Here is a 288,358-nt window from a genome sequence, read left to right on the forward strand (position 1 = left end):
GCCCGGCCACTGAGTCAACAGATGGGGACGTTTGCAAGACAACAACCATCTGCACGAACAGTTCGACGACGTTTGCAGCAGCATGGACCATCAGCTCGGAGACCATGGCTGCGGTTACCCTTGACGCTGCATCACAGACAGGAGTGCCTGCGATGGTGTACTCAACGACGAACCTGGAGGCACGAATGGCAAAACGTCATTTTTTCGGATGAATCCAGGTTTTGTTTACAGCAACATGATGGTCGCATCCGTGATTGGCGACATCGCGGTGAACGCACAGTGGTACCGTGTATTCGTCATCGCCATACTGGCGTATCGCCTGGCGTAATGGTATGGGGTGCCATTGGTTACACGTCTCGGCCACCTCTTGTTCGCATTGACGGCACTTTGAACAGTGGACGTTACATTTCAGATGTGTTGACCCGTGGCTCTACCCTTCATTCAATCTCTGCGAAACCCTACATTTTAGCAGGCTAATGCACGACCGCATGTTGCAGGTCCTGTACGGTCCTTTCTGGATACACAAAATGTTCAACTGCTGCCCTAGCCAGCACATTCTCCAGATCTCCCACCAATTGCAAACGTCTCGTCAGTGGTGGCCGAGCAACTGGCTCGTCACAATACGCCAGTCACTACCCTTGATGAACTGTGGTATCGTGTTGAAGTTGCATGGGCAGCTGTACATGTACATGCCATCCAAGCTTTTTTGACTAAATGTTCAGGGGTGGTTTTTCTGGGTACTGATTTCTGAGGATCTATGCACCCAAATTGCATGAAAATGTAGTCACATGCCGACCGCGGTGGTCTAGCGGTTCTAGGCGGTCAGTCTGGAACCGCGCGACTGCTACGGTCGCAGGTTCGAATCCTGCCTCGGGCTTGGATGTGTGTGATGTCCTTAGGTTAGTTAGTTAGTTAAATGTTCAAACTAACATATATTTTTTCCAACAACGGCTTTCTGCATTTACGTACATACTCCGCAAGCCACCGTACGGTTCGTAGCGGAGGGTACCTTGTACCACTACTAGTCATTTCCTTTCCTCTTCCACTTGCAAATACAGCGAGGCAAAAACTACTGTCTGTATAGCTCCATACGAGCCCTAATTTCTCTTGTCTTATCTTCGTTGATCTTAAGCGACATGTTCATTGCCAGCAGTAGAATCCTTCTGCACTCAGGTCCAAATTTCTGGTTCTCTAAATTATGTCAGTAGTGTTTCGCAAAAGGAAAGTCGCCTTCCCTCCTGGTACTCACATTTGAGTTTTTCACAGTATCTTATTAACGCTCGTGTATTGATCGAACCTGCCGGCAACAAATCTAACGGCTCGCCTCTGAATTGCTTCGATGTCTTTCTTTAATCCGACCTGGAGTTCCCAAAAATTCGAGCACTACTCAAGAATGGGTCGCATAAGTGGTCTACACTCGGTCTGCAACCACACCTTCCTAAAATTCTCCAAATAAACCGAAATCGATGATTCACCTTCCCTACTTTCAAGCTTACGTGCTCGAACCATTTCATACCGCCTTGCGACGTTACACCAAGATGTTTAATCGATGAGACTGTGTCAAAAAAAATGGTTCAAATGGCTCTGAGCACTATGGGACTTAACATCTATGGTCATCAGTCCCCTAGAACTAACCTAAGGACATCACACAACACCCAGTCATCACGAGGCAGAGAGAATCCCTGACCCCGCCAGGAATCGAACCCGGGAACCCGGGCGCGGGAAGCGAGAACGCTACCACACGACCACGAGCTGCGGACGGACTGTGTCAAGCAGCACATTACCAACGCAGCATTCGAACATTGCGGGATGGTTTTTCCTATTCATCTGCACTAACTTACATTTTTATACATCTAGAATAAACTGACATTTATTACAGCAACTAGAAAATTAATCCAAGTCATCATGTATCCTCCTACAATCACACAAAGCCGACACATTCCGGTAGACCAAGATCTTGGCTGTAAATGTCTGTACTTTTTCTGTTGGGAATCACTTCTTCGTCATTCTGGACATGCCTACAACGCAATGGTTTCTTCATCTAGTCACTAGGTGCCATATGAGGTGGATACAGGAGGTAAGACAAATTTGAATTCCCAAAGAAGCAGCATGTTTGTCCGTAGAATGCAGACGCTCAATCTTGACAGGCTCCGCCATCTGTTGAGAAGATTTCGATAATATTATCCTATGGAGGTTTGCTCCTTACGAGAATAATTTCTAAGCACAACACCATGCCAGTCCCAAGAAACACTCTTTGTCTCCTTGCCGCATGATGCCTCAGTGTTCGCCTCTTTCCGGAGGACCTGAATCCAAGCGTTTCCCCTTTTTGCTTTGCTGCTTTGTTTCAGAGTCATACTGATACACCCAGAAATCGTCCATGGTGAATAGGTGGCCAAACAAGATATCTGAATAGGCATTGCATATACTAGGTGGACAAAAATATGAAAAAACCGAATGCAGAATACTTTGCCCTGCCAGATACAGCGCAGGAAAACCATTAGTATGAAAAACACCCCAAATTGTCTCGGAATCGGTACATACAGGTCCTCCATGCTTTTAAAGGGAATCTTGTGGCATTTTTCCTGTAAAAAGTAAGTTCAGATAACGACGATGCAAGTGGGTAGCAATTACGCATCCTTCTTTCCAAAGTACACCATAAAGACTCAATGATACTGCTACCTGGTGACTGTGTTGACCAGAGGAGATGAGACAATTCATCATTGTGATCACGAAACCAGTCCTGGACTACGTCCTGGACAACTCAAGCTTTGTGAATAGGGGTGCTGTGACCTTGGAACATAGCATAACTATTGACAAACAAACATTTTGCTGCAGGATGGACCGGGTCAGCCACAATGGTCACATAAATGTTAGCAGTAATGCGACCTTGCATGGGACCCACTGAATACCAGGATACTGAAGCCCAGATTATCACCGAACGACTGTCATGGACCATTCTTGGGATGTAAATTCTCTGGAAACAGTGTGAAACAAACTCATCCTACCAAATGACTTCCATTGCTCCTTAGTTCAGGTTTCATAATTTCGGCATCACGTTTTCCTATTATTGACATTTGCATCACTGATGAGCGATTTTGGAATTCCATCTCTCCCTCCAATTCCCTGCTTACAGAAATCTCTTGGTCTTGTTTTGGTACTGACAGGGTTCATGAGCGAGACATTCAATTCTGCAGTCAATTTTGCAGCTGTGGTCCTCTGATTTTCCTAGCCGGCCGATGTGGGCGAGCGGTTCTAGGTGCTTCAGTCCGGAACCGCGCTGCGGCTACGGTCGCAGGTTCGAATCCTGTCTCGGGTATGGGTGTGTGTGATGTCCTTAGGTTAGTTAGGTTTAAGTAGTTCTAAGTCTAGGGGACTGATGACCTCAGAGCCATTTGAACCATTTTTCTGATTTTCCTCACAGTCCTCTTTCAGTGATAGTACGTCACGATCACTCAATACATACTTTCGTCCACGTTGTGACTTAATCTATGGTGCTGCTCCGCTTTTCCTGTATCTGATATAAATCATCAGTACTGTCGTCCTTGAAACTCACTAAGCAGCAACATCGATTGACACTCGCTTCCTTATCTGGCCACATTCAAGGTGAACGTCTATATGTCCTACTACAAGTTCCTGCACAACTGCCACACTTTGCTGTCACACGTGACATGTTTTGTCGGTTGCATGAAATCAGGCGGAACCCCTCAGCACGAGAAAATCGAATGACAGCGCGCAGTTCACACTTGGCGGGAGACACTATTGTTCTAGGCCTCTGTAGATGTTCATTGGATCGACTCATCGCAATTAAGACCGAAGTCGAATATTTTAAATGTTTTGCTGTCATATGCCATAAATACGAGGGGCGTTCAGAAAGTAAGCTCCGATCGGTCGCGAAATGGAAACGACTATGAAAATCCGATAAAGCTTTGCACAGATGTGTTGGGTAGTGTCTCTAGTATAACCCCAGTTAGCATCACGTCGCTCTTCTCATTTCTGAGCTCGCAGTGAGTGCGTAAAGATGTCTAGAAAATAGTGTCTGCCGCCAAGTACGAGGGCCTGGTGAGAAATTTCGCCTGAAGCTATGCAGCTAACATTACATAACTGTCGTGCTGTCTCTTCTTCAAGACAATTCTCAGCCGCATTCTGCAGGGGCAATGAAGATGCTCCTGCATCGTTTTCAAATGGAAATGTGAGATTACCCACAATACAGTCCGCAATTGTCTCCCCCTGAGTTTCATCTCTGGTCACATGAACCGCTGTCTTTGAAGACAACATTTTGACACAGACAACGAGGTGTAGGCCAGCGTGGAGAATTGGCGGAAAGCACTGGCGACTGCCTTCTATGATGAGGCTATTGAAAAGTTGGTACAACGCTATGACAAAAGTCTAAGTCAGAACGGCGACTACGTAGAGAAGTAGCTGAAAGGTGTAGCTAATTGTTACAAGTAAAACATTTCTGATGTTCACTGTGGTTTCAATTTGGCAATCAATCGGAGCTTACTTTCTGAACAGGCCTCGTAATTCTGAAAAATAGTATAGTTTGAGCATGTTTAACCATCGCTAAAAATAATAACGTAAGTTAGTTCTATTTTCGTTAAAGTAACTTTACATGGGCCATAAAAACGGCATATTGATAATATATCCTTACATCGTTTTATGGAAACTTTGTGACTACACAAATTGCAGCCTCATATACTACAACAATAGTAGCCACTATTGCCCAGAAGAGTTTGCGACAGTATATTTCCGGTTTCCGGGCGAGAAGTGTTTATACGGGGCCACACTAATGCTACAAAACAGACGAATGCGAGCTAGTGGAGATGAGTTTAGCTCTACTGCTCTCAAGACACACAAGGAAGCAAGCTGGAAAACACATGAGAAATTGGACTTTGTGGACGCATTTTTTTTTTTAAGTAAGACGAATACATCAGAAAATTTTAGTCATAAACTAGAAACACGATTTCGGATATCTCGTAGAAGCCTGGTAACTGTTAAACCCGATACAAGTATGCTAGAGTGTGTACCAGCTACAATCCGATTTGCAATTACGCTTCGCTTTTTAGCTATTGGTGATTCGTACAGTTCTTTATTATCAATAAGCCTCATGATACCAGATGTTTTCAATAGTTCAGTAGAAGAACTGAAAGGTTTCATTACGGAAGTTTGAAATAGGAATACAATTTTTGTTTTGCCTCTGGTTACTTTTCACTATCATTTTCTGCTTTAGGTAAATCTCGAGATAGTATGTAACTCATGGCGTCAAACGCAAACCATTTGGATGAAGAACCACCTGTGCTTGCTCCCATCCTATGCACGTTTTCTGGCTCACATCTGGCATAGGTTCAAAGACTTCAGAACGTCAACGCGAATTTTTTACAGACGAATGGAAAAACTGGTAGAAGCCGACGTTGGGGAACATCAGTTTGGATTCGGTAGAAATATTGGAACACGTGAGGCAATACTGACCCTACGGTTTATCTTAGAAAATAGATTAAGGAAAGGCAAACCTGCGTTTCTAGCATTTGTAGACTTAGGGAAAGCTTTTGACAATGTTGACTGGAATACTCTCTTTCAAATTCTAACGGTGGCAGGGGTAAAATACAGGGAGAGAAAGACTATTTACAATCTGTACAGAAACCAGATGGCAGTTATGAGTCGAGGGGCATGAAAGGGAAGCAGTGGTTGGGAAGGGAGTGAGACAGGGTTGTAGCCTATCCCCGATGTTATTCAATCTGTATATTGAGCAAGCAGTAAAGGAAACAAAAGAAAATTTCGAAGTAGGTATTAAAATCCATGGAGAAGAAATAAAAACTTTGAGGTTCGCCGATGAAATTGTAATTCTGTCAGAGACAGCAAAGGATTTGGAAGAGTATTTGAACAGAATGGACAGTGTCTTGAAAGGAGAATATAAGATGAGTATCAACAAAAGCAAAACGAGGATAATGGAATGTAGTCGAGTTAAGTCGGGTGATGCTGAGGGAATTAGATTAGGAAATGAGACACTTAAAGTAGTAAAGGAGTTTTGCTATTTTGAGAGCAAAATAACTGATGACGGTCGAAGTGGAGAGGATATAAAATGTAGACTGACAATGGCAAGTAAAAGCGTTTCTGAAGAAGAGAAATTTGTTAACATCGAGTATAGATTTAAGTGTCAGGAAGTCGTTTCTGAAAGTATTTGTATGGAGTGTAGCCATGTATGGAAGTGAAACGTGGACGATAAATAGTTTAGACAAGAAGAGAATGTGGTGCTACAGAAGAATGCTGAAGATTAGATGGGTACATCACATAACTAATGAGGAGGTGTTGAAAAGAATTGGGGAGAAGAGGAGTTTGTGGCACAGCTTGACTAGAAGAAGGGATCGGTTGGTAGGACATGTTCTGAGGCGTCAAGGGATCATCAATTTAGTATTGGACGGCAGCGTGGAGGGCAAAAATCGTAGAGGGAGAACAAGAGTTGAATACACTAAGCAGATTCAGAAGGATGTAGGTTGCAGTAGGTACTGGGAGATAAAGAAGCTTGCACAGGATAGAGTAGCATGGAGAGCTGCATCAAACCAGTCTCAGGACTGAAGACCACAACAACAACACTACGTCAAGCGGAATTCCGAGCTGGTCACCAACAGCTTGCCAACTGCCTTTTTTCTGATTTGCAATCTTTTCATGCAGAATGGTCAGAAACAGCTTGAAAAGCTTGTAAGTGTGTTTTCAGGGTAGGTTTTGCTGCGAAATAATTGTTAAGAAAAGAATTCGATATGTTCCGTCCTTTCTGAGTTAATTAGCATTAAGTTCGCCAATCAGAGCGTTGTGCGCGCAAATGCAAGCCGTCTGCAGGGTACGTGTCAGTTGTCTTCATAGCGTAGACGATAGCGTACGAGACTGCTCAGCCTTTGGCACTTGTTCGATCCGTATTACCGTCCCATTTCCAACTTTTTTCAGTTTTAGGAAACCAAATGCGAGTCGCTTTAATTTACGTGCGCAACGGCGTGAGTGGCTAACTTCAATGCTAATTAACTCGGAAACGGTGCAACGTATCGAATTTTTTTCTTAACAATTTTTTCTCAGCACAACCTAACCAGCAACACCTTTACAAGCTTTTCAGATTGTTCCTGACCACACTGTATATTACTTTCTACATCTCACAGCTTTCGTCGTAGACCTATCTAATTTATGAAACTCATAGATCTCCCTTTCATCAACTTCTCCGTTGCTGAAACAACAGCTTTACAAGAATAAACAACTAAAAGAACAGGTCACTACATGAACGAGCGCAAACTTTCGATGAGAAGCTGACGATATTGTTTTGGCCTAGGTACGTACCTGCAGCGCTGTCGTGACAGAAGAAGAAAACGAAGATGAGAGCGAGATGGGATCGTTTACAGACAAGGAGAGGGATAGATATTGCTCTGCAATACGAAATATTTCCATCCTCGGCAGATAACACCGGAAACCCCTTAGCAGTACGTCGGCAACTACCTGCAACACGAGAAATATTGCCCAACCATAGCTCAAAACTGCGCACTTACAACAGGGTGAAAAACAGCCTTCCCCGGCAAGCTTGCTGTCGCGTACGCAGATCGCATCGTGTTGCTCGTCCGCTGGCGGTGGCAGTACACGGCCCCGGCGTGGCCCGCCGGAAGCACCTGACGCTGGTCGCCATGGCGACGCACGCCCCGGGCCGTCCTTCGATCCCCGGGGTCCCCGGGCGACGCGCAGTTCGGACTGCCGGCCGGACACAAAGGGAGCGCCGCGGCCTCTCTGGTCCGGAAGCCGCTTTGTCGCTCGTTCCGTGGACCGTAGGCACGGTAATGCACCATGTTGTATAGTTCATTTTATGCCTTTAACTGTGACCTGTTGTTGTCTAGCTGGGACAACTTCATGAACTTTATGCTCTTACCAAGAATAGGGTGCATCAAAAAGGACTTTACGAATTCCGAAGTCCATAGAGTAATTCCAGGAGATTTGGACCATTGGGTGAGACGGACCACTGGCGTGTTTCACACATGCGCCGGTGCAGGGCAGCTGCCTCTACTTGCGAGGATGCTCTTTCGTGCACAAACGTGGCACAGAAGTATTGCTGTCATTTTCGTGTTAGTTCTGAAGAAAACTAACATTCTCTATTCTAGTAAGCCGAAAACTTTTATCGTTTAGTTTCATAATTTTGGTATTATGGCTCAAATTGCATAATATTGATGCTTTCTATTTATTCGTTTATTTTATTTTTTTATACTGCGAGCTTGGCAGACGTGTGGGCATGAAACTAATCTAATATGGACACCGATTTCGTTGCCTACAGATAGAACTTGTGGTCGTTCATCTCTTCCAGAAAATCAGGAGAGATGGTCCAATGTTATTTGTGGAAGATAGACAGCTTGTTTTAATGTGAGAATAATGGAGCACAATTAAATATAGCTTCAAGGGATGTGCAGTAATTCCATTTACAATGGCTGCAGTCATAGACTATGTTTTTTTCGGAAGATGTATCTGTGTCAACAAACGGAAGAGCAGAATCTCGTAAAAAGGCCAACCAAGCAGTTCAAAGCTCATAAAAAGATCTACTGATCCCAAGACATGAAAAGAGCAATCTTCACAAGTCAAACTGCTTTATGAAGTCAAACTGCTTTATGACACAACTTCGGATTCCACTCTTACTAAACCGAAAACTTTCAAGATGCCCGCCTTAAAACTGACTATTCTGAAACCCACACAGACAAACATTTTGGAAGAAATACCACTTGCCCCTTCTATTGAGAAAACCATGAATTTTAAAAGGAAGGCAGCAGCTGTATCGAGAGGGCTAAATTCTGCTGAAAATATTGAAACTGTAAATATTAAGAGGGGCAAGAAAGGAAGGAAACAGAAAAAAGGCACAAAAACATCACCAAAGTGAAGCACTTGTGAAGACAAAAACTAAAAAAGAAAAGTACTGCAAACAGCTAACCATGTTCATCAGTTGCACTCATTCTAGAAGATAACGAAAATAACGTTGTTGAATGGGATGATGATGATTGTGTTGGGTGTGTTAAATACAATACGAAACTAAAAAAATAACGACTGGGTTCAGTACGTTTCCTGTTCACGATAGTCACATGAATTCGTTCAACATTTGGTTACAAGTGTAATTGCTGTAGTGAAAGAAAGACGGGCTAATGCTTCAACCAAACCAATAACTCATTGGAAAAACCAATGTTCAGTCAGGATTTATAATAAACTGATAAAGTTTTTTTTAACTAAAATATTTAATAGTGTAATTATGTATTCATTACAACGTAGTCCGAATAAAAATATGAAATTTTTATTGAATCTTTTCTTCATGTACAGCCATTTTTACATGATCCGTCTCTCTCAGTGCCATCCATCTCACTCGTACACTTATGGGTCGGATGGACCACTCATTTATATTTTCATTTTATCATATTTCTTGTATTTTATGTGCCAGTGCCTCAATAATGTATTTTACTTAAGTTTATATGACTCTCTGTAGGAACATGCTGCCAGACATGAAGAACGTTGTAATACACACAAATTTTATGCTGAAGAAAAAAGTGGTCCATCTCTTTTACGACGTATAGACTTAGTCTTGGTGTAATTTTGAAGGAAAGTAGATCAAGTTTTGTCTCACGTGATACGCTAGTACAGAATTGCACCACCGGAAGCACTAGTGGCAGTTGCAGCAAAGATGGTTGTGTTTAGCGGTCAAGAGCATGCTCTGTGTGATTTTTTATGTGAAGAGTCGAAGTTACCTTAGATATGCTGAAAAACTTTTAAATCCTCTACTCTGACTTTGATGAACGAGAACGCTGGGTACAGTTTATGTAAGATACCGCACCACCACACTACCTTACCAACATGCGAGATTCCCTAAAAGTTCTCTCTTTCTAGACAATTGGATGGGCCAAGATACGTTCATTGCACGGCGCCCGCGTTCACCGGATCTGACAGCTCTTGCCCGTTTCGTTTGAGGATTCATCGTGGATATCACTTTTGTTCCACTCTTACCAGTTTCTCTTCCAGAGCTCAGAGCTGGAACCTACCTCGCTATTGAACAAGTCACACTTAACGTGCTCCAGCAAATTTAGCAAGAAATCAACTTCAGATGGGATGCGTGGCACGTAACCAATGGGAGTTACGTTGAACCTCCTTAGGTACAAGATAAAAAAAAAAACTTAGCGTATTTTTCTATAAGAAAACACCAAAACCATGTCTGTAAGGTAAATCAATAAATCAATTTGCTTTCATAGTTGTAAAGTTATTTTTGATACACTGTTAATTCTTAGTCCAGAAAAGGCGACATCAATTTGGAGATAAGTGTAGGCCGCGTTTTCGGTGTCTCCAAAATGTAGCTCTGCCATAGTGCTGATATGAAACTTCTTGGCAGATTAAAACTGTGTGCCGGACCGAGACTCGAACTCGGGACCATTGCCTTTCGCGGGCAAGTGCTCTACTGACTGAGCTACCAAAGTAGGAAGTTTCAAAGCAGTACACACTCTACTGCAGAGTGAAAATCTCATTATGAAAACATCCCTCAGGCTGTGGTTAAGCCATGTCTCCGCAATAGCCTTTCTTCCAGAAGTGCTAGTTCTGCAAGGTTCGTAGAAGAGCTTCTTTGAAGTATGGAAGGTAGGACACGAGGTACTGACAGAATTGAAGCTATGAGGACGGGGCGTGAGTCGTGCTTGAGTAGCTCAGTCGGTAGAGCATCTGTACAGATATCATACTTACATCATTTTGAAGAGAAACACTGAAATTTTTTTTCATGTATACTGCCACAGCACAGTTTGGTAATTTGCCGGTAGTTAGCGCTATTCGCAAACATGGCGAGTTCAAGTGCGGAGCTAGCTGTTTCTTGAAACGGCCTCCCCGATCACCAGATATCACTCCATGTGACTTTTTTCTGTGAGGACACATTACAGATCTGGTGTATGTACCGCCTCTACCACGTGATGTAGCAGAGGTCCGAGAGAGAATACGAGAAGCGACAGCCACAGTCGACGATGCCATGCTGGGACGGGTATCGCAAGAATTCGGTTAACCGTGTAACGCGTGCCGGGTCGCTCATGGTTCGCATAACGAATGTTCATAGAAAAAAACTTTCAGAGTTTCTCTTCAAAATGCAATATGTACGACATCTGTACAATGTTTTGTTCTTGTGCAATAAATAATTGAAAGTGTTCCATCGTACTATTTGTTGTTAACAGTACTGACTCATTCGGAAGAAACTGCACCCTTCACTGAGTGAAAACTAGACACAAAAACTGTTTCCACTTGGATAACACTTTCTTAAGCATTCTAAAGAAAGACGTGCACTATTGAGCAGGTTTCATCTTGTTAAGTTATCATTGTGCAAAAAGTATAGAAACAAAAAAGTTTTGTGTAGAGAAACATATAGAAGCATGTGCCTGTGAGCTTAAATTAAATAAAGGCACATTTATAATTGTAACTGTATATAGGTCCCCATCAGGAAATTTTCATCTATTTCTGAAAAATTTGGACTCCTTGTTGTGCTATCTGTCAGACAGGGGGAAGCAAATTATTATTTGTGGGGACTTCAATGTAGATTCTCTGAAAGAGGGTAATAGGAAAAATGACCTTGAAGTATTACTCGGTTCTTTCAATTTGACACCCGTTATTGATTTTCCTACTCGGGTGGTAAAGGATAGCAGCTCACTGATAGATAACTTCTTTATAGACCAAGATAAGTTTAACCAGATAAATGCTCAGCCTGTTGAGAATGGTCTTTCTGATCATGGTGCACAGCTAGTTACAATATATGACATAGCTCCATTCAGCAATACTAAACAGTCCTCCAAAGTAGTACGTCCAGTCAACGATTTAACAATTGCAAATTTCAGGGAAAGCCTACAGCAGTTAGACTGGGATGAGGTGTACCGTGAACCTGATGCCAATTTAAAATATAATTTATTTCATGACATTTTTGTAAATGCATTTGAAAACTGCTTCCCCAAGAAAATAGTTAAATATACTCGTAAGAAACCTTGTAACAAACCATGGCTTACTAAGGGTATAAAAATATCTTGTAACCGGAAAAGGGAAATGTATCTGACAGCAAGAAAGAGTAGTGACCCAGAAACTATCAAAAATTATAAAAACTACTGTGTTATATTAAGAAAAGTTATTAAAAAATCCAGGAGTATGTGTATCATGTCTGAAATCAGCAACTCTGATAATAAAATTAAAACAATTTGGAATATTATTAAAAGAGAAACAGGTCAACCAAGAGCAGAGGAAGACAGTATTACCATCAAATTGAATGAAAACTTTACGAACAAAAAGTCAGAAGTTGAAAATATTTTTAATAATCATTTTCTAAATGTTGTGGATATAGTAGGATCCAGGTGCTCATTAGAAGATGCTAGGCTGTTAATGGAAGAGTCCATACCTATGCAATTTGATACAATTGAAATCTCACCCACTTCTCCCTCTGAAATTAGGAAAATAATAAACTTTGCTTAAAAGCAAAAACTCACATGGAATTGATGGCATTTCCAGCAAAATACTAAAAGCTTGTTCTCAACAGATAAGTAAGATTCTCAGCCACCTGTGTAATAGCTCTCTGGAACAGGGCATTTTCCCTGATAGACTGAAATATGCTATTGTTATACCTTTGCATAAAAAGGGGGATAGATCTGATGTCAACAATTACCGTCCAATCTCCCTTCTAACAGCTTTATCCAAAATTTTTGAGAAAGTAATGTATTCAAGAGTAGCTTCACATACCTGTAAAAATGAAGTACTAACAAAATGTCAGTTTGGTTTCCAGAAAGGTTTTTCAACAGAAAATGCCATATATGCTTTCACCAGTAAAATTTTGAATGATCTGAATAACCGAACACCACCCATTGGGATTTTTTGTGATCTCTCAAAGGCTTTTGATTGTGTAAATCATGAAATTCTGCTAGACAAGCTCAAGTATTGTGGCATGAGTGGGACAGTGCACAAATGGTTTAATTCGTACCTAACTGGAAGAGTGCAGAAAGTTGAAATAAGTAGTTCTCGTAACATGCAAAGATCAGCACATTCCTCAAACTGGGGAACTATCAAGAATGGGGTTCCACAAGGGTCAGTATTGGGTCCTTTGTTGTTCTTATTATATATTAATGACTTGCCATTCTATATTCATGAAGAGGCAAAGTTAGTTCTCTTTGCTGATGATACAAGTATAGTAATCACACCTGACAAACAAGAATTAACTGATGAAATTGTCAATACTGTCTTTCAGAAAATTACTAAGTGGTTCCTTGTAAACGGACTCTCACTGAATTTTGATAAGACACAGTACATACAGTTCCGTACAGTGAATGGTATGACGCCATTAATAAATATAGACCTTAATCAGAAGCATATAGCTAAGGTAGAATATTGCAAATTTTTAGGTGTGTCCATTGATAAGAGATTAAATTGGAAGAAACACATTGATGATCTGCTGAAACGTTTGAGTTCAGCTACTTATGCAATAAGGGTTATTGCAAATTTTGGTGATAAACATCTTAGTAAATTAGCTTACTACGCCCATTTTCACTCATTGCTTTCATATGGCATCATATTTTGGGGTAATTCATCACTGAGGAGTAAAGTATTTATTGCACAAAAGCGTGTAATCAGAATAATAGCTGGAGTCCACCCAAGATCATCCTGCAGACATTTATTTAAGGATCTAGGGATATTCACAGTAGCTTCTCAGTATATATACTCTCTTATGAAATTTGTTATTAACAACCAAACCCAATTCAAAAGTAATAGCAGTGTACATAACTACAATACTAGAAGAAAGGATGATCTTCACTATTCAAGATTAAATCTAACTTTGGCACAGAAAGGGGTGAATTATACTGGTCACTTACCAAATAGTATCAAAAGTCTGACAGATAACCAACAAGTATTTAAGAAGAAATTAAAAGAATTTCTGAATGACAACTCCTTCTACTCCATAGAGGAATTTTTAGATATACATTAAGAAAAAAAATATTTAAAAAAATAAAAAAAATAAAAATAAAAATAAAGAAAAACAAAAAAACACAATAAAATAAAGTTGTTATATTAACTTAAGTATGTTGTTAAATTAACCTAATTATGTCATGTATTGGAAAATTCGACTCGTTCCACATCATTACGAAATATCATATTCATGATCCATGGAACTAGTATTAATCTAATCTAATCTAATCTAATCTAAGAGCGATAGTCATAATGTTTTCACTGCCACCTCCAAAAAACAATGTTAGGAAGTTAGTTTCTTTTCTGGTTTCCAGGTAAATGTCTGCAGTCTTCGTACACACTGAAACACCCTCTGATCAGTACTGTAGCACGTCACTAGAGGACCCAAAAAGAAAAGCGCAGCCCATTTCCATTTTATCAGTATTGTGCATCGTTTTGTTTTGGTGCTGTGACGCCGAGTCTTCAATGAGTACCACAATGGCAGCCAAATGAAAACGAGACAGATGAAAAATAAAGTAAATAAATTAATTGTTATTTCAAAAGCAATCGTCACGACTGTTAATACATCCATCTATCAAATGGTTCAAATGGCTCTGAGCACTATGGGACTCAACATCTTAGGTCATAAGTCCCCATCCATCTATCGCACTGTAAAACAAGACGGTCAGTGCCTTCATGGAAAAATGTTTGCGGTTGCCTAAGGTATCATGATTATACCCAGGCGTGACCCTCTTCAGCTGCCAAGAATTCTTCCGGGTTGTATGGCCTGGCCCATGGAACTCTTCGCCCAGAGCTACGTTGGACGTCTTTGGAGGTGCTACTGGTTGTGCTGAGTGTTGCCGACTGACGAGTCGAACGTCGAAGAACGGCCTAAATACCGTGGAAAGTGGGCGTGGTCTGGATTTCACGTGACAGCAGAGGTAAACTTTGTCCGAAGATGTCCAACGTAGCTTTGGACGAAACGTCAGGGATAGAAGAGTTCCACGGACCACGGCTATATACAACCTGGAAGAATTCTCGGCAGCGGAAACATCTGGTCGCGAAAGGCCTCATTGTGTGACCCTCTTCACCCGAAGCAAATCGACGGCCATGAATGTCTTTCTTGTTGAGTGGTACTTAAGTAAATAAATTATTGAAATCAAAGTGAAACAGAAATTAGAATATAAATGAAAAACTTAGTTTAGTTTAGAAGAATTACACACTGGCAAACAGCGGGCAGAACAGCAGAGCAGAAGAGACAATGACCATGAAGTCAGCAAGTTCCACATAAGCGGACGCTGTCGATTCAGCCGTCAGGGCATCGCCCGACCGGCTCATGTGTTTCTCATTTGTCACATGTGAGCAAAGGCCCTCGCCTACATTCCAAGAGGCAATGACGGTCGTTAAGAAGATTCTTCGAGAAGCTTTTCAACGGACAGAAGAGGCAATGACCGGCTCACGTGTTTCTCAGTCGTCACATGTGATCAAAGGCCCTCGCCTACATTCCAAGAGCCAATGACCGACGTTAAGAAGATTCTTTGAGAAGCTTTTCAACGTGACAGACGAGGCAATGACCGTGAAGTCGTTCACCTCCAGTGAACTGAAGTGAATAAATACGCGAGACGCAGTGGACCCGACAGACGAAGAAAAGAGAAGTGAAGAAGAGTAGCAGTATTTTTCAGTCAGTTTCGGTGCTGAAGACCGTCATGCAAGAAGAGACTACATCATGCACAGATGCACCAAGTCCGCCGCTGTAGTGGAATAGCAAGCAGCCAGCAGCCTCGGCGCCAGAAGACAGCAGATAAAAGGTATTGGAAGACAGATTTTTACATACCTGGGTGACTCGTGAGGACGGGAAGGAGACGGCCTCACATCAGCAGTCACCTGTAAGCTGGGATGAAGATCTGACAGCCGAAGACTGGCAAGCGGGAGTCCGTTGTTCGAGTCCGGGACACTGGCTTCCCCCGCCGCGCCGCGCCGCTCCGCTGGCCGACGCACAACACACGCGGCCGCTTAGAGAAGAGAAACACTGGGACGCCACATCCAAGGTATCACCATCCGATGCACGACTTTGCTCGCAATAATTAAACGGGCCACCTCGCGCTGCGCGTCTCCAGTCAGCTGGGCGAGACGGCGACACGAGATACACACTGCCACGCGTAATCAGACGCCGCCGCTGCCGCAGCAGAAGGCTTCGCAAACGACACAGCTGCCGCTCTCAGAGCCAGGACATCGAGTAAGGAAACAGTTGTATAAATCTTCAATAAAAGTTATCTTATGTAAAAATGCTGTTTCCTTCTACCTCATACCCGAGCCAAGGAAGAACCCACCCTGCTCACATGTTGTTAAGAGAGAAAAATTAATTTATTTAGTATTTTCACCCTGAAATAATGAGTTAAATGCCCATTGCAGTGATGCTCATGCTGACAATTGACTAGCATCAAAAGAGAAAACCCAGTTACATTTAGTATCAGAATTGTTACATTCTTAAGGGATCCAAAAACATGGAAATCGCTTGGGGAGTTTTCCAGCGAAACTTACTAAACGTACTCGAAACAACCTCGAAAACACGTGGCTGGGCATTATCCGGCGAAAGTATGATGTCGTTCTTCAACTTTCCGGGGCGTTTGGACTTGATGGCGCGCTTCAGCTTTTGCAAAGTGTCCACGAACCACTGTGCGTTAATTGTGGCACTGTGAACCGGAAAGTTAGTGAGGAGTGAGCCCTTGCAGTCAAAGGTAAAGGTCATCATGAGTTTGTCAGAGCTGGCATGTTCGGTTTTGGATTTTTGGTTGGGTGTAAATCCATGTACTTCCATTGCTAGCTCTGACGCGTACTCTCCGACTCAATACGGAACAGGAAATAATATTTCTCATCGTGATACCGTTCCAGATGCTGCAATGATTTCTACATTCTGTTCAACTACTGCTCTGTTTACCTTCTGCCGCGCGGGGTAGCCGTGCGGTCGAGGGCGCCTTGCCACGGTTCGCGCGACAATCCCCGTCGGAGGTTCGAGTCCTCCCTGGGGCATGGGTGATTGTGTGGTCGTTAGTATAAGTTACTTTAAGTTAGATTAAGTAGTGTGTAAGTCTACGGACCGATGACAGCAGTTTGGTCCCATTGGGACTTACCGCACACTTCAAAAAAAAAAAAAAAAATGTTTACCTTCTGGTGCTGTGGGGAACATATTGCGCACAGATTTCCTGGAACGTGAAACACCCTGTCATGATGGTGTGAGCGGTACAGCGACTGATGCCCAACATGAGCCGAACTTCTTCCACCGTCCGCCGTCGGTCATTTGTGGCGGCAGCATCCACCGCAGCAGTGACAGACGAGGTAATGACACGATGCGACTGTCCCAGCCGACTGCTATGTTTCAGTGACTCCCGAACATCTCGAATTCGTTGATTCTACGCACACACGGGCACCTGAAACACTGTGTTCGCCGTACACCGCAAACATTCGGGCGTGAATTTCATTTCCTGACACTCGTTCCGCAGTCACGCTTCGCTGTTCCTCTTTCGCTGTCTCAAGTCCTACGCACACACGACTCGCTGATCTCACTTCGAGCACGTCTAATAGACAAATGGCACAGCGATGAATGTTCGCGCTGTTCCTTCCTCATTCACCTCAGACGGAACTTCCAAACACACATCTGCCTGCTTTACCAACATCAAAGCCCTGCTCGTTATATGGTCCGTCTCGTTTTCATTTGATTGCCCCTTACACTTTATTTTTTCGAGGTCGTAAACTACCTCTCTTACACCAACTCATCGTCCAGGCCCGAAAGGACAAAACGATGTCGACCGGCCGCCGTACCATCCTTTACCATTTGACGTCAAGCGGTTACGGTATGAAGGCTCATTCTTCCGGCCATTATGCAGATTTTGCAGACTGTGCAGTCGTTAGTATTCGGTCAAATAGCTCCCCACTTGGCATTACGACGCTAAGTGCAGTCTTCACCAATCTTCCCAACAAGAAAAAATGCTTGGCAGTAATGGGAATCAAACCCAGGGCCTCCGCACGGCAGCCATCTACACTGACCAATCAGTTACGGAGGCGGACACCGCCTCTCATTGCCTTCGATAAAACTGAAAAACTGTGTGATAAACTCCATCTCATCAAATCCAAGCTATCAGTTTTTCTTGTGGCAAACTCCTATTCGACCTCGCAGTAGTTAAGAGCTTTTCTCTGTAAAGTATTATCTGTTGTTCCGTTGATAAATTTCCTAATCAGCATTCTGTGATCTATGCATCGACTCGTTCAATAATCATGCAGCTTTGGTTCACACGTCTACACGGAACCTGGTGATAATAAAGTCGCCATTGATTCTAAAAAAAAGAGGATGCACTGAATTACAAAGAAACAACGCTAATATCTGTTTGCTGCAGTATCCTAAATCCCATTATAAACGGTCCAATAAGGTTCATGTTACAATCTGTCAGAAGTCTGAATGACCACCTTCTGCAGGTTCTGGAAGGTAGCAGCAAGGCTGTGGAGCTGTGGCCGTCGCCCGCTGCGCTAGGTTCAGCTGGTTCAAACGGCTCTGAGCACTATGGGACTTACCAGCTGAAGTCATCAGTCACCTAGACATAGAACTACTTAAACCTAACTAACCTAAGGACACCACACACATCCATGCCCTAGGCAGGATTCGAACCTGCGACAGCAGCAGTGGACTGAAGCGCCTACAACTGCTCGGCCACAGCGGCCGGCTGCTGCGCTAGGTTTCTCGCTTAAGGACCCATGGCGCAAACGGGGCGATCGATCGAACCCACAGATTCTCAATTGGGTTTAAATCCTGGGAGTGTGGTGCCCACGGGAGGTCGGCGAATTCATCCTACTCCTATTAGAGCCTCGCACGTACACTGCGAAATGTGTGGCACGTTGCCTTGTCCTGCTGGTAGATGCCAACGTGCCAAGGAAAAGCACACTGTATGTAGGAGTGGACATGATAGACAAGGATAGATGCATACTTGTGTTGATCCACTGTGCCTCCCAGTACGGCGAGATCACCTAGGGAATTCCACGTAAATACTTCCGAGAGAATAACTTTCCCTCCTCTGTGTGGAAAGCACTCCGTCTTCAGGTCACAAGTGGCCCATCGGGACCTGCCGACCGCCGTGTCATCCTCAGTTGAGGATGGTGATAGGAGGGGCGTGCGGTCAGCACACCGGTCTCCCGGTCGTTATGATGATTTTCTTTGACCGAAGCCACTACTATTCGGTCGAGTAGCTCCTCAATTGGCATCACGAGGCTGAGTGCACCCCGAAAAAATGACAATAGCGCATGGCGGCTAGATGGTCACCCATCCAAGTGCCGGCCACGCCCGACAGCGCTTAACCTAGGTGATCTTACGGAAACCGTTGTATCCACTGCGGCAAGGCCGTTGCCTCTGCTCTGTGTGGACCCTTCCGACAATTGTTGCAGGGAGTTCGCATTCAATGTTTCACGCCATATACGCCAACTGCCATCTCCCATCTGAAAAGGCTATCTGTCGCCACTCAATGTGCATCCAGATACGGTGTTTCCTTGCAAATTCCAGCCTTCGTCGCCGGTGAACAGCAGTCATGCGTGCTTGAACCACGTTCCTACTGCAGAGGTCCATGCGCAGCAACGTTCGCTGAACGGTTGCTGATGAGACACTATTGGCGCCTTGGTCCATACGGGCGATCAGTTGCTCATCAGTTGCACATCTGTTTCCCCGCACATATCTCCGCAGCCAACGCTCACTGGTGCCGTCTATGGCCAGTGGCGCACTTGTCTCGGCGCCGGTGTTCTTCCAAGCGCGGTGTCCTTTAATCACGGCGGCAAGCGAACGGTTTACTAAAGTATCCGTTTCGGAAGTGATTTCACCCAATAGCTCGAAAGACAATGATATGCTCCGCTTCCTAATTACGACAACGACTGCACGTTTTGTATACCCTCCACTGCTAGTGCTGCCATCTGCTGTCTTTGGGCGGTTATTGCACGTTGACGTCGAAAATAGGCGGTGGTCACAGTAATGTGACTGTCCCGTGTAAGTTAAAACTTAACGACGTTGCTGAAGTAACAGAAGCTTGTTTCAAAGAAGCAGCATCGGTTACAGAGAACACTCCAACGAAACACAATTTGTTTTTCTCATACGTGATATTCTGCAAATAATATATGTAATACTTCAAAAGCCAAGATCGCTTAAATACTGGTTACTGGACGACCGGTTTCAACACACTAAAGGTGCCATCATCGGATCTGTGAAGACATAACATGACAGGTTTGAGGGAGGGTTTACATGAGTTACATTATATACATTTCTATGAGTACAGTACCACATACCTGAATGTAGCTTAACATGTATAAATCATTTTGATATAATGACACATGAGGCAGACCAACTGATATAAACTCATTGTCACAGAAATAAAAATTAAAAAACAACTGCTCTCATGGTCTCAGTACTAATAGTAATGTACATAGTGTAACTCATTTAAGCCCTCCCTCAAACCTGTCATGTTATATCTTCACAGATCCGTTGATGGCACCTTTAGTGTGTTGAAACCGGTCTTCCAGTAAACAGTATTTAAGCGATCTTGGCTTTCGAATTATTTCTACAAACGAGTGATCGCCCCACAACACAGTATGTGTTCATTGCATAATATATGGAAGTCAGCCGGTAAGATCCGCTTCCTTGATTTCCGGAAGGCTTTTGACACTGACTACATCATCATCCATACTTCTCAGTTTGACTCGTAGAAGGTTTACCTACTAGAACCTGTATGTTATTCTGGGCGGCGATTGTTCAACAGAAAAGCAAGTAATACAGGGTGCGCTCTACTGAACCTTAATAAGACCTGTAATATCCTCGTGCAGACAAATGATTTGTCAGGTGTAGTAGCTTTCACGATATTCGCTGACAATGCTACTGGCTACAGGAAAATACACTGTAGTGCCAAAGAAACTGGTGTAGGCATGCGTATTCAAATACAGAGGTATGTAAACAGGCAGAATACGGGGCTGGGAGCGGCAAAGCCTATATAAGACAACAAGCGTCTGGCGCAGTTGGTAGACCGGTTACTGCTGCTGCAGGTTATCAAGATTCAAGTGAGTTTGAACGGGTTGTTATAGTCGGCGCACGAGCGATGGGACACAGTATCTCCGAGGTAGCGATGACGTGGGGTTTTTCCCGTACAACCATTTCACTAGTGTACCGCGAATATCAAGGATTCCGGTAAAAATCAGATCTCCGACATCGCTGCGGCCGGAGAAAGATCCTGCAACAACATGGCCAACGACGAATGAAAAGAATCGTCAACGTGACAGAAGTGCAAGTGTTTTTCGCAAATTGCTGGAAATTTCAATTCTGGGCCATCAACAAGTGTCAGCGTGCGAACCATTCAACGGAACATCATCGAGATGGGCATTCGGAGCCAAAGGCCCACTCGTGTGACTGCACGACTAAAGCTTCACGCCTCGCCTGGGCCCGTCAACACCGAAAATGGACTTTTGGTGACTGGAAACATGTTGCCTGGTCGGACGAGTCTCGCTTCAAAAAAAAAAAAATGGTTCAAATGGCCCTGAGCACTGTGGAACTTAACAGCTATGGTCATCAGTCCCCTAGAACTTAGAACTACTTAAACCTAACTAACCTAAGGACATCACACAACACCCAGTCATCACGAGGCAGAGAAAATCCCTGACCCCGCCGGGAATCGAACCCGGGAACCCGGGAGTCTCGTTTCAAATCGTATCGAGCGGATGGACGTGTACGGGTATAGAGACAACCTCATGAATCCATGGGCCTTGCATGTCAGCAGGGGACTGTTCAAGCTGATGGACAACTCTCTAATGGTGTGGGGCGCATGCAGTTGGAGTGATACGCCTAGATACGACTCTAACAGGTGACACGTACATAAGCATCCTGTCTGATCACCTGCGTCAATTCACGTCCATTGTACATTACGACGGACTTGGGAAACTCCTGCAGGACAATGTGACACCCTACACGTTCAGAAGTGCTATAGAGTGGCTCCAGGAACACTCTTCTGTGTTTAAACACTTCCGCTGCACACTAAATTCCCCAAACATGAACATCATTGAGCATATCTGGGATGCCTTAGAACGTGATGTTCAGAAGTGATCTCCACGCCCTGGTACTCTTACGGATTTATGGACAGCTCTGCAGAACTGATGGCGTCAAATCCCTCCAGCCCTACTTCAGACATTAGTCGAGTCCATGCCACATCCTGTTGCGACACTTATGTGTGCTCGGGGGGGCCCTACACGACATTAGACAGGTGTACCTGTTTCTTTGGCTCTTCAGTGTATCATTGTTGGATGATGATCGTGAGGATACGTAGAAAAACTGTCAAAATGAATGGTAGCTATCTTTAAATATACACTCCTGGAAATTGAAATAAGAACACCGTGAATTCATTGTCCCAGGAAGGGGAAACTTTATTGACACATTCCTGGGGTCAGATACATCACATGATCACACTGACAGAACCACAGGCACATAGACACAGGCAACAGAGCATGCACAATGTCGGCACTAGTACAGTGTATATCCACCTTTCGCAGCAATGCAGGCTGCTATTCTCCCATGGAGACGATCGTAGAGATGCTGGATGTAGTCCTGTGGAACGGCTTGCCATGCCATTTCCACCTGGCGCCTCAGTTGGACCAGCGTTCGTGCTGGACGTGCAGACCGCGTGAGACGACGCTTCATCCAGTCCCAAACATGCTCAATGGGGGACAGATCCGGAGATCTTGCTGGCCAGGGTAGTTGACTTACACCTTCTAGAGCACGTTGGGTGGCACGGGATACATGCGGACGTGCATTGTCCTGTTGGAACAGCGAGTTCCCTTGCCGGTCTAGGAATGGTAGAACGATGGGTTCGATGACGGTTTGGATGTACCGTGCACTATTCAGTGTCCCCTCGACGATCACCAGTGGTGTACGGCCAGTGTAGGAGATCGCTCCCCACACCATGATGCCGGGTGTTGGCCCTGTGTGCCTCGGTCGTATGCAGTCCTGATTGTGGCGCTCACCTGCACGGCGCCAAACACGCATACGACCATCATTGGCACCAAGGCAGAAGCGACTCTCATCGCTGAAGACGACACGTCTCCATTCGTCCCTCCATTCACGCCTGTCGCGACACCACTGGAGGCGGGCTGCACGATGTTGGGGCGTGAGCGGAAGACGGCCTAACGGTGTGCGGGACCGTAGCCCAGCTTCATGGAGACGGTTGCGAATGGTCCTCGCCGATACCCCAGGAGCAACAGTGACCCTAATTTGCTGGGAAGTGGCGGTGCGGTCCCCTACGGCACTGCGTAGGATCCTACGGTCTTGGACACCGGGATCCTGCATTTCCGAGATAGGATCCGCGCCATCGCGAAGTTCTAGGAGAAAGCAGGCCACTCCCGCAACCGGCTAATCCGAGGACTGGGCCAACAACCTCATCACAGGCCAACCACGCGTTGGCCTGACCTTCTCAGGGATTAAGTTTTACTAATCCCCCATTAGAGTATGTCTGCCTCTTTTTCAGGCTCCACCAGCAAGGACGAATCAACAAGAATGGTAAGATCTATTCTCTCCCCCCTATGAACCGCAGGAATGACAATGTTTTGTCTAAACTGCACCATCTCGACCCAAGGACAGGCTCGTCTTTTCAGCGTCAGCGTCAACGTAACAGGAGAGGGGGTCGGTCGTGAGAACTCGGTGATTTGGAGCGTGGAATAGTCATTGCATGTCACCAGAGTAACAGATCCGTCAGTGAAGTTTCAGCCCTTCTAAGGCTGCTGAAAAGTCGACTGCTGGTGATGTGACTGTGAAGTGGAAAAGCGAAGAAACAACCAAGCTGAACTCAGACCTGAGGGACAGGGACCGTCGAAAAGGGCGGGGGGTGGCTGTAAGAAAATCGCATGAAACCAGTGGAAGGCATTGCTCGTGAGTTCCAAAGTGATACCAGCAGTACACCCAGCACAGTGACTGTGCATAGGGAGTTGGAAAGAATGGGGTTCAATGATCGAGCAGATTCCTCATAAACAACATAATCCTGCTGACAGTCCTTAGCGACATTTGAGGTGATGGAAAGAGCGACGCCACTAGTCACTGAAACGCTAGAAACGAGTGATTTGGAGTGTTGAATTTCACTGTACACTGTGGCAATCCGAATGCAAGATCTGGGTTTGGCGATAACGTTACCTCCATTACGTGTGGGGTCAACAGTGGAGTTACGGTACAGGGGGTGCTTTTCTTGGTTAGGATGTGGTCCCCTTAGTGCGCTGATGGTTGGTTGGTTGGTTTGGGGTGTAAAGGGATCAAACTACAGGGTCATCAGTCCCTTTTTCCTGACGCAAACAAGGCGCAAGGGGAAACAACACCCAAAATTAAGTTTGGGAAAGTAAAAGGGGGAAAAGGAATGGGGAACAACACCGAAAGAGAAAACGAAAGAAACGAACAAAAAACGGGGAAAACGTACACCACAAGGAAAATTAGAGGAGGGTATAGATGACATAGCTCACCTTCCTCTTGTGCTTCTTCTTCTTGTCGCCCTTCGAAATGTTCTTCTGCCCCTTGCCAGCCTTCTTGGCGGCCTTCCCGCTAGTCCTGGACGGCACGTCTAACGTACACACAACTACAGCAGTGCTGCTCTCTAGTCAGCCCCACACAGTGGCCCTGTGCTGGCGAAAACGCTGAATGCGGAAGGATATGAACACATTTTATAATGGAAGAACAGTTCTGAAACGATAATAGTTTGTATCAGCTCGAAAATGCACGTTGTTATCAAGCAGCGTCTCTGAGTCAGTGTTTCGTGGACAATAACATTTCTGAAATGGACTGGCTTGCGCAGAGTCCCAACCTAAAATCACTGGAACACCTTGGCGATGAGTAGAACGTCGACTTCACTTAAGACCCCAATTTCTACCACCGCCACTTTCTCTGGTTCCGGCTCTTGCGGAATAGTGGTCAGCCATTCTTCTACAGACATTCAGGTACCTCATTGAAAGTGTCCCTAGCAGAGTTCAAGCCGTCATAAAGGCGAAGGGTGGAAATACACCGAAGCGCCAGAGAAATTGGTATGGCATGCATATTCACCTACAGAGATATTTAAACAGGCAGAATACGGCACTGCGGTTGGGAACGCCTACATAAGAAAAAAAGTGTCTGGCGCAGTTGTTAGATCGCTTACTGCTGCTACGATGGCAGGTTATCAAGATTTAAATGAGACTGAGCATGGTGTTATTGTCGGCGCTCGAGCGATAGGACAGCATCTCCGAGAGATCCATGAAGTAGAGATTTTCCAGTACGACCATTTCACGAGTGTACCATGAATATCAGGAATCCGCCAAAACATCAAATCTCGACATCGCTGTGGCCGGATCCTGCAAGAACGGGATCAACGAGGACTGATGAGCATCGTTCAACGTGACAGAAGTGCAACCCTGCTGCAAATTGCTGCAGATTTCAATGCTGGCCCATCAACAAGTGTCAGCCCAGGAACCATTTAACGAAACATCATAGATGTGGTCTTTTGGAGCCGAAGGCACACTCGTATACCCTTGATGATTGCATGACACAAAGCTTTACGGCCGGCCGGTGTGGCCGAGCGGTTCTAGGCGCTTCAGTCTGGAACCGCGCGACCGCTACGGTCGCAGGTTCGAATCCTGCCTCGGGCATGGATGTGTGTGATGTCCTTAGGTTAGTTAGGTTTAAGTAGTTCTAAGTTCTAGGGGACTGGTGACCTCAGATGTTAAGTCCCATAGTGCTCAGAGCCATTTGAATTTGAAAGCTTTACGCCTCGTATGGGCCTGTCAACACTGACATTGGACTGTTGACAACTGGAAACATGTTGACAGGTCGGACGAGTCTCGTTTCAAATTCTATCGAGCTGATTGACATGTAGGGGTATGGAGAGAACCTGATAAATCCATGGACCCTGCATGCCAGCAGGGGACTGTTCAAGGTGATGGAGGCTCTGTAATGGGGTGGGTCGTGTGCAGTTGGATCCTGTCTGATCACCTGCAGCCATTTATGTTCATTGTGCATTCCGAAGGGCTTGGGCAATTCCAGTAGGACAATGCGACACCGCAAACGTCCAGAATTGCTACAGAGTGGCACTCTTCTGAATTTAAGCACTTCCGCTGGCCACCAAGCTCCCCAGACATGAACATTATTGAGCATATCTAAGATGCCTTGCAACGTACTGTTCAGAAGAGATCTCCACCCCCTGTTACTCTTAAGGATTTATGGACAGCTCTGCAGAATTCATGGTGTCAATTCCCTCCAGCACTACTCCAGTTATTAGTCGAGTCCATGCCACGTCGTGTTGCGGCACTTCTGCGTGCTTGCTGGGCCCCTACACAATATTAGGCAGTGTATCAGTTTCTTTGGCTCTTCAGTTATTAATATTCACAAATATGTATCCGGTTAGAGACAGCATTTCTGTGTATCAATCCTGTGATTACAGGGCTTGGTTCACTAATACTGTGTGTTTGCAGAGAAGACCTAGAAAACAGAAGTTTGCTTAGGAACTTATAATAGAAAACCCATATTCCCATGTTACAAGGGAAACAAACCGTCTACCAGTTTTTCACTGTCTATCACGCTACTATCAGCTAACGTCACATGACGTCCTCTGTTAAAAGTGGCTATCCTGATTCAGTCGTCATCTGCCATTCAGTCGCTAACGAATCTAGTCCCGTTTGGCAGACGAAATGTTGTTATTTTACGGTGAAGTGCAACATAATGGGAGAGAAGATGAGTGTCTGTGCCTAGTGTTTCCTGCATCGCCTGAAGTCATAGCATACAGGTCTCGTCTGGAATAAACAAAGGCTGCATGAACAGGGACTTTCCCAGCCAACACGGCAAACTACGACACGCCCAGGAACCGATACAGCGATGGCTCCGAAATGGTCTTCGTTCATCGACCCATAGCGCGTACTTGGATGAGTTTTCGAATCACTGCACATGGCACGAATGTGCCTCTGAACACTGTGATGTAGAGATGAATGACAGGTTTCATCCATCATGATTCACGTACTTGTCTCCTTTTTTCTGAAGCTGTATAATACGAGCGCTTGCAAATCAATACACAGAGTTTTTGAAGTCACCAATGCGTCTATAAGGTCATTCCAAGCAAGAATACCAGCTGAAATGCAAGCAAACGCATCATCTCTGAGGTCACAAATGGGTTGTTGGAATCAAAATAAATTCAAGCAAACACAGAATCTCTGAGAGCAGGTGTGATAGCAAACAATAATAGTGAAACGAGAGCTCTCCAAATATAATTTTCTGTATCATCCTAATCTAAGATTACTATTCTCGTTCGGAGTGAACAGTAGTGGAGAAATAGTGGAACTCTTCCAGTTAGCGGAAGGGGTAGGAAGAGAAGAGCACAGGACTATTGCATTTGCAAATCAAATACTAACTAAACACGAGAGAAACTATAGCATTTCAAAGAGAGGGAAAGAGAGATTAACCGTAGTGTAGGGATTTCGAAAATTTCTAAACTATGTACGGGGACAGGAAATTATAGTATTCAATGACCATACGGCGTGGCCTTTTGGAAAAGTTGTCGACTATTGCATAGTTATTTGAGACGGTTGTCTTTGTTTCCGCTACAATTTAAGGTAACAGTGAAGTAAATCCCTGTGAGACAAAGTCAAGTACCAGATACCGTGCTGAGATTACCTTTGAGGAAGGGAGAAAACGGACCTAACAAATGTAGTGAAGGGCGTCTGAAAATCTTTTCTATTGAAGATGTGGTAAGGAGAAAAGAGGTAGCAGTTTGTAAAAACCTCACACGTAAGCAAAATGAAGACAAGATACGTAAATTTATAAAAACCTGACTGATTAAGAAAAAGGAACTCAATGTAATAAATTTGTTTCTAAGATTCGCGATAGAGTTTTGTTCTGGAGTTGGTCAGAAGAATCTCAACAGTAAGTAGTACGCTGGTCTAAATAGTACTGTTAACAGGCGCCTTACATTTAATGGTGGGAGTTTGAACCCACAGTCTAGGGGTAGCGTCTCTGATTACTAATCAAAATGTTCTGGGTCCTGGGCTCGAACCCTGACACTGCTCAAATTTTGAATAAAAGTCATTATCTTCCGACGTAAGTCACCCTCGTTCTGCCAGCGGCCTTGTCAAAGGGCGTGGAGGAGCAGACATAGTTCTGGGCACTCTCGTACCACTGGGGTGATAAACTACTCCTAAAAGGAGGCAAAGGTGCGAAGATCAACGGCATGAGGATCGACAATGTAATGGAAACCACTGAATTAAAGACGCAGAATGTGTATCCATAGGACTTCTGGCCTGTAAATGAAAAAGTGTCATGATGATCTCTCTATTGGCAAACGATTCCGAAGTAGTCCCCCAATTCGCCACTGGGAGGGGACTACCAAGGGGGCAGAGATCATGAGAAAAGATAGACTAACCAACAGAGGGATAATTCTAAGAGTCGGGGAGTGGAATGTCAGAAGTTTGAACTTGGTATGGAAGCTAGAAAATCTGAAAAGGGGAATACAGATGCTCAGTCTAGGTATAGTGGGGGTTAATGAAGTGAAATGGAAAGTAGATATGAATTTCTGATCAAACGAGTAAAGGGTAATATCAACAGCAGCAGAAAATGGAGTAACACGAGGTGGATTCGTTTTAAATAGGAAGACAGGATAGAAAGTGAGTTACTGTGAACAGTTCAGTCATAGGGTTGTTCTCATTAGAATCGACAGAAAAACCAACACCGACAACAATAGTTCAGGTATATATGACGACGTCACAAGCAGAAAATGAAGTACAGCCTAGAGCTGTAGATTAAGTTCGCAGCCAATGAACCATGTGGTTCAAGGTGTGTAATACACAAGGTGAAATTGGATATATTGCAAAATGTTGTTCGAGTATGCTTAGTCTTCGCAGATCCGTCAAAGGAACAAACCATGAGGATGGGGCTACTGAAGAGGGGTGGTATGTACCACAGCCACTATTTTCTTGGGTGCTACTGTGAAAACAGTAGCTCTGTCACTGCAGTTGCGAGACTCCTTAGAAAGCAGTGGGAACGCAAACACTGTCATAGCAGTCATGACAATTGGTCTGTCTACGCATTGCAAGCTGACCCAGGCTAAGCATCACATTGCTGACAACACGACAAAAGGACAGGGCTACTTTGGAATCGACTGACTAGTTTCCACACCTTTGAGTGATGGACTTGTTATACCATACGTGGTTGGAAGTGACATATTGGCACAACAAATCAGCACCTAAGCATTACGAATACCCATCACTTCTAGCCAAAGATGTTCCATTCTGGCAGCATCACCCCTGAAGAGAGGGCCACGCCAGCTGATGGGATGATATGGTCCTGCAAGTAGGCACCACGAGTCTGGCCCTTCACCTACAATGGTCCAGCTTCAGGCCCTGGGTGCATATCCTCTGACTTGGCATCTTCATTGGCGAAACGCCTTCCAGCTCACTCCAGCCACAGCAGACGTTCGACCTCTGGTTCAAATGGCTCTAAGCACTATTGGACTTAACATCTGAGGTCATCAGTACCCTAGACTTAGAACTACTTAAACCTTACTAACCTAAGGACGTCACACACATCCATGCCCGAGGCAGGATTCGAACCTGCCACCGTAGCAGCAGCGCGGTTCCGGACTGAAGCACCTAGAACCGCTCTGTCACAGCGGCCGGCTCGACCTCTCGGCAGTTCAGTTGCTTGCTCTCTTATGGTGGTGGGCGAGAGTCACTTCTAAGGTCTGACATGCCCTGCAAGAATTACGGCAGATCTCCATGCTGATGGCACACCGCACCTCAAGCAGCAGCTCCACCGTGTGTAGCCAGTGCATGTGTCACTGAGCACACTCCATCCATCAGTATTCCTCTGGTCGCCCATGTCACAGCAGCATTTTGGCTGCAAGTTGGCCTCAGTGGTGCTCCAAGCGCTGTCTTTACCGCGTTCCAAAGGCGAGTGTGGTCACTGTGAAGCAATGGTATGAGCGTTGATGCTTGAGTCTGAATAAAATGTTTGACTATTGACGCTGTTTTCATGTGTTAGTGACTGCCAATACCCTGACAACGACCAGTGCAGCTACCTAACCCTGTCACTGTAGAGGGCATTCACACTGGGGCACTACACTGTTAATGCATAGGATAATGAATCAGCTTCCAATTGGGGTAATCAACTATATAATGCTGGTTCAAAAATGTTTCTGATGATTCATGGGAATATAAAATTTCAGAACGGCTTTTCTGAACTACTGACTCCTCTTCCACAAAGATTTAAACATTACAAACTACAAGCATTAACACTTGACTTACGTGAGTGGGGCACATGATGAGAACAGGTAGGACATGGCCTGATACCACATCTAGAGAGCAGCATCCTGAAGACATGAAGTAAGTGGACGATATAAATACCGATAACTGTTCTGACTGAGAGTGATTTGAAAAGTTAAATTTCTGTTGTGGTTTCCTGCTGGAGCCACTATTAATCTTGCTAGCAGTACTGTCTACAGTAATTTTAATGGCGGATTCAATAAACGCTATCAGGACCTCTGTTGACAGAGAGGAGTGACTGTAACGTACATAAAATGTTACAAAGCGAATAGTTAGCCATGGCTGGTGAAATGGTGGGGTGATGCACTGAAAAGGAGAGTTCGCCTGCCTGGCCGACTTGTGGCTTTCAGCGTGCCAGGGCGGTCTCTCTCTGTCTGTCTGTCTGTCTCTCTCTCTCTCTCTCGGTGTGTGTGTGTGTGTGTGTGTCTTTTACGACCCTCAGCGAAGCGAAGTCTGCGGGTGTTTTATAGTGCATCAGCTGGAGGACATAATACACCGAGGTGACATAAGTCATGGGATACCTCCCAATATTGTGTTGGGCCTTTTTTTGACTGGTGTAGTGCAGTAACTTAACGTGACATGGATTCAACGAAGTTATCAGAAGTCCTCTGCAGAAATACTGAGCCATTCTGCCCCTATAGCCGTCCATACTTGAAAAACTGTTGCTGGTGCAGGATTTTGTGCATCAACTGACCACTCGATTTCGTTCCATAAATGTTCGATGGCATTCACGTCGGGCGATTTGTCTCGCCAAACCATTCTCTCGAACTGTCCAGAATGGTCATCAAGCCAATGACGAATAATTGTGGCCTGGTGACGTGGCCTATTCTGATCCATAAACATAAAATCATTATTTGGGAACAAATAGCCGAACATAACCATTTCCGGCCATTGATCGGTTCAGTTGGAGTAGAGGTCCCAGTTTATTCTGTACAGACACAGCCCACTCCATTATGAAGCCATCACCATTTTGCAAAGTGCATTGTCGACAACTTGTGTCAATGGGGAAAGCTCTTACCAACTGAAATCGATACTCATCTGATTAAGTCACGGTTTTCTAGTCGTCTAGGGCCCAACCGATATGGTCACGTGTCCCGGAGAGGCGCTACAGGCGATGTCGTGCTGTTAGCAAAGGCATTCGTGTCGGTCGTCTGCTGCTGTAGCCCATTGACACCAAATTTCGCCGCAGTGTCCTAACGGATGCGTTTGACGTATGTCCTACATTGATTTCTGCGGTTGTTTCACGCAGTACTGCTTGTGTGTTAGCACTGAAAACACAGCGCAAACACCACTGCTCTCGGTCGTTGAGGGAAGGCCGTCGGGCACTGCGTTGTCCGTAGAGAGAGGCGAAGCCTTACATTTGACACTCTCGGCACACTGTTGTCACTGTGAATCTCAGAATACTGAATCCCTAACACGCTCCAAAATGAAATGTCCCATGCGACTAGCCCCAACTACCATTCCGCCTTCAGTATCTGTGGATTCCCGTCGTGCGGCCATAATCACGTCAGTCACTTTTTCACATGAATCACGTGAATACATATTAAAGCTCCGGCAAGGCATTGTCCTTTTATATCTTGTGAACGACATAATGCTACCGCAATCTGCATATATGCATTCGCTCGAGTAAGATGAAGTAATAAGGAGCGTCACCAGCAACGTTGCTGACTGATGCTTGATTGTAATTGAAACGCGTACGTTTCATATGTTTTCATTAACAGCGATGGCGAGGCATGACAGAATCTCTGACTAGAGAGTTGTTTATCGTTGCTAGTCTGCGCTTGACCGCGCGAGAGTTCATTTGCGAGTAGCAGTTGCGTGTAGCGAGTCGGCAGGAACAGTTCAGTTGCGAGTAGGATGTTGTGTGCAGCGAGTCGCGAGAGGAAGTAGTCAGCCGACGGTAGTACTGAGCGGGCGTCGGCATGGGTCGGCGGCGTGCGCCCTTTACATCTCTGGTCAAGGTTCGGGACGAGGTATATTGTTAAATAAGGTAATGAAGCAGCATTGCGCACATCTGATAATGTAATGAATGTTAATTGTAATTAATTTGTTCAAGAAACGCCCCAATAATAATTTTGTTTTCAAAGCAATCGTTTTTAAGAAAAGAATCATTCCAATTGAAACAATATTTCCTATGCTTTTCCTCCCAGTATCAATTTATCAGGTTAATTATTGCACAGGGCCTAAGGTCAGCGCAGCTGCCCTTATAACATTTATCAGGTTGATCTTAACGTTAATTTTGTGGGGACTTAACATTTTTGCACATTTTTACTATCATTGACTTTTATTACTGTGGGAAGCTAACATTTGGCACTGTTTGCAGTTATATTCAATTCTTTTCATTTTCATGTTTTCACGGGGAGGTTACACTTGGCACTATTTTCCTTTTTTTATATTGTCATAAAAATTTCATTTGTGGGAAGGTTACATAATAAATATTCAAAGTAAAGAGTCAAGTCGGTTAGGCGAACAGACTAATTTCTTGTCCATACACAAGCAAAACTTTAACACAACTCGAAATACGAAGTTTCAATGTTTAGAGTGGTGGAACCATGGCTTCACCAACCAAAAATAAACAAAATAACGAGGTCCGTTTAGCAGCACAATAATGTGACGTTCATCCAAGTGACTTATATCAGTAGATTTCCTCATTTACGACTCTTAACATCGCTGAATGATTCCCCATCCATCAGCGTTAGGTGCCCTCACCCCTGCAGCAGCAGTGGTGGTCATAATCAGAGTACATATATAAGGATCACTCAAATGTAAACGAGACAGATGGAAAAAAGTAACAGACGGCAATTACTTCAAAAGTAATCGCCACAACTGTTAATACGTTTATCCCACTTCTAACTGTTTTATTTGTTTCGTTTTGTATAAAGTTCTCCTATGGTTAATTTTCGTTTGCATATATTGTAAAAGTTCTTTCAACTGAACAATGCAAGTGGTACGCTTACGTAAGCGTTGTCTTATGGTCGGAGTCGTCAAATCAGTCTGAAATTGTGTAACTGTATTCCAGTTAACTTTTACTAAAAATAATTAAAAAATCTGAAACTGCATAGTGAACGTGTTCAAATGTGTGTGAATTCCTAAGGGGCCAAACTGCTGAGGTCATCGGTCCCTAGACTCAGGCACTACTTAAACTAACTTATGCAAAGAACAGCACACACATCCATGCCCGAAGGAGGACTCGAACCTCTGGTGGGAGGGGCTGCATAGTGAAACTCTGCAGTATGCAGTGCAGTGAAAAGTGCGACAATGCGTGACGTCACAGTACATACGAGGGTTGACCAGAAAGTAATGCACCGCATTTTTTTCTTGAACAATTGTTTATTGAACATAATTATGATTACACACATGAAAGAATGGTGTTTTATCTGCTCACCCTATTTTTCTACGTAATCTTCATTCCGTTCTATGGACTTCCTCCACCGCGAAACAAGGGCTTGTATGCCCTGTCGGTACCAATCCTTGTCCTGGTGGCGGAGCCAGTGCTTCACTGTGTGAATCATCTCCTCATCGTCCCCAAAACGTTTTCCACGAATAGCATCCTTTAATGGCGGAAACAAATGGAAGTCCGAGGGGGTTAAGTCAAGTGTGGCAGACGTGGCAGCCGTGGATGGTCTCCTCGATCGCTGCAAATCGTGGAACTCCGCTGAACTGCCTTCTGATGACCTTATCCCCCGTGCCCGAACGACTAACTGTGCTTCTGTCGATCTCAGTTGCTCCATAGACTTTGCACAAGCTTTTGTGAGTATTACCCACAGTTTTTTTTTCTCTGCAGCGAGAAATTCAATGGCGGCAGGTTGCATGTAACGTACTTCACCTACAGATGCCATTTTGAAACTGTCCTGCAGCTACGCATTCTGTCGGAAGTGACGAAAACTTGGCGCGCTCACTCAGGAGTCTTCAAATAATACATAAGTAGCGCTTCGCATTCGTAGTATTGTTTTCGGCTGAGAAAAATAAACACGGTGCATTACTTTCTGGACAACCCTCGTATGTTAAAATTCTAACACGCAAAACTAACAGAGTAAAAATCCTGCATAAACTTGCAAACTGAATCTTGAAAGAGTAAATGGCCAAAATACTTCTGTTAAAATGCCTTGCACATTTATGTAAGCAAACTAAGTAAAATTCCGAACACTGAATAAAACACACGCACACACTCAGAGAGAGAGAGAGAGAGAGAGAGAGATGTAAAACTGCACTGTAAGAGTAAGGATTTGTGACAAAAGAAATCAGATCTCCACTAAACTTTAATTGAAGTGACCCTGATAATAAACTGTAATGCAATGCTTGACTGTAAATAATTCGTTGTGTAAAAGTGAAGTTAAACTGACACTAACAAACATCAGTGACTTACCTTGTGGTAACAGAAACTCAGTATGCTTGAAAGTGGATGCAGCGCTGCACCAAACCAGCTGAAGAAACCTTGTCTATGTACACTGCAAGGAAAAGCAAGTATGCTAAGCACGTCATGTTTTAAACTTTAAGTAAGTGTGTTACACTAAGTGGAATGCAGTGACACTCGATTACAAAATAAGGCTACAGTAAGGAGACAGTGAAAGAAACTGAACCTACTGGATGAAGTAGACTTTGCTAGAATTTTAAAAAACAGTATTATGAAACTGACATAGCGATTATTAGGTCTTTAAAAAATTAACTTCTTATACAAAAATATAACTCTAATTTGAAGTGGTAAGGGAGTGATGAATATATGACTCTGAGTCCAAGCCATGTGACCAGATAATTTTGTTGAATCTCGTCTCGACAACCAAACTAACCGACCCGAATCACTGAGGAAAAATCGGACCGAAAATTCAGCTTTCTTAAATTCATCGCAAATTACGCGCGAGCAAGCAATGCAGCAGCAACGTTACCTGAATATCTTCTTGCTTCTGAAATTCGTATTTCCAAAAACATCCACTGCGTCTGCATCCGAGTATTCTGATAGATATTTTCCCCAAACTCTCAGCAGCGTGACCGACACCAGACTCTGCCACTTAATAAACTGATGAGCCAAAAAATTACGACCAACTGCTTAACAGCGTGTTTCTCCGTCTTTGGAACTAAATACATCACTGATTCTGCGTACCAAGAATCCGACAGTTTGTTGGTAAGTTTATAGATGTATGTGGTGTTAGATGTCTACGCACACTGTGACGTCCCTTCCCTCCTTCTTCACTCGCCGGGAGGAGACGCAACTCGTAACCATGTTCGTTCCCGTCGGTATGACGTGCAACAGCACCTGTAACTCTCGTAAGAACACAACTCCTCGTGTGGTTTAGAAATATTCTGTTATCTGTCCGCAACAGTCTCCTCAGCTGGTGCGAACTGGTAAACTGCAATCGTTTATTTTTATTTTTGTGCCCGGTTAGTTCCATAATGAAATAAATTCTTGATTTTTTATTTCATCATTACGGTCGTTTTTCACGTCACACATAGCGAGGATGAAATTTTGCTGTCTACTATTCTGTTGTTATGCCGTTGCCACGTCAAGTTATTGACGACGGTCCGACGTAACTCCAGAGATAACTTATGTTGGAGTAAATGTTTTTCCTAATACGCCGTAATACTGATTTAAACTAATCACTCTTCGCTGTCCATTATTCATGTACTCACTTAGTCACATAAAATGTTTAAAGAGTCAATCAACTTGCATTAATACACATTGTATTGTCCGTTTAATGAGTCAGGTGACATGTAAGATTTATCTTTTGACTCAGATTTTATTGTTATTTCTGTTCAAATGGTTCAAATGGCTCTGAGCACTATGGGACTCAACTGCTGTGGTCATCAGTCCCCTAGAACTTAGAACTACTTAAACCTAACTAACCTAAGGACATCACACACAGCCATGCCCGAGGCAGGATTCGAACCTGCGACCGTAGCAGTCGCACGGTTCCGGACTGCGCGCCTAGAACCGCGAGACCACCGCGGCCGGCCGTTATTTCTGTAATTAATTGTTTGTCCCTATAACACACGCATACCGATATGTCATTCAAGATTAACTTCTGTTCAGTTCAGTAATCGTGACGTTGACAACTTTTGACTAATCGGCGCATTTGTCTTTCTTCGTGTCTTCGTTTTATTGTGTCCTACTCAAGACTACGAATTGTTTTTCTGTCGTTGATCCATTGCTCTCAAGATTTGTAACTGTTCATCAGTACGAAGGCTAAGTCCGATAAACCAATATCACTCAATTGAAGTCTAACACTCGTCTTACTATACCGTCGCGTTGAGAACGGTACAGATTAACTTTCATCAGTCGAATGACTGAGCAATACTTCAGTCTCTATCTCACTAATTATCGAACTTCCAAAACTGATACAATCTAATAGCGTTAGCATCCAGACAACTATCGCAAAAGTACTCTAAGGCGACTCAAGAGCAACTAGCTAACTGAACATTTCCATATCCGAGTTGCATTTTAGTTGCATTGAATTTCCTTTTCGATGTAGATACAACTCTCTTCCATGGTAAATGGTATCTTTGACTGAATTACTTTCTTGGATTTAACCTTCGTTCATATGATTTTGAATTTATTCTATAGATGTTTGATAAAGAACTATGATAATCCTTTCCTTTTATCTCCCGTTTTTGTATGCTATTCTCAATAGTTGAATGATATGGGTGTTAATCAAAATATTACCAGTGTTACCAGTGTAGATTTTATCGTCAATAGTTACCGTCACTGTCAAGATGACTCACTTCCCTACTTTAAGTTTCCACAAAGTTTGTTAATTGGGGTTTTCTGTCCTTGGGGGCGTTACAACAGGTCATGTAATTCGCGTAAATAACGGACCACTGATTTGTGTTCGTGGTGATGGTGCCCGATAGCGACTTATAGCATTTACATCAGGTGAATTTGGTCGCCAAGACGTCAACATGAGTTTACTATAATGTACGTCAAACCACTGTAGCACAGTGAAAAAAATGGCTCTGAGCGCTATGGGACTTAACATCTGATTTCATCAGTCCCCTAAAACTTAGAACTACTTAAACCTAACTAACCTAAGGACGTCATACACATCCATACCCGACGCAGGATTCGAACCTGCGACCGTAGCGGTCGCGCGGTTCCAGAATGTAGCGCCTAGAACCACTCGGCCACAGCACCGGCTAGCACGGTTCTGCCTCCGAGACACGGACTAATATATTGTTTGAAAAATGACATCGACGTCAGGAAAGACATCAATTATGAATGAATGCAAGTGGTTTGCAGCTATCAGCGTGTCTTCCACTACTACCAGAGGTCCCGTGCAAGCGCAGGAGAATGTCTCCCATAGCACAACACTGCTCTCACCAGCCTGCGTCCGTGGCTCGCTGCACGTTTTGATCCGCCGTTCACCTCGATGACGGCGTTTATGGAGACCGTCGACCTGGTGTAGCAAAAATGTGATAACACGTTTCCATTGATCGACGGTCGAATGCCGATGGTCCCATACCCACTTCAATCGTAATTGACGATGTCACAGAGTCAACATGGCAACACGTAGTGGTGTTCTGCTGCGGAGCTCCATGTTCAACAGTGTACGATGAACGGTGTGCTCCGAAACACTTGGGCGTGCACCAGTATTCTACTCTTTTGGCAGAGGTGCCACAGATCACCATCTACCCTACTTTACACAGCAGACAAGCTTCCGAATCCCAGCTTCTGTGAAGAGCCCTGGATGTCCAACCATTTAGCGCCTAGCGGTAGTTTCACTGTCCTTCTACCTCGTTCCGTAGATGCTCACGACAGTAGCACGTGAGCATTCGACCAGCTTCGCCGTTTTCCGGATACTCATTCAAAGGCTTGCTGCCCTTTGTCAAAGTCGCTAATCTCAAAGGATTTTCCCATTTGCAGTCTATATCGGTGCTATGATGATACCCCCTTACATAATATTGTTACCGCGTCACGTGCCCGCAACGCCATCAGGTGGCATCCATTGTCGCGGTGGGCAGTGCTCATAATGTTTTGATACATCGGTGTACACACGAATGCTACACTGGCAACGACAAACTACTGACAACCAAAGATCACATTGCCTGTACGCAGAACGTCTGTGGCGTAAAATATCGACTATTAAGGACATCTGCCGGAAGAATATCCACCGTACGAGTCATCTAATAAAAAGAGAACTCACATCACTCTAGTCGATTACCAAAAATAAGCTAGAGACCTTACAAACCTCACACACAGTGAGGCAAGACGTTCAATGTCTTCATGGAAAAATGTTTGCGGTTGCCTGCGGAATCATGATAGTAGGCAGACGTGGACATCTTCTTCCAAATCAAAGCGACGGCCACCAATGTCTTTGTTCAGGGCACCAAATCCGTGGAGAACGCATGGGATGGCGAGAGATCGTGATTCCATGAAGGAAGCTTAGGGGCTTCCCAATGAAACTCCCGCAGCGTAGTCTAAACAGTCTTTAGCAACATGTGGACCATCTCCATATTTTTAGAACCCTAAAAAACAGTACTTTCGTGGGCGTCACTTCGATTCCGAAGAATAGGTGCACACCTTGGTAAAACGATGGTTCCATGTAAGCGTCAACCGTGTGGTCTCACAGTGGTATAAATGTATTAACAGTTCTAGCGATTGCCGGCCGCGGTGGCAGTGCGGTTCTAGGCGCTACAGTCCGGAACCGCGGGACTGCTACGGTTGCAGGTTCGAATCCTGCCTCGGGCATGGATGTGTGTGGTGTCCTTAGGTTAGTTAGGTTTAAGTAGTTCTAAGTTCTAGGGGACTGATGACCTAAGATGTTAAGTCTCATAGTGCTCAGAGCCATTTTTAGTTCTAGCGATTACTTTTGAAACAATAAACAGTTCACTTTTTCCCATCTGTCTGGTTTCCATTTGACTGCTCCTTATATTTTCAACTACTCGCATCCATCTAGTTCTTATAGATTTCCTGGTGTCAGCTACTCACCTCTCGTCTTTCCTTCTCCCTCCAGTTCTAACAAAGAACTTCCTTGGTCCGTCTATATCAATTCGCCTGGCACCATCTTTATTTCAGTTTCACTGTAGGCATAGTTACTTCTTCCGCTATAGTCTTCTCCCGGATCTGTCTAATTATTTTCCTGTCTCCTCCATACATCCGAACAATCTATTCCCCATTGCTCGTCGAACAACCATCAAGTTTTTAAATGCTCTAAATGTTACACTGCTAAAAGTCAAAGCTTGTAACTTAGTTTTGTAAACCCCATTTCATTTCCTTATATAGTCCATGCTGGACTGTTGTAAGGACCTGCGACTGTTTATGACAGTAAAAGTTCATATAAAACAATTATCTGAGTCAGTCACCCTTTTTAATTCATCACACGACGCATTTCGAGAGTTCACACTCTCGTCTTCAGGTGGAACAATGGTATTATGTTACCTGCATCGAGTTAGCAAAAGTGTCCATTCTATGTACTAAGAGCCCTCCAGCCTATTTTAATCTTGTATTTCTTACTTTTGCTGTCCAGCCAACAAGAACCCATGACTTAGCGCCTAACTGGCACTTGTTTCTGTTAGCTATGTATTATGTCAGTTTTATTTCATTTCCATAATACTTCCATCCTTGCCGTTCTAAGTTCTTCCATTCCTTGTAAAAATTCATCTGCACCTCAGGATTGCAGTTGTGTAAACTGGTCCATATGTGTTCCGTAAGCACACATCACTAACTCGTTTTGCCAGTTTAAGCATGTAAAACAAAAGTGAACATTCTCTGACTATGAAAACGGGTTTGGTTTTGTGTCTTCCATTGATGCTGGGCCCATATAGACTCCATTCTACCTATAGAACTTTTACGAACAGGCTTGTTAAAATTAACATGTTTAGTTTTTCTCTCCGATCGGAAGTGTTTTAAAATGTTCGATCCCATCCACATTCTGCAACAATAAAAAAAAACAGTAGTTTACTTGCTGAATACTTTTTACGTAACTTGTTATTTATTTTCTTGTTGTGGTTTGAAGTTCCTGTTAATGTTCTAATCTTACGTGACAGTTGTCCAGCATCACCACTCTACCACCTTACAATGATTTTATTCTTTATTTCAGTGGAAAGAGCAATGTAGACACTACGCTACAGGTTGCTTTGAGTTTTAACTCTCCTTTACCTGCTCTGCAACAGGAAGAAATTTTCAGCGTGTACCTTTACGTGAGATTAAATGCCGAAGTGATAGTGTTACATAATTTTCCATTCTAACAGAGTTTTTTCCAGGTTCGAATTTAAACAACATTTCTGGGTTTTAAAATTGCATTTAACAACAAATGAAAGGATTAAGTCTCACATAACTATTTATTAGCATTTGATACATTTGAATCACATTTTCTTTCATACTGCTGAGGGTACACAATACAAAATTGAAACAGGAGTTGATACGAAATAAATGACAAGTCTCTCAACATAAAACTTTATTAAACATAAGTGTTAATACAATGGTAACTAGTGACTTTCCTGCATGCCCCTTCCTCTCTAGCTATATCTTTTATCTCCCACCCTCACGCTCTCAAAACACACACTCATACACGCACAACACACACACACACACACACACACACACACACACACACACACACACACACACACACATGGATGCACGCATGCACGCACGCACATACACACACACAAACAGAGAGAGAGCTTTACTTCATTTAATACGATCACTTCATCTTTCTACCACACACTATTGACTCTGTACATTAAATTCGGTGTAAAGTAAACACATACACTTAAACGTCCAGATAAAGTAATTATCATTATCCAAGAGCTGCAGACGTTATTTGAAAATCGAAATAGTAATTAGATAAAACTATAGTAAAGTCACAAGAGAAAAAGATTATTGTACAGTAGCTTCAGAGTGTAGTGTAAGATACATGAAGATTGAAAGAGTTTCTTAAACACACAATGAATACTAAATAGATCATGAGCAAATGTCTTACAGCTCAGGCTGATAATATGAAATACTTCTGTACCATTTCCACGTAGACCTCAGAACCACGTTTAAGAAATCACACATCATAATATTGATAATTTGTTAGAAATGTCTGTTGACAAGGAACTTCTTTCACATAAACCATCCCACTCAAATACATTTTTCAAACAAGTTAAACTTCAGATACTCACAGCAATATAATTTAAATATCAACATTGCTTTATCGATGGCTCAGCAGACATTACACAATTTTTTAAAGCTAGAACAGTCTTCAGTAGAACACAAAATAGTTGCTCCCGTCAAACTGACAATACCGTTTATTATTTGTTTAAAGCCTACATGGCAATGCAATGAAACTAAAGCACTGATTTTGGTATTCTGACTAGCGTCAGAATAAACAGAAAGAGTAATTGTAAGTCACTGACATATAACAAATACAAGAGGAAATTAAAGAGGAACTTGTGGTGCAGAATAACATAGAGCTAATAACTTTTTACAAGCATGGGCCACTATTACAGCCTCTAACGCTGTTTACGTATATACAAATTTGGCATTTTGTTTGTGCATTGTAAAGCTTTTTATTTTTTATTTGTTTTTAATAGACCTCTTCTTACATGCAGAACACGCATCAAAGAGGGAATGCAACTTCATTATGCTAAAGCTCACTTTCACCTACATATATGAGATACTCTTTTATTCACATATCAGCAACAATATATAGCAGTTAATATTATCATTTAAAATTTTGGTATACACAACAAGCTGTATCGCTTCAGAAGCTTACATACAATTGTTGATAATTATCTAACCCATCATTTAATATTTCTGAAAAAGCACTTGGTACTTGCCGATTAATACCACAGAAATATATCTCTGTCACTACATTAACTTTCTTTTCGCTAAAGTAAAGGAGAGCTGCCTGTGACATTTGCTACAGCCAGAGGTCACCAACCTTGATGGAAGCAGCAACACACGGTCCTCCTGACTTAATTTCTTAGGTTCCTAAGTTATTTCAAGGGGAGGTCTACCACATTTTGTATCAGTCTCTATACATGTCTGTCGACAAGTACCGATTATTTAAATGCAAGGAAATTACTTTTTGAAATGAGTATTCGTGTCGTAAAGTAACGAAATATGGGATGGCAGTAACCACTTCACACAGAATATACTAAATGTTTCTAATACTAAGAGCGCTTTCCGAAAATCTAATTTCCATTGTTAAAAATATATGATCATTAATATTGGAATATGGATGGAAAACTAGATATGTATCAAACTTTACTTACTTAACTCAATTACTCATCTTGTGGGTAATAACCTAAATAATCTCAATATGGGAAAATTGCGGTGTTTTATACCACTTTTGAAATACCTTCTACTATTGCATTACGTCGTACCTTTACGAGGTATCATAATAATAATTAAACCAGGCTTCGTACAACTTACTCAAACTCGTATTCTACACTCTAACGTGTAAGGGATTTTTCACATAGAAATAAAAGACGATTTATTCATTATAATACTGATTACTTATTTTTCGCAGTGAAGGAAACTCACAGTAAATAATCATGAAACAAAACAAATTTACAGTTATATCGAAGGAAAAGTGTTTTCCAGCTAAGCTGCCAGGAAGAACATACCTACACGCAGAGAACATACAGAAAGGAAACGGACTAATATTGAATTGCTTCATAACCATAAATTAAATTTACACCCCTTCCCTACCCCAAAAAATAATGCAGAAAAGTAAGGGTTGTGCATTTCTGAAGTTCTTTTGATACGAAACCGAAATTTTCATTAAAAATGCGTTGATTGAGAAGCGGCTGAGTGTTCCGACACTCACTTTGTTGCGAACAAATGAATCACGAGGTTATCACATAGACGCTGCGTCTACAGTATTACGCGCACGTAGTATACATCAGAAGAAAACCGTGTAATACACAAAACCCAGTATCACTCATTGTCTTTCTTATAAATGCGATTTTAAATGCTCGAATTAACGTGGCCCCAAATATTACCTTGCTTTTGTTGGAAATGTTTCACATGAGGCGTTTTATCCTTCGATCTCTTTCGACAAATTTTTTTATATGCTTATTTGTTTTGTTTCTCAAAGCCACGGAAATGGAACACATACCGTCGCTTCTCTTTGTTACAATAATTTAACTGATCACATTGTTACTCGCGCAAAAAATAAAAATCCGTCTTGTTGTGTTTCTTTATTAGAAATACCGTAGTATGTTGATTGGTCATCATTATAATAGCGTATAAAATGGAATGTGTATCTGAATCAGTACGTAGTGGATCGGTGTCACTCTTCACACAGTGAACGGAGTCTAACATCTGATGGACAGTAATAGATTTACAGTGAGTATAGTCAGAGTCGTGTTAGATGTTAACAAATATTTATAAATGAAAATTCACATCCACTTTTTTACGTTGAGGTATTTTCCAGTAGTGTCAGTTGCTAGAAACAGGGAGATAAAACAGCTTTTTAAAGAGTGTAGTTATTGGAAAATCTATAGTTTGCCTGGTTTTTGCGTCAGCACGATAATATTCTTTACCGCTACTACGCTTTCATACATAGGCAGATATCTTTATGGGAACAATCAGATTGTTTATACGAACGTTTTAATGTGGGGATGATGATGATATGGGAATGATTATAGGTTTACGCCACGTAAGACGTAGAACATTAGCCAACAAATAACCAGATAATGTGGCCGCCTCAGGACAAAAACAGTCAGACATACAAGCAACTTATACCTGGAAGTAGTGGTCGTGCGTACTTTGGTTTCTTGTAAGAGGAGGCTGCATTGAGTAGATTCAGTAACATGAACCGCCTACGGAGAAATACTACACGTCTTTGAATGGAAAAATAATTTTCGGAGACGTAAACACATCGGACGTAGCAGAAATAAATAGTGTGTAGGAATGAAGCATTCAAGAAACGTTTTCACTTGGCTGTCAAACTTCTGTTTGGTTTCAGAACGACAATTCGAAGATGACATTTTAAATAGTGAGTGGTCCACCACAAAAGATCAACGAATAAAAAATTTTTTAGCTTCCAGATGTGATGGCAGGTATGCGAGGAGGAATATTTTTCTTTCAACAGTGAAAGGATTTCTTCTGATCAACACTAAAACCGAAACAGAGAAAGAAAACTGCTACGCTGTTACTCTGCATTTTCCGAGAATTGATATGCATTGCACGTTATGATGATAAGTTCTAGCTCTAATCCCCTGGTGTTTAATACGGATTACCCTAAAACATAATCTGGTATTCAGGCTGGCAAACAGGGTACCACAAACAACAATCAGATCAATTTAGCCGAGTACACAACCTACAAGCGTAATTAGCTTAGCACAATACACCAGCGGATGGGAGCCGTACGCGTTGTGACTATTGGAAAACAAGATCGCCATGCGGTCCCGTGTCGGCGTACTTTTACTAGATATTCCTACAGACTATCGGGAAAACTTTAGCTTAAAAATAAATCTGACGTGCCTCGTCTGTGCGCATATTTTTCAAAAAAATTTGTTTTTTTCTTTAAAATAACTGTTAAATGAAGCTCTGGTACGGGCAGTGATTACTCAGTATATTTCAAATGTGATATGTTTTGCTGAAATTTCGTCGTTACCAGACCAAAGCAGTTATTATTGCTTGCTTTTACATAATTACTAACGTAACGGCAGTTTAAAATAGCCTTATGGTCCAGGTGCACAGAAATCAAAGAGCCTGAGACGGTTGGACTCTAGAAGCCAGCTATAGCAGCTGACATCATCTTCCTTCCACTTGATATGTCTCCGCACAGATTACCTTAGAAAATGATCAGCATGAAATAAAGAAGCGGGAGGAAATGATCCAGCATGAATTCTTGAAGAACCACCCGTTTATTATGACTTCTGGATAACTGAACCCGGAGACATTAGAGACTTTTGACGACAACTGTTTAGTTTGAAATGTGAGACTGAAGATACAAATGACAGATGTAGGTGAACTGCCATGTATTCTGCGTATTACTAGGTCGCGTTATGAGACTGTTAGCAAAAATTAATGCATCAGTATTACACATAGATTACTGGGAACGTTCGTGTAATCTTATTACAAATATTGTCATGTCATTGTTTTGCAATCCAAACATCTGCTGCATTGGGATAAATAAAACTGATTATAAGAAACCAATTATTTCCTTTATCAATAAAAACGTTTACGACAGATGTAATGATGAATGTTTCAGTGCCACTGAAATGTAGTACAGGAAATCATAAACCTGACAAACTGCGAGGAATTTGAAGATTAAATCAAAGTGGCCTCTGTAGGACGTTATTACATACGCCGGCAGCACAGACCCCATATATTTTCAGAAGGATGATGTTTGCATCAGATAATAACCGCAGAGGGTCCTCAACCGAGAAAAAAGCCACGATCAGAGCATACGAAGGACATAGCACTCAGCGAGGAAGCTACAACTGGGGGATGATCATTAAAAACAGCACTGCACGTGATACAAAGGAATACTTCATATTACTAGTATTTCTGTTTGACAGAAGAAGGAATGTAGCGGTAAGAAGGAGATGAAGATTATTTTTCACAGATAGAGACGTTTACTGGGAATAATGATGCCTTTAGTGAAAAGCAGAGACAATTTATCTATGCGTCCTTCAGTGTTGTTTTGACTAGAGAATCAACGATATCACTGCCCTGTTCGTTTCCTTCTGGTGGAAATTTTGTCGTTGGAATTTGTAAGTAGAACCTGATATTCATAAGAATTGGTGAAAGTGCTGAAGGAAATACTTCTTTATGTCTACACGCATCTGATGAACGTAGGAGCGCACAATAATATCACAACGGATGCTCGAGTTTAACAGGAGTTCCATTAATCGGGGTCAGTCGTTTGGGTGACAAAGTTGACCGTATCATTTCTCTCTTTGATTATGGAAAAGAAATAACATTCCTCAGTTATATCATATAGATAAATTGTACGTGATGTACTCGGAATTTCGGTAGAATAGGATTTCCTACTTGTTTCACAGTCCCTGTGCGTCGTTGAGGTTTTTGTATTTCAAAATTTCGCCCACATTTTTACGCCACTGGTATCGTTTATATCCTGAGTTAAATACTACAAAATGGGGTCATATGGATACAAAGTAAGACTGGTAGAACATCGATGTCTTCTCTGAAGACATGTAGCTTTCGTTGTGAATGCGGCACTGTCGATTTCGGCTTTTTTTTTTAGACGCATTGGATACGGGCGTTTCTACTGTCCCCAGTAAACACTCAAAATCGTACAGGGTTCGTCAGGAATGTAAACTTTTGTGATACACTGAAGTTGAATATTTCTGTAACACAGCACATACTCTGATCTGCACCAGTCTATCGCGAAGGAACCATTGCCAGATTACAGTGCGAATTGCACGTCGAGCAGCAACAGCAAGTAGATGTCGCAAGCGAAGTGAGGCCGTGACTCGTCGGCGGCTGGTAGCGTCAGCAGGCCCTCAGCTGAGCGGCGGCGGGGGCGGCGCCGGGGGCAGCCGTCCGGAGTGGTCGACGCCGCCTCCGGCGGACGGCGCGCCGACGCTGCAGACGGGGCTACAGCTCCTCGGCCAGGGCCTCGGGGGCGGGAGATGTCGCGCCAGGGGTGGAAGCGGCGGCGGGGGCGGCGTGGGGCGACGCGCCCACCTTGATGTCGTTGGCCGAGTGAGAACGCGAGTGGCCTTGAGGCGGAGGCTGCACCGCCAACGACGCCGGCGGCTGCGACGCCGACTGCGACCGGGTGTGGCCGTTGTTGTTGTTATTGTTATTATTGTTATTGTTGTTAGAATTGACACCGGCACTGTTGTGGTGATGCTGCTGCAGGTGCGGCTGTTGCTTGTGGTGGTGGTGGTGCGGGTGGTGGTGGTGGTTGTGCTGCGGAGTCAGCTGGTCGCGCAGCGCCATCTGGTAGGCCACCTCGAACGCCTGGCCCAGCGTCAGGATCACCTCCGTCGCCTGGTCCTGCGGGCAGCCACACTTCCATTAGAGAACACTGCCCCATACTACCACTCGCCTCGGTTGCACAAATGGTTCAAATGGTTCTGAGCACTATGGGACTTAACAGCTAAGGTCATCAGTCCCCTAGAACTTAGAACTACTGTAACCTAACTTACCTAAGGACATCACACACATCCATGCCCGAGGCAGGATTCGAACCTGCGACCGTAGCGGTCGCGCGGTTCCAGACTGAAGCGCCTAGAACCGCTCGGTTGCAAAGCTACTTGTACTTTCACAATGCTTTCTTCAAGTAACAAGAAAATGGGCACATCACTCAGATCGTCAGTCAGCATCTACTTTTCAAGGAACAGCTTAGACAAGAGGCTCTGAGCCTGTCCACCATGCTCTCCAGGGTACCTGCAGCTGTAGTACAGGGCCAGTATACAAAATATTAGACATCTTTCGCAACAGTAATTGGTGTAGAGCGTACGATGAAAAATATAATGACTTTTCCCATCTGGACAAATGTTTCTATGGTTTGAATGCAAGCCTTCTTGTCGATATTTATGCAGAACATTCCGGTTTCCAGCAGTTATTCAATTTCTTCCTCTGTTGGATAGTAATCGGGGTTTCTTTATTGATTGTACTAATTATTTTATCCTATTTCTTTTGAACTGTATTGGAGGCTGTGTACTCTGAAACTTCATTTTGTATAATCCTGCATTAGCTAGACCAGTTCGATTTGTGAATTTTCCGAGTTGATGCCGGTTGGTGTGTCAGTTCAGTGATCTCTGCAGGCCAAAATATGTCTCATCCAGTACAAAAGGTCAAGACGTACTTAAAATACTAATCACATTTATGTTTGATAACAAGCAGACAAAACGGTGTTTTTACTGACACTGATGGTTCATCGTCCAGATGTTACGGAGAAGGGTAAGTTCTTACTCAACTTTTTCCAGAAAAACGAAAAGGTGGACCGTAAGAGTCGAGAAGAAGAGGATCGTGTGAGCTGCATCGAGTTTATTTAGACTGCATGGACGAGGGAAAATACCTGTTGACTTTCTTATATGGAAAAAGGAGCAACAAACACACTGAGTTAACGCCTACCCTTCCTTCGTAAGCAAAACTGTTTTATCTGTAAGATTAAAAATGTAAAAAAGTCTTACGTATGCAATATTTGCAGAAACCACCATTGATGAAGTGTTGTCAGTAAAGGTGAAACACTTCTGGTATAACACTATCCAGTACGCTTAAGACCTGAAAATGAAAAACAAATAATATTTTTTACATAACAGCTGCTGCTGAAGATGACCATCGAAATAAATATATCGCATACTTTATTTGGATGCTATGCCGAAAAATATTCAGGCTTAATGTTTTCAGCAATGAGTGATCAATAATTCGCCCTGGCCATAAATGTGGTTAACTGTCTAAAGGAGTTATCACATGCACAGTGCAGCTACTTAATTTCATTTACGCGTTGTCAAAATATACTCGAGTATATTTCTGAAGTTGGGGAATGTTATTCGAAATTCACCCTCCTGCCTAAGTTGCCTTTGAGCTATGATCTACTGCAGTGCGGACTCGTACTGATGTCAGTGTATCATCGGAAGGTGAGTGACTGACATAAAATGTCTGTTGTGTTACTACGCAACGTACACATTGTTTATTCGCTCTATATGAGCATAAGCAACACGGTTGAATATGCTAAAATAACAATGCCCTTAGTGACCTTATTGTCGGTGGGACGTTAAAAACAAAACTTCCTTCCTTCGGACATAGTTCCAGTCAATCTACGCGAGCAGCGGTCGCAAGGCCATTGATCAGGATGCCTCTGTAAATGCTTCCGGTGACATGTAGATTGTATGACACTACCTTGTCTCGCTGTCGTAAGGAGAAAGGAGACGCTACACTCCGCTTGCGAAGTGTCTCGAGTCTGCATACTTATTAGTGCTCGTGTTATATCAACGCTCAGAATACACGGTTTGGAAAGAGCTTTATATTATTCTGTGGTTATGGGTGCTAGTTCCAGGCTGCGTTCTTGTCACAAACGGTTCACATGAAGAAATAATTATTTGTTTGCGCTATTGTTAGTAAACTGTATTTTATTTGATTTCTATTTATTTTGAAATTTCTTTGTGTGATTATTCGAAAAGTGCTGGTTTAAAAGGGATATCTCACTTGTAAATTAATAAGAATATGCCCGCAAAAGTATAAATGATTGTTCGAAAAGGACACGAAAATCAAGAAAGTGATTCCGAACGGAAAAAACTAGTTAACTCAAGTTCAGGGTGAATGTGTAATCTAGTTTCTTTGTGAAAGGTCTTTGAAAGACTTCATAGTCGCCTTTTTATTGTTAAAATAATTTTATGTAAAATCTATGGTTACAGTTTGAGCATTAAGCCATTTTCCGGTGAACGCTGGGAAATCACAAACGTTATATACTCAGCCAATGGAGATGGAAGACGAGATGATGCCTTGTACACATGTGTGATGTTTTCAGATTTTGCCGTATGATAAAGCACGAAATATAATTGTAGTGGTCAAGAGGTGATAATGGTGTCTTTTAGAAAGTTTTATATCAGTGTGATTCATAAACAAGAAAATTCAACAGATTCATTTTGAAAGGACACGTTTCTTATCTACAGCTTATTATGTGTAACATACAGGGTGGCGCACGAAATGTGTTACCATTTTGTTTTTGAATATAAACTTTATTGTCAATACAATCTGAAAGAAACATATACTACAATGAAGAGCCGTCCATGAAGATTTGTTCTAACTCAGCACATCCTCAATATGTCCACCATTTCGTTTCCTAACTTCCTACAAACGAACAGTAAAGTTAGTGATTACCCTACGGCACATGTCTTCCGTAATTTCACTGCAAGCTTGAAGAATAAGTCTTCGGAGCTCCATTAAATCACGTGGACGTTTCGGGAAAAATTTTTCCTTTAGGTACCCTCAAAGAAAAAGTCACATGGATTGAGGTCTGGACTATTGGGGGGCCAATTTTGTCCGTCATTGAAGCGACCTGGAAACTTGAGTGAAATTATCCGCATGTCGAAATGCTCGTGTAAAAACTCCAACACAGTGTTTGCAGTATGTGGCCTTGCTCCATCTTGCGTGTTGAAGGGCAAGGCAGTAGCAAGAAGCTGTGGAATGAAGGTATTGCGAAGGATGCTCAGATAATGCTCGCTGTTCACAGTTTCTTCAAAGAAAAAGGGTCCAATAAGTCCGTAACTGGAAATTGCTGCCCACGCTGTAATCCTTGGAGCATAATGTTGTCGTTCATGAAGCACTTGTCGGTTTTCAGTGGCCAAAAAGCGTACATTTTGTTTGTCAACCACACCGTCTACATGAAAATGCGCCTCAACTGAAAACCAAACGTTGTTGAGAGTTTCTTTCCTATTCTCCGCCCACCGAGCAAACAGTAGTCTCTGCTCTTGTGTTCTTCAGTGAGCTTCTGTGCACAGGTCATCTTGTATGGGTACATATGGAGGTCACTTTTAAGAATGCGTTGAACGGAGCGTCTGGATATTCCCAGTTGCACTGCTGCCTTTCTACACGATTTCCCAGGACCTCTCTGTACAGAAACTCGTACCGCTTCAGTATTCTCCGGCGAACAAACAGGCTTAGGCCGAAGTCGCTTCGCTTCCAATACTGTTCCTTCCTGTACAAATGTATCGTACAGCCGGTGGATGGTCTTCTTGCAAGGGACCCATCGGGTGTTAAACTGTTTTCGAAAATGCCTCTGAGTCACAACAAGGCTTTCCGTTTCATGAAAAAGTAACACAATTGCCGATCGTTGCTGTGTCGTCAGTCTTCCATTGTCAGCCATTGCTGCTTACTAGTCTCCTAGCGGCAGTATCGTGAATTACACGTCATTTCGTAACTCATTTGTTTTTCCAAGCTATGCTGGCACTGCTGTAGAGATCCCAGCGGGATATCTAATGTGCGTCGTAAATTGTGAAAGAAACAATTGGTAACACATTTCGTGCGCCACCCTGTAGCTTAAAAGACCAGGGAAATGCGAATGACCAATCACGCCAGTTGCCTTATAGACTTTGCCCTCGGTTTTTCACTTTTACATTACAAAGTGGTGAGGTGTTTCACACTTGAGACAACACAATCCGCAGACAAACTTAGCGGACTGGGAAATGCCGTGTAAGCGTGGCTGATGCCACTAAAGCCTCGCCTAGGGAGCTCGTGCGGTCGGAGCGTGTACTCACCATGGTGTCGACGCAGAAGACGTGGCAGAAGTGGCTGGAGCTGCCGTGGTCCTTGGTGATGTAGGCGAAGTGCGTCATGTCGTCCGCGTCCTGGCAGGCGCAGTGGATGTTGCGGATCTCGTGCTCGCAGACCAGCTCCTGCCGACACGACACGGCATAATGCTTCACAGCTGTAGATTACTAACGTGGGAACAGTTGTGGCATTTCGTTCATTTCACTGTTTGAAACCCCGTTTCCAGTTCGTATGTATCCTCCGCCCGTGACTTATCTGGACCACACTGAGAAGTCACATACTAATTTTAACATCAGAACCTTCGTATACTATTCGACAAGACTGATCATATGAAGAACATATTTCTATTGCATGTCGTTCGACGACACAGCGTTCTGAATGGTGCGAAAAGTGGCAGTTGACCCTAAATAACGAAAAGTGTGAGGTCATCCACATGAGTACTGAAAGGAACTCGTTAAACTTCGGTTACACGATGAATAAGTCTAATCTAAAAGCCGTAAGTTCAACTAAATACCTAGGTATTACAATTACGAACAACTTAAATTGGAAAGAACACATAGAAAATGTTGTGGGGGAGGCTAACTAATCAAAGGCTGCGTTTTATTGGCAGGACACTTAGAAAATGTAACAGACCTACTAAGAAGACTGCCTACACTACGCTTGTCCATCCTCTTTTTGAATACTGCTGCGTGGTGTGGGATCCTTACCAGGTAGGACTGACGGAGTACATCGAAAAAGTTCAAAGAAGGGCAGCACGTTTTGTATTATAGCGAAATATAGGAGAGAGTGTCACAGAAATGATACGGGATTTGGGCTGGAAATCATTAGAAGAAAGGCGTTTTTCGTTGCGACGGAATCTTCTCACGAAATTCCAATCACCAACTTTCTCCTCCGAATGCGAAAATATTTTGTTGACACCGACCTACATAGGGCGGAACGATCACCACGATAAAATAAGGGACATAAGAGCTCGTACGGAAAGATATAGGTGTTCATTCTTTCCGCGCGCTATATGAGATTGGAATAATAGGGAATTGTGAAGGTGGTTCGATGAACCCTCTGTCAGGCACTTAAATGTGATTTGCAGAGTATCCATGTAGATGTAGATGTAGAATACGTTCCTCCAAATACTTTGGAGGAACTAACATGGACACTGCTTACGACGACCGTGTGACAGAGAGAAACCTTCAGACATAAAAGTAATTTCGTGCGTACCCCAAGGGATTGTCATAAAACTATTACTTTTCACAATAAAGGAGGAGACTTAGAAACGTAAGTTACATAGTATCATGGCAGGCCTAGTAACTTTGATTGCATGTTGCACTACACGTCAAAGTGATAGATACATTATTTTTCAACATACTCACGAAGTCTCAGTAAACAGTGGACGGGTGTTCAATTCTTCGACGACAGAAACCCGCTCCTTGGTTAAGAAGAAATCCTAGAACCGCTATGTGAACGTACTTATCGTTGGAAGCACTCCATCCCCTGTGATAGTTGTGAATCATTTCTACGGACATTCCCGTCATTGCGGCGTGGGTCAAATGTTCGGCACGATATCTCTACGGTTGGATGCGACATTGCACATGGTTCATGTACCTACAAAATTTCAAGGTGAATCTTTGTGCAGTTTAGACGTATTACTGACAAGACTAGTACTTTCCCGCATACTTCAACTCTGGAGTCTCTTTCTAGCTGTTGCACAATTTCACTCCCTCCCTCTCGCATAGCTTTTAAATGTACCGCAGCAGAACTATTTCTGGAGAAAACCCATAACAGATACGTTCCCCTGACACTGCGCCACTCTTGCTGCGCAATGCTCTTGGGATGGACGATACGTACAACTTACTCTGTGAAGTCTACAAAAAGGAACCCTTTGAGTGGGAGGCCGCAAAACGCCAATTATGTTTACGGCATTCGGCAACCAACATATTGACTACCATGCAACCACAATATTGGCTGCTAGTAGCAACAGGGCGCGTGGCTGGAAGTATACGATGGTGAGCGCAGCATGAGACTATGGAACTGCTCAGTCGACGAGTAACTCACAACAGTGGTACAATATTGGTACAAAGTAGAGCAATGGCAACGATATACAAAGCAAACATAGCATTATATCTACAATAATAGTTGACGACTGACATTTCGTCAGAAAGGAACCCAAGGAATTTCGCAGGGTGAGAAGAAAGTGACAGATGAAACAGTAGCGTTTCTGCAAGATGAGTCAGCGGAATATGTGGTGTCGCATACGCCCGACTGTGCGGACAATGTACATGAGAAATACAATACGACGATACGTGCTTAGCAAGTGTTAGTGATACTGAATCGGGTGTCGAGCAATGTAGTTCATCATCCTCTCCAGCGAAACGTAGTACGGGGCAACCGTTATCTAAGCAGCAGGTCTAAACGTAATTATGCACATGAAAGATCATCCGCAGAGTAGTAAAAGGTGTACAACTTTGCTTCCACCGTTTGCCGATAGGTGGCGACAAAAGTAGCGGTCGAAAGAAACAGATCGCAGACGTCAGGCAGTTAGCTTGGACCTCGGTCAACATAATCTCATTCAAACATTATTCGATTTGTGTCTGCATCATAAAGTTGTTCCTGATTGAAAATGTCAGTTTGCGAGCCTAGTTCTCGTCATTTGCGAGAGGTTCAAAAATGGCTCTGAGCACTATGGGACTGAATAGCTGAGGTCATCAGTCCCCTAGAACTTAGAACTACTTAAACCTAACTAACCTAAGGACATCACACACATCCATGCCCGAGGCAGGATTCGAACCTGCGATCGTTGCGGTCGCGCGGTTCCATACTGAAGTGCCTAGAACCGCTCTTGCGAGAGGTGTTACTGTTTTGTTTCAGTATGAAGAAAACAGCGACTGAATCTCATCGAATGCTCTCAGGTACGTATTTAAGACGCTGTTAGTGAAAGAACGTGTCGTGAGTGGTTTCAACGCTTCAAGAACGGTGATTTTAACGTCGTAGAACGGCATAGTGGTGGAAGAGAGAATTTTTCGAAGATACAGAATTGGAGACATTGCTGAGAGAAGACTCGCGTCAAACTCAAGAAGAATTGGCACGATTAGTGGGAGTGACACAGCAAGCAATTTCGAAACGTCTCAAGGCTATAGGCACGTTTCAGAAAGAAGGAACTTGGGTCCCGTGTGAGCTGAAACCAAGAGACATTAAACAGCGTTTGTGTGTTTGTGTACAGTTGCTTCAGAGGCAAAAACGGAAGGGATTTCTGCATGCATTGTGACCGGGGACGAAAAGTGGGTTTATTACGATAGCCCTAAACGCAAAAAATCATGGGGATATCCTGGCCATGCTTCCACGTCAACAGCCAAATAGAATATTCACGGCTCTAAGATCATGCTCTGCATTTGGTGGGACCAGCTCGGCGTCTTGTACTATGAGGTATTAAAACCAAGTGAAACAATCACAGGTACTCGTTATCGAACGCAACTAATGCGTCTGAGCAGAGCATTAAAAGACAAGCGGCCGCAATACAGCGAGAGGCACGATAATAGTGACTTTGCAGCACGACAACGCTCGACCCCACGTTGCAAAAGAGGTCAAAACGTACTTGGAAACGTTAAAATGGGAAGTCCTACCCCACCCGCCGTATTCACCCTCTATTATCACCTGTTTAGATCAATGGCGCATGGCTTGGCTGACCAACACTTACGATCTCATGAAGAAGTCACAAATTGGATCGATTCGTGGATCGCTTCAAAAGATGAACAATTTTTTCGACGTGGGCTTCGTACATTGCCCGAAAAATGGGAGAAAGCAGTGGCCAGCGATGGAAAATACTTTGAATGATACATGTGTAACCAATTTGTTTCATTAAAGCCTCAAGTGTTGGGGAAAAAACGGCGGAAGCAAAGATGCACACCTTGCAGAAAAAAATTTTGAACAGATTTCGAGTAAGTCCGCTGCGATATGACCGTAAAGTGCATAAGAAAAAGGAGCACTTGTTACCAGAACTGGTGTTCGCGCGTTTCAAGGATGCGCGATCCACTAAAGACAGTGTTGTATACAGTGAAATTGTGCAAAAATGCGGAAAGAACTCCAGATGATCAACGCTTGGTGTAGGAACTTTCAGTTGACCATCAGCATATACAAATGTAACGTATTGCGGATAAATGAGCAGAAGGACCCATGATTTTATGATCAAACGCTTATAGGAAAACCACTAAAGTTGTCACATGCATTAAATATCTGGAAGGAAGTCTACGGACCGATTTAAAATAGAACTACCACATAAAACTGATCACTGGCAAAGCAGATGCCAGAATGACATTCATTTGAACAATCGTCTAGAAATGCAGTCTACCCAGGAAGAAATCAGCTACAAAAACCTCGTTCGACCAATACTGGAATATTACTTGTCAGTCTTGTATCAGTACCAGATATGATTGGAAGAGGAAACAGAGAAAGTTCAAATAAGAGCTGCACGTTTCAGCACAGATTCATTTAGTAAGCACGAAAGCATCAGGAAGATGCTCATCCACCTTCAGTGGCAGACGTTGCAAGACAGGCATTCCCCACCACAGTGTGGTTTACTGTTTAAATTCCGAGATGTACGTTCCTGGAAAAGTTAACCAATACATTTCTTTCTACTCGTGAAAAAACTACGAATGTTATATTGGAGGTTTACCAACAGTCGTTCTGCCCGCTGTGGTCCATCCACGGCTGCAACAGGAAAGTGGGGAAGCGACGCTATTATACAGCGTACCCTCAACCACGTACCCTAAAGAGCTGTAGGAGAATATATGTAAACTTGTTACGAAGCATCAGGTGTCTATTTGTGTCATGTGAAATTTTCTATCTGACCCCCAATGTGAAGACGTAATCCATCCACAAAGCCAAGTTCGTCATGATCAGAACACTGAATGGAAGCCAAGAACAAGTACAAGAAAATCCCGGTGCAATGAAGGGTCGGAAGCTAACAAGCAGACCGGCGTGGTTGGTAGCAGCTCATGCAAGGCACTGCACCAGGCTGAATTACCGCGGCCTGCCTGGTCCCGCCGCGCGGGATTAGCCGAGCCGTCTTAGGCGCTGCAAAAAAATGGTTCAAATGGCTCTGAGCACTATGGGACTTAACATCTGTGGTCATCAGTCCCCTAGAACTTAGAACTACTTAAACCTAACCAACCTAAGGACACAAGACACATCCATGCCCGAGGCAGGATTCGAACCTGCGACCGTAGCAGTCGCGCGGTTCCGGACTGAGCGCCTAGAACCGCTAGACCACCGCGGCCGGCTTAGGCGCTGCAGTCATGGACTGTGCGGCTGGTCCCGGCGGAGGTTAGAGTCCTCCCTCGGGCATGGGTGTATGTGGTTGTCCTTAGGATAATTCAGGTTAAGTAGTGTGTAAGCTTAAGGGCTGATGACCTTAGCAGTTAAGTCCCATAAGATTTCACACACATTTTTTGCCTGGTCCCACTGCTGCGAGTGACTCGGCCCACGTGACTTGCCAAGCACCTGCCGCTGTGCTGATCGCCAACTGCAATCGGTTGCGCCTCTGCGGTGTGGTTGATATCAGCTGGTGGCGGAGATATTAAATGGATGACTGCGAAAAGTCCTGGTACATTGTAACGTAGTCTTAGTGCTATTATGGACGAAGGAACAGCAGAACGGGAAACGCAGTACCAGTACAGACCCCTCTGGAGTAGTAGCAAGGTGACCTCTGAGCGTATAACCTGCCAGTGGACGGATCACTACCAAGATTGTCACATGCTCTCACTCCATAAGGCACTGCCGAGTGGTTTGGAATTATACCCACGGCGTTTGTGCAAAGTCAGGTGTTCAAGAACTGTAGGTCAACACTACTCATCCCCCCCTTTCTAGTCTAATACTGGTGAAAATTTCTTCCACCACCAGGTTTAGAGCCTGTTACCTCCGACTCGAGCGCCACTGTGAAAGCATGCGTTGACGACTGCTGCTATATTTTTCATTTTAATTTTTTGGGTCCCTTCAGCTGTTTGCTCGCTAATTTTGCCTCCAACAGTTTCGGCAGTGGAATGCACTTCCATTGTTTAGAGGTTTTTCTACGGAAAATAAATCGGAGGAAGATAGAGGATGAATTATAGCCTTCTAACACTGAAGTAAAAAGTTTCTTAACTCTTGAAGGAATATTATTGCGAAACGTACCCCTTCTGCTATAAAAACTTCTTGATAAGTAAAAATCTAGTGGAGAGCTAAAATTCTCTTGAAAATGGAAATTCAAATTTCTTGAAAGACTAAAATCTACCAAACATTTTGTACGAATTCTACAAGATAAATAAACTTTTCAAACGAAAATTACGCTTGAAAATAAAAGTCTGGTGGAACAATGAATTTCTCTGAAGCTACAGTGTGCTTTAATCCCAAGACCGTTCTTAACACTTCTCTTCTTGGCACTACTATTCTTGAAAAAAAAAGTCTTCCTGCACACTAAAACTTCGCCATGAGCTCTCAAGTTTTCCTTTATATTGGAGAAAAGCATTTCCTAATAACAAAGATTCTACAACGTATATTCGTCTTGAAACCAAGAGTATGTGTGAAGAGGTAGAAAGCTCTTCAACTGAAACTTTCTTTGGCTCCCTGGCTGTGTGTTCGCTAAAGCAAACTTGGCAGAGTCCGCGTCGTTATCTCTCTTCTTGTAAAATAAATTCTTCCATCCGAAAAATTCACATCGCATAACTATTACACAGATTATTAACTAGAGTTGCGTTAACTACAAGGGGCAATGAAATGGAAACGATAAATATGAAGAAAAATAAATAAACTGTTTATTATTTCAAAAGTAATCACCGGATTGCGGCTATGTGCTTCCTTCAATTATACGACTCCAAACTAAAGAGCGAGCAGGTGATTCCCGACTTTGTGTGTCCCACTACGTCACAACAAGCAACTACAGGGTCTTTCCCCAAGTTATACCGACCCTCCGCAGCGTCCCTCATGGATCACTGGCGATGTATTGCGCAGACGTGCCCGGTGCTCTTTGTTTTCCGCAAAGTGCATTAGCACTATCTGGAATACAGATACGAGTTTCTAATAACACTAACGCAAGAAAGGAATTGCACTGAATTGAACTGAGAAATGAGTAAGTACTTTCTGTCTCCCTTCTACCATCCACCCCCTCCCCTCCATCTTATTACATTCCCAGAACACAATTTATCCACTAATACGGCTGCACACAGATGTGGCGTATACATTTAATAATTGTTCTTAATCCACTTCTTTAAACAGTAAACGCAAATTTTAAAACATTAAAACACTATTTTTAATAATCTGCGATTTTTCCATCCCCTAGAACGCGGAAAGTGATGGCCCCAGAGACAAAATGAATAGGACTCGTAGGACAGGAAATTTAATGTCGCTTAATTTTGTGCTGGGAAATATAGTCTCCTCCAGAAGCCACGGTTTTAAGAAACAAGATGGCCGCGGGGTAGCCGTGCGGTCTGGGTGTCTCACGGTTCGGGCGGCTCCCCCCCCCCCTCCCCTTCGGTGGTTTGAATCCTCCCTTGGGGGGGCATGCGGGCATCATCGATCTAATACACTATGTGATTAAAAGTATCCAGACACGTGGCTGGAAATGACTTACAAGTTCGTGGCGCCTTTCATCGGTAATGGTGGATTTCAATATCGTGTTGGTCCACCGTTATCCTTGATGACAGCTTCCACTCTCGCAGGCATACGTTCAATCAGGAGTTCGAAGGTTTCTTGGAGAATGGCAGCCCATTCTTCACCGGGTGCTGCACTGAGAAGAGGTATTTATGTCGGTCGGTGAGGCGTGGCACGAAGTCGGCGTTCCAAAACATCCCTCAGGCGTTCTGTAGGATTCAGGTCAGGACTCTGTGCACGTCAGTCCATTTCAGGGAAGTTATTGTCGTGTAACCACTCCGCCACAGGCCGTGCATTATGACCAGGTGCTCGATCGTGTTGAAAGATGCAATCGCCATGCCCGAATTGCTCTTCAACAGTGATAGTGTGATAGTGCCACGCAAAACAACAAGGAATGCAAGCCCCCTCCATGAAAAACACGACCACACCATAACACACCGACTCCGAATTTTACTGTTGGCACTACACATGCTGGCAGATGACTTCACTAGGCATTCGCCATGCCCACATCATGCCATCGGATAGCCACACTGTGTGATGTCTGCCTATTACACATTACGACCCTCTTCAACTGTCGGCGGTCTCTGTCAGTCAACAGACGTGGTCGACCTGTACGCTTTTGTGCCATTCACGTTTCCACTTCACTATGACATCGGAAACAGCGGACCTTGGGATGTTTAGGAGTACGCAAATCTCGCGTACAGACGTATGACACAAGTGACACGCAATCACGTTCGAAGTCCGTGAGTTCCGCAGACGGATAGTCCCGGCGGAGATTCGAGTCCTCCCTCGGGCGTGGATGCGTGTGATTGTCCTTAGGGTAATTTAGGTTAAGCAGTGTGTAAGCTTAGGGACTGATGACCTTAGCAGTTAAGTCCCATAAGATTTCACACACATTTGAACAACAAGTTCCGCGGAGCGCTCCATTCTGATCTCTCGCGATATGTAATGACTACTGAGGTCGCTGATATGGAGTACATGGCAGTAGGTGGCAGCACAATGCACCCAATATGAAAAAAGTATGTTTTTGGGGGTGTCCGGATACTTTTGATCACATAGAGTATCTCCGTCTACAGCTGGTATCAAAACGTTCATCTCGTCAAGGCCTAGCAGTTTCGCGAACAAGAATTTCCATTATTGTGATATGCAACTGTCAAAAAGACCTCCTGTGAACCAACTACTAAATATAGAATATCTAGAGAATAGAAGACGCCACGAAAGGAATTTTGTAAACGTCTCTATGGTAACGCCTCAGCTTTATATGGCTATTCTTCCTCCTGCAGCCGTAAGTGCTTCATAGTTGATAGCTGGCAACAACGCTGCTAGTTGCTTTCTGAAGAAGACTTGAAAATTAAACAAGTTGAATAAATGATCTAATGTTTTGTCAAATTCTTTCTATAAAAGAAAGAAAAAAACAGGTTGGAGAAACTTTTCACATACCTTTGAGTGCTGCTCGAAATATTGTACAGCAAATGAGGTGCCAAGTGAAAATTAAAAGTTAAATATTTAACTTAGAATTTGAGGATTTTAAAGAGTGATCTGGTGGATCATGTGGACTACGCACTTTGCTGTTGCATGGCCTTGAGATATTTCTATCATCTGTCCATGGAGGCGGAGAAAGTTCCAACGGTTTTTCAGACTCAAATATGGTTCAATAGAGAAGCCTTCAAACATTAGGAAAGAGAATGCATCTGGCGCGAGAAGTGACTTCTCCCCTACAAGTGCTGTCATGATCATTGTTCTTCTTCACTCTCTTTTTCCAGTAAAATAGTAAATGATTTTTGGGCACCATTCAAAGGCACGTCAGTTGTTCCTCTACTCTATTTCATTTCTTACTTTTGGACGAATGGTTTCACTAAATATTTCACCATCCTTTCTGACAGACAGATTGCAGAGGAAAGAGACGCCAGCGAGCAGTGCCTGAGTAAGGTTTACGTAATAGTGCACTCCATAAGACTTGATATTTTGTGCTTATAATGGTACAATTTATGGAGGAATGGCATAAGTAGACCTTTTGCAGGAATAAGTCAATTTGCGTAAACTGTAGTCCTGTATACAAGATATTTCAAGACTGTAGTCGCTGCTATAAGAATTCCATCAATATTACGCCAAAAATAGTTCCAACAGGTAGACAGTATGGCGTTTCTGGTTTACGTAAATAATATGAGACGTAAAGCTATTGTGAAACCACATTTGCACCATATTCTCAACTGCAAGGCATGTGACAAGGCAATCCCCGAATATTTTATTTCTGAGATATAATTGTAACGGAAGAGATAGACAATTTAAAAATGGAGTGTCAAGATTTCTTTTTTTGGGTGGGGGTTGGGTGGTGGGGGCGGGGGAGGGCGAGTGGGGAGGGGTGAGGAAATAACAGTAGCAATTTGTTGTCAAAAGTTCTACATTCTTTTCCAAGTACTTTATAATATTCGAGGCGAGTTTGTATTGGTTCCTGGCTCAGTTGTAAATGCTGACATTCAGTTTTAGTGGAAAAACTACATTTAAGGTAACAGTGGAGTACAGTGTTACGTTTTAGATAGAACAACCTCCTAAATTGCCACTAAAAGTTCCAGTGCAATTACGAAATCTTAACTATAATTAAACAGGTTTACAAGCGGAACGTTAATAAAAGCTTTCAGTTTCAGTAAAAGCAGTTCTCAAAGTGCAAACTGTGATATTTGCGGTTTCGTAGTTATATACTATGACAGCCATTCAAGGTTATGGTAAGCAGTATAAAAGGCACGATTTGTCACTCATAATACGAGTCGACAATGGTTACGAAATTTAGAAGTAAGAAAGGAATAAACAAGGGTCGTTACATTAGCAAAGGATGGAATTCAGATGAGTGATTGTTAGTTTAGCTTCTGTTGTCCGCTATCTTATTTTTTGTTAATTGGATCTCTCATTTGAGATCGTAATTCCCTGGTATTTATAATTCTGACATGCGCCAACAGTTTTCCATCTATGATACTGTCTTATTGTTACTCCCCAAAGAAAGATCTTTGGTTTTAGAAAAATTTACTGTCAGTACGGCGTTAGTGTATGTTTCTAAGATTTCCTTCATCGTGTATTCAATATCATAGCCACCTAAAGCTAAAATTATTTGATCATCAGCGAATAGTAAACTTGATAATAATCCTCATCTATGTTAGGCCTATCCCTCCATACTTTTGCATCCATTCTTTAAGAACTTCACTCAGAATTTTTTTTAACAGAACAGGTGTCATAGAGCCTTGTCTGAGGCCTCCGGTTGGCGGTATGGTAATCCTCCTATTAAAGTGATCCTCTATGGACAGAACAGGTACGTCACACCACCATGTCCAACACAGGAGAAGTTCTAGCGCTCGCCCGCAGCCGTTGTGAGGCGCCGTACCTTGGTGACGGTGTTGAGGAACTTGACGCCGCGGTACGAGATGCACAGCGCAATGTCGGGCGTGGTACGAGACTCCCTTGGCGTCTTCTTCAGCTTCTGGATGGACTTCTTGGTCGACTCGGTGCCACGCAATTCCTTAACCAGCGTCGAACCCAGGTACTGCAAGAAAAACCAAGCAGGAGCTCTCAGCTGCTGTTGCATGTGTTAGAAACTGCCAAATTTTTTGTATTTATGCGCGGAATGGTATTGATATTCGTAACAATATTTGTAAATCGACACATATTTGTTCCTGGGGTACCGCATACATTATATATATCATGTAATCTATCCTGATAAAATTTATAAACCAAAAATTTATGTTTTATAGCAGATTTCAAGGTCACCTTAATGTCGTGCTTAAACATCTCCGAGTACGCATTTGCAGCAACCAGTCACTTTCTAGGCATTCACATTCATCTTACTCTCTTAGACTGGTGTTTTTACGTTTATATAAGAAGGGTTAAAAATCAGATATACGGTACATTAAATAAAGCAAATAAAATGAGTGAAGTTTGCTCTCACTAAGTGCATATACTAATGCTACCTTGCGAATAATATCAAATTTTGGAGAAGAAACGTGAAAATTGACTTGACAACCCCTTTTGCTCCGTAGAAGAATTTCTGAATACGTAATAATATGGAGTGTGTGTGTGTGTGTGTGTGTGTGTGTGTGTGTGTGTGTCTGTGTCTGTGTGTGTTTTAGGAGAGAGAAAAACTGAACATCTTTTAGTATAAAACACTGAATATTTGTTTAAAAAAATACCCTCCGATGAATCGTGTAAATGGTCGACCATTTCCATATTTCTCTCTCACAAAAGGTACTGTAATTGTGAATCTGACTCATTCTACATCACGTCGATTGGTCGCAATTATGACAGAGAGGACATCCAGATAAATGTCTATGCTTGTCACTTCTTATCACTGTGTATGTGGATATAGCACAACCCCTACAAGGAAAGAAAATGGGGCCAGTATATACTGAAGCTACTAATTGATGGGACGTGGCAATAAATTTCACGACCATTATCCACACATACAAGAGCCTCATTTTTCTCGGTTATCATCCCTGTCAACGTTCTTTGGATCTAGTCCCCTTTCATCTATTATTACTCTCTTCATATAATTTGATGAGATGCACTTTGTCCCGCTTTCTATGTCCGACTACCTTCTCTCACCCACATCACGTATCTGCTAATAAAATCTTCACGCCTCCTCAAACGCCTGCCACACCTGCTCCGTACACTACTGCCCTGTCATGTAACAGGCTGTCTGTCCTCGAGCACCCCAGTCCGCTGGCTCGTCTGTAACATCAAATTCTACCTTCTTTGCGTCTCCAAACACTCCACATCTTTCGCAGGGAAATTTAATCTCCTTTCTCTCCCAGGCCGTGGAATTATCCCTGAAATCTGCTACTTCTATCACATCAATGGCAGCCTACGTCGTCCTAATATCCGACATGAAGGATCCAACTCATCTTCTTGCTGTTTAATTATTATGTTATTCATTTTTCGACGTCCGTGTCCCATCGATGAGATCTTTCTCACGCGCACGTAGCACTCGTTTTATGTTTAGTATTCTTTCAGTTAACAGATTGTTAACCTTCAGTTACCAGATGCCTTTACCAAGATAAGACCCATCAATTTTAGAACTATGCTCATCGTCATACCAACATAAAATTTGGTATTACTGGTTCACAACGTAAATATTTGCGGTGACAAGCAACGGGTTGTCAGCTCTCCGCCAACGCATTCCACCTGTAAGTTCTACGTGAAGTGCACGCGAAGTGGCACCAGAAAATGCAATAACGAAACGGAATTTAATACAATGGCTACGTAAACCATGACTCTCTCAGATCTGACGCAGCGGGAACCTCTAATGTCTCTGTATGCCCATCTTTCCACAGACGGTTGCGGGACCTCGGCTGTTGAGTACAGAATGTCACCTTAAACACCACTGGGGACCTCTCCTTCTAAGAGAGGTACCTGATCTACACAATGAAACTTCTAGAAAAGATCACAAAAAAATTAATACCTGGCGATATTTTGTTATTTAATACTTGTACTACACTCATGCTCATAAATTAAGGATAACTGCAGACTGTGGTGCAACACAACATAGCACTACACAAAACTGGCGCTAATAGCATAGGCACATAGGGAACACACACGACACAGATCTGTAAGTCCACGGTAGTGGAGATAAGTTGAGAAAACCGTCCCGAAACACATGTGCTACAAAACGCCGCTGTTTGCTGCGCATGTACCCCGACGTCAATATGGGATATGATCACCAAGCACACCTACGGAGGCCGCACAACGGGTTGGCATACTCTGGATCAGGTGATCGAGTAGCCGCTGGGGTATAGCCTCCCATTCTTGCACCAGTGCCTGTCGGAGCTCCTAAAGTGTCGTAGGGGTTTGAAGACGTGCAGCGATACGTCGACCGAGAGCATCCCAGACGTGCTCGATAGGGTTCAGGTCTGGAGAGCAGGCAAGCCACTCTATTCGCCTGATATCTTCTGTTTCAAGGTACTCCTCCACGATGGCAGCTCGGTGGGGCCGTGCGTTATCATCCATGAAGAGGAAGGTGGGACCCACTGCAGCCCTGAAAAGGCGGACATACTGTTGCAAAATGACGTCCCGATACACCTGACCTGTAACAGTTTCTCTGTCAAAGACATACAGGGGTGTACGTACAACCGCGCGACCGCTACGGTCGCAGGTTCGAATGCTGCCACGGGCATGGATGTGTGTGATGTTCTTAGGTCAGTTATGTTTAAGTAGTTCTAAGTTCTAGGGGACTGATGACCTCAGATGTTAAGTCCCATAGTGCTCAGAGCCATTTTTTTGGGTACGTGCACCAATGATAATCCCACCCCACACCATCAAACCACAACTTCCATTCAGCCCCTTTCAAGGACCTTAAGGGGTTAGTGTCTGGTTCCTGGTTCACGCCAGATCAAAACCCGGCGATAATCACTGTTCAGACTATACCTGGACTCGTCCATGAACATGACCTGGGACCACTGTTCCAATGACCATGTTCTTTGTTCTTGAGACCACATTTTACGGGCTCTCCTGTGACCAGGGGTCAGTGGAATGCATCTTGCAGGTCTCTGGGCGAATAAACCATGTTTTTCAGTCGTTCAAATGGCTCAAATGGCTCTGAGGACTATGGGACTTAACTTCTGAGGTCATAAGTCCCCAAGAACTTAGAACTACTTAAACCCAAGTAACCTAAGGACATCATACACATCCATGCCCGAGGCAGGATTCGAACCTGCGACCGTAGCGGTCGCGCGGTTGCAGACTGTAGCGCCTAGAACCGCTCGGCCACACCGGCCGGCTGTTGAGTCGTCTGTAGACTGCGCGTCTGGAGACAATTGTTCCAGTGGCTGCGGTAAGGTCCCGAGCAAGGCTACCTGCAGTACTACGTGGCCCTCTGCGGGCACCGATGGTGAGATATCGATCTTCTTGTGGTGCTGTACACTTTGGACGTCCCGTAATGTAGCGCCTGGACACGTTTCCTGTCTGCTGGAATCGTTGCCATAATCTGGAGATCACACTTTGTGGTACAAGGAGGGCCCGTGCTACGACCTGCTATGTTTGACCAGCCTCCAGTCACCGTAGTATTCTACCTATTCTACCCCTCATAACATCATCAATATGTGGTCTTTGAGCCATTTTCAACACAAAGTCATCATTAGCACGTCTGAAAACGTCTGCACACTTACTCGCTGCACCGTATTCTGACATGCACCAACACACCTCTGCGTATATGGACTGCTGCCAGCGCCATCATGCGACGACGGCAGGTCAAGTACATCGCATGGTCATACCCCGAGGCGATTTAAACCATCAGAGCGTTGTTTCAGCACGTATCAGCATTATCCTTAATTTATGAGCATGAGTGTATTTGATGTGTGAATGTATAAATAGCATTCTCCCTTCTGGAATGCAGACTGTGATACGCAGTAATTAACAGTTGAGCGGTGCCGGCCGGAGACTCACGTTGGCGACGTAGGTGACGGCTCCGGAGACGAGCGCGTGCGGCCGGTGTCGCCAGCGCGTGGTGAGCGCCGAGGGCACGCCCACCAGCAGCTGCGCCGGCTCGCGGATGCACAGGTCGGACGGCGGCTGCGGCGCCGGCCGCGCCTTGCGGGGGCGGCCCAGCGTGCCGCACGGCGGCGCGGGGGCGGAGGCGGAGGCGGCCGACGCCGGCAGCTTCTCGCGGATCTCGTCCTTCAGCTGCTGGATGTTACTCTTCTGCGGACAGAAGCGGGGGCGGCGTTAGCGGCCACGCGACCAGTTCACTTAATCAACAAGTAGGTGCGTTCCCAGTAAGTAGACAAGGGAAAAAACGACCGGTTAACAACGGTAGCGGTATTTGAGTACTGAATAACCGGTATTTTTCGGTATTTGTTTGGTCTCAGTTATGACAGGTGTTTTTATTTTCTTAGTAATAACTAGGTTAAAAACCAAAATATATACTAGCTATAGCAGCAGTGCTAAATTTTTTCGTTTTTAAATAAGTCTTTTGGGAGATGAAGAAGCTTGCACAGGATAGGGTAGCATGGAGAGCTGCATCAAACCAGTCTCAGGACTGAAGACCACAACAACAACAGAGAGAAATACTTTTGTTTGTAAAATTTCCATTTCTTTTAAATATTACTTTATTACAGCAAATGAGAAAAGCGATCAATGTTATTTTAATAACAATGTCGACAGAAACGAGCGACAAACACGTGGCATAAAGATCAGTAGTAGGAAGGCTGTATACATGGAAGAAGCCTGGAGATACTGACAGGCTTCAGATAGATTATATAATGGTAAGACAGAGATTTAGAAACCAGGTTTTAAATTGTAAGAGATTTCCAGGGGCAGATGTGGACTCTGACCACAATCTATTGGTTATGAACTGTAGATTAAAACTGAAGAAACTGCAAAAAGGTACGAATTTGAGGAGATGGGACCTGGATAAACTGACTAAACCAGAGGTTGTACAGAGTTTCAGGGAGAGCATAAGGGACCAATTGACAGGAATGGGGGAAAGAAATACAGTAGAAGAAGAATGGGTAGCTTTGAGAGATGAAGTAGTGAAGGCAGCATAGGATCTTGTAGGTAAACAGACGAGGGCTAGTAGAAATCCTTGGGTAACAGAAGAAATATTGAATTTAATTAATGAAAGGAGAAAATATAAAAATGCAGTAAATGAAGCAGACAAAAAGGAATACAAACGCTCAAAAATGAGATCGACAGGAAGTGCAAAATGGCTAAGCAGGGATGGCTACAGGACAAATGTAAGGATGTAGAGGCTTATCTCACTAGGGGTAAGATAGATACTGCCTACAGGAAAATTAAAGAGACCTTTGGAGAAAAGAGAACCACTTGTATGAATATCAAGAGCTCAGATGGAAACCCAGTTCTAAGCAAAGAAGGGAAGGCAGAAAGGTGGAAGGAGTATACAGAGGGACTGTACAAGGGCGATGTACTTCAGGACAATATTATGGAAATGGAAGAGGATGTAGATGAAAATGAAATGGGAGATAAGATACTGCGTGAAGAGTTTGACAGAGCACTGAAAGACCTGAGTCGAAACAAGGCCCCGGGAGTAGACAACATTCCATTAGAACTACTGACGGCCTTGGGAGAGCCAGTGCCGACAAAACTCTACCATCTGGTGAGCAAGATGTATGAGACAGGCGAAATACCCTCAGACTTCAAGAAGAATATAATAATTCCAATCCCAAAGAAAGCAGGTGTTGACAGATGTGAAAATTACCGAACATCAGTTTAATAAGTCACGGATGCAAAATACTAACGCGAAATCTTTACAGTCGAATGGAAAAAATGGTAGAAGCCGACCTCGGGGAAGATCAGTTTGGATTCCGTAGAAATAATGGAACACGTGAGGCAATACTGACCCTACGACTTATCTTAGAAGCTAGATTAAGGAAAGGCAAACCTACGTTTCTAGCATTTGTAGACTTAGGGAAAGCTTTTGACAATGTTGACTAGAATACTCTCTTCCAAATTCTGAAGGTGGCAGGGGTAAAATACAGGGAGCGAAAGGGTATTTACAATTTGCACAGAAACCAGATGGCAGTTATAAGAGTCGAGGGGCACGAAAGGGAAGCAGTGGTTGGGAAGGGAGTCAGACAGGGTTGTAGCCTGTTCCCGATGTTATTCAATCTGTATATTGAGCAAGCAGTGAAGGAAACAAAGGAAAAATTAGGAGTAGGTATTAAAATCTATGGAGAAGAAATAAAAATTTTGAGGTTCGCCGATGACATTCTAATTCTGTCAGAGACAGCAAAGGACTTGGAAGAGCAGCTCAACGGAATGGACAGTGTGTTGAAAGGAGGGTATAAGATGAACATCAACAAAAGCAAAACGAGGATAATGGAATGTAGTCGAATTAAGTCGGGTGATGCTGAGGGAATTAGATTAGGAAATGAGACGAAGTAGTAAAGGAGTTTTGCTATTTGGGGAGCAAAGTAACTGAGAATGGTCGAAGTAGAGAGGATATAAAATGTAGACTGGCAATGGCAAGGAAAGCGTTTCTGAAGAAGAGAAATTTGTTAACATCCAGTATAGATTTAAGTATCAGGAAGTCGTTTCTGAAAGTATTTGTGTGGAGTGTAGCCATGTATGAAAGTGAAACATGGACGATAAATAGTTTGGACAAGAAGAGAATAGAAGCTTTCGAAATGTGGTGCTCCAGAAGAATGCTGAAGATTAGATGGGTAGATCACATAACTAATGAGGAGGTATTCAATAGAATTGGTGAGAAGAGGAGTTTGTGGCACAACTTGACAAGAAGAAGGGATCGGTTGGTAGGACAGGTTCTGAGGCATCGAGGGATTACCAATTTAGTATTGGAGGGCGGCGTGGAGGGTAAAAATCGTAGAGGGGGACCTAGAGATGAATACGCTAAGCAGATTCAGAAGGATGTAGGTTGCAGTAAGTACTGGGAGATGAAGAAGCTTGCACAGGATAGAGTAGCATGGAGAGCTGCATCAAACCAGTCTCAGGACTGAAGACCACAACAACAACCATAATATATATTAACTATAACAGCACTGCTAAATTTTTTCGTTTTTAAATAAGCGTCTTTAAAGAGAAATACACTCCTGGAAATTGAAATAAGAACACCGTGAATTCATTGTCCCAGGAAGGGGAAACTTTATTGACACATTCCTGGGGTCAGATACATCACATGATCACACTGACAGAACCACAGGCACATAGACACAGGCAACAGAGCATGCACAATGTCGGCACTAGTACAGTGTATATCCACCTTTCACAGCAATGCAGGCTGCTATTCTCCCATGGAGACGATCGTAGAGATGCTGGATGTAGTCCTGTGGAACGGCTTGCCATGCCATTTCCACCTGGCGCCTCAGTTGGACCAGCGTTCGTGCTGGACGTGCAGACCGCGTGAGACGACGCCTCATCCAGTCCCAAACATGCTCAATGGGGGACAGATCCGGAGATCTTGCTGGCCAGGGTAGTTGACTTACACCTTCTAGAGCACGTTGGGTGGCACGGGATACATGCGGACGTGCATTGTCCTGTTGGAACAGCAAGTTCCCTTGCCGGTCTAGGAATGGTAGAACGATGGGTTCGATGACGGTTTGGATGTACCGTGCACTATTCAGTGTCCCCTCGACGATCACCAGTGGTGTACGGCCAGTGTAGGAGATCGCTCCCCACACCATGATGCCGGGTGTTGGCCCTGTGTGCCTCGGTCGTATGCAGTCCTGATTGTGGCGCTCACCTGCACGGCGCCAAACACGCATACGACCATCATTGGCACCAAGGCAGAAGCGACTCTCATCGCTGAAGACGACACGTCTCCATTCGTCCCTCCATTCACGCCTGTCGCGACACCACTGGAGGCGGGCTGCACGATGTTGGGGCGTGAGCGGAAGACGGCCTAACGGTGTGCGGGACCGTAGCCCAGCTTCATGGAGACGGTTGCGAATGGTCCTCGCCGATACCCCAGGAGCAACAGTGTCCCTAATTTGCTGGGAAGTGGCGGTGCGGTCCCCTACGGCACTGCGTAGGATCCTACGGTCTTGGCGTGCATCCGTGCGTCGCTGCGGTCCGGTCCCAGGTCGACGGGCACGTGCACCTTCCGCCGACCACTGGCGACAACATCGATGTACTGTGGAGACCTCACGCCCCACGTGTTGAGCAATTCGGCGGTACGTCCACCCGGCCTCCCGCATGCCCACTATACGCCCTCGCTCAAAGTCCGTCAACTGCACATACGGTTCACGTCCACGCTGTCGCGGCATGCTACCAGTGTTAAAGACTGCGATGGAGCTCCGTATGCCACGGCAAACTGGCTGACACTGACGGCGGCGGTGCACAAATGCTGCGCAGCTAGCGCCATTCGACGGCCAACACCGCGGTTCCTGGTGTGTCCGCTGTGCCGTGCGTGTGATCATTGCTTGTACAGCCCTCTCGCAGTGTCCGGAGCAAGTATGGTGGGTCTGACACACCGGTGTCAATGTGTTCTTTTGTCCATTTCCAGGAGTGTACTTTTGTTTGTAAAATTTCCATTTCTTTGAAATATTGCTTTATTTCAGCAAATGGGTAAAGCGATCAATGCTATTCTAATAACATTGCCGACACAAACGAGCAACAAACACATGGCAGAAGGATCAGTACAGCATTTCTGAGACCTTTTCGGTTACTGAACTATGCCATAGCTTTGTTTGGTCAGTTCCTAGAACTGATGGAATTGCTGATGTTCTATGCATTAAGTTCCCCCTTAGTATATTAATCAGATAAATTATACACTACTGGCCATTAAAATTGCTACATCACGAAGATGACGTGCTACAGACGCGAAATTTAACCGATAGGAAGAAGATGCTGTGTTATGCAAACGATTAGCTTTTCAGAGCATTCACACAAGGCTGGCGCCGGTGGCGACACCTACAACGTGCTGACAAGAGGAAAGTTTCGAACCGATTTCTCAAACACAAACACCAGTTGACCGGCGTTGCCTGGTGAAACGTTGTTGTGATGACTCGTGTAAGGAGGAGAAATGCGTACCATCACGTTTCCGACTTAAGAAAGGTCGGATTGTAGCCTATCGCGATTGCTGTTTATCGTATCGCGACATTGCTGTTCGCGTTGGTCGAGATCCAATGATTGTTAGCTGAATATGGAATCGGTCGATTTACGAGTGTAATACGGAACGCCGTGCTGGATCCCAACGGCCTCGTATCACTAGCAGTCGAGATGACAGGCATCTTATCCGCATAGCTGCAATGGATCGTGCAGACACGTCTCGATCCCTGAGTCAACAGATGGGGTCGTTTGCTAGACAACAACCATCTGCACGAACAGTTCGACGACGTTTGCAGCAGCATGGACTATCAGCTCGGAGACCATGGCTGCGGTTACCCTTGACGCTGCATCACAGACAGGAGCGCCTGCGATGGTGTACGCAACGACGAACCTGGGTGCACGAATGGCAAAACGTCTTTTTTTTCGGATGAATCCAGGTTCTGTTTACAGCGGCATGATGGTCGCATCCGTGTTTAGCGACATCGCAGTGAACGCACATTGAAAGCGTGTATTCGTCATCGCCACACTGGCGTATCACCCAGCGTGATGCTATGGGGTGCCATTGGTTACACGTCTAGGTCACCTCTTGTTCGCACTGACGGCACTTTGAACAGTGGACGTTACATTTCAGATGTGTTACGACCCGTGGCTCTACCATTCATTCGATCTCTGCGAAACCCTACATTTCAGCAGGATAATGCACGACCGCATGTTGCAGGTCCTGTACGGGCCTTTCTGGATACAGAAAATGTTCGACTGCTGTCCTGGCCAGCACATTATCCATATTGTTAACCAACTGAAAACGTCTGGTCAATGGTGGCTGAGCAACTGACTCGTCACAGTACGCTAGTCACTACTCTTGATGAGCTGTGGTATCGTGTTGAAGCTGCATGTGCAGGTGTACCTGTACACGCCATCCAAGCTCTGTTTGACTCAATGCCCAGGAGTATGAAGGCCGTTATTACGGCCAGAGGTGGTTGTTCTGGGTACTGATTTCTCAGGATCTATGCACCCGAATTGCGTGAAAATGTAATCACATGTCAGTTCTAGTATAATATATTTGTCCAATGAATACCCGTTTATCATCTGCATTTGTTCTTGGTGTAGCAATTTTAATAGCCAGTAGTGTATGTTCCAGAGACATATCAAGTCTCAAATTTACCTATGATGATGAATAGAGACCGAAGCAGTGAATTAAAATTTGTACCAACGCTATGATCCGAACATGGGTGTCCTGTTCACTAAGAACAGGCGCTGACCAGTGCGCCACACTGGGACTGCAACTAAACCAGCTGAATGAATTACCGTAGTATGTCTTCCTCCGTAACACAAACTCCAACTCAGACCTCAGGCCATCTTGAAGCTCCCCATCTTAACTCATATTAGCATAGCAGAAGCTCTTCAACATTGGAGTAGTACCGCAGCACTGAACGAAATGGGGACAATCCTGCCTTTACCTCAGGTGTCGGTGATATATTAAACAGACAAATTCTATCTTACAGAGACAAAAAGGGGGTGCTTGGGATCGAGTTCCTGATTTCTGTGACTGCTCTTTTGCGGATGTCAGACGCCACTGCAGCCATAATTTGAAAATGTAGGTAGCAGTAATTGGTCGTAGGCTGCCAGTCTCATTCAACACAGTGTCCTCCTGTTTAGCGTGTGGACTTTCATCAAAATGGTGCTGCGTATTCTGCTACAGAGAGGCATAGTTCCAGGGCAGATATACAGAGCACGTTTTCATGGAAGCCCCAGCTACTGGCAGTAAGTTTACGGATAGTGTCGTTCCGGACAGATAATTTGAACGAGCAGTAAAGGTAACAAAAGAGAAATGTCGAAACGAAATTAAAGTACAAGGAGAAGACATAAAAAAAATGAGATTTGCCAATGACATTTTAATTCTGCCCGAGACGGCAAATGTCTTGGAAGAAAAGCTGATCGGAATAGGTAGTGTCTTGAAAAGAGATTGTAAGACGAACACTGACAAAACTAAAACAAAGCTACTGGAACGTAGTCGAATTAAATTAGGCGATGCTGTAGGAATTATATTAGGAAATAAGGCATTGAAAGTAGTCGATGAGTTTAGTTACTGGAACAACAAAACAATTAAAGCTGGCCAAAGTAGAGAGGATATTAAGTGCACACTGAGAGTAGCACTAAAAGCGTTCATGAAAAAGAAAAATTTGACGACGTAGACTACAAATTTAAATATTAGGAAGCCTTTGCTGAAGGTATTTTTCTGGAGTGAAACGAAACGTGGACAATAAACAGTTCAGATGAAGAACAGAATGGAAGATTTTGAAATGTTGTGCTAGAGGAGAATGCTGAAGATAAGTTGGGTAGAGCGAATAACGATGAGGTGGTACTGACTCGAACTGCGGAGAAAATGACTCACGGCGCAACTTGCCTAAATGAGGTGTCGGTTCATAGGACACATCATGAGGTATCAGGGAATCTTTAAAGTTGTTATTGACCGTTCGACCGACTCTTGACCACAGCTCTTCTGTCTGGAAACATAAGCAGATAGAATTAATAGTCTATATACAGAAGATCTCAAGAAGAGCAGAACCTTTCATCATAGGTCGTTAAACATGCGACAATCTTCTCGAATATGCTGTGCACACACCAGGAGAGATTCCCGAATGCAAACTTCCCAGACAGGAGTTGAAAGGAACGAAGGATCCGAACTCTCTGCTCGAAAATATGGTTTCACAATGAACGATAGTTGAATGAATGAAGTGTGGAGCTGTTCATGAAGAACAGTTAAGACTCACAATATTATCGATTTAAGTAAGTCATTATCTACTCTATTTAATAAAATGAATATTTTGTTATTCAGAACATCCTTTCTTAGCCTAAGTTCATCAGCGTGAAGTCGCTGGACACCGTCAACCTACTATGCTTTCAGTGCCGTTACTGTGTCACTATCATCCAAGCCTTAGCATCAATAGGAGGATCAATTCCACAAGTGGCAGCAAATAAAGTGTGTACCGCCCATACGGAGCTTACCTATTGAGCCAAACATTGTCAGCTGATGTGTTATTCAGCAGCCTAATCCACCTCATCTTTAGAATGTGAAAGCTCTTTGGTGTTCTCCGTATCATCGACACAGTGACTGATATGATACATTTGCATACAAATAGTGCGAGCCCTTAAAAGACTCCCACGCCCGGGTTCCCGGGTTCGATTCCCGGCGGGGTCAGGGATTTTCTCTGCCTCGTGATGACTGGGTGTTGTGTGCTGTCCTTAGGTTACTTAGGTTTAAGTAGTTCTAAGTTCTAGGGGAGTGATGACCATAGATGTTAAGTCCCATAGTGCTCAGAGCCATTTGAACCTTAAAAGACTGAAGTTGCAGAATCATAGTTCTATCACAACGATCAGTTTATGCTTACTAAACGCACTGCAAGAAGCTATAGAGTCACAGTAACGTACCTGATACATGGGAGCTAGAAAAGTTAAAATTGAAAATGGAATCAACAACGCCGAAAAATGGAAATGCATACGGGAAAATGGAGTAAATCTGGCGCTAAGTTTGGAGGTACGCTCCAAAATTGAGATATTTAAATTTTTTCGATTCCTAGTTAGGAATGTATGAGGAGCAGTCCAACGAAAAGGGAACACCCGCCACAGCGGGGCCATGGAATGGTTCCAAACAAAAATAATCGTCACACACGTTAAGACGTTTATCCCACTGGTAGACAAGACGACCTATTCCCGTTTCGTAGAACGCCGTCGGCTGTTGAGCATACATAACCACACCCATTCTAGCACTTCCTCATCCTGCTGAAACCGACGTCCACGCGTTTCTTTGTTTTGGTTGCCAAAAATCTCAAAATTACACGGTGAAAGTGAAACGTCCCCTTTGAAAAATTAATAATGACTGTGCTGGTAAACTTCTACGTTATTTGATTTTAAAACAGCTAAGGAAAACTGAACGCACTCAAGACATTTCTCTCTTTACTTATTCTGATCATCACTAAACTGACACACAATATTTTTAGCGCAACGGAATCTGACTTTCAATAATCACTACAAAATAATGGCCCTGACTAATAATAACCTATACCTTTTATGAATCAATTACCTCGCAAAAATCTTCGTTACTCGAACTACTGCAATACAGAGACGCCAATACTGCCAGCTAAATAAAAGTTTCTAACTACTGAAGGCACTAACTACTGATAGGCATAGTTAGCAAATGAAAGATTTTGATAGAGAACAAACAATGTATTTATCTTAATAGTGTTCAAAAGTCATAAAATATATCAGTTCATGACATCCAATCTTACAAATTTCCTTTTTCTGATGGACACACGTCCAGATCGTCCGCTCAAAACTCTGCCATCTCTCTCCCCACATCCACCACTGCTGGCGGCTCACCTCCAAATGCCCAACGCTACGGGCTGATCACATCCAACAGCCCAAAACTACACAAGCGAATATTCCAACAATGAGTCCAACCAGCCACAGACTACACACAGCGCAATCAGTGATTTTCATACAGAGCACTACGTGGCGTTACCAACATAAAACCGTGAAAAGCCTACTTACAAAAGGTATGTGCAGTACGGAAGATGTTGCAGAGTTCCAGATCAAATCGCTTAAGCGTAATTTTCGTCCGATTGGGGACGGGGGGAGGAGGGGGCAGGAGGAAGGGTGTCATCGTGCAACAAACAGGACGATTCCTACGCTTGTCGTGTTCCTCGAGGGTGGGACCAGAATCAATTCAATACGCAGCGCTTTGAAGGCATTTTGCAGAAACTGCGGCGCTCAGGGGTGCTGTCGGATGGAATCATACTGTCGCACGATAACGCCCGACCCCACATTACCAATCGGGCGAAGGCTACGCTTCAGTGATTTAGTTGGGAAACACTACAGCATCATTCGGACAGCCCACCCATTTCCCCGTCTGATTTTCTCATCCTTGGCGACCAGCAAAAGACATTCGTGGACGTCCGTTTCAGTCAGACGAGGAAGTGGAAGAGCGGGTGTGGTTGTGAATCCGTCAGCGGCCGACCGCGTTCTACGACACAGGGACTGATAGTCTCGTCGCCCAGTGGGATCATTGTCTTAATGCTTGTGGTGATGACTTTGGAATGGAACCATTGCATGGCCCCATTGTGGCAAATGTTCGTGTTCATTTGACTGACGCTTAAAGGAAACATGTGACAAATGGGGCTTAGTGAAAGTCAACTCTCTTTTCAAGGCTAGAAAAATAAAAATCCGAACAATTGCAGGGGTATTAGTAATGTAATACAGCTTACAAATCAGATAAAAATTTTAAAAAAATGAAAGACTCCTAAACATGTTAAGATATACTGCCTGATAAAAAATTTGATGCATGTAGAAGACATGATCCGATATCAGCGGAATTCGTACACACACACATCATTGGTGGGTAAGTAAATGGAAAGTGTTGCAATCCGTGTAACAGGTAGAACAGCCGGCAGAGTGCGTGAGTGTTGTTCGAGTTTAGTGCTTTACTAGGTCTGGTAGCGTACATAAGGGGCGTGAAGTGCGTCAGATTTTGAATTATCACAATGAAGGACTCGCAGAAATCACATATTCGCGTGAGACAGAGTTATCAATGACTGACTGGAGTTTAAAGGGGCCTCATTGTGGACCCGTTTGTCTGGCTGGTATAATCGTTCAGTTGTAACAACACATTTTATTACGGAAATAACTGCGTCAGATATTGTGCTGTGTATAGCAGGCAAGGACGTATTTCTTGCATAAGAAAAGCGAACATTATCATTGCATTGTCTCTGTTTTTTTAATCTCTGTTGCTCAATGTAATGTTAATGACTCCGATTTTGTTCTTACTCGGATAAAGACAGAGGGAACTTACAATTGTGAAAATTACGTTTAATAACTAGGAAGTATGAGGAAAAGTTGTATTCAAGGAAGAAATAAACGGATTCTCATCTCTCATAAACAATTAGGTGAGTCTCGATCGTAAATATTACTCTTTCTAGTCATTCAAAATGTTATTGAAAGTTTCAGGTACGCTGCGTCGTCGTGGAGTTGGGGAGTCGTTGTGGAGATTGGCGAACGAACCTGTAAATAAACACGGCGACTTTCAACTGACTCAAGAGCACGCAACAAGTAATCTGCCACAGCTCTTTAGTAACACATCACCACACGACAAAACATACCTAAGGTCTATTTAGTTTCAGTGGAAATTTCAATTCACCGCTCGAAAACCAAAAATACGTACTGATCTTATCTATAAAACCATAAAATACAATAAAAGTAACAATACACAGTATGCAGATCTTATACCCTTCGCATCTGCGCCTGCCATCCGAGAATAAACAGTGGGCTCTCTGCAACAGTCTACGTTAGTCCACACCATTGGTCGGACACTGGCAGCCATGAGCAGACTGCCGTTAACACGACACAGACGGCTGCTTTTGAAGTTTTCGAGATCTGTGAGCATGAACTGCTGTGTTCAGTGAAGAATCGTGGTTCTGCACTATACCGAATGACCATCGTTGTCAAATATGGTGCCGAACTGTAGTAGATCCACTTCTGCCGATGTTTTCGAGAGGCACAGCGGTTTTACTCCTGATATCATGGTGTGAGGAGTTGTTGAGTATGGCTTCACGTCACGGCTGATAGTTGTTGAGGGAGCTGATACGACACACAAGACGTCATGGACATACCGCGTCTTCATGTGTTATATCTCTTGACATCGGTACTGGCTCGTCTGTATAAAGATGTCAATCAGATTGACCATTGTATTAGAATGTTTTTATAGACCACCAGCATCCGCAACAAACGTCGCAGAACGTTTAAGGGAAAGTCTTGAGTACGTAGGAAATAAATATCCAAATTACCCAATAGTTATAGGTGGAGACTTTCATTTGGCATCCACTGACTTGGAAAATTACACGTTTATCACAGGGGCAGAAGCAAAGACTCGTGTGAAGTTATTCTAAGAGCGCTCTCAACATACAATCTTGAGTAACTAGTTAGAAAACCAACTCGAGATGGGACCATATTAGATACCTTGGCGACAAACAGACCTGATCTTTTTGAGGAAGTTAATCTAGAAGAAGGTATTAGCGATCATAATGTCGTTGTGGTTTCTATGTCAGTGGAAGTTGAAACGTCCCCTTACAAAAATTAATGAATGACTGTGCTGATAAACCTCTTACATTATTTGCTTTTCAAACAGCTGAGAAAAACTGAACGTACTCAGACATTACTCTCTTTACTTATTCTGATCAACACTAAACTGACACACAATATTTTTAGCACAACGAAATCTGACTTTCAAAAATCCCTACAAAAGAATGGCCCTGACTAACAATAACCTATACCTTTCATCAATCACTTACCTCACAAAAATCTTCGTTACTCGAACTACTGCAATACAGCGAGCGCCATTACTGTCAGCTAAATAAAATATTCTAACTACTGAAGGCACTAACTACTGATAGGCATAGTTAGCAAATGAAAGATTTTGATAGAGAACTCATCCGCTATCAAAACTCCGCCATCTCTCTCCCCACATCCACCATTGCTGGCGGCTCACCTCAAATTGCGCAACGCTACGCGCTGTTAACATCCAACTGCCCAACACTACAATGGCAGACAACAATGCAAATCAGCCACAGACTGCACACGGCACAGCCAGTGATTTTCATACAGAGTGCTACGTGGCGTTACCAATATAATAATCTAAACAGCCTACTTACAAAGTCGAAAAAAAAACAAAGAAACAGCGTAGAGTTCAAATGGTTCAAATGGCTCTGAGCACTATGGGACTTAACATCTATGGTCATCAGTCCCCTAGAACTTAGAACTACGTAAACCTAACTAACCTAAGGACATCACACAGATCCATGACCGAGGCAGGATTCGAACCTGCGACCGTAGCGGTCGCGCGGTTCCAGACTGAAGCGCCTAGAACCGCATGGCCACTGCGGCCGGCCAGCGTAGAGTTTTCATGTTTGGGAAAGCAAATAAAACTGCCATTAATCAATATCTTAATAGTCAGCTCCAAGCATTCACCGCGGGACACAAATACATTGAGCATCTTTGGTCGGAATTTAAAGGTATCGTCCACCACGTGCTAGAGAAATGTGTGCCTAGCAAAAATATAGGGGAGAGAAAGGATCCACCTTGGTACAACAAACATATTAGGAAGTTGCTGAGAAAGCAGACTGTCTGAATGTGCAGATGTAGATGTAGACAATATCACGGTCGTTTTCCGACATGACAATGCTCGTTCACACACGACACGTATCTCTATGAACTATCTGCGTCGTGTTGTGGTACTCTCATGGCCAGCGAGATCTCCATATCCCCCCCCCCCCCCCATAGAACACGTATGGGACCAGCACGGTCGTCAACTCCGTCCTAGTGCTAATACCGAGGATATCAGGCACCAGATACAACAGTTGTGGTCCAGCTTGTGTCAGGAGTAAACAGCTTTATGACACACTTCCAAATCGAAGCAGTGGAGGCATCCACGGCAGAAAAGCTGCAGTCTCGTACTGATAAGTGAGCTATTATTGCAAGGTTGACTTAACTGTACAGGATGAGCGTATGGGCAGGCGGTCGGCGTTATGGAATAATAGGGTAATTTTTAGAGAAAGGCCATTTATTGGATAAAGCATGTTGAAAGGGGCTACATAGGCCTAGGGAGGTTAGGGTGAGCCAGAGCTTAGAGTTTGGCGAAACATTGTTCGCGAAGCTACCGAAAGTGGTTCTCTGCCAAAACTAAGTCCACAGTGCTGCAGCACCGGGAGAAGCGGGAGATGTTCAATGCTACAGGGCGCGCATCCGACTCGCGGGTGAGCAAGAATACAAGAGAGCGAGCCCGGCGAAGGGCGGCCGGGTATGTTCGACGCACCACGCGGCTTCCTCCGCCCTGATTGGTCAGGACCGAGCAAACCGTGCGGGCGGCATGGAACTTTCCAGAGCGTTGCCTGCTAAGCAACGTCTGGGGCGGCGTTACCTCGTCAGCAAAGGAGAGAAGCGCGTGTCCAAGGTGCCCTTCCTCGGTGCTGACTTCCTGTTACTAGACCGTGGGACGAAAGAATTTACAGGCAGCTAACACTGCCGGCCGTGGCTTGGCCGCAATGGAAAAATGAAGTTACCCTTTGAAAGTTCATATAATAAAGTAAAATCTCCTACTGTCTGGCTCATCATTTACATAACTTTGTCACCACTATAATAACCTCTCATTTGTGAAGTATCATTTCGTTTTCTCCTCGCCTTGTCGGTGTATCACATTTTTCGTCAGGCTGTTAGTTTTGAGGGAAAAATAAAGAAATTTTCCAAAAAGGCCTCTCCTGTAGCGACAGTAAAGCACGTAACCTCAAAAAGACGGCAATTCAAACTTGCAGACACACCAAGCTACCACGAAGTTCGAAAAAGCGAATGGTCGTATTGACAGAGAGAAGATATGTGGAGATATGGAGGAGTGTCACGGTGCACGAAGAAAAGCTACGTAGGTGATGAAACAATGTGCTGGTGGAGTATGGGAGTGTGTGTGAGCGCCTAGGCGCCGCGTGCTATTGCAGCCCCTTGAGCCCGCGGGCTGGCTGCATTATTTTCCGGCCGGCAGCTGGAGGCGTCCGGGGGCGGCGGAGTGCCGGGGGCGGGCTGTGCAGCGGACCGGCACTGAGCCTGTTACGTCGCGAGCGACCGAGCGCGATTGCGCACGTGACGTCACGGCGGCAGTGCCTGTGAGGCCGCCGACGGCCCTCCACCTGCGCGCGGAGCTACGGCTGTGGCCGCCGCCCGGTCCCGGTTAATCCGGCCTGCGAGCGCTCCTAATGCACTTCTCGCGGACAGTGCCTTTGGCGCTGCTCAGTAAAATGGAGGTGACAATTACAGTGGCGAACTGAAAACGTTTTTCACCTAATTTTGGATTACTTGATTCAGAGGTGCAACAACGTCTTTCCCTCAAAAACTTTACAATCCTGATATAAAAAGCAAAAACAAAATCGTTTCGAATTCATTTCCAATGAGTGACTAAGATTAGTAAAACTGAATGATGCTACACAAAACATGAAAATCATTCAAACACTACGAGGGGCGACCCAAAAGAAACTGGATTGTTGTCATAAAAAATTTATTGACGAACCTTTGTACAAAATTACTTTAGTCACCTTCAAAATACTCTCCATTAGATGCGATGCATTTGTCACGTCTCTTTTCCCACTGTTGGAAGCACGTTTGGAACTCAAGTTTGATATTGTCCAGTGCCCTTTGCGAAGCTGTTTTTATCGCTTCCACATCGTCATAACGCTCCCCTTTTGGCGTTTTTTTTTCATTCGTGGAAATAGGAAAAAGTCGCACGGGGCTAGGTCCGGCGAATACGGAGCGTGGGGAACGACAGACCACCTCTGAGATGCCAAACAGCGGGTCACTCGTAAGGCAGTGTGTGCTGGAGCGTTGTCGTGATGCAGAAACCAGTCACCTGATCGCCAAAGTTCCCGGCGTTTCCTCCTCACATCCTCTCGCAGACGCCTTAAAACATCCAAGTAAAAGTGATGGTTAACAGTCTGGCCAGGGGGTACGAATTCCCGATGCACAATTCCACGAACATCAAAAAAGACAATGATCATCGTCTTCACATTTGACCTCACTTGCCTTGCTTTTTTTGGTCTGGGAGAGTTGGGAGTCCTCCACTGGCTTGGCGCTTGTTTGTTTTCTGGGTCATACCCATAACACCAACCCTCATCCCCTGTAGTGACTTTGTTCAAGAAGTTTGGACCACGTTCAATCTCTGTTTTCAAGTCCTGACACACATTCATGCGGATGGTTTTTTCTCCTGTGTGAGAAGGCGCGGAACAAATTTAGCAGCAACATGTCTCATGTGCAAATCCTCACTCAAAATCCGCTGGCAAGAACTCCAACTGATTCCTGTCTCTGCTGAAATTTGGTCGATCGTTTGGCGACGATCCTCGTAGATCTTTTGGCGGACCTTTTCAATGTTCTCCTCATTTCGCGATATTGAAGGGCGTCCAGAACGAGCTTGGTCTTCAACACACATCTCACCACGTTTAAAGCGCCCAAAGCACTCGAAAATCTGTGTGCGGCTCATACCGTCCTCCTGGAAAGCTTCCTGAAGCATGTGGTGTGTCTCCATTGCAGTTTTTTAAGTAGGAAACAAAATTTCACACACACTCTTTGCTCTTTTAAAGTTGTCATAACGACTTCGCAGAGGTAACCCGTCAACAGTCAGAGAAACACAATATCACACTTGCACGTTCTGCTCTACACTGACGCCGTCTGCACAGCTGTTTCATGAAGGTCTCTACTAACATCATCTAGCGTGAGAACACTGCACTACGTCTACGAGTGGCAGCGCCCTCCGAGTCCGGTTTATTTTGGGTCCCCCCTCGTATGATATAATTCTTCTGAACACGCCTCTCTTTTTACAAATCCAGAATCGACTCCGACTGCGACCTTTGGATCTATTCCGAATATATTGCTTCGGGTAGAGCATACCAAAGACTGCGATTCATTGGCAGAACACTTAGAAGGTGCACCAGGTCTACTAAAGAGACTGCTTACACCACGCTTGTCCGACCTATTCTGGAGTATAGCTGTGCAATGTGGGATCCGCATCAGTTGGGACTGGCGGATAACATCGAGAAAGTTCAAAGAAGGGCGGCTCGTTTTGTACTATCGCGAAATAGAGGAGATAGTGTCACAGACATGTGCAGTGTTACGTGTCTTCGTGCTTAATTATAGACTTACTGTTTCATCCGTTGATTTGTTTTCAACACGTAACACCCGCGGTTTACTTCCTTCTTCGTTGCTGAGCGATGTATCACCTTTCGTTCTGACGCCGCAACCTTCCTATATCTTTACTACTTTTTATCTATATAAATGATGAACTATTGGTTTTGCCGTTTAACACCTTTTTAATAACTGTGGAAGTAATACAGGCATCGGGTCCCACCTAATGTGGCACTCGCCTACACGTTTTACATGAACCTTTTAAGACTCGATCGATCTGTTTACAAAGAGAAAGCAGAATATCTCTTCCTTTGACGTCGTCCAACAACGACCTAGGAAGCTCGACGCCTTCGCGGCCCAGGCTCTTCCATGGCTCGCGGCAGTTTGCACCATTCGTTTTATTCCTTGCCCACTTACCGCTACGTCGAACTTTCGTGGTGATCGTTGGGCAACGTCTTCCACGTTATCTGCAACATAAATAAACTTTCTTCCCACAGTATTTCTGAAAACCCAAAAAACAAACTTGAAGAACATAACAATACCAACTGTTCTTACAATTTTTCGTATAAGTCTTGGTCGATTTAAAGAGGGGTGGGACAGGCCTAAGCCTTGTGACACCACACATGATATGTGAACTGGAGTGGCAGTCGTTAAAATAAAGGCGTTTTTCGTAGCAACGGGATCTTCTCATGAAATTTCAATCACCAGTTTTCTCCTCCGATTGCGAAAACATTCTGTTGGCTCCCACCTACATAGGGAAAAATGATCATCACGATAAAATAAGAGAAATCAGGTTTCGCACAGAGAAATTTAAGTGCACGTTTTTACCGCGCGCCGTTCGAGAGTGGAACGGCAGAGAGACAGCTTGAAGGTGGTTCATTGAACCCTCTGCCAGGCACTTTATTGTGAATAGCAGAGTAACCACGCAGATGTAGAAACCTCTTTGAAAGCTACGAGAGCTATTCGCAAAGTAAGTACCGATCGGTCGCGAAATGGAAACCACTGTGAAAATCCGATGAAGTTTTGCGCAGACGCGTTGGGCAGTGTCTCTATTATGCCCCTCGATCACGGCACTTCGCTCTTATCATTTCTGAGAGCACGGTGAGCAGGCAAAATGCCTAGAAAATAGTGTCTCCAGCCAAGTACGAGGGCCTGGTGAGAGATTTCGCCTGAAGCTATGCATCCCACATAACGTAACTGTCATACGTTTCCTTCTTCAAGACAATTCTCAGCCGCATTTTGCAGGGGCAATGAAGATGCTCCTGGAGCATTTTCGATGGGAAGTGTTTGATCACCCGCAATGTAACTCGTAAATGGCTCTCTCTGAGATTCATGTTTTCTCACATGAACCGCTGACTATGAAGACAACATTTTGGCACAGGCAACGGGCTGTTGACCAGCGTAGAGAACTGGCGGGAAGCACAGGTGGCTGTCTTGTATGACGAGAGTATTGCAAACCTGGTACAACGCTACGACAAATGCCTAAGTCGGATCGGCGATTATGTAGATAAGTAGCTGGAGATTGTAGCTAATGTTTCAAATAAAAGGTTTTTTATTTTCACAGTGGTTTCCATTTCGCGGCCGATCAGAACTTACTTTCCGAATACCCCTCATATAACCTAAAATTCTACCCAATAAAAGTTTTTCTGACGCGACATAACAGACACTTGCAGCCACAATATAATTGCTTCAAATTCTCCGTCACTTGTATTTAATTTATCTGCTTTCTTCATGTGGTTCAAATTTTCGTATCTGGTTTCTCTTTTAGAAATCATCCCCAGCTTTACTAACTTTTGTTTATCGGAAGTCACAACCATCTCTTTCCAATTCGTAGTGACATAACAGGTTTTGAGGAGAATAACTTCCAGAATGTTACTTGTGGCCTAGTTCTAGCGTCATTGTTTGGCAACCAAAATGTCCTAGGTCTCGGCTACGAACCTTGCCACGGCTTAAACTTTGAATAAAAATCATCATCAATGTCGTCCGAAGACTTGTGGCATAAGAAATCAGCCTCATTCTGCCAACGGCCTTGTCAATGAGAGCGGAGAAGCGGATAGAGATTCAGGGCACTCTTGCCCTTGGGGTGGGAAACCACACCTAAAAGGCGGAAGAATCCACATGGATCAACGCCATGGGGCTGCAGAAGGCAATGGAAACCACTGCATTAAAGCCACAGAAAGTATATCCACAGGATATGTGGCCTGTAATTGAAAGGTGTCATAATAACCTCTCCATTGGCAAAAGATTCCGAACTAGTCCCTCATTCGGGTCTCAGAGAAGGGACTGCCGAGGGAGAGACCATCAGAAAAAAAATTGAACAAATAACGAAAGGGTAACGTTCTGCGTGCCGGGAGGTGGAATGTCTGAAGTCTGAACGTAGTACGGAAGCTAGAAAACCCGAAAAGCGAAATGCTAAGGCGCAGTCTAGATATAGTGGTGGTGGTGGGGGTGAGGGGGGGGGGAGGGGGGGGGAGGTCAATGAAGTGAAATGGAAAGAAGACAAGGATTTCTGGTCAGGGTAATATCAACAGCAGCAGAAAATCTTATAACGAGAGTGGGGTTCGTTATGAATAGGAAGGTAGGACAGAGAGTGAGTTACTGTGAATAGTTCACTGGTAAGATTGTTCTCATCAGAACCGACATCAAACCAACACCGACAACAATAGTTCAGATATACATGCCGATATTTAAGCGGAAGATAAAGAAACAGAGAAAGTATATGAGAATACTGAACGGGTATTCGGTATATAAAGGGATGTGAAAATCTAGTAGCCACGGGAGACTGGAGTGTGGTTGTAGGGGAAGGAGTAGAAGAAGATGGGCTTGATACTAGGAATGAGAAACGATAAAGACTAATTGAGTTCTGCAATAAATTTCAGCTAGTAAAAGCGAATACTCTGTTCAAGAACCACAAGAGAAAGAGATATACTTGGAAAAGGTCAGAAATTACAAGAATATTCCAGTTAGATTATACATAATGGTCAGGCAGAGTTCCCGAAATCGGATATTGGATTGTTAGTAATGGTCAAGAGAAGGCTGAAATTCAAGGAGCACGTCAGGAAGACTCAACGCACGTACAAGCGGGATAGGGAGGTACTGAAGAATGCAGAGATACGCTTGAAGTTCTTCGAGGCTATGGATCCTGCAATAATGTTCAGCTGAAGAGGAATGGACATCTCTAACAAGTGCAATCACAGAATCTGGAAAGAAAAAACATAGGTACGAGGCAGTTAAGTGCGAGTGAACCAGGGGTAACAGAAGAAATACTTCAGCTGATCAACGAAAGAAGGAAGAACAAAAATGTTCTGAGAAATTCAGGAATACAGAATTACAAGTCACTTAGGAATGAAATAAATAAGAAGTGCGCGCAAGCTAAGGCGAAATGGATGCATGGAAAATTTGAAGAAATCGAGAAAGGAATGACTTTCGTAAGGACAGACTGAGCATATGAAAAGGCAAAAAACTTTTGGTGAAATTAAAAGCAAGAGGGATAGCATTAAAAGTGCAATGGGAAATCCACGGTTAAATGCAGAGTAGAGAAGGGATAGGTGGAAAGAGTACATTGAATGCCTCTGTGAGGGGGAGGACTTGTCATATGACGTCACAGAACAAACAGAACATAGGGATGAAATATGGGATCCAATATTAGAAACAGAATTTTGAAGAGCTTTGCAAGACTTAAGATCAAATAAAGCAGAAGGGATCGACAACATTCCATCGGAATTTCTAAAATATTTTGGGGAAGTGGCAACAAAATGACTATTCACGTTGGTGTGTAGGATGTATGAGACTGGCGATATACCATTGGACTTTCGGCAAAACATCATCCACACAATTCCGAAGATGAAGATAGCAACAGCCGACAAGTGCGAGAATTACCTGCTATCAAGTTAACAGCTCGCGCATCAAAGTTGCTGACAATATACAGAATAATGGGAAAGTAAATTGAAGATCTCTTATATGACGATTTGTTTGCCGTAGGAACGATGAAGCATCTGACGTTGCAGTTGATAACAGAAGCAATACTGAAGAAAAATCAAGATATGTTCATACGATTTATATACCCGGAAAAAGCTTTCGATGATGTAAAATGGTGCAAGATGTTCGAAATTCTGAGAAAAATAGGGGTGAGCTATAGGGACAGACGGGTAATATACAATACGTAAAAGAACCAATAGGGAACAATATGACTGGAAGACCAAGAACTACGCACTCGGATAGAAAGAATGTAAGACGGTGTGTAGTCTTTCGCCTCTACTGCTCAGTGTACACATCGAAGAAGAAATGACGGAATAAAAAGAGAAATGTTCAAAAATGCGATTAAAATACAGGATGAAAGGACATCAATTATAAGATTCGCTGATGAGATTGCTGTCCTCAGCGAAAGAGAAGAAGTATTACAGGTGCTGTTGAATCGAATAAGCAATCTAATGAGTATAGAACATGGATTGCGAGTAAATCGAAGACATAGGTGATCGCGATGTAGACGACATTAAGGAATTCTGCTACCTAGGTAGCAAAGTAACTCATGATATATGGAGCAAGGAGGACATAAAAAGCAGACTAGTACTGGTAAAAATGGCACTCCTGGGCAAGAGAAGTCTGGCAGCTTCAAACACAGGCCTTAATTTGAGCAAGCAATTTCTGAGAATGTACGCGTGGAGTACAGCATTGTATGGTAGTAAAACATGGACTATAGGAAAACCGGAACAGAAGTGAATCGAAGCATTTGAGATGTGGCGCTACTGAAGAACGTTGAAAATTAGATGGACTGATACGGCAAGTAAAGAGAAGGTTTTTCGCAGAATTGTCGAGGAAATGAATACATGGAAAACACTGACAGGAAGAAGGGACATCTGTTACATCAGGGAAATAAATACCATGGTACTAGACGGAGGTGTACAGGGAAAAGCTGTAGAGGAAGACAGATATTGGAATACGTCTAGCAAATAATTGAGGACGTAGGTTGCAAGCGCTTCTCCGAGATGGGAAGGATTCCACAGGAGAGGAATTCGCGGAAGGCCGCATCAGCCACTCAGAAGACTGATGACTCAAAACAAAAAAAATTAAAAAAGCTTCCGTGAAATAATCTTGCAAAACCTCACACTTAATATCTTAATTTTGACAGTTTTTTAGAAAAGCTTTTCAAGCACTTAAGATATTTAAGTCGAAGCATGTGGTCAAAATACTTCGATTCTGATAACTAGTGTAACTTAAAAGATAATGTTTTCATTGCTGTTAATTAACTAAAACTTCGATGAAGATACATCGATACTCTCCCTCGACAGTGCAATTTCAGTTTCGCAATCCTGTTCTTAACATTTACTTTTCAGCAATATACGTTTGTCTCATAGACCTTTCCTTGGCAATGTGGTGCTTTTTTATGGCTCCGCTCTTCCACAAACGCGAAAAACAATCTACTTTTTGAAATCAGGTTGTAAACGGATAAGTAGTGTGACAACTTTAATAACAGAGCAGATCATACACTAACGATCTTCGTTTTTGATGGCCTACAGTAACAGGTCCATGTTCTTATTCGTTCTCTTATCGACACAAAGCTTCTAAGTAACTTTATAGCCATTATGCAATAACGCCGCTTTTAAGCTACTTCCAGACATACCAAAAAAAAACGTCAATTCTGAAGGTTACGCTGCTCATCAACGCAAAAATAGTGGCACTTTTGTATATTTCTAATGTATACAATAATATTGTTGTTGTGATCTTCAGTCCTGAGACTGGTTTGATGCAGCTCTCCATGCTACTCTACCCTGTGCAAGCTTCTCCATCTCCCAGTACGTACTGCAGCCTACATCCTTCTGAATCTGCTTAGTATAAAGTAACAGGGATAAGAGATTTCACATAACACTCACAGAAACTTCTACATCTACACCTACAAGGATACTCTGCAAATCACATTTAAGTGTCTGGCAGAGAGTTCGTCGAACCACCTTCACAATTCTCTATTATTCCAATTTCGTATAGCGTGCGGAAAGAACGAACACCTATATCTTTCCGTACGAGCTCTGATTTCCATTATTTTATCGTGGTGATCGTTTCTCCGTATGTAGGTCGGAGTCAACAAAATATTTACGCATTCGGAGGAGAAAGTTGGTGATTGGAATTTCGTGAGAAGATTCCGTCGCAACGAAAAACGCGTTTCTTCTAATGATGTCCAGCCCAAATCCTGTTTCATTTCTGTGACACTCTCCACCATATTTCGCGATAATACAAAACGTGCTGCCCTTCTTTGAACTTTTTCGATGTAGTCCGTCAGTACTATCTGGTAAGGATCTCTCACCGCACAGCAGTATACTAAAAGAGGACGGACAAGCGTAATGCAAGCAGTCTCCTTAGTAGATCTGTACTATTTTCTAAGTGTCCTGCCAATAAAACGCAGTCTTTGGTTAGCCTTCCCCACAACATTTTCTATGTGTGCCTTCCAATTTAAGTTGTTCGTAATTGTAATACCTAGGTATTTAGCTGAATTTAAGGCATTTAGATTAGACTGATTTATCGTGTAACCGAAGTTTAACGAATTCCTTTTAGCACTCATGTGGATGACCTCACACTTTTCGTTATTTAGGGTCAACTGCCAATTTTCGCACCATTCAGATATCTTTTATAAAGCGTTTTGCAATTTATTTTGATCTTCTGATTTTATTAGGCGATAAACGACAGAGTCATCTGCAAACAACCGAAGGCGGCTGCTCGGATTGTCTCCCAAAACGTTTATATAGATAAGGAACAACAAACGGCCTAAAACAGTACTTTGGGGAACGCCAGAAATCACTCCTGTTTTACTCGATGACTTTCCGTCAATTATTACGAACTGTGACCTCCCTGACAAGAAATCACAAATCCAGTAACATAGCTCAGACGATATTCCATAAGCACGCAATTTGACTGCAAGCCGCTTGTGTGGTACAGTGTCAAAAGCCTTCCGGAAATCCACAGATACGGAATCAATCCGAAATCCCTTGTCAATAGCACTCAACACTTCATGTGAATAAAGAGCTAGTTGTGTTTCACAGGAACGATGTTTTCTAAACCCATGTTGACTGTGTGTCAATAGACCGTTTCCTTCGAGGTAATTCATAATGTTTGAACACAAAATATGTTCTAAAATCCTGCTGCATATCGAGGTCAACGATATGGGCCTGTAATTTAGTGGATTACTCCTACTACCTTTCTTGAATATTGGTGTGACCTGTGCAATTTTCCAGTCTTTGGGTGCGTATCTTTCGTCGAGCAAACGGTTGTATATGATTGTTAAGTATGGAGCTAATGCTTCAGCATACTTCGAAAGGAACCTAATTGGTATACAGTCTGGACCAGAAGACTTGCTTTTATCAAGTGATTTAAGTTGTTTCATTACTTCTACGTTACTCATGATGGCAGCTGTTCTCGATTCGAATTCTGGAATATTAACTACACCTTCTTCTGTGAAGGCGTTTTGGAAGGCTGTGTTTAGTAACTCTGCTTTGGCAGCAATGTGTTCGGTAGTATCTCCTTTGCTATCGCGCAGAGAAGGCATTGATTGTTTCTTGCCGCTAACGTACTTCACATACGACCAGAATCTCTTTGGATATTCTGCCAGGTTTCGAGACAAAGTTTCGTTGTGTGAACTATTATACGCATCTCGCAATGAAGTCCGCGCTAAATTTCGAGCTTCTCTAAAAGATCGCCAATATTGGGGATTTTGTGTCTGTTTAAATTTGGCATGTTAGTTCCGTTGTTTCTGCAACATTGTGCTAAACATTTTCGTGTACCAAGGAGGATCAGCTCCGTCATTTGTTAATTTATTTGGTATAAATTTTTCAATTGCTGCCGATGCTATTTCTTTGAATTCAAGCCCCATCTGGTCTACACTTTTATTATGAATTTTGAATAAGTGGAGATTTTCTCTCAGGAAGGCATCAAGTGAATTTTTATCTGCTTTTTTGAATAGATATACTTTTCGCTTATTTTTGGAGGATTTGGGGATTACAATATTCAGTCTCGCTACGACAACCCTGTGTTCACTAGTCGCTGTATTGGTTTTGATGCTCGTTATTAATTCAGGATTATTTGTTGCTAAGAGGTCAAGCGTGTTTCCATAACCGTTTACTATTCGCGTGGGCACATGAACTCGAAATAATTTTCAGAGAATGCGTTTAGCACAATTGCGGATGATATTTTATGCTTACCTCCGGAATTAAACATGTATTTTCGCCAACATATCGAGGGTAAATTAAAGTCACCACCAACTATTATCGTATGAGTCGGGTACGTGTTTGAAATCAAACTCATGTTTTATTTGAACCTTTCAGCAGCTGTATCATCTGAATTGGGAGGTCGGTAAAAGGATCCTATTATTATTTTATTCTGGTTGCCAGCTTCGCTCTTAAATGTACTTCCACAAGCCCATAATTATTACCTGAAAAGTACAACTGTGGTCACGGTTGGGATGGTTACACTGACATATTTACGTCTCAGAATCGAGACTAGTTTTTTGCAAGTGGAGAGCTTTTCCTTCCTTAGTGTATGTCCGTCAACTGACTGCCGAGATGCTACAAGAATAGCCCGTCAGTCCAAAATGTTTTGAAACTGGATTAAAAACAGAGAAAAGTTAAGATGGCGGTCTAATGCTTCCGGTGTTCTACATAGTCTTCCGCTCCCCCCACACATACGTACACTCGGTTACAATGCGCAGCAAGTTCATACAACCATATGAAACCGTCAGAAAAGCCCATCCTCGGGATGTTGTTCAACTCGCGCATCACATTCGCACTTTCTTCGGTCTTGGAGAACTTGCAAGCACCCATTCTGCACTTCATCGTTTTTTGGTAGGTATATATTGACAACGTTCAGTCTCGACACCAGTGACAATTTTTTGCAGGAAATCTTTGTCCACATTTTTGATGTCAATCATTTCGATTTAGGCATCCACGCGCCGTTGTTTTTACTTGGGGTCACGGTGTGCGGGACAAACTATGCACACACTTGTCCCTTCTTCAAAACATGCTGGAGGATGTCTTCAACACTTGATTTAGAGACGTTCTATTCGAGGCTCTACTACAAAAAGTCACATAATAACGTTGACACATTGCGGACGCTCGTGTACTTCTTAACACTGCCTGTTCACAACTGATGGGTCGAATGTACATCTGTTGTTTACAGTTGTTTGTTCAAGGTTCCAACGTAGTTTTTTCGGCGACGTCGTTTACACGCGAAATCAGTCTACGAACGTCTAGGAAGGACGTTGTATAAAAAAGTTGTCAATACGTAATAATTTGCATTCTGTGGTAACGATGAGTGTGAAATTACTTTCTTTCCTTGTGAGATGCGGATGATATTCATGACCTTACGCCAAATAAGTAAGCTAGTGATATTTCTAAAGTGAAAGTTTAAAATCAGTTCTGTTTCACAGAGGAAGACCGCACTGCAGTTCCTTCTCTAAATCCTCGCACAAACGAAAAAATGGCTGACATCGAAATTAGTGTCCAAGGAATAGAAAAGCAACTGGAATCACTCAACAGAGGAAAGTCCACTGGACCTGACGGGATACCAATTCGATTCTACACAGAGTACGCGAAAGAACTTGCCCCCCTTCTAACAGCCGTGTACCGCAAGTCTCTAGAGGAACGGAGGGTTCCAAATGACTGGAAAAGAGCACAGGTAGTCCCAGTCTTCAAGAAGGGTCGTCGAGCAGATGCGCAAAACTATAGACCTATATCTCTGACGTCGATCTGTTGTAGAATTTTAGAACATGTTTTTTGCTCGAGTATCATGTCGTTTTTGGAAACCCAGAATCTACTATGTAGGAATCAACATGGATTCCGGAAACAGCGATCGTGTGAGACCCAACTCGCGTTATTTGTTCATGAGACCCAGAAAATATTAGATACAGGCTCCCAGGTAGATGCTATTTTTCTTGACTTCCGGAAGGCGTTCGATACAGTTCCGCACTGTCGCCTGATAAACAAAGTAAGAGCCTACGGAATATCAGACCAGCTGTGTGGCTGGATTGAAGAGTTTTTAGCAAACAGAACACAGCATGTTGTTATCAATGGAGAGACGTATACAGACGTTAAGGTAACCTCTGGCGTGCCACAGGGGAGTGTTATGGGACCATTGCTTTTCACAATATATATAAATGACCTAGTAGATAGTGTCGGAAGTTCCATGCGGCTTTTCGCGGATGATGCTGTAGTATACAGAGAAGTTGCAGCATTAGAAAATTGTAGCGAAATGCAGGAAGATCTGCAGCGGATAGGCACTTGGTGCAGGGAGTGGCAACTGTCCCTTAACATAGACAAATGTAATGTATTGCGAATACATAGAAAGAAGGATCCTTTATTGTATGATTATATGATAGCGGAACAAACACTGGTAGCAGTTACTTCTGTAAAATATCTGGGAGTATGCGTGCGGAACGATTTGAAGTGGAATGATCATATAAAATTAATTGTTGGTAAGGCGGGTACCAGGTTGAGATTCATTGGGAGAGTGCTTAGAAAATGTAGTCCAGCAACAAAGGAGGTGGCTTACAAAACACTCGTTCGACCTATACTTGAGTATTACTCATCAGTGTGGGATCCGTACCAGATCGGGTTGACAGAGGAGATAGAGAAGATCCAAAGAAGAGCGGCGCGTTTCGTCACAGGGTTATTTGGTAACCGTGATAGCGTTACGGAGATGTTTAATAAACTCAAGTGGCAGACTCTGCAAGAGAGGCGCTCTGCATCGCGGTGTAGCTTGCTCGCCAGGTTTCGAGAGGGTGCGTTTCTGGATGAGGTATCGAGTATATTGCTTCCCCCTACTTATACCTCCCGAGGAGATCACGAATGTAAAATTAGAGAGATTAGAGCGCGCACGGAGGCTTTCAGACAGTCGTTCTTCCCGCGAACCATACGCGACTGGAACAGGAAAGGGAGGTAATGACAGTGGCACGTAAGGTGCCCTCCGCCACACACCGTTGGGTGGCTTGCGGAGTATGAATGTAGATGTAGATGTAGAACAGAAAGAGGTGATGCAGCTGTGAAAATAGTGGCCTCATATTCAAGAGGGTGAGATCGCTCTGTCCGGCCTTCTTGTTCTAGGTTTCCCGTGGTTTTCCTAAATGATTTCCTGCGAATGTCTGAATGGTTCCTACAGCAAGGCCAACACAGACCACCTGTCATATCCTCGTAAAAATAAACATATATATTCCGAGTGTATGCATATTTGACAAATGGTTCAAATGGCTCTGAGCACTATGGGGCTTAACATCTGAGGTCATCAGTCCCCTAGAACTGAGAACTACTTAAACCTAACTAACCTAAGGACATCACACACATCCATGCCCGAGACACGATTCAAACCTGCGACAGCAGCGGTCGCGCAGTTCGAGACTGAAGCACCTAGAACCGCTCGGCCACAACGGCCGGCGCATATTTGACCTATCTATTTTCGTTATACAGGGTGTTCCCGTAAGAGCGCGCAAAAATGTAACAGGGCATAGAGGATGCTCCACTGAACAATTTGAGGCTGGAGAAGCTAGCTTGAGGAGGTATGGAAGTAAACTTTTCAACCGTTTTGCCTACCATTACTGTTTTCGAGCTTATTTACAACTAATATGCATACAAGTTTATACGTACTGTGGTGTTTGCTTACATTTATATTCTTTATTTCCTACAAGGAAACAAAGGAGGACGATCCTGATTAGTAGGAAGTCACGATGCAGGTTTTGTTTACTTTACTTGTGCATAAAGTGGCTCTGTTGTATCGTATTTACATTATCCCATGTCAGAACGTCCTGTGAAGCAATGACAGACCCATTCATTACTCAGTGCTTTTCAGAGAAGTACAGTACAGTAAGATGGAGCAGTATCGGTACAGTTTCGCAGAACTCACTAATGCTGCAATGCTCTCGCTGATGAAAGGCTATACAAGAAACGATTCCCTCACAGGCATCATCCGTCACGACGAGTGTTCACTTCTCCCGATCAATGGTTGCGGGAACTGGTTCATTGCAAAGAAGAAACGAGGAACCTGGCAACTGAGGACTATTCGCATACGTGATTCAGAAGAGGAGGTGCTGGAATGTATTGCAGCGGACCCCGTTCTCGTCGTATTGCACGTGAAATGAGCGCTGCACGTACTATCCTGTGGCGAGTACTCCATGAACAACAATTACATCCATATCACCCACAACGAGTCCATGCAATGCTTGTGACTGATTTTGCACCAAGAGTTGCTTTGTGTCAGTGATTGCTCCAACAATGGATTGATCGACCAGATTTCCTCCACATCGTGCTGTTTACTGACGACGTCTCTTTTGATCGTGATGGTATTTCGAACAGCAGGAATAGCCATGTGTGGGATGAAGAAAATCCTCACTCTGTAGTAGGGTCACACCTCCAAGTCCGTTTTGCTGTGCATATCTGGGCCGGCAATGTAGGCGACAATCTCATAAGGTCATATCTTCTATCTGGCCGTCTGTATGGCCACCTGTACTTTAGGTTCGTGCAAAGTGTTCAACCTGAATTGTTGGATAACGTGAGGATGTGGATACAACACGACGGAGCACCGCCTCACTTCAATGAGGATATCCGCAACCATCTCAATGCTGTATTTTCTGGTCGCTGGATTGGAAGGGGAGCTCCTATTCCATGGCCTACGAGGTCACCTGACCTGAATTTCTTCATTACTTCCTTGGAGGATATGTGAAGTCAATTTTGTATGAGACCCCAGTGGATACGGAGAATTGTAGCCGCCTGTGATACGATTCGAAACACATCACGAATATTTGTCAGGGTTCGCCAGAATCTTGTTCGCCGATGTGATGCTTGCAATGAGTTGATGGCCGTCAGTTTCAGCATATTTTGTAAGATACAGTACAAATGGTACGTTCATTGTGTCAGTGATAATATTTGCAGTTAACTGTAAGAAATGTAAAAAAAAATGTATACAGTAACGTGATTTTATTCCTGTTACTTCCTTCAGCTGGCTTCTCCGACCCCAGTTTCCTTACCTCAAATTGTTTAGTGGAGCAACCTCTATGTCTTGTTAAATTTTTGCACGCTCTTACGGAAACACCCTGTACTATGACGACAAATTCTGTATTATTGTGGCATGATCCATGGATCAATAAATAAAAAATAAATAAATAAATGGTGGGAGTTATCAGTTTTGACTTACTTTTTCAGCCAATGGAAGCTTCAAACGATCAAACAACGAAGCATTAGAGGCCCAGTTATGGTTCTGCCTTTTTCCAAGTACGTGGAGACTATTCCTTGGGAATCCCAAAAAGCTGTGATCATCACCTAACCAGCTGACAAAATACATTACTGGCCATTAAAATTGCTACACCATGAAGATGACGTGCTACAGACGCGAAATTTAACCGACAGGAAGAAGATGCTGTGATATGCCAATGATTAGCTTTCTTTTCAGAGCATTCACACAAGGTCGGCGCCGGTGGCGACACCTACAACGTGCTGACACGAGGAAAGTTTCCAACCGATTTCTCATACACAAACAGCAGCTGACCGGCGTTGCCTGGTGAAACGTTGTTGTGATGCTTCGTGTAAGGAGGAGAAACGCGTACCATCACGTTTCCGACTTTGATAAAGGTCGGATTGTAGCCTGTCGCGATTGCGGTTTATCGTATAGCGACATTGCTGCTCGCGTTGGTCGAGATCCAATGACTGTTAGCAAAATATGGAATCGGTGGGTTCAGGAGGGTAATACGGAACTCCGTGCTGGATCCCAATGGCCTCGTATCACTAGCAGTCGAGATGACAGGCAGCTTATCCGCACGGCTGTAACGGATCGTGCATCCACGTCTCGATCCCTGAGTCAACAGAAGGGGACGTTTGCAAGACCACAACCATCTGCACGAACAGTTCGACGACGTTTGCAGCAGCATGGACTCTCAGCTTGGAGACCATGGCTGCGGTTACCCTTGACGCTGCATCACATACAGGAGCGCCTGCGATGGTGTACGCAACGACGAACCTGGGTCCACGAATGGCAGAACGTCATCTTTTCGGATGAATCCAGGTTCTGCTTACAGCATCATGATGGTGGCATCCGTGTTTGGCGACATCGCGGTGAACTCACATTGGAAGCGTGTATTCGTCATCGCCATACTGGCGTATCACCCGGCGTGATAGTATGGGGTGCCACTGGTTACACGTCTCGGTCACCTCTTGTTCGCATTGACGGCACTTTGAACAGTGGACGTTACATTTCAGATGTGTTACGACCCGTGGCCCTACCCTTTATTCCATCCCTGCGAAACCCTACATTTCAGCAGGATAATGCACGACCGCATATTGCAGGTCCTGCACGGGCCTTTCTGGATACAGAACATGTTCGACTGCTGCCCTGGCCAGCACATTATCTAGATCTCTCACAAACTGAAAACGTCTGGTCAAGGGTGGCCGAGCAACTGGCTCGTCAAAATACGCCAGTCACTACTCTTGATGAACTATGGTATCGTGTTGAAGCTGCATGGGCAGCTGTACCTGTACACGCCATCCAAGCTCTGTTTGACTCACTGCCCAGGCGTATCAAGGGCGTTATTACGGCCAGAGGTGGTTGTTCTGGGTACTGATTTTTCAGGATCTTTGCACCCAAATTGCGTGAAAATGTAATCACATGTCAATTCTAGTATAATAGATTTGTCCAATGAATACCCGTTTATCATCTGCATTTCTCCTTAATGTAGCAATTTTAATGACTAGTAGTGTAATTAACAGTAATAAAAAACATAAAAATTTAAGTAATTCAATTTTTGCTTTATATTTTACCTTTATGCTTCGAGAGAACCATTGCATAGCATAAAAAGCATAAAATTTCGGAGAACTACGATAGCCGGACTTGTGACCGCGCGGTTCTAGGCGCTTCAATCTGGAACCGCGGGATTGCTACGGTCGCAGGTTCGAATCCTGCCTCGGGCATGGATGTGTGTCATGTCCTTAGGTTAGTTAGGTTTAAGTAGTTCTAAGTTCTAGGGGACTGATGACCTCAGATGTTAAGCCCCATGGTGCTCACAGCCATTTGAAACATTTTTTTTGAAAACGACGATATCATAATCAAATTTTTTGTGTGGCTATCATTAGGAAAAGAACCTCAGCACCTGGCGATAATTTCAGGATAAATCAGGCATATCGAAGCATATTCTTGCAGGCTGGAGCGTACAATTGATTTCGTGTCAATGTGTGTATTTTAATTGCATCGCTTCTACTTGTGGTTTCCCTTTGCTGTGCGATGAGAGTAGGGCACTTCTGTAATCGGCGGATGTAATGCCTCACCTGACAGTAAAAGGATACTTCGTAGGATTTGCATAACGGCATACAAATTGGCGCAATTTCTTTCAGTGAACATGTCGCTATTTCGATTTCGTCGAAAAACAGCCCATCGTGTAAGGATAGCTCAAATGGCTCTGAGCACTATGCGACTTTACTTCTGAGGTCATTAGTCGCCTAGAACTTAGAACTAATTAAACCTAACTAACCTAAGGACATCACACACAACCATGCCCGAGGCAGGATTCGAACCTGCGACCGGAGCGGTCGCTCGGCTCCAGACTTTAGCGCCTACAACCGCACGGCCACTCCGGCCGGCGTGTAAGGATGGATCGTTTTGTCCACTCCATGTATCAGTGATTTGCAGAAACGGTTCCATATTTACGGAAGGTCGCAAAACTTTGCCCAGGAACTGACGATAGGATGCTTTTGTGAGTTTTCCAGGTTTTGCGACTGTTGCGTGCACATTCTGATGTCGCTCCATTAATTGGTTTACATCTTGATGCACTCGAGGACCAAATTTGTCACTAACTTCTCGGAGATATACGAAAACTGTTGGTAGTTCTTTTCTGGAAAGTCGAGTCAGTTGTAATGATAAAATCTATTTCTAATAAAAGTTGAAATCTTAATTTTAGAAATATTCATTTCCTTCGCCATTAATTCCACTGTGTTTGACGATGAAATAAAAAATACTGGTGTCACATATTTATGCGCAAAGAAAAGAAAAATCATACGACTGAATTTGAATACGGAATGCGAAATTTCTAAATCCTGTTCTTAGACACTGCGCTACCAGCTCAATTTGTTTTACGTTGCGCGAGTAGCCTGATGAAGCCGCCTCGAAACTTTGACCAATATTTTGTCGAAAACTATTAAGTGCTGGCACCTCAGCCAAAATAAGTGTCCCGTTATTTTCATCCTATCATCCTGCCAACTTTGGACCGTACCAGAGAGCAATCTACGGCGGATTCCCCATGTCAGTTCGTGCGAGTAGCTTGAGGAGAGTGACTGCTGAAACACCTATCTCAGCTCCGTAATTAGTCTAATGTTTCATTCGCGCTCCCTAGGCAACCGATCTACATAGGTTCTTGAAACTTCGTAAGTCAGGGGTGGAATCTACCTATGACCGTCTGCCAGCTCATGTTTTGCAGAATCTTCGTAGTACCTATCCCCCGCGAGTCAAACAAACATGTGAGCATTGGTGCTGCCCTTCTCTGTATACATTCTGTATCCCTGTTAGTCCTATCTGGTACGGGTCCCATACACTGAAGTAATATTCTTGGATGGTTCGCATGAGTGGTTTGTAAGCAATCGTCTCTCTAGAGTCACAGCATTCTGCCAGTGTTCTGCTAAAGAAGTCCGTCACCTGCTTTGCCTACGACTAAGCCTACAAATAATTCTATCTTATATCTCTACAAAATGTTACACGCAGGTACGAGCGCGTGTTGAAAAATAATGCCTCCGATTTTTTTAATCAGAAAACTCTTAAAGCCTTTTAAATAAGACAGACGTATGGACATTCTACTTATTTATCAGTCAATATAGTCACCCTGCGACGAACACATTTTCCCACCGAAAGACCAAATTGTTGATATTGTCACTGTAGAGTTTGTTGACAGAGCCACGACCTCACCTCTTTTTGCACCGCTTCATCGCTACCAAAGTGAAGTCCTCCAAGGTGTTCTTTATGTTTTGGTAACAGGTGAAAATCGGATGGGACCAAGTCGGGATTGTATGGAAGATGATGGATGGCAGCGAACCCAAGACGTCGGGTTGTTGTGGCACTGTTGTGCTGTAGGAGGGGGTGTTCCATGTGCAGAGGAAGTCTTGGACTTGGAAATTCGACTGCAGCTCGCTGTTTTTCACGTACAAACGTAGTTACGTTACACACCGCAGTGTTACACCCAACAGTTTGGAGCTCTCTGGCGGCAAAGGGCTACAAATACGTAGACACGAAGAATAAAGGTATAGAATGTTTATAACAGTTGTCTTCTTTAAAAATGTTTAAGATTTTTCACCTAAGACATTCGGAGGAATTACCTTTCAGTACGATCTCGCATTTGTATGAGTTGTCTCTTTGCGACTGTGACTCATTGATGCTGTTGTCATAGAATAATATAATTATTCATTTTGTGAAGCTGCAAAGAGCACAATTTTATATTTCTGAACATTTACAGTAAATTGGCAACCTTTGAAGCACTTTGAAATGTTGTCAAATTCTGATTTAATATCTGCGCAAGTTTTTCAGCAGGGGGAGGATAGTGTACCTAGGAATACATGGTGTCTTATGACCGGTTCTTCAGTCTAGTGACTGTTCATAGGATCACATGAAGGAATGCACACTGGAGACCACCATAAGCGGTTTCCAACATTTTCTACAGTTTTTGTTGTTGTTAGATCTGTGGTAATGTTTTGTGCAGCTGTGAGGGTACGAGATTTTCTATGGTTTTATAAGTATTAATTCTGTTGGATGTAGTGGACTGATGCAAAAATCACGTACTTTAGCAGTATATAAATGAACAAGCGTGTCAAGTTTCGCATGAGTGGTACGAGGAGCACGAAGACAAAGTTATCCCTATTGGGATCATAGTTTCCTTAGATTACGTTTTGTTGTTATTGTTGTGGTTTGTTTGTCTGAGATATTTCTTTTGGGCTTCGTGCGGAGCCGAGCTTGGTCGAACTGCGCCTCACGTCACCCACGAGTGCAGCAGGGAGACGTCTGCGCCTTGCGCTGCTCCATGGAATTCCAATGACACGAACCTCCGACGGGTGAGAACGTCACCGGCATTAAGACTTCTTTGGACGTTCATGTTAAGACCTCGTCTGTAAAACGCAATCAGAGTGAGTCGTTGTATAAAGAGTGAAGATTAAAAAGTGAAGATGTTGAGCTGCTCGTTCAGTAGAGTTACTAATAATTACTGTAAGGAGAATCTGTCGGGAGTTAGTCAAACTGTTACTGCATCCGAAGAGATAGGACTCTCGCACAGCATATTTGTAAACATTTCGCGTTCTACAAAATGGTTCAAATGGCTCTGAGCACTATCGGACTTAACGCCTGAGGTCATAAGTCCCCTAGGACTTAGAACTACTTAAACCTAACTAACCTAAGGACATCACACACATCCATGCCCGAGGCAGGATTCGAACCTGCGACCGTAGCGGTCGCGCGGTTCCAGACTGAAGCGCCTAGAACCGCTCGTCCACTCCGGCCGGCCCTTTAACTGTGACCTGTTGTTGTCAAGCTGGGACAACTTTATGCTCTTACCAAGAATAGGGTGCATCACATTCTACGCATTTAAGTGGTGTATAATATATTAAAGCTATTTGGATTATTTTGTTAGTTCTTCATGTACAGAATTTAAGGTGGGTAAAATTCTATATACTTTTAGAACTATTTATATGACATGTGAACAGTTAACCGGAACGTCGTCGGTCGTGCATCGTCTTGTACCTTGAAACAGAAGAAGACTGTTAACCGTGGAACATGTTATACTTGCAAAATAACTTAGCTTCTTTAACGACTTAACAACTTTACCGTTCTTGAAAATGGAAATTTGTGTTAGTTTCCAATAACTTCTATTTGAAAATGCATTTAACTTGTAACTTTTTTTTGCAATATTTCTGCTCGACTGGATTTCACTTACTGATTACTGGTGTATAGAAGAGTAATAATGTAGCAGATAGACGATTAAATACAGTACCGACAAGAGCTTCTCGACTGTAACTCCTTCAATTTTCAATAGAAAATTTTTTCATAGGTACAGAATAATGTTGTATCTTGTAACAGGTTTCACCTTCGGAAAAACTGTAATTTTTTTGACAATTGTTTTAATTTCAGAAAACTACTGCAGCACATAAAAAGAGAATTCCATCTTTTAAAAACGGAATTAGAATATGTATTGAACTTCTGTTAGGAGACAATCTGAGCAGTTCTTTTAGATTTTTTGCAGGTGATGGTGTCATTTAACATCTTATAATGTCTTTAGAAGATCAAAACAAATTGCAAAACGATTTAGACAAGATATCTAAATGGTGCAAAGACTCTAAATAATGAAATGTGTGAGATCTCCCACATGATACCAAAAGGAACACAAATCTTAAGGTTGTAAATTCAGCTAAATACTTTGGGATTAAAGTTGCGAACAGCTTAAATTGGAATGATAATGTTGTGGGGAAAACAAACAAAGACTGCGATTTTTGAAATATTACTGTGCGGTGTGGGGCTCGCATCAGATAGGATTGACGGAGGACATCGAAGAAGTTCAAAGAAGGGTAGCTCGTTTTGTATTATTGCGAAATAGGGGAGATAGTGCCACAGATATGATACGTGGATTGGGGGCGGCAATCATTAAAGCCTAGGCTATTTGCATTGTGGCAGGATCTTCTCATGAAATGCCAATCAGCAACTTTGTTCTCAGAATATGAAAATATTTTTTGGCGCCCACCTACATAGGGAAGAATAATCATGATATTAAAATAAGAGAAATCAGAGCACGAACGGAAAGTTTAATTGTTCGTTTTTTCCGCGCGCTTGTCGAGAGTAGAACGGTAGCGAAATAGCTCTGCCAGTCAACTGTGAAGTGCAGAGTAATCTTGTAGGTGAAGATTCCCGTAGGTAACATTCTGAAAAGTGGCCTAAGGTACAATACTATCCCCTACAGATTACTGCATCATTTACTGAAACTTAGAAGTTTGTATTCCAGGTCATAAATGTACAATAGGAACCGCAACGGTCCCAACACACTTTCGTGTGACACGCCTCAATTTGCCTCTACATACATCGATGACACTCTGTCTGAGATGATATCCTGTGTTCCCCCCTACTCTGCCTAGTATCGAATATCGTATGATACACGATATGATAGTACTTCCGTTAATAAGCGATAGTGTGGCACTGGTTCAAACACTTTTCTGAGGTCAAACGACACTGCCTCTACTTGCTTCATTGATCCATTGCTTTCAGCATACCTTCTAAGGAAAGCCCGAGTTGGTTTCGCATGATGGATATTTTTATTTCCAGGTAGGTGTGGAGGTCATTCTTTTCGAAATAACTCGTCCGCCGTGATCTCTAGAATCTAACCGCTTACGCTACTCTGCTCCCCCTGCGCCTACATACCACTACTAAACGTTTCCCTCCCCACTTACCCTTGCCCTGTACGGCTCATTCTCAAACAAAACGCTTTTATTCGTCATCAATAAACTGTTCTTTTAGTCAGTGCTGTACAAGTTACGCCTGAAAAGTTCGGTGAATGGTCGCATATGTTATTAATCGCACTGGTTAGGTTGAGCGCTGGCGCATACGCACTGAGACACATGTCACCAAAAGCCTCCTATAGTGCAAATTACCAAAGTGAAGCAGTGGTGCACGCTGCGACCAAGCTAAAGGAATAAGTGTGAGAACTCGTGTCATTGCAAAATGGAGCAAAGAGGCGACCTGAACTTCGGATTAAGGAAAACGGTGACAGAGATTCATGAAATGTTACTGCAAGTGTAAGGCGTTAAAGCAGTCAGTAAAAAATGTATACGTGAGAGGTTTAAACATTTTAGAGACGAAAAGGAAAGTGTTGAGGATGAATTGCCTCCAGGTCGTCCGTTAACAAGTACAATCCCAGAGAACATCGAACGAGTGCTACGGATCGTTACGGATGATTGGTAGCTGTCTTTGATAACGACAACAGAAGACTGGAACACAGGCAAAGAGAATGTGAGCACTGCTGTTCACGAACCTTTGAAAAGGCAGAAGATTCTTGCAAGGTCTGTACCGCACACGTTGACGGACGAGCAGAAGCAAACTTCGATGGAAACGTCTGGATGTTTGATTGACATGTCTGACCGGAAGTCGCAGTTTTTGGAAACCTCCATTACAGGACATGACACCCGGTGTTGCCAATGCGATCCGGAGACCAAGCAGCGTCGTCCCGCGCATTTAATTGTGCGTCAAAGAGGAGCTATTTATTCGCTAAAAAGACATGCGTTTATAAAAGCAGAAAACGTAATAGGAAAGAGTACGTCAAAAGAAAGGGAAATTAAAAACCTAGTAATTATATTTCGTAGACAGGGTGGGATAACTCAGACACAGCCCGCACGGTTCACAGCTTTGTACCTTCAGTTAAAGGAAGAGTGAAAATGAAACATTTTTCAAATGAATCGGGTTTCGGGCCGTATCCTGTGCAGCTGAACACGACTGGCAAAGGGCTGAGTACAGGCGTTGAATGTGAGGAAGCGGTTGGCTGCTGTGAACATGTAGTCTTCGCGTGTCCTGTGCATGCACAAGTTGCCTCTAATGAGAGGTTATCCATGACTCAGCACGCCGTATTTAAAATAGCACGTGACAGAGAATTGTTTACAAAATTTTGTGCTTTAACAGACAAAATTTCGATCCGTATGCAGCAGTTGTATCACGGACACATGCTGCAACATGGCGAAAAGTAGTAGAAAAAAGTCGTGTGTGCGGGAGGGCACTCATTGGCAGCAATGAAAAGAGGCATCAGATATTGTAAAGAGAGCATTATAAAATTATAACTTAGCAGAACCACTGCTAACCAACTTAGAAAACGATAGAATTGCACAGTTGTTAATTAGACGTCTGTACTCTGTAATCTAAAATACAGACCGTTTTATTGTGATGTTAACCGAAAAAAATTGTTCATTGTCTTCTCCGCCTTCCAAACAAAGCCCGCTGACAAAATCCAAGATTAAGACAATCTTGATCTCGTTTTCTGACAGCAAGGGCTTTAGCCATCGTGAATTTTTACCCGAGGGTCAATCTCTCAAAGCGGAAGCTTACGAGGGAATTTTAAAACGACTGCTGCAACGCACCCGCTGGGTTCGGCCACAAACGTACTGGAGTGGACAGTTAAGTTTCCTCGACGACAATGCCCGCCCGTATACTGACTTGCGCGTGCTCAACTTTCTCGCTCATAGCAAGGCGACTGTCCTTCAACACCATCCTTACCCTCCAGATTTGGTGCCGGCAGACTTCATTTGCCTCCGCGCCTTAACCCTAGATTGCTAAACCCTCGTAAAATTTACGACAGCAGTAGGAGATAAAACAGGACATTTTGTATTTTAATTTAGCACTTAACTTACCATTGAAGAGCTAAAAACTGTAATTAACTAATTCATAACCTACAAATTATGACTTCCGTCGAATAAAATGTATAGTAGTAAACTTTACGATGGTTTAGTACCAACAAAACATTTTCCTCCCATTATTGTTCTAGGGCTAAGGTAGTCCTGAAAGAGTTACGCTTCGTAGACATGGCGAATATGCAACAACGCGTGACTACGGAGCTTAGAGGGATTCCACAAGAAGGGTCTGCCGATAGTTTACAGAAGCTTCACTACCGATGTCAGACAAATGTCGTAGCTAATGGTGATAATTTCACTGACGCGTAAGTTCGTGGCATTTTTCCCTAAGTTTAATAATCGCAATCATTACTCATCAATAATGTATTCTCCTTCACTATTTACCACAGACTGCCAACGCTGCCGCACTTCTCCCACCATCATCAACATTACCGCCTAACTAAACTTTAGAAAGGAAAAGACCTTTCTTTGCACACTTTGATTATTTTAAATGACAGAAGATAAATTATATTTAGTTTTTAAAGGTGCTTGGTGAAACCAAAAATTAATGGCTCAGTGAGACAATTGTTGTTGCTCTTTCTGAGAACATTTTTTGAAGAATGATAAAGCAATTTTCACTGCATCACGAGTGTTGCCTGTAGCTCCTTCTCAGAAAATAAAGCTAGCTATCCGCATTGGGGATTGACATTTGTTACAAAACATGCTTCCTCTGCACCAAGCCTCTTCCTAGCGTCACTTGCTTAACCGATTCTCTGCACTCTTGTTTACAAGCAACCAAAGTAAAATATGTGCTCTGTACATCACTTGATTGCTGGACTCCTTACTTCAGAACTGGCACAAACTGGAAGACATCAAGCTGTCATGCTTTGTGCCTCACCACTGCCACTATTATTATTGTTATTAATAATAATAATACAGTGTAGGTCCTACAACAGCTTAGTAGCCATTACATAGTTTCTATTGTGTTGCGTTACTGGTTAGTTTGTTTTTACGAGGGAAGTAAAGAAGCAATTTATGGTCTGTTACGGAAATAACCTACAACTCGGACAAGGTATTTTCGTGACCTATACGTCTTAATGTTACTGTCATTGATGCAAGGCACAATGTACGTATGTAATGGGTGGACTGTGTGAGTGAGATGTTGTTCATACTTTCGTTTCACACATTAATGCTAGTATCTGAAAGAATTGCAATTATTGGCTACTTATGTAATCTGTATTACAGTCTAACGAAATAGTAATAATATCGATTTCAAAAATAATTTAGTGTCATGACCTAAACACAGATCAACCCTATTGTTTTTACCCCTCAGAAAATTACATTTTAGCCGGCCGAAGTGGCCGTGCAGTTAAAGGCGCTGCAGTCTGGAACCGCAAGACCGCTACGGTCGCAGGTTCGAATCCTGCCTCGGGCATGGATGTTTGTGATGTCCTTAGGTTAGGTAGGTTTAACTAGTTCTAAGTTCTAGGGGACTAATAACCTCAGCAGTTGAGTCCCATAGTGCTCAGAGCCAAAATTACATTTTACCGTGCATGGGGTAACTAGACGCAGGTTGGAAACCACTGGTCTAGCAGGACGGTGGCTGGCGTTGTCGTGGCTAGCAGCACTTCGCGCATTCTTCCTGGTCGTTGTTCTTGGACTGAGTCTGCAAGACGTCTCAGCTGCTGGCAATAAATGTCAGGAACGACGGTTACACCTCGGGTAAGCAACACCGTCGCTGTTCCACCAGATGCATAATATCATCTTTTGTAGATCCGCGCAGGTCTTTGTACGGTGAGTTTCTGCTTTGTTCGAGCTCAACCGTACCTTTCTTTTACTTGCGTTAGCATAATGGCACTATTTCTCGTCACCGGTAACGATGCAGGAAAGGAATGGTCGCTGTTGTTCATGAGCCAATTGATGACGACCAAGCAGAGACGCACATGTGATCGGCCGCTGATTTTGTGACTTTGGCTTAGAGCATTCGGTTCCATACATCCCATTTTTGAACCTTTCATTGCAAGCAAACGTCGCACAATGGTGGAATGACCACAGTTCATCACATTTGCCAGTTCTCGATTACACGCACATAGATCATTATGGATTAATGGTTTTACAGGATCTTCATCAAACCCCGATAGAGTTTTGTAGGGAGCACATTGAGCTCATGTGGGAGCGATCTAGATGGTTGTAAAACAATAAACTGGTAGCCAAGATCGCAGGAATTCTTTTTATTCCATGATTACCGGTTTCGGCTAAATTAAAGCCGCCATCATCGGATGTAGGGAAGACAGAAAACACTATAAAAATGGGCTTGGATTCCACTTATATAACATGTACACATATAAGTTTAGGTACATATCTTAGGAGAAATACAGGATAACAACATCAAGGCAGTCAGTGGTGATGTTAATAGTTGCATATAACACGCAGGCCTTACAAAATTGTCATACGAAGCACATAGGCGTCGCGAGATGGTGATAGTAAAAGAGGCGCCAATGACTGTCACAGCTCGCATCAAAACAGGCTCTGCGTGTGTGGTAACACTACGTCATTAGGGCTTGTACATAATTCTGATGAGACTGCCGAGTTACACATCTGTCTGCTCATACATAAAACCTATCAAAAGTCATATATAAATTTAAAAACACTAAGTCATTAGGGCTTGTACATAATTCTGAGACTGCCGAGTTACACAAGTTTTTTAATTTATATAAGACTTTTGGCAGGTTTTATATATGACCAGACAGATGTGTACTTGTGTAACTTGGCAGTCTCAGAATTATGTACAAGCCCTAATGACGTAGTGTTACCACACACGCAGAGCCTGTTTTGACGCGAGCTGTGACAGTCATTGGCGCCTCTTCTGTTAGCGCCATCTCGCGTCGCGGCCTGTAGTGTAAGAACAGAGCCGGAATTGCGGTTGTACCTAGCTTGCGCTTGTATGTGATGGAGACACTTCACTTTATGCCATCTCTCATGGACGCCTACGTGCTACGTATGACAATTTTGTAAGTCTTGCGTGTTATAGGCAACTATTAATATCACCATTGTCTGCCTTGGTGTTGTCATCTGTATGTGTCCCAAGGTATGTACCTAAACGTATATGTATACATGTAATATAAGTGGAATCCAAGCCCACTTTTATAGTGTTTTCTGTTCTCCCTAGATCCAATGATGGCGGCTTTAGTTTCGCCGAAACCGGTAATCATGGAATAAAAAGAATTCCTGCGATCTTGGCTATCAGTTTATTGTTTTAAAGCCCCGATGGTCTTCCTGAATGTGGAGAGTCACTAATGTCAAAACGATCCAATCTTTTTCTTGGCGTGCTCTGTCCCGTGGCATTATCCCCATTCACGGCGCAGATGCTACCTACGCTGGTGCTACCGCTCTGCTGAACAGAAGAATATGTCGGAAATGTTCCGATTTCTCCACTTGGTATTCCATTTTCTAACGTGCACAGCTCTACTATATCCAAATAATAAAACGATAATATGTAAACTCAAATAGCTACAGAGAACTACAAATAACAAAAAAAAACAATGGATAAATAAACCCATAGTAACCGGAATACCAACATGCAAAACAAAAACGCTACAAACTCGTGTACCAACCTAATACTTTGAAGGCCAGTAAATGTATAGAGTTTGTAACTCTTGTTTCCTTTGTTTTCTGAGACCATTAACCGAAGTTTTCGGGCGCAACCTGTAGGACTCAAATAACAAGCTCGTTAATTTTGACTGTACTAAACGTCTGAAACCTAGAAAATCACGTGAAAAGAGGAATAACTAGCCACGGTAAATTTTCTCGAGCTAGAGCGTTCTCTGCTTACCACCAGCGGAACGGCTGGCTACACGAGCACCGGCTAGCGCAGGCTGTAGACAGGGGTCTCCGTGCCGCTCGCTGTATGACGAGAAGTGAAACCCGTGAATAATTTGTATATTTATTCCAATCAGTCATTTCATTTTGTGCTATCGACTGCGTCAGGCAATTGAGACCGGCGCCGATCACCGGAACTGGCTGTTGCCGCGCATATGCGCTGGCCGCCACTCTTTTTTTATTTTTATTGTTATTATTATTATTGTTTCTGCACTCGTTTGTTCCGCAGACTGGAAGAGCATAAACGTGAAAATCAGGCGCGCGCGCCCGCTCTCCGAACAAAAGCCGGTTTGCGCAGGAAATCGACTGCATCGGACGCGCCCTCGTATTTTCGCAATCCGTGCAGAAAATGGAAAACAATTTTTTCGGCATTACTGAAACACAATTAACTTACGTTATTTTGCGCCCGCGGCCAACCGCACGGAAAAAAGGTAGAACTCGGATAAAAAAACAGTTTATTTAATGCGGAAAATTATAATAATTCCTAACAAATTTAACACGAAATTAACCTGTTTGTCGCGCGGGCTAGGACGGGGGGAGGGGGAGGGAAGATGGGAATAAAAAAAGCGGCGTTGTCGGCTGCGGAGGTGGTGTGTGTATGTGGCCCCGGTGCGACACAGAGAATAGTGTAGGGTTTAGAGGGGGTGGGGGGGGCGGACAGAAGGTCGCGAGTTGGCGGTGACGCGCGCAGCGGTCCGGGCGCAACCCGCTGTATAATTAAACAGAATGAAATTTGACCAGGAACGAGCCCACCTCCGACGACAACTGTAGCGAATTGTATTAATTATGGCGGTGGCGTGATGAAATGTGTTTGTGCGTGCTCCTCTGGCCGTGAACAGGCGCGCAGGTTAATTGGCTGACACGCGTTGCAGCACAGCATCACGCGAAATGCGCAGAATAAAGGAAGGGGGGTGTAAAATGCGGTAGCGGCGCTGCGCGGGGGAGGCCGGCGGGGGCGGAGCGGGGACGGCGGGCCCGGCGACGGCGCCGGCGGTTGCGCAGCGGGCCGTGACGCGCCAGCTGCTAACCGGCTGCACCGCGCCGCGCCGCGCCGCGAATAATGTGCGCGACGCCGCCGCCGACGCCGCCTCCCGCAGCGCCGATAGCGTCGCTCTTTTAACGAAAACACCGGCACGGCGTCGCGACGCCAATTACGCCGGCGCGCCCTTCACACCTGACCTCGGCGCCCGTGTCATCCGATTCGCTCGAGGGCCATCCAGAGGCGGTGGCTTCGCTCATTAGCAGCCTCGCCATTGTCGGTGGATGGGGAAAAAAAAAGAGCAGAATTGGCTCTCGCGAGCACGTGCGTGCTCCAACAGGCGTGGACACCGGCAAGAGGCGTACCCGAGAGATATTCTTCGCCATCGCGCCCTGCTCCCTCACTCTGCCAAATCCCGCCTCAAGCTCGCCTCACCGATGTACCATTTTATTGCTGGGATAGATAGCTAGGTCCGTCATATCCACCCTCGTTGAATAGAGAAGAGGACCAGAACCGGTAGGAATTCCACAATTTTCAACACTACCTTTCATTATCAATTTACTAGCAAGCCGTTTGAGGTCTCACCGTGTGTGGTTGCTTACCACTAGAACTGATACGGGTAACGGTTATTTTCACATGGAACATTCTGAATTACGTCATTCGGGAAAGTTACGCATTTAGAGGGCCTGTGATGACGGAGAATGTCACGTAACCGGTTGCCAATAAACTGAAAGCGAAATTACACCTGACGAAAGTGTTGCAAATTGTAAGATAGCTAGTTTGCTGTTGTCATATGCGTCTGCAAGAAGGGGGGGGGGGAGGGGTGCAAAAGGGCGCCATTGTCCTTCCCCCACCTTTTCCTGGAATTCAGAGTACACACTTTTTATCGCAAATTTCCAAACATGTATTTTTTGCATTGTTATGCGCGACGGGTAATACCGTGTGATCAAAAAGTCAGTATAAATTTAAAAACTTAATAAACCACGGAATAATGCAGATAGAGAGGTAAAAATTGACACACATGTATGGAATGACATGGGGTTTTATTAGAACAGAAAAAAAAATATTGCTAGACGCGTGAAAGATCTATTGCGCGCGTCGTTTGGTGATGATCGTGTGCTCATCCGCCACTTTCGTCATGCTTGGCCTCCCAGGTCCCCAGACTTCAGTCCGTGAGATTATTGGCTTTGGGGTTACCTGAAGTCGCAAGAGTATCGTGATCGACCGACATCTCTAGAGATGCTGAAAGACAACATCCGACGCCAATGCCTCACCATAACTCCGGACATGCTTTACAGTGCTGTTCACAACATTACTCTTCGACTACAGCTATTGTTGACGAATGATGGTGGACATATTGAACATTTACTGTAAAGAACATCATCTTTGCTTTGTCTTACTTTGTTATGCTAATTATTGCTATTCTGATCAGATGAAGCGCCATCTGTCGGACATTTTTTGAACGTTTGTGTTTTTTTGGTTCTAATAAAACCCCATGTCATTCCAAGCATGTGTGTCAATTTGTAGCTCTCTATCTACATTATTCCGTGATGTATTCAGTTTTCAAATTTATACTGACTTTTTGATCACCCGGTACTTCGGTTTTAGCAATCGCTATACGGTGTGTCCCATTTATCTTCTTCATCTGCAATAAGTTTTTGTCCAGAAGTAAAATAAGAATGTACCACGCTACCAGCGGCCATCAATCAGCATGAATGGCTTTATTGTATCTTACAAGGAGATCACGGTGTTCAGATCAGTGATTTACTTCGAACAAGTAGTAAGGCGTACAATCTGGGCGATATCGAGAAAATCGCAAAAGCAGTTTTACGCATCATTAATATACCGTCGCGTTGCGACTGAGCACGTCATGTGATTGCAGTTCAGTCTCCATAGTTGATGAATCGCTGTATCGAGTCCCGCTCATGTATTTTTTTAATTTATATTTTTTCAGCACTAGTGATATTGTCACGTAGAAGAAGCTGTAATTAGATAAATGACGAACACTAACTTCACTTAACGAAAGTTTATTCAGCACTTGCACATTCAAGAGCGCGGATAGAACTGCCTCCGGTCAGAACACATACAGTATATATACGGCTACAGAACATTCCAGTAAAATGATTCTTGACATCTGTGGATACTTGTAGAATGTACTCGAACAGAATATAGAAATTAAAATTGTACAGCTCAGGTGAGTTTTGAACTCACGACCCTCCATGCAACAGTTTAGTATCATAAACACTACACCACAGAGCTACTGAACTTCTTCTACCAGAGTATTATTTCAGACGTATTGCTTTCGCAAGATAGTATGATAAGATAGACGTGTAATTATATGAACTTTTATTAATTTTCCAACGTTATTTGGTTGTTTGCTAATTTTACTTATCACAAGAAGTGTTACACTTGTAATTATCGACAAGTAAACGACCTTTTTGTCTCAAACGTACAAAGGTTTCTTGAAAACGTATGCTTGTCGTGATTTTCGAAATCTCTTATGCCTGAAATTGGGTAAAATAACGAGAACTGCTTTCCACCTGGACGCTTCGATCTAGAGACACAGTTCTCAACGATATACAGGCTTGGAAATCCCCAGTGAAACATCGATAAATAAAGATTTAAATATCTTTGATCAATAATACAACGAGCTACAATATGCCAGAACTTGAGTGGAATGTACGGTTAATCGTCGGATGTGTTTTAGGCATTACTATTTGCAGGATGACATTTTTCATACAGACACGGAAAACATAAATTAAAACTACTAATCGAATGAATGCAATTTCCCTCGTGCGCAAGGAATCTTCAGAGTTTCTAAGGGAAAACAAAGATCACAGAGGCCGGCCGTTGTGGCCGAGCGGTTCTAGGCGCTTCAGTCCTGATATGCGCTGCTGCAACGGTCGCAGGTTCGAATCCTGCCTCGGGCATGGACATGTGTGCTGTCCTTAGGTTAGTTAGGTTTAAGTCGTTCTAAGTCTAGGGGACTGATGATCTCACATCTTAAGTCCCATAGTCCTCAGAGCCATTTGGAAGACCACAGAAATTTTGAAAAATTTCTCTTTCTTGCGGCAATTTGGATGCAAACCATACATAAGGGTACATTTTTACGAATATCGGTGCCGAAAACTGGCGATATACGATTGAATGTATTTTAATAGCATCTTCATTAGAAACAATTTCTCATTCGTTGTCAATCGACTAAGAACAAGTCTGAAGGCGCTTGATAAAGCTTTTAACGTGCCTATAGAAATAAAAGTCACATAATATTTGTTGTAATAATAAAAATAAGTAAACAGTCACGTAATGGAAATTCAATAAACGTTCATGCAAATACACCTGTCTTTTCATCATATCTCCTTTCAAATGCAATATATATGAAATAACATGATTAGTGTTGGAAAAAATATAAATTAAAGGAAAACGATGAGTGTGACTCAATCCAGCAGTCCACGGATTAAGGAGCTTGAATGCTAACAACACGACCGCCACCAGCTCGCGCTCTGGGTTGCAACGCGCCGGTACATCAATGGTTCAAAATGGTTCAAATGGCTCTGAGCACTATGGGACTTAACATCTGAGGTCATCAGTCCCCTAGAGCTTAGAACTACTTAAACCTAACTAACCTAAGGACATCACACACATCCATGCCCGAGGCAGGATTCGAACCTGCGACCGTAGCAGTCGCGCGGTTCCAGACTGAAGGGCCTAGAACCGCTAGGCCACACCGGCCGGTGGTACATCAATGATGCGTGAACTTTCGCCTAGGTAGTACGCCTTACTACTAGTACATTATGTTGTGCTAATGAACTATTAAAAATGTACAAAGTTTGAAGTAAATCCGTGATCCGAACGTCGTGTCCTCCTCTTATTAGTTCGATGTTCTGTCTCTCTTGCGTTGTTTTATTCGTTCCCATAAATGTGCAACAATTTGATGTTGTAAACATTGGCTAGTAATGTTTATCGCAGACTCGTAAGCTCAGATGGTGCATTGTGAGGATCACCACAGGAAACCAATATCAACGGTTACAAATGTGATGTGTCATGCTAAACAGAGGAGTCAGGGTGAATTGACAGCCCTACACAATGAAGTTACCAGCAGATCCAAAAGAAGGCTACTGTAACCGTGGCGAAACGTCGGTTTTATCTAGTGATATATATATTACAATATTAAGCGGCACCATACCCAGAAAACCACTGATATCGGTTACCATACGCCGTGTGTGCCACACAGAAGAGAGTGTGACCAGAATATGACAGCGTACGAAGATTATTGAACTATATTGTCGGATGTATCGGTTGACTGTCTTAGTGCATTTCACCACTGACGTTGGTTTCAGTGACGCAGGATGATTTCTTATTTTCATTTCATTTTTGACGTCGCAGTAAGAACGTTGCCAAACATTCAGATATAAATAATTTTATATATCTTTACGATAATGTGTTGAACGAAATTGGTATGTAATAAAGATTACTTCCAGCAGCAGCTCTAGTCTCCGAAGCGACATCGAGCTCGTCAGAAGAAAAGTGTCGCCCGGGGAACTGATACTGATAGCTACTTCAGACGCTCAAAATAGATCTGTTTGGAATGGGGTGAATATGACTTGTGGGTGTAGAAATTCTTCAGCGTCTGTGAGGTGATGAAAAGCGGAGAGAATTTTGTTTGTTAGCTGTGACGGTGCGACAAAAACACGTGACTGCCTCTGACATACCAGAGGTCGTACTGTACACGAACTAAATGATTACTCGCGTGGACTGTCCCACCAATTGACCAGCAGTCATAATGACCTGCCAAACGATCACATTACAAATGTGACCAGAAGAAGGTACGTTGTTTGAAAATAACTAATTTATTGGATATCACCCCATTAATTACGAGGTGCATTCAAGTTCTAAGGCCTCCGATTTTTTTTCTCCGGACTGGAAAGAGATAGAAACATGCGCATTGTTTTAAAATGAGGCCGCGTTCATTGCCAATACGTCCCAGAGATGGCAGCACCGTACGGCAGATGGAATTTTACCGCCAGCGGCGAGAATGAGAACTGTTTTAAATACTTAAAATGGCGACGTTTTCCTTACTTGAACAGCGTGCAATCATTCGTTTTCTGAATTTGCGTGGTGTGAAACCAATTGAAATTCATCGACAGTTGAAGGAGACATGTGGTGATGGAGTTATGGATGTGTCGAAAGTGCGTTCGTAGGTGCGACAGTTTAATGAAGGCAGAACATCGTGTGACAACAAACTGAAACAACCTCGGGCTCGCACAAGCCGGTCTGACAACATGATCGAGAAAGTGGAGAGAATTGTTTTGGGGGATCGCCGAATTACTGTTGAACAGATCGCCTCCAGAGTTGGCATTTCTGTGGGTTCTGTGCACACAGTCCTGCATGACGACATGAAAATGCGAAAAGTGTCATCCAGGTGGGTGCCACGAATGCTGACGGACGACCACATGGCTGCCCGTGTGGCATGTTGACAAGCAATGTTGACGCGCAGCAACAGCATGAATGGGACTTTCTTTTCGTCGGTTGTGACAATGGATGAGACGTGGATGCCATTTTTCAATCCAGAAACAAAGCGCCACTCAGCTCAATGGAAGCACACGGATTCACCGCCACCAAAAAAATTTCGGGTAACCGCCAGTGCTGAAAAAATGATGGTGTCCATGTTCTGGGACAGCGAGGGCGTAATCCTTACCCATTGCGTTCCAAAGGGCACTACGGTAACAGGTGCATCCTACGAAAATGTTTTGGAGAACAAATTCCTTCCTGCACTGCAACAAAAACGTCCGGGAAGGGCTGCGCGTGTGCTGTTTCACCAAGACAACGCACCCGCACATCGAGCTAACGTTACGCAACAGTTTCTTCGTGATAACAACTTTGAAGTGATTCCTCATCCTCCCTACTCACCTGACCTGGCTCCTAGTGACTTTTGGCTTTTTCCAACAACGAAAGACACTCTCCGTGGCCGCACATTCACCAGCCGTGCTGCTATTGCCTCAGCGATTTTCCAGTGGTCAAAACAGACTCCTAAAGAAGACTTCGCCGCTGCCATGGAATCATGGCGTCAGCGTTGTGAAAAATGTGTACGTCTGCAGGGCGATTACGTCGAGAAGTAACGCCAGTTTCATCGATTTCGGGTTAGTAGTTAATTAGAAAAAAAATCGGAGGCCTTAGGACTTGAATGCACCTCGTACAAACAAGAAACACTTCCAGCTTATTACTTGCTTATTTTGTACATAAAAAACGGACATCACACTTATTTACAAACAAACATGGCTAACGTTCTACCACCTTAAAGTTCATAAGATGAATTATCTAGAAGACGGCGATATCAGACACATTTGTGGTTCTTAAAAGAACTTAGCATCTACTGCTCTTTCTGTCTGAGGGCTTCTAAGTAAAAACAGCAATTCCGCGTCATTATTTACGTTTCAAAAAGAATCTTTACTATCATTATTGTTGGCCAAATACCAGATTAACACACAAATAAGCAGATCACAATTTAAGTTGTTTTCTCGCAGAATGCGAATTCTTACGGTAGGAAATCAATGTTTATAATTATTTCATTAAGCTGTGTTTGCAACAGGAAGACAATATGTGTGACAGGTAAAACTAATTTTCATATAAAATTTAAAATTATCAGAATAATCAGTTGATGCATTTCATTGAGTCGCGCGGGGTAGCCGCGTGGTGTGTAAGCTTAGGGACCGATGACCTCAGCAGTTTGGTCTCATAGGATCTTCTACAGATTTACATTTCAATGACTTGTGTTTTGCATGTAATGGTTGTTTTTGGCAGTAAGAGATTCCTTGTGATGTATGTTCTTGAGGCATCATTTAATATGGCTATAATAATTAATGGAGTATTAATTACAGTATAGCCTATTACTTGCATTCGACTGGCTATACCAAACTTGTTTCGCACCGAGCGCCGACACGTAGCACAATCACTCTGAATGGTAAACACGACCCATGGACAGTAAATCACCACATATCTGGTGTGATGGATCAGTTTAATACAGAACTTCAATATAAATCTATTATCTCACTATGAACTACGTGTACCGCTTTCTTGTATTAATTGTTTGTATAATTTGAAGTGCACACAAAATAAAGAACTGGACGTTTATGTTGTATTCACTTTTTCGTATCCGCACGAGTAAACGTATTTAGTGTGGCTAATATCAAACAGGTCAAAAAATTACAAGGAAAATTAATGCATGGTCAATATTTTACGATCCGTGCAATCGAAATTTAGCTGAACTACTAAATATGCGTACATTATAAACCAAAAGTGATGCAGCCTGAAAAAGTAAATCCGTTACCACCTTCGTACGTGGAATCGATTTGTTATGCATGAATGTCAGTACACAACTGTAATTCTTTTTTTAACGTTGCTGCTTACAGGGTTTGCCGTTTTGCACGAGTGAAGTCATACAGGCTAATTCAGCTGCACCTACCGACGTAGTTTTATGCTACCCGCAATGTTAAATATGGCCTTTAAAAACTGTGTGTGAGATTTTCAAATTCTCTCGCTCTCTACGTGAAAACTATTAATTCTACAGAAAAAATTAACATGACCTTATTGTAGCAAATTAACTCTTGTTAAATTTTGTGCTGGGACATGTTTTCGCTGGAGGTCACGGTTTTCGAGTTATTCAAGTAAAACTCACAAAAATGACTTTCCAACGCCTCTCCACCCCCACACTCACCACCCACCACTCGCAACGTCTAGTATGCTGTCCGTGGCACTCCCTTCTACCACCACATAAAAATTTCCGACTACATGAAGTAATCCCAATATTCGACCTGTTTGGTCTCTACTGATTGGACCATTACGCCACCAGCCTAGTCGGCTATTTCGTTAACATTATTAATTTAAATGTGTCAGTGAGGGTAATGAAAGGAAAATGACTTCTGTAAACATTATGCTAAACCTAATTACTTTGAGAATTCAATGTAAACGTAACCCTTACAAGCACAGTAGTTTCACAGTCAGAAGGCAGGTACGAATACATCGATGTACGAGTATGGTGTTAAAATTCATAAAATGCTTGGGTAAATTTTACCCGAATGTCAATTTTACGATTTACAAGTGCTCCACTAAGACTGGCGTAATAAGCCCGGTCAATGAAGATAAAAAATGTCGAATGTGGGAACTATACGGTTCAGCAGAATTAAAGGATCACTTTTTGGAAACCCCATAATCGTCTCCCACTCGGACTTATAACTTTGAAATGTAGTTCAACCTTCCTCTGTAATAGTTCAAAATTGAAGTGCCCTGCGACGTAACCTTCAGGCTTGTTGACGCTTCAAACAGCATGGTGTTGACATGTGTGGAAAAGAGGCCATTGCTTGGAAGTTCGTGTGGGCAGTAAGATACGTTAATATCGTCACATTGGCACTAAATTTCGCCACAGTTCTGCCCAACGCCACCGTGGATATGTCATATCATGAGAACGTCGTCACAGCCCTTCTTACCCACATTTCACCCCTTCTCTTGACGTCTCTGCAATGGAGGTCACAACCGCGACGCCCAGCGTCGAAATCTCGGGATTTTCTTATGGATGACCGAGGAAAACCTCTCAGACACACCGTCGCTCAGAATCGACTAGAATAGGCCACAGGGGGTAACGTAAAGGGCATCAGCGAAAGCACTCCTGTCCTTAGGGCGTTGATTCCCACACATTTCGCTACATAAAACGAAAGTTCAAAATGCGAATGTTGTACAGGAGGATGTTCTCGACAACCTTTGGCACTGCTGACACCTTAGGGCGTTTCAACTCTTCTCTAGGGACATTGTGGGAGTGTATCCCCGCAGAACATTATAGCGCTCGTTTGGAGCACAGCGCGGCCACAATTTTTGTTCTCGAGTACAGGTTGGAGCCACTAGGGACGATTCAAAACCATTCGACGCAAGTTGAAAGTTTTCCGAAGCAGTAAACGATACTTATACTTTTACAATCCTCCGTTTTCCGCTCGCCGGTGGCGTGGTCACGCAGGAGTGCAACACTGGCATGTGCGTGAATAGAACGGAAAACGGTTCTACAACACCGTCGGCGCCAGCCACACAATTTTGTTGAGAACGTGAGAAACGTTCCTGCCAATAACTTTGAGACTAATACGGCCTGGCAGCTGCTCTAACGCCTGAAGGCCAGGCAGTACCTTCGACACACCTTGTGTGCGGTTTGCCTACTTTACATTTGTCTCTGTTCCTGTATACATACATATCTCGAACAGTTTCACCTCTGGATCACGGGTTCCGGGTTTGATTCGCGGCCGGGTTGGGGATTTTCTCCACCCGGAGACTGGGTGTTTGTGTTGTTCTCATCGTTTCATCATCAGTCATGGAAGTGGCGAGATTGGACTGAGTAAATTTATACGGGCGCTGAAAACCGCGCAGTTGAGCGCCCCACAAACTAAACATCATCATCATCATCATCGAACAATTTCGATCAAATATATCGGTATTTCTCTTTTTCATATTTCCCTCTATGGAAATGGAAAAGAGCGTTTGACGTCATTGGCCGGGAGGCCCCTTACGGGGCAGGTCCGGCCGCCTTGGTGCAGGTCTTATTACATTCGACGCCACATTGGGTGACCTGCGCACCTGATGGTGATGAAATGATGATGAAGACAACACAACACCCAGTCCCTGAGCGGAGTATATCCCCGACCCAGCCGGGAATCGAACCCGGGCCCCTTAGGACGGCAGTCCTTCACGCTGACCATTCAGCTATCGGGGCGGACATATTTCCCTCTATGAACATTACCAAAAGCGACACTATAACTTATAAAAACAATGTATGTTATTAAATTGTATCCTTTGTTATTTTCTATTATTTATTTTAATAAGAAAATGTTGTCTGAGCAGGAAATTGCTTTTCGAAAATATGTTTATTGTTCGAGAAATATACTGTCCACCATGTTTATCATTCTGCTTACTGTTAACTTCGCAAATATTTCGTATGCAGTATTTAAGAGACTTGCACCTCCATAACATCTACAAGCCGTACTTGATCCTCTTTTAAAAATGGATATAACTATTGCTTTCTTCCGTTCCGTTGATGGTCTGTCGCGAGTCTCATACTTTGTACACACCACCTTGAATAACCGTTTTGTTGCCGCTTCCCCCAATGATTTTAGAAATTCTGATGGAATGTTATGCATCCCTTACGCCTTATTTCATTTTAACCCTTCCGAAGCTCTTCTTAATTCTGATTCTAACACTGGATCTTCCATCTCTTCCCTATCGACTCCTGCCCTTTCTTATATCACTCATGAGATAAGTCGTCCCCCTCATAGAGGCCCGCAATGTACTCTTCCCACCTACCCGCTCTCTCCTTGCATTTGATACCGGAGTTCTCATTGCACTCTTAATGTTACCGCCCTTGCTTTTAATTTCACCGACGGTTGTTTCGACTTTTCTGCATGCTGTCACGCGGCCAATTCGCCCTATCTTCCATGCTATTCCCATTTATTTCATTCCAAAGTGACTTGCACTTCTGTATTCCTGAATTTCCTTGAACTTTGTTGCACTTGCTTCTTTCGTCGATCAGTTGAAGTATTTCTTCTGTTATCTATGTTTTGCTTGCAGTTACCTTCCTTGCACCTACATTTAGCTCTCCAAGTTCTGTGGTTGCCCTTTACAGAGATGTCCATTCCTGTTCAACTGAACTGCCTCCTAAACTATTTAACCTCGGAGAACTTCAAGCACATCTCTTCCTTAGTACTTTCAAATCCAGTTCTTTTGAGCATTGATGCTTCCTGACTAGTCTCTTAAACTTAAGTCTTCTCTTCACCATTAAGAGAAATGAATCTATATCTGCCCCTGGGTACGCCTTACAGTCCAGTAACTGATATTTCTGAATCTTTGCCTGACCACAACGTAATGTAATTGAAACCTTCCCGTATCTCCCGTCTTATAGTATACCTTATCCGCTTGTGATTGATGAACAGGGAATTCGCTGTTACTAGCGGAAATTAATTGCAGAACTCAATTAGTCTTTATCGTCTCTCAGTCCTAATACCAAGCCCATACTCTCCCGTAACCCTTCCTTCTAGTCCTTTCCCTACAACCGCATTTCAGTCCCCATGATTTTCATCTCCCTTTACCCATATGGGAGGAAAAGCTAAGAAATGGCTGGCAGAATCATTCACTGACATCCTGCTGACTGGTCAACTTCCATTGGTGTTTAAAAAGGCGAAGATAATATCTGTTCTGATACCTGGCAAACCCAACAACATGGTAGAAAGCTATCGCCCCATTGCCCTACATAGCTGCTGCTACAAGCTTTTTGAAAGGCTAGTATATAACAGAATAAGTAGCGCAATCCTAGAGAACGTTCCAGTTGGTCAGGCAGGCTTCAGACCAGGGTGTAGCTGCTGCGACCACGTATTGTGTCTCACATTCTTCGTAGAGTCAGGGTACCAAATGAAGCAGAAAACATCTGTGGCGTATGTTTATCTAACTGCCGCCTTCGACACTGTGTGGAGGGAAGGCCTTATCTACAAATTTCTCCGCATCATACCCTACAGAACAATTGCTCGACTGATTAACAGCATGCTAAGTGTTCGGAAGTTCCAGGTAATCACTGGAAGCAGCATAAGTAAGGAGAGGAAGCTGAACAACGGATTGCCACAAGGATCAGTTATCCCACCATTACTGTTCAACCTATATCTATCTGATCTACCTGACACTTCGTCCAGAAAGTACTGCAATCCCAATGACCTGGCTCTAGCCGAACGACACCACGAAATAAAGACAACAGAAGAGATTCTAACCAAAGACCTGTCTGCATTAGATAATTACTTTAAAATCTGGAGGCTCCAACCCAATGTGAGTAAAACAGAAGTGTGTTGCTTCCATTTAAATAATCGGTTGGAGAACGTAAAACTGGAAGCAAGTTTCAGAAGCAGAATTCTTTGTCATAATTGGAACACAAAATATCTTGGTGTCATCCTGTGCTTCAAACAACACCTCCTTAACTTAGCTCAAAAGCTGAGGACTCGAAACAACATCCTCCATAAGCTATGCGGAACTACGTGGGGATCTTCACAAGCACCCTGCGATCTTCAGCTCTGGGCTTGGTGTACTCGATTGCTGAGTATTATGCACCTGTTTAGATGAACAGTCATCATTCAAGGCTTGTTGACACCCGGCTGAATACGATAATGCTCATAATATCCGGCGAAATCAGATTTACTCCTGTTCATTGGCTTCCACTGTTAACCGGTATAACGCCTCCTGATCTACGCAGATGTACTGCCCTTATGAGAGAATTCCACAAGATCTCCAGGAATTCTAAGCTAATCGGGCATAGCAACCTGCCACTTTTAAATCGTAAGAGACTGAAATTACGCCATCCAACTCTGTGCGATGCTGCTGACATGGTTGCTAAGGATTTCAAACCTATTGATGAATGGAAAGGTCGGTGGAAAACGGTGACAGATGTGCTCCTGCATAACATCTTCTCAGGCGCTAAACTTCCAAGTGGATTCGACCTACCACGCAAGACCTGGACTACTCTCAATACAATTCGTACCGGCCATGGCCGATGCAGGGGCGCTCTCTGTAAGTGGAAGAAGCTGCCAAATCCAGCCTGTGACTGAGGGTCTCCATACCACACTGTTCACCACAATGTCAGTGAATGCAGGATTCGAACCTGTCCGGTGCTGAAGAGGACTTCCTGCTAGCAACTCCAGATGCAGTGCGCTGGATTGAAGGACTAGATATTCAGTTGTAAAGACAAACATAAGTTTCTTGTGTGTCAATATATACACTCCTGGAAATGGAAAAAAGAACACATTGACACCGGTGTGTCAGACCCACCATACTTGCTCCGGACACTGCGAGAGGGCTGTACAAGCAATGATCACACGCACGGCACAGCGGACACACCAGGAACCGCGGTGTTGGCCGTCGAATGGCGCTAGCTGCGCAGCATTTGTGCACCGCCGCCGTCAGTGTCAGCCAGTTTGCCGTGGCATACGGAGCTCCATCGCAGTCTTTAACACTGGTAGCATGCCGCGACAGCGTGGACGTGAACCGTATGTGCAGTTGACGGACTTTGAGCGAGGGCGTATAGTGGGCACGCGGGAGGCCGGGTGGACGTACCGCCGAATTGCTCAACACGTGGGGCGTGAGGTCTCCACAGTACATCGATGTTGTCGCCAGTGGTCGGCGGAAGGTGCACGTGCCCGTGGACCTGGGACCGGACCGCAGCGACGCACGGATGCACGCCAAGACCGTAGGATCCTACGCAGTGCCGTAGGGGACCGCACCGCCACTTCCCAGCAAATTAGGGACACTGTTGCTCCTGGGGTATCGGCGAGGACCATTCGCAACCGTCTCCATGAAGCTGGGCTACGGTCCAGCACACCGTTAGGCCGTCTTCCGCTCACGCCCTAACATCGTGCAGCCCGCCTCCAGTGGTGTCGCGACAGGCGTGAATGGAGGGACGAATGGAGACGTGTCGTCTTCAGCGATGAGAGTCGCTTCTGCCTTGGTGCCAATGATGGTCGTATGCGTGTTTGGCGCCGTGCAGGTGAGCGCCACAATCAGGACTGCATACGACCGAGGCACACAGGGCCAACACCCGGCATCATGGTGTGGGGAGCCATCTCCTACACTGGCCGTACACCACTGGTGATCGTCGAGGGGACACTGAATAGTGCACGGTACATCCAAACCGTCATCGAACCCATCGTTCTACCATTCCTAGACCGGCAAGGGAACTTGCTGTTCCAACAGGACAATGCACGTCCGCATGTATCCCGTGCCACCCAACGTGCTCTAGAAGGTGTAAGTCAACTACCCTGGCCAGCAAGATCTCCGGATCTGTCCCCCATTGAGCATGTTTGGGACTGGATGAAGCGTCGTCTCACGCGGTCTGCACGTCCAGCACGAACGCTGGTCCAACTGAGGCGCCAGGTGGAAATGGCATGGCAAGCCGTTCCACAGGACTACATCCAGCATCTCTACGATCGTCTCCATGGGAGAATAGCAGCCTGCATTGCTGCGAAAGGTGGATATACACTGTACTAGTGCCGACATTGTGCATGCTCTGTTGCCTGTGTCTATGTGCCTGTGGTTCTGTCAGTGTGATCATGTGATGTATCTGACCCCAGGATTGTGTCAATAAAGTTTCCCCTTCCTGGGACAATGAATTCACGGTGTTCTTATTTCAATTTCCAGGAGTGTACATATGAATATATAATTTAATTTTATATGTCTGTATTAGCCATACGCTAAATAAATAAATAAATACCACAATGAGACTTTCACTCTGCAGCGGAGTGTGCGTTGATATGAAACTTCCTGGAAGATTAAAACTGTGTGCCGGTCCGAGACTCGGACTCGGGAGCTTTGTCTTTCGCGGGCAAGTGCTCTACCAACTGAGCTACCCACGCACGACTCACGCCCCGTCCTCACAGCTTTACTTCTGCCAGTACCTCGTCTCCTACCTTCCAAACTTCACAGAAGCTCTTCTGCGAACCTTGCAGTTCTGCACACAGTTTTAATCTGCCAGGAAGTATCGTTAAATAAATAATCTCCCTTTATGTACTCAGTTACCTATTCAGTGTTCTCATATATTTTCTATATCTCTACATCTTCTGCCGGCCGGAGTGGCCCAGCGGTTCTAGGCGCTACAGTCTGGAACCGCGCGACCGCTACGGCCGCAGGTTCGAATCCCGCCTCGGGTATGGATGTGTGTGATGTCCTTAGGTTAGTTAGGTCTAAGTAGTTCTAAGTTCTAGGGGACTGATGACTTCAGAAGTTAAGTCCCATAGTGCTCAGAGCCATTTTTGAACCTCTCGCAAATGACGAGAACCATTCTCTACATCTGCTTGCGACGTCGGCATGTATACCTGAAATACTGTCGTCGGTGTTGGTTTTCTGTCGATTCTGATGAGACAGCCGTATCACTGAGCTGTTCCCAGTAGGTGTCTCTCTGTCCTACGTTCCTGTTCATAACGAATCCTACGCCTGTTATACGATTTTCTGCTGTTGTTGGTATTACCCTTCGCTAGTCTGGTCAGAAAACCTTGTCTATTTTTTCATTTCACTTCACTGTCCCTCGCTACATATACACAACTGGCCATTAAAATTGCTACACCACGAAGATGACGTGCTACAGACGTGAAATTTAACCGACAGGAAGAAGATGCTGTGATATGCAAATGATTAGCTTTTCAGGGCATTCACTCAAGGTTGGTGCCGGTGGCGACACCTACAGCGTGCGGACATGACGAAAGCTACCAACCGATTTCTCATACACAAACAGCAGTTGACCGGTGTTGCCTGGTGAAACGTTCTTGCGATGCCTCGTGTAAGGAGGAGAAATGCGTACCATCACGTTTCCGACTTTGCTAAAGGTCGGATTGTAGCCTGTCGCGATTGCGGTTTATCGTATAGCGACATTACTGCTCGCGTTGGTCGAGATCCAGTGACTGTTAGCAGAATATGGAATCGGTGGGTTCAGGAGGGTAATACGGAACGCCGTGCTGGATCCCAACCGCCTCGTATCACTAGCAATCGAGATGACAGGCATCTTATCCTGGTTGGCTGTAATGGATCGTGCAGCCACGTCTCGATCCCTGAGTCAACAGATGGGGACGTTTGCAATACAACAACCATCTGCACGAACAGTTCGATGACGTTTGCAGCAGCATGGACCATCAGCTCGGAGACCACGGCTGCGGTTACCCTTGACGCTGCGTCAGAGACAGGAGCGCCTGGGATGGTGTACTCAACGACGAACCTGGGTGCTCGAATGGCAAAACGTCATTTTTTCGGATGAATCCAGGTTCTGTTTACATCATCATGATGGTCGCATCTGTGTTGGCGACATCGCGGTGAACGCACATTGGAAGCGTGTATTCGTCATCGCCATACTGGCATATCATCCGGCGTGATGGAATGGGGTGCCATTGGTCACACGTCTGTCACGCATTGACGACACTTTGAACAGTGGACTTTACATTTCAGGTGTGTTACGAGTCGTGGCTCTACCCTACATTCGATCCCTGCGAAACCCTACATTTCAGCAGGATAATACACGACCGCATGTTGCAGGTCCATTACGGGCCTTTCTGGATACAGAAACTGTTCGACTGCTGCCCTGGCCAGCACATTCTCCAGATCTTTCACCAATTGAAAACGTCTGGTCAATGGTGGCCGAGCAACTGGCTCGTCACAATACGCCAGTCATTACTCTTGATGAACTGTGGTATCGTGTTGAAGCTGCATGGGCAGCTGTACCTGTACACGCCATCCAAGCTCTGTCTGGCTCAATCCCAAGAAGTATCAATGGACTTATTACGGCCAGAGGTGGTTGTTCTGGGTACTGAATTCTCAGGATCTATGCACCCAAATTGCTTGAAAATGTAATCACATGTCAGTTCTAGTATAATATATTTGTCCAATTAATAGCCCTTTATCATCTGCATTTGTTCTTGGTGTAGCAATTTTAATGGCCAGTAGTGTAGATTGAGCCTGCACAATTCCCTTTCAAATGAAGTAAGGCAGTGTATCGACGTAGCTGTTGCTGAGCTGTGGAGAGTGCCGCGACAGAGGCTGGCAGCGGAGCTGGTCGTACTCACCAGCTGGTCGAGGTCTGCGCTGAGGCCCTCGAGGTCCGGCGGCCTGGCGCCGCCCACGGAGGCGAGCATGCGGCGGCGGTGTCCGACGCGGCCGATGTCCAGCACGGCGGACAGCTCCACCTCCCAGACGCGGCGAACGCGCGCCATGTCGCAGTAGAGGTGGCGGCGGAAGGTGTCGCGGTAGCAGTCCAGCCGCAGCGACGACAGCCACGCGTCCACCTCGCCGGAGGGGCCCCCGGGGGCGGCGCCCGGAGGCGGCGTCGCGGCGGCGGCGGCAACCGCGGACAAGCGGCACGGCAGCGACTGCGCCGCGCGCAGGATGGTCGCCCGCTCGCGCTCGCTGTCCACGCCCATCTCCTTCAGGTCGCGCTCCTCCAGCACTCCGTTCTGTCACAACACAAGACACACGTCTCTTTGTAACAAATCAAATGGTTCAAATGGCTCTGAGCACTATGGGACTCAACTGCTGTGGTCATCAGTCCCCTAGAACTTAGAACTACTTAAACCTAACTAACCTAAGGACATTACACACATCCATGCCCGAGGCAGGATTCGAACCTGCGACCGTAGCAGTCGCACGGTTCCGGACTGCGCGCCTAGAACCGCGAGACCACCGCGGCCGGCTCTTTGTAACACTCCTCTGCCTCTCGCTACAAAAAAATGTTAAAATGTGTGTGAAATCTTATGAGATTTAACTGCTAAGGTCATCAGTCCCTAAGCTTACACACTACTTAACCTAAATTATCCTAAGGACAAACACACACACCCATGCCCGAGGGAGGACTCGAACCTCCGCCGGTACCAGCTGCACAGTCCATGACTGCAGCGGCCTAGACCGCTCGGCTAATCCTGCGCGGCCTCTCGCTACATTTAGGTTTATTTGGCGGTCGCTGCTCTGCTTAAAAGCCATCGGATATTAACGTATGTTTGCAGGTGAGGATATTCGGCCCGCCGGCCACGGTGGCCAAGCGGTTCTAGGCGCTTCAGTCCGGAACCGCGCGACCGCTACGATCGCAGGTTTGAATCCTGCCTCGGGCATGGATGTGTGTGATGTCCTTAGGTTAGTAAGGTTTAAGTAGTTCAAAGTTCTAGGGGACTGATGACCTCAGATGTTAAGTCCCATAGTGCTCAGAGCCATTTCAACCATATTCGGCCGCCAAATAATTGTTAAAGTTCGTGGCGAAACCTTCAGCTGTCCTTTATTTTGCTCAATTCTCTACTAATTCCATCAATCTTAGCTCGCATAAATGGCAGTAAAGTTATCCGATAATTTGGAGAACAGTAATTTGCTCTTTTGATCCTATCATAGCATGTAGAATTTTTTCATAATTATAACTGTGTACAATAGTTTTCGTCAAGAACAGCTCGTAACACACTTCTCAACGAAAACTATTGCACACATCTATTATTGTGAACAAAATTTTATGTACTATAGTGGGCTCAATAGAGCAAATTAGCCGGCCGCTGTGGCCGAGCGGTTCTAGGCGCTTCAGTCTGGAACCGAGCTGCTGCTACGGTCGTAGGTTCGAATCCTGCCACGGGCATACATGTCTGTGATGTCCTTAGATTAGTTAGGTTTAATTAGTTCTAAGTCTAGGGGACTGATGACCGCAGACTTTAAGTCCCATTGTGCTTAGAGCCATTTGAAGCATTTGATTCGAAGAGAAAATTACTTTTCTTCAAATTATGGTATGACTAACTTTTCTGCCGTTTTTGCCAGCTATCATCATTATAAACTAAAGGCTATGCCTTGTCGATTTAGCCACGTCCCTCTCTACATTGACATCCTCTTCAATTCTTCATACGATTTTATCCCCATATCTTCTTTAATGTTATTAAAATACGTTGCTCTTGGCCTGCCTCTTGGCTTTTTTCTTTAAAACTTTTCCTTCAAATACATTCCTTAGGAACTGGTTGTGTCTCATTATGTGTCCTATTTTCTTCTTCCTATATAATTTAGCAGTATTCTCTTCTCATTGACTTCTCTTAAGACCTGTTCATTACTTTTTCTATCTACCCAGCTTGTTTTCGTCATTCTTCTCCATATCCACATTTCAATTGCTTCCAGTCTCTTTTTCTCTGCCTTTCCCAGAGTCCACGCTTCACATCCGTATGTTAAGACACTCCAGACAAAAGTTTTGCCAAACTTTTTCCTACTTTCTAGTCGTATATGATTGTCTGTTAGTAAATTCCTTTTATTTTGGAAAGCTTGCTTTGCCACGGCTATTCTTCTCTTTATATCTGTGATACTTTTTTGTCGTCAGTGATTGTGCTCCCCAAATAACAGAAGTTCTCAGCCTCCAGAACATCATCTTCTAGTTTAATATTAACTTCACCATTTTCTTTTGTCTTCCCCGCTACCATAGTTTTTGTTTTCTTCTTATTTATTTTTAGATTAACTTCTCTTAGGATTTTGGCAAATTTTAGCAAGTACTACTATATCATCTGCAAAACGGATAGTGTATTCGTTCCCCGTTAATTTTAATTCCTTTGGTAATTCTTTTCAGTTTTTCAAAAGTTATTTCAATAAATAAGTTGAACAAATATGGTGATAATGGGCATCCTTGCCTTACTCCCCTCCTGATTTTTGCTTTCTTCTTCACACCATTCGCTTCTATCTCTGCTTCCTGCCTTTTATACAGGTTCCAGATTAATCTTCTGTCCCTCCAATCAAGATTTGCCAGCTAAGCTTGGTAATAGTCATTGACCGAAACTAGCAGCCAATTGTGCAAAACAAAGAACAGCTCAAAGTTTCACCATGAATTTTAACATCGGCTTCCTACCTTTTATACAGGTTCCAGATTAATCTTCTGTCCCTCCAATCAAGATTTGCCAGCTAAGCTTGGTAATAGTCATTGACCGAAACTAGTAGCGAATTGCGCAAAATAAAGAACAGCTCAAACTTTCACCATGAATTTTAAAATCGGCTGTTACAAACACCAACAAAATTTTTGTATCACCCAGACAAGCCGTGCATGTGTATTGCTACTGAGACTCCCTGTACAGATCTTGACGTTGTTTGTAAACACACTCACAGTTACCATGACCGCGACCTACGAGCAGGATGCCGCACTCGAATGGATTGCAACACTTCAGTTGAAAGTAAAGCAACCATTAGGGATGCATTAGAGACGTCAGTATAACAGCAGGGCGAGCATCCATCATGCCACGAAGGACGGTCAGGACCACTTGGATGTGCATCAACATTTTACGCGGAGCAGCGAAACAGCTCAGTGTGTGTACCAGACTCAAAGTGATGTCTGGACATGGAATAGGTTCCAATTGATAGTTATTGTTTGAAGGCTTCACTGCAGAGGCGGTCTACGTTCGACGGCTGCACAAGATGATCGGTATCTACGACTTTTGACTCGAAGGAATCATGGGCTGACTGCTCCAGAACTGAATTCAGCGTTTGAAGAGGCTACAGATCGTCATGTGTCGTACTAAACTTTAGAAGACGATTGTATGGTGCGAATCTCCATTCCCGACGATTATGACGAGTACCTCATCGTAAAAAAAAGGAAGGAAGATTGGGTTTACCGTCCCATCGACATCTAGGTCATTAGAGACGGAACACAAGTTCGGACTGTGTCAAGAATATGGAAGGAAAGCAGCCGTGCCCTTTCAAAAAGACCATTCCGGCATTTGCCTGGAGTGATTTAGAGAAATCATGGAAAACCTAAATCTGGATGGCCGGGTGCGAGTTTGACCCGTCGTCCTCCTAGATTCGAGTCCAGTGTGCTAACCACTGAACCACCTAGCTCGGTTATGGACGCCATTACATAAGGATGCAGAATGGACGCCCCAGGAGTGGCAAGGGGTGTTGTTTACGAACGAAACTCGGGTGTGTTTGGAAATTTGTGGTAAGTTCCTATGAGACCAAATTGCTGAGGTCATCGATCCCTAGGCTTAAACACTACTTAATCTAACTTAAACCAATCTGCACCAAGAACAATATACAAACCCATGCCCGAGGGAGGATCCGAAATCCGAACTTCCAATTGGGCGTGGGGGGAGGGGGGGGGCGGGAAGGAAGAGCCGCACGAACCGTGGCAAAACGCCCTAGACCCCGTGGCTACCCCATGCGACATGGGTGTGATTGAACCTTGTGTAAGTAGGCTGTTTATGTTTTCTTATTGGCAACGTTACGTAGCGCTCTGTATGAAAATCACTGGCTGTGCTGTGTGCAGTCTGTGGCTAGTTTGCATTGTTGTCTGCCATTGTAGTGTTGGGCAGCTGGATGTGAACAGCGCGTAGCGTTGCGCAGTTGGAGGTGAGCCGCCAGCAGTGGTGGATGTGGGGAGAGAAATGGCGGAGTTTTGATATTGTTATGGATGCTATGATATTATGATATTGTTATGGATGTTATGAACTCCTATATATAATATTACTTTTGATGACTATTAAGGTAAATACATTGTTTGTTCTCTATTAAAATCTTTCATTTGCTAACTATGCCTATCAGTAGTTAGTGCCTTCCGTAGTTTGAATCTTTTATTTAGCTGGCAGTAGTGGCGCTCGCTGTATTGCAGTAGTTCGAGTAACCAAGATTTTAGTGAGGTAAGTGATTTGTGAAAGGTAAGGAATAATGAGTAGTGGTTAGGGACTCTGGTTTGTGAAACAGGTTGTTGGAAACCAAGAATCGTACTTTAAGAGTTATGAAATGTATGTAAATGCGTGAATCTATTACAATGCAGGCGAAAATTTTTTGCACACTGTTATATTCATAGGATTTTGTTTCTACACATTCGTAACGTAAATTTTCGACCTGTGAAATTTTCATATGAGACTGTCACTGTAGCGGAAACTGGTGTCGTAAATATTTCGGTATGAAAGTTAAGTGACCACCTGCACGTAATGCGTCGTGGGCACCCAGCTGGGCGACAGTCGCCTGGAAAAAAGCCATTAGCGTGTGCCTTTCAGAGGCACAGGTGGAGAAAAAAAAGGGAGGCCATTATCCTCGCTATTGACGTTCCTTTGTAGAAAGCATCGCAAAAATGACACGGTCGAACTTGAAAACATATGATTACACTGTGGAGCTCTTAATTTATGATATTTACTAAAATGCCTAATGATACGATGAGAAACATTTCACGACTATTGTCTTCCTAATTGAGAGAAATGCCATATGGCTTGCTTTATGTATTTATTTACACATTTTGTTTAATATCTAGTTTCTAGCTGCACTGCAGCATTGGTTAAAATAAAATTTTATAGATGTACTAATATAAATATTTTCTGTCTACAGATCGAGTAAATAATAATTTTTTCAAAAAAATGAGGGAGCACAAAAAGACATTTACCTTAACAGGAACTGCATTCATAATTTTCTTTTCAAGTACTTGGTAATTTATTTTGTAGAACAAGTTGTGGTGCACCACTTTAACGACATAGATATTAAGATGTGAATAGACATTTCCCTTATCTGCGTTGTTGTCTTTACTGTAATATTTTTCTGCTTGAGCTCTGTCATGTTTAGATATAATTTATTGCATTTCCTTCTGCTGTTTGCCAGGCATAGTACTACTAAATTTCACTTTACATTACTCTGTTAAGCCAGTTTTACTACTGATTTATTTTTCTTGTTTGCTGCTCATTGCGTAATATTAGTTGTAATATTGCTGCTTGCTTGGCCAATTTGAATATTTTGTCATTGCCGTTTGTGTTAACTGTTTTGTACTGCTGTATTACCTCGTCCCTTAGTTTAGCATCTGAGCTCAGTAAATTTAAGTTAGCTTAAGATGGGGTATGCTATATGAGAGAACGAGTTGTGATGAATTGGAAGAAATGCATTGAGAAGCTGCAAGAAAATGGTTTGGCCAAAAAAAAGTATTTTGAAAGAGAATAGGAACCAAAAAAGTAGGGTTTAGGGACAACAGGTTTAGGTAGGATTTTCTTGGAAATAAATAATGAGGTAAGAAATATGTGAACATATAAATACAGAAAGCATGCTTTGATAGGATTTTTTTGGTGGAAACAAATGTTGAAATAAGACGAAAGACCTATGGAATGAAGTTTTGGGGTGGACTGCAGTACCAAATGTCACACTGAAAACAAACCCTGTCCTGTATTTCTGTGTTATTACACTATGTGAATTTGTGTTTTTCCTGTCTTAATGTGTTTAGCTAATAAGAGTTATGTTGTAGAATTTTTCTAATAATATGTTATTTACTTTGTAAAGATGTTTAGGCATTATTTATTCTGTTTTGTTTTAATGCTCATGTGTGAAGTTGATGTTTCGAAAGTTATTCTGATCTTTTATGTATGTACTCATGTCATAATTCCTGTAACACTGACGTATATGTTATTTCGATTCTTTTGTAAAGCCTGTACTACAAATGTTCTCTGTATTGTTATGGTCTTTAATGATGTATTTTGTACATTTGTTATTGTATTCTTATGTTATCAAATTGTAATTGACACCAGTTCATCAAATTAAGTAACTTGTAAGTTACATTTCACTGCACACGTTTCTGTTGGTCATAGTATATGGACAATATGTGAGAAGTAGGGACTGATAGTGTTTGCACGTGTGTTAATAATTCAGCAAGGGACTGGATAACAGCATCGCTGGTTCTAAGGACAATTAAAAAACTTTGTGAGTGCACAAGTGGTGGTTTATGGACTTGCTATATTGTCCGCAAGACTCTTCGATGGTGATTGTGCACCTGCACATTTGCAACAGATGGCTGCTGGCCGTCTCTACAAGGACTACAGTGGGTCTGCATCTTTGATGACCCACCAATACCATTATTTCTACAAGGACTACAGTGGGTCTGCGTCTTTGCTGACTCACCAGTACCATTATTTCTACAAGGACTGCAGTGGGTCTGCGCCTCTGGTGGCCCACCAATACCGTAATCTCTACCAGGACTACAGTGGGTCTGCTCTGTGATGACCTACCTACCAATACTCTTCAAAATTTCGACTGCTGTGGGTTTGCTCTGTTGTGGACCAATATCTGTCTGCATGTCAAGAGTCAGCACTGTCTTTCCGTTGGAAGGACAAGACTACTTCTTCAAGATTGCATGGAAATCCACTACTTCCGTGTGCATTTTCTTTTACAGCTCAGACTTTGAGAAAAACACTGCAATGTTACTGTGATGAATGATCAGGACTGTCTTTATGGACTGTGAGAAAATTTTAGCTTTTGAACAACATTGTATCAATAAGTGGGTGCATTTGATATCTTTGTTATTGTAATTATGAAAAATTTTATCAAATCATTATTGGCCACTGCCCAAAACAATTTGTAAAATTTTTTGTGGGGAGCATGGGGGCTATGTAAGTAGGCTGTTTATGTTTTCTTATTGGCAACGTTACGTAGCGCTCTGTATGAAAATCATTGGCTGTGCTATGTGCAGTATGTGGCTAGTTTGCATTGTTGTCTGCCATTGTAGTGTTGGGCAGCTGGATGTGAACAGCGCGTAGCGTTGCGCAGTTGGAGGTGAGCCGCCAGCAGTGGTGGATGTGGGGAGAGAAATGGCGGAGTTTTGATATTGTTATGGATGTTATGATATTATGATATTGTTATGGATGTTATGAACTCCTATATATAATATTACTTTTGATGACTATTAAGGTAAATACATTGTTTGTTCTCTATTAAAATCTTTCATTTGCTAACTATGCCTATCAGTAGTTAGTGCCTTCCGTAGTTTGAATCTTTTATTTAGCTGGCAGTAGTGGCGCTCGCTGTATTGCAGTAGTTCGAGTAACCAAGATTTTAGTGAGGTAAGTGATTTGTGGAAGGTATAGGTTAATGTTAGTCAGGGCCATTCTTTTGTAGGGATTATTGAAAGTCAGACTGCGTTGCGCTAAAAATATTGTGTGACAGTTTAAGCACAGTCTTGTATAATTGTTCTAAGGGGAAGTTTCATACTTGTTAATCACGGATAACATTTCTGGAACGAACCTGGTAATATCCAACGCCTCCATCTCAGCGTCCGACATGTATAATAAGATGGTGGTGGAGTGATGTTTTGGGATGGCATTACACGGGGCCACCGTAAGCCTTTCTTGGTCACTGAGCGCAGTCTCACCATCTACGGTATAGCGACGAGATTCAGCAACCTACAATCGGACCGTACCGCCATGATTTTGGTGACAGTTTCGTCATGGTACACGATAACTCGTGTGCTCATTATGGAGTTTCTGTGAACACATTCCTTCAGGATGCTAGGATCGCCAAAATGGAGTAGCCTGCCTGTTCTGCGGACATAAACCGAACCAAAAATGTCTGAGGTCGATTCAAATCGGCCTAGAATATCTACCAAGTTTTGCTGCCACACGATACAGCCCACAATGGACCTCTGCAAGTAGCTGTACTTTAATTACATCCACTGGGTACATGTGGCAAGAGCAAGCATTATTATTTATTTTTCCCTGGCCGGCATGTCAGGTGTTGAAGCCTGGACGCGTAGACGAAAAACGGGTAGTCTATACTGACAGACGCAGTTCACATAGTGGTGCAGTTACGGCCGTGGATGAAACATCAGGTAGTAAATCATGTGACGTTTTTGTGCGGGAAGACTATTAGACGCAGAGAGAAAACAAGTAACACACTGAAGTGGGTACATGTTAAAGGTACATATGATGACAGTGTCACAGGTATGCGAACAGATCACAAACCTTACGCATTCGGAAATTCTACTGGGCTTCACCTGAAAGTCAATTGTCCAGTCCTTCCCCGTTAGGATACGAGTAAATCACTATTTTAATTCGTGGCGACAGTGTATGCCCGCATACCCACCGTCGTCGCGACTGCACAGATATCGCTTCGCCCTTTCTTCCCCCCCCCCCCTCTCCACCCCGGCAGCGGAGCTGATCTCGAAAGTTTGTGCATATATTGTCCCGGATAGTTAAGAACCATTCCCTGCCGTGTGGATCGGGCATGAAACATCTCTGAATCACGTTGTGAGTTTAGTCGTGTGAACTAGCAGCTGCAAATTGATCGTGTTTTTCCACAGATAATTCATACAGTTTCAGCCATGACGGATCCAAAGACAGTTTTGTTTTTTATTACTCTGGAGGAAGATATCAATTGAGTTCCAGTCTATTTTTACTAATTTTTTCCCTGAGTAATTTGATTTAGTTACTTTAGCAGTCTGTATGCATTCGTTGAATCCTATTAAATCTGTTTGTAAAAAGGTTTATCAGCTTCCTTCAATAACCCTTGAATGTTCACAGATATTATTGTCTATGTACTAGCTGATTATGGAACATAGTAACTACTGAGAATGTCTCGTATATTTCAGTTTAATTGATACAATTAAGTTCTTAAATTAATGAGAGATGGCACTGGGGGATCAATGAAAGGAGAGTTGATCCTAGTGTGTATTTTTTCGGTATGATAACAGTCAGTCATATTTATAATTATCTCTCTGGGCCTTACAATGTCTAAGTTTCTCAGTTCTCACGACACGATATTAATTATGAGTTCGAATCCTTTCAATGTCTGTTCAGCAAAAGTTTAGTCTTTTAACGGGCACTATTTTCACTTCTCGTTTACTAGCGGAATCACCTTGATAACGAGGGACAAATATACAAACTATTTTCGGTCCCAATAATTCGGATACAGCGAAGAAAGTCATAATTGAACATAAAAGTTTCCGTATTGTAAATAAATCTCTTCACAATCGTAAGTATACGATTGTAGCGTCTCGTTTAACACATACAATAACCATTCACTTGAATATCAATGTTCGTACACCCAATCACCTCTAATTGACTCCCCCTCTGAATTTATCCCAAAATAATCTGTTCTCCACCACTCCAATGTCTAATCCAGTTCTAAGAATGCAATTTAATTAGGCTTCTAATTCCAAAATTCCGACTACCATGGAAATGCGAACACACTCGCCACCGCTGAAAACAAAAACTCAAGAGACCTAACAATGCTACGCATTGGTTTATATATTACATTCAAAACAAAACGCAGCTCTGTTAAGTCTTCCTTGGATTCCCTTTGTACTACTTTGCGTTACTCTGTTTCGAATTTCTACTCTTTGAAAATTTTTAACTATCTATTACTTCGAAATACTACTACCGTTTTTTGGCTCTTAGGTCATTTCGTATTACAGAATTTAATCTAATACTCGTTTCTGTATAACCACTCTCTAAAGAGAGGTTACAAATGAAAAAACTGGGTAGGAACAGTTTATCATTCTACTACCTTACCTAGACAGCCAGTTTACGTACCGTGACGTACGTCATGAGCTACTGTGGAACTTTAGACGTCAAATCCAAGTACTGGTCGTGATAGCGAGACACGAAATGTGTTAGGGCAAGGAGATAAATTCTCTGCCTAGCGGAGAAACGGCGCTGATATCCAAGACGACGCAGCGACAATTGCGATTAGTATTCAGATAAAAGAGCCACATAAATAGTAGGTGACCTGTTTCTGTTTTATCTTAATATTAAAATGGAATATGGTTTTCTTCAGTATAGGCGTCACAGGAATCGATGCGAAGTTAGTAAAGGTTTATTAAAATTCTAGTTTCTCATATTCCGCAGTTAACAAATGTGTGTCTGAATCAAAATGTGGCCATACTTCTTATGATGATAGCTCACATGAAAGACTTGCGAAATCGCTGAACCGAGCGAGGTGGCGCAGTGGTTAGCACACTGGACTCGCATTCGGGAGGACGACGGTTCAATCCCGTCTCCGGCCATCCTGATTTAGGTTTTCCGTGATTTCCCTAACTCGTTTCAGGCAAATGCCGGGATGGTTCCTTTGAAAGGGCACGGCCGATTTCCTTCCCAATCCTTCCCTAACCCGAGCTTGCGCTCCGTCTCTAATGACCTCGTTGTCGACGGGACGTTAAACACTAACCACCACCACCACCGAAATCGCTGATGCCATGAGGACATCTAAAGAAAGAGTGCGGCACAGCCTGCAAAGGAATCCGACGTCGAATATTTTCGTTAGTGTTTGTGTCTTTAAAAAGAGACTTTCAGTTACTGTGTGCCGCAGTTTATCAGAGTAGACGATGACTGGGATGAGTGAGGAATCACGTCGTACGACTGATGATATTTTTAAAAATATCATGAATCCGATATAACGATATTTTTAAAAATGCCATTATTGGCTTTCGTTATACCAGGAAAAATATCGATGAATCGACGGAAAAAATATCGACGTATCTGCCTATAAAAATATCGGCTGCACATTGTAAATATACTGCCAGTTTTAGAGCTGTACATTCAAGTATCGATTTATTATTAGTTAGTCTGTATATTAACAAGTTAGCCGGCTGCCTACCCCCCTTAGTGCAAGAATTGAAAGTAGACGACGCACGTTCACGCTTGGCGATAGCCACTTTGCAACGATGGTAACACTGCATGTAAGTGACACAAAACAGGTGTCGAATGGGTCCGTCGTTCGGTTTCGTCACCTATCAGATTTGTCCAGAGCACTTCATGTACACTTCACTGTTTTTTTTTTTTTTTTTTTTTTTTTTTTTTTTTTTTTTGACAACGGCAGCGACCTAGCAGTTGTAGTGTCAAAATTATGTGGTGGTGCTAAACGTTGCAGTTTCCGTTGGTAGCGCCGTTTGCGTCAGCATTTCCCTTGACACGTTTCCGTCCATCGGAAAGACCAATCTTTTCATTTAAATTTTTGTTCATCATTTTCAGCTTCTGTTTTTGAAGAATGCCGATGTGAAGAAACCAGTTGCGTTAAAAAACGAAAAAATTGCCACTAGTTGTATAAAAATTTTTTTTAACGCAACTGGTGTGTTGTTTCTTCACATCCGAAACCTTGTTATTCCATTCGTACCGCCCCCCCCCCCCCTCCCCCAACCTCAGTGCTTCTTCTTTCGTGCCATATATACTTACCTCAGGAAATCGTTTCTGAAATTATTTGTATGGAGTGTAGCCATGTATGGAAATGAAACATGGACGATAAATAGTTTGGACAAGAAGAGAATAGAAGTTTTCGAATTGTGGTGCTCCAGAAGAATGCTGGACATTAGATGGGTACATCATGTAACTAATGAGGAGGTAATAGAATTAGGGAGAAGAGGAGTTCGTGGCACAACTTGACTAGAAGAAGGGATCGGTTGGTAGGACATGTTCTGAGGCATCAAGGGATCACCAATTTAGTATTGGAGGGCAAAGTGGTGGGTAAAACTCGTAGAGGGAGACCAAGACATGAACACACAAAGCAGATTCAGAAGGATGTAGGTTTCAGTAGGTACTGGGAGATGAAGAACCTTGCATACGATAGAGTATGCAGCATCAACCAGTCTCTGGACTGAAGACTACAACAAGAACAACATACTTGCTTCATATAGTCAGAGAGAAAGACTGGACGTGATGAAAGCTGGAAAAGTAGTAAGACACCTTCACATATAATATATAAATTACAGATGAACAACTTCAAATATGTACCGAAAATTGTGAAAAAATAATACAAAATGAAAATAACGGTACTCGGTATTGATATTTTGATACTGATGTATCGATATATTGGGGCGGAAAATATCGATACAGAGATATTTTATCATCTGTCCTAGTTTGGTGAATGCCTCGAGAGCCTTACCTGCAACAGCGAAGTATGGTGGAAGAAGAAGCCGGCCTTGTGACCTAGAGGTTCTAGGCGCTTCAGTCCGGAACCGCGCTGCTGCCACGGTCGCAGATTCGAATCCTACCTCGGGCATGGATGAATGTGATGTCCTTGGATTAGTTAGGTTTAAGTAGTTCTACGTGTAGGGGACTGATGACCTCAGATGTTAAGTCCTATAGTGCTCAGAGCCATTTGAACCATTTTTGGTGGAACAAGCGTTAACGGTATTGGGGTGTATTTCGTGGTTAGGGTGTGGTTCCCTAATGGCGCTTAAGAGAACACTAACACATTTTACAGTATTTTTTATTGCGTGCAGAAGAGGAGCAGTTCAGAGAGATGATTGTATTAGCATGACAATACACCCTACCTTAAATCAGCATCTTTGAGACAACAGTCTGGGACACTAACATTCCTGAAATGGACTGACCTGCCAGAGTTCCGACCTGAACACAAAAGAACAGAATGGGACGAGTCAGAATGTCGACTTCGCTCTCGGGTACAGCGTCCAGTATTACTATCTTTTTTGGTTTCGTGTCTTGCCCTTTCTCCACAGACAGTTCACTGAAAGTGTCCCCAGCAGAGTTCAAGCGCCGTATTAATGAGCAACAATAGGTGTCCGGAGCTGTTGATCAGATAGTGTAGCTTTAAATAGCGTAAATGATGGACGTGAAATGACAATCTGATGAAGAATATCGTCGTTTGTTCGTCAATAGGCATTCACGATAGGCGATGATAGAATAGCTGACGAAGGCATTATGAAACCTACAGTGGCATAAGGCAGCTGGATGAAATACCGGCTCATTTGGAATACCATGCATAAACAGTTCGGCCGATATAATGCTGGTGAGCCGCCTGCGTGATCTTGCTACACACGTGAGACGAACCTGGCTCAAAAATTTTCCTTTCCCCTCTTGCTAAGTGATTAAAATCCGATTGTATGCTACTGCAGTTTTTTACAGATACAGATTACATAAATTGTATCATCCGAAAAAAGTCTGCGGTTACTATTACTATTTTCTACAACGTCATTAACATAAAACATTAACACCAATGGTTTCAACACATTTTGCTGGGGCACCCCTGAAGACATTTATGTATGTATCTCTCCATCTAAGATAACGTGATGCTTCCTTCCTACCAACCAATCCTCAACCCAGTTACAAATTTCGTTTGATATCCCATACGACAGTACTTTGGATAATAAGCGTAGGTGTTGTATTGAGTCAGACGCTCCAAATCGAGAAATACTGCATCGACCTGTCTGCCTTGATCTGTGGTTTATATTATGCGACAGGAGAAGAGTGCGAGTTGAGTTTCACATGGTCAATATTTTCAAAATCCATGCTTCTTGGCATGGAGAAGGTCATTCTGTTCCAGATATCGCATTATGTTTGAGCTCAAACTATGTTCTAAGATTCTACACAAACTGGATGTCAAGGTTATTGGATGGTAGTTTTGTGGATAACTTCCACTACCCTTCTTGTAAACTAGTGTGGAGTTCTTCCAGCTACTGAGCATGGTTTTTATTCAAGGGATCGACGGTATACTATCGTTGAAACAGGGACTAACTAATCCACAAATTTAGTGCAGAATCTGATAGAGATTCCTTCAGGTCATGCAGCTTTGTTCAGCTTTAACGATTTTCATCTGTTTCTCAACGCCACTGACACTAATAAGAATATTACTTATCTTTGCTGTTGGATTTTCCTTTGAAAAGGAACGTTTGAAAACGGAGTCCCATTTGATGAAAACGCAACGAAAAAACTATGCAATACAGTGCTAATTACACTGAAATACCATTACCAATCTTTGTTGTTATTCTCGCAATAGAGATTACACTGTTTGATAGTGTCAAATTTACTCAAGGTTACTTTAAGCTTCCTGGTAGGCGTGGTGACTTAAGGGATTTTACAATACTTTACGCAAGATATGGTAGGTTTCGAACGTTACAGATTCTTGCAGTTTTTTTATGGGATTATAGACATTCCACATCCGACAGACCTCCAAGCACACGTTCTTATACTTTAATTTCGTCTGAGCCGCCTTATGTTTCAACTTCCACTCATTCGTGACTGAGACGTCGATTAAAATTCACAATATTTCATCTGTCTGGTGTACAACATTATTATTATTATTGTTGTTGTTGTTGTGGTCTTCAGTCCTGAGACTGGTTTGATGCAGCTCTCCATGTTACTCTATCCTGTGCAAGCTTCTTCATCTCCCAGTACCTACTGCAGCCAACATCCTTCTGAATCTGCTTTGTGTATTCATCTCTTGGTCTCCCTCTACGATTTTTACCCTCCACGCTGCCCTACAGTACTAAATTTGTGATCCCTTGATGCCTCAGAACATGTCCTACCAACCGATCCCTTCTTCTAGTCAAGTTGTGCCACAAACTTCTCTTCTCCCCAATTCTATTCAATACCTCATCATTAGTTATGTGATCTACCCATCTAATCTTCAGCATTCTTCTGTAGAACCACATTTCGAAAGCTTCTATTCTCTTCTTGTCTAAACTATTTATCGTCCATGCTTCACTTCCACACATGGCTACACTCCATACAAATACTTTCAGAAACGACATCCTGACACTTAAATCAATACTAGATGTTAACAAATTTCTCTTCTTCAGAAACGCGTTCCTTGTCATTGCCAGTCTTCATTTTATATCCTCTCTACTTCGACCATCATCAGTTATTATTATTATTATTATTATTATTATTATGTACTGACATACAGTGAAGCTCCAAAGAAACTGATATAGGTATGCGTATTCAAATACAGAGATATGGAAACAGGCAGAATACGGCGCTGCAGCTGCACAACAAGTGTCTGGCGCACTTGTTACATCGGTTACTGCTGCTACCAATGGCAAGTTATCAAGATTTAAGTGAGTTTGAACGTGGTGTTATAGTCGACGCACGATCCGTGGGACATAGCAACTCCGATGTAGAGATGCAGTGTAAATTTTCCCGTGCAACAATTTCAGCGAATCTACGTATCAGGAACCCGGTAAAACATCACACCTCCGACATCGTAAGAACGGGACCAAAGACGACTGAAGAGAATCGTCCAACGTGACACAAGTGCAAATTGCTGTAGATTTCAATGCAGAGCCATCAACAAGTGTCAGCGTGCGAGCCATTTACAGATTTAAAGATTACACTTCGAAATGACCTAGTAGATAGTGTCGGAAGTTCCATGCGGCTTTTCGCGGATGATGCTGTAGTAGACAGAGAAGTTGCAGCGTTAGAAAATTGTAGCGAAATGCAGGAAGATCTGCAGCGGATAGGCACTTGGTGCAGGGAGTGGCAACTGTCCCTTCACATAGACAAATGTAATGTATTGCGAATACATAGAAAGAAGGATCCTTTATTGTATGACTATATGATAGCGGAACAAACACTGGTAGCAGTTACTTCTGTAAAATATCTGGGAGTATGCGTGCGGAACGATTTGAAGTGGAATGATCATATAAAATTAATTGTTGGTAAGGCGGGTACCAGGTTGAGATTCATTGGGAGAGTGCTTAGAAAATGTAGTCCATCAACAAAAGAGGTGGCTTACAAAACACTCGTTCGACCTATACTTGAGTACTGCTCATCAGTGTGGGATCCGTACCAGATCGGGTTGACGGAGGAGATAGAGAAGATCCAAAGAAGAGCGGCGCGTTTCGTCACAGGGTTATTTGGTAACCGTGATAGCGTTACGGAGATGTTTAATAAACTCAAGTGGCAGACTCTGCAAGAGAGGCGCTCTGCATCGCGGTGTAGCTTGCTGTCCAGGTTTCGAGAGGGTGCGTTTCTGGATGAGGTATCGAATATATTGCTTCCCCCTACTTATACCTCCCGAGGAGATCACGAATGTAAAATTAGAGAAATTAGAGCGCGCACGGAGGCTTTCAGACAGTCGTTCTTCCCGCGAACCATACGCGACTGGAACAGGAAAGGGAGGTAATGACAGTGGCAGGTAAAGTGCCCTCCGCCACACACCGTTGGGTGGCTTGCGGAGTATAAATGTAGATGTAGATGTAGATGAACAACACCGATATGAGCACTCGGATCCGAAGGCTCACTCGTGTACCGTTGATGACTGCACGATACAAAGCTTTACGCCCCACTTGCGCCCATCAACACCGACACTGGACTGTTAATGACTGGAAACATGCTGCCTGGTCGGACGAGTCTCGTTTCAAATCGTATCGAGCGGATGGTCGTTTACGGGTATGGGATTATATTAGTACTTGTTCCATAGATCATGAATACGACACTTCGTAATGATGTGGAACGTGTCAGGTTAATAAAAGGTGTCTATACAAGATATTACATTACACAAAATATTTCATGACACTCATTATTATTTTATTTTATTTTTTTTTTTTCCTTTTGTGGGGTTGGACCCTGCATGTCAGCAGAGGACTGATCAAACTGCTGAAGGCTCTGTAATGGTGTGGGGCGTGTGCCGTTGGAGTTATGTGGGATTCTTGATGCGTCTAGATACCACTCTGACAGGTGACTCGTACGTAAGCTGATCAATTGTATCCATTCATGTCCATTGTGCACTCCGATAGACTTGGGGAATTCCAGCAGGACAATGCGACACCCCACACGTCCAGAATTGCTACAGAGTGGCTCCAGGAACACTCTTCTGAGTTTAAACACTTCCGCTGGCCACCAACCAACCCCCCCCCCTCCCCCTCCCAGACATGAACATTATTGAGCATATGTGAAATGCCTTGCAGCGAGCTATTCAGAAGAGATCTCCACCCCTCGCACTCTTGCGGATTTATGAACAGCCCTGCAGTATTCATGATGTCAGTTCTCTCCAGCACAACTTCAGACATTAGCCGAGTCCATGCCACTTCGTGTTGCGGCACTTCTGCGTGATCGCTGGGGTCTACACGATATTAGGCAGGCGTATCAGTTTCTTTGGTTCTTCAGTGTATTTAACGCATACCGTAAATTTAATTCACTGAGTATATCTACATAGGTTTAAAAGAGGGCACAAAATCCAGTTTGTTGTCTGGTGAACTAAATGCATAAATAAATGGACAAATAAAATGCTTTTTTGTTGCTGCGGTATGTATGCTATTGGGGATAGTGTCAGAATTTTTTCCCGATCGGTCTCAGTAATGTTTCTCTCAGTTCCAAGTAGTGTATAGCTGTAAACAGCGCAACTTGTAACCTTATATGCACTGCTGATGTCATGTCGGCCTTGGGAGTATTAAGTGTGAGAACTGTGAGAAACATTTTAACAGTTGCAGCAATCTGAGGTTTGTCCTAACGTTAAGAATGTAGTATTTTATGGAATGAGGCGCATGCGTGCCGACAGTCAGCCGCGGTACTCACGATGAAGTCGATGTCGTCGTAGCCGCTGGACAGGAACATGGGCTCGTAGCCGGCCAACCCCAGCGAGGCCAGCCACTCGCCGACCGGCGTCTGCACGCCGCCCGGGCTGTGCAGGCCTGCAACCCACCACAGACGGCGCACGCGCTCTCATCTTTCCACTCTATCATCTTTGAGTCGTTAACGGCAGCTAATACATTAATACTATTCCATATTAGTATAGAAAAGCGAGAAAGAAAAATATCGTGTATATAAAAAAGAATGACCTTATTTTCGAGTCTAATACTTACAGAACTTGGGTCATGCCGGCGAGGAAATGTGTGGTGAATGACTGGATGTCGTTTAGAGTTTCAAAGAATCGCCGATAGGTGCCAGTTCATACGTCTATTTACTCAGACTGAATCAGGATGGCGTCCACTCAACAGAATGCGTTTTGTGTACTACAGTTTAGCAAGAGTGAGTCAGTGATTACTGTCCGACGTAAGATTCGTTAGCGTTTTAGGACAGATCCGCCTTTACCAAAAAGCTTTCGTCGTTGGTATCGCCAATTTGAAGAGAAAGAATGTTTATGCAAAGGTAGGAATACAGGTCGACCCTGCAGTTCTGATGTAGTGGAAATAATAACTGTCTTGCGAGTCCTGTGGCGACAAATCCTTAATCCGTCCCACCCTCTGTTATGCCAGTCCCGCCTGGATGTCCGCCCCCCCCCCCCCCCAAATTCTATAAGTCCCTCCAGATCCTCGAGCGCCATGCAATCCGCCTCGCCTTCCGTATAAGCCTCCTGTCCCCCATGTGGAACCTCTATGACCTGATTCCTCTCCCTCATCTGCCCCTTTTCCTCGAACATGTCCAAGTCCTCTACACCCCCCCCCCTCCCCCGACTTGATCCACTCGTCCTCGGGTTGCTCCTCTCCTCTCTAACCGCCGCCCTTTCACTGTTATATTCCCCCTACCCTCCACCTGTACACAGTTCACCTCCTTTCCTGAGGTGGCTTCCATCAACTCCCCCTCCTGGATAATGTCCTCTCTCCCTCCATTTATCCCTTCTATCAACTATTATCCTCACCTCCCCCTACCCTCCCTCTGTCATTTTCCTTCTCCTCCCCTTCCATCCTAGTTTTTCTTCTCCACCTACCCACTCCTTGACTCCATTCTCTCCCCCCAGGTCCTTTTTCTTTCCCCTCCACTGCCCTCCCCACTCCATCTCGCGTCCGCCTTGCCCCCCTTTTCCTGTGTCCTCTACCTCCACCGACTCCCCACTTTTTTCCTTTCCTCTCCTGTCCCCTTTTTTCCTCTCATGGGTCCGAGTCCCCCCCCCCCCCCCAATCTGCCGCCGTGTCTCCTCTATAGTGCTGTTTTAAGTGCGTGTCTAGTGTTGTGCATACCCTATCAGTGTTGTTAACGGACACCATACTGCCACTAGGTGTGTTTTAAAACTGTTGTGAACAGGTACCAGACTGTCGCTGTGTTTTATAATTGTGCCTGTCTATTTACTATGTGTTTTAATCAGCATCACTGACCCTTTGTTTTTATATTCTCTTCGCAACCTTTCGCCTTGTTCCAGTTTTAACCAGTCACCGTTTTATCGCCTGTTTTTATTTTTATATCTCCTAATTCTGTTTTTAACTTTTTTGTAGGCTGCAGAGCGGCATATTTCACTGCTGCCAGCCCCCCCCCCCCCCAAAAAAAAGGGAAAAAATTTGTGGCGACGTTTTGTCTATAAACCATTCAGATTACATTAGTGCAATTTCGAGTTGGTGACTCCAACGAAACTCTGCTGAAAGACTTGGAAGACGACAGGTTTTTATCATGGTTAGTTTTCAGCAATGAAGCTACATTTCACATAAGCGTTAAAGTGAATCGACAAAACGTTCGCATATGCGGACTTCGGAACCCTCATGCAATTATTGAACATGAAATAGACTCGCCCAAATGAACATTTTTTGTGCCATTTCTTATGAAAACGTTTATGGTTACTACAAGGTGTACAACTTTTCTTTCGCCGTTTTCTGCCCAACATTTGAGGCTTTAATGAAACAAATTGGTTACATATGTATCATTCGAAGCATTTTCCTTCGCTGGCCACTACATTCTCCCATCTTCCGGGCAGTGTACGAATTCCACGTCGAAAAAATTGTTCATCTTTTGAAACGATCCACAAATCGATCCAATTTGTGACTTCTTCGTGAGCTCGGAAGTGTTTGTCAGCCAGGCCATGCGCCATTGATCGAAAAAGGTGATAGAGGGAGCAATGTCTGGAGAATACGGCGTGTGGGGCAGGACTTCCCATTTTAATGTTTCCAAGTACATTTTGACCTCTTTTACAACGTGGGGTCAAGCGTTGTCGTGCTGCAAAATCACGTTATCGTTCCTCTCGCTGTATTGCAGCCTTTTGTCTTTTAATGCTCTGCTCAAACGCATTAATTGCGTTCGATAACGAGCACCTGTGATTGTTTCACTTGGTTTTACACCTCATAGTACACCCAATGCAGAGCATGATCTTGGAGCCGTGAATATTCGGTTTGGCCGTAAACGTGGAAGTATGGCCGGGATATATCCATGATTATTTGACTTTAGGCTTATCGTAATGAACCCATTTTTTGTCCCCGGTCACAATGCGATGCAGAAATCCCTTCCGTTTTTGCCTCTGAAACAACTGTTCACAAACACACAAACGCCGTTCAACGTCTCTTGGTTTCAGTTCACACGGGACCCAAGTTCCTTCTTTCTGAATCATGCCCATCGCCTTGAGACGTTTTGAAATGGCTTGTTGTGTCGCTCCCACTAATCGTGCCAATTCTTCTTGAGTTTGAAGCGAATTTTCACTCAGCAATGTCTCCAATTCTGCATCTTTGAAAACATTCTCTCTTCCACCACTATGCCGGTCTACGACGTTAAAATCACCGTTCTTGAAGCGTTGAAACCACTCACAACACGTTCTTTCACTAATACGTACTTCAGAGCATTCGATGAGACTCATCCGTTGTTTTCTTCATATTGAAACGAAACAGTAACACCACCCTCAAACTTCCTGACGTCTTTTAGCTGTTTCTTTCGATCGCTACGTACTGTTGCCGCCACCCATCGGCAAAAGGCGGAAGCAAAGTTATATACCCTGTACGTTTTTCAGCAAAAAGTGACTGGAATGATCTTCGAAAGTCAGTGTCTAATGAAAACCACCTTAGCTGTATTATTAGACATTTAGCCTGTTACGACCTGTTTCATTCAAAGAACAACTTCAGATTGCCGCGTTGTGCTAAAGCTATGACAGAAATGGTCTGATAGTCGTATGCATTGTTAACATTGGCCGTAATATGAGTGTCACCTGCGGTGCTCAACGCGATCAAGATTATTTCGTATGCTGCTGACATAGCTTTAGCGACAACTTGGTTAGGACTCTAATGACTTCACATCCCGGCAGGATGGGGCTCCACCACACTAGCACAAAACTTTACGATAGTTCCCCTCAGTGATACGCTGCCTCAAGCTGGGCAGGGTGCACGAGATGTGGGACACTGACCTACATTCTTGGCCTCCAAGATCTCCAGACATGCCCCCATAATATTTTGATATTTTTCGTGTGGGCATGTGTGAAGAAAAGTGTTTTCTTCCCCTTGAAGAACATAATAGGAGCAGCAGTGACTTCTGCCAACCTAGATATGTTAATTGAGTTTTGGTGAACTGATCTATCATCTGTATGTGGCGGACAATAAAGTATTTCTAATGACATAGCTAAAGCTATAAGATTTTTTTATTATTTTGCAGTTGAACTCTGTTCTCTTTTACGTTTCCATTAATAAATACGAAGCTTTTTAATCGGTGGCCCGTATTAAGAAAAACTTCCAGCCCAGACGGCACAGGGGGAATCTACGGAATCTCACGAATCCTGTCATAGTCTCTACAGCTTTCAATAAAAGTCGATTGAAATTTTATCTTCCCATTAAATGAATCAACAGTTACACACTGTCTAAAACATTTCGTAACCTTTTTCTCTCAATCAATCAACAGTTCTCTGGAAATATGACTCACACAGTCATTTGTACAGAACAGAACAAAACTGAAAATATTGATAGTCATCTATTTGCAGAACAACTAAACATCAACTGCAAATAAAAACTAGAGAAGAATGCACCAAACCTCTCACAGAGAAGATGAGATTTTAGGGGAAGAATTCTTTAGCTACTGAAGTTCATTCTTGCTTCTCAGTTGGACAAAACGACTTGTGACGAATTAGCAAATCAAATGAGACTGCACGGAATAGTTAGCAATCTCTCAAGCCTAGCAACTGATTTTCTAGCATGAAACGAAAATAATGCTGAATGTGCAAGTAACTATACCACTCGGATGTGCCAAAAGAAGCATAGTCATTGCCCTGAAGGCTCACTAGGAGTAGCAAAGGAAGTTGTTTCACGAACATTTTCCTTACGTGAATGTAGAAATTTTTATTCTGCTATTGCAATTTCGGCGTTTTGCCAACATCAAGTACATATAAATATTCCACGCCATATCACGGCATATATATAATAACGGCAGCCTTATAGTGTTGCATCGCACTTTATAGGAATGTGGGCTACAGAAGCGGCTGGTGTGGAAGCGGTTAACGCCAGCTAACAAATTTTGTCAGGCCCATTGCAAGTCCGAGTCGCGCTCGGTCTGCGTGCATACATTTGCTGCCGGAGAGGTTGCCTAGTGGCAGGCGTTGGCATGAAGTCGGTGCTCTTCATCGCCGTTGGATGAGGCTTCTGAACAAGGATTCCTATTCTCAGTTTGCTCCTCGGGAAACGCTAAACGGGCGGCCGTAGTTGGTCCGCATAGTCTAGGTACACTTTGTGCCGATACCAAGTAATTCTGAGTTCTTAAATGATGTGTCCCGAAGACTATCCATTTTCTTTCACAAACTGCTATTCAGTTGGTTCAAATGGCTCTGAGCACTATGGGACTTAACATCTGAGGTCATCAGTCCCATAGAACTTAGAACTACTTAAACCTAACTCACCTCAGGACATCACACACATCCATGCCCGAGGCAGGATTCGAACCTGCGACCGTAGCGGTCGCGCGGTTCCAGACTGAAGCGCCTAGAACCGCTCGGCCACGCCGGGCGTCTTGTTATTCGAAAAGATGGATTCTGTTCAATTAATTTTTGTTTCATGAATTATGGATTGGATGCAAGTAATCTACACACATATGGAAAGAGGAAGTTCTAAAGTTCATAGGCTGAGATTTTGTGGCACTTGACACAGTGAAAGTCGTGCCCCGCTCGGGAGACGGCACGATGTGCCTTTATTTACATATACGTCGCAGAACATACACGTTACAAAATGTACTGTGACACCTCTCCTTTCAAAGACGTACTTTGGCTTCGACGAACACATCTATATATGTTTCTGTTGTCAAGGTATCGTCGTGACTACGGTAGCCATGCTAGCTGGCGAATTAAAACAGCAACTCATTATACATTCAGATGGTGGAGTCGTTGCAATTTTGGAAACAATTGTTGTTTTGTCTTTCTTTGAAGTGATAACCTGCCAAGTTCATATTCATTATTTACATATCAGTATGCATTACGAAAATTACCTAACGAGAAGCTCATCCAATGGTAAATAAGAATGCTGGTTGTGTTGAGTATGTTCTAATTTACGCGAAAAATTACAATTCACTACCAGAAGAGTAAACGTTCTCCTTTGCACTCCAAAGTAACTCAAAAAATGATAAAAACACCAGCAGGAACGTTCCGGTACTAGACCAGAATATACTTCATCTGCATACTTCATTTGAAGACAGTCTTGTTCTGAGAAGAAGTCTCCTAAATGACTAGCTTGTATATTTTTGTATTCTTTATAGACAATTAAGTCACCTTTTAATCCTTTTTCACATGTGTCAGTGTTTTCTATGTTTCTCTTTTTATTATTATTCTGAGTGATAGTTTGTTTTACCAAATAATCGACATGTTTTGAATATTTATTTTCTCGTTTCATACTTGATTTGTAAATTATTGACAATGCCAACTCACTCCTGACAGAGCGCTCTTATATACAGTAACATCGGATTTTTCATACTTCCATTAAATAATCAAGAACCGTCCCAGAATGTTTTAGAAACGCGATGGTGAATAAAAAAAAATTGCATTTGGCAAAGTGCGAACCACAGCTTACAATTTCTTAACTCGACGGCTCTACCCGCTACACCACAGCGATGACGTATAAATTATGACTCTGTACTTTTGTCATAGATCACGTGAAACCTTTAACTGCCGGTAAGCCATTACCTGATATGTTACTGCGACAGATTGTACCCTTTCGGTCACCTCTTTGAAAGCTCCTCAATGTGCTGGTGTTTTGAAACAGCATTTGTTCAGAGGACATAAATTATAATATAAAGCACACCAAATCCGAGCTTGACGAAATCCACTACGGCGTCTCCGAGGATCTTCCGCCAAAGTACATCTCTCAAAAGAGTGGAGCCGCAACACCTCTCACAACACACAGTAGAACCCAGTATTCCGATCTAATTGGGGGTATGGTCTGTTCAGATTAGGAAATGTTCGGGTTATCCGGAAAAAAAGCTACTGAATAGTGTAACCAGAAAAAAGTTAACGTAGCTTAGCGTTGTCAAAATGTGGCAGTGTAGTGACATAAGGAAGTGCCAATGTTGCGAATCCCACGCACAGTACTCTACCAAATGGTTCAAATGGCTCTGAGCACTACGGGACTTAACTTCTGAGGTCATCAGTCCCCTAGAACTTAGAACTACTTAAACCTAACTAACCTAAGGACATCGCACACATCCATGCCCGAGGCACGATTCGAACCTGCGACCGTAGCGGTCGCGCGGTTCCAATACTCTAACACAATGCAACTAAATAACGGATCACATACATTATTGTTGCTACCATGTTCAGAGGTGGAAAAGCACAATTTTTTAGGCTGCTGTTAACGGATATTCTACGTACAGTATACAGAATAAATTGGGTCAACTTACAGAGTACTGTGTTCATGCTTTTCGTTCATAAATTAACACTGTTCGTATAAAACAGTTGTCATTCCGTACAGCACAACCTCAACCAAACGAAAACATAGTTCCTGTACATTAAAAGAAAAACTGGAAGTGCTTAAGTGGCTTAACAGTCCTATGTAACTGGCTTTTGAATTTGGTGACGGGAACGCCACAATCAGTTACTGGAAAAATTCGGAGGAAAACTGAAAGCTTCTGCAACACAACTAGCGAAAACAATACAGAACAAAGCCACAGTTCCACCGTGACGAAGCGACTTTCTTGTGGTTTACGAGGGAAAGACCAAAAGGCGTTCCTGTTAGCGGTACGTTGATCCAAGAAAAGGCGTTGCAAGTAAAAACATTATGAATGGTAACCGAGCATTTACTGCCAGCAAAGGTTGGTCAGGCCAGTCAAAGAAGAAACAGGGATACAACAGTTAACATAAGTGGAGAAAAAATTATGAACCGATGTTGACGCCGCATAGGCATTCTTAGACGAGTTTGCAGACTTGATATCATTAAAAAATTACTCATTACATCTATTTTATAGACCTGAGGAAACTGGAGTGAATTTCAAAGCACTCCCTACAAAAAGTCTTGCTTAGAAAAGAAGAGTCTTCTGCTCCAGTTTTTAAAATGAATAAGCAACGCCTTAGTGCTTACAGCAAAGCCGCGGCAACAAACAAATTACCGTTCATGGTAACTGGAAAATCTGCGAAGCCACGAGCTGTAAGTGACGTGAATATGAACGCTCTCCTTGTTTATTACAACAATCAAAGTAAAATTTGGATGATCAGAGTTCTGTTTAGTGAGTGGTTCGAGAACCAACTGCCGGCCGGGGTGACCGGGTGGTTCTAGGCGCTATAGTCTGGAACCGCGCGACCGCTACGGTCGCATGTTCGAATCCTGCCTCGGGCATGTATGTGTGTGATGTCCTTAGGTTAGTTAGGTTTAAGTAGTTCTAAGTATAGGGGACTGATGACCTCAGAAGTTAAGTCCCATAGTGCTCAGAGCCATTTGAACCATTTTTTGAGAAACAACTTGTTCCCTCTGATAGAAGATTCGGTGCAGAAAATGGACTGCCACCTCGAGCCCAACTTTTGACTAACAGTGCTTCATCTCATCCTTCAGAAATTCAGCTAGTGAATGGAGACATCAAAGCATTTTTTATTCCACCAAATGTAAACTCTATCTTGCGACCGGTGTGTCACAAAAAGTAAAGTTCAATTACAGAAAAATGCTTCTATAACTGCTCCATCTTATAAAAAAATAAAGAAAAAACATAATAATAAAGGATGTCATCTACTGCTAACTGAATCTTGGTGCAATTCGAACAAACATTTAAGACAGACATCGTGGAAGAAACTGTGGCCAAGTCTTGTGTTTCAAGAAACTCCATCCATTCCGGCTTCAGAAAATAATGATATCCTTCAGCTCGTACGAAAAAGCGCGGGGAACGAAGATGAAGGGAGACGTTGCCTTGAAGAATTAATAGCAGTTGATGATAATGGTAATCAAGAAATGAGTGCTGAATCTGTTCTCTCTATAGTCCAGAATCAAGCTGATGACAACCATGAAGACGAAGACAGTGAAGGATAAGACACCTCTAAACATATTGTGTCACTTTATGACGTTGCAGATGCCCTTATATTGCCATTACGCTACATAGTACAGCACATCATTGGCCCACCAACCGACATGATGTTAATGCAATGCTGGCACAACACCGCATTATTAAGCGGCTTCAGTTCTTCACGATAAATGAAGATGACCGATTTTGCAAATTACTTTAAGTAAAAATTACAGTTCCTCTTCATAGCCGGCTGGAGTGGACGAGCGATTCTAGCCGCTACAGTCTGGAACCGCGCGACCGCTACGGTCGCAGGTTCGAATCCTGCCTCGGGCATGGATGTGTGTAATGTCCTTAGGTTAGTTAGGTTTAAGTAGTTCTAAGTTCTAGGCGACTGATGACCTCAGCAGTTGAGTTCCATAGTGCTCAGAGCCATTTTTCCTCTCCATAAACCTGTAATATAGTATTGTAGTTACCAGTGCGATAAGCGTTTGGGTTTTGATAAATTGTGTTTCTATAATGAGTTGTTCAGTTCTACATTACAATAAAATTCTTTCTTTGTACTAAAAATGAGGTTTTTATTTATTGTTTCCAGTATTCCGGATTTTGTTTCGATTATCCGAAATTTCAGATCTGCGGTGTTCGGATTAGCGAGCTTCTACTGTATATGAAAATTTAGCACCAGGCCTAGTGATTTTTTCCTGTGGCGGCAAAGAGCGTGCTAGGCAGCAAAGCAGCCGACCACAAGGCAGAAGGACGGGAGGAAGGAGTCTTAATGTGTGACAGCGGAGTAGCCACAACTGAAGCCAGCAGTGGGACCGTGGGCAGCAGCTGGCGGTCAACACTTGGTGACCAGCGTCGGACGCACGGATGGCAAGCTGTCCGCTGTTGTTTTTGTCCCGGAGTACTTGGTCCCTGAATTGGTCAGCGAGCAGCCGAACCGCCTAGGTTGATGGGTCTGTCTTGGAGACTGACAAAACGATTGAGCGGATCCGTATGCAAGAAGCATGGGTCAGTAAGTGTAGTCTGGCGGTCCGCTAGCATGCTGGGCAGCAGAGAAACCGCGTAATATTGGAGCGCGTGCCTGGGGAGGCGATTGGCCATTAGCTGTTGGTAAAATATGATAGCGGCTTCGAATGTATCGAAGATCGCAAGGTAGGTAAGTGCGAGAATTATCGCACAATCAGCTTAACACCTCATGCATCCGAGTTGCAGACAAGAATAATATTAGTTTGGCTGTAGGAAAAGTAAAGGCACCAGAGAGGCAGTCCTTAAGTTGCACTTGATAATGGAAGCAAGAAAAATAATGACACATATGTAGGATTTATCGATCTGGAAAAAACGTATTACCACGTAAAATGTAGCAAGATTTTCGAAATTATCAGAAAAACTGTGGTGAACTATTAGAAAAAAATGGGTAATACACAGTATGTACAAGAACTAAGAGGTAACAATGAGAATGGAAGACCAAGAACGAATTGCTCGGATTAAAAACAGTGTAAGACTGGGCTGCATCCTTTCACCCATGCTGTTGAATCTCTACATCGAATAAGCGATGAAGGAAATGAAAGAAATGTCAAGGGTAGGATTAAAATTCAAGGTTAAACGATATCAATGATAAGATTTGCTGACTTCATCACTATCCTTAGTGAAGGTGAAGAAGAATTTCGGATCTGTTGATTGGAATGAATAGTCTAATTAGCACGGAATATGGACTGAGAGTAAATCGAAGAAAGACGCATGTAATGAAAAATAGCAGAAATGAGAATAGTGAGAAACTTAACATGAAAACTGGTAGTCACAATGAAGACGGAGTAAACGAATTCTGCTACCTTGAAAGCAAAATAACCCATGACTGACGAAGCGAGGAGGACATGCAAAGCGGATTAGCACAGGCGAAGATTGTATTCCTATCCAAGTGAAGTCTACCGGTATGAAACATAGGCCATAATTTGAGATAGAAATTTCTGACAGTGTACGTTTGGAGCACAGCACTGTATGGTTGTGAAGCATGGGCTGAAGGAAAGCCAGAACAGAAGAGAATCGAAGCGTTTGAGATGTGGTGCTACATAAACATGTTGAAAATTAGGTGTGCTGATAAGGAATAAGCAGTTCCCCGATGAATTGACGAAAAAAGGCAAACATGGAAAACAATGACAACTTGCAGTGCAGGAACATGGGAAGCAATTTGCGCTGTGTGTGTGTGTGTGTGTGTGTGTGTGTGTGTGTGTGTGTGTTTTAGATACTGCGCTTCCCAATGGCCAATGCGAGTTGTGAAGTCCGTCCGCTACGGTTCAAGTCCTCAGACTGTGCTGCTGCTAAAATATTAACGTATCAAAATACTGGTTAATAATACTGTGCATACACTGTGCGAGCGCGCATCGAACCACTGCAGTTTGTTCCGGGGCAATGTTTACAGTTTTGTGACGTGGTCTTACTCTGTGCTTCGAATGATGACCCACATCGCGAGATAAGCCGATGATGCCCTACACGGGTGAAATGCGTCTTTTCTGAGCTAATAAAAAACATTCTGCAACTTAGGACTGTCTTTTGACATTAATCACAAAATAAGTTTGCAGTACCAACGCGCCACAACGGATTGGAATAAATTTTAAAATACAGTTTATAAGTCTCTAGAGTGACCTTTCCTGCAGTACGGTGAACATCTAAACGGTAGCCGAACTCGTTCCATACACGAAGAACCATGTATTACGTTACTGTGCGCACTGAACTGTAGTATGGTTCCACAAGAGGGCCAGAGTTGCTAGAATTTTTGGTTTTGGTACAACGATGGCTTACTTGAACATCCTTATCTGACACATTCAGATAGCTCGTGCTTCGTCCTTTGCAGAGGTACCCAAATTTTTGAAATTGCTGACACAGTACCTCAAACGTCTCCTATTTGGAAGTCGAATCAGAGACTGTCAGTGCTAGCGATGGTAGCCGAAACTTTAGGTCCTCTTCTCTCCAGTAGTGTGTATTCATAAATACGAGGGTGAGTGAAACCTTAAATTTGTAATAACAAATCGAAATTTCGCGCCGTTATCCTGTAAGTTGGTAAGTGTGCTACAAACAGCCTGCAGAATGGCCTGTAGGTGGCAGCATAGTGCAATGCACACATACCGTTCCAGTATCAGTATAAAGATGGCCACCCCACTTGCTACTTGCACCAGGGAAGAACAGCGTTCTGTTATTCAGTTTTTTCGTAGAGGAGGTGTGAAACCTATTGAAATTCATCGACGAATGGAGGTTCAGGACGGTGATGCATGTGTGTCACAGCAGCAAGTCTACGAATGGAGTAGGAAGTTCGCAAATGGTGTGACTGCAGTGGAAGATACTCCTCGTCCATGTCAGGCACAACGAGAACATTGCAGCAGTTGAAGCCATAGTGAAGGAAAAAACGCCGAGTGACACTGAATGACATTGCAGCATGTTTACAGATTAGGCATGGGTCAGCACACCACACTGTGCATGATGTGTTCCAGTTTCACAAAGTGTCTGCAAGATGGGTGCCACGGCAGCTGACTCCTGAAATGAGAGAACGACGTGTTGATGCTTGTGAAGAACTTCTTCGGCGCTTTGAACGAGAAAGTGATGGCTTCCTTGCAAGAATCATTACTGGCGACGAAACCTGGTTTCACAACCGGAAACGAAGAGAGAGAGCAAGGAATGGCGCCATTCCTCATCACAAAAACCAAAGAAGTTTCGAACAGAACCATCAGCAGGGAAGATTATGCTGACTCTCTTTTGGGACGAAAAGGGCGTCATTTTGGAGCATTACATGCCTAGAGGGACCACTGTCACCAGTGCATCATACACAGATCTAAAAAATCATCTGCGGCCAGTAATCAAATCAAAGCGACTTGTATTGCTGTCAGCATGTATCCTTTTTCAACATGACAGTGCAAGGCCCCACACTGCCCGTAGAACAGTTCCAACAACCACAGACCTGCATTTTGAGTGTCTTTCTCATCCACCGCACTCACCAGACCTTGCCCCTAGTGATTTCCATATGTTTGGACTGCTCAAAGACGCAATGGGAGGAAAGAAGTTCCGTTCTGATGAAGGGGTACGCCACGCGGTGCACGAGTGGTTGCGCGGACTAACAAAAGAATTTTTTTCTAAAGGAATTTATGCACTTTGTAAGCGCTGGAGGACTTGCATTGAGCGTGGGGGAGATTATTTTGAAAAGTGATACAGCTTTGTACCACTTCTGCACAATAAATAATATTTCAAAAATATTTAAGGTTTTCATTTGACTCACCCTCGTATTTTTTGTCGAAATAGATGTTGCGTCACTACATTGTTTTTATTTTATTTATGCTTCATTCTTTGCGATTATTTTCTCGACCTTAACCCAATTTTGAAGAAATCTTAGTGGTGATGATGGTTCCCAGGCTTGGCTATTGGTAGGAATGAGTGGCTGAATATGGGGCAACGACCCTCAAACTATGAGAACATGCTGGAAAGTAATGACTCCAAACATTCATCTAAAAACTCTTACAGATTTTTAAATAAAACAAACGTATCAAAATTCTAGGTCTTCGTTCTTCATGTCCAGATATTTATTTCTCGACATAGTCACCCTGGCGACAAACACATCTCTCCAAAAGAGAGATCAGTTTGTGGATACCGTCACTGTAGAATGTTTGACTCTGTCATGGAGCTACAACCTCACCTCTGCTTGCACCGCTTCATCATTATCAAAGGGTAGTCCTCGAAGGCGTTCTTTAAGTTTTGTCACGAAAATCGGATGGGGGCAAAGCTGTACCGTATGGAGGATGATCGATGGCAGTGAACCCAAGCTGTCGGTTTGTTGCAGATGTGTCTGCACTTGTGTGTGATATGAGTTTGTCATACTGAAGGAGAATGTGCTCCTTGTGTGGACGGTTAGAATCTCGACAACAGCAATCTTTTCTCACGCACCGACATAGGTATGTTACACACTGGCATGTTACACGCTACAATTCGGAGCCCTCTAGTAGCAGAGGGCTACGGATGTGTAGACATGAAGGTAAAGGTGTAGAATGTTAATAACGTCTGTTTTCTTTAAAAAGCTTTAGGAGCTTTCACAGGAAAAATTCGGTGGCATTACTTTACAGAACGTTCTCGTACTAGCAAGGAATGAAAGCTACATATTTTTTTTAATAGAGTGGGGTTTGGAGTGTCTATTTTCCAAACAAAAACTTTATCAGCTACAGATCCGCGAATAAACTGTAATAGAGAAATTATAATCGCACCAAATTTATATTTTGACAATGAAGACACAGTCCAAGTAGACTGTATTCTTTTGATTATCTGTGCAATTGCCCAACTTGCACACTGAGTCATGTTGAAGCACCTATAATACGTTCAAATATGTTGACGCTGATATATACATCAATTGTCTACGTGCTCTCATACATACGTACACATTGTAACCCAAGTTACTTACATAGTTTAAGCTTCCATCGTTATATCACATACTAATACGTCGTTGGTTCATGTGGACACGAATACATCGTATTTCTGTGCTTATGAGGCACAAAAACAACAGAATATAATACAATAATGTACGTGGTTACGTCCATCAGGCCGGCAGCTGTGACCGAGCGGTTAGGCGCTTCAGTCCGGAACCGCGCTGCTGCTACGGTCGCAGGTTAGAATCCTGTCTCGGGCATGGATGTGTGTGATGTCCTTAGGTCATTTATGTTTAAGTAGTTGTAAGTCTAGGGGACTGGTGACCTCAAGATGTTAAGTCCTATAGTGCGTAGAGCCATTTGAACGCCCATCAGCCGACAAAAACAGGAAGCTGCCATACCATAGCTGTTATGGTATGACCTAAAATGTTTCTAATCATATCCGTCGACGGTCAATAACATTAAGCAAGCTACTGGCGCAAAATTGTGGAAATTTGTGATAAGGTCTTATGGGACCAAACCGCTGAGGTCATCGGTCCCTAAGGTTACACACTACTTAATGTAACTTAAAGTGGCTTACGCTAAGGACGACACACGCACCCATGCCCGAGAACTCGAACCTCCGACGGGGGAAGCCGCGCGGACCGTGACAAGACGTCCTACACCGTGCGGCTACCCCGCGGGTGCAAAATTGACTGGCATATTATGTTCGTTATTCTCTCGTACTACGTTATGGCAACTTTATGTTTGTGTCGGCTAATGAACGTAATCGTGTACACTATTGTGTTTTTTTGTGCCAACTACGAACAGAAATATGATGTATACCCGTCCACATGTAGCATCGATGTATTACAATGCGAAATGAAGCTGGAAGCTTGAAATACGTAACTTGGCTTATAAAGTATATGTATATGCGAGAGCTTGTAGGCTACTGATGTATAAATTAATGTCAGCATTTTTGAACGTATTACAGATGCTTGAAAATGACCCACGGAAGAAACTGGCCAATTGGATGGATAATGTGGTATCAACGTTCGATACCACACTTGTTAGGGGTTGCAGTCATCGACCGCGGTCCGTACTAGTATCGCTGGACCCGCGAGTGGAGACTAGCGCCACCCCGCGGCTTGCAACAAGTCTCTAGAGTGCGCTCGGCCATTCTTGCTCGGGACGCCAAGTAGGAAAGTGGTATAGCCTTCAGCTGATAGAAAGCAACCTCTAACAAGGCGCTTAGTTTAAGTATGGCCCATGTGATGCCTCTATAGCTCTCTGTTTGTAATTATATTTGGCTCAAATGGTTCAAATGGCTCTGAGGACTATGGGACTCAACATCTATGGTCATCAGTCCCGTAGAACTTACGAGGGTTGCCCAGTAAATAATGCCCCATATTTTTTTTCTCCGAAATAAAAAATATTAGAAATGTGAAACTTTAGGTGCGAGTTATTTGAAGTTTCCCGCGTGTGTGCGCAAAGTTTCAATTTCCTCCGACAGAGAGCGGTGGTGTAGGAATGTTCTAAAATGGCGTCTGCAAGTGACATCCGTCAGAAACAACGTGCAGTGATTGAATTTCTCGTAGCAGAGGAAGAAACCGTGGGCAATATCCATAAACGCTTGTGCAACGTCTACGGAACATCTGCAGTCGATAGGAGTACTGTTGGTCGCTGGGCACAGAGGGTGAAAGCATCAGAGGGCGGTGCTGCGGAGCTCCGAGATTTGCCGCGGTCGGGAAGGCCTCCCACGGCTGTCACGCCTGACATGTTGCAGCGGGCTGATGTTCTCATTCGACGGGATCGACGCATTACGACTCGACAATTGGCACTGGAGTTGTCAGTAAGCAAAGGAAGTGTGGATGTGATTATCAATCAGCTTGGATACTCAAAAGTGTGTGCAAGATGGGTTCCTCGGTGTCTTACTGTCGATCACAAATCCCAAAGAAAAGACATTTCTTTCGATTTGTTGCGACGCTTTCACGTTGACGGGGAGGCCTTTTTGTCACGGATTGTGACAGGTGATGAAACTTGGGTGCATCATTTTGAGCCCGAAACAAAAAGACAATCGATGGAATGGCGTCATGCTTATTCTCCACAGAAGAAAAAATTCAAAACAGGTCCTTCAGCCGGAAAAGTCATGATGACTGTGTTTTGGGATTGCGAGGGCGTAATTCTCATTGATGTGATGCCAAAAGGCAGTACCATTAATTCAGAGGCTTATGTCAAAACATTAGACAAACTTAAGCAGCGCTTCCGGCGCCTTGGGCGTCATGTTAACCCACAGGATGTTTTGATTCAGCATGATAACGCTCGTCCTCACACAAGTTTGAGGACTTGTGAACACATCGCGAAACTGGGTTGGATAGTGTTACCCCATCCACCCTACAGCCCAGATTTGGCTCCTTCAGACTTTCACTTGTTTGGGCCAATGAAGAATTTCATTCGTGGAAGACGTTTTGCCGATGACGAAGAAGTGATTCACGAAGTGACAACCTGGCTCCGTAGGCAGAGTAAAGATTTTTACCGGCAGGGAATACATGCTCTTGTGTCTCGCTGGAAAAAGGCCGTCGAACTTGAAGGAGATTATGTGGAAAAATAAAGCAAGTAGACAAAACATCAGTCTTTCACATATGTAAATTTGATTGTTGTGGAATAAATACTTCTGGAGAAAAAAAATATGGGGCATTATTTACTGGGCAACCCTCGTAGAACGACTTAAACCTAACTAACCTAAGGACAGCACACAACAGTAATTATATTTCTCCTGACTATAAAGACTCCTGTAGCACCAGTTAAGTACAATATATTATTTTTTACCCACGACTTCTAATTATTTTAGTCGTTGTAGACCCAGACCATGCAGCCAGCTTCTTATCGACTTCACTGACAAACCTGCTGTATATGTAAAGAAGAGATTTGTATGTTTCTGTTTAGCACTGGCCGTCAGTCATTCACATTGGTGACAATTTGTTCGTCCTCATCGTAACAGATAATAAAAAAAAACACAGCCTTCATGGATCATGTTTTCGTTCTGGAAGCACGTTGAAGCTGTGGATTCTCACAAGAATAAAAAATAAAGTTTTAAAATAAATTATATTTCATGAAATAAAAATAATTAAATTTAGTCTATCTTTTTAATAACCCTGTATATTAAAAAGATTAAAGGAAAGCAGCAGATGCCTGTGTCGGGAGGTAAAGGACACGAGAAGACAGCGTATTACAGAGCCGTGCGCCGCTTCTGTCCGCTTCCACTGGCAGAGCCGACAATGAGCGAACAGCGGCCGCAGAGCACGAACAGCCGGAACAACCCTTCCCTCTCTATAGGCCACAGCGACGAGTTCTCACGTCGCACAAACCAAGTCTTTGCTCAAAATAAAATTATTCGCAGAATACGGCGGCCGTTTGAAGACCGGTGTCGGATAAAGGCTCGAAAGCGGGCGCCTACAGTGGCCGCACGCGAGCGGGGCACAGTTAAAAGCGGAGGGGGCGGCGTGGGCGGGGTGCTACGTTCCGGCCCCTTGCGCGGCGACAAAGAATAACAGCGACAACAGTTATTCCGGCAGCGGCGGAGGCAGCCAAACGAGCGGCGCGCGTGCGGCGCCATTGTGGCGGCGATCCATTGCCTGTTAGGCGCTTACTTTTGGCGGCTCGCGGCGCCTCCTCAGAATTAATTACGAGCGCCCTCCGCAGTAATGACGTAAGCGTTAATTAGATGATCATTACCGCAGGGGGCGGTGGGAGAGGGGCGTGCCTTTGAGCCGAGTGGCCGGCGCCGCATTATGGCAGTAATTGCGACCGCGACAATGGCAACCAGCCACAGGTACCCCGTCATTAGCAGCGGGCACGGCCTCCGGCGCTGCCCCGCACGCGCCCGGCGCCCGGCGCCGCAGTACGATCGGCTACTATCCAGGCTGAGCACACTGGGCTAGTCTTCCGGCCGTGGGCACACACTCGCAACGCACTGCGACTACGCGCCAGTGGAGCCGGACGCGTTTGGTCCATTAGTCGTGTGTGTGAAAACTGGTACTGTAACACGAGAGCTGTGGACAGCGTAGTGAGCTAGAGACAGTAGATATTGTTGTTGTTGTTGTGGTCTTCAGTCCTGAGACTGGTTTGATGCAGCTCTCCATGCTACTCTATCCTGTGCAAGCTTCTTCATCTCCCAGTACCTACTGCAGCCTACATCCTTCTGAATCTGCTTAGTGTACTCATCTATGGGTCTCCCTATACGATCTCTACCCTCCACGTTGCCCTCCAATACTAAATTGGTGATCACTTGATGCCTCAGAACATGTCCTACCAACCGATCCCTTCTTCTTGTCAAGTTGTGCCACAAACTTCTCTTCTCCCCAGTTCTATTCAATACATCCTCACTAGTTATGTGATCTACCCACCTAATCTTCAGCATTCTTCTGTAGCACCACATTTCGAAAGATTCTATTCTCTTCTTGTCTAAACTATATATCGTCCATGTTTCACTTCCATACATGGCTACACTCCATACAAATACTTTCAGAAACGACTTCCTGACATTTAAATCTATACCCGATGTTAACAAATTTCTCTTCTTCAGAAACGCTTTCCTTGCCATTCACAGTCTACATTTTATATCCTCTCTACTTCGACCATCCTCAGTTACTTTGCTCCCCAAATAGCAAAACTCCTTTATTACTTTGTCTCATTTCCTAATCTAATTCCTTCAGCATCACCCGACTTAATTCGACTACATTCCATTATCCTCGTTTTGCTTTTGTTGATGTTAATCTTATACCCTCCTTTCAACACACTGTCCATTCCGTTCAGCTGCTCTTCCAAGTCCTTTGCTGTCTCTGACAGAATTACAATGTCATCGGCGAACCTCAAAGTTTTTATTTCTTCTCCATGGATTTTAATACCTACTCCGAATTTTTCTTTTATATCCTTTACTGTCTGCTCAATATACAGATTGAATAACATCGGGGAGAGGCTACAACCCTGTCTCACTCCCTTCCCAACCACTGCTTCCCTTTCATGCCCCTCGACTCTTATAACTGCCATCTGGTTTCTGTACAAATTGTAGATAGCCACTCGCTCCCTGTGTTTTACCCCTGTCACCTTTAGAATTTGAAAGAGAGTATTCCAGTCAACATTGTCAAAAGCTTTCTCTAAGTCTGCAAATGCTAGAAACGTAGGTTTGCCTTTCCTTAATCTAGCTTCTAAGATAAGTCGTAGGGTCAGTATAGCCTCACGTGTTCCAATATTTCTACGGAATCCAAACTGATCTTCCCCGAGGTCGGCTTCTACTAGTTTTTCCATTCGTCTGTAAAGAATTCGCGTTAGTATTTTGCAGCCGTGACTTATTAAACTGACAGTTCGGTAATTTTCACTTCTATCAACCCCTGCTTTCTTTGGGATTAGAATTATTATATTCTTCTTGAAGTCTGAGGGTATTTCGCCCGTCTCATACATCTTGCTCACCAGATGGTAGAGTTTTGTCAGGACCGGCTCTCCCAAGGCTGTCAGTAGTTCTAAAGGACGTATAAAGTAGATATTAAAATCTTTAATTTGTTAAGATTACCGTAGAACGTGTGACAGTCTGTCAAACAAAATTTCAGTAAAGTTCATTTCCTATTTGCAAGATCATTCAAAACTAAAGATTTTAATTTTCTTATTACAGACAAACAATGGAAGGTAGAAATACATTGCTCAGAGGAAGGTTCAAATATTTATATTCGCGCAGACACTATACCGTAGACTCCAACATGTGCAGCATGCGTTGCTCGAGAAACATCGAAACCGTAGCTTCTCTTGTGGACTTCCGAAGGCTGCGTGTGAGCGCATCTCGGATACGCTCGACATTTTCAGACGTGCGTGCCCGAACAATACTTTTCTCTCTGCGTACACAACCGATTTCCCAGAATCGGGACCATTGCTTTTCACAATATATATAAATGACCTAGTACATAGTGTCGGAAGTTCCATGCGGCTTTTCGCGGATGTTGCTGTAGTATACAGAGAAGTTGCAGCGTTAGAAAATTGCAGCGAAATGCAGGAAGATCTGCAGCGGATAGGCACTTGGTGCAGGGAGTGGCAACTGACCCTTAACATAGACAAATGTAATGTGCTGCGAATACATAGAAAGAAGGATCCTTTATTGTTTGATTATATGATAGCGGAAGAAACACTGGTAGCAGTTATTTCTGTAAAATATCTGGGAGTATGCGTACGGAACGATTTGAAGTGGAATGATCATATAAAATTAGTTGTTGGTAAGGCGGGTGCCAGGTTGAGATTCATTGGGAGAGTCCTTACAAAATGTAATCCATCAACAAAGGAGGTGGCTTACAAAACACTCGTTCGACCTATACTTGAGTATTGCTCATCAGTGTGGGATCCATACCAGGTCGGGTTGACAGAGGAGATAGAGAAGATCCAAAGAAGATCGGCGCGTTTCGTCACAGGGTTATTTGGTAAGCTTGATAGCGTTACTGAGATGTTTAGCAAACTCAAGTGGCAGACTCTGCAAGAGAGGCGCTCTCCATCGCGGTGTAGCTTGCCGTCCAGGTTTCGAGAGGGTGCGTTTCTGGATGAGGTATCGAATATATTGCTTCCCCCTACTTATACCTCCCGAGGAGATCACGAATGTAAAATTAGAGAGATTCGAGCGCGCACGGAGGCTTTCCGGCGGTCGTTCTTCCCGCGAACCATACGCGACTGGAACATGAAAGGGAGGTAATGACAGTGGCACGTAAAGTGCCCTCCGCCACACACCGTTGGGTGGCTTGCGGAATATAAATGTAGATGTAGATGTAGAATTCGGTATACCAGTCATAAAACTGCTTGTGCTGAGCAAGCTTCTTGCTGAATCGACGATGGTATGCACGTTGCACTTGAACACTGGACTGACTTCCCGCAAGAATTTTTGTGAATTTCTTTATAGTTGTCATGTTGATTAATCGGGTTTCTGCCACTTGTTCGCGTCTTTCCTGCACGATATCTCAACTGCGTGACTCGCAGTCTTCTTCAGGTGCTGTCCGATACTGATTCCAATGTGGAACGAGTCCGGTATTTATGCCTACGTTGTGCTAGGCGTTCCCTCTGCGCTGCGCCCCGTTTCCCCACGAGAGGTTCCTGAAGAGATACAAGAAGAAACGCAAAAGGTTGCACATTTGCCATATGTTGGGCCGATATCTGTCAAAATCAGCAGCACTCTCCGCAAACATAACATTAAAAGCGTGTTCCATCCACCCATCAAGATTAAGGCTCTCCTAAGGAATGTGAAGGATGACCTGCGTCTAGAGTAACCGGGCGTTTACCATGTACCATGCGAATGTGGTATGGCATACATCGGCCAGAAGACCAGGACCGTTAACATCAGGTGCAAAGAGCACCAAAGGCACTCCATACTGAGACAGGCAACCAAGTCAGCGATTGACGAACATTGTTTAGAAACTCAATCATTCTATGAAGTATTATGATGCCAAGATTTTAACACAAACATCGAGAAACTGAGACAGTGTCATCAAAGAATCTATTGAGATTAAGGTTGCGGAGAATCTCATTAACCGGGACACCGGTTTCCAGTTGAGCTCGGCCTGGAACCCAGCACTCGATCTTCTGAAGACGCAACATAGACAACATCCAGATCCCAAGAGACACAATTATAAGGATGGAATTAGAGATGACAGCCCAGTACATGTAACTAAGGAAGTACGTGAAATGGCACCTCAGACAAGAGACAAAGTATCTGAGGACGCTCTTCCGAGTCTCGATTTGAACACAATCGGCCTGAAAATGACGCTGCAGCCGCTCCTGGGGGCAAGAACTTCGGACGGAACGCCTAACACGACACAGCACGGTAACAGAACGTCCTAATTCACAGAAGGACTCAAATGACGACAATCGGAAGGTAAAACATCTAGCACAGCTTGGACGCCATTCAGAACTTAATTCAGCTATATTGACAACGGATAATAACCACAAAGTGCGTGCACAGCATTCGGAACAGCCGCGGCTAGAAGAAAACGCTACAGCCGTTGCTGTTGGTCGGTGCACACCACGGACAGAGCGCTAGACACGGCGCGGACTGCAGAGGGAACGCCTAGCACAACGTAGGCATAAATACCGGACTCGTTCCAAAGTGGAATCAGAAAACATCAACACAGTAGACCGATAACACTACATACACGCCCAATACGTTTCCGAGAGAAAGTCAGATACCTGGGTGTCTGGCTGGACAGGAAACTTACATGGTGGGACCACACCGAGTACGTTGCCAACAGAGCGCACACGAGGCTCAAACAGCTCTGCCCAATGCTCAACAGGGAAAGCACACTGAATAGGAGGGTGTCGAGGTCCATATACATGACACTGATTAGACATCTAATGACGTACGCAGCTCCCATCTGGGGATATGCAGCTCCTACACGACTGCGCCGCCTGCAGATCACACAGAACAAAGTGCTACGAATCATTAGCAACGTTCCACGCTACACACGCACCGTGGATCTTCACCAAGAATACCGCCTTGATACCCTCAAGGAAGTATTCAAAAAACACGCCACACGACTATACAGGAACTCGAGACACTCGAATAATCCTTTCGTTCTCACTCTGGGAAACTACGATCACAACCACAGGTGGAAGCACAAGCGGCCAAAGGCACTGCTAGCTAGGGCATAGCCATCTATGGTAAACTAACATACACTAACAAGCGACAAACGTCGGCAAGCCCCTGCATATCAGCAACATTGTCTGGAAATTATCAGCTGCTATTAGAGCCGACCAACAGGCCACAGCAGGGACCCGACACGCTCGCCCACTGACGCACAAACAATTCGCCAACACCACCCTACACTGTGCATCCGATATATGACCTATCGGACACAAAGACGATAGTTTACTAACTGTTGCAGGTCGCTGACGCTGAACGAGAGCTCAACACCGGCACCCAGCGGCAGCCGCCGAGCAACACCACCGCACTACGTCAGAGGTATCGACATGCATGATACCCACCACTAACAAAGCCTACCCCTGCACGACCTACCGCTGGCAGCAAGATATCCGCTACTGCTCTTACCACCCGACCTAACTACGCAGAAGTTTTTTTCCTTTGGCTCTTGCCTTGGCACTTTTTTTTCCTCTGCCCTTCAAACCGCTACACTTCGTTTGACTTCGACCCAATCTATTTCCAGATGAGCGCGCATTAATGGTTAACCATAACCAGACGTACGCAAACATCGCAGCACCTACATCCTGCGACACCTCACTTTAGTGGAAACTAACCCTTTATGCAGAGATGGCAGTAGACCTTTTGAGTTGGCCATCATGCCGGTGTGGGCGTGGAGGCGCTCCACCTGTATTTTTTTTAAAAAAAGAAAAACAGTAGAATCCGATTCACTGAGGCAACAAGATGGCAGGACTTGATAAGAGAGTAGCAACGCTGCACAGGCAACAAGAGGAAGGAAAAAGAAGAGTGTCAAACCACAAGAAACAAACCAAGACGCGACGAGCCGAAAATCAAACCAGAAGAAGAAGAAGGAAAAGCAGCTAGACCTGCGAACCCGTCATCCCAACGAAGCTGCAGCTTCGAGATGACACAAAGCAAGCAAGCACTGGAATCAGTATCAGACAGCACCTGAAGAAGACTGAGAGTTCAAAAATGGTTCAAATGGCTCTGAGCACTATGGGACTTAACATCGAAGGTCATCAGTCCCCTAGAACTTAGAACTACTTAAACCTAACTAACCTAAGGACATGACACACACCCATGCCCGAGGCAGGATTCGAACCTGCGAGCGTAGCGGTCGCACGGTTCCAGACTGAAGCGCCTAGAACCGCTTGGCCACTATGGCCAGCAGACTGAGAGTCACGCAGTTGAAATATCGTGCGGGAAAGACGCGAATAACCGGCAGCAACCCGATTAATTAATATGACAACGCCTCGCCAGGAAAGCTTGAAGAATTTCTTTATAGTTACTTGTCACGACTCGTTTCGAGATTATCGCACGATCTCATGAACTGACAAATAATAAAAATTTCTTTTTACGGCTACATCTTCGTGGCTACTCTGCAAATCACACTTTAGTGCCTAGCAGAGCGTCAGCGAATCACCTTTACACAACTTCTCCATTACTCCACTCGCGAACAGCGCACGGAAAAAGAACACCTGTATCTTTCCGTGCGAGCTTTGATTTCCCTTATTTTAGTATGATGAACGGTTCTCCCTTTGTCGGTTGGCATCAACAACACGTTTTCGCATTCGGAGGAGAGAGCTAGTGATTGAAATTTCGTGAGAAGATCCCGCCGCAACAAAAAACGCCTTTTTTTAATGATATCCGGCCCAAATTCTGTACCATATCCGTAACACTCTCTTCCCCGTTTTTCGGTAGTACAAACGTGCTGCCCTTTTTTGAACTTTCTCGATGTACTCTGTCAATCCTATTTGGTAAGGATCCCACACCGTGCAGCAATACTCCAAAAGAGGGCAGACAAACTTAATGAAAGCAGTCTCTTTAGTAGATCTATTGCATCTTCTAAGTGTTCTGCCAATGAAACTCAGTCTTGAGTTCACCTTCCCTACAACATTTTCAATGTGTTCTTTCTAATTTGCCGCCCGGAGTGGCCGTGCGGTTCTAGGCGCTGCAGTCTGGAGCCGAGCAACCGCTACGGTCGCAGGTTCGAATCCTGCCTCGGGCATGGATGTGTGTGATGTCCTTAGGTTAGTTAGGTTTAATTAGTTCTAAGTTCTAGGGGACTGATGCCCTCAGAAGTTAAGTCCCATAGTGCTCAGAGCCATTTTCTTTGTAATTTACGTTGTTCGTATTTGTAATTCCTAGATATTTAGTTGAATATATGGCTTTTAGATTTGACTGATTTAGAGTGTAACTGAAGCTTAACGGAATGTTTTTAACACTCATTTGAATGATCTCACACTTTTCATTATTTAGGGTCAATTGCCAATTTTGGCACCATACAGTTATGTTATCTAAACCGTTTTGCAATTGGTTTTGATCTTCAGATGACTTTGGTAGACGATAAACGACAGCATCATCTGCAAACAACCTAAGAAGGCTGCTCAGATTGTCTCTTAAATCATTTATAAACATAAGGAACAGCTGAGAGCCTATAATACTGCCTCGCGGAACGCCAAAGACACTTCTGTTTTACTCGATGACTTTATGTCAATTAGGTAACGTGGAAGTTAAAAGAGTTTTGTAATGGTCACAGTAAAACAACAGTCAAGAGTAATAAAATGTGAACCTCTGATACATACCACAGAGTTTGACATTCCAGTCACATATTGTCAATTGAAGCTTAAGCTTCATCAGCGAAAAACTTAATGCCAGCAAGAAACCCAACAGGTGTAAGGCTCGAACTGTAGTATCAAGCCGAACTGTCTGCGTTGCAGAAGAAGGTATAGAGCCCACTAGACGGCACTGGGGCACAGATATAGCGCACGCAGAACACGCTGGTCGGTAGATGCACAGACAGGATGACATGTGTGGGGAGATGATGATGTTTGGTTTGTGGGGCGCTCAACTGCGCGGTCATCAGGGCCCGTACAAGGTCCCAATTTTTTCACACTCAAATTTTTTCCACAGTCCAATGTAGGCACGATCACAAATGACGATGAAGATGATGATGTGATGAGGACAACACAAACACCCAGTCCCCGGGCAGAGAAAATCGCCAAACCGGCCGGGAATGGAACCCAGGGCCCCGTGATCCAGGGACAGCAACGCTAGCCACTAGACCACGAGCTGCGGACTTGTGTGGGGAGAGCAGTAATGGTGGGGGCTGTGGGCAGGCGCTGTAGGGGAAATGCCGAGCGCTGGAGGGGAAGTGCCGTTCTAAATTGAAGCCTACACTCACATTTTTCGTAAATACTGAGCAGGGCCCCTCCACTCCCATACTTGCACGGTGGCCATTCAAAAAAAATCTACTGTCGCCTCTTGCTTGGTGTGAATCTAAAAAGAATTCCACAAAAGTGCAGGGATTTATTTTCACTTGGTTTGTTAACCATTTGTTACTTTCAGAGAACTGTCACGATTGGAGAGCTTTGAGTAAAACCTACACATTTCTCTTTTTGCCATGTTAAACTTGCTTCTTTTGCCAAACTCAACTGAATTTACACGGTCTCAGCTCACTAACACGTTGTGCGGATGTAATTGCGAGAGAATTCTGAAACAGTGGTTTATTAAGTGAGGAACTGAGGAAAAGTAACTTCAGCATCATATGAAAAAGAGTATCCCGATACAAAATAAACATGTAATGACTTCACTTATGTTGTTCCAAAACGCACAGCATTTCTCGTTTCACCATCTACCTATGACGCTTAAAAATTACGTTCTTTCATCGGAAAAATCTGTAGTTAGTGAAATAACACGGTAGACGCAAATGTTGGATAATAACCATACAGCAAAATACCCTCCTCTTTATGTGCTATCATTTGCTAAAATTTCACTTCGACATTTCAAACCGTTTATGAAATACGAGGGATGTTGTGAATATTTCACTCTGGCTTTATCGGTGGCGCGGTGCGAAGGCAAACGAGTGCGCTACATCAGACCAGCTTTCTCGAGACTGGTGACAGAGACCTCGATTAAACTCCAAAGAATAATTCAGTATGTTAGCCTAATTTCATACGCAACAACATATTGCATAATATGCGGCAAACAAATATCATAGCGATCCCTATTTTTCATTCAATTTTTTTAGAATTTTGTGCGGCGTATTATTTCCACGCAAATACCGCAATAATTATTCGCATTAACGCAATTGTGGGCATATCATAATGAAACTGACATATAAAGCTACAAAGCAAAAATGAATTTTTTTTACTCAATAGTTTCTGTAAAATCATTTGAGAAAGACTGCAGGGCGAACGCGTCGATTCTGTCATCGCCGACTGGCCGAAAGGTAGCAAACGATTGTCGGCTTCCCCCTCTGAACAAACGAATGAACTCTCCCAGCGCTTTGGATGAAACCTGGTCGCTACACATTGGCCACTGTATCCTGCGCGACCTATACGTGTGCTGAACGCCACGTCTTTGTGTGGCTTATGTGGAAGATATTAGCCAAGTAAACAACCTAGCATACACATATACAAAAACATGAAATTACGCAATGGTCCACAATCCGGGTCACTGGCAATTTTTACAAGTAATTTTCTGAATAACATTACAGAATAAAATGGTTTGTATTCATTACAAAACTGATTGACTGATTGTAATTGAGGAAGCTTCAGCTTCAATTGGTGATACACGACTAGTATGTCAAAGCCGTGTTGTACATATGTACTCTACGATCTGTCTCGCTTTCATTTCATTGCCCCTTTCGTAAATGCCCCTCGACGCACATTTTCACTAAAGTACGCGTTCTGACTAGTATAGTGATGCATACATATATGAAATCGGAAGAGTGGGCAGTGTAGAAATATCTACAATTTATGAATAAAAGTTCGTCGGCTGTTTGTACTTCGGTTTTTTTAAGTTTTCATTTCCAACACGACTTTCGGAGAGAAAACTCCGTTGTTAAGTTTCCTAGCATTAATTGAGGTTTTGCGTTATGTCGTGACGAAGCAGTCACACTTGAGGAGGAGGAGATCAGTGTTTAACGTCCCGTCGACAACGAGGTCATTAGAGACGGAGCGCAAGCTCGGGTGAGGGAAGGATGGGGAAGGAAATCGGCCGTGCCCTTTCAAAGGAACCATCCCGTCATTTGCCTCAAGCGATTTAGGGAAATCACGGAAAACCTAAATCAGGATAGCCGGAGACGGGATTGAACCGTCGTCCTCCCGAATGCGAGTCCAGTGTGCTAACCACTGCGCCACCTCGCTCGGTGCAGTCACACTTGAGGAATTTTATGTTGTTATATAATGAGGAAACCGTATGAGAAAAAAAAAATCCTACAGTATTAGAAAATTCCTGCATATTGCGATAATCTGTATCACACTAGGATGACGTATCATAAACACCTTTCCAACACAGCTAACAAGGGAAACTTCCCATTGCAACGCCCTCAGATTTAGTGGTAAAATGGCCTTGTGGATAGCCGTCAGAAACCGAATGCAGATAAAGCATGGAAACAAGAAAAATGTGCGCTGAACTGTGAGAAAGAAGCAACATAGAATCATAGAATGTGCAACATCGAGCGACTCGCTAGAACCGCGACGTCGTGTTTGCGTGGTCGCGGTGTTGGACTGCAAAAAAGGGAGATATGTGTTCAAACCTTCCTCGGGCACCCTTTTTCTTTTCACAAATTTATGAACTGTCCATCCGGTCATTGATGTGTCTGTTCTCCGTCTGTAGTCATGGCGGCATACTATACACTGGTTTAGCATATGAATCATGTGATAAGAATATATTACTGTCACAGGTAAATGTGATGAATAGTGACAGCTGGCGACATGCCTCATAGACCTCTAATAGAAATGAAAACAAGAAACGAGTGGGTGTGAATTATGTGATAACGAAGAAATTCAAGACTCAAAACTTCCAAAACGGAACCCTACAGGTGTAACATGTGGTACTTGCGGAAGAAAAATAGGAGGTATGTACCTCTGGAGGTCCAACTGTTAGAGGTAGCTGTTGCCAACGGACGGTACACCACGATATCGACATAAATTTGAATGTCGCAAACAGACACGTCGATGGCCGGACGGACAGTTCATAATTTTGTGAAAAGACAGAAGGTTGGATATGAGGGAGATTTGAACCCGGATCTCCCGTCTTACAGTTCAACACCGTGACCGCGTGACCACGCCGGTACGGTCATTCAGAGTCGCTCAAAGTTGCACATGTTGATCTAGAACCGTCCACAGTTTGTTTTGCTTATTTTTTCCACTGTTCAGTACATCTTCTTCCTGTTTTCATGCTTGATCTGTGTTCAGGTTTCCAAGGACTATCCAGTGGGCCATTTTACCACTATATCTGAAGGGTGGTGCGGTCGAATGAACCTCGTGAGGACGCTGGCAGGTAGGACATGGGGAGGTAAGTAGCACATGGGGAGCAAATACGAGTACATCAGTTTTCGGTGGAGCATCCTTTGCGCTGCTATACATTGCAGTAGAATACTGTGCACAAGTTTGACTCCGTAGAAGAAAGTTGATGTTCATTTGAATGTCACTATGAGAACCATTAGTGACAGAGTCAGATTTACACCTATGTATTTGCTGCCAGTACTATCGAACAACCGTAGAGTTAAGACTTCGTCGAGAGGCGGGTCTCTATAACTTTCGCTAGCAAGTTTCTAAAAATGAGTCAATCTTGCTTCACGAAAATTAACTCTCGCTACCTAGGAAACGCCTCAAAGAGACGAAAATGACGAAGAAGGAGTCCAAATGCTCTCCACTGGGTTCAACAGTGACACTGAATGGAAACGTGAGTTGCAAGCCACGAAGACGCTGTACAATGAATTTATTGATAACCCAAATGTTGAAGTTCCAGGCTTTCATCATCCTAGGGAGGTGTGGGTGCAGCTTAACCAGACTAGAGAAGGTTCCTGCAAATATAACATGCAAAAGTGGAAATTTTGTACTGACAGTCCATGTGACTGCGGCGGTATTCAGAGAATGAGTCAAATTGTAACTGAGTGTCCTAAAAGACGATTCTCTATTGGCATCAAGAATCTACATGGAGCATCCGAGATGTTCCAATGGATTGACTCTCATGTGTAGTCTGGGTTATTTAATCTTTATAAGCGGTTGCACATGTGTATTTCTTTGTCAAATCTGCATTGGATTTGTTGTTGTAATCGATGCACACGATGGTAATAATAATAATAATAATAATAATAATAACGGATGACATATGGTGAAATTTCTCTAAGTTGTTTGATTTCATTGCAAATGTATCGTCAACGAACTGAGGTATCGGCATAAAAAAATAAACATCCTGTGTGGCTATAGACACTTGCTTACAGTAGTTCTATTCTATAAATATCATGCATTGAGAAACAAAATTGCTCTCTAAGAATATGTTTATTACTGCTTCTAAAGATTACGTAAATCATAATGAAAAGAGAATAATTTAACATATTCTTGGGGAGAAGACGTATTTGACGGGACAACAGAAGATAATACGAAATAAGTTCATCGGAGGCACTGAGAATTGCAGCGTATTCGCTATCTTGTATAGATGTGATTCGGTATGTAATTTTGTATCTGAAAATTTCTAATTGTCTACGATGTCCACATACCGTTGATAATGTTGACAACGACCTGAGGATCCAACGTAAACAAAACAAAAGCCGAAAACTGGACGTCTTGGAACATTTTAAAATTTTCAGTAACAAAATTACGCGCAAATCATTGGTGGATAGTATTTCACTCCTGTACTATGGTTTTTATGTCTTATTTCAGTCGCGTATTGAGCAAGAGAAACGTAAGTTTCTATATGCCTCCGTACGCGTTTTAATCTCTCTTAGTCTTATGATTCCTAAGCGATATTTACGTTGGTGTCAGCATAATGCTCGCACGGTTCTCTTCAAATAGAGTTTCTCTAAATTCAACACATGAGGCTTCGCGAGAACTACATCGAATATCTTCCAGAGATTCCCATTTTATTTTGGCTATCATCACTGTTTGACTCTCGTAAGGGGTACGCTGACCTGATAGGATAGAAGCAGCGCTGGTCTGAATCTTTTCGGTCTGCTGTCAGCTTTACCTGCATTCCAAAAAATTGAAATAAATTTCTAGAATTTGTAGATTGGCGTCTTATATTCGATTACTTCTACAGGTGCATTCCATTCGGCTTCCCTAATACGTGTGCGTCTCATTTCGTATCACATAGACACGTACTCCAGTTCTTTATCACTGATGTTGTACTTGAATCCTATCAGGAGTCTAGGGACCTTCTTGATTTGATCCATCCACCAGTTGGGTGCTCTTCCCTTTGGGTTGTGCCCTCGATGTTTCCTTCCATTTCTTCTTTCGGTCCATTTTATCCACAGCAGCCTACACCAGCATCAAAGCTCAAATGCGTCAATACTTCTTGTCTCTGGCTTTGAGGATCCTTGTTAACAACCGTAAAAGAAGATGGAAAATACGAGTGTCACAACTGCCAAGATCTTTGTACTGTTTGTCATCGCGAAATTCTGTCAGACCTTGGTGAGTTGCTTCATAGCTATTCTCCCTGCAGTTCAACTTCTTATCTCATCTTCACAACTTACCGTGTCGCAAGTGATTGATCCAATACAGATGAAAAAATGTACGACTTTCAGTTCCTTTCATTGACCTGTGAGTTGGACCGGTCCTCCTCCGAGGAGTTTGGACTCGCTGACATTGATTTCTAATCCATATGACAGACTAAAGTTCTTGACTTTTGTCAGTAGTTGCGTAAGTTCTTCTTCGCTGCTGGCTACAACAGGAGGTTGTTAATATTCCACCTGAGATGCCTTTAGTCCAATCATCAAAATTCCTAATGATATGGTCGGCATAGATGTTGTACAGGTGAGTGGACAGTGCAGGACCTTGTCTGGCACCTTCAGACACGCTGAAGAAATCTGACGTGACGGCACCTGTCTTCACAGTTGCAAGGTGATTATTGTATAGAGTTCTGATCAGTGCTATTAGATGTGATGTGGCAAGCACCTGCCACAACTTTTCCCAGACAACACAAACGCTTTGGTAAGATATTGAACTCGTGTTTGGGAAGACGTAGTTCAGATCCCCGTCCAGATTTAGGTTTTCAGTGATTTCCCTAAATCGCTTAAGATGAATGCCTGTATGGTTCCTTTGGTAGGGCATGGCCGATTTCTTCCCAAACCCCAGCTCGTGTCCTTCTCCGATGACCTCGTCGTAGAAGGGACGTAAGAGATTAACCTCTGTTACTTGTACGTTTCACCAGGAATGTCGCAATTTTTGGCCTACAAGATTGTCTAGGATCCTACAAGAGATGGACATCAGCGGTATTCGTCTCACCAAAGAATTATGACTTGCGAGTGATACGTCATAGACCGGAGTTAAACTGAAATCTCGTGTTATTTGCCCCCTTTGTCCCACATCTCGTCGCCAGTTTTTGACCAGTGTTTCTGTCTCCATAATAAGAAATACGTAATGGGTGCAAAGTGGAGTGCTGCCTGGAGCAGAAGACGGAACGTGGGAGTAATTGGCGCGGCCAACTCACCGAGCCTGCTCTGAAACTCCTTCTCGAGATCGCTGACGAAGACGGACTCGCGGACGAGCCCGGTGCCAAACGAGGCCATGATCTCCGAGATCTTAGCCCACTCCTCCTGCTCGTCGAACGGGCTCAAGATGGACAGCGTGCCGGCACTGGGCTTGTCAGCGTCTTCGCCAGAGGCGCGGCCGTTGGTGGTGGCCCCGGCGTCCGCGGCGCCCCCGGAGCCGCCTCCGGCGCCGCCTCCCTCGTACACGCTGCGCAGGCGGCGGAGCGTCCGCGGCCGCTCGGCGCGCGTCCCGCACTCTACGCCCTGCGCCGTCGAGCCCTTGTACAGCCCTGCAACACGACAGCCCCTCGTCAACGCGGTCCTGCCGTGCCGCGAAACACCTGCAAGAAATCTCCCTCGCTATAGGGGGCTTTGTAGGGAGGACATCAAAATATGGAGCACAAGATCGGGTTGAAGAAGGAAATCGGCCGAGCCCTTTCGAAGGAACCATCCCAGAATTCACCTTAGGCGACTTAGGGATATCACTGAAAACCTAAATCTTCATGGTCGGACGGCGATCTGTATTGCCGTGCCGTCGTCCTGAACACGTCCAGCGTCTTACCGCTGCGCCAGTTGTGCGGCAGGGGTGACCACTAACCTTACCTTTGGGAGCTGCAAACGTGTGGAAATGTTTCAAAGATGCACGCATTGTTTAGTAACCATTAAAAATAATGAAGAAACATTTTTATGCCGTGAAGTGTTCTTACACAACAAAATCTGTAATTTATATCGTCAGAAAAAAGGAAACCAACGTGAGTTCTGCGAGTTCTGCTACTAATTAAACAGTCCGATTGCCTAAAATTAATCAAACGGTGATAGAAGTACACTCTGTAAATGGACCGCCACAAGTCGTCGTAGATATCTTTTGCTAATTGCTGATAAACGCACTATTTCACTCCCATTTACGGAGCTTGTTAGCACTTGATGTTAGGTTGGCGCCATTACAAAATATTGTATTGTAGTAATCGCTGCTGCTTGCTGGATCGCTGCGGTGTCTCGTTGCTGATGCTGGCTCTAAATTTGGTTGTCTAGGGTAAACACATGAGGTTCCGTGTTTTTCATGTGCTTTTGATGATAAAGAACGAGCGAAACCAACACGTACGTAAACATCAAACATTTATTACTTTGGTGGCCATATTGATTCCACTGTCCACCAAAGACCATAACACAACACAAAGTAGTACTTCCTTTACATGTTCTTTGACTTGTTTTGCCAAACAATAACACAGAAACACACTTCACCAAAGTGACATCCCGACTGCCCTGACTGCCTCCGACTGCTCTGTATTTATAACATTGTCAAAGAACTACTAAAAAGAGATATAGTTTATAAGTCACATATACATCTGTTACCATAATTTGTGCAGAAAAGTTATTAATTTGCATCGAGTGACTTAATTTAACATGTTATTAAAATGACAGACAGATTTGTTGACTTGACAGAATAATTCTTTGTTATAAAAAGGTAGTTTTTTTGAAGTTTGTCAACTGACTTCTCTAATTTGCATAAATAAGTAAGTAACGTGAATTATGGAGAATTACATAGGTTTTCGTCTAAAATAGGATTGATTACGTGAATACTGAGTGAAAACGCTCCTAGTGAACAAATAGGTTTCACTGGGCGATTTTTATTTAAGGAGATCCAAAATACGTAAGTTGGCCACTATTTTTCGTACTTCATATTAATTATTTAAGATAAACTTAGTGTTTTTACATGATGACATTTGCTGTATCAGTGATCAAGTGATATTAACTTTTGTGTGGGTCAGTTATTCAGTATAATTTAATGGGTTGACTGTTTATGGAGACATGTTGTGCAATCATTGTTAACATACACAATAACTTTTCTATAATCATAAATACTCGTTAAACTCGTTGAATTTGGAAGGGATCGCATACTTCATTAAAGTAAAGCCTTTAATATGTTCCGTTACAATACCCCCCTCGGGTAATATCATTTACAGAATGTTAATGATATTAGCCGACTAGGACAAATGTGTCAATTACTATGCATAATGTGTATGTATACAACAACCGTTACACCGTTTCAAAATGACTTTTTCCTGAAAATATTTTAGTTGTGTTGTTTCAAATGCACTTTGTGTTATGTCAATCAGTATGACAGCATAATAAAATTATTTAGTAATATATGAAAGTAAAAAAATTGTTAAGCTTTGCTCCCAGTGAGCCACATGGAAAATGATCAAAAACAGACACAAATATATCACATGCGATTTTAAGATATATAAAAAATAAATATGTAAATTATTTCAAAGTCAGCTCTCATTGCGTCACAGATTAGTCAAGATAATAGAAGGAACATAAATATATTACATAGATGGACAGGTCAGATGTCCATAGGAAAATATTCCACCTGTCTGCTCTTTTTGAGCCACATAAAGAAAATGAAAACAAAGAACATAATTATAAGTATGGACATGATATATAAACACAAACACTAGAGAAGTCACATGTATGAATATAATATGCCTTTAAAAAAAAAGAAAATATTTAAAAAAAAAAAACTTGTCTCCCATTGAGACACATATTCAAGATAGTACAAGAACATATGAATACTAAAATTGGACACTTAAATTGGTCACAACATAACACAAACATCAAACTTGGTGAACATCTGATTAGCTGTAGAAAATTGTACACAAATCTTATGCCTAAAAAAAGAATAGTAACAAAATGATGTTGTCTTGCACAACAATTTTTTCATTGTCTTTTATATTTGGTGCAAGTATGTCCCATATTCAACAATACAAAAAGAAAGTAATAAATGTTGGTCACCTTCTTGCCCATTGCAAGTAAAGAAGATATCACAATATTTAATATTCAATGGTGACAATAAAAATATAAAAACATTCTCTCAGAAATCTGGAACTTTTCCACGGTCTGTAGTATGAGTGGTAGTTGCTACTTGACACATCCAGTAAAAATCTTTGCTGATCACATGCTTTATGGAAAATGGGTAAGTAACTGTATTTAAACAGGGAAATGTGCTTAATCATGTTTATATGGTTTCAATTCAGTGATGTTTCTTAATCCAAATAACCTTCTTGATCTGGGGAAGATAAGTCTATACGCATTAGGATGTGGGCTTTCTTTTATTTCAAATGGACCAATGTATATATCAAAAAACTTTTTAAGTTCAGCGGACAATAATTTTGATTTCTCTTGTGTCTTGACGAGTACAAGGTCCCCAGGTTTGAACTGCGTAGCTTTTCCTTTGGCTGCATGTCGCCTTTTTCTCAATTCCCCTTGTTTTTTCATGGTTTCCCGTACACAGTCTTCTCTTTCTTGGGGTGACATAATTTTGCAAGGTGGATACTCTATGTTTTCAGTGAAGAAACTAGCGGGGTATTGGTTGTACATTATTTCGTGTGGGGAAAATCCAGTGGAAGAGTGCTGTAAGCTGTTCATTATTTCTTCAAAACTATTTATGTACTCTAACCAATTAGTGTGGTTCTGGCTACAGTAGGTTCTGCACAGTCTTCCAATTTCTCTCATGTATCTCTCAGCCGGGTTGCTTGACGGGTGGTAAGCAGATATTAAAATGTGTTTAATTCCCGTGTCTTCAATAAAAGTTTTCCAGTATTTAGAGGTGAACTGAGACCCATTGTCTGAAAGTATTGCCTTAGGTTTTCCCACAGTGTTGAAATAATTACTTGTAATTTTTGAAACTATCTGTTTGCTGGTAGCTTTCCTCAAGGGATAAAGCTTTATAAATTTGGAGAAGATGTCTACCATGACATAAATATAACTGTAACCCCCCCTTGTCTTGGGTAATGGTCCGTAGATGTCAGTTGCAACGAGATCGAGTTTATTTGTGGGTAATATGTTCTGCATTATTCCCCTGGTTGTTTGGTTAGTCACTTTTACCCTCTGACATCTGTCACATGTTGATAACCTTTTCTTTACTCTTCTGCTAATGTTGTAAAAATAAATGTTCTCCTGTATTTTCTGAATACACTTAGTGGTGCCACAGTGGCCAAAGCTTTCATGTACATAAGTAATGAGCGTATCAATTTGTTGCTCAGGCCAACATAGTTTCCAATAGTCTAAATCCGGTTTAGGTCTTCTGAATAGTATCCCCTTGTGTACTTTATAATATGCTTCTACCTTTTCTCCTCCAGTTTTTCCTATGTAACTTTTGACTAGTTTCCAGTTCTCATCGTGGTTCTGAAACCTCCTAATGTCGTTACAGATTTTTTGTATTTCCTTTTCCTCTTTAATGCCCTTTAGATACATAATTTTGAAAATTCTCTCATCCTCCCCACTACTTCCCTCCAAATCACTTCCCAAAGGTAGTCTTGATAAAGCGTCTGCTACCACATTTTGTTTTCCCTGAATGTACCTCACTTCGTAATCAAACTGCTGGAGAAACATGGCCCATCTGGTGAGTCTGTTATGGTATAACCTGCACTCTTGGAGATAGCTTAATGCTTTGTGGTCTGTCTGTACTATTACTTTATGTCCCAAGAGGTAATTTCTAAATTTTGTAAAACCCCAATGTATAGCTAGTAATTCCTTTTCTGTCACTGTGTAGTGTTTTTCATGTTTTTGAAGAATTCTGCTGGCAAATGCGATTGTTCGGTGTTCCATTTTTCCATTTACTTCCTTTTCTTGAAATAAATGTACTCCTAACCCTGCATCGCTGCTGTCAGTAGCTAGCCAGAAAGGACTTGACATGTCTGGTCTATGTAGAAGTTGGCTGTTACATAGCTGAGATTTGATTTTGTTAAAAGCATCTTCACATTCTGGTGTCCAATCCCACACTACGTTTTTCTTAAGTAAGTTGTACAAACAAACTGCATTTAATGCTTGATTACTGATGAATTTTCTGTAAAACCCTGTGAAGCCGAAAAATGATTTGAGTTGTTTCTTGTTTCTAGGTGTTGGAAAATTTTCTATGGCTTTTATTTTGTCTTTGTCTGGCAAAATCCCTTGTTCTGTAATTATGTGTCCCAAAAATTTTAACTCCTCTAGCCCAAATTTACATTTTTCTAATTTTAATGTCATTCCTCCCTTTCTGAGTTTCATAAATACTTCCCTTAATAGTTCAAGGTGTTCTTCCCAAGTTTTCCCAGTGATTAAAATGTCATCTACATAAATGGTTAATTTTGAACTAGTTTCATGACCAAGTACAAAATCTAATGCTCTGATGAATTCCGCAACTGATACATTGAGACCAAATGGTACGACTGTATACTGATAACATTTACCATTATATAAAAAGGCTGTATATTTTCTCGAATCAGGACTAAGTTCAACTTGATGAAAACCAGCGGTGAGATCTAGGCTTGTCATATGTTTGACACACTCAAATTTACCTAACAGCTCATCTATACTTTCTGGGTGGTCATTCTCTCTGATGAGATACTTGTTCAGATGTCTGGAGTCTAATACAATCCTAACGCTATTGTCTCCCTTTTTTACAATGACCAACGGGTTGTTGTAGGCACTGCAACTTCTTTCTATAACTTCCCAATTTTCCATTTTTTGTATTTCTTTTTCCACAGCGTCTTCTTTTTGCAAATGGTATTCCATATGGTTTTATAAAGAAAGGCTCATGCGGTTTCAACTGTAATTTACATTGATAATATTTCACTCTATCAGGTCTATCATCAAACACATCTTGGAATTTCCGTAATAACTCTTTTAATTTTTCCTTCTGTGTAATATTTAGGCATTCAGCTTCCCCCAGTTTTTTCTCTACTAACTTCTCAAACTCTTGACCCTCTGCATCTTCCTCTAAGTTCTCATCCAGGTAATAAACATCCTCCTTTTCATGATACACTGATTGAATGTGATTACAGCTGTCACCACAGTTTAAAATTAACAAATTCACTACACAGCTTTGTTGTGTAACAGGTTCTATAATACACATTTGTTTTGCTGTAAAATTAAACTCTGCATTCACTTTTAATATCCAATCCATACCTAAAATGAAATTTTCATTCAGGTCATCTACTACTAAGCATCCATGTTCAAAATTTAGGTTATCGATTTTAAAAGTAAGTAACACTTGTTTCTTAACTACCTTGCTGGCTCTGCCTGTAGCTCCTTTCACTTTTAATCCAACAACTGGCATCTCGGGAAAATGTTGAGAATTTCTGAGCTTATCTCTAAGTCTAGAAGTGATGGCAGAAACAGGACTTCCTGTGTCTACTAACACTCTCCCTTCCCACTCGTCAATGTTTACTTTAACATATGGACAACCTAGCTCAACATCTTTGTCTATTTCAGTATTTTCAAACAATAGATCATTTTCAATTTCTTTGGTCCCTAAGTCTAATGTCTCTTTCCTACACTTAGACACATCCCTCTCTGTTTGCAAAGCATTGACATTTAAACATAAACCTTTGTTTTCATCTGTTCCTTTTAACATTGTGTTGTCACTTAACAACCTACTGTTTTCACCCCCTTTTTTATAAAGTCCACTACGGATTTTTATCCACCATATAGGATACAAGGTTGCACTTACCTTTGCTAATTCTTTCCAAAAGGCATCTTTGTTTATACAGTTTCCATAGTTGTTCCACAAAACTTCTAAAAACTTTTCCCTTTTTTCTTGAAAACACACATTTACATTCCATCCCTTTATATTTTCTTTAATATTATTCTTATTACCATTCTCATAGATTAGCATTTCATAGTTCCCAATAGGCAATAGCTTGTCCTCAGATACACATTCCCTAGTCTGCATTTCACTTAAATTAACCTCATTATTACCCATGTTTGTCACATCACTTACCTTTATCTCATCATCACTTTTCAATTCTACAAATACTTTTATTTCTTCCTCTACACTCTCATCAATAACATCACTTGATTTAGGATCATTATTTAAATGTCCCTCTATTACTTCTTCCTCCTCCTCAACAACAACAACCCCATCTTCAGTTTCCCCCCTATGTATCTGAATCTCAGCAATTGAGTCTTTGGCTCCATTAAACACATCGTCATCCCCCTTCTTATCAAATAAACCCCCCAAGATAGATTCTACTTGTGGTGTGTCTGACTTGTTAATCACACCAGTATCCTTTTCAGCCCAACTATGGAACTCTGCAATACCTTCAACTTCTGCACTTTCACTAACTACCTGTGCTTGAACACAGTTTTTATTAACTGTATCACTTTTACTCATAGTATCCCAAAACCTTTTATTAAATTCTAATTTATTCATTCTAACAACATCAGTATTTTCATGGTATTTACTCTTTATATTGTATCCTCTCCTTTTCCAGTTTCGGTTATGTGTTGTCCTGTCATAATATTGTCTAGCCCCAAAACTACGGACATCTAGTGGGACTGTCCACCGTTTCCCGGCTGGTTTCCTCGGTCTGTCCGTTTGTAGTTGTCGTTTTGTTCACTAGTTTCAAGAAACCCCCTTCTCTCTTGTTCTCTTCCCCAATACCTATTTCTATCATTCCTGTTATCTCTCCTCCATCCTCCCTCCTGTGTATTGTTTCTGAAATCATTTTCATATCTCCTATCTCTCCTATTTGGAGCATTATTTCCAGAATTTTCAAAGTCTCTCCTCCCATAATAATCTCTATTTACATTCCTGTTCCACCCCCCATACTGGTTGTTGCCAGAGCCAAAACTTTGGTTACTTTCTCTTTCCAAGGCCCTATCTAATCTATCTACAAATTTCAGGAACTCTTCCATTGAATCGTCTGGTCCATGGACCAATTCCCACTGCAGTCTCTCTGGTAATCTTCTTTTTAAAACATCAATTTGTGTCATAATATCAAAAGAGTTATTTAAATGAGCAAGTTTTTTCAGTTGATCTCTGCAAAATTTTTGCATTCCCCCTACTTTCCCTCCATACACTGGTCCATTTAGAAATTCTGACTTTAATCTGGCTTGTATGGATTGTGACCAAAATTTGCAAATAAATTTAGCTTCAAACTCTTCAAAAGTATTCCAAGAATCATTATTCTCATTTGCCCAGGATAGGGCCTCCCCTTCTAGAAACCGTTTTACTAACTTAATTTTTAGGTTATCTGACATTCCTACAACAAACATATCCTTACATTGGTGAATAAAGTCAATAGGGTGCAGATTTTCACCAGGAAAGCATTTCACTTGGATGTGCCCATACATTGTATTTTGATTGTAAATCGTTTGTTTGGACATCAATGCATCTTCCAATTGTGAATATTTAGTGTGCATATTTTCTACTTTTGTATCTACATTAGTGGTGTACAGGTTGTATTCTTGTTTAAGGTCTTCTGATGTTTTGTCTATTCTTTGATCTAATCTTTTAGCTTCAGCATCTACTCTGTTGTAGATGACAGCAATGCTGTCTGTGTTAGCTTGTATGTTTTCATTTAAACTTTCAACTTTAACTTGAAATTCTTTTCTGAAGTGTATCAACTGTTCGCTAGTGTTATTACTGAGGGTAGTTTTAATTTCCTCACACTTCTCATTGAGATGAGTACTTAATAGATCAAAATCCAAACTTAACTTATTCAGTCTATCTGTGTTTTCTTCAAGTTTCAAACTTACTTGTTCACTTGATTGTTTAAGTTGCGAGCTTATTTGAGTTGCAAACCCTGCTAGCCACTCTGTTAAGTTTAATTGTTCGCCACCCCCTGGTTCAATTTATACATTTCCTACGATCTCATCACTCTTAGGTAGAGACATGTTCACTATTGATTTTGTAAATGACAACAACAACAAAATACCTTGCTTTATGTATATGCTATGATGTCGTGGTCGGTGTTCTTGTTGGCTTTCTTCACTTATATTCGGTTTTATTGAAGCAGAAGTCTTGATTGATGAAATCCATTGACATAATCCAGGCGTTAATCTTCCGAGCGGTGTGATGATACTTTTTCGTAGTCGCACAATCACACTTTATTTATTTATTTTTGACATATTTTCACTGTTGCCACAATGCACAAATAAAAATTTTTTTGGAATGCTAAGCACTTACGAAATTTATCGCTGCACTATTATCATCGATGCACTTAAAGATCCCGGACGAGCCCCCACTTTTGTAAATGGACCGCCACAAGTCGTCGTAGATATCTTTTGCTAATTGCTGATAAACGCACTATTTCACTCCCATTTACGGAGCTTGTTAGCACTTGATGTTAGGTTGGCGCCATTACAAAATATTGTATTGTAGTAATCGCTGCTGCTTGCTGGATCGCTGCGGTGTCTCGTTGCTGATGCTGGCTCTAAATTTGGTTGTCTAGGGTAAACACATGAGGTTCCGTGTTTTTCATGTGCTTTTGATGATAAAGAACGAGCGAAACCAACACGTATGTAAACATCAAACATTTATTACTTTGGTGGCTATATTGATTCCACTGTCCACCAAAGACCATAACACAACACAAAGTAGTACTTCCTTTACATGTTCTTTGACTTGTTTTGCCAAACAATAACACAGAAACACACTTCACCAAAGTGACATCCCGACTGCCCTGACTGCCTCCGACTGCTCTGTATTTATAACATTGTCAAAGAACTACTAAAAAGAGATATAGTTTATAAGTCACATATACATCTGTTACCATAATTTGTGCAGAAAAGTTATTAATTTGCATCGAGTGACTTAATTTAACATGTTATTAAAATGACAGACAGATTTGTTGACTTGACAGAATAATTCTTTGTTATAAAAAGGTAGTTTTTTTGAAGTTTGTCAACTGACTTCTCTAATTTGCATAAATAAGTAAGTAACGTGAATTATGGAGAATTACATAGGTTTTCGTCTAAAATAGGATTGATTACGTGAATACTGAGTGAAAACGCTCCTAGTGAACAAATAGGTTTCACTGGGCGATTTTTATTTAAGGAGATCCAAAATACGTAAGTTGGCCACTATTTTTCGTACTTCATATTAATTATTTAAGATAAACTTAGTGTTTTTACATGATGACATTTGCTGTATCAGTGATCAAGTGATATTAACTTTTGTGTGGGTCAGTTATTCAGTATAATTTAATGGGTTGACTGTTTATGGAGACATGTTGTGCAATCATTGTTAACATACACAATAACTTTTCTATAATCATAAATACTCGTTAAACTCGTTGAATTTGGAAGGGATCGCATACTTCATTAAAGTAAAGCCTTTAATATGTTCCGTTACAACTCTTATCACAATAATAGTCTCACTGGACAGAGTGATATCGTAGACACGGTCTGACTGGCAAGGGTCAGGTATCCAGGGTGGTCCATTGATAGTGGCAGGGCCAAATAAGTCACGAAATAAGCATCAAACGAAAAAACTACAAAGAACGAAACTCGTCCAGCTTGAAGGGGAAACCAGATGGCGCTATGGTTAGCACGCTGGATGGCGCTGCCATAGGTCAAATTGATATCAACTGCGTTTTTTTAAATAGGAACCCCCATTTTTATTACATATTCGTGTAGTACGTAAAGAAATATGAATGTTTTAGTTGGACAACTTGTTTCACTTTGTAATAGATGGCGCTGTATTAGTCACAAACATATAGGTACGTGGTATCACGTAACATTCCGCCAGTGCGGACAGTAATTGCCACGTGATACATTACCCGTGTTAAAATGGACCGTTAACCAATATCGTGTTGATGTATGGCTATTGTGATCAAAATGTCCAACGAGCCAGCGCGACTGCTAAGGTCGCAGGTTCAAATCCTGCCTCGGGCATGTATGTGTGTGATGTCCTTAGGTTAGTTCGGTTTAAGTAGTTCTAAGTTCTAGGGGACTGATGACCTTAGATGTTAAGTCCCATAGTGCTCAGAGCCATTCTTTTTTTTTTTTTTTTTTTTTTTTTTTTTTTTTTTTTGTCCAACGAGCGTGTGCTATGTATGCTGTTCGGTATCCTGGACGACATCATCCAAGTGTCCGGACCGTTCGCCGGATAGTTACGTTATTTAAGGAAACAGGAAGTGTTCAGCCACATGTGAAACGTCAACCACGACCTGCAACAAATGATGATGCCCAAGTAGGAGTTTTAACTGCTGTCGCGGCTAATCCGCACATCGGTAGCAGACAAATTGCGCGAGAATCGGGAATCTCAAAAACGTCGGTGTTGAGAATGCTACATCAACATCGATTGCACCCGTACCATATTCCTGTGCACCAGGAATTGCATGGCGACGACTTTGAACGTCGTGTACAGTTCTGCCACTGGGATCAAGACAAATTACGGGACGATGACAGATTTTTTGCACGCGTTCTACACTCCTGGAAATTGAAATAAGAACACCGTGAATTCATTGTCCCAGGAAGGGGAAACTTTATTGACACATTCCTGGGGTCAGATACATCACATGATCACACTGACAGAACCACAGGCACATAGACACAGGCAACAGAGCATGCACAATGTCGGCACTAGTACAGTGTATATCCACCTTTCGCAGCAATGCAGGCTGCTATTCTCCCATGGAGACGATCGTAGAGATGCTGGATGTAGTCATGTGGAACGGCTTGCCATGCCATTTCCACCTGGCGCTTCGGTTGGACCAGCGTTCGTGCTGGACGTGCAGACCGCGTGAGACGACGCTTCATCCAGCCCCAAACATGCTCAATGGGGGACAGATCCGGAGATCTTGCTGGCCAGGGTAGTTGACTTACACCTTCTAGAGCACGTTGGGTGGCACGGGATACATGCGGACGTGCATTGTCCTGTTGGAACAGCAAGTTCCCTTGCCGGTCTAGGAATGGTAGAACGATGGGTTCGATGACGGTTTGGATGTACCGTGAACTATCCAATGTCCTCTCGAAGATCACCAGTGGTGTACGGCCAGTGTAGGAGATCGCTCCCCACACCATGATGCCGGGTGTTGGCCCTGTGTGCCTCGGTCGTATGCAGTCCTGATTATGGCGCTCACCTGCACGGCGCCAAAAACGCATACGACCATCATTGGCACCAAGGCAGAAGCGACTCTCATCGCTGAAGACGAAACGTCTCCATTCGTCCCTCCATTCACGCCTGTCGCGACACCACTGGAGGCGGGCTGCACGATCGTGAGCGGAAGACGGCCTAACGGTGTGCGGGACCGTAGCCCAGCTTCATGGAGACGGTTGCGAATGGTCCTCGCCGATACCCCAGGAGCAACAGTGTCCCTAATTTGCTGGGAAGTGGCGGTGCGGTCCTCTACGGCACTGCGTAGGATCCTACGGTCTTGGCGTGCATCCGTGCGTCGCTGCGGTCCGGTCCCAGGTCGACGGGCACGTGCACCTTCCGCCGACCACTGGCGACAACATCGATGTACTGTGGAGACCTCACGCCCCACGTGTTGAGCAATTCGGCGGTACGTCCACCCGGCCTCCCGCATGCCCACTATACGCCCTCGCTCAAAGTCCGTCAACTGCACATACGGTTCACGTCCACGCTGTCGCGGCATGCTACCAGTGTTAAAGACTGCGATGGAGCTCCGTATGCCACGGCAAACTGGCTGACACTGACGGCGGCGGTGCACAAATGCTGCGCAGCTAGCGCCATTCGACGGCCAACACCGCGGTTCCTGGTGTGTCCGCTGTGCCGTGCGTGTGATCATTGCTTGTACAGCCCTCTCGCAGTGTCCGGAGCAAGTATGGTGGGTCTGACACACCGGTGTCAATGTGTTCTTTTTTCCATTTCCAGGAGTGTATTTAGTGACGAAGCGCCATTCACCAAGAGCGGAAACGTAAACTGGCATAATATGCACTACTGGGCAACGGAAAATCCACGATGGCTGCGACAAGTGGTACACCAGCGACCTTGGCGGGTTAATGTATGGTGCGGGCCGGCCGAAGTGGCCGTGCGGTTAAAGGCGCTGCAGTCTGGAACCGCAAGACCGCTACGGTCGCAGGTTGGAATCCTGCCTCGGGCATGGATGTTTGTGATGTCCTTAGGTTAGTTAGGTTTAACTAGTTCTAAGTTCTAGGGGACTACTGACCTCAGTAGTTGAGTCCCATAGTGCTCAGAGCCATTTGAACCATTTTGTATGGTGCGGCATCATGGGACGAAGGATAATTGGCCCCATTTTATCGATGGTAATCTAAATGGTGCAATGTATGCTGATTTCCTACGTAATGTTCTACCGATGTTACTACAAGATGTTTCACTGCATGACACAATGGCGATGTACTTCCAACATGATGGATGTCCGGCACATAGCTCGCGTGCGTTTGAAGTGGTATTGAATAGCATATTTCATGATAGGTGGATTGGTCGTCGAAGCACCATGCCATGGCCCGCACGTTCACCGGGTCTGACGTCCCCGGATTTCTTTCTGTGGGAAAGTTGAAGGATATTTGCCATCATGATCCACCGACAACGCCTGACAACGTGCCTCAGCGCATTGTCAATGCATGTGCGAACATTACGGAGGGCGAACTACTCGCTGTTGAGAGGAATGTCGTTACAAGTATTGCCAAATGCATTGAGGTTGACGGACATCATTTTGAGCACTTACTGCATTAATGTGGTATTTACAGGTAATCACGCTGTAACAGCATGCGTTCTCAGAATGGTAAGTTCACAAAGGTACATGTATCACATTGGAACAACCGAAATGAAATGTTCAAACGTACCTACGTTGTGTATTTTAATTTAAAAAACCTACCTGTTACCAAGAGTTCGTCTAAAATTGTGAGCCATATGTTTGTGACTATTACAGTGCCATCTATCACAAAGCGAAAAAAGTGGTCCAAGTAAAACATTCATATTTCTTTACGTACTACACGAATATGTAATAAAAATGGGGGTTCATATTTAAAAAAACGCAGTTGAAATCCGTTTGACCAATGGCAGCACCATCTAGCGGGCTAACCATAGCGCCATCTGGTTTCCCCTTTCAAGCTAGACAAGTTTCGTTTTTTGTAGTTTTTCCGTTTGACACTTATTTCGTGAGATATTTGGCCCGGTCACGATCAATGGACCACCGTGTATATCTTCCGAACAACAAAAGATGGAAACGATTCCGACGTTCCTGGAGAGAGAAAAGTTCAAATTTTTATGCATTCAATGCGAGCGCTGTGTCATACACTACAAATATCAAAATGGTGGCTCATTTCCTGCCACACACGAAGCACCTGGTCTGTCGTTGTCGAATTCACAGCTTCAGCTATGAAATGTCGCGGACTTTTAAGAGTGTCAGGCATAACGGAGATAAAAGCGCGGTCTTTTACGTAACCGCACAGATAAAATTCACAAGGTGTGAGTTCCGGAGATCTGGAAGGCCACCGGAGATTACGTTCGTCTTCTGCCCTTCCTCTTACAACCCAGTGTCCTGAAATGGTGTCATTAAGATAGCAGCCGGCCAGAGTGGCCGAGCGGTTCTGGGCGCTATAGTCTGGAACCGCGCGACCGCTACGGTCGCAGGTTCGAATCCTGCCTCGGGCATGGATGTGTGTGATGTCCTTAGGTTAGTTAGGTTTAAAGTAGTTCTAAGTTCTAGGGGACTAATGACCTCAGCAGTTAAGTCCCATAGTGCTCAGAGCCATTAAGATAGCATCAGACGCGCTAAGAGAATTTCTTATGGTGCTCACATTAAACGCATAAAAATTTGAACTTTTCTCTTTCCAGGAACGTTGTAATTGTGTTTCTATCTTCCGTAGTTTGGAAGCAATACTTTTTGAAAAATATTTCTTCTTTTTGAACAGACTTGTGTATATTCCATGCAATGGTACTAGGACCTACCCTTGATGGAAGAACATCTACGTACAAATGTTTGGAATTTATGAGAGATCCACCGATTGACAATGGTAATTTGAACCTGGTAGCTCAGTGATTCCAGAAGTGGTCCATATCGAACCCCGGAGATCGACTCCGACATGCAAGGACGCCTTATCAACGGAAAAACGTGTCGGTGCTTTAGATGTAAATGGGGGTTCAGGAGAGTGGATAGCATTTAGGCAGGCTACCAAGATTCCAAATACTTCTCACAGGGAACTCCTGTGTACATCACTGTTCCTCTAATCAGCTAAAATAGAGGATGGGGCAACTATTTTCGCTCTCCTGTTCGCAACCTTCAGTGACTTTATTATGTACTCTTCTAGCTCCACTCTGTAAAGTTCACCTCTTGTTCTTCTCCGAGGAGTGGAAAGAGCATCTGGCGCTGCATATGATGGGATGGACCAGAAACTCACTAGAAGCGTATTAATTTGCGAATCAGCACAATACGTCGTAACGATCACTTCAAGTGGCTACACACGCAAGGTTCTGTTACATCTGAGCCGTGGCAGGACCGGAGCCAGTAGTATCTCTGACATGAGTAAGATCGATTTCCTAGTACAGAGGCGGCGGTGCCAGAGTCGGCGATTGGCTATCGGGCAGAAGCGAAGACGGCGTGCCTGAGGCCGGTCGGTGGTTATCACGTGGTTATACTGGAGGCGGCGGGAGTTGGCCGGCGCTGTGCATTCTCCGGCAACATCGTGAGCTGTGGACGTGCCCGCTTCCTTGGAGGAACACGCTGTTATGGTCTTGCGAAGTAATGGTCTGACATCTTCGCAAAATCGCCCCAGCATCACGACATCCAGTTAAGTACTCTAATTATTAAGAGCGCTTAGTTAACTGTGATTGTGATCGCTCTTGGTACAGTAAGACGTTGTCGGACGCGTGATGTTATGAGTGTTCTATTTCATTTGATGCCTCTTACTAAGGGTGTGCTCTGCTTCCACATAATACTGATGTATTTGCAGAATGTTAGTTCATTAGCTATTATTAGCAAGTGTTTAATTTGCTTACGATATCGGTTAAAATGTAAGGATGTAGAGGCTTATCTCACTAGGGGTAAGGTAGATACTGCCTACAGGAAAATTAAAGAGACCTTTGGAGAAAAGAGAGCCACTTGTATGAATATCAAGAGCTCAGATGGAAACCCAGTTCTAAGCAAAGAAAGGAAAGCAGAAAGATGGAAGGAGTATATAGAGGGTCTATACAAGGGCGATGTACTTGAGGACAATATTATGGAAATGGAAGAGGATGTAGATGAAGATGAAATGGGAGATACGATACTGCGTGAAGATTTTGACAGAGCACTGAAAGACCTGAGTCGAAACAAGGCCTCGGGAGTAGACAACATTCCATTGGAACTACTGACGGCCTTGGGAGAGCCAGTCCTGACAAAACTCTACCATCTGGTGAGCAAGATGTATGAGACAGGCGAAATACCCTCAGACTTCAAAAAGAATATAATAATTCCAATCCCAAAGAAAGCAGGTGTTGACAGATGTGAAAATTACCGAACTATCAGTTTAATAAGTCATGGCTGCAAAATACTAACGCGAATTCTTTACAGACGAATGGAAAAACTGGTAGAAGCGGACCTCGGGGAAGATCAGTTTCGATTTCGCAGAAATGTTCGAACACGTGAGGCAATACTGACCCCACAGTTTATCTTAGAAAATAGATTCAGGAAAGGCAAACCTACGTTTCTAGCATTTGTAGACTTAGAGAAAGCTTTTGACAATGTTGACTGGAATACTCTCTTTCAAATTCTAAAGGTGGCAGGGGTAAAATACCGGGAGCGGAGGCTATTTATAATTTGTACAGAAACGAAATGGCAGTTATAAGAGTCGAGAGGCATGAAAGGGGAGCAGCGGTTGGGAAGGGAGTGAGACACGGTTTAGCCTGTCTCCGATGTTATTTAATCTGTATATTGAGCAAGCAGTAAAGGAAACAAAAGAAAAATTCGGTGTAGGTAAAGTCGATGGAAAAGAAATAAAAACGTTGTGGTTCGCCGATGACATTGTAATTCTGTCAGAGACAGCAAAGGACTTGGAAGAGCAGCTGAACGGAATGGACAGTGTGTCGAAAGGAGGATATAAGATGAACATCAACAAAAGCAAAACGAGGATAATGGAATGTAGTCGAATTAAGTCGGGTGAGGCTGAGGGAATTAGATTAGGAAATGAGACACTTAAAGCAGTAAAGGAGTTTTGCTATTTGGGGAGCAAAATAACTGATGATGGTCGAAGTAGAGAGGATATAAAATATAGACTGTCAATGGCAAGGAAAGCGTTTCTGAAGAAGAGAAATTTGTTAGCATCGAGTATAGGTTTAAGTGTCAGGAAGTCGTTTCTGAAAGTATTTGTATGGAGTGCAGCCATGTATGGAAGTGAAACATGGACGATAAATAGTTTAGACAAGAAGAGAATAGAAGCTTTCGAAATGTGGTGCTACAGAAGAATGCTGAAGATTTGATGGGTAGATCACATAACTAATGAGGAGGTATTGAATAGAATTGGGGAGAAGAGGAGTTTGTGGCACAACTTGACAAGAAGAAGGGACCGGTTGGTAGGACATGTTCTGAGGCATCAAGGGATCACAAATTTAGCATTGGAGGGCAGCGTGGAGGGTAAAAATCGTAGAGGGAGACCAAGAGATGAATACACTAAGCAGATTCAGAAGGATGTAGGCTGCAGTAAGTACTGGGAGATGAAACAGCTTGCAGAGGATAGAGTAGCATGGAGAGCTGCATCAAACCAGTCTCAGGACTGAAGACAACAACGACAACAACAATCGGTTAATCCATGTCAATACGTCCTCTGCGGGCAATCTGATTTTTTATTTCTAAAGGTTACCGTGTTGAGCATTGCAGGACCACTTAAGATGGCCAATATGTCTGTCATTAAGTTGTAGTGAGTGGCGGTTCTCGTGAGCCAGTTCATTTCCCACTCTTAGCGTTTGTTTATCAGGTACTGTTTCACTTAAAGAAAGGACTTGCGAGTGAAATTAGTTGTTGTTTATCCTTTATTTTGTAGTGTTAATTTACTGGTCAGTCTTGAATGTTAAAGTTAAGAAAAGTTTTTTGGCCTCCTGTTGTCGGGTGTGGTCTGTGTTTCAGTGAGCTGAGGCAGTGGGCAAACGAAACGCAGAGCTTCCCTTTAGATTACAAGTTTGCCTTACGGGCGGTGGACTTCGCCTGAGCCCGTGTGTTCCTCTTCGGTAGCGTTTGCTGGCTTGACATTTCGTTGGCTTACTCGATGTGGGGTTGCAAACGGAGCAACGTCTTCGTTCGAAGTTATGTATTACTTCCCTCAGTCGGTTCCACCGTTCGTGGTTAAACTTCGGCCTTACAAGCTTGGCCTTACTTCTTTTGTTACACATTTATGATTGTGCAAAGTTGTAACTTTCTATGCCCTAAAAACCCATCTTACAAGCCAATGGGCATTTGTATAATTTCATGCTTCGCTCTGTAAGGTTCTCTAGTCTATTAATTTGCAAGATTGTCCAAGTAAAGTTTTAATAAATATGTTCTAAGTATTCGTGTTGAAATTGAGGCTGTGTGTCCACTGTTATTTTACATGTAATGTTAAAGTACTGGAATTGAAAGGGTCTTAAATAACGTGTCTTAACTAGCGTTGTTTCGTTGAAATTATCGTCAGATTCAGCCCTAGTTGCTTCTGTCAATTTTTATATGAGTAATTTGCTAATGGTTTATTAGTTTATTAATGATTTTATGCAATGAGAGAGTTTCTTAAATATTTTGCCTGAGTGGTGTTTCTCAATCTTTATAGGAGATCCTTGGCTAATGATTTATTAACTTGCTTATGATTTTATGTAATGAGTGTTTCGTAAATAATCTTGCCTGAGTGGCGTCTGTCTGTTTTTATGTGAGATTGTTTTTGGTAGTTAATAAACACTTTGGAACTGAAATGTTCACTTTATTGGGTCAGCCCTCCCACTCCCTTTAGATATAAAGGTTAAACAAAGCAGGTGTTAAGTAAAAACGTTCCAACATCGTTAAGGCTAGCAGCAGCCCGACACAAAACATGAACGGACCGATGTCAACCGACTTCTGCCGGTCCAGAACCAGGGAAATTTAGTTCATCTCTTTGTGAAGAGACTATAGCTAGGTACCACAGAAGATAAACTGACTGAGTGTCATGTTGTTTCGCCAACGGCCTTGCCGCAGTGGGAGCACCGGTTCCCGTCAGATCACCGAAGTTAGGCGCTGTCGGGCTGGGCTAGCAGTTGGATGGGTGACCATCCGGTCTGCTGAGTGTGCTGTTGGCAAGCAGGCTGTACTCAGCCCTTGAGAGGCCAACTGAGGAACTGCTTGACTGAGAAGTAGCGGTTCCCGTCACGAAAACTGACAACGGCCGGGAGAGCGGTGTGCTGACCTCACGCCCCTCCGTATCCGCATCCAGTAACGCCCCTGGGCTGAGAGGATGACACGATGGCCGGTCGGTACCGTTGGGCCTTCCGAGGCCTCTTAAGATGGAGTTTAGTTTAGTTTTTTTTTTTGTCGTGTTTTTTGGCGAAAAGTACGTAAATTATCTTTTTTTTCTGTGATATGAATGCTTGGGGCCTGTTCCTTCGGACATATCCGACAGAACGGACATCACGTGTAATCCGCAGCTGTGATACATATGTGTAAATTGAAGGTGGAGAGGGGAGAGTGGAAAAGAAAGGGAAGGAAGTAATGATATCAGCAGCATCGAAACCTTATGAGGAATCAGAGGGGACGACTGAAAATGTGTGCCAGAGTGCTTACTAGGCAGTTGTCAACACTTATATATATATATCTGTACTTTTGTCACGATAAATAAATAAATTAACCAATCCACCACCCAGACACAGTGTTTATCGCAAATGCGCGGACTATCTCGTCACGCTCCCCAGCTCAACTATCTCGTCACGCTCCCCAGCTCACTCACACTCGTACCTAGCGCCATGTATCTGCAGTCGTCCATGCTCGTTAATTTTAGATTCTCGCTGGAGGTCGAACGTAAATGTGAATCCGCACTGAAAGTTGTGGATTGATTGCCCTTCTACGTATATCAGTTGTATGAATGCGTAGTGTCTGTTCTTTTGGACATGTTCGAAAGAACAGACACTACGCATAATCTGTAGCTGTGATACACATTGCGTAAATTGACAGTAAACTGTGGAGGAAGGAAAGAATTAGTGATATCAGCTGGATCGAAATTCCACATAAGTTCCTGATGCAGTTGATATCATTAGTGCCTTTCCTAATGCGCACTTATGTGAAGAAAATGACGAGCACTGCGATCGATTACTACTTCACTCTGAAGTAATCTGGCTGATGTTTGACAAGATTTTTCCTCACTTTCTGAGACCTTATTAGATTTTTTGGATGCTAAGGATATAATTTTAAAATAGAATTTAATCATGCGGAGACCAGACATTGCTTATTTAACAGATCTGTTCATTAAATTTAATGAGCTTAAATTGCAATTGCAAGGTGACTGTCTAAATTTGATAAAAACAAAGACCATCATTTCAAGTTTTCTTGGTAGAATCAAATTAATGAAGCGAAACATCAGGGCGAGAGTTTTTCCAGTTTCCCAATTTGGCTCGGACAAATTACTGGGACGATGAAGTCTCACTTTAGTTTCAATATTAACATTTAAATGTCCTTAACACAGACTGTGAAACTAGGTTTGAGGATGTTCTGACATTGTACATATCACAATGGTTAACCAATCCATACAGTGGTGTATAAGAAACCGATATATTCCAAGAAGAATTGGTCGGAATAAACACTAACGAAGAACGTAACGTAGGCCTAAGAAGGGACATCAGCAATTCTGGCTTCAGAGAGACATATTCTGTTTTAAGGACTATCGCAAGAAAGCTTTTGATAGCATTGTCTTCTTCATACCTCGTGGCAAGTGGTTTCAGCGCGGTCGACAATCTTCTTAAAAAGAAAATAAAGACGCAGACTGAAAATCGCTGACCGAGGAAATTTAAGGTCAAACTTAACTAAACCGAAGAAAAAATTGTAAAATTTGCTAATAAAGCATCAGGCTCATTCTTCCCATTAAGGGCATTATTTATTAATTCAGCTGCATTTGCGTTTTACATCATTTAACCCTTTGACTACCATCGGGAAGTATGTGTCCCACGACAGGATATCAGAGAACTGCTGAATTTTATTGCTATGTACCAGTCTCCCACTGTCAAAGGGAAGCCTGATAATGATTAGCAGAATTCTTATAATTACATATTACTCTGTTGGGCGTGGTGTTGTCAAGTTTCATTGGTAACCGTCGTATCCGTTACGCCACATCGAACTAGTTCGCACCTGCAGGTACGCAACCCATATATCGGATTCGCAAAGCAGACTGGCTTCGCGGCTTCCCGGACACATCGTGTCAACGACTTGCACCCACAATTTGACGCTTGCCCCATCACAAACGAAGCTCACGTTGAGCACTTGTACGGTGAGTTACAAACTTGGACAGGTGACCTGTCCACTGATGTGCGTCTATTTTCAGTAAATCTTGTAGTTTTTGCGCAGTCGTATTCTGAAATCCTGGAGGTACCTACGGATTATCCTATATGTGCTACCCCCCACCCTCACCCCAACCCCTTGTAAATCGAAACGGCGTTAATAATTCTTTAATTAATTTCTTCTGACAAAGACCTTAATTAAAATAACCATACATTAATGTTTTTGAAATAGATCTGGTAGTCGCAGGGTTATGGTAATATGTGTGCAAAATTTTAGAAGTATTTTTTTAAGTTATTCACTATACACGTCTACAGTTAAACCTACCAAAGTGAGTAGCACCAAATCAGTCGTCAAAAACACATATGAAGTTCGTAAATTTAGACAACATTGTCCTTGGAGCTCATCGATCTGGTGCTATACTTTGGTTAAAAACAATAGTCGAGATCGCAGTATCCTTTGTTTATTATGACCGGATGACCGGTTTTGGTTTTTTTTTTTGGGGGGGGGGGGGGGGGGGAAGAGGATGATGCTGGCGGCTCCTCGGTTATTCATGTGATACCACAATCGTACACTGTCATAACGTACAGATGTTACGGTGATCTCGACTGTTGTTTTAATCAAACATTTGAAGTTGATCAATTTGTAAAAATTCCACTACGAAAGGCACGGGATCTACCCGAACTACAAAAAAAAAAAAAAAAAGTGGCGCGTGGTCTACGAGACAAAAATGTTTGGGAACCTCTGATGTAGCGTATCGTTTAAGACGACTACTCATAAAAAACCGGAAATCCGAGTTTGAGTAACGGCGTAAATGTTCATGTGTCACTTTAAAAGTGTAGCAGCCCTATGATTACACTAAGTGGCGAAGCGATATTTATGAACTTCTTATTTCATGACCCTACGTTCCAATGTAACTGACGACATCCTTTTTCCACTTCTACCAACTCAAATTGCTAATGTATAACCTCTTATATTCAAGTCGCCATCTCTGTATTTACACGAACTTAAAAACGTTAGAGGGGTGCTATACTTTTCGGAAAAGAAGTATAGTAACAAACTATAATGTTTATGAAATCAGCTAATAATGCAGATGACGGATACTGAAAGAAATTTTAAAAATTCTAGAATACAAAATCGTTGTTTTCGTGACCGTTTACTGACTTGTTGCCTGTTAGCAATCGTCTCAGGCTCTTCAGCCAATGGTCGTTACCACAATAATTTCAGCACGTCTGTAAAATCTGTTTGGTACTCCACAAAAATATTCGACGCTGAAAACATGTGTGAAGACTTTGTCTAGGCTACGTATCACTAGCAGAAACTGTTCCGTCTTTCTAAATTTGTTCGGCGTGGCCATGGTTGCTTTCTTCTGACAGTCGTCGATTCTGCGCTGTCTGTTTGTAAACCTAGCAGACTATTTCGTCTCAATTGACGTCAGTGCCGAATATAAGCAAAGTCAAGTCACGGAGGCAAATACACAGCTCAGTGTAAGACGAGTAAGCACAGTTACAGGTCCGGAATACTCAGAAGCGCACACGTTTATTTAGTTCAAATAGTTCAAATGGCTCTGAGCACTATGGGACTTAACATCTGAGGTCATCAGTCCCCTAGAGTTAGAACTACTTAAACCTAACTAACCTAAGGACATCACACACCTCCACGCCCGAGGCAGGATTCGAACCTGCGACCGTAGCAGCAGCGCGGTTCCGGACTGAAGCGCCTAGAACCGCTCGGCCACAACGGCCGGCACATGTTTATTTCTCGTACATGTATGACGTAATGTAATTTCACAACAGAAGTGCATTCTACGTGGATTACATTCCATCATTGTCAGAATTATCTTAGTGACACTTGTAGCTCCTCTTTACATAGTGTAACAGAACTTAAGTGACAGATTTTTGGACCTTAATCACGACTGAATTGCAGCAACAAGTCCCATTCGCTGTTTTCTTTTTTTTTTTCTACCGGTTTCTGTCAATGTGCAGACTTTATAGATTCGATGAAAAGTGAAGCATTATCTTCTGATATTCTGCAGTTTCTTTGAATCTGATTATTACACAGCATTAATGACATATGAATTGAAAATTGAATTAATCCGCATACTGTAGGACAAAGTGTTAACATAAAGGATTCATATACTTCTCGATTTCTGCAACATAATTATTCTTCCTTCATTTCCTTTTCATATTTAACCATTAGTGTGCATTTCGCTTCAACGTGAAATGCATTCTTGTGCCATGAAGTCAGTTGTGAGAACACATTGTTGCAAGATGGAGCACAGAAAACTTTATCGTGACATGGTCATAAAGACTTTGAAGTCAGTGTTTTTTTCAGATCAGTAAATAAGTGTCTGGTTGACTACATACACTCAACGGCAACGTGCGGCCTAAATGCTTTGGCTGTGGGGTGTCCATACGACTAGTGTTGCTCTTACAGATTACATTGCAAAGCAAAGTGACACAACAGATATTTCTACTCCAAAATACGTCGCATCTACATATACATCTACATGCATACTCCGCAAACCACTATACAATGCATGAAGGACAGTGACTAGCAGGGTTCTACCAATATTACGATTGTTAAGGCATATTACTCTCGTATTCGAACGCGAGTCAAGATGAGGGGACTGATGACCTCAGAAGTTAAGTCCTATAGTGGTATAGTGCTCAGAGCCATTTGAACCATTTTTGAACGAAAGATGTCGGACATAAAATACCGTTAAAAACGTCGCATCTCAATATCTTCTGCAACGAATTGTTTTTAAAAAGCAAGTCAAATTGCAAATATTCATTGTAGATCATTAACTAAGTTTTACATCATTAAAACGAAACGCGCTTGGTGTCAAAAACATGTACCTTCTTGTTGTTACACTGACAGATTTAAAATACCAACACATCCCTGTAATTCTCTAGAGCAGCAACAAGTGAAATAGGTGGATTTCATTTTATTCTTTATGAAGCAGGTTATTGAGAGAGACTGAAAGAAATTTTGAACTGTAATACAACCCACTGACTACGGCTACTCCTTTTCATATATTTCTTAAACGTGGTCTACACCTGTAGCACTTAATTATTCCTATCGTCAGTTATGTATTATTACAAGAAAACATAAAAAAGGAGTTAAGCTAATGGTGCGTCAGTAGGTTTATTTACTGCACGATTAAATGGTAAGCGTGGACGAGAAACAGTGCACGGCTGGATGAAATTAGCTGTCTCAGAATTATTACAGAAAGAAGGAAAAGTATTGTTCTTGAATTTTCCCGGCGTTAAGAGTATTCCATGAAGTTTTGTGAATGCAGCCTGATAACGTCGACTTCTTGCCAAGTTATTTCAGCTGATAACCATTCCGCCGTCTTCAGGTGTTTTGCACCAGTGACTGTTAGTTTACATTCTTTCTTTCATATCAAAAATAGGCGCGAAGATGTATGCGCAAAGGCAGCCGCTACATGAGTGGCATCTATCGCGTTACGCGCCCCTTGGAATGCTACTCCATCTTTGGAGCGCAGCCGCATGCATAATGTGATACTACATCCACGCATGGCAAGGAAAGCGTTTCTGAAGAAGAGAAATTTGTTAACATCGAGTATAAATTGTCAGGAAGTCGTTTCTGAAAGTATTTATATGGAGTGTAGCCATGTATGGAAGTGAAACATGGACGATAAGTAGTTTGGACAAGAAGAGAATAGAAGCTTTCGAAATGTGGTGCTACAGAAGAATGATGAAGATTAGATGGGCAGATCACATAACTAATGATGAAGTATTGAATAGAATTGGGGAGAAGAGGAGTTTGTGGCACAACTTGACAAAAAGAAGGGACCGGTTAGTAGGACATGTTGTGAGGCATGAAGGGATCACAAATATAGCATTGGAGGGCATTGTGGAGGGTAAAAATTGTAGAGAGAGACCAAGAGATGAATACACTAAGCAGATTCAGAAGGATGTAGGTTGCAGTAGGTACTGGGAGATGAAGAAGCTTGCACAGGATAGGGTAGCATGGAGAGCTGCATCAAACCAGTCTCAGGACTGAAGACCACAACAACAACAACAACAACAACAACATGCACGCTCTATGTCGGAATGCGCACTCGCGGAGTTAAAATACAGATGTCAAAATTAATAAAATTAATTGCCGCTAGACGTGTCATTGGTCATAAAATCGTTTCTTCCTGAAGAATTTAAAGAAAGCTCCGGGTTCCACACCTTATCCACTTGAAACCCATCATCTTGCGCTAGACGAATTTTTACGGATTCCTTAATAATTGAGTCGCAGAAGGATCTCGTCAAGACCAAAATTTCCGTGGCAGAGTAATCTAAGGAATGTATTGTGGGGATACCATGCTCCACTATGGCTGACTTACTGGGCTGCGAAAGGAGAGTGTGGCAGTCATGTTCAACGCATCTTTCACGCACAGTGCGCGTCGTCTGATCACTGGCCGACCGCCATCTCGTATCATCGTCAGGCGACAGGCTCCACTGGATGCGGATATGTAAAAGCATTTGCTCAGCACACCACTCTTCCAGCGATCGCCAGTTGTCGTGACCGGAGCCGCTGTTCCTCAGTCAAGCAACCCAACTGGCCTCACAATGGTTGAGTGTACCCCTCTTACCAAAAGCGCACAGCAGACACGGACAGTCACTCATCCAAGCCCGATAACGCTTGACTTCGGTCATCGGACGACGGCAACTGGTGTTATCACTGCGACAAGGCTGTTGGCCGAGACACATCGGGCAATACATAATTAGCAGCTTTTGTGTAAATAATTTAAAAAATACTTTTTCCACAGTTAATCCGATGTTCCAGACGCAAGGTCGAATCCTAGACATTTAGTGATAATATTAATTTACTCCAACTATAATTTTTCTATATTTTGCTCAAATAACATATACGTAAACATCTCGCTTTGGCATATCAAATATTTATTTGATCCGTTTGCAATTCTTATATTGAAGTCCAAAATGTATTTCGTAGATCAGTTATGTTGTAAAATTACATCAGCTATCTTTGCTTTAGCGCCTTCTTTGGCAGGCGCATCGTTTGTGCGGTGATTAGTAATGTTTCGTAACTCGTTGCATGAGGAGATTGTATGCAAGACCTCATGGAGAGCATGTGCAAACTGGGAATCCATACATCTACATCTACATGATTACTCTGCAATTCACATTTAAGTGCTTGGCAGAGGGTTCATCGAACTAAAATCATTCTATCTCTCTACCATTCCACTCCCGAACAGCGCGCGGGAAAAACGAACACCTAAACCTTTCTGTTCGAGCTCTGATTTCTCTTATTTTATTTTGATGATCATTCCTACCTATGTAGGTTGGGCTCAACAAAATATTTTCGCATTCGGATGAGAAAGTTGGTGACTGAAATTTCGTAAATAGATCTCGCCGCGACGAAAAAGTCTTTGCTTTAATGACTTCCATCCTAACTCGCGTATCATATCTGCCACACTCTCTCCCCTATTACGTGATAATACAAAACGAGCTGCCCTTTTTTTGCACCCTTTCGATGTCCTCCGTCAATCCCACCTGGTAAGGACCCCACACCGCGCAGCAATATTCTAACAGAGGACGAACGAGTATAGTGTAAGCTGTCTCTTTAGTGGACTTGTTGCATCTTCTAAGTGTCCTGCCAATGAAACGCAACCTTTGGCTCGCCTTTCCCACAATATTATCTATGTGGTCTTTCCAACTGAAGTTGTTCGTAATTTTAACACCCAGGTACTTAATTGAATTGACAGCCTTGAGAATTGTACTATTTATCGAGTAATCGAATTCCAACGGATTTCTTTTGGAACTCATGTGGATCACCTCACACTTTTCGTTATTTAGCGTCAACTGCCACCTGCCACACCATACAGCAATCTTTTCTAAATCGCTTTGCAACTGATACTGGTCTTCGGATGACCTTACTAGACGGTAAATTACAGCATCATCTGCGAACAACCTAAGAGAACTGCTCAGATTGTCACCCAGGTCATTTATATAGACCAGGAACAGCAGAGGTCCCAGGACGCTTCCCTGGGCAACACCTGATATCACTTCAGTTTTACTCGATGATTTGCCGTCTGTTACTACGAACTGCGACCCCCCTGACAGGAAATCACGAATCCAGTCGCACAACTGAGACAATACCCCATAGGTCCGCAGCTTTATTAGAAGTCGCTTGTGATGAACGGTGTCAAAAGCTTTCCGGAAATCTAGAAATACGGAATCAACTTGAGATCCCCTGTCGATAGCGGCCATTACTTCGTGCGAATAAACAGCTAGCTGCGTTGCACAAGAACGATGTTTTCTGAAACCATGCTGATTACGTATCAATAGATCGTTCCCTTCGAGGTGATTCATAATGTTTGAATACAGTATATGCTCCAAAACCCAACTGCAAACCGACAACAATGATATAGGTCTGTAGTTCGATGGATTACTCCTACTATCCTTCTTAAACACTGGTGCGACCTGCGCAATTTTCCAATCTGTAGGTACAGATCTATCGGTGAGCGAGCGGTTGTATATAATTGCTAAGTAGGGAGCTATTGTATCAGCGTAATCTGAAAGGAACCTAATCGGTATACAATCTGGACCTGAAGACTTGCCCGTATCAAGCGATTTGAGTTGCTTCGCAACCCCTAAGGTATCTACTTCTAAGAAACTCATGCTAGCAGCTGTTCGTGTTTCAAATTCTGGAATATTCCATACGTCTTCCCTGGTGAAGGAATTTCGGAAAACTGCGTTCAATAACTCCGCTTTAGCGGCACAGTCGTCGGTAACAGTACCATCGGCACTGCGCAGCGAAGGTATTGACTGCGTCTTGCCGCTTGTGTACTTTACATACGACCAGAATTTCTTCGGATTTTCTACCAAATTTCGAGACAATGTTTCGTTGTGGAACCTATTAAAGGCATCTCGCATTGAAGTCCGTGCCAAATTTCGCGCGTCTGTAAATTTTAGCCAATCTTCGGGATTTCGCGTTCTTCTGAACTTTGCATGCTTTTTCCGTTGCCTCTGCAACAGCGTTCGGATCTGTTTTGTGTACCATGGGGGATCAGTTCCATCTCTTACCAGTTTATGAGGTATGAATCTCTCAATGGCTGTTGCTACTATATCTTTGAATTTGAGCCACATCTCGTCTACATTTGCATAGTCAGTTCGGAAGGAATGGAGATTTTCTCTTAGGAAGGCTTCTAGTTGCACTTTATCCGCTTTTTTAAATAAAATTATTTTGCGTTTGTTTCTGGTGGATTTAGAAGAAACGGTATTGAGCCTAGCTACAACGACCTTGTGATCACTAATCCCTGCATCAGTCATGATGCCTTCTATTAGCTCTGGATTGTTTGTGGCTAAGAGGTCAAGTGTGTTTTCGCAACCATTTACAATTCGCGTGGGTTCGTGGACTAACTGCTCGAAATAATTTTCGGAGAAAGCATTTAGGACAATCTCGGAAGATGTTTTCTACCTACCACCGGTTTTGAACAAGTATTTTTGCCAACATATCGAGGGAAGGTTGAAGTCTCCACCAACTATAACCGTATGAGTGGGGTATTTATTTGTTATGAGACTCAAATTTTCTCTGAACTGTTCAGCAACTGTATCATCGGAGTCTGGGGGTCAGTAGAAGGAGCCAATTATTAACTTAGTTCGGCTGTTAAGTATAACCTCCACCCATACAAATTCGCACGGAGTATCTACTTCGACTTCACTACAAGGTAAACCACTACTGACAGACACAAACACTCCACCACCAATTCTGCCTAATCTATCTTTTCTGAACACCGTCTGAGACTCGTAAAAATTTCCGCAGAACTTATTTCAGGCTTTAGCCAGCTTTCTGTACCTATAACGATTTCAGCTTCTGTGATTTCTATTAGCGCTTGAAGCTCAGGGACTTTCCCAGCACAACTACAACAATTTACATTTACAATTCCGACTGTTCCTTGATCCAAGCACGTCCTGTATTTGCCACGCACCCTTTGAGATTGCAGCCCACCCCGTACTTTCCCGAGGCCTTCTAACCTAAAAAACCGCCCAGTCCACGCCACACAGCCTCCGCTACCCGTGTAGCCGCCAGCTGAGTGTAGTGAACTCCTGACCTATTCAGCGGAACCCGAAACCCCACCATCCTATGGCGCAAGTCAAGGAATCTGCAGCCAACACGGTCGCAAAACCGTCTGAGCCTCTGATTCAGACCCTCCACCCGGCTCTGCACCAAAGGTCCGCAGTCGATTCTGTCAACGATGCTGCAGATGGTGAGCTCTGCCTTCATCTCGTAAGCAAGACCGGCAGCCTTCACCAAATCAGATAGCCGCTGGAATCCAGAGAAAATTTCCTGAGATCCAAAGCGACACACGTCATTAGTGCCGACATGTGCCACCATCTGCAGCTGGCTGCACCCTGTGTTCTCCATGGCATCCGGAAGGACCCTTTCCACATCAGGAATGACTCCACCCGGACTGCACACGGAGTGCACACTGGATTTCTTCCCCTCCTTAGCCGCCATATCCGTAAGGGGCCCCATTACGCGCCTAACATTTATTGAACTATATGAAAAAGACGTAAATTAGTTACAAACTACGGCGTGCAAAAACTTTATCATACATGTAAACGTCACTACAGATATTCTGATTCAGGTTATGACATGTTAGATACGCCTTCCATCATTGGCGATGATGTGGCGCAGACGAATAGCGAAATTCTGCAAGACCCGCTGAAGTGTCGGAATATCGATGCTGTCAATGCCCTCCTGAATGGCTGTTTTCAGCTCAGCAATGGTTTTGAAGTTATTGCCGTACACCTTGTCTGTAATACAGTCGCACAAAAAGGAGTCGTATGTGTTCAGATCCGGGGAATATGGCGGCCAATCGAGGTCCTTGCCACTGGCCTCTGGGTACCTCAGAGCCAGAATGCGGTCACCAAAGTGCTACTCCAGGTCATCAAACACTCTCCTGCTTCGATGGGGTCGGTCTCCGTTTTCCATAAACCACATCTTGTCTAAATCAGGGTCACTTTCGATAATGGAGATGAAATCATCTTCCAAAACCTTCACGTACCGTTCGGTAGTCACCGTGCTATGAAGGGATATCGCACCGATTATTCCGTGGCTGGACATTTCAAACCACACAGTAACTTGTTGAGTGTGAAGAGACTTCTCGATCGCGAAATGCGAATTCTCATTCCCCCAAATGTGCCAATTTTGCTTATTGACGAACCGATACAAATGAAAGTGGGTTTCGTCGCTAAACAAAACCATGCATACGCATACTGATTCCCATCTTGCCCCGCGGCCAACCGTTTGAACGTCCTAATGCAAACCGTTCAGAAGTTATGACGATTTTATTTCATATAGTTCAATAATTATTACCCTGTATATACACGCGCGCGCGCGCGCGCGCGTGTGTGTGTGTGTGTGTGTGTGTTTGTGTGTGTGTATGTGTGTGTGTGCGTGCGTTCCACATCTCCTCCTAAACCACTGGATCAATTTCAATCAAATTTGGTACACATATACCTTACCGTCAGGTAACAATCGCTGTGGGGGTAAGACCAATCTGTCTATCACAGGGTTGGGGGTGGGAATGACAAAAAAACATAGCCCGCGACGCGTGAATTCCCGGACTTTATTCACCCAGAATTTGTGAATGAGAGTACGTATTGACTTCCAACAGACTTTACATATAATTTCAAACCTCTACGAATATTTTTCTCTCTGACATCTCCTACAAAATGAAGAAAGCAAAAGGGTTTATTCTTACAGATTTTCCGCTTTTAATGTAGTAAAAATATCACATGTGCCGTGACAAGTTACTAATTTTTTACTACTAACTGTGTTTGTAAAAATTTTGCAGAAAGTATGCACATATAGCACTGAATGTAGCTATTAAATTACACTCCTGGAAATGGAAAAAAGAACACATTGACACCGGTGTGTCAGACCAACCATACTTGCTCCGGACACTGCGAGGGGGCTGTACAAGCAATGATCACACGCACGGCACAGCGGACACACCAGGAACCGCGGTATTGGCCGTCGAATGGCGCTAGCTGCGCAGCATTTGTGCACCGCCGCCGTCAGTGTCAGCCAGTTTGCCGTGGCATACGGAGCTCCATCGCAGTCTTTAACACTGGTAGCATGCCGCGACAGCGTGGACGTGAACCGTATGTGCAGTTGACGGACTTTGAGCGAGGGCGTATAGTGGGCATGCGGGAGGCCGGGTGGACGTACCGCAGAATTGCTCAACACGTGGGGCGTGAGGTCTCCACAGTACATCGATGTTGTCGCCAGTGGTCGGCGGAAGGTGCACGTGCCCGTCGACCTGGGACCGGACCGCAGCGACGCACGGATGCACGCCAAGACCGTAGGATCCTACGCAGTGCCGTAGGGGACCGCACCGCCACTTCCCAGCAAATTAGGGACACTGTTGCTCCTGGGGTATCGGCGAGGACCATTCGCAACCGTCTCCATGAAGCTGGGCTACGGTCCCGCACACCGTTAGGCCGTCTTCCGCTCACGCCCCAACATCGTGCAGCCCGCCTCCAGTGGTGTCGCGACAGGCGTGAATGGAGGGACGAATGGAGACGTGTCGTCTTCAGCGATGAGAGTCGCTTCAGCCTTGGTGCCAATGATGGTCGTATGCGTGTTTGGCGCCGTGCAGGTGAGCGCCACAATCAGGACTGCATACGACCGAGGCACACAGGGCCAACACCCGGCATCATGGTGTGGGGAGCGATCTCCTACACTGGCCGTACACCACTGGTGATCGTCGAGGGGACACTGAATAGTGCACGGTACATCCAAACCGTCATCGAACCCATCGTTCTACCATTCCTAGACCGGCAAGGGAACTTGCTGTTCCAACAGGACAATGCACGTCCGCATGTATCCCGTGCCACCCAACGTGCTCTAGAAGGTGTAAGTCAACTACCCTGGCCAGCAAGATCTCCGGATCTGTCCCCCATTGAGCATGTTTGGGACTGGATGAAGCGTCGTCTCACGCGGTCTGCACGTCCAGCACGAACGCTGGTCCAACTGAGGCGCCAGGTGGAAATGGCATGGCAAGCCGTTCCACAGGACTACATCCAGCATCTCTACGATCGTCTCCATGGGAGAATAGCAGCCTGCATTGCTGCGAAAGGTGGATATACACTGTACTAGTGCCGACATTGCGTGCGGTAGCGTTCTCGCTTCCCACGCCCGGGTTCCCGGGTTCGATTCCCGGCGGGGTCAGGGATTTTCTCTGCCTCGTGATGGCTGGGTGTTGTGTGCTGTCCTTAGGTTAGTTAGGTTTAAGTAGTTCTAAGTTCTAGGGGACTGCTGACCATAGATGTTAAGTCCCATAGTGCTCAGAGCCATTTTGCCGACATTGTGCATGCTCTGTTGCCTGTGTCTATGTGCCTGTGGTTCTGTCAGTGTGATCATGTGATATATCTGACCCCAGGAATATGTCAATAAAGTTTCCCCTTCCTGGGACAATGAATTCACGGTGTTCTTATTTCAATTTCCAGGAGTGTATATCAATTTGCGACACATACTCGTAGTTCACTAGATATCACGTCAGAAACATTAAGCTCAAGGCCAGTCGTTGCGTGGTGCAGGCGATGAGGCACAGCTATTAACAAATAACTGGGCAACGCCTGATCTCTCTGCTACTGATAAATATCAATCAAGAAAGTTATTCATAATAAACGTGCTTTTTAGAGACTTTTACCACCAGTAGTTAATCAAGTCAAAGTACGTAAGACGAGGGATTTTGGTAATATATTCCTGAATTCTTCGTTGGTCAGAGCTCGCAATCTTTACCGTAATTGGCTAGAGAGTTTACGACACTGGGGGAGCCAGCGCAATTTCTATAATAGCGAGCAGAGACACACTCTTCATCTCAGACGCTCGCCGAGACGTCTTCGACTTTGGCACCTCAGCGGCGATCTCCGCCTCCGTCTTGCTGGGTTTAGACTCTGTTGCAAAACAGATGCAAATGCTGTGGCCGTATTCAGAATCCGCACCTACTACCTATGTCACCCGCTACGGCAGGACCGTGTGAGTATCGTGAGAATGGGAAGCAACTACGCGCACCATGACGACGGGGCCGCGAAGTTGCTTATTTCGAGACTTTTCATTAAATAATTTCACATGATTTCGTGGGTGGAGCGATCTGTTTACTGATCAGGTACGCTGAGCACACGATAATAACCTCACAAAATCACAGTCTTCTTCTTCTTCTTTTTCCTCCTCTTCTCCTTCTTCGCCTTTTCCCGTATCTCTGTGGCGTTAGAATTCTTGTATGGGTTGTGGCACTGTTAGTGGTGGATGGTGGTCAGAAGCTCTTCATGGCTCCATTACTCTCGCCAGCAAGGAATTCCTGTACCCCATCAGTCTGCGTCCAAACTAAATCTCATTTTCAAGAGTGAGTACATTTTCTAAAGTGTTTGCATGCAGTGTAACTGTAAGAATACCGTCATAGGTCTCACTGCCAGCGAGCGTCATAGCAGCAGGCGCTCACTGGCGAGCCTTAATTTCTAGTACTTTCCGTCGGTTTCTAGTACTTTCTCTATTCCCCCACCTTTTCCGGCGGGCAGGACATGGTCGTGTCGAATCGACAACCTTAGTTATCAGCGAGCGCGCGTAAGCAGCAGTAGGGTAGAGTCGGTCGAGCGAACATGTTCTGAAAGAGTCGTGAGACAGCAATAGTCGAAAGTAAAATAAAAGTATATACTCGTAATACGATATACATGGAAGCGACGAATGAAAATTTTTACCAAGACCGGGACTTGAACCCGATAGCACCTCACGGGGGAGTCTTCCTTGAAACCCACGCGTAGGCGCCTCTACCCAGTGAGAAGGAGACGTTGGTTCTAACGCTCGCCTTGGTACAAATTTCCATTTCTCTCTTCAGTGAATATATACACACGTCTGCATGTCTGATACTTCCGAAGGTCTCTAGAACCGTATACTTCCATTTGATCAAGATAAAAGTGTTTAATAGTGAACTGATAATAGCATTTCGTTGAAATAGGCATGTTGAATCGCCCGTGACTATTTCAGGATGAATGATATTTGGTATTTGCCAGTTTCAAAAAAATGGTTCAAATGGCTCTGAGCACTATGGGACTTAACATCTGTGGTCATCAGTCCCCTAGAACTTAGAACTACTTAAACCTAACTAACCTAAGAACATCACACACACCCATGCCCGAGGCAGGATTCGAATCTGCGACCGTAGCAGTCGCGCGGTTCCGTACTGAGCGCCTAGAACCGCTAGACCACCGCTGCCGTATTTCCCAGTTTCATGAAAGTGAGTGAGAGTGGTACGGTTAGGTGTGTTTTCTGTTGTCGAAAGCCTAAATGATTTTTTATTGATTTTGTAGTAAATGATAAAAGTCTCGTCAAGTACAGTTAGGGTGCAGTTAAAATTTCTATGTGATCGTTGTGAAGTATGTCTCTATCCCTAAGGTCCGATACCCAACAACCGGATCACGGTCAGATCACTTACAATTACCAAGTGAGAATTTACATAACTGCGGGGGAAGTGGATACCAGACCGGTATTCGTTTATTGGGACGTGGAAAACCGACTAAAAACCACATCCAGCCTTCCGGAGCAGCAGTCTTGTCGTTAACCAGTGAGGTGGATTTGATCCAGTGCAGGACGCGGCCACCCGATTCCCGTAAAAGGCGCGTTAATGCGATCGTCTATCAGGGCGGGTAATGTGTCATCGGCGGCGTATGCAGATAATATAGTGAGGTAAAGAGATTCACTGTAACTAACGGCACTTCCAGTGAATGTAAATGTCAACGACATTATATGCAAAAAATTTAGTGGAACATGTAAATTTTGTCTTGAACGTGTTAGTAGCATGGAATGAACGAAATCAGTGCGACTTTCAACCTGTTACCATATTTGATATAAGAAGGGTATAAGAATCGTTGAACATATTCTCAGTTCGAATATAACAGATTCCCTTGCGAGGGAAAAGCTCACGGTTTTAGAAACCATCGCTCGTGCGAAACTCAGCTTGCCCTTTTCGGACGCGATAACCTGTGAACTATGGATCAAGAGCAATAGGCGGATTCCATATTACTAGATTTCATTAAAGTACATGGTGATCAAAAAGTCAGTATAAATTTGAAAACTTAATAAAACACGGAATTATGTAGACAGAGAGGTAAAAATTGACACACATGCTTGGAATGACATGGGGTTTTATTAGACCAAAAAAAAAAAAAAAACAAAGTTCACAAAATGTCCGACAGATGGCGCTGGACAGCAAAACTGCTACCGTGACGGGTGAGAGGTACGCCGATATGTTACAGATTCGCATCATCTCCAGCCTGGCTGATAAACACCTGCTGGAACGTACGATGTTTATGCAGGATGGCGCTCCACTCCATATTGCTAGACGCGTGAAAGATCTCTTGCGCGCGTCGTTTGGTAATGATCGTGTGCTCAGCCGCCACTTCCGTCATGCTTGGTCTCCCAGGTCCCCAGACCTCAATCCGTGCGATTATTGGCTTTGGGGTTACCTGAAGTCGCAAGTGTATCGTGATCGACCGACATCTCTAGGGATGCTGAAAGACAACATCCGACGCCAATGCCTCACCATAACTCCGGACATGCTTACAGTGCTGTTCACAACATTATTCCTCGGCTACAGCTATTGTTGACGAATGATGGTGGACATATTGAGCATTTTCTGTAAAGAACATCATCTTTGCTTTGTCTTACTTTGTTATGGTAATTATTGCTATTCTGATCAGATGAAGCGCCATCTGTCGGACATTTTTTGAACGTTTGTATTTTTTTGGTTCTAATAAAACCCCATGTCATTCCAAGCATGTGTGTCAATTTGTACCTCTGTACCTACATTATTCCGTGATTTATTCAGTTTTCAAATTTATACTGACTTTTTAATCACCCAGTATCTGACACCGTGTCACACTGCAGACTGTTGAAAGAATAGGTTTACAGATATGTGAGTGGCTCGAAGACTTGTTAAATAATAGAGCCCAGCATGTTGTCCTCGATGGCGACTGTTCATCAGAGACAAGAGTATCGTCAGGAGTGCCCCAGGAAAGTGGGATGAATTGTCTAAACCAGCTAGAGTCGCAACAGGTCTTTTCGTTTCGTGAAGAAGTAACACAACTGCTGATCGCCTCTGCGTTGTTAGTCATCCGCTGTCGGCCATGTTGTAAACACTGGTCTCCTAGCGACGGAATCGTGAATCACTCGTCTTTTCGTAATTCGTTTGGTTCTGCAATCTCTACTGCTATTACTGCTGAGATGCTCAATGGGATATCTAGTAAGACTCGTAAATTACGTCCGAAACAAATGGTGACATATTTCGTGCGATGCACTGTAAAAGTTATCACTGCTAATTTCTGAATTCTGATACTCCATTCCGACTTTTTGTATCACAGATGATATGTCATAACCTCACCATCACAGTTTGTTACAGGGGTAATCAAAGTGCCGTTGTGTTGACGCTCCCTGTAGTGTGAGTACACCACCATTTGAAGGTGACGTCACCTTTCATTCCGCTGACGTCCAGTTCGAAATGGTTTTAGGACTTCATTCCGCTTCTATGTCCCGAAGGACAAACGCGCCAAACTTACAGTTGTTTCCAAAGCCCGCAGTTTGTCGTTCCCCTCCTCCAGCTACTCTCCCTTCCATGCTAGAAGCGGGAGAGTGCCGCCAAACAGACGAGAGTGAAATGGGTAGTGTTCTTAGTGGAGCACTGCAATTTGACATTAAAGCTGGCAGCGATGTTCGGTGGAGAGGGGTGGGTCCCAGGGAGAGCTGGAGGGAATGAGAGAGGGAGAGACGTAGAGAGAGAGAGAGAGGGACGGAAGAATCAGAGGAGGAGGGCGCGAGACACACAGGCAGCAGCGCCAACAAAAAGCGAAACAGACCAGGCCGCTGTGTTTTCTGTTAATTACGGCGCCGGGCAGGAGCAGCCCACCTGCACGCGACGCCACGCCGCGCGCCCCAGAATGTAATCTGCATAGTTTGCGCACTTCACGCTTGGCGGCATCTGTTGCTGTTTTAATTTATTAATTTCCAACTTTTCGTGGCGCGCGTCCGAAATTTTTGCGAGGTAGAAAGGACGCGGTGCCGCGCCGTACGAGAGAGGGCCGCCAAGCGCTCCACACTGGCGCAGCGCCGCAACGCGCCGCGCACGTCCGCGTCAGGGGCGGGGGCTGGGGGCCGGACCCGGCCGCGTCTGGCCGGCTGCCCTGGGGGCGGGGGGCGGCAACGGCGGCGGCTGCGACGCCACCACCGGACGCCGCCCGTCCGCCAGGACGTAGCACGCACAGAAAGGTCCCTTTTAATTAAAATGCAACGTCACGTGTACGCGTCGCGTCGACACACACAGACACACACACACGTGGGGTTCCTCTCCCGGCGGCACGGACGGGAGACACGAGTACAGAGAGAAGCGAAAAAGCCAGCAGGTAAATACAACGGGCAGCGGCGGCTGCGGCCACCGGCAGGCCCACAATACTAGTACACCAGTCCGAGGTAATAATGTCAGCGGGCCGCTATATTATGTTTACCGAGCAGCGCGCTCTGGCGTGCGCCGTCTCCATGGAGACCGCCGGCGGCCAGGAAGCAGGTGCTCCTTGGCAACCACTGCTCGCCACTCTGTCTCCCCTGCACAGCTCCGGCACGATCTCCAATTTTTGAACGGCACACTCCCTGCTCCCTCGAGGCACTATTGAATTTCTGTGCGAGCGTCGAACTGAAATGGCTATAATTATACAGTACCACTCCCACTGGATACAAAGCAATCAACGGAAATAATTTGGTAAAAAACATGTATAAATTCAGCTGATATTTTATTTTTATTTTCCTGAGAAACTCTTTAATTACTGATTTTTTGACTGTGAGAAAGAACAAATTATTGTTAAGTGCCTCCAACTAACTTTCCTCTTTATGCAACTTTCATTTCTTACCCATGAGAATTGGGCAAACTGTTATAGAACTTCGTTCTATACGTTGGGAGTGGAGCAGGCGGGTTCCTATTGGGAATAATTTGGAGTGGTTTTCAGTTCCAGTATTCATCTGATGACCAAGTGGGAACCTCCCGTAAACTTTGATCGCAGCCGAGGCATTGGACTAATTTTAATTCATTTTTGGAGCACTGCTGTCTGCTGTCGCAAAAGAAAATAGTATAATATTATGAAAAGGATACATTGCTACTCCCCATGTAGTGGAGATGTTGAGTCGCAGACAGGCACACTAGAATGATGGATAGGTAAGTAAGCTTTCGGCCAAAAGGCCTTCCTCTAAATTAGACAAGCAAGCTTTCGCCCGAAATGCTTTCACCTGAAGTCGACAACTTACAAGCACACACATACACGCAAATGCAACTCACACACTCATAACCACTGTCTCACAGTTGCCATGTGTGTGTGAGTTGCATTTGCATGTTTGAGCGTCTAGTTCAGAAGAAAGCCTTTTGAGCGAAAGCTTACTTGTCCAGCAGTCTTTTTGTTGTTCCCGTCTGCGGCGACTCAACATCTCCACTATATGGTGAGTAGCAATCTACCCTTTTCATAAAATTGTCATTATTCCATGCTGAATGTCATGTTGGATGTTTGTGGGGATGAATATTTTCAGATGAGGAAATGTCAGTCGCTAATGATTTCTTGGTCAAGTCATTACTAAATAACGAGAATGATAAATATGACTGTGAGATGTTGATAAATTATTGTTACTTGCCTTCTGCTACACAACAATCACTGATTATTTTAAACTTAAGCCATTATTAAATGACAAGAGTGGTACAGTTAATTTCACATCCCTATGAATTTACATGGTGATTGAAGGGCCCCTATCCATCGATTTTATGCAACCTGCAACACCTTCCAGTACTAATGTGAGATTTTCGTATTCTCTTGGTCGCTATGCACAAACTATTAGTCCTACAGAAGAAATGAATGGGAACTCTCTGTAGGAAATTTAACGTAATTGAATTTTGTACTGGGATGTTGGTATTAGAGTTATTCAGAAAAGCACGTTTGAAAGTCACTTCTGTACATTTTTCTTGAATAGTTCGATAACTGTGGCCTACATTAAGTTTTCTACAAAAAGACCCTGTCCATTTTTTTTCTCTAAGACTGGCAGTTTGTGTGTAGGAGTTAAGAATGTGAAAATTGTGTGTGGTATTTGAAGGCGTTGCAGGTTGCATAAATCTGATCGGTAGGACAATTGACTCATCCTGTATATTTCCATTACAGAGTTATCACACGAGCCAACCTCTCTTATATTCTTTACTCTATACTGACCTCCACTTTGAAAGGAATGAAAATTGAATTCCAACTGCAAAACAAAAAATATTTAACCCAGTTCAGGCAAGCGCTAGTATGAACTCATGCCTTTGCAAAACTAGTTATGTCCTCAGAGGCGTAGAAATACTCTGTACCTAACTGAAAATAATCGTCTGTCTTATTTCCACTACATTAATGTTAAGAGTCCGCCTCCGCAGATGCGTGGTCATCACAGCTGTATACCATAAGGGGACCCAACTTCGATTCCCAGTACTTCCAGGGATTTTTTCCTTGGTGGGAGAACTGATACGAAGTGTTCTCAGTCTCCTCTGGCCAACTGAGGACCTACTCGGCCGATTAGTAGCGGTTCCAGCGTCAAGAACCCCGACAACCAGCGGGTTAGCGGTGTGCTGACCACATGTCTCTCCGTACCGCATCCGATGACGCCACTGGCAGAGGATGTTACGGCGGTCGGTCGGATCCGATTGTCCGTCTATGGTCAGAACGCCGAGGTTAACCTACATTACCACTACAGAAGATTGCTACCTGTGTAGGCAGCAGAAGTAAAAGTTTAATTGAGAAAAAACTAGAGTTTCCACCTTGTACAAGCTTGGGGTTGAGTCAAAAGAAAGAATTAGTCAGAAAAAGGGCAAAGCAAAAAGCTGAATCTAGATCTAAAAGATACGATAAAAAATCTGAAAGTTTCAAAATTTAAAATTGGGGATTATGTTCTTTTAAAAACCCACGAAAAGTCTAGTGAACTGAACCATGAAATTTCCAAATTTAAGTATATTTATAATGGACCGTATGTAATACAGAACATTCCACACGATAATGCTTACTACCTGATCTACCAAAAATCCAAAAGACCTTTAGGTGTAAGAAACGTTGTGGACCTGAAACTGTATGCCCCTAGGAGTGAGTGACCCAAGTACACTCAGAGAGCAATTTGCAGTAAATGTGCTGTATCTTATACTGAAACTATTTTATTCCAAATGTAACAAATCTTTGTAAATGTATGTATACCAATGTCAGTGTGCTAATGTAGTTATGTGAGTTTCAGATTACCAAATGTACTATAAATGTAAAGAGGTATGGAGAAAAGGGCTGAAAAGAAAGGATAAATGCTGTAAGCCAGATAAAAGAAGGGACTGCCATACACCAAAGAGGGCAGATAAATAGTCAAAGGAGAATTGTAAGTGTGGTACAGGAGATGTGATAAAAATGATGTGAAATGGACTGCCCAAATCTGAATAATAGGCAGCAAAAATATGTAGTGATTTTTCTAAATATTATTGTGTGTTTTTTTAGTAAATAAGGAAATGGACTGCCATTTAATGCAAGCAGCAACAAATTGTCTTATAGTGTATATAGATATTTGTATTTGCTTTTGTAGTTAAGCGTTAGTGTTCCAGATTTTGAAATTATTTCTTTGAGAAATTTAATTATAATGAGTAATTTGCTATTTAAATAATGTTGTGATAGGAGGTTGGACTGTGCCAAAGGCACTTAAGCAAACGATAGGTAAATGTTCTTGATATGTTAAAAAGTATAGACCTAAATAATGTGAGTGAAAGGAAGTTTGTGGTATAAAATTTTTGATGGGACATTCACACAAAGATTCAGAACCACAGTATAAATATAAAATTTAGTGTTCCCATCAAATTTGCACTCAGTGAAATTTACTGGAAACAGGGGCATGTGTAACAACAACAACGCTGTACTATTGTACATATAATTTTTTTTCTTCTGATTTTCGATAAATTAGTGTAATCGATATTCTGATTTCATTTCTTTTTTGTTTCATGCCATTATGTTAAAGAAACTGTAAACAATTTTCGATGTGAATATTAATGTTTATGTCAAATGTCAAGCAATATTGTAATAGAATTGGAATGTACCAAATGTCGAGACTGTTGTAAGAGGTTAAAGTTGTAATTGTGCGCCTGGTCCATACGTAGGCAACGTATTAGGATATGTAGAATGCAAAACCTCGGGTGAATACCCTGTCTGTAGGGGAGTGGTAAAAGGTGGATGGCAGGCGAGCGCGGGAAAATGCACACGGGCGCTGCACGGCATAACGGGCTCAGCAGAGTAGTAGTCGGAGTTGGGCATTGATCTGAGCAACACGTTCTGGATCGAGGAGGCTCTCCTGGAAGACGAGGTTTCATTGAGCCTCGGATGTGCCGTTTCCGACGCCTATACAGCATGGCAATATTCCATAGGCACTAAATGGAAAAGTATTGCGACGCTAAGAAGAAGCAAAGTGCCGATATATCTAGAGCCATTGCTGTGATTGTATGTGTGCTTTGTGCCTCGCCATCTCGCCGCCTGCCGACCGCCGCATCGATACGAACAGGTTGAAACTTTTAGTACTGTATTCGTGTGGACCAGTGTTACTTTTGTTCCATGCTGTTCAATATCAACTTAACTTTTACCAGAACTGTCCTATCATTTAATTATCCTCACAACTAACCTAGACAGGGTCCTTTCCACATGTTGTGCAATCCGAGTGTCCCGAGATGAAGAATTAAAATTTATGTTAATAATGATTACCTGCAGACCTAGCTATGTTAGAAAGATGTTTAAAGAACTTTGTTGTTAATGAAATAATAGACGAATAATATAGGTCTGACAAAGTTGGAAGATAATTTTGAAATTGGTTTAGTAATGAAGTTTAACTATTTTGAGGCAGATATAATGGTATTTTAAATGAGCAGGAAGTAAGATAAAAAGAGTAGTAACTCATATATGGGAAATCTTGAGTGCTTAATAATTTCAATAATAAAAATTTTCAATACAGTGATCATAACAGTTTCAGGGTCCCCCCCCCCCTTTTTCTTTTCTATTCATTTGAATTCTGAAGTGTACTGAACTGATTTGACCAGCAAAGTTAAAGTCAATATAAAACCAAAATTTATCAGTGTTTTACCTTTTTCAAAATTGACATTGTATGTGTGTTACGGAAGTGCTATTTCTAGGATAACCTATGCCCGATTTTAATCAGATCAACAGACAGTACGAAGTTTGTAGTAAACATTATAGTGTATTGTTGTGTATTTATGGCTTGTCCATATCAGTACAGAAAGTGAAATTATTAGTTCAGTAGATTTTCTGGTTCTAAAATTTACCATATTATGCAGTTTTATTACATGTTGTTTTGCATGCACGTACATCTACTTGTACAGGGAAGAAACTCAGTTAATGCCTAATTAGGCTGGCGACCGTATTATTAACAAATAGGTAGCATCTTCTATGTTGTTTCTTGTCCGTCCTAACGTGTAGTTGCACTTCGGACTTGCTTGCCGTATCATTGTTATTACTGAGTGGGTGTAAGTCTGATTTGCCTCCATTGAGGTACACGCGGTCAACATCTATACAAAAATTCCTTTCTCTTAAGGTGAAGCCCGTCAACTTACCATAGTACAGGCTTTAAAGAGTATCGTGTGCATTAGCGCAGTGTTACAAGCTGACTTCATTAAATATTTGGTTATTCTAATACAACCTAGCACAATAATCTATGCGAAGTGGGACTGCTGTGGTACACGTAAGGTGAGGAAGCTGACTTCATTAAATATTTGGTTATTCTAATACAAACTAGTACAATTGTCGAATATTGGTACACTGGGCAATTATTATTTCAAACATATAGATGCTTCGTATGCAAGTAACCACAATAAATACTTCCACTGCAAACATTTTTTGGCACATTCTTTGTTTTCATCAAGACGAGTAGTCAGACGCGGCTCAAATTAGTGACCATCTGCTTTTATAATTTTATTAACTAGTGAGATGAATTCACCAGCTGACCTTTTTCAAAGAAAATTGTGTTATCTATTTGTTCCAGAAAAGCAGGGCTCGAGGGGATACAGTTAATGATATAAATAGTTCGTAGATCAAAAAATGTGGAACAAGGATGGGAAAATATCGTTCTTGCTGTGATGCATTACACAGAGAGCCATTAGGGAATGTATACTCTTATTAACGGGAATAATTGTCGTCGAGATAATAAATACTTCATCAATTAAGTATCATTCATCGAAGGATTAAAATTACTAAAAGGAAAAAGTGTCTATGTATAAGTCCTTTGTGACATAAGCCGATGTGAATTTACAGTGTGTTCTTCGTAAAAAAATTATGCAGTCGAACTGTTATAAGTTATTATACGTTTTTCAGATGAAAAAGAATTTTTAGAAGCGAATAATTCATTCATGTGATATTTAAATTTATGCAAAACATCATAAAAATGCACCACAACTAATAAAACCTTATGTAGAACGGTTTCTCGTTAGACGATTTGCAATTGCTCCCGCCTTCATCAGTCCCATCAAAAAGCACCTCTAAACTGGAAGTTTTGCTCCGAAAAACGTATACTTAGTAAAAAAATTTTAGCACCGTAGCAAAAGAAGCAACAGCTGTTGCAGTAATGCAAAAAGAGTCTGGTAGGAGGCAAAGAAGTGCTTTGTGTGTTCATTAAAGATTCCCATTTCTTCTTTTGCGTTCGCTGTGAGCCACTGATCCGTTGGTTTTCACAGATATGAGGCCGGCCGCGGTGGTCTCGCGGTTTTAGGCGCGCAGTCCGGAACCGTGAGACTGCTACGGTCGCAGGTTCGAATCCTGCCTCGGGCATGGATGTGTGTGATGTCCTTAGGTTAGTTAGGTTTAAGTAGTTCTAAGTTCTAGGGCACTGATGACCACAGCAGTTGAGTCCCATAGTGCTCAGAGCCATTTTTTTTTTTTTTTCACAGATAAGATTGTCCGCTTACGCAGTTGACAACAGGCGCTATACAGCATTGGCTCTGTCTTAACAATGACGCGCTTGCGTTCCGCAACGGTATCTGCCGTCACGTGCAGACGTTGAATATATGTAGAATCGGAACTTCTTCACATTTTCTGGTACGTCTGTATTGCGGGGAAACGATTGTGCAAATTGGCGAAAGTTTTATTCATAGGCAATTTCTACGGATGCACGAGTTGCGATTAAGTTTTTTAATTAGCTTGCCTGCATTATCTTTTATAACGAGGGTATAGGAATGTTTTTCACAATAGCACTGTTATACCAAGGAGGGTAAACGTATTTACTTAGAGCAAAGTTTAAGATATTTTTGAGCCTCAGTTATAACTCTTTTACATTTGCCAGATACTGATGTAAATTTCAAACGTTTTCAAATGGATCTGAGCACTGTGGGACTTAACATCTAAGGTCATCAGTCCCCTAGACTTAGAACTACCTAAACCTGACTAACCTAAGGACATCACACACATCCCTGCCCGAGGCAGGATTCGAACCTGCGACCGCAGCAGCAGCGCGGTTCCGGACTGAAGCGCCTAGAACCGCTCGGCCACAGCGGCCGGCTTGAACTAAGTGATCTCTGCTAATTTCTTACCCAGAAAGTTAGGCAATGTCAATCAGTTCCACCAAACAAGCATAAGAGAGACAAATCTTCGTCTCTTTTATGACGCTTTAGAAAAGATCATATCTTTTTGCATCTAGAAGGTCTAAAATATTTCTCTCGCGCATCTCCTGTCGTATTACGTAGTGGAGGCAGTTGTCTGAAAAATGAGATTATTATAACACGTCGAGATACTGTCTGTCCGTTGTGGATACTAGGAATATTGAACTCACTCCCGATTACTACCGTATAGTCACGGTGCTCTCAAAATTAGACTTACTGTATTTGGTTGACTCCATGTTCGACGGATCTGAATCTGGTGACTTATGTATTCGAGTGCAATTTTTCATGCCTATTTGAAATACAAAAGCCGTTTTGCTCTACCACTTCAAGTTTTGCCACAGATTTTCATTTTTCATCGAACACACAGGCTTACCAGTACATCCCGCGAACCATTCGCGACTGCAACACAAAAAGGGCAAGTGACCGTGTTACACAAAGTACTCTCCGCCATGCACCGCAAGTTCGCTTGTGGGGTATAGATACAGATGCTGATGTAGGCGAACACCACTCACCAAATTTTATTCATGATATTAAGCTATTATACATGCAATATCTTATAAGTATTTCATCTTTCAGTCATCGAAGGAATTGATGAAGTATTTCATCAGGACATCGAGGCGATGGAGCCACGCTATCAACGTCGATCGACTGCAGTGAATATGGCCGACAAATGCAGGATGTTTGAGTACGGCGCGGGAAATACTCAGCATAGTCGCAGTCATTCAGTCAACAAATTCAGACCAGATACACTTTAAGTAAGTATGTTCTATTGCTATATGTATTATTTATGTACCACACCTTCATGTAGATATTACTATATTTCCGTATGACGGATTTTCGTAATTTTCTTAGGCGAAGCAACGTTGCTCAGTACCACATGCTTTGTGACTTTACTGTCTGTGAGTGGTATCGTATTCCTCTTCACGCTTGTGTGTGCTTCTTTTTCCACTTCCATTTATTTCGATACAAACAACTTGAATATTTTCGATAGCAAAATACGAATAATTATTTGTGTGTTGTTGCTGCAATGCTTGCTGACTCTTGATGTAACTGGTTTTTTGAATTCTCATTTTGTTATGCTTGTAAACATCTCACAAACTACTAAGAAAATTAATGAGAGCGTATCTGTTTCCAATCAAGCGCGAAAGCCAATAAATAAAATTTTAGATCGCTTTCATATGTCTTCTTCTTCGTCCTGAGAGACAAATGAAGCTGAGGAGTGAAGGTGAGGCGGCAGCATAATGCGCACACAAGTGAGCTGGTGTTCGATTGCAAAACACGCAGAAACGAACAACACAAACGTTACAATGAATCGCGTAGCCAAACAATATACGCTGAAAGAGCCAAGAGCCGGCCGCGGTGGTCTAGCGGTTCTGGCGCTGCAGTCCGGAACCGCGGGACTGCTACGGTCGCAGGTTCGAATCCTGCCTCGGGCATGGGTGTGTGTGATGTCCTTAGGTTAGTTAGGTTTAAGTAGTTCTAAGTTCTAGGGGACTTATGACCTAAGATGTTGAGTCCCATAGTGCTCAGAGCCATTTGAACCATTTTTTGAAAGAGCCAAGAAACTGGTACACCTGCCTAATGGGGCCTCCGCGAGCACGCAGAAGTGCCGCAGCACGACGTTGCGTGGACTCGACTAACGTCTGAAGTAGTGCTGGAGAGAATCGACACCGTGAATCCCGCAGGGCTCTCCATATATTCGTAAGAGCACGAGCGGGTGGAGATCTCTTCTGAACAGCACGTTGCAAGGCATGCCAGATATGTTTAATAATGCTCATGTCTGGGGAGTTTGGTGGCTAGCGGAAGTGTTTAAACCGAGAAGCGACTTTGTAGCAATTCTGGAATTGCCCAAGTCCGTCGGAATGCACATTGGGCATGAATGGATGCAGGTAACCAGGCAGGATGCTTACGTATGTGTCACCAGGCAGAGTCTTAACTAGGAAGTATCAGCGGTCCCATATCACTCCAACTGCACACGCCCACAGCATTACAGAGCTTCCAACAGCTTGAACAGTCCCATGCTAACAAGCAGGGTCCATGGATTCATGAGTTTATCTCCATACCCACACACGACCATCCGCTCGATACAATTTGAAACGAGATTCGTCCGACAAGGCAACATGTTTCCAGTCATTAACAATCCAATGTCGCTGTGACAGGCCCAGACGAGGAGGAGGAGGACATTAGCGTTTAACGTCCCGTAGACAACGAGTTCATTGGAGACGGAGCACAAGCTCCGAACAGAGAATGATGGGGAAGGAAATTGGCCATGCCCTTTCTAAGGAACCATCCCAGCATTTGCCTGAAACGATTTAGGGAAATCACGGAAAACCTAAATCAGAATGGCCGGAGACTGGTTTGAACCGTCGTCTTCTCGAATGCGACTCCAGTGTGCTAACCACTGCGCCACCTTGCTCGGTCCCAGAGAAGGCGTACAGCTTTGTGTCGTGCAGTCATCGAGGCTACACGAGTGGTCCTTCGGCTGCGAAAGCCCATACAGATGATTTTCGTTGAATGGTTCGCACGCTGACACTTGTTGATCGTCCAACATTGAAATCTGCAGCAATTTGCGGAAGGGTTGCACTTCTGTCACGTTGAACGATTCTCTCCAGTCGTCGTTCGTCCCGTTCTTGCAGGGTATTTTCCCGGCCGCAGCTCTGTCGGAGATAGCTGATATTCCTGATATTCACGGTACACTCGTACGGGAAAATCTCCAATTCATCGCTACTTAGGAGATGCTGTGTCCCGCCGCTCTTGCGCCGACTGTAATACCACGTTAAAACTCACTTAAATCTTGATAACTCGCCATTATAGCAGGAGTAACCGATCTAACATCTGCGCCAGGCACCTGTTGTCTTATATAGGCGTTGTCGACTTCACTGCCGCATTCTGCCTGTTTACATATCTCTCTATTTGAATACGCATGCCTATAACAGTTTCTTTGGCAATTCAGTGTAAAATAATTCGCAGCCGAGAGAAATGTAATAATATAATGTTAAAGATCCACATTATTTGTACCATATGTGGTAACTGATGGCTGACAGAGATAAGGTTCGCGTTTTACGAATCTGCATGCTGCAATAGAAAGTTGAATACCAAGCTAACACACGATATTTTATTTTGTGTACGATTATGGTTGTTATGCCCGCCCGGTTGGCCGTGCGGTCAAACGCACGGCTTTCCGGGCGGGAAGGAGCGCCTGGTCCCTGGCACGAATCCGCCCGGTGGATTTGCGTCGAGGTCCGGTGAACCGGCCAGTCTGTGGATGGCTTTTAGGCAGTTTTCCATCTGTCTCGGCGAATGCGGACTCATGCCCCTTATTCCGCCTCAGTTACACTATGTACGCGTACACCACCAATACTCTACCACGCAAACATAGGGGTTAGACTCGTCTGGTGTGACGTTCCCTGGGGCGCGGGGGGGGGGGGGGGGGGGGGGAGGGTCCACCGGGGGTCGAACCGCACAATAACCGTGCTGGGTTCGGTGTGGGGTGGCGGAGGGGTGAAGTGGACTGCGGTAGTCGTCGTGGGGTTGTGGACCACTGCGGCTGCGGCGGGGACGGAGCCTCTTTGTCGTTTCTAGGTCCCCGGTTAACATACAACACAATACAGATCACTGGCAAGCTCAGAAAGCTATCTAATATTACCTAATCCAAACAACGTTGTAACTTCGGACTCTGACCATAGGTCAGTAAGGTGGTGGCAAAGCAGAAGCGCGCATACCTACATAGGACGCTGGCTCAGTGGCGTACCGCCGCGGTCAACCACCCTCGTGTGACAACAGAGTTCGTCGCCTCGGGTTGGGCGGGCAAGGGGGGGGGGGAGGGAGAGGGGGCGGAGGGGAGTTGGGAGTTGACAGTCGGCAGGGGCACGTGTCGCCACTGTGACGCGGCGTGGGCGGCGGTGACGTCAGGCGCGCTCTTTTTGCTGCCGGAACTCCAGTTGTGGATCCCACAGGCTCGGCGTAAGGGGAAGCGTGTGAACTCCGACCTGTCGCTGCGCTACGCCGGCCTTGTTGCTGTCTTCATTACGATGCGAGGAGCACGCGTGGAAAAAGCGCCGCTGTGCACTGACGGAGACGGCGACTCGAGTGAGCTCGAGATAGTGCGTCACTGGCAGGCGGCACAATGCGGCAGACCGACTTCCGGCGACGTCTTGTGCACAGTAAAACGCCAGCGTCGAACAGGGCGAATCGTGACTGACAGCGAGCACCGACACAGGTGGAAGTAAACGATAAAGCACTGCACTGCGCTGCATACCCCCACTGACCAGCCAAATTTATATATTTTCTTACAGGCATGTTTAGCTCCCTAAAAGATTAACCTACTCATTAGTGAAACCGCTTTATTAGCAAAAAGGAAGGAATAATCTACATAATTTTACTGTTCGCTAAAGTTTTTGAAAAGGTTTTATGGATAGTTAATTTATCATTTAAGTCCACACAATTTGCTGTCAAATGTATAGTTTAGCTTTAGGAATGGTTTAACAATTGAAAATGCTGTGTTCTCTTCCTGCCTTCCTTGAGACAGAGAAGTTGCTGTCTATGCATCAGCACGGCTTTAGAAAGCATCGCTCCTGCGAAACGCAACTCGCCCTTTTTTCACATGATATCTTGCGAACCATGGATGAAGGATATCAGACGGATGCCATACTCCTTGACTTCTGGAAAGCGTTTGACTCTGTGCCCCACTGCAGACTCCTAACTAAGGTACGAGCATATGGGATTGGTTCCCAAATATGTGAGTGGCTCGAAGACTTCTTAAGTAATAGAACCTAGTACGTTGTCCTCCATCGGAGGTGAGGGTATCATCTGGAGTGCCCCAGGTAAGTGTGGTAGGTCCACTGTTGTTTTCTATGTACATAAATGATCTTTTGGATAGGGTGGATAGCAATGTGCGGCTGTTTGCTGATGATGCTATGGTGTACGGGAAGGTGTCGTCGTTGAGTGACAGTAGGAGGATACAAGATGACTTGGACACGATTTGTGATTGGTGTGAAGCATGGCAGCTAACTCTAAATATAGATAAATGTAAATTAATGCAGATGAATAGGAAAAAGAATCCTGTAATGTTTGAATACTCTATTAGTAGTGTAGCGCTAGACACAGTAACGTCGATTAAATATTTGGGCGTAACATTGCAGAGCGATATGAAGTGAGACAAGCATGTAATGGCAGTTGTGGGGAAGGCGACAGTCGTCTTCGGTTCATTGGTAGAATTTTGGCAAGATGTGGTTGATCTGTAAAGGAGACCGCTTATAAAACACTAATACGTCCTATTCTTGACTACTGCTCGAGCGTTTGGGATCCGTATCAGGTCGGATTGAGGGAGGACATAGAAGCAATTCAGAGGTGGGCTGCTAGATTTGTTACTACTAGGTTTGATCATCACGCGAGTGTTACGGAAATGCTTCAGGAACTCGGGTGGGAGTCTCTAGAGGAAAGGAGGCGTTCTTTTCGTGAATCGCTACTGAGGAAATTTAGAGAACCAGCATTTGAGGCTGACTGCAGTACAATTTTACTGCCGACAACTTACATTTCGCGAAAAGACCACAAAGATAAGATAAGAGAGATTAGGGCTCGTACAGAGGCATATAGGCAGTCATTCTTCCCTCGTTCTGTTTGGGAGTGGAACAGGGAGAGAAGATGCTAGTTGTGGTACGAGGTACCCTCCGCCACGCACCGTATGCTGGATTGCGGAGTATGTATGTAGATGTAGATGTATCTATGAGGCATCGGATGGATTAAACAAAAAATTGCGAATATTAGGATTGATCTTTGATTCTGCTAAGACGTTTGGTTGTGTTGATCACAAAATATTACTGGAGAAGTTCAGTCATTTTGAAATAAGAGGATTAACTCACAGCTGGTTCATCTCGTGCTTTAAGAACATACAGCAAAAGGTGTTCTCCATATTAATGACAACGGCCATGACGTGAAGTCTGATTAGGGCGCAGTTAAGTGTAATGGTGGAAATTGCCTGAGGGATCATTCCTGGGCCTAACGCTGTTATATATACTGAGCTATGTAAGTTGTAACGTCACTTTTACTTCGTGAACGTATCTAAACGCGGTTTTCGGCTAATGTTAGAGCGTCGATGGGCTCGAATTTCTTCGTTTGGTTAATGTTTTTAGCGCTGGTATCAACGGAGGAGATATTGAAGCAAGAACTTTTTTTTTTAAATTAAGCCGTATACTTTTTATAACTGCATTTAACGGCTCTTGAGGAGACAATTAGAGTGATATAGCGTTTGTCAACTTTGACGTTGAAATGTGTCGTAAAATGTCGAGAAATGTTCGAGAATTTGAGCGCACGCTGGCCGGAATCCGCAGTAGCGGTGCAAACACCGCCAAGCAGAGCTCTCGTGCTGTGCTCTGTCAGAATGTCAACACATTTGCCTGTTTGCGTGTCTGCACAGCAGGCCGCTCATTTATGCTTCAATACTCGTTGCGTACAGTCACGTACACCAGTGAGGTAAGTTGGATATACTACTTTTATGTGGTGAATTTAAGTGAAATGCCGTACGACGGTAAAGGGCTGTCCATCCCGATCGCCAAAGTCCGACGCGCCAGGCAATTGCGTGAATTATTAAGACGCTGCCTGAACATCAAAAAGAGGACAGGAAAGAAGACTGCAAATGACAGATAACACGAAGAAAGTATTCTGGCTAGGACGCTAATGAATCCGCACAGTGGTGCGAGGCATATTGTCAAGGAATGTGGAATCAGCCAGACGAGTGTCATGCACATCTGCATCGACAGAATATCCGTGCTTATCATCTGTCACTACATCAGGCACTCGACGACCTTTACTTCGAACGTCGTGCAGAAGTTTGTCTCTTTGCCCTTCAACAACTGAGAGACGCCCATAAGTTTTTCCAACTTGTGGTCCTTACTGATAAAGCAAAGTTTACTAACCAAGCTAACGCAAATTTCCATAACACGCACTACTGGGCAACCGAAAATCCACGCTGGCGTTGTCAGATGCAACATCAACGGCCGTGGAGCGTAAACGTATCGTGCGGCATTGTACGAAATTACGTTATGGAACCTTACTTCAGACGCGCGGAGTGGCCGCGCGGTTTGAGGCGCCCTGTCACGGATAGCACGACCCCTCACTCCGGAGGTTCAAGTCCTCCCTCGGGCATGGGTGTGTGTGTTGTTATTAGCATAAGTTAAGTATTGTGTAAATCTAGGGACCGATGACCTCAGCAGTTTGGTCCCTTAGGTATTATTCACATCTGAAGTTTTTTTTTTTTTTTAACCTTACTTCATCTCAAGCGTTCTAAATGGACATTAGTATGCACACTTTCTCGGTCATTCTGCCGCTTCTTCAAAATAGGTACCACTGGATATCCGACAGTGTATTGGGCTGCAATACGACAGCTGTCCAGCTCACTCGTCCTGTGTAGCAACGCAAATAATGAGAACTTTCCTGGTCGTTGGACAGAACGAAATTTTGTTGTCAAGTAGCCTGCGACTTCCTTCGATTTGACTTGATTTCTTTCTTTGGAGAGCACCGAAAAAGTAGTCTGTGACGAATCCCCAACTACGCCAGACGATATCTGTCGTCGAATAGCCAGTCCATGCTCTGCGGTATCATCCTCTGTAATTACATCTGTTCATCGTTCTTCCGAGCGACGACTGCAAATGTGCCTTTCAGTCCATGGTCAACAGTTTGAACATAGGCTTGAAAAAAGGGTGAAGATATTTTTTTTTTTTTTTTTTTTTTTTTGGAAGACGAAGTTGATGTTCTGTGATTTGGGTAGTTACCAAATCATTTTTAGTAAATTATTTGTTTCATTTATGTGTGTACGAAATTGCACTGCAATATCAAATACACTCCTGGAAATGGAAAAAAGAACACATTGACACCGGTGTGTCAGACCCACCATACTTGCTCTGGACACTGCGAGAGGGCTGTACAAGCAATGATCACACGCACGACACAGCGGACACACCAGGAACCGCGGTGTTGGCCGTCGAATGGCGCTAGCTGCGCAGCATTTGTGCACCGCCGCCGTCAGTGTCAGCCAGTTTGCCGTGGCATACGGAGCTCCATCGCAGTCTTTAACACTGGTAGCATGCCGCGACAGCGTGGACGTGAACCGTATGTGCAGTTGACGGACTTTGAGCGAGGGCGTATAGTGGGCATGCGGGAGGCCGGGTGGACGTACCGCAGAATTGCTCAACACGTGGGGCGTGAGGTCTCCACAGTACATCGATGTTGTCGCCAGTGGTCGGCGGAAGGTGCACGTGCCCGTCGACCTGGGACCGGACCGCAGCGACGCACGGATGCACGCCAAGACCGTAGGATCCTACGCAGTGCCGTAGGGGACCGCACCGCCACTTCCCAGCAAATTAGGGACACTGTTGCTCCTGGGGTATCGGCGAGGACCATTCGCAACCGTCTCCATGAAGCTGGGCTACGGTCCCGCACACCGTTAGGCCGTCTTCCGCTCACGCCCCAACATCGTGCAGCCCGCCTCCAGTGGTGTCGCGACAGGCGTGAATGGAGGGACGAATGGAGACGTGTCGTCTTCAGCGATGAGAGTCGCTTCTGCCTTGGTGCCAATGATGGTCGTATGCGTGTTTGGCGCCGTGCAGGTGAGCGCCACAATCAGGACTGCATACGACCGAGGCACACAGGGCCAACACCCGGCATCATGGTGTGGGGAGCGATCTCCTACACTGGCCGTACACCACTGGTGATCGTCGAGGGGACACTGAATAGTGCACGGTACATCCAAACCGTCATCGAACCCATCGTTCTACCATTCCTAGACCGGCAAGGGAACTTGCTGTTCCAACAGGACAATGCACGTCCGCATGTATCCCGTGCCACCCAACGTGCTCTAGAAGGTGTAAGTCAACTACCCTGGCCAGCAAGATCTCCGGATCTGTCCCCCATTGAGCATGTTTGGGACTGGATGAAGCGTCGTCTCACGCGGTCTGCACGTCCAGCACGAACGCTGGTCCAACTGAGGCGCCAGGTGGAAATGGCATGGCAAGCCGTTCCACAGGACTGCATCCAGCATCTCTACGATCGTCTCCATGGGAGAATAGCAGCCTGCATTGCTGCGTAAGGTGGATATACACTGTACTAGTGCCGACATTGTGCATGCTCTGTTGCCTGTGTCTATGTGCCTGTGGTTCTGTCAGTGTGATCATGTGATGTATCTGACCCCAGGAATGTGTCAATAAAGTTTCCTCTTCCTGGGACAATGAATTCACGGTGTTCTTATTTCAATTTCCAGGAGTGTATGTCGACAGCGTATATTCCACGTAGCTGGTAACACTGTCATTTCGTTAAGAAGAATATTTATTTCGCGTTGTACAGGTGGTCACCAAAGTGTTTTTAATAAAATGCTTAATTCAACGAATGTATCCCATATGATATAGGCAGAGCAGCGTGGGCAGAGACAGTTGTCCGACAGCAAGTATTTTACCTCTGAGAAGAATACAGCCACGTACAGGAAAAGATAGGACAAATCTTCTTTCTAACATTTAGATGTTTAATACAGTAGTTGCTTTTAGCAGCATGTAAGACCTCTTTATTTTTGCAGAATGAGTAGCTGATTTCTCTGTTTCACCTCACGTAAATCTGGGAGACTACACGAATGTGACTTTGTGATACGCTAGATTCTAGCCCATGTCGTAAATCCATATGCGACATTCGCAGGTGAACCTGCACCTAGGTCATAAGTTGGCTCATGGGGAAATAAAGCTTTATTCCCGTAGCGCATGCACGGTAAACAAGAACGCAGCCATGTCCGAGATGACTGCTTGGCAGTGTTTGCACTGCAAATGCCGTTTCCGGCCGCGTACTCTGACATTCTAGGACATTTCTCGAATTTTTCTAAGACAGGTTTGCCAGCCGCAGTGGCCGGCCGGTTCTAGGCGCTTCAGTCCGGAACCGCGCTGCTGCTACGGTCGCAGGTTCAAATCCTGCCCCGGGCATGGATGTGTGTGATGTCCTGAGGTTAGTTAGGTTTAAGTAGTTTTAAGTCTAGAGGACTGATGACCTCAGATGTTAAGTCCCATAGTGCTTGGAGCTATATGTGAACTCTACGAAAACTTTACATTTCAAATAAATTTGCACTAACTAGGAAAATATTTCATATTGAAGCCAGTGTATGCTCGTAACCAGGTTTAAATGGTTCAATTGCCTCTGAGCACTATGGGACTTAACATCTGAGGTCATCAGTCCCCTAGACTTAGAACTACTTAAACCTAACTAACCTCAGGACATCACACACATCCATGCCCGAGGCAGGATTCGAACCTGCGACCGTAGCAGCAGCGTGGTTCCGGACTGAAGCGCCTAGAACCGCTCGGCCACAGCGGCCGGCTCGTAACCGGGCATTCGCAATTATCTTGCAAGCATTTCGTTTGTTTCTGCTATGGTATACAAGTGTAGCGTCCTTGCCTAGTAATCAAAACGTCCAAGGTTAAAGGTTATAACGCAGACACTACCTGAATTTCAAATAAAAATCATCAGTAATGGCGAAGTGCTCGGATTAAAAAGGGTGTAAGGCCGGGATGTAATCTTTCGCCCCTACTGTTCAACCTGTACCTCGAAGAAACGATGAAAGAATGATTCAGGAGTGGGATCTTAATTCCAAGTGAAAGGATATGAATTTTACGATTCGCTGATGACTGCTATCCTGTGTGAAAGTGAAGAAGAATTGCATGATCTGCTGACTGGAATGAACAGTCTAATGAGTAAAGAATATGGACTGAGAGTAAATCGAAGAAAGACGAAAGTAATAAGAAGTAGCATAAATCAGAACAGTGAGAAACTTTACATCAGGATTGATGGTCACGAAGTAGATGTAGTTAAGAAATTCTGCAAAGTAGGCAGTAAAATAACCCATGACGGTCGGAGCAAGGAGGAAATAAAAAAAATGTTCAAATGTGTGTGAAATCTTATGGGACTTAACTGCTAAGATCATAAGTCCCTCAGCTTACACACTACTTAACCTAAATTATCCTAAGGAAAAACACACACACCCATGCCCGAGGGAGGACTCGAACCGCCGCCGGGACCAACCGCACAGTCCATGACTGCAGCGCCTCAGACCGCTCGGCTAATCCCGCGTGGCAAGGAGGAAATCAAAAGCATACTAGCACTGGCAAAAATTGGATTCTTCGCCAAGAGAGGTCCACTAGTATCAAACATAGGCCTTAATTTGAGGAAGAAATTTCTGACAATGTACGTTTGGAGTACTGCATTGTACGGTAGTGAAACATGGACTGTGGGAAAACCAGAAGAGAAGAGAATCGAAGCATTTGAGATGTGCTACAGACGAATGCTGAAAATTAGGTGGGCTGATAAGGTAAAGAAATGAGGAGGTTATGCGCAGAATCGGAAAGGAAAAGAATATGTGGGAAACACTGCCAAGAAGAAGGAACAGCACGATAGGACAGCTTTTAAGACATCAGGAAATGACTTTCATGGTGCTAGAGGGAGCTCTAGAAGGCAAAATCTGTAGAGGAAGACAGATAGTGGAATACATCCAGCAAATAATTGAGGACGTAGGTTGCAAGTGCTACTTTGAGATGAAGACGTTGGCACAGGAGAGGGCCGCATCAAACCAGTCAGAACACCGATGACTCCAAAAAGGGAGGTTGACGACTTCTGACATCTGGAGTCATCCTCGTGCTGCCAATGGCCTTGTCAAAGAGGGCTGAGGAGCAGGAAGAGACTGAGGCAGCCTCCTACCCTTGGGGTGGGAAACTGCTCCTTAAAGGCGGAAGAATCAACGGCATGACGCTGCAGAAGGCAATGGAAACCATTTCATTAAAGGCACATCATGTGTATCTACAGGACATGTGGCCTCTAACTGAAAAACTGCCATAATTGTTTAATAACTGTACTCATAAAATTTTGCAGATGCACATAACTGAACCAGAAGTACGCACAGAAACTGAGGATCAGTTTGTTTCTTGTGGGATGTAACGCAGAGCTTTACGACCACAGTCTAGTCAGGATACGTTAACAATAAATATAAACAAAATACAAAATAGTGTTGTAATGGAGTATGTTAAAAGAACAAATAAAGTTTCTATTTGAAATGAAAGTGATGGTATAAACCACCGTATCTGGCTGTAATTTAATACGGCGACAGCGTCAAAGGGGACGCAAGACAATCATATCTCCAAAACACTACCCCGTTAAATTTCGGTTACAGGATAAAGTACACAAATCTAAAGGTTGTCAATTCAACTGAATAGCTAGGAATTACAATGAGAAACAACTGAAATTGTAGTAATCACACAGATAATGTTGTTGGAAAAGCGAAGCAAAGATTGCGTTTTGAAGATGCAACAGGTCTACTAGAGGGTCTATGTATACTACACTTATCCGTTCGCTTCTGGATGATTGCTGTGCGGTATGAGGTTCCTACGGGATAGGATGACGCAGATCATCGAAAAAGTTTTGTATTACCAGTTAGTAAGAGACAGAATGCCACGGACAAGACACGCATGTTGGGCTGGCAGTCATTAAAACAAAGACGCTTTTCGTTGAGCGGGACCTTTCCACGAAATTTAAATCACCAATTTTCTTCTACAATCGTAAACATACTGTGCTGATGCATACAGAGAAACGCTCATAGTAATAACAAAAAAAGAGAAATCAGAGCTCGCAGAGAAAGAGTCAAATCTTCGTTTTTCCCTGACGCTGTTCCATAGTAGAATGGTAAAAAAAGAATCTGAAGGTGGTTCGCTAAACCTTCTGCCAGCCACTTAAGTGTCAATTGCAGATTAGTTATGTAGATGTAGTGCACTGGAAGAGTAGGAAGCGTATAATATTTTAGACGTGGTGTCACCCCAACGCGGGGGATAAGCTTCACGAAAAACTGGAAAGTGACGAGCCGCTGACGTGTATTTGTCGAAAAGCACAGTGACACAGCGGAAGAAAAGTTGTTCCAAACGAGCTCCCTGTCACAGCATCCGTCGTAAGAACCAACTGAAAATCAGCTAATAGAAAAAACGGAGTACGGTAGATAGTAACGCGCAAACTAAAGAACCGGCGGCCCGTAGCACATGACGGTGAATATCAACAGATTTAAGAATGAGATTTTCACTCTGCAGCGGAGTGTGCGCTGATATGGAACTTCATGGCAGATTAAAACTGTGTGCCCGACCGAGACTCGAACTCGGGACCTTTGCCTTTCGCGGGCAAGTGCTCTACCATCTGAGCTACCGAAGCACGACTCACGCCCAGTCTCACAGCTTTACTTCTGCCAGTATCTCGTCTCCTACCTTCCAAACTTTACAGAAGCTCTCCTGCGAACCTCAGATGCTAGAGCACTTGCCCGCGAAAGGCAAAGGTCCCGAGTTCGAGTCTCGGTCGGGCACACAGTTTTAATCTGCCAGGAAGTTTCATATCAGCGCACACTCCGCTGCAGAGTGAAAATCTCATTCTGGAAACATCCCCCAGGCTGTGGCTAAGCCATGTCTCCGCAGTATCCTTTCTTTCAGGAGTGCTAGTTCTGCTAGGTTCGCAGGAGAGCTTCTGTAAAGTTTGGAAGGTAGGAGACGAGATACTGGCAGAAGTAAAGCTGTGAGACCGGGCGTGAGTCGTGCTTCGGTAGCTCAGATGGTAGAGCACTTGCCCGCGAAAGGCAAAGGTCCCGAGTTCGAGTCTCGGTCGGGCACACAGTTTTAATCTGCCAGGAAGTTTCATCTACAGATTTGTTTCTGTACTTCTTGCACTGAGCCATCTTGGCTATTTATAACGATGTCGCAGCAGAAAAGCGAAAAAAAGTAGTAAACCTGGGAATAGTTTTCGCGATGATGACATTTTTGAACGAAAAATTTACTCGATTTTCTTGCCATGGCAGGTCATGCTATCGACGCAATTCTCCGTTCTCATCATGAGTGACCGATTGACTGACTGACTGACGTTATGATGGCATTTTTTATATAACAGACTGCCGAATTACACAATGCTGAAGTCGTGCAGATGTCGAGGAATACTTACAGTATCTCAATAGCGCTGCAGGAATGCCAATGTGCACAGCAGCTGTTAAAGTTTCACTGACAATATTTCATGTTAATGCACACTGTGCGCAATGTATTTCCTTACAAAGGATTGTGTATCAACAAGATATCGTAGTATTTCGAGACGATATTCCTGGATAATAATTTCTCGGTTTTCTTGCCGTATCAGCTTTGAATCATAACTCAAAAGCTCAGACGACTTCCTCAACTATGATGCAGCGAGAATAGCGGGAAATTTTTATTTAAATAACAAATCTATTCGAATATCTATTGTGCATTTTAGTGGAAAAAAGTGATTTTTTGAACGTAGAAACAATTACATGTACACACTGCGTCCGTTCTTAATAGGTAAATTATGACACTTCTTCTTCTTTTGTAGAAGTGTCTTACGATAAGTATCGACTAGACGATTTCTACTTTCCCCTTATCTCTGCCTCTTCCCTAATCTGCTGAGAATTTCATCCGGTTTCCACACCATTCACCATTTCAAGCCTTCTTCGTGCTCCCCCACTCTTTCTCGCTATCTTTCCTTCCGCGACTCTTCGTTATAAGCAATTTATTTCCATTAAATATTATTGTCTATATATCTTCATTCTCTCATATTTTTAGTATGTCTTCATTCCTCAATCAATTAGTCCTTTTCACTTTAAGTACGTGCTCCAGAATCATATTTCAAAACTTCCCAAGTAGTTCTTTTTTTTTTACTTACATTATTTACTGTCCTATAATATTAGTTTGGTGCATAAATTCGTAGGGTTTTTGTTTTGGATGTTGGTATTCCGGTTGCTAAGGGTTTATTTATCAATTATCATTTTTCATTTGTAGTTCACTGCAACTATTTGAGTTTACATATTGTCTTTTGCGATTTGCATATAGTGAGTGGAGCTTTGGACGTTAGTAATTGGAGTACCAAGTGGAGAAATCGGAACATTTCCGACATATTCTTCTGCCTGAGTTCAGTAGAGAGGTGAAAGCAACGGGGGTAGCCAGAAACATTTGCGCCATGTATAGGGATAATACCATCGGGAAGAGCACGGCAAGAAAATCGTTTCCTCGTTCTAAGGAGCATCGTTTCGACATAAGTGATCCTCCATGTTCAGGAATATCTTCAGTGTTTGACGGAAATCCTTTAACGCGTTAATCCACAATAATCCACGTTAATGTACTCTAGAACTGTCAAGTGTGATGAACTGCGATCATTCCACATTCGTGCGACGTTTGCACGCAATGGGGAACGTTCAAAAATCGAGTGTGTGGGTACAGCACGTCCTAAGCCAACATCACAAAAATCAGACGGTGGCCTTGTATGGATCTCTGCTTGTTAGTCATCAATTGGCTCGTGAACAATTCCGACCACTTCTACCCTGTATCGTTACTGATGAGGAGAGGTGGCGTCTTTATACTAACATAAGGAAAAGAAAGGAATGGTTGATCCCAAACAAAGCAGCAACTCCCCGTATAAAACCTGTGCGCATGCAAAACAAGATAATGTTATGCATCTGGTGGAACGGCGTCCGTGGTGTATTGCTTCCCCGCGGTGCCATCATCACAGCTGACATTTATCGTCAACTCCTGAGACGTCTTGCAGACGTAATCCAAGAACAACGACCACGAAGACGGCTTAATGCGATTTGCTCCACGAATACGCCCTTCCGCATTTTGCTTGACTGACAAAAAGCACTACCCAGGAGTTTGTTTGGGATGTCAATCCGCACCCACCTTCTGCACCAAATCGTGCGACCTCAGATTTTCACCTTTTATGCTCTCTGTCGAACAACCTTCAAGGAACTTCCTTTCCGGATGGAAGTGCACTCCGAACATGACTCCAGGAGTTCTTCGCCTCAAAACCACGTGACTTCTACAGTGGCGGAATCGAATAGTTACCCCAACGTTAGCAGTCTGTTGTAATGGGTGAAGGAGAATACATATTGACGACTAAAGTCTGTGTTATGTGTATCCGCTGTATTTATTAAAGATATGGAAAAACTTTACGAACTGATGCACCAGCCCTATAGTACACTTCAGATAAAATGCTCTATAAATCTGTTAGTTCTATCAGAATTCTTCCTGTCAACAAACATCTAATCTTTTCGTATGATTCATCCCTAGATATTTTAATTTTTATTTGTTCCACACAGTTTCCATTTCCGTCAGTAATCGTTCTAAGTACCTAAAAGAATTTACTTACTGCAAGGGAATCTCGATGTTTCGTTGTTTCTCATTAGTTTGGTTTTTCCTGCATTCTTCTTCGTTCCACACTCTTTGCCTTTTTCACAACTCCCTCATCATAAATAATAGTTCTTCCTCTTATTCTCCCTACACGATCGCCTACAAAATTAATCGTTTTTATCTTTCCTCTTTTTACTTTTATGCCTCTTCATGTTTTTACTCCTATACCTGTTAATTCTTCAGCATAATACAGGGTGTTTATAAATGAATATTGGGGTTTCAACGCTTTATAATACTTATTATATTAAACTTACAGTTATAAATGATATATCAAATGAAAGAGCAACTCAGACAGTTTTACCAAGAACCTTATGAATGTTCAATGTGAGCACCATTTGTCACACGGCACACATCAAGTCTATAGCCGAGTTCTTCCCAAACGTTGTAAGTGTGTCTTCAGTGATTGTAGCAACAGCTGCTTCAATCCGGTTTCTTAATTCAGGGGGGTCTGCTGGTAGCGAAGGCACGTACACACGATCCTTGACGAAGCCCCAAAGGAAAAAAATCGCATGGCGTTAGGTCGGGTGAACGTGGAGGACATGCAAAGCAAGCCCTGTCATTGGGCCCCTTGCGGCGCTTGGGTACAGTGAAGTTCAACCAATCGCGTACTTCGCTTTGCCAGTTTGGTGGCGCACCATCTTGCTGGAAAATGAAGTTCTCTAGCTTCTTCCAACTGAAGGAAGAGCCACTTCTCTAGTGTATCAAGGTACGAAGTGCCAGTTACAGTAGGTTCACCAAAAAAGAAAGGCCCATAAACTTTCCGCCGGGATACGGCACAAAAAAAAAAAAAAAAAAAAAACGCTTGATGTGTGCCGTATGACAAATGGTGCTCACATTGAACATTTATAAGGTTCTTGGTAAAACTGTTTGAGTTGCTCTTTCATTTGACATATCATTTATAACTGTAAGTTTAATGTAATAAGTATTATAAAGCGTTAAAACCCCGATATTCATTTATTAACACCCTGTATTTCAAGAGCATTCGTGGCAAACAAGATCCTTGTCTAACACTTCCCATGCTCGTCTTATCTGTTTCCTTCTTACCAATCATTACCGCCGCATTTTGTCCTCTGCACAGTGCCTTTGTATTCCATCCTTCCAGTCAACAACAAACGTCCATCAAGGTTTCCAGAAGGAAACTCCAGGCAACTGGGTGAAATTCCCTTCGCCAATCAACAACATATCCCTGTTAACTCCTAAAATAGTATGTCCTAAGATCTTCATACACCTAATGCAATCCTTTCCTTTATTTTTTCTTTCGTGAATGTAAATTTGTCCTCCCCCATGTCTTCATTTTTCTTTGAGACCTGAGTATAAGACGACACACAGCTTTTGCAAGGTGGAATATGGAACTAGTTGTCCTATAATCACTGTGTACGTATTGTTTATTTGATAAAGGGACTGGAACGGTTTCAAATAAGTCTTCAGCTGGAATGCCCTCGAAATGAAATTATCCATAAAGTCAGTCAGCCTCAATGCTCTTAGTGCTTCAGCTGGTATGTTACCACAAACTGTATTTTTACACTTCCTGAGACTTTGAATTGCCTTTCCCATATTCCACCTCATTATGTGCCGCGCGGGATTACTCGAGCGGTCTGGGGCGTTGCAGTCATGGACTGTTCGGCTGGTCCCGGCGGAGGTTCGAGTCCTCCCTCGGGCATGGGTGTGTGTGTTTTTCCTTAGGATAATTTAGGTTAAGTAGTGTGTAAGCTTAGGGACTGATGACCTTAGCAATTAAGTCCCAGAAGATTTCACACACATTTGAACATTTTTCTCATTATGCTTGCACCATGATCCATTTCATAGCATGAAAAGTCATTATCCAGTCCTTGGCTTTTGTGAGGCCCTTTTTCTTTATATAACTCCTTTACATACTATTTCCGTTTCTTTTCTACACATGATGTCATATTTCCATTTTTATTTATCTTGCCCTGTTTGCGATCTCTTTTTGGTTCTTTGTAAGGTTCTATTAATGTCTTGTAATTTATCTCGCTTTTCAATTTCAGTAATCAATTTACATTGACATAATTCACTCGTATAAGCTCTGTTACTGTTATACTAATGTAATAAATAGTTTCATAACTACCGTTGTTTGTAGCTACATTCTATCTTTTCATTTAGTTGCAGCAGTAAGGAGTATAGGTATTTTTGGAATATTATCAAAAAATGCAATTCCAGTTCAATAAAAAGGAAACGTACTTTGTGCCGGAAGCAAACGCTAATCCAGACAAATTCTTTTAAGTTGTCGCTACAGGAAAGGAGGAGTTGTTAGCTTAAACCTACAACTAATTTCTCTTCAAATCATTCAGGTACCGACTTCCATAAGGAAGTCTGTCTCAGAGACTATTAGTTTAACTGTCTTCAGAAAAGTGATTTACTATCCTCGTACCGTTATTTAGAAAATGTGTCTCGGGATAGGATAATGTAAAGGAAGTGGAATTAAATGATTACGAAATAGAAGCGACATCAAGTTTAAATAAGATCAGTTTATATCCACGGAATTAGACTGCCCCTAGAACCGTACGTAATAGAGCGCTGTGGATGCCTACGATATGGTCACAACAGCAAACAGAGTCGCAGTGGGCAAATATATGCTCACTACACGAGGACACGCGATATCACTGTTTGGCATAAATCGATTCCAGCGACGTGTGTCCACGGAGTCAGCTCACGTACTACTAGGGATTGAAATGGCGTGGAATATATACGCGAGGCACAAATCAAACGATTAACGGCTTATCAGACATGCTTCAGGCACGTACGGCAATAAAACGTACATTAATACAGCAAAGCTTTGCATATATTTTTGAAAAGCCCTATAACCTCCACGAGTATGCATTAGTTTCTCTACCTGGGACACACATTCATTTAAACTCGAGCACCGGGCATTCTACTACAGTGCCATATTTAGCTACAGCTGTACGAAGGGATGTCTATTATCCGATATTTCCGTTGTTACTGACGATAGTTCTTGAGTGAAATTCTTCGAGAGGCAGCACATCATCATTTGTTTCGTTTGTACTGTTTTATTTTCTCAATAAACTAAAAGATGGGAACACTTGATGCAATAAATATGTAATTCCACCTTTCAAGCCACATGTTTTTCTATCACTTTATACAAAATTACTGAACCACAATACTGATTAATAATGCCCAAGTGCATTATGGTTAGCGGACTGGTTCAAATGGCTCTGAGCACTATGGGACTTAACATCTCAGGTCATCAGTCCCCTAGAACTCAGAACTACTTAAACTTAACTAACCTAAGGACATGACACACATCCATGCCCGAGGCAGGATTCGAAACTGCGACCGTAGCGGTCGGGCGGTTCCAGACTGAAGCGCCTAGAACCGCTCGGCCAAACCGGCCGGCAATGGTTAGCGGTGTTGGGCACTTATTCGTAAGTGGGTGTGTCTGTGTGTGTGTGTGTGTGTGTGTGTGTGTGTGTGTGTGTGTGCGAGCGAGCGTGTTACACCGCTAATATACGCGTCATCCGTAGAGCGTCATATATACCCGCAGATACGCACGCACACACAAACACACACACACACACACATGGAGAGAGAGAGAGAGAGAGAGAGAGAGAGAGAGAGAGAGACGCTCACATGAGTGGAGATAAAGACCAGAAAGGAACAGATGATAGGTCGGTAACAGTTACATACGCGACAAAAAAGGACAGCAAATGAACAAACATAATATGACTATTCTCGTGCCATAAATGTGATCGTGCCTGATCAGTACTGATGCAGAAAACGAGAAACAAAGTGTGAAAACAAGAAAAAGCAAATCACGTCAAAGCGAATATGTACCGAATTTTCGTAAGTTAAGTGGAAGTACGCCCTCCAACCTACGATCAAATAAGAGGAAACACAGAATTTGGTAAGACACACTCTTAGTTGTAACATTTTATTCAAGTAAAAATTATTGTGTGAACTGTTTTGAGTTTATAAGTACCATCTGTGAAAACTAAACTGTATTATCCCAGAAAAGAAGTCCGCTGAAGCATAAAAGGCGAAACCCATCTGCAATGTAGATAAATACTCATTACTTTGCAGCAGAGAAAACTCATGTGAATTTTTAAAACAAAGTGTTATACACCTGCAAAGCAAAGTGGCTACGTCAACAATTTTAATGATTTCGGTGTAGGTTTTTAATTTAATTTTATTATCTATTAGACTCATCACGCCAATGGTTAAGTTGTCATAGATTTTTTAGGCTGCTCACTCCCTTCTGTGCCACACTATGGCTCTTATGAATCATTTTCTTCATATGCGGCACCACAGCCGTATATTTGTTAAAAAACCTTTTGAAGTATTCCATCTCGCCTGTTTTTTCTTCCACAAATATTCAGTTTAATAGTATATCTTGTACGATTGGTCAATTTCGGCCTTAGATACCATATTCAGGCGCAGTAGGTGTCGATGTGTTGTACACTGTTAATAAGAGGCGATGTAGCTGGTGAAGCAGTTGATGTTCGACAACAAAAGCGAACACATACAGTGAACTATAATCTGCAATTAATTTTAAAGGTGACTATTACTGCACGCAGTAAGCTTTCTGGTCTTATTTCTAACGTTTGCACGTTATGTGCTCGCTTTCAAATCGGCTGTACGGTCGTTTATTAACAGGGCAGTTGTACAACAACCAAAATTGGTTCAAATGGCTCTGAGCACTATGCGACTTAACTTCTGAGGTCATCAGTCGCCTAGAACTTAGAGCTAATTAAACCTAACTAACCCAAGGACATCACACATATCCATGCCCGAGGCAGGATTCGAACCTGCGACCGTAGCGGTCGCTCAGTTCCACACTGTAGCTCCTAGAACCGCACGGCCACTCCGGCCGGCAGTTGTACAACACATCGACACCTACTGTGCTTGACAATAGCTTGTAAGGCCGAAATCGACCAATCGTGCAAGGTATAACAAACTGAATACTTGCTTAAATGGAGCCGAGATGGCGAATACTTTAGTTCGTACGAAAGTTACTGATATCGCCGAATTGCGACAGAAGATTCGTAACAAATGGCATGAGGGAGTGAATATGAACTGAGAATGTTGTAAGTGTGCTCGACTCTTTTGTTTGTAGTTTCTACAGTCGAAACCACGTGCTAACCTTATTGCACACAACATTCCCCCTCAATTTAGAACTGTCCCCAATATGGTGCTAATAGACATTAATGAATGAAATTGTCACCTCCAAAATCTGATACTACTAGCAGTGAAAAACTTACGAGACTTAGACTCTAAATAGCTACGAGTATGCCGGCCGTTGGTGGCCGAGCGGTTCTAGGCGCTTCAGTCTGGAACCGCGCGACCGCTACGGTCGCAGGATCGAATCCTGCCTCGGGCATGGATGTGTGTGATGTCCTTAGGTTAGTTAGGTCTAAGTAGTTCTAAGTTCTAGGGGACTGATGACCTGAGATGTTAAGTCCCGTAGTGCTCAGAGCCAATTGAATCATTTGAGCTACGAGTATGAACCTGAATATAGAATGGAGTAATATCAAAACTTGCATCACTGAAGCAACCACAGAAGCAATTGGTAAAGGGAAGAAAACAAAAGGGAAAAAAACGACCCAGAATTTGCAACACGGAAATCAAAGAAGCCATTAAGAAAAAACCAAATAGATTATTTGAAGTTTCTGCAGACAAAAATATCAGAAAGCTGGAAAACGTACAAAAGAAAAAGGAATACTGCGAAACGAATAGCGCGAAAAAACACGCCAAGACTCGTGAACTCATTCAAAAGCGTCTTAGAACACGATGTAGACTGTAGACAGCAATGTGCTTGCAAGGTCATGAAAGACCTCAACACGGAAGAAAAAGACACTGCCTCACTGAACATAATACCCAACGAACACGGATAAATTATTATACAGGTCTGTGGTGTAGACAGAAGGCCGAAGATGACAGTGGAGGAAGTGTGTACAGTGAAATAGTAGATCCAATTACTACGAAAGAACTACAACAGGCTTTGAAAGGCTTGAAGAACAAAAAAGCTATCGGAATAGATGGAATAAATGGAGAACTAATTAAATATATAGGGTTACCACTAGATAAGGGACTTTTACTACTAATAAATGAATATTGGTCGAACTGCAAGGTCCCAGCACATTAATTGGTACTCGCCACTATCTTCCTCGAACCACTCTACCTCACTCCTTGTTGAAAAATGGTACTGCCGTCATAAAAGATGGTCGCCATGAAAGGATGATGTACGTGGCCTGCAGCCAGTGTACGGTACTCCTTGGCCGTCGTGATGCCTTGCATGAGTTCCACTGCACCCGTGGATGCCCACGTGAATATTCCCCAGAGCATAATGGAGCCGCAGCCAGCTTTTCCTCATCCTGCAGTACAGGTGTCAATGAACAGTTCCCCTGGAAGGCGACAGGTTCGCGCCCTCCCATCAGCTTGATGAAGAAGGTATCAGGATTCACCAGTCCATGCAACGCTCTGCCACTGAGCCAACGTACAGTACCGATGGTCTCGTGCCCTTTTCAGTCGTAGTTGCCGATGTCGTGGTGAACGAAAATTGGTACATGCATGTGGTCGTCGGCTGCTGAACCCACTGTTTGGAGTATTCGGTGCACTATGTATTCAGACACACTTGTACTCTGCCCAGCATTAAATTCTAATATTAGTTCCGCCACAGTTCGTAGTCAGTCTTGTTTTACCAGTCTGCCCCGCCTATGACGCCCGACATCAATAATGAGGGGTGGCCTCCCAACCCCACGGCGTGGTTTCACCTTGGTTTTTCCCAGTGTTGAAGACACTCACCACAGCACTCCGCAACACACCCGACAAATCGTGCGGTTTCCAAAAACCTCGTGCCGAGCCTTCAGGCCATTACAATCTGCCCTCTGGGCCGGCCGTTGTGGCCGAGCGGTTTTAGGCGCTTCAGTCCGGAACCGCACTGCTGCTACGGTTGCAGGTTCGAATCCTACCTCGGGCATGGATGTGTGTGATGTCGTTAGGTTAGTTAGGTTTAAGTAGTTCTAAGTTCTAGAGGACTGATGACCTCAGATGTTAAGTCCGATAGTGCTTAGAGCCCTTTGAACCATTTGAACCAATCTGCCCTCGGTCAAACTCAGATGGCTCACCTTCCCCATTCTACACACTGACAGGACGCGCACCGAAACTACAATGCACCGTACGTGTGTCTGACCAGCAGTCATTCCTCGCCAGGTGACGCTACTATCGCCTTGACGGGTTTATATCGATACTAGGACGGTGGTCATAATGTTCTGCCTGATCAGTGTACAGGTGAGCTGTCCCCGCAGCAATGGCAGCCACATCACAGTACTTTTACGCCTAAGGCTTGTTGCGTGACTCTTTATATTGTATTGTGCATTTTACTGATTGCTTATTACAGACATTTTCACTGTTTCGAAGGTATTTTTACCGAAACAAAGGTAACTGGAGTAACAAACTAAATAAATCATAACTACATTATTATGGGTACCTTAGACCAATATATCAAGAAAATATTTCTAAACAAACTCCTGAATTTTGTCTAACAATTTAGAATATGCGGCTTCATTTGTCGATTTTTCTCTCACGCACCGTTTCTAACGGTGTAATCAGGTCTTGTGAAACGTGGAACTGCATGTCATGGTGAATTAACACGGAACAATTTCAAAATATTTTGTGCAAGGCCTAGCCAGTAGAAGTTCTTCAAATGGCTCTGAGCACTATGGGACTCAACTTCTGAGGTCATCAGTCCCCTAGAACTTAGAACTACTTAAACCTAACTAACCTAGGGACATCACACACATCCATGCCCGAGACAGGATTCGAACCTGCGGCCGTAGCGGTCTCACGGCTCCAGACTGTAGCGCCTAGAACCGCACGGCCACTCCGGCCGGATAGAAGTTCTTCAAAAAGAAAATAACATGTACAGAGAGACGATATCTTGATACAATCAGATATAAGCAGACCGAAGTATACGATTTGAATTAACACAACAGATTATTATACGAAATGTATAATTTTATGTTCAAAGCATACATTTCTATTGGAAACTATGGCGGTGTTGCCTACAATAAAAGGGCTTCAGCTAGACCGAAAGTCCAAACCGAGATGATAACGGTCAACCTTCATAACAAACGGTGACACTTTGCTCTGCAGAGCTACAAGCCAAAATAAAGAAAAAGGAAGAACAGACAACTGCTGAAAAGATAAGATTACCATTGCTCCTGTATGCACTGGTTACTCTTGTGCACCCCGCTTTCCTACTTGATCTCCTTATTTCCCAATGTCCAGTCTCTAAATTCCCTTTTCCCAGAACTCGCTATATCAGTAAACTTGTACGAGGGTGGGTCAAATGAAAACCTTAAATTTGAAATAAGAAATTGAAATTTCACGCCGTTATCCTGTAAGTTGGTAAGTGTGCCACAAACAGCGTGCAGAATGGTCTGTAGGTGGCAGCATAGTGCAGATGCACACATGCCGTCGCAGTATCAGTATAAAGATGGCCGCTCCACTTGCCATTTGCACCAGGGAAGAACAGCGTTCTGTTATTCGGTTTTTGCGTAGTTAAGGTGTGAAACCTATTGAAACTCATCGATGAATGAAGGTTCAGTATGGTGATATATGTTTGTCACAGCAGCAAGTCTACGAATGGAGTAGGAAGTTCGCAAGTGGTGTGACTTCAATGGAAGGTGCTCCTCAAAAATGGTTCAAATGGCTCTGAGCACTATGGGACTCAACATCTGAGGTCGTAAGTCCCCTAGAACTTAGAACTACTTAAACATAACTAACCTAAGGACATCACACACATCCATGCCCGAGGCAGGATTCGAACCTGCGACCGTAGCGGTCCCGCGGTTCCGGACTGAAGCGCCTAGAACCGCTCGGCCACCGCGGCCGGCTGAATGTGCTCCTCGTCCAGGTCAGGCACAACGAGTTGTGACTCCACAGAACATTGCAGCAGTTAAACCCATAGTGAAGAAAAACCGCCGAGTGAGATTGAATGACATTGCAGCATGTTTACAGATTAGTCATGGGTCAGCACACCACATTGTGCTTGATGTGCTCCAGTTTCACAAAGTGTCTGCAACATGGGTGCCACGCCAGCTGACTCCTGAAATGAGAGAACGACGTGTTGATGCTTGTGAAGAACTTCTTCGGCGCTTTGACCGAGAAGGTGATGGCTTCCTTGCAAGAATCGTTACTGGAGACGAAACCTGGGTTCACTCCCACCAACCGGAAACGAAGAGAACGAGCAAGAAATGGCGCCATTCCTCATCAGCAACACCAAAGAAGTTTCGAACAGAACCATCAGCAGGGAAGGTTATGCTGACTCTCTTTTGGGACGAAAAAGGCGTCATTTTGGAGCATTACATGGCTATAGGGGCCACTGTCACCAGTGCATCATACACAGATCTCCTAAAAAATCATCTGCGGCCTGCAATCAAATCAAAGCGACGTGGATTGCTGTCAGCAGGTGTCCTTTTGCAACATGACAATGCAAGGCCCCACACTGCCCATACAACAGTTGCAACAATCACAGACCTGCATTTTGAGTGTCTTCCTCATCCACCATACTCAACAGACCTTGCACCAAGTGATTTCCATATGTTTGGACCACTCAAAGACGCAATGGGAGGAAAGAAGTTCCGTTCTGATGAAGAGGTACGCCACGTGGTGCATGAGTGGTTGCGCCGACTAACAAAAGAATTTTTTTGTAAAGGAATTTATGCACTTTGTAAGCGCTGGGGGACTTGCATTGAGCGTGGGGGGGATTACGTTGAAAAGTGATACCACTTCTGCACAATAAATAATATTTAAAAAAAATATTTAAGGCTTTCATTTGACTGACCCTCGGATTTCGGAGACCTACAAATTTTCTTTTATTTGCCACTATCATTATTGTTATTAATGTCGCACTTACTGTCATTATTATAATTATTGTTATTATTATTAACACTAATAGCGCCTGCAACTGAAGTAGTACAAGTAATACCAGTACCAACGCTATTAGTTCATGGTTAATGAAATTTGCTCACACCGCCACTGCAGACAAATCATTTTAATACCAGGTGTCATAATAAAGATTGTTATTTTCATAGATAACTATGATGAGATGTATGCTGATGTGTGAAACCGTGGTCGATGGTAGGGATGGCCTGATGGCCGTATCAGATCTGATTAAACAAACAAATAAATAAAATAAATATTTACCACGGTCTCAGAAAGCAAGAGCAAGAGCTCACAACATAGAATGCAGTGCACAGCCTCACTTGCACAGCAAAAATTTATTAAGCGGGAAGTTTCACATTGCAAGCACTTATTTTCAATTTTCCCATCAAAAGATAGAACTTAAGTTATATTAATTACAGTATCCGTGGATACATAGGTGAAGTTTGACTTCACTCTCTTTTCGAGGAGATAATTAAACTTCTATGACTACACCTTCAACATGGATGGCGTTCCGTCTCACTACACATGACAACAAAAACACTCCTGGGCAACAGAATTTGTGTTTTGGCCTTATGTGTTGTGAAATGGAACAGCATCTACTCTGAAGAGCCAAAGGAACTGGCACTACTGCCTAATATCGTCTAGGTCCCCTGCGAGCACGCAGAAGTGCCGCAACACGATGTAGCACGGACTCAATTAATGTCTGAAGTACTGCTGGAGGGAACTGACACCATGAATCCTGCAGGGCTGTCCATAAATTCATAACAGTACGACGGAGTGGAGATCAGAACTGTAAGTTGCAAGGCATCCCAGATATGCTCAATAATGTTCATCTCTCGCCAATATGCTCCCATGTTGATCACAAGACTGCTAAGGAATTCTTGTGGCAGAGCGTTCCATTCCTTTACATGCGCGTTTCACAACTCTTGGATGGTCTTTGGTGCACATAGACATGCTGCAATAGGTCCCCCAACGCGCCCCACATGTTCAAAATGGTTCAAATGGCTCTGAGCACTATGGGACTTAACTTCTGAGGTCATTAGTCCCCTAGAACTTAGAACTATTTAAACCTAACTAACCTAAGGACATCACATACATCCATGCCCGAGGCAGGACTCGAACCAGCGACCGTAGCGGTCGCGCGGCTCCAGACTGTAGCACCTAGAACCGCTCGTCCACTCCGGCCGGCGTCCCACATGTGCACAATGGGCTTAAGTCGGGGGAACGCGTAGGCCAGTCCATTAGCCGAATATCCTCTCGTCCCAAAAGCTTTACTGCCTACAATGCTCGATGCGGTCTCACTTTGTCATCCAGAAAAATTAATTCATGATCGAACTGAAAGGAGTCTAGTAGGGTACACTTGTATGTAGAACCCGGATATGATAATAACACAAATGTAAACTAAAATGAAATTGTATATTATAAACGATGTATGTCTCCGATAGGCTTTATAAAGCGGATCGCTGACTGTGCACTACCGCAGAGCCAAAGATACTGCTTCTGGTCTGAGATTGTAGTGTTCGAGTAAGAGAACGCTTTGCGCACAGTAGTGGGTAGCTGTCGGTGAGCGAAAGAGGATGGAGTAGACGGTTCTTGTGGTGTGCTCTGGGAAGCCACCAAGTGTTAGATTAAAATGTAGGAATTACGAGTACGTGTATTATTGGAAATTGAAACGTGGAGGCAGAAATCTTCTCCCAAGCAAGGTAAAGATGTTAAATATTTATGACTTCCGTTTTCCCAGCGCATTAGTGTAGATGAGTTGGCTAATAATTTGCAAGTGTTGAGTATTCCCAGAATGTAAGCCGGCCGTTGTGACCGAGCGGTTCTAGGCACTTCAGTCTGGAACCGCGCTGCTGCTACGGTCACAGGTTCGAATCCTGCCTCGGGCATGGATGTGTGTGATGTCCTTAGGTTAGTTAGGTTAAAGTAGTTCTAAGTCCAGGGGAATGATGACTTCAGATATCAAGTCCCCAAGTGCTTAGAGCCATTGGAACCATTTTTGAACCCAGAATGTACGTAAACAGATTTCATGTAATGGCTAGTTAGATATTTCCCTTTTTTAATGTTTCTAAGATTTTTTAACACAGGTGTATGTAATTTGATGATTTGTATTTATCCTTTTTTAGTGAGGATAGACGATACTTGCTGCATAAATCTCATTCTTGTGATTCAATTACTAAAAAGATGTAAATTTTCTGAGTAATTTAATTTAACTGTCTGATGTTTTGGAAAGCCAATGATGGGTCTTAAAGGGTCTCTTTACCGTTTTGTTCAGCCTCTACACGAGAGCAAAAACCTGCGGTCACACTCCACTCGAAATGGGTTGCGATAACGCCGAATGTTCGTGCAGTCTTACAGTTTCCTTAGAGGGTTGGAAAGTACGAGGGTGTCAGCACTATCAAATGTTGTCGAGGACATCCTTCATCCCGTTGCTCTTCGCACTGTTTTCGAGCGTGAAATGGGTGTAGATCAACGCAACACGGATAGGAGTGGTTTCACTGGCGCCCGTTACAGCACCCTCTGACGTCTTTTCGAACCAGGTCTAGTCGGCAGTTACGGCAAGTAAAAAAAGAGAGGGGGAGACTGATGGACATATATACGTGAGTGTGATAAGCCCCTTCCCTCGAAAATTTCTGCCCTTAATACCTCCTCTGTGGTACTACAGGCGACGTGTCACTGATCTCATTTTTACTAAGATTTTAGTACATGCGAGGTGTCTATTTGTTTCCACCGCCCTGAGTGGAATGTATCAGTTCTATGTTCACCAACCTGCAATCTTCTATAATTGTTGTACCCTGCGCAGAAAACAGCACCTAGGTCGTGAATCCGTTATCTTGAGGCTGTAAGAGACTCTTAGTGAGGAACTGATATTATGTGAATAATCAAATTTTCAATTACTTTGTTTATACGGGATGCCACTCGCTTTTTCAAAATGGCTCAAATGACTCTGAGCACTATGGGACTTAACAGCTTAGGTCATCAGTCCCCTAGAACTTAGAACTACTTAAACCTAGCTAACCTAAGGACATCACACACAACCATGCCCGAGGCAGGATTCGAATCTGCGACCGTAGCAGTCCTGCGGTTCCGGACTGCAGCGTCTAGAACCGCACGGCCACCGCGGCCGGCACTCGCTTTTTATTAGCATAACACGAGAAACTGCACAATTATATTCCACTTTAGAGTCACAAATAATTTTCAATGTTCAACAAAATAATGAACTGCGTGTTTTCGTCATTACGATCACACTATTCTCAAATAAATGTCCCAATAACCATACATTGCTAATAAAGTCTTAACCTGATGCCGACCGCGGCAGACAACATGTGCGTTCTCCGACACTGCTGAACCAGTTCTGATCTTACAGCCGAACCACTTCGCCCGCCATCCAAGTTAGGCGCGATCCCAATATCACCGAAGTGCTTCGTCAGCCTTTTCGTTTAGCAGTTGTTTATTATTCTGCTGGTTATTAATACTTGCGAAATAATGGAATGATAGCACGCTATTGAGAGATGCTTGTGTGGTGTCACCGCCAGACACCACACTTGCTAGGTGGTAGCTTAAATCGGCCGCGGTCCATTAGTACATGTCGGACCCGCGTGTCGCCACTGTCAGGATCGCAGACCGAGCGCCACCACAAGGCAGGTCTAGAGAGACGGACTAGCACTCGCCCCAGTTGTACGGACGACATGGCTAGCGACTACACTGACGAAGCCTTTCTCTCATTTGCCGAGAGACAGTTAGAATAGCCTTCAGCTAAGTTAATGGCTACGACCTAGCAAGGCGCCATTTGTACCATTGCATGTACCTCAAGATAGAGTCTCACTTGTATCATCCAGAATGCTGTATACCAAAGGACAATATAAAAGTTAAGTGTTCTAGTAGCTACGTTCTTTTCTTTATCACATTCATTACGAATCTTGTTCCAGACTTAACGCCAGAAGGCGTGAGTTGACGCGTGCCCTTTCGGCTACTTCACTGTGGACTGGCTGCCTTAACAGTCCACTACAGCTTGAATATGAAATGCAAGTAAATACGCTGTTTAGTTTTTCTAATATTAACACTTTGCCGTCCGGCGACACCACATTGGTGTCGTGAGCGAAATAGTGGTCAACGGTCGGCGACACCACAGTGGTGTCGTGAGCATAGTTTCGCGCAGTGGCCAACGACAGCACTTTCTTATCTTTTTCATGCTGTTGGTGTTTTTTTTAGGTAACAATAAGTTACACACGTCAACCAGTTTTTTGTTTTTATATGTACTTGTGCACTTTCACCATGGCAGACGAAAGAGACGATACGATTATTCACGAAGAATGCGCGGTCGTCTTGTCTGACGTTCTTGACGACTTGGCCGATTGGGAAGAAGACATTGGATATCAAGAAAATGAAAGTGAAGCAGAGTCGTCGGAAGATAGTGAAATACGTCGAAGAAGAATTCGGCGAACGCCACGGTTGTCAACTGATTCGGAAGAATCAGACGAAGAAGACAGAAACCGGATAATGCCAACCGGCTTTTCAAAGTGCAATTCTTAATTGATTATTTTTCCAAAAAGTTTAAAGAAACGTTTAATATAAATCAAAACATCTCAATTGATGAAGGAATGATGCCGTGGTGTGGACAGTTAAATTCTAAAGTGTACACTCCGTCGAAAATTACGAAATATGGCATAATCATTGGGATGCTGTATGATTCGAGTACAGGATACATTTCCTCATTCAAGATATATTTCGGCGCTTGACAGCCTTTGGCAAAAATAGTGATGGAACTATTGACACCTTCTTATTGAAAGTGGCATTACCTCTACATGGATAATTATTATACAGTCTGGAACCGAACGACCGCTACGGTCGCAGGTTCGAATTCTGCCTCGGGCATGGATGTGTGTGATGTCCTTAGGTTAGTTAGGTTTAATTAGTTCTAAGTTCTAGGCGACTGATGACCTCAGCAGTTGAGTCGCATAGTTCTCAGAGCCATTTGAACCATTTGGTAATTATTAAAACAGTGCAGAACTTGTAGAGAAGTTACTTGAAAAGAAAATAAGAGTTTATGGAACGATAAGGCAAAATAGAGGATTTCCGGAAAAATTAAAGTTCGCGAAAGTCAATGTGTTTGAAGCTTGTCAGCAACGGAAAAGTGAAAAGCAGCCGGTGACAAGCCAAGTAATCCCAATTAGCGCTGCCGGCGTCAAGTGAATAATTTTGTACGAGACTTGCGGACGGCCAAGTGTTAATAACAGAAGATTATCATTTTGGCGCGCAATTTCCGAACGCAGCAGCCAATCGCGGCGAAGGACAACTTAGGCGGTCGTTCTCACAATACCCATACCGAGAAAACCATCTGTCATCGGTATGTCACATCAATTTTGCGTCATCTTGCCATTGCTGCCTTCTCTACTACTCTAAGAAGAGCTTCTTGTAACCGAATATGATGGCTGTAAAGCCAATTTTACACAGTGTGTCTGGCTGCTTTTACTCGGCTACCCACAAGAAAAACGAGTGATTAGAACGCTGGCTGTCGCGGTTCTTCTCTATCGGAGAGACGTCAAAAGAAGGGGTGACATGTGAGGAAGAGGAACTGTAACCCCCTTGTCATCGTGTAACACGTCCCCGGTGGCGTTGGGCAGAACTGTGGTGAAATTTCATACCAATGTGACATCATTAACCCATATTACAGCTCACATAAACTTCCGAGCTGTGGCCTTTTTTTCGCGTATGTCGACACCTCGCTGTTTACAGCGTCGCCGAGCCCGAGTGTGACATCGTAGGACGCCACACTTTTGAACCATTATAGACGAAGGTTTCAGACACCTCTGTGCAAAATTTAAATTTACGCATCGCACTTGGAGGCAATAACGGGGTAATTTTGTTGTGCAGTATAATAACTCGCTTCCCGCAAGAGATGGTCGCTCAACTGTTAGGACCTGTAAATTCAGTGACGCACACAACACCTCTTGCTCGTCCCGCATCACTATGACACCCCTGGCTTCATGCCCTCGTGCTCCCATTCTTTTCCACCCGGTAGTTAATGTCATGGTACTTTATTCATCACATAAATACACTGAAGCCCCACAAAAAACTGGTATAGGCATACATATTCCAATACAGAGATACGTAAACAGGCAGAATACGGCACTGCGATCGACAACGCCTCTATAAGACAACAAGTGTCTGGCGCAGTTGTTAGATCGATTACTGCTGCTACAATGGCAGGTTATCAAGAGTTAAGTGAGTTTGAACATAGTGTGACAGGGGTGCACAAGCTATGGGACATAGCATCACCGAGGTAGGGGTGAAGTGAGGATTTTCCCGTTCGACCATTTCACGAGTGTACCGTGAATATCAGGAAACCGGTAAAACATAACATCTGCGACATCGCTGCGGCCGGAAACAGATCCTGCAAGAATGGGACCAACGACGACTGAAGAGAATCGTTCAAATGACAGAAATGCAACTCTTCCGCACACTGCTGCAGATTTCAGCGACTGAAACATTCAACGAAACATCATCGATATGGGCTTTCGGAGCCGAAAGCCCTCTTGTGTGCCCTTGATGACAGCACAACACAAAGCTTTACGCCTCGCCTGGGCCCGTCAACACAGGCCTTGGACTGTTGATGACTGGAAACACGTTGCCTGGTCGGACAAGCCTCGTTTCAGATTGTATCGAGTGCATGGACGTGTACGGATGTGGAAAAAACCTCATGAATCCATGGACTCCGAATGTCAGTAGTATACTGTTCAAGCTGGTAGGGGCTCTGTAATGGAGTAGGCCGTGGAGTGATATGGGACCGCTGATACGTCTAGATAGAGATTCAGACATGTGAAACGTACGTAGGAATCTTGTCTCATCACCTGCATCCATTCATGTCCATTGTGCATTCCGACGGACTAGAGCAATTCCAGCTGGACAATGTGACACCTCACACGTCTACAGTTGCTACGGAGTGGCTCCAGGAACACTCTTCTGAGTTTTAACGCTTCCGATTGCCACCAAACTCCCCATACATGAACGGTAATAAGGGTATCTGGTACGCCTTACAACGTCCTGTTCAAAGGAAATCTCCACCCCCCTCGTACTGTTACGGTTTTATGGACAGTCCTGCAGGATTCAGTTCCCTGCAGCACTACTTCAGACATTAGTCGAGTCCTTGCCACGTCGTGTTGCGGCACTTCTGCGTGCTCGCGGGGGCCCTGCACGATATTAGGCAGTTGTACCAGTTTCTTTGGCTCTTCAGTGTAAGTCCTCCAGAGCAGTGTAGTAGCTGACTCGTGCTGCACGGTTATTTGCGATATTTTCTAAGGGTCGAAGTTTCTCTCCACTGTAGTCGGTACAGCGGAACGCGGTGTGTAATGCAGGGCTCATATTGGGAAGCATCCCCGGCCGGGGCTAGTGGGTGCCCACCTGAACGGTGTGGGAACGGCCAGCCGGCGCTCGGCGGCGTGTCTGCCGTGCACACAGCCGCAGGCCGGGACACAGTAGACAATGTCCAGGAAGCGGCAGCGGCGCGGCAGCGGCAGCGGCAGCGGCCGAGACGTGGAGCGGGCGAGACGGCACGGGCCAGTGGAACGCCCAGCTGCCGCCCTGTGCACACGCCGCCTGTTTGTCCACGCCGGTCGCCGATGATGTATGTATGCACGCATTGCGTATGCACACGCGCAGCCGCGCGCGACTGTCCCCGCTGCGTGCAATGCCGTATGGCCGCAGCAGCGCGCGCTCCTCCGGTCCGAGCCACTAACGGCCGCTGCCGGCGGCAATTAAAACACCGCCGTACCGCCCAGCTCATAGCAGCCTCACTAAGCAAAACTCTGTTTTCTTCATCGCGGTGAAAGTTCATTAATCCGAAGCTATGTACATCTACATGATTACTCTGCATTTACATTTACAGGCGCTGGATAAAAATATGGAAACATCAGAAACACAAAAAATTACCGTGCCTCATAGGCGAAGGTAACCTGTTGGCGTTCAAGACAGATTCCACTCGTGTCGGAATCGATACATACAAGTTCTGTATTGTTTTCAAGGAAATCTTGCACTGAGACAACAAAACTCAGGGGATACCTCCTAACATCGTGTCGGACCTCCTTTTGCCTGCCGTAGTGCAGCAACTTGACATCGCATGGACTCAATAAGTCGTTCGAAGTTCCGTACAGAAATATTGAGCCAGCTGCCTCTATAGCCCTCCATAATTGCGAACGTGTTGCCGGAGCAGGATTTTGTACACGAAGTAACCTCTCGATTATGTCCCATAAATGTTCGATAGGATTAATGTCGGGCGATCTAATTGACCAAATCGTTTGCTCCAATTGTCCAGAATGTTCTACAAACCAATCCCAAACAACTGTGGTCTGGGAACCTGGCATATTGTCGTTCATAAAAATCCCATCTTTGTTTGAGAATATGAAGTCCATCAATGGCTGCAGAAGGTCTCCAGGTAACCGAACATAACCATTTCCAACCAATGATCTGTTCAGCTGGGCCGGCCTGTGTGGCCCAGCGGTTCTAGGCGCTTCAGTCTGGAACCGCGCGACCGCTACGGTCGCAGGTTCGAATCCTGCCTCGGGCACGGATGTGTGTGATGTCCTTAGGTTAGTTAGGTTTAAGTAGTTCTAAGTTCTAGGGGACTGATGACCTCAGATGTTAAGTCCCATAGTGCTCACAGCCATTTGATTTTGTTCAGCTGGACTAGAGGACCCAGTTCATTCCAGGTAAACATAGTGAGCCGTGCTGCGGCTCGCGTTGGTGCTGTTTGTAGGCTTCCACCCTCAGTTGGAGGCCAGACCGTATCCTTTAGTTGGCATGGTTGCAGTTGTTTGTCTCCTTTTCGTCTTGACTGGCGCCACTCGTTTCTCAAGCGTTGCCTGTCCGCTAGTGGCAGCATCGGCGATTATCGATATGTAGTAACGGTTGCCCTATCTTTGGGGCGACGTCGTTGTTTTTCCGCGTCGTGTGAGTGTGGCAGTTTGGTTGGGGACTCACCAAGTCCGTGCAGCACACGCCGAGACCGCTGGCGCCGCGCATGGACTGCCGGATGGAAGGGCTGTGGTCACGAGGGTGCACGACCTCGTCGTAAACCAGATCCATCGTGCTTTAAGATGAGTACATTTCAGTTCAATTAGAGAAACCTCCACCATTGTGACATCTCGCGATTCTCTAGTGACTTGGGTTCGTGTTGCTACTCGTAGTGTCGCCGAGGCGAAGAGCACCGAGTGGAGTGCTTGGGGAAATCGGATCTGATTAGCTTTCCTCGACTTCTTAATACTACGTACTGCGTTCAGCTTGTTACAATTTGTTAAGTTCAACCTGCGGTATTTTTCCTGCCTAGTAGCCGCTAACGCCACAGTTACCTGCCCCGGGGTTTAGTGTATGTAATGGCAGTGTACGTTTCCTCGCCTTGCCGCTGCTGCCCGGTAAGGCGTGTAGTTTTGACAGCTTTCTTGATTGTAGGCCGTTTGTGATTCTTCTACTCTGGTGGTAGTGATTCCTTTCTCGTTCTGGGCGCTCCATGCACAGTATTCTGAGGGCGTAGTGCAGTCGGCCAGTTCAGGCTTTGGCGTGTTGTTCCATTCTTGCATTTGGTTTACTGGACGTCAGGTAGCTTCAGCAAGATTGTCATTAGTATTTTGTTAGACTGCCACTAGTCTCAGTTACCATGTTGTGAAGTGAATGCAACTCTTGGCTGCCTGTCTCATTGCTCGCGAAAGAGTTTGTTGCCGGACCTTCTCAGAGGTCGATTCCTGGAGCACCGTCTGTGACTGGTCCTTGTGTTTTATTATTGTATTATTTATTACCATACCTTGTAATGCCTACATTAAAGGTTATGTATGTTTAGTTAATAGTTCCGGTCGCCTTCTGAAATAATCTAATAGTGTAAGGGTTATGTTAGAAGGTTACCATCATCTTATTTCACCCGTTTGGTGGTCAGTTGGTTGTTTCTTTTAATTAACTTTTGCTTGTGTTTGCTGTTTTACGACAGGTTTCTAATTTTTTATATAATTGCCGTTCCTGGCGTGTAAGGCCTTCAGCCGTGACTGTGGTCATTTCCTTAAAAAAATAATTCGATATTTGTGTTTTAGCAGTAAGCCTTAAAACCTTATTTACTGCCATTCCTGGCGTCTGATACCTTCTGCTGTGTTTGTGGCCACTTACTTTTTAATATTTCAATACCTGTAAGTTGTAATTGCAGCGAGTTCTTAAGCATTTTTAATTTATTGCCATTCTGGGCGTGTAAGCCTTTCAGCAGTGATCACAGTGGCTTGTTTTTTAAACATTATCTGTATCTGCATTTTATGGTGATTTGCTAAATTGTAAAGCACTGAAAACTCTATTATTTTCACGATTGCTTATCCTTCATTAATAACGTGTGGTATTTTTTTATTGTTGAGTCTGGAATTAGTTTTAAAAATACATGTGTGTAACTGTAAAAGGCAACCAATACTAACTGATTACGGCCCCGTTCACAATCGTAACCGAATCCTGCCTGCCCTTGACTATCAGGTCACACATAGCCCGCACCATTATGGAGCCACTAGCAGCTCGCACAGTGCCTTGTTGGCAACCCGGGTACGTGGCTTCGTCAGTTCTGCGCCACACTCGAACCTTATCGTCAACTCTTACCAATTGAAATCTGACCAGGCCGCAGCTTTCCAGTCGTCACGAGACCAAGACAGGCGCTGCAGCTGATGTGCTGTTAGCAAAGATACTCGCGTCGGTCGTCAGCTGCTAAAGCCCATTAATGCCAAATTTCGCACTGTCCTAACGCAGACATTCGTCGAACGTCCCATATTGATTTCAGCGGTTTTCTCGCAGTGTTACTTGTCTGTTAGCACTGACAACTTGACGCAAACGCCGCTGCTCTCGGTCGTCGCTCACTGTGTTGTCCGTGGTGAGAGGTAATGCCTGAAATGTGGTATTCTCGGCACCCTCTTGACACTTTGGGTCTCCGAATATTAAATTCCCTAACGATTCCGGAATGGAATCATATGGATCGTGTGAGTAGAAATGACAGCTCCGCGAATGCACTGCTCTTGTGCATGCTACACTATCGCCATCTGTAATGTCACTATTCTATGACTTTTGCCATCTCGTTGTTTGTGAATGGCTCAAAGATTTCTTAAGTAAAACCCAGTAGATTGTCCTCGGCGGCGAGTGTTAATCAGAGACAAGGATATTGTCAGAAGTGTCCTAGGGAAGTGTTATAGGATGCCCTTGTTCTTTATACACGTAAATGTTCTGGCGGAGAGGGTGGGCAGCAGCTGCGGTTGTTTGCTATGATGCCGTTTTATATAGGAAAGTCTCGTCGTTGATTGATTGTAGGAGGTCACAGGGAGACTCAGACAGAATTTTTAATCAGCGTGAAGAATACAAGCTTGCTCTAAATGTAAACAAAATGTAAATTAATGCAGATGACTAGGAAAAACAATGTTATGGTCAAATACAGCATTTGTACTGTGCTACTTGGCAGAGTTACGTCGATTAAATACCTAAACTTCACGTTGCAAAGCGATACGAAATGCAACGAGCATGTAAGAACGGTAGTAGGGAAGGGGAATGGTCGACTTCGTTTTATTGCAAGAATTTTGGGAAAATGTGGTACATCTGTAAAGGAGACCCCATGTAGAACACTAGTGCGACCCATTCTTGAGGACTGCTCGAGTGTTTAAGACACTTTCCAGGTCGGATTAAAGGAGGACATCAAAACAATTTAGGGGTAGGCTGCTAGATTTGTTACTGATGGGTTCGATCAACAAGCGAGTATTACAGAAATGCTGCGTGAACTGAAATGGGAGTCGCTGGAGATAATATGACGTACTTTCCGCGAAACACTGTTGAGAAAATTTAGAGAATAGGAATTTGGCGTAGACTGTAGAACGATTCTACTGCCACCAGCGTACATTTCGCTTAAGCACCACGATGATAAGAGAATTTAGCGCTCGTAAGGAGGTATATAGGCAGTCATTTTTCCCTAGCTCGATTTGCAAGTGGAACAGGATAGAAAATGACTAGTTGTGGTACAAGGTACCCTCCGCTATGCACCATATGGTGACTTGAAGAGTAGATATACGTAGATATACGCGTAGATGTAGAGGAGTGGAAATGATAAGCGTTCTAAGTGATAAAATGCTTTTCAAGACCCTTTTGCATGTCCCTAGATATGTTTCAACTGTCACAACGTTTCAAACACTCATTATTACAAGGGGCATCATGAGTGAAAGTACGCATCTTTTCGTTTTTCATGATATTCCCATTAACTGAAGAGATATCACACAAGTTTCTGCTGAGTAGGTACAGCTTTTAGTACTGGTAGGGTTTTTTAACCATTGTAGAGTAACGAAGAAAGATAAGCAAGGCCTTTGTTCCGCAAGATTTACATGATAGTTGAGTGAGCTGAAGTTATGGACCCATTCCATGTAACTCTAATGCAAAGAACTGAAGTCTTTCATTTTAAAGAGGCAGTTGAAACATTGTTGTCAATGCAAGATGGTAGATCTCCAAATGCAATATGAGAGAAGTGTCTCCCACTAATCCATCTCAAACAGCTATTAAAAATTCTTATTCTGGAAGGAAGATTGTAAAATTTCAATGAATTCAAAAGAGGAAAGACCATGTTCGGTGTATGACATGTCGTATTTCATCTGAAAGATTAGTCATGTTTATCAGCTCCAAAACAGAAAGACCTGTTGGCGGTGTTGCCATTTCTTCCTCAATATCACAAAGAGTCCTAAGTAAAATTTGCAACAGCTAATTCCAAGAATGTAGCTCTGTAAGACACAAAGATCAATTCTGAGAGTTTTTTTCTTAAATTTCATTTTGTTATTCTCTTTTAAGAAATTTTAAAAAATATGAGAAATGATTTTTGTGATTACAGTTCTAATGGTCAGAACATTATTACTGTATTAATTGTATAATCACAAATAAACCGCCGGCTGCTGGGGCCGAACGGTTCTAGGTGCTTCAGTCCGGAACCTCGCTGCTGCTGGTGCGCTCGCTGGTTCGAATCCTGCCACGGGCATGGGTGTGTGTTTCGTCCCTAGGTTAGTTAGGTTTAAGTAGTTATAAGTCTAGGGGACTTGGAGCCATTTAAACCATTTTTTGAACAAATAAACCGTTTTGCCCCAGTATTAATGGCTGTTGAAACAAAAGCTTTCTTATTGGCATTTAGACCCAGTCAGTTTCTTGGTGTGGCACACAGAACGTTCGTAAATTTGTAATTTGTCCCATTATTTCATACAATGATGAGTTGAGAAACATAATTCTGTTATCTCAGAGTATCTTCTCAGTTTTTCGGATACCAGTAGGTTATGTAAACAAAGAGATAAATTGTTTCTTGATTCTCCCGTTATTTGGTATGTAGAACGTTTGACACTTGCAGTCTTCAAATGAGCACCTAAATCTTGTGAGCTATGGTTTCTTTTTTTATCACGATCATCACTACTCCGTATGGAAGAGGGGCGCAACAAAATATTTTCCCATTCCGAGGAGGAAGTTGGTGTTTCAAATTTCATGAAAATATTTCATTGCATCGCAAAAGTCTCTGTTTTAGTGATTGCTACTACAGCTCGCTTATCATATCCGTGACACACACTATCTCCCCTATTACACGATAATACAAATAAAGCTGTTCTTTTTTGAACTATTTAGATGCCCTCCGCCAATCCTATATGGTGAAGATCCCATACCAGAGTCCAGTACTCCATCAGAGGACGGACAATCGACTGTAGGCAATCCCTTTAGCAATTTAGTTGCACCTTCTAAATGTTCTGGCATTAAAAAGCATTCGTCTTCGCCTTCCCCACTACATTTTCCACGTGAAAGTTCCAGTTTAAGTTGTTCTTAATTACAAGCCATACGTATTTTGATACATAGGAATTACAAACATCGGCTGCGAGCTGACACTGAATCAAATCAAATGGGGAAAGTTGAAAATTTGTGCAATATCAGGATTCAAACCAGATTCTCCTGCTTACCAAGTAGATGCGCTGACCACTGCGCCATCCGCACACAGTGATAATCGCAGCTGCAGCGACTTCCCTAGCACGCCTCCCGCCAGACCCAGATTCTCAGCTTATCCAACGCAACAAATGTTGTACTCCTTACTCATTATCCTCATTACTCGCGATAGTCCATAAATTCGTGGAGAACGAGAGGGTGGAGATCTTATCTGAACAGCACGTTGCAAGGCATCCCAGGTATGCTCGAAAATTTTCATGTCTGCGGCGTTTGCTGGCCAGTTGAAGTGTTTACATTCAGAAGAGTGTTCCTGGAGCTACTCTGTAGCAATTCTGCACATTTGGGGTGTCGCATTGTCCTGTTGGATCCGACCAAGTCCGTCGGAATGCACACTGGATATGAACGTATGCAGGTGATCAGACAGAATGCTTACGCACGTTTCACCTGTCAGAGTCGTATCTAGACGTATCAGGGGTCCCATATCACTGCAACTGCACACGCCCCACACCATTACAGAGCCTCCACCAGCTTGGACAGTTCCCCCGCTGACATGCAGAGTCCACGGATTCATGAGGTTGTCTGCTAACCCGTACACGTTCATCCGCTCTATACAATCTTAACCAAACTCCTTCGACCAAGCAACATGTTTCCAGTCATCAACAGTCCATTGTCGGTGTTGACGAGCCCAGGTGAGGCATAGGGATTTGTGTCGTGCAGTCATCAAGGGTACACGAGTGGGCCTTCGGCTCCGAAAGCCCATATCGATGATGTTTCGTTGAATGGTTCGCACACTGATACTTGCTGATGGCTCAGCATGAAATTTTGGACATGGTAATTTCCTATGGGATCAAACTGCTGAGGTCATCGGTCCCTAGGCTTACACACTACTTAATCTAACTTAAACTCACTTAGGCTAAGGAGAAGACACACACCCATGCCCGAGGGAGGACTCGAATCTTGGACGTGGGGAGCAGTGCGAACCGTGACAAGGCTCCTGAGACCGCACGGCTACCCCGCGCGGCAGCATGAAATCAGCAGCAATTTGCGGAAGGGTTGCAATTCTGTCACGTTGAACGATTCTCTTCAGTTGTCGTTGGTCCCGTTCTTGCAGGATCTTCTTCTGGTCGTATCGATGTCGGAGATTTGATATTTTACCGAATTCCTGATATTCACGTACAGTCGTGAAATGGTCGTACGGGAAAATCCCCACTTCATCGCCACCTCGAAGGTGCTGTGTCCACCGTTCGTACGCCGAGTATAACATCACGTTCAAATTCACTTAAATCTTGGTAACCTGCCATTGTAGCAGCAGTAAGCGATGTAACATCCGTACCAGCCATTTGTTGTCTTATATAGGCGTTGCCGACCGCAGCGCTGTATTCTGCCTGTTTACCTATATATCCGTATTTGAATACGCATGCCTATACCAGTTTCTTGGGCACTCCAGTGTATATGTATATGGTGGAGGGGGGGGGGGAGTGGCACAAACTTATTTAGTGGCATCGACAACTAAAATTTGCGCGATTTGTCGTGTAATCAAAATTTAACAGAATTTGTTTAGTATTAACTTGGAGGACCTCGTTATACAGTCTTTACCTGGTGTAGAGAGGAAGAAGCGATGTAGCATCAGGGTCCAAAAGACGGTCGGCGACAGCCCGGTCAGGTGTAGAAGGAACATACCGCTCGCTCACTACCTGAACTGAGATGCGCATGAAGCCACAACGCTATCGCCACCACCGGCTGCCATTGTCCTTACGCCAGTCGCCCGTCATTGGCAGCAGATAAGCCCTCGCCAGTGGCCTACTTCCCTCTTTGCGTAGAGCCTTATGAGGCTAAGCTAGTGCGAGTGTTCACGAATAAACCTATCGGGTTGCATCCACTTGAGGTCGGCGCTTTCCGCAGCGCAACGAAGGCGTGTGCACGTAGTCGAAAATAAACAGTGCACATTAAAGCACATCGCTTCCCTTGGGGTTGCCGTGCTCTGTTTTACAAAAACATGCACGTGTACTATTGTTTAGGTGAGTTACTCTGGCCACGACGAAACACCATACTCCGGCCCAATACAGGTGCAACAACTAAAGGAACAATAAATGAAATATTCAGAAGAAAGCTGATTGGTTCTCATTAAATAGCCTACCGTTTAACTTAGAAACACAGTTCATTTATTTCTGTACTAAGCAGAATTGATCACAACATATAGCGACAGAGTATGAGGAGAGGAAACTTGTAAAACTGTATTTTCAAAATTCATAGCGTTTATTGATCAAGAACTGAAAATCACAGATTACGGATCTCCTAGAAAGGCATTTGCTCTATGTCTAGCTGCTGATTTTGTTGATGAAACCATCGCAAACTTCGTTAGTTTGCAATACACTTAATCATTAATATCAGATGAAACACTTTTGTGCAGCCAAAAGTATCACTGCAGACAAACGTGATGTAAGGATAATAATTATGTAGTGTGCATCCACGAACCCCACGTCAACAGCTATTTAAAAAACTAGGAATAGTATCAGCCTCACAACATATATGCTCTCTGCATGAAGATTGTTGTGAAGAATAAGTCATAATTTTAAAATAAAATTAACATTCATGCGCAGAGAGCCCTATACTTCTCAGGACTTACGCCGAAAAAGGAAATATCTATAAGAAAACTCTAAAAGAAAAGAACATTCTGGGCAAGAGGAGGAAAGTAATTCGTGGTGGAAGCCTCAAAAGATCCATATATTGCGATACGCCCCAGAAAACTAGCTGAAACACATAGCATCGATTTGAAAATATGGGAGATGCACTTCGACAACATACGGAACAAGGAACGACTAAGAGGGAAGCCAGAGGGCAGAGAGGATACAGTGCCACAACCAACCATGGAATAGGTCCCATTGGCCACATAAGAGATCAAATACGGCATTAACAGAACTAAGAACAAAAAAATCTGCAGGCCCTGACAGACTTTATAGCGAATATTTAAAAGACTTTGTCCAAATACTAACGCCAATGTGGCCAAAACTCTACAATAAGTGCGTAGAAACAGCCTCCATTCCAGAACAGTGGAGACAGTCAATAGTAAAAGTGCTATATAAAGGGAAAGGAGACCCCAATGATCCTAGAAAATACACAGGCATAACCCTGGGAAACTTACCTTTCAAAGTGATCGCAAAAATAAGAACAGAAAGAATACAGAAAACAATCGACGAATACCTCTCCGAAAACAAAATGGAATTCAGGAAGGGAAGATCAACTCTGACTGCAAAACAATTCCTGCTAAAGAGCGAATGGGAAGCCCTTGAAGACAGTTAAAAGTTTTATGTGGCATTTACGGACTTTATAAAAGCCTTTGACTTTATAAACAGAAAATGCCCGACTCAGGTAGGTGAGTAGTCAGCGCGACGGAATGTCATACCTAACGGCCCGGGTTCGATTCCTGGCTAGATCGGAGATTTTTCTCCGCTCAGGGACTGGGTGTTGTGTTGTCCTCATGATCATCATTTCATCCCGATCGACACGCAAGTCGCCGAAGTGGCGTCATCTCGAAAAACTTGCACCAGGTGAACGGTCTACCCGACGAGAGGCCCTAACCACATGGCATTTCCATTTTAACAGAAAATTAATGACTAAAAAGCTAGAGGAAACCCTAGGAGAAAACAATATATGTACACGAATGATAAGCACAATACTGCGATGGAACGAAATAAGGATCTCAGACAACATCTCCCTATCGGAGCCAATACTCCAATCAAACGGAGTACTACAGTGAGACCCAGTGAGTCCTCTGTTATTTGCCCTTACAGCGGAAGAAACTGTAAGAATGCCCTAAAGGTTTAATCTCATCTGTATATGCAGACGATATTGTAATAGGCGCAAAGGACATTGCAAAGTTACAAGAAGCAATAAACGATGTGAAAGACTGGTTTGTCGAACACGGCTTCGAAATAAATGTGCAAAAACAGAAATAATGGTACTCAGAAATGGAGGAAGAGCACCTGAATCAGCTCAGATCTTCATACGGGAGAGAAAAGTGAAGACTGTACCAGGCATCAAGTACCTAGGGGTCACAGTACAAACAACTGGAAAATGTTTCACAAAACATGTAACAGAGAAAGCAACGCAAGCAATAATGACAATTCAAGAAATGCAATACATCAGATTCCTTAGCCTAGAGACAGCAATGACACTATTCAGAACCAAAATCTTCCCAGCACTGACGTACGGCACGGAATTTATCGGACCACATCTTACAGTGAAAAATCTAACGACACTAGAAAGAGTGAAGGCGACCTATATAAAGAAAGCAATAGGAGTGTCCAAAACAACACGATCCAGACTTGTGTATCAGCTGGCGAGGGAACCCTTCCTCACTGAAGACCTACGGATAAACCTGATGCTACCCAACAGCAGCGCTTTGGAAATTCTACTTAAAACACTGAAGGAAAAAAGGGAACACGTGCCTCCAGAATTTTGCAGCACAGGTGCCATGATTGACCCAACATGGACAAAGGAAAACTTCAAAATGAGACACGTAGTCACCATAATGGCAGTCCATGGTTTCTACCACCTTATTTGCATCAACACGTCATATCATGAACCAAACGCAATGTCTGAGTGTAAACTGCGTCATCAAATCTGTGAACGTTACCATATAGAACTCTGTACCAGAAGCACACGCTCAATAAGTGACTACGCAAATCACAGTACGTAAAATGTCTAATTTCGTTTATTATTATCATTGAACTTTGAATTTGTATGGCTATTTGGCCGCATTAAACTTTTTATTATAAATATAACACTAGAGAATTGTAGCCTCACCACCTAGCACTTGAGCATAAAAGCACTTGCACGTAGAGGAGCAAAGTATGTAGCCATTGTGAAGTAAATGTGCCGACAGAAAAAGGAAAAAGTTTAAAAGCCATTTATGATTGACAACACCGTCCACTCCGCTCAACAAATTCTGACTGTGTCTGTGAATGTGTTTGAGCTACATTTATTAAATTTTACTGTAAATGAATGTTAAAGTATAAATCTAATTATGTAAATGGCCAGAATATAGCCATATATTCGGAAAAGAAAATGTGTTTTATTTGTAATAATCGTACAGGTTACGCTCTATAGCAAGCTACCACAAATATGATATACACAAATCTTATAAATAACTATGCATACACTCTTTTTATGGAAGCTGTAACGTGACATCCCCCTCTAGCATTACTTTTTCAAATTTTGGAGAGGTCAATATTATCTCAGTTACTTTTCTGAAAACTTTCGTGTAGTTTTATACACAGTATGTTGTATTTCAAGCTAAAATTTATGAAAATGAATTACTTTATGAAATGTTTTAGTCTCTATGTTATAATCGATAAGTACTAGTTCTGAATGTTCAGTTAAAATTACTATTTTAGTGACATTTGAAATTACGAACTATTGGCACATTTAAAATTTCTATTATTAATTATGCAATACTATAGTGGTTACTATGTTTATTTCTGGATTCATTTATGAAATAATAATCGAAATCAATAATGTAACAGAAACTAGTAGAAATCAATTTGTTAAGAAAAATTGTAAACCCTTTGGAATATGGTTTTTTTTCTGCAGAGTGCCTCTGATGTGATCGGACGTATTTTTGTATTTTGTGCGGACAACGTAATTTCGGCTTTGTTAATGTGAAAAATCAAATGACTCAAATATGAGAAAATCGATTTACGTAGAAACAAAAATTCTGCAACAACAATCTTCAAACTTATTTAGATAAATCCAACCGTGGGGACCTAAAATGTGACATTTTCAGCTTCAAGAATCAGATCGCTAGACAAGAACTGGAGCCAACTCTACATGACAAGCTAAGTAAACTAGAAAGTTTATTGTGATATTCGCTGCTCTCAAAACTTCATAAAAGACTAATGTGGACAATATATGGAATTAAGAAGGAGGGGGGAGATTACAAAACGCAGTTCGGAAGGGTATCATATAGTAAAATTATGAGAGCATGCCGCCCGATAATCTACAAACTAACAAATTTGAAGTCCAATAAATTTAAAAGCATTCGAAACTGCATTCTGAAATAAAATGTTCAACATGGAAAAGCATGTCGGTAACAAAGATTTCGTTGTTGATTTATGTGGAGCGACTTGACTGCGAAAATTTCACGAGCTATCAAGTTACAGAACAACTCTCAATAGCAAAAGAAAAGTATACTATCCTGAACCAGAAGGCAGGTTTGAACATTGTCGTGCTTTACTTGGCTTACTCCTGTTGGAGGTAATATGCCGTTGCCTTCATTTGACCTGTACGCTGATTTATCCATTTAGATACATAAGGACCTGCCGTTTAACGTACACTACAGTCCTCGGTGTGACGACATTTTTTGAACACAGCAAAAATTGTAGGACCGCGTAAGAACTCGGTCCTCGGACCTCTGGCACGACACTCGCCGACTTAGCTACAAGAAACAATACAAAACAGTAGATAAGGTAGTAAGTGATCTTTATTCTATTATTCTTGTACACCTGAAATAGCGCCGTGAAACAACATAATCACACTGAAACTGAAATGCAATGAAAAGAAACTAAATTTCGTACAGAAATACGTTATCAATCAGTAAATGAAAGTCCAGCAGTCACACTTGAACGCTTCGGAATTGAGGTTGCGCGTGGACGCTATCGGGCATATGGTTCATTGCAGGCGTTCACCCAGTTCTGTGGCATGTTCTTTTCCTCGCGTGTCTGTACTATCGCACGAGGAAAGAGAGTCATTGTGTTCAAAAAATGGTTCAAATGGCTCTGAGCACTATGGGACTTAACATCTATGGTCATCAGTCCCCTAGAACTTACAACTACTTAAACCTAACTAACCTAAGGACAGCACACAACATCCAGTCATCACGAGGCAGAGAAAATCCCTGACCCCGCCGGGAATCGAACCCGGGAACCCGGGCGTGGGAAGCGAGAACGCTACTGCACGAGAGTCATTGAGTCTATGTACCTTAAGGTGCATATATTCTCTGTCTTTCACAATGAAACGCGTTTTCATAAGTGACGTGCCGCAGTGATTAATACCAAGAGTTCGTAATTTGCGAGGTGCGGAGTTCATTTCGCTGTCGGGTCGTCCCGGTTTAGATTCTAGGAGGTTAAATCACTTCAAGAGATCCAGGACGTTTTCTTCAAGACGATCACAGACAGTAGCTTTCTTCTTCCCAAGATGAGCCTGAGCTAGTGATTAGTGGTTGATGACGCCGACGCTGTGATGTAATACTTGCTACACGACAATGGCTAGACATCGACGACGTATTTTCCGCACAAATAATTTTTATCAGATCATCGCACTAAGACTTAAATATTTGGGTGAGCATGTAGGGAACCGATTGACGGTTTTTCATGTTCCATTGAGCTACGTGTTTCGGTACAACACGAGAATGACAGACAGCCTAAACAAACCGCAATGCAGGACATATCAGCTAGTAACCTGATAATAATAGAATTTTTATTTCGTTTAAGTTATATGAAAGCTGATTCAGTTACCTAACGTCGTTCCCTTAATTTTAATCATGATTCTACACAGTGGCTCGTAAGCAAAATTAAAGCTACAACAGACTCGTCGTCCGACCATCGATATTTAGTGCTACTCATATGATGTCAACGCAGGTCGCCAATCTGTAATATTATGAGTTTTATGTATTGAAAAAATACACGACTTGCAGCGCAATTGGCTCACTGTCATTCGTCTCCTCGGATTTCGCTTGTAATAGCTGAAAAATAGCACCGTCACTCAGCATCTCATGACCTGGTTCCGGGCAGTCGATATTGGAGCATTCATAAATATTTTCTTTGCCAACAGTTTCACACCATGGAGCTAACGTTGCTAATGAACAATCTTCTTCGTCATCGGAATTACTGCTTCCATCAGGTTTAGAACCAATGTTTTTCCATAACTTGCCTGCAGTTGAGTGTTTTACCTAATTCCACGCCTTCAACACTTTATAAATTGCGTCTAGCAGAGCTAATTGTTTCTAAAATATTTGAAGATTGCTACCCTCATCAGTGAGTTTTTGTACCAGATTTTCTCTATAAATTTTCTTCATGACAGCAATGACACTCGCACCGAATGACTGGATTAAGGCCGTCACATTAGGAAGTAAATACTTTACAAACATCATCCCGCCATCCGATTTCGGAACATTTTCGTTCAGGTACAATGGTGCATTGTCCAGTGACAATAAAGCTCTTACAGACAGATCATTCAACATTAAATATTATCGCACTTGTGGCACAAAGCAGTTATGGAGCCACTTTTTTTAAAAAAAATTATTAATACAATACAATATAATGATACAACAAAACCCATCACCTTAACTAATTAGTGGATCTATATATGATACAACATGAAACAAAGCAGCATTGTTACAAGAAACTTTCAAATACTGGCATGGAGCCACGTTTGAAATATTGTGCTATCCATCCACGCCCCTTTCTGGTGGAAATAATGGACAGGTAAACTGTGCCTTTCTTTTCCTTTGAAACAGCGCGGTTTTTCAAAAATGTTCAAAAGTGTGTGAATTCCTAAGGGGAAGACTGCTGAGGTCATCAGTCCCTAGACTTACACACTACTTAAACTAACTTATGCTCAGAACAACACACACACCCATGCGCAGTTTTTCAGGTTTTACCTATTACACCGAGCTCAACTTTATGTAATCCCGTACCATTACCACAATACAACACGGTTATCCTTTCCTTGTCTGATTTATAACCAGGCGCACTTCGCTCTGTCTTTCTTCGTAGACACTTTCAAAACAGCCCGGTTTTGCCCGCATTCTAAATTTCCTCCAGCTCTAGATTTTATCTAGCAATAAACTCCTGGAAATCATTACAAAATCCAGAAGCAGCCTTATTATCCTCACTTATCTTTTCTCCTTGGATGGGGTTGGGTTGTTTGGAGGAGGAGACCAGACAGCGAGGTCATCGGTCTCATCGGATTAGGGGAGGATGGGGAAGGAAATCGGCCTTGCCCTTTCAAAGGAACTATCCTGGCATTTGCCTGGAGTGATTTAGGGAAATCACGGAAAACCTAAAGCAGGATGGCCGGACGCGGGATTGAACCGTCGTCCTCCCGAATGCGAGGCCAGTGTGCTAAGCACTGCGCCACCTCGCCCGGTGCCTTGGACGGCAATCTCCCGGAAACCATGACACTGTTTACATTTGTTAACCAGCCGGAAGATGCTTTAAAAGCTCCATCGATCCACAAGGTTTTGAAAAAAAAAAAAATGACTATGCCTGTTTGGCGCATATTGAGTCAGATACTTGCGTGCCCTATGATTTTTTTCTTTCGAAACATTCCAGAGTAGCTTTATCCACCTCCGCGTAAGTAGGTAGTTTCATAGCCTTCCGCTTCGAGAAACCCTTAGATAAGTCAGAACTCCTATAAATTGAATTATTTTGTCTTTTTTCTGAATATCGCGGATCGTAGTTTCACCCACGTGGTAAATCAATGCCAGATTTCACATACCGGTACTGCCTTCTTCGAGTTTGTGTATTATTTCCAGTTTCTATTGTATAGTTAACACAACCCGTTTTCGCTTTTCAGACACTGTTCGGCAGTAACGGAAACGAGGACTATTTTCCAGCGATTGCAGTGTTCGAGCAGCTTATTTCCTACTACACTCGTGTTGTAAAGTGAAATTATCGCTCACCCGCGACCACTCCCGGGTTAAGAAAAAAATTTTTGCAGCAAAAAGAGCGGGAGAAATAGGCAACGCCTAATCGGCAAAGCAAGTAATCCGCTCGCGAATAATCAAGAGTTTACCGTAACTTAAGCGCTATGATCACTTTTTCATCTTCGATACTCCGAAACAAACCTCTTCGACTCCAAGTCCTTTGTTCTCCATATTTTGAGAAGTGGTAGTATGGACCAAAACAAGAAAACATACACTCTAAACGGAATACCGTAAGAGCTATGAGCAACTTGTTCACGTTCACTACAGTGAAAAACCTCTCTTCTGCTGAACAAGTGCTCATAGCTCTTAAGTTTTGCAGTTTAGAGCCCATATTTACGTCACAATTTTATCTTGTTTTGGTCCATACTATCATCTCCCAAAACATTGCAAACGAAGACCTTGCAGTGGAAGTTATTTGTTTCTCAGTGTTAAAGATGGACAGTTTATAGGTCTTAAGATATGCATTCTAGAGTGCGTGTATAATATACGTTTTTGCTTCGAATGATCGTTCCTGTCATATCCATGAATACTGACCATTCCTCCTGGAGCACCCTGCGCACACAATGTGAACCGAAACTCCACCTACACACTTTGAGGTTGTTCAGGAATACGTTCGGAGTATTTTTGTAGAAGGAACCCACGGTCCCCGGCAGCTCCTTTCAAGCTAAAAATGTAATGGTGATTTATTGTTACTGCAATCACCCTCGCTTCTGCGAAAATACCTCCACAACAGTGAAGGCAAGTATAATATGCAATAAGGAAAAAGTACCCCGGATAGCACACACTACAGAGTAATGCAACAACGTTCAGACGGAACACTGTAGCCTGCTGTGATTGGTGGATGTCGCTGCGGGAACACCTCAGCGAAGTGTCGTGCAGCTGTTCTTCCACAGTATTCAGTGAACCTACACAACAGATGCATATGGGCCATTTCTTCATCAGTAAACCTATCCATAAAGATGTTTACTATTGTTGACGTACAAAAAACACTGCCATGGAAACAAACCAGATGTCGTAATTACTGACGAGTCTTCAGGGTTGGGGTGTTGTGTGATGTCCTTAGGTTAGTTAGGTTTAAGTAGTTCTAAGTTCTAGGGGACTGATGACCATAGATGTTAAGTCCCATAGTGCTCAGAGCCCATTTCTTCAGGGTTGTATGGCGCTGGTTGAAGAAACGTTTCGGTTCCTGACGGTTTCTGAAGTTTTATGTAACAAAGATTGTCTCTGCTGATCACATGTAAGCTCGACCACACCCACTTTGCACAGTATATATGTCGCTCTTTGATGTCCGATTCTTCAGTTGGCAAGATTACGTCTACAGGAGTACCTTCGAAGACGTCCAGCGAAACTCTGAACGAAACGTGAGAAACGGAAAAGTTTTTTCGACCACGGCCATATAACCCAGAAGACTCATCAGCAGCTAAAACCCAAGACGGAAATCCAAGCAGTACTGAATACATGCTTGAAGGTGACGAGTGGATATTACTGTTGTCAACGGCAGCTAGAGAGAAAGAATGAATACAAGGCGCAAAGGGCACACTGTTGACATTTGTGGTATTGAACACTATTTTTAGTACAATTCATTCAGCGGCGTATGTGGACACTGTCTTCAAAATGTGTTGAGAATAGAGTTTGTAGAACAGAAGCAATAAATTTAAATGTCATGCATAACATGCATAATGCCACAGTTCTTCGCGAATTTCAGTGCTTGTGACGTCACATCTCCTGAACTATGTTTGGTTACATAGTATACTTTAGTAGCTGCATTTAGCGGCTTATGTGGATACTGTCTGCGAAATTTGTAGCGAATACAGTTAGCAACACAGAAGTAATACATTTAAACGTCATGCATGATGCGGCAGTTTTTCACGCGTCTCATTGTTTATGATGCCGTATCTCCTTAACTGTGTTAGGCAGGTGGTTGTTACCCCCACTGCGATTGTTGGCTGACAGTAAAAGAGATGTGTAGCAAGTTTGTTTGAAATGGATCCAGTGCTTTAGGAGGAGATATGGAACATACCCCCCACACGCAAGGAAACGAACACATACACAAAGACACAAACACACACACACACACACACACGTACATCAGAACGAGAGGTTTGCAGTCTGCAGCGGTGTGTGCGCTGATATGAAACTTCCTGGCAGATTAAAACTGTGTGCCGGACCGAGACTCGAACTCGGGACCTTTGCCTTTCGCGGGAAAGTGCTCTACCAAGGTGCTCTACCAAAATCTCGTTCTGGAAACATCCCCTAGGCTGGGGCTAAACCATGTCTCCTCAGTATCCTTTATTCCAGGAGTGCTAGTTCTGCAAGGTTCGCATGAGAGCTTCTGTGAAGTTTGGAAAGTAGGAGACGAGGTACTGGCGGAAGAACAGCTGTGAGGACGGGGCGTGAGTCGTGCTTGGGTAGCTCAGTGGTAGAGCACTTGCCCACGAAAGGCAAAGGTCCCGAGTTCGACTCTCGGTCGGGCACACAGTTTTAATCTGCCAGGAAGCTTCACACACGTACATTTTTATAAGCTGCACGGATTTACAACACCTTACATGGCACTGTACTTACTGTGGCGTCAAATCAAATAACAGTCATCCTTCTCCTGCCGTCAATAGTAAAATACGTTATAAAGTCGATAGTAAAACGTACTGACAAAATTAATCACCATGTAGCGTATTCTACTCTTGGCTGTATAATGCATGACACTGTTGCCGGCAGTGACGGCTTTAATTTAATGTGGCAGCACTATAAGAACGTTGCCGTGTAGGCTGTTGTAAATAATTTTACGATACCTGATGATGATGATGATCAGATGATAGAGACTGATGTTTGCAAATATTTATTTCACTGGAGTACGACTTTCTTATATAGATGTTCAGTCATCGGAGAGAATAACGAGGTAGTTTCAGCTGGGTTACCTTCTTCAGCTTCTTCCACGACTTCGTCGTCCGTCTCCTCGGACGACAAGCGGAGGGTACCCTGCAGGCAGTCGGCTGCCATGTCGTCAGGTAGTCCGGAAGCGTAGCAGAACCTGCTGAGCAGGGACCCCAGCTTGGGCCGTGGTCTGGCAGTGTAGAAGCTGCACTGGCGATACACCCAATCCACAAGTTTCAGTTTCTGTCACTTTCCACCGTCTGCGCACTCTCGTCCACTCGACAATAGCGTAGAGTCCGAGGAGATCCTTTGAACTGCGCCCAGGAGCCTCCGTGCATCGATTTATATCCGACAGGCCTCTGAAGTAATTTTCAGAGTTGTCTGTGGTAAATTTTCCGTTCTTTTTCTCGTTTTTGGGCTTTAAAGTGTATGCAGTGGCACGCCAGCAGGTAGGCCTATACCCCCTCGGGGCGCTTCGTGGACTCCTCGGCTGGTGGGAGAGTTGCTGGCGCCTTCTAGAACAACCGCGGTCCGCGAAAGTCGGCGAATGCATCCAGACAAAGAGACGGGCGCTGCGCTCAGCGTGCGGGGACTGGCGTTAAGGCGCGTACCCGGGTCGGCGACGGCGTGCAGACTGGAGGAGCGGCCTGGGGCACCTGGTGGCGGCTTCCGGCGGCGGTCACGGGCCGGATGCGCGCCGCGACACGATGCGTCACTACGCCACACCGCAGCACGGCGCTGGCCGACGCGCATCCGCCCGCCTCGGTCGCGGCGCATTCCTGGCCGACGCGGCGCGGTCGGCGACGCCTGATGGCGCGTCAGCCCCGCCCAGGGCAGGGGGCCGCACCTACTGGATGACTACATTACCCAGCACAAGTGCTTGTCACAGCTGGAGTCACGATATAACGTGTGCTCTAGTGCTGGGCAGTACGAGGAGAAGCGATGACTAACAAGGTGTATTGAAGACACTCCTCCACCACGAAAAAATTTCTGTTAAAAGAGATTTATGGGATACTCCGTCAGTACTGGGAGGACGGGTTGAAAGAGCACACTGTAGACCTCTGTGAGGCTGAGAATTTCTCTCGTGTGATAAAAGAAGAAACAGGACTCGATTTAGAAGAGACAGCGGATCCAGTATTAGAATCAGTGTTGTGTTGGCAGAAGAGCCAACGCCGTCTTACTAGAGGAGGCCGAAATGCACGCGTTTTAGCTCACACAGGCTGGCGTGAGGAGGGAAGGATGGTTCAAATGGCTCTGAGCACTATGGGACTCAACATCTATGGTCATCAGTCCCCTAGAACTTAGAACTACTTAAACCTAACTAACCTAAGGACATCACACAACACCCAGTCATCACGAGGCAGAGAAAATCCCTGACCCCGCCGGGAATCGAACTCGGGAACCCGGGCGTGGGAAGCGAGAACGCTACCGCACGACCACGAGCTGCGGACGGAGGGAAGGACTATACTGACGTGAGGCCTGGAACATGACAAGGAATTAGAATTCAGAAACCGGACGTAATTAGTTTGATACTTAACTTCAATCCATTAATGATGAACGTCGCACTTAACGGTACATGATTCACAATATTATCTGTTCAGAATAGTAACTGAATATGGCACCTTGCTAGGTCGTAGCAAATGACGTAGCTGAAGGCTATACTAAACTGTCGTCTCGGCAAATGAGAGCGTATGTAGACAGTGAACCATCGCTAGCAAAGTCGGCTGTACAATCGGGGCGAGTGCTAGGGAGGCTCTAGACTAGACCTGCCGTGTGGTGGCACTCGGTCTGCAATCACTGATAGTGACGACACGCGGGTCCGAGGTATACTAACGGACCTCTGCCGATTTAAAGGCTACCACCTAGCAAGTGTGATGTCTGACGGTGACACCACACTCAGAATTTAAGAGACCTTACTTAAGATCAATTCAGGCAGAAGTGATAGATAACATTCCATCAGAACTTCTAAAATCGTTGGGGGAAGTGTGTAGAATGTACGAGTATGGCGGCTTTCGGAAACATATCATCCACACTGTTCTGAAGATTGCAAGAGCTGACAAGTGCGAGAATTATCGTACAAACCGGCTTAACAGCTCATGCATCCAAGTTTGCTAACAAGAATAATATAAAGAAGAATGGAAAAGAAAATTGAGGATGTGTTACATGATGAACAGTTTGGCTTTAGGAAAGGTAAAGGCACCAGAGAGGTAATTCTGACGTTGCGGTTGATAAAGCAAGACTAAAGAAAAATCAAGACACTTTCATAGCATTTATCAATCTGCAAAAAGCGTTCGACAATGTAAAATCGTGCAAAATGTTCGACATTCTGAGAAAAATGGGAGTAAGTTGCCGAGACACGGGTAATACACAATATGTACAAGAGCTAAGAATGGACGACCAAGAAGGAAGTGCTCGGACAAAAAGACAGGGATGTAGTCTTTTGCCACTACTGTTCAATCTATAAATCGAAGAAGCAATGATGGAAATAAAAGAAGTGTTCAGGGGTGGAATTAAAATTCAAGGTGAAAGGATATCAATGGTACAATTCGCTGGTGACATTGCTAGCCTGAGTGAAAGAGAAGAATTACATGATCTGCTGAATAAAATGAGCAATTTAATGAGCAGAGAATATAGATTGAGAATAAAGTAAAGAAAGACCAAAGTAGTGCGAAGTAGCAGAAATGAGAACTGCGAGAAACTTAACATCAGGATTGATAGTCACGAACTAGACAAGATTAAGGAATTCTGCTACCTAAGCAACAAAATAATAACCAATAACGGACGTAGCAAGGACGACATCAAAAGCAGACTAGCACTAACAAAAGAGCATTCCTGACCAAGAGAAGTCTACTAGTGTCAAACATAGGTCTTAATTTGAGCAAGAAAATTTTGAGAATGACATTCGGAGCACAGCATTGTATGGTAGTGAAACAGGGACTGCGAGAAAACCGGAACAGAAATGGAATACATCCAGAAAATAAATGAGGCTAGTGTTGTTACAGGAGAGGAATTCGTGTCGGGCCGCATCAGACCAGTCAGGGACTGATGGCTCACAGAAAAAACTCGGAGGAAAACAGACGTACGCTATTTGATTAAAAGTATCCGGACACGTCTACGTAATGTAGAATTGACCACCAGATATTACGAGAGGCGAACATGCCAGTATAGAGTGAGATGACAGAAGTTGTGGTACTTCTCCTAATATCGTGTCGGACCTTCTTTGCCCGGCTTAGTGCAGCAACTCGACGTGGCTTGGACGCAATATGTCGTTGGACGACCTCTGCAGAAATACTGAGCCATGCCGCCTCTATATCCATCCATAATTGCGAAAGTGTTGCCGGCGAAGGATTTTGTGCACGACTGATCTCTGGATTATATCCCATAAATGTTCGATGGGGTGGCCAAATCATTCGCCCGAATTTTCCAGAATGTTTTTCACACAAATCACGAACAATTGTGATGTGGTGACGTGGCGCATTGTCATTCATAAAAAACCGATCATTATTTGAGAACGTGAAGTCTATCAGTGGCTGCAAATAGTTTTCAAGTAGCCGAACATACACGTTTCCAGTCAGTTGGACCAGAGAACCCAATCCATTCCATGTAAACATAGACCACAGAACTATGGAGTCACCATCAGCGTGGACAGCCGGCCGCGGTGGTCTCGCGGTTCTAGGCGCGCAGTCCGGAAACGTGCGACTGCTGCGGTCGCAGGTTCGAATCCTGCCTCGGGCATGGATGTGTGTGATGTCCTTAGCTTAGTTAGGTTTAAGTAGTTCTAAGTTCTAGGGGACTGATGACCACAGCAGTTGAGTCCCATAGTGCTCAGAGCCATTTGAACCATTAAAAAAAAAAAAAATCAGCGTGGACAATGCCTTGTTGACAACTTGGATCCATGGCTTCGTGGGGTCTGCACCACACACGAACTGAAATCGAGACTCATCTGTCCAGGCCACCGTTTTCCATTCGCCTAGGATCCAACCGATATGGTCACTAACCCAGGAGTGGAGATGCCGTGCATTTAGGAAAGGCGCTCGCGTCTTTCGTCTGCTACTACAGCCCATTAACGCCAAATTTCTCCGCACTGCCCTAACAGAGACGTTCGTCGTAGGTCCCACATTGATTTCTGCGGTTGTTTCACGCACTGTTGCTTGTCTGCTAGCACTGACAACTCCATGCAAATGCCGCTGCTCTCTGTCGTTAAGTGAAGTCCGTCGGCCATAATAAGAGATAACGCCTGAAATTCGATATTCTCGGCACAATAGAGATCTTGGAATACTAAATTCGCTAACGATTTTCGAAATGTAATGTCCCATGGGCCTAGCTCCAACTACCATTCCGCAGTCAAAATCTGTTATCTCCCGTCGTGCGGCCATAATCACGTCGGAAACCTTTTCACATGGCTCACCTGACTGCAAATGACAGTTCTGCCAATGCACGCCCTATTATACCTAGTTTACGCGATACTACCGCCATCTGTACATGCATATATCGCTATCCCATGATTTTTGTCATCTCCGAGTAAGAAGACGCTGCCAGTATTGTGTTGTCAGCGGAGAAGCAATAACATCACAATGGGTAGGTCATCAGAGCTCAGTGACCTCAAATATGCGCTGTACATTGGATGTCACTTGTATAACTAGTCCATTATGTGTATTGTAATCCGTCTAAGGACAAATGGTTCAAATGGCTCTGAGCACTATGGGACTCAACTGCTGAGGTCATTAGTCCCCTAGAACTTAGAACTAGTTAAACCTAACTAACCTAAGGACATCACAAACATCCATGCCCGAGGCAGGATTCGAACCTGCGACCGTAGCAGTCTTGCGGTTCCAGACTGCAGCGCCTTTAACCGCACGGCCACTTCGGCCGGCCGTCTAAGGACACCCAAGTCGACTCTCGCCAATGGGAATGTAAAGCGAAAACGTAAAGGAAAAGGCACAGTTAAACCAAGACCAGACAGGGATCGTCGAGCATAGAGGTCGGTACTTGTAAAAAATTACACGATATCAGCAGATGGAATCACCCTTGAGTGGCAAAGTGGCACCAGCAGTCCACATAGCACAGCGACTTCGCGTAGGGAATAAAAAGAATGGGGTACAATGATCAAGCAGGTCCTCGTAAGCCACCCATTTCTGTAGTCAGTGCAAAGCGACGCTTGAGATGGAGTAAAGAGCGACGCCACAGGATACTGGATGAGTGGAAACTTATGATTTGGAGTGGTTAATCACGCCATATGCTGTGGCATTCCAATGGACGGTTTGGATTTGCCGAATGCCTGGAGACCATTACCTGCCAACAATGATGTACGGAGGAGTTCGTGTTACGGCTGAGGATATTCTCATGGTTAGGGTGTGGTCCCCTTACTCTGCTTAAGAAAAAAGTAGCGTACTACAATGTTGGACGAACCCTCATATGGCGGGACGTGAGAACACGTAATGGACGCACGAACATTGTCGTATAGGATCGTTTTGATGATTCAGTTGTTATATTGAGGGGAAGCATAATGTTGCATGGGCGTACTGACCTAGAAATGTTTGGACACCGCACACTCAGTGATCAACGTCGTCGTCAAACTGTACTTCTTTCTCATGTGCCTCTCACCAGGGATGCATTCGGCCTTGATTTCATTTTTATGCATGACAATCCGCAACCGCATCTGCCTGCGCAAGTGGAGAAGCTCTCTGAAAGAGAGGATGTTCGGTGAATAGACTGTGAGAGGTTCCATGCCCTCTTTTGTATGTCGCCTCTCATTTTCATCAATTTTATTAATGTTTTATGGCATTGCGCGGTGGTAACAGGACGAATAAGGCTATAGTAATGAGAGTATTTGTACTGAGAGCTCAAAATACTATTCACTTGGAAATGATAATTAATCGAAACCCTCAGCTTCCAACAGGTGTTGTTGATATACCTCAATGGGGACAGCTGAAAATGTGTGCCCCTTCCGGAATTCGGACCCGGGATCTCCTGCTTACATGGAAGACGCTCTTCCATCTGAGCCACCGAGCTCTCCGTGGCTCAGATGGATAGAGCGTCTGCCGTGTAAGCAGGAGATCCCGGGTTCGAATTCCGGAAGGGGCACACATTTTTGCTGTCCCCATTGAGGTATATCAACAACACCTGTTGGCAGCTGAGGGTTTCGATTAATTATCATTTCTTTCTAGAGAAGCAGCATGGTCATCATTGGCATCTGTTCTTTCGGAACAGTTTCTATTCTCATACTATTCACTTGATTCCTATGGGGTTACTTCCCTGGGTTGCCTGTGCGAGGCAAGCACCGGAAGACGTGGCACGCTGCGTTTCCGGTTGGGGGCTGCACTTCTGCGAATACTGAGAGGGTCGTACATCAATGCGCTTAACTGTTTGGCGGAACGACTGACGTCGGTCGAGTTTCGCCTGTTGTACGCAGGGAGAAACGACCTGCGAGACGTCTGAGCGTCACAACAGTCTATGTGTTTACCGTTCCGGCACGTCCGGAAGAAAGACTCCTGGCACCGACTGACTGTATTGTCCTCTTGATTCTGAGAATACTTGTGGACCGTGCCCTGCTGGGTGCGACTGTCTGGCGCTGGATGGCCGGTGGTCTAGGCATGTTGTTTCGTTGCCGGTCAAACGGCAACTTCAGTGCCATCAGCTGAATATCAGAGGGGTGATTGGTCAACTCAAACTGAGGCTAGTTGACGTCATAAAGCGCTGATCGAAATTGGAGGGAACGGTCGCTGTTGGCGCAAATGATGTTCTGAGACAGTGTGGAGGAATTTTGTAATGAGCACTAAATACTGATTCGCGGTTTTCGAGGAGTTGAGCAACGTTGACTTCGCTCTTGCGTTGCGCGGGCGCAGGGGATTCGGGATCTGCTTTTCGTTGGAGTCGGTCGATCTTGCGACTTAGTCGCACTTTTTCGGCTGAACTTAGAATTCTCGGACAGCCTTCGAGGCCAGGGCTTGAAACAGAGTTGCTACACAGCAGAAGTCGGCGCCTACATCATCAGAACGGTGCCTACTGACGACCTGATACAGATTTCAGGATTGGTAAAGTGTTTTGCGGCTCCGGCATTGTAGGACCTATCAGTTTTATACTGAAGTCCTCTACAGCACGCGCACTCGCTTCGCTACAAGTCCACCTTGCTCGTTTCTCCATGTGATCCCATTTGAGCTCTCATTACTAATCGCGATACAGCAATATAGTCGGGAGGGTAATATTTCGTTTCATTATGACGTCCAGTCATTATCGTAAATCTATTGCAATGGTTCAAATGGCTCTAAGCACTATGGGACTTAACATCTGACGTCAGGCCCCTAGACTTAGAACTACTTAAACAAACCTAACTAACCTAAGGACATCACACACACCCATGCCCGAGAGAGGATTCGAACTTGCGACCGTAGCAGCAGCGCGGTTCCGAACTGAAGCGCCTAGAACCGCTCGGCCACAATGGCCGGCTAACCTATTGCATCACAGAGAGTAGGAGCCCCTTGTTGCTGAGCCAACTCTTATTCTCATAATAGTTCAGTATACCCTATCCTTTAAGCTACTGTTTGTGTCGATAATCATGTGCCTTTATGTTCTGATGTACAATAAATCTCAATGTAATGTTTAATCCGCAAATAATTTCACAGATATATATACATAGAATCCCATTTCCTGTTGTTTATTATGATAAAGTTCTCTTTTTTTTCTCTAACTAGATCACAATTTTATTAAATTATTGTGGGTGTGCTCTCCTTATTTTACCAACTAGCAGGGTCCACCATCATTTCCTTTCTTTACCGTTCTGAGCATAATTAATTAGGTGGTAGGTAAGGAGGAAGTCCAGTGCATGTCTCATTCTCATGCAAAATTCGTCAGAATTAAAGAGGTAAAAACTCTTCTCCACCCGGGCTCCTCGCAACTGCCTTGCCCGTTCCCCGACTTAAATCCAACCGAGCACGTTTGGGATGCTCTGGGGAGACTATTACAGCACGTCCACATGCACCAACGACCGTCCAGCAGTTTTTACCCGCGCAGGTCGAGGAATGGAACGCCCTGACACAAGAATTTACCAACCTTGTGGCCTGCATCGGAACAGGTTGTAGAGCTTCCTGTCCGTGTTGATCACACACCCTATTAAGAACTAAGTCCTTCCTTTTGTAATAGATCATCATTAATCGTGATGACTTCACTGTAGTTATTGCTTTTGAATTAAAGTGTAATTTCTGTTCGTCTCATTGTGTATTCCTTTCATCTACGTTCTACTCTACACTGTATGAGTTCTTTCTACGTCAAAAGCACGACACATTGCCACCCCTAATAATGTGGCATTCAAAACAGCTTCCAGTCATCTCCGAATGGTTTCAAGAATATTTGGTACTATTCTGCTTGCAAAACAATGGCAAGTTCGAGTAACGATGATGAAGGCCGATAGCGATCACACACCTTTCTCTCCAGAGAAGACCACAAAGGCTCAATACTATTAAGGTCTGGTGACTGTGGTGGAAATGCGACAGTTTCTCCTAGTGCTGACGAAACCAGTTCTGGACGATGCGAGTTATGTGAACAGAACTCCTGCCGTCTCGGAACACAGCATCACCACTGGGGAACAAACAGTGTACCATGGGACGGACCTGATCGGCCAAAATGGAGGCATAATCTTTGGCAGTAATGCGACCTTGTAGCGCAACCAGGGACCCCAGATCATCAACGAACCCCCGCCACGTTTCACTCTTGGGACGTAAAGTCCGCCAGAAGTTGGAAACAAATCCAACCAAATGGCACTCTTCCACCGCTCTGTACTCCAAGATTTATGGTTTCGCCAGCACGTTTTCCTGTTTCGAGCATTTGGGTCATTGATGAGTAGTTTCGGAATTCCAGCGCACCCTACAATTCCTAGCTTCTGCAGCTGCCTTCGTGATGATTTGCTGCTGACGTTGAGTTCTGCAGTGACTTTTGCACCTGTCGTTCTCTTGTTTTTTCCACACTACCCTCTTCAGTCAAGATCACTCAATACACATTCTCGTCCGCGTTATGACTTAGCGGATGATGTTCTCCCGCTTTCCCTATATACGGTACAAATCTTTGATGTGGTGCCTCTTGAAACAACAAACATTTCGGCTACCTTATTTATGGAAGCACTCATCATCCGAGCACCAACAATCTGACCACGTTCGAATTCACTTAGTTCCGACATAACGCACTCACAAATACACAGAACAATGGTCTGAGCACTAATGACACTTGCGACATATTGAGGACATTGCACAGATGCCGTTCGTGGTTTAATACACTACTGGCCATTAAAATTGCTACACCAAGAAGAAATGCAGATGATAAACGGGTATTCATTGGACAAAAATATTCTAGACCTGACATGTGATAACATTGTCACGCAATTTGGGTGCATAGACCCTGAGAAATAAGTACGAAGAACAACCACCACTGGCCGTAATAACGGCCTTGATACGCCTGGGAATTGAGTCAAACAGAGCTTAGATGGTGTGTACAGGTACAGCTGCCCATGCAGCTTCAACACGATACCACAGTTCATCAGGAGTAGTGACTGGCGTATTGTGACGAGCCAGTTGCTCGGCCACTATTGACCAGACATTTTCAATTGGTGAGAGATCTGCAGAACGTGCTGGCCAGGGCAGCAGTCGAACATTTTCCGTATCCAGAAAGGCCCATATAGGACTTGCAACATGCGGTCGTGCATTATCCTGCTGAAAGGTAGGGTTTCGCAGGGATCGAATGAATGGTAGAGCCACGGGTCGTAACACATCTGAAATGTAACGTCCACTGTTGACAGTGCCATCAATGTGAACAATAGGTGACCGAGACGTGTAATCAGTGGCACCCCATACCATCACGCCGGGTGATACGCCAGTATGGCGATGACGAATACACGCTTCCAATCTGCGTTCACCGCGATATCGCCAAACACGGATGCGACCATCGTGATGCTATAAACAGAACCTGGATTCATCCGAAAAAATGACGTTTTGCCATTCGTGCACCCAGGTTTGTCGTTAAGTACACCATCGCAGGCGCTCCTGTCTTTGATGCAGCGTCAAGGGTAGCCGCAGCCATGGTTTCCGAGCTCATAGTCCACGCTGCTACAAACGTCGTCGAACTCTTCGTGCAGATGGTTGTTGTCTTGCAAACGTCCCCATCTGTTGACAGGGATCGAGACGTGGCTGCACGATCCGTTACAGCCAGGCGGATAAGATGCCTGTCATCTCGACTACTAGTGATGGGAGGCCGTTGGGATCCAGCACGGCGTTCCGTATAAACCTCCTGAACCCACCGATTCCATATTCTGCTAACAGTCTTTGGATCTCGACCAACGTGAGCACCAATGTCGCGATACGATACACCGCAATCGCGATAGACTACAATCCGACCTTTATCAAAGTCGGAAACGTCATGGTACGCATTTCTCCTCCTTACACGAGGCATCACAACAACGTTTCACCAGGCAACGCCGGTCAACTGCTGTTTGTGTATGTGAAATCGGTTGGAAACTTTCCTCATGTCAGCAAGTTATAGGAGTAGCCACCGGCGCCAACCTTATGTGAATGCTCTGAAAAGCTAATCATTTGCATATCACAGCATCTTCTTCCTGCCGGTTAAATTTCGCATCTGTAGCACGTCATCTTCGTGGTGTAGCAATTTTAATGTCCAGTAGTGTATAACAGAGCAACCTGCAGGCTGCGACAGCATTTCCATTTATGCTGAAGCATGCATTTCTCACGGTGTTTCCATAGTTTTGTCCAAATCCTGTAAGTGTATTCCCTAACAATGAGATACTTATACGATGGACCGACAGTAAGGAGCGAACGGTTCTCGCATTTTACCACTCGGCAACCTTCCGTATCAAGACCACCTATTTGCGTTGTCATAATCCTGCGAATGTTGGTACCAGGTGTCTGTCTTAGACCACGACTTCCCTCATCTTACCATCGGCAGTTTAATGTACTATTAAAAGCGCTATGAAGCATCTATATTTCGCAGATTAGGTAGCATTTCAAGGTGCAGTTAGGTCAGGGTAAGATACAATACCTGAGAGTGAGTGTCTCAATTCTGTAGAGCCGCTGCGATAAAGAGAAACACAAACAGTATTTTCCTAATTTTGCTTGGAATTATTGAAGTATATTACTAGCAACCTGGTAGAAACATAAAAATGTCAGAGCCGAGAAATAACAGTATAAAGTGTTTGAACAGTGATTTCAGTTTATTTTAAGATATATAGGCACAGTAATTGTATGTAAAGACTCTTTGCGTGGTAACAACTGTAGACAAAACAGAATATAAAAAAGAACTCAACAGAGATTGACGAGCAGCTTACGTAACCACTTATGCCCCGCCAAATTTCATAAACACGCGCTATTATCTCGTATCAAATTAAAGAAAAAAGGACACTATGTACTTGAGTATTTCCTGATACAATAAAGCTGGAGTTGTTGCTGAAATGGGCACCTTCATCTTCACAATGTTTTGCAGAGATCGATTTTGCTGACAAGGGAACCTCCCCATCGCACCCCCCTCAGATTTAGTTATAAGTTGGCACAGTGGATAGGCCTTGATAAACTGAACACAGATCAATTGAGAAAACAGGAAGAAGTTGTGTGGAACTGTGAAAAAATAAGCAAAATATACAAACTGGGTAGTCCACGGGTCGCATAGGCAACATCATGGACAAAATGAGCTCAGGAGCGTCGTGGTCCCGTGGTAGCGTGAGCAGCTGCTGAACGAGAGGTTCAAGTCTTCCCTCGAGTGAAAATTTTATTTTCTTTATTTTTGCATAGTTATTATCTGTCCGTTTGTTCATTGACGTCTTTGTTCACTGTAATAAGTTTAGTGTCTGTGTTTTGCGACCGCATCGCAAAACCGTGCGATTAGTAGACGAAAGGACGTGCCTCTCCAATGGGAACCGAAAACATTTGATCGCAAGGTCATAGGTCAACCGATTCCTCCACAGGAAAACACATCTGATATATTCTATACGACACTGGTGATGGCATGTGCGTCACATAACAGGAATATGTTGTCGACCCACCTAACTTGTACACTTGGCGAAGGGGTAAAAAGATTCTTCTACCTTGCCCAATTTAGGTTTTCTTGTGGATGCGATAATCACTCCCAAAAAAGTGATGAAAACATAAGAGTTTGTCACATAAACTGAAAATAAAAAATTAAAGTATTCACTCGACGGTAGACTTGAACCTAGGACCTTTCGTTCCGCAGCTGCTCACGTTACCACGAGACCACGGCACTCCTGCGTTCTCAGTCTCCTTGACATTGCATATCTTCACATGAACTACTCTGTTTGTATATTTTGCTTATTTTTTCACAGTTCCACACAACTTCTTCCTGTTTTCTCAATTGATCTGTTTTGAGTTTTTCAAGGTCTATCCACTGTGCCAACATATAACTAAATCTGAGGGGGGGTGCGATGTGGAGGTTCCCTTGTGAGTTTCTAAGAAAATGCAGGAAAATGGCAAGGGGTTTACATCTCATTCTTGTTTCTTCTGACAGACACAGAACGCCTATCTGATGTGAGGAGGAGTTGAAATGTACTGTAATTCGTACACATTTATAAAAAGTAGTTATGCCCTTTCTTCCTCTGCCACTTTCCGTACCTATATCCCGATGTCAGAAAATGGTAGAATGATCTTCATTATAGAGCAAAAACACTGGCCTCCGTCGCCAACTGATCGACTTCCTCATTATAAACCTATTTTGTATGACCTGGGGTAACAGAATGCGGATTCCCACATCACATATACACGGTAGTGCCAAAGAAACTGGTATAGGCATGCGTATTCAAAGACAGAGATATGTAAAAGGCAGAATACGGCGCTGCTTTGGGCAACGCCTATATAAGACTACAAGTGTCTGGCGCTGTTGTTAGATCAGTTACTGCTGCCTCAATGGCAGATTATTAAGGTTTAAGTGAGTTTGAACGTAGTGTTATAAGGGTGCACGAGCGATGGGACATGGCGTCTTCGAGGTAGAGCTGAAGTGGGGATTTTCCCGTACGACCATTTCACAAGTGTACCGTGAATATCAGGAATCAGGTAAAACATTACATCTCCAACGTCGCTGCGTCCGGAAAAAGATCCTGCAAGAACAGGACCAACGAGGACAGAAGAAAATCGTTCAGCGAGACAGAAGTGCAACCCTTCCGCAAATTGGTGATGATTTCAATGGTGGGCCATCAACAAGTGTCAGCGTGCGAACCATTCAGCGAAACATCATTCATTCGGGCTTTCGGAGCCGAAAGCCCACTCGTGTACCCTTGATGACTGCACGACACAAAGCTTTACGCCCCGCCTGGTCCGTCAACACCAATATTGGACTGTTGATGAGTGGAAACATGTTGTCTGGCCGGACGAGTCTCGTTTCAAATTGTATTGAGCGGATGGACATGTACGGGTACGGAGACAATCTCATTAATCCACGGACTCTGGGGACTGCTAAAGCTGGTGGAGGCTCCGTAATGGTGTGGGGAGTGTGCAGTTGGGGTGATATGGGACCCCTAATACTTCTAGATACGACTCTGACAGGTGACACGTACGTAAGTATCCTGTGTGATCACCTGCATCCATTCAAGTCCATTGTGCATTCCGAGGGACTTGGGTAATTCTGGCAGGACAATGCGACACCACACACGTCCAGAATTGTTACAGAATGGCTCCAAGGACACTCTTCTGAGTTTAAATACTTCCACTGACCACTAAACTCCCTAGACATGAACCCTATTGAGCATATCTTGGATGCCTTGCAATGTGCTGTTCAGAAGATATCTCCACCCCCTCGTATTCT

General features: G+C 43.7%; 1 protein-coding gene and 1 pseudogene across 1 annotated transcript; one reads left to right on the forward strand and one right to left on the reverse strand.

Annotated features, from left to right (window-relative positions):
• Positions 1-46,653: 46,653 nt before the first annotated feature.
• LOC126199565 (ankyrin repeat and SAM domain-containing protein 1A-like) lies at positions 46,654-177,662 on the reverse strand. Its single transcript, XM_049936487.1, has 11 exons — positions 177,617-177,662; positions 176,970-177,303; positions 175,663-175,672; positions 167,889-167,920; positions 144,916-145,021; positions 127,000-127,386; positions 66,410-66,664; positions 62,361-62,519; positions 51,361-51,498; positions 47,031-47,152; positions 46,654-46,837 (listed from the first exon to the last, which is right to left on the reverse strand). The coding sequence occupies exons 1-11, from the start codon at positions 177,660-177,662 to the stop codon at positions 46,654-46,656; spliced, it is 1,773 nt and encodes a 590-aa protein (XP_049792444.1).
• Positions 177,663-195,860: 18,198 nt separating this feature from the next.
• Positions 195,861-195,980, forward strand: LOC126199824 (5S ribosomal RNA; annotated as a pseudogene).
• Positions 195,981-288,358: the final 92,378 nt, after the last annotated feature.

This window comes from Schistocerca nitens, chromosome 8, assembly GCF_023898315.1.
Source record: "Schistocerca nitens isolate TAMUIC-IGC-003100 chromosome 8, iqSchNite1.1, whole genome shotgun sequence".
NCBI lineage: Eukaryota > Metazoa > Arthropoda > Insecta > Orthoptera > Acrididae > Schistocerca > Schistocerca nitens.

Bases quoted from the DNA above. Each gene is read 5' to 3' on its own strand.
- LOC126199565 (XM_049936487.1), bottom strand. From the start codon at position 177,662: ATGCGTGCATCTTTGAAACATTTCCACACGTTTGCAGCTCCCAAAG. The intron at 127,387-144,915 runs GTGAGTACCGCG...GTGTTGTGACAG, and splicing joins ACGACGACATCGACTTCATC to AACGGAGTGCTGGAGGAGCG. The intron at 66,665-126,999 runs GTGAGTACGACC...TTCTGTCCGCAG, and splicing joins GCGCAGACCTCGACCAGCTG to AAGAGTAACATCCAGCAGCT.